Consider the following 281,521-nt stretch of genomic DNA (forward strand, 5'->3'; position numbering starts at 1 on the left):
TTTAAATTGACCAATTAAAACTAAAAAAATAAAATACAAATATTTAACACTATCTTTTTTCCTCTCAAATTTTAAATAATTTTTACAGTTATATATATATAATATATATAATTTTTTACACTGTAAGAATATTTTTTTAAATATTTTGACATGATAATTTCTCACAAGAGCCGTAAAAAATCGAAAATTATACTTCATTGAGTAAAAGTTTCAAACTATTTATTCATTTTTTTTATTTCCTTTTATTCAGCACATTTCGCAAAAGAAAAATTTTTTATGGACTCATATTTATATATGTACACTTTTGAATGTATGTATGTATATTATTATATTTATGTATTCTCATGTACGCATAACTACAGTGAACTCCAGTTTTTGAGTATACGAGTACTTTTACAATTCATATATAAATTTCTTCGCCAAAAAATTTCATTTTAAAAACTTAAACTACATACTTTAATTTATAATTACTTTTATTAATATTTTTAAGCATTCATTACACATTTTGCATTTTTACATATAAAAAAGAAAAATTAATGCTTACCTAAGCGATTTAAAAAATAATAATTTAACACAACTAATATGCATATAGTATTTAATATATATGTATGTATGTATAAAGCGAAATGCTTACTATGTCTCATTATCATCATCATTTTAACTGCATACAATTTCTACATTGCCACTCCAACCGTTATCGGCTACTTTTACACAAAATGCATAAATTTCTTATAATCATTCAATGTCTTATTTGTTTCTTTGGATAATTTTTAATAATTAGCATTCGTAAAAAAAAAACTCACAAACTTTTTAAAATAGTATAATAACCATACATACATAAGTTTTAATATTTATTTTTTATAAATTAAATTTATTTAAAGTTTTTGTTGTTTTTTTTTTCATAAAATTGTATTTCATGTTTCTTAACGAATATTTATATAAGAAAAATTTTTTCTGAGTACAAAAAAAATTGCATACAATTTTTAATATTAATTTAGTACATAGTAAATGTCAAGTTTTATATTTATTATATAGCAAATATTTATTTTTTATAGGCGCCGAAAATTTTCTTTAGTTATTTCATTGTAAAATTTAACTTTTATTTTATTTTATATTTTTTTAGTGTTGTCGTCGTAAATTTGGCTAGAAAGAAATGTGGTATAAATGTTTTGCATGTATTAAGCTTTCAATTTTACATACAGACACATGTATATATATATATATATATACATATATATATATATTTTTTTTGTTGTTTTACATTCTTTTGCTGCATTAGTCATAACGTAAAAATACAACTAAACTGTTTTTGTTTTATTTTACAATTCTTATTTGCCACAATATTTATATGCACACCTATACATACACAAATATATTTATTAAGTTTTGTATATATGTATATATAATTTACCTTGTTATTTAAAAATTTATATTTGTAGCATAAATGCTTTCTTCTAGCGTAATTTACTATATATATGTATGTATGTGTGTATGCTTTTGATAGTAGAGGAAATATATCTGTCCGCTTGTTTGTAATATGCAGTTGTACAGTTATGTGTTATATAGATACAATAATTTTTAAGTTTCCACATATTTTGAATGCGTTTACTCATATTAAGAATTCTGCGAGCGTGACTCGAACATCGCCGTCATATCACGTATGGAGAATTGTGGCGAGATTTTCTCACGGCTGTAAAAAAAGAAAATTAAATTTCGATTATTAGTCATAAAAATGAGTTATGAAAAATATTAAAGCAAAAATATTTGAAAAGGTAGAAACTAAATTTAGAAATAAAAATTGGTTTACAAAAACTTTATAAGAAAATTGTCTAAAGCAATTTCCAATTCAAAAATATGTTTTTTATTTATTTATATTTAAAACATTTTTTTTTATTAAATAAGAATAATAAATTAAAAGCAATAATACAAATTTGTTTTTGAAAAAAGTTAGAAAAGATAAGTGTTTGGAAGAAATATTGTGATAAAATTTTAAAATATATTTTGATAAAATTTGTTGATTTAAAAAAAATTAGTGTTTTTGATACAAAATTCTTGAAAAAAATATTAAATAGTTTTGAAAACAAAAGTTTTATTATTCGAAATTATTATTTCCCATTTTCCATCGATAAATAATTAATTAGAGTTAATTGTCTCCATGTTGAAAGCCGATTTTTGGGCATTAAAATTTGTTGCTACTTTATGAATTGCTTCAAAGTTTTAGGAGGATATTTATACATATGTTAAGAATACACAGTTCAATTTTTTAATCAAAAAATTACATAGTCTTGTAGTTATTTCATTACGATTAGTCTTAAAAAAAAAATCATTTAATCACTCTGATTAAAATTTTGTAAATATTATTTTAATAAAAATTGTCTAACTTATATTAATAGAACCGGTGGTACAATTCGGTGAGTGTTTATCAACAATCAAGCGCTAATTTTATTAAAATTAGCCATATGTAAAAATTTATAAACCCTGAGAAAATTTGATGGTGTCATAAATATAATTTGTACCACGTCTGACTCGGTTCCAATACTATCATCGTTAAGATCGCACAACATTAATCGTAGACTGCTTAGAGACAAACGCTCTCATTCTACTACTAGCTTGCCCATTTTGTGACTTAAAATGAAGATCTTTTCAATTTTGTCTGTTAATTTTGCTGTTTAATAGGAGGCACCAGACATCCCTTACGATATAAAGATGTCAATTAGATATTTTATGTTAAAGCCACATTTACTTACGTTGAAGTTAAACTTTGTCGACTGGTCGACAGGGCTGCAACGCTGCCAATACCGCTAGAGCTATTACTCGTGCCACCACTTGTCACCTCACTCCGGTTATTGCGTTCCCGCGCTGCTGTGGATGACGCTATCGGCGCCGCTATACCATTGGCGTATTCAAAACTTTTACGCTCGAATTTCTGTACAGTAGCGCGAGCCGAGAACTCTTCCTGTGCGGCGGGCGTTTTCTTCGCGTAGTTTACATTACCTGGAGATGACGTTAAGTTAGTTGTGACGTCATTTGTGGTGCTGTTGTTGGTAGCATTTGAATTTGAATTCTGAACTGTTGCCGTTGTTATTGTATTTGCATCACAATTTTGATTTTTCTCATCGGAAATGCTGCGTACGCGTGGCGCATGCAAAGTACTCTCTGAGCCCGCCAGCAAGCGTGCGCGACCCAGCAGCTCTTTAACATTTTCGTTCTCCTGCTGTAGAGCGCGCATGTCTCCGCGGGATTTCGATTTGACACGCAACGATTCGACACCATTAAATTTGTCGTCGTCCTTATGTGATGGCGTGTGCAGATCGGTTTTCGAACGCGACTTGAAGTTCGTTGTATCGCCGCGATACTTTTGCGTCAATTGCTGACGGCGTTCCTCTTTGATTTTGTCAATGCGCTCGCGATCGAGCTTCACGCCGGATAGCACTTTCAAGCTGCTGGTCGACAAATTCAAATTAGAATTGCTCAGATCACTGGCGCTGGCATTAATAGCGGCGGCAGTTGAGTTAGCCGTAGCCGCTCCTTGCTGTGCAGACGAGTTGACGTTATTCTGTATGAGCGAGATGCGATTCTCTGTGGTTGGCGTGATTTTCAGCTCGGCTGTTTCGCAATCGTTTTCTAGTGCGGCATCTACCACCGCATGATTATAACTTTTCTCCTGCTTGTGCGCTGTCTTTTCACTCTTCGAAAAACAAATCTCTTCTGTGATCGGTATGCCGGGCAGCCGCTTTGGCGGATTTAATGTTTTCGGACGTGTGAAGTCGAAACTTTTGCGTCGATTCGTTACCTCGGCCAGCTCGGGCAGCTGTTGTGTGCTGCGCGTGTTCAACTCTTGCAAATGTTTCGAGCCGAATTCGCGCACAAATGCGTTCTCATCCAGCGAACGCGTTATTTGTTGTGATTTTGTCAGCTTCTGTTTGGGGTTTATAGTCTCCTTTGTTGTTGTCGTCTGCTCGGTATTTGAGCTGAGGCTTGTTTGTGAGGTCTTCAGTTCGGCATTCACAACGTCAGTGTGCTTCTTAATTGAACTGCGAGAGCTGAAGTCAAATGCAGATAGTTGCTCGACGGGCGAACTCTCGAACTTCGTAGCCAGCTCTTTGACACTAAAGTTGGAAGGCGACTTGCGTGCTGAATTCTCGACAATACCGGCGCTATGCGGCGGTTCGCGTTCAAGCGCTTGTGTATTAACGTTAGCAAGCTCTACACATTCGGCTTTCACAATATCTGTATCGGTTTTGATGCTATCCAAACTATCCAACTCCAATTTGTCCGATGCATCTGTTTCTCTTACTTCCGTGCCTTTCAATTGTTCACCCAGAAGATTTTCATATACACTTTTCGGTTTGCGCAACTCCACGTTTTCATAAAGCAAACCCTCATCTTCATGCTCGGCGGCATCTTCTAAACTGTCTAACAGATTTTTTTCGCCACACATCGGCACATCTGGCCGACATCCCTTGATAGTTGTCTCTTCATTTAAGAGCGGTACATTTTCGTATGCACTAAATTCCTGCATATCATTTTCATTCGTCTCTTTCAGGCACTCGAGCGTCACAGCGCACTTGCGTTCATCGTTTAACAGTTGATTCACCTCGGTTACTGAATTTCTAAAGAATCTCACTTGCTCATATACAGTGTTCTCATCGAAGCTCGTTTCCAACAGCGGTCCCTTGGCGGCAGTCTTCGTCTTGTCGCGCATTACAGCGTAACATTTACTTGGCAATTCTTCGCGTGGACTACGCAGATTGTACGTAATGCTTATTGTAGCACGTATCGGGCTTGTGGGACCACCTACTGGTGGCGGTTTTTGTGCGCCTAACAACGGTGAGGCCATATTGCTCGGCGTATTTTCGTATTCTTCATACGCCGGCGACTCCGCTTCGGTTTCAATCAACGAATGCATGCTCGACTGACGTTGCAAATTCTGATAACCGAATTCGCTGGGCGTCACCGATTGACTAGTATTGTCTGTGAAATTTGAATTATTCGGCGAAGGAATGAGTTGTTGTGCTAATTCTCGTTGTCTATTGTAGGGCAATGTAGACGCATGCCCAGCACCGCCATTTCCAATACCATCTACACCGTCGATGGTCATCTTGGTAGTCAGTGGTTGTAGATCAAGTGAGAGCTCGCGTTTAAGTGCGTGCATATCGCGACGTTCGTGATGAGAGGCGTTCGTGATGTTCGAGTGTGATGTGAACTATGTGGATGAAAAATAAGTGCTATTTATTTTGAAGATAACAAATGTGTCTTCAGAAATGGTTATGCGTAAAAGTTGTTAACCTCATAAAAGTTAAATTTATTTTCGAACTAAAATTTGTTAAAAATTACTTCTAACATAAAAGACTGCACGTCCGACTGACACCTCCTTCATCAGCTTAAAAAAATTGTTGATTAAAATATCTAGCTAATAGCGTGCTCCCGCCATAAATCACATGGCTTCGTTTGGCTCCAAAAAAAACCTGCTATAGCCTCATTGTCTTCGTTACGAAATTAGTACGACATTTTCCATGGGAGAGTGTTAATGAAGGAGTCGAATGGGTTCGCAATTTCAAAATTTCCCTTTATAGTCTTGTAATGCCCTTAAAGGTCTTTTAATATGAAGTAACCATCCGTGAAACTAGCAGTTGGGCATGTTCCTTAACTTGCAACCCCTGTCTGTTGTTGTTGTAACGGCAAAATTCTGCCGAATTGACAGTCCTTGGCCGAATAAAAATCCGGGTCCGTTCCGGTTACATAGCCCCGATTGTCGTAGGAACTGAAAGCAGATATCTCGTGGATATCGGGTAAAGTATTTTTTTCACACTATCAAAACACTGGGTTCAAAATTTTAGACTATAATTCGCTTTGAAGTTAAATCTAAGGAACTGAAATGCAGACGGTAAAAAATAGCAATTCCAAAAATTATACAACATACTAAAATAAAATTTCCAACAGTTACACTACTTCAAAATGCAATTTTGAACCTTAAACCGATATAAAAATAAAACAACATTATATACGTCAAATATATGGGAACGGGCTTAGACAAGAAGAACCCTTTATTTCTTCGATGGATAACATGAAGATGTGCAAAAAATTGAAAGGAACAAACTCTTCGCAGTCCTGGCTTGGCAAAAAACTAATTTCGCACGACGTTCTATCAAAATCTCACTATACAAGTAGTGCCATTTCTTCAAAAAATACTTTTTGCTCAGAAAAACAAAACAAATCATATTCTCATACTACTATACTAATGAAAGATCATATCATAATATCTTGAAAAATCGTATGCGTTTTTTTATATAAATCTAAGCCTACAGTGACAACTTTCCTACGCTACCACACTTATTGTTGAAGAAAATTTTTAAAAATGTCTTACATTGCTGCCGAGACTTTCGTGAGAAGTGCCCAAACAACTGCCAGTGTCGACACCCAACAACAGTGGTTGTTGCTGTTGGTGTGAGGATGCACCCGAGAGTTGTGATAATCCCGACATAGCGGAGGTAGCCATTAGCGGTTCCAAATCATACTGTGGCGTATTTACGGCTGAACTATTCTCGGAGCTGGTCTCGCCCACCAACAACGAGTAACGTGGACTCTGCATTGGTGAGGAAGGTGTAACGGAAATTTTCGAACGTTCCATATCGGATTTGGGATCTTTGGTTATTTCATTGGTGCTATTGCGTAATAGCAACGTATTTAGTGCCTCATTGGCATTGCAGTAGCTGTTGCGATTTTTCGGCCGCATCAAATCGGGTAGATTCTTGGGCGCATGTGAATGATTGTTGTAGTTTGTGTTTCTGTGGAGTTAAAGTTACGAAAAATTAGCAAAAAAACAAGTAAGGAAGGGCTAAGTTCGGATGTAACCGAACATTTTATACTCTCGCAAAGTCAAATGGTATACTCGTTTGAGATTTCTTTGTGGATTGACTGATATTTTCGGTAGAAGGTCAACTATAGGCACTGGGGTCCACATATTTAGTACTTAGGGGTTGAACAGTTTTGGTTCGATTTAGACAATTTTTGGCCGCAAGGTGGCATACTTTAATTGCATTATTCACGCAAAGTTTTACCCCGATATAATCATTGTTACCTGATTTGCATAGTGGAAAGTGAAAGAATCAGATGGAATTGAATATGGTGTTACATGGGAAGTAAGCGTGGTTGTAGTCCGATTTCGCCCATTTTCGCACTATGATATGGAAACATGAAAAGAACGTTATGCACTGAATTTGGTTGAAATCGGTTGAGCAGATCTCAAGATATGGGTTTTCACCTAAAAGTGGGATGTGCCACGCCCACTGTCTAATTTTGAACGCGGTTCCTATAAAGTCATCTTATACCATCTCAGAGATAAAATTTAATGTCTCTGGCGTGTTTAGTGCTTGATTTATCGCGCTTTTAGTAGTTTTTAACAGTACCGTTATATGGGGAGTGGGCGGAGTTGCCACCCGATTTCAACTATTTTCACACCGTCAATAGAAGTGCCAAAAACATTTGCTTCCAGTGAATTTTGTTATTATAGCATAAGCGGTTTAGAAGATATGCACATTAAACCTATTAGAGGCGGGACCACGCCCACTTTTAAAAAAAATTTTTTAACTGCAGATGCCCCTCCCTAATGTGATCCTGTGTACCAAATAACAGTCTTGTATCTTATTGCGGAGCTTAGTTATGGCAAGTTATTTGTTTTTGATTAATGGCGTTTTGTGGGCGTGGCAGTGGTCCGATTACGCCCATCTGCAATACCAACCGTCTCACGGTACCATGAAACATGTCTACCAAGTTTCATAAAGATATCTCAATTTTTACTCAAGTTAGAGCTTGCACGGACGGACGGACAGACGGACGGACGGACAGACGGACGGACGGACAGACAGTCACCCGGATTTCAACTCGTCTCTTCATCCTGATCATTTATATATATATAACCCTATATCTAACTCGATTAATTTTATGTGATACAAACAACCGTTAGGTGAACAAAACTATTATACTCTGTAGCAACAGGTTGCGAGAGTATAAAAATAGCATTTAATTTCGCACACGCGCACACTTACCTGCCATAAGGTACTTGTGTAATGCTCTCCAGCTCACGTTTGGCAAACAGCTCATCCTCGAATTGCATGCGGGCTGCGGCATCTTTTGCCGAGAAGCGACGCTCATTACTCACACCCGAGCCGGGATAACTGAAACGTTCTTTGAATGAATCCTGATCTTTACGCTTAGCGCCCAACTGCACTGTGGGGTAACTGTAGCGCGTGCTGATAATGCTGCCACCTGCTGCGGCAGCTGCTGCCGCGCCGGCGCTTGACTTCTTCTCACCACCTTTGGCAGTTATGCCGTACTTTTTTTCGAATTGTGCCGCCTTAGCGCTAACGGCATCTTGCGATTTGTTTGTGCTCTCTGTCGAGCTGTACAGCGAGTTCTTGGAGAGCGCTGACTTGGGTGGCGCATGTACTTGCACGCTGGCATAAAGCGTCTGTGGATTGGCTATGGTGTGCTCAGGTGTGCTGCAATCAATAAATTGTATGTCGGACAACTGATCCTCGAGCTTGTAACGTTTGCAGCAACTTTCGTCACTAGAGAGGTGTGCGTGATGCTCATGGCATACCAACTCGTTGCCAGCTGCGTCTAACATCGTACCACTTGTCACCCCTGCAGCGCCGCCGCCGCCCTGTTGTGCCCAATTATTCGCCAAAGCGGAAGCTGCGCTTGGCGAAAGATGCAGATTGAGACGTGGCTGCTTTTTGGGACTCGGATTAACGCTGTTTGTCTGACTGGAAAACTCCTCGGGACGCGCACGCAGTATGCGACGTGAAGCCGCACACGAAGATGGTGGTATATTCTCTTTGCCGACGCGTGGTGAGCTCACCAGCGATTCACTTTCGGAGAAGATACGCATCTCAGGCTCTTCACGATCGAAATTCAAACCCAATTCAGAGAGCTCGCGTGACGGACAAGTTGTAACATGTCCACGTTGTGGCGACTGCAGCAAATCAAAGTAGGAATCATGCGAAACTGAACGTGAGTGCCCAGCAGTGCGCAGACTATCGATGGAGTTCGAACGTACGCAGACTTCCATCGGTTTGCCGGCTACCTCGTCGCGTCTATTGCTCGTCTCGAATAGTTCAATCGATTTCGGTTTTTCTTGCTTGTGCAGCGCCTTACCCACCTTACCGGCATTTGTGATGATCAAGTCGGCTTCGGCAAAGGTGACCTGCGTGTGACTGCCATCTTTCTGACGCGCTGGTGGCACAACGCTGCTAGCAACTGCAGTCGACGCGGCTCCAGTCTTCAAATCGTGTGCGCCGTTGCTGATTGGTCGTTGATTACGTGTGAACAGCGATTTCCACGAATGTGTTTTTCGTTTTTGCCAGCTGCGTGGCACCGACAAAACTGTATGATATTTATCAGGTAGACTAGATGGTCCACCGCCGACTTCAATGTATGAGCCAATATTGGCCGCATTACTGGATACCATATTTATGGGCATTGTAGTTTTCATATCGAGCCCATCGATACGTGAGTGACGCTCCTGTGCCTCCTCTAAACTAATCAACTTAGGACCGCCGGTGCTAAGACTTTTCGGACGCTCCATATAGGAAAGCGATTGATCGTGTTCGCGTTGTTCTACCAACAAGCTCTCACAATCTGTTAACGAGTCGAGTCGCGTCTCGTTGGCGTGTGCTGCACCAGCTGTGGCAATGTAGCTGAGACGCACATTCATATCATCGAAGGCGTCGAAAATATTGTGACAATTACGTATCAGGTACTCAGTGACGACAGCTTGTACGCCAACGCCGCGTAGCGCGGCCACACCACCGGACTCGAGTGCTGGTGAGCGCAGTAGATTGGGAGCCCAGACTATAGCGAGATTCTTGTCATTCATGCTGGTGCGTGCAGAGTGTTGTGAGATGCGATTTAGATGCTCCGCCAAGTACTTCAATGTGCTGTGGGAAGAAAAGAGTAAAAGTGTGTTGAAGGTTGGTATAAATTATGTGCGCCAAAAAATTTCGGCTAACTTCTAAGTATCCCTACAATATTGAGCACTCTCTACTTACCGATAATGCGGTGGCGGTAACTTCAGTACAGTCTCCTTCATCAGCCGCAGTCGTTCGTTCGACTCGCTCTTCTCTTGTATGGCCTCCACAAAGTTGTCATACAACTGATACGTGCACAAAGGATTTGGCAATTCGCGGAAGTACATTTTCAGCAACGAACTAACCGCATGTATGTCTTGTTTCATCTCCGGATTACCCAAATCTGGTATTCGCTCTTCGTCGAAGGCGCGTCGCAACTTTTGTATATTCGACGTTATACCCGAAAGTCGATAGATACCATCGACTATACCATATTCTTCAATAAATTCCGCGCAACATTTCAAAACCATTGGTATCTCTTGTCCGCTGTTGAGTAAATGCTCGGACAAATCACACGAGAACACACGTTCTCGATAAATGCCGCTCTGTTTGAGGCGACGCCGCGATGGCCGCGATAAGATGAACGAACGAAAGAATGCAATAAGTTTGCCATGCTTACGCAATACCGGTTTCGTTGGCGAGACATCCAATTGGCCTACTAGTGGCGCTGGCATGGGAAAATGACGCGGCACCTTATCACCGATTGTAGCCACGCACGATTGCGGGAAGAAACCAACTTCGTATTGCGATTTTTGTAAATGCGATTTCTTGCCACGCCACCAAATGGATTCAGCCGGACTGGGCATATCGATAACAGAAATCATATCACCCACCTCAATGGAAATTTCATCGGATGCTTGCGCCTGATAGCGACGCACGCCGTACGCAGCACCCACTGCCGGTGTATTGATCGTACGCATGGTATCACCATCGGCTAGCGGTAAACGACGTCCCTTATTGTCCAACTGCAACCAAGTGAGTATAGTGCCGCAGGTTAAGGAATCGGAGGCGATCTTTGAGAAACGCTCCAAATATTTTGCAACCGCATACTCAACATCTTCCTCACTCTTGAAATCCAACTCTTCTAAATTCTTCAGACCGCTTATTTTGCGATCATACACGCAGCGATGCAACATCTCATCCAACATCTGCATATTGTCAAAGGAACGCTTCACTAGAAACGGATCACAGCTGTGCGGAAAAACTTTTATGATGAACCAACAATTCGCTGGCGAGAAGGAACGGTAGGATGAGGGACCGGTACCGCTGTTGCTGAGCACCTGTCCCAGTTGACTGCCGGCAATATCGCCGCCAATTGATTGTGATGCTATGCTGCTGTTGAGCAATTCGGATTTATCGTCCATTAGACGCACCGAAAATGCGCCCAACTGCACGCGTTCATAATGGAAATGTGCGCATTCTTCGAGTTTCGGAAAGCGACAGGATTTCTAAAATGAGAAGAAGAAATAAATTGCACTTAGTAAATAAGTTCAAGTAAATAAGTTATGTACATGGAGAAAGGTGAGGTGGAAACATCCTGGCACTTTCTTTCCATTGTCCAGCCTTTGCAGGACTGAGGTTGAAACATCTCGGTAGGCTTAGCTTCGGCGAACCAGGAGACAAAGCCGAAACTGACTGAGCTGGCTCAACAAATTTGTGATGGACTCAAAGCGCTTTGGTCTTATGATCAATTATATAGAAGTTTCAGATACTACAACGGACCAGCGTTCTAAGCTGTCCAAGTGAGATCTCAGTTAGGATCAAAAACATGATACAACGAGCGATTCAGTGATTGTACTTTAATCGAGAGACCAAAATGGCAGAAGCTTACCCAGCACTCTGTCTCCTGTCCATCCGTTAGAATACATAAATAATATTTATAAATGTTAAATGAATTTTGAGGAACATCAACGAAAACCTTTGGAAAAAGAATATCAAAGCAAACATTGCAAATACTTTGTACCTTGCGAATGCCATACATACATAACATTTGTTATATATGTATATACAAATAAGAACAAAAAAGAAGACTTCAAAGAATTCATCATATAGAAAGAGTGGGAGAGATGACTAAAAGCGCGTAAATTCCCTACGGCAATGTAAAAGTACAGTTACAAAAATATTTTAAATATTGAAAGTTATGTAAAAGAAAAACAAACTGTAAACTGAAATGCTGAATAATTCCTTTATGAAAATGTGAAGATGTTGAAGTTTTTTACTTTTGATCTCGAATTTGAAAAAGTCTTGATTTAAAAAGTACAATAAGTCTTATCAATTAGAGGAAATGAACTTTCAAGAATGTTTTGGACCTCTCCATCTTTTTACTAAAAGCCTTTATTTATTTTTACTTCGATCTATTAATGCACACTTCTTTCTGACGAAACTTACAAAATCTTTGGTAGCACTTTTCAGTAACTAGAAATAATTTCTTTTTCAAATTTTTGGATACAATTAAAATGGGAAGATACCCACAGTACAAAAACTACTCTAAAATTGGTCCTCATATAGATTTAAACTCAAATAAGGAGAAACAATAGCATGGTATGGTACGATGTTGTCAATTTCCAAACGTGCTAAGGAGTGTTATGAGAATCTGCATACAAAATTCGGCTAAGTTAGCGTTAACTAGAACTAATAACATTTCGTACATATTACAACTCTTCTGTAAAACTGGTCGAAATCAATGTATACTTTTTCTTAGCTCCTATAAGGACCTGCATTCTTCCATTTGGCTTTCTAAGTATAAAATTTTCAATAACAAGAACTCCATTATTCTAGCATTAAATTGAAGTTTTTTTTAACATATTTAAAATGATCCGATTTAGATCAAATATGAAGTTTTTTTTTAACATATTTAAAATGATCCGATTTAGATCAAATATGCGAATTTTTCAATAATTTGTAGCCAATTTGAAGGTAATTTTATAATGCCAATCTCAAAAAAACCCTCGTCTTTATTGGCAAAAAAATGGAGATAGTCGATTTTCACAAGCTTCTCTTGAGGTGAGTTTTTCACCAGCAAAAACAACTGTCACAGACAGGAACCGGTAGTAATCACTTGGTGCCAGCTCCGGACTGTCTCACCATTGACCTTATGGGCGATTGGCTTTCCAATTGTTGACAGTGCCTGTCTGAATTAATGGTTTGGCCATAAGGGAATAGTTCATTATAAATGATCCTCTGTCAATTTCACCAAACAGATGTAAGTATATTTATATAAAAAGGCAAAGTGGTTTGCTGCCTAAAATGAATGTAATCTATCCACACTTTGCTCTGCCCCAATATGCCCCCTTATAATCTGCCCAAGCCACGTACTAGGCTTTCGTACTCATGGGGGGATAACTGAGCACTCGTAGGCTCGGTAATATATCGGTTACAATAGGATCCACTTAATTTGAGTTATCACACTATCATGTTCAACTCTCCACTGGCTAATTCTTAATTCCTGAACAGCGTATATTAAGTTTTCCACGTAGTTTATAATACCCAGGAGGAAACGTCAGAGGCCCTATGAAGTATGTATGACGAGTACAATCGATTTAGTTATGACCTGTTTGTTTATTTGCGAACTAGCCGCCATACAAACTGATTGATCAAAATAAAGTTATGGAAATCTTTTTTCTATGACAAGGTATGTTCATAAAATTTTGCCTGGATTATTATCCAAGGAAACGGTAAAATCTCCGAAATCGTTCAGATCAGCTTAGCTGCCACACAAACTGTTCTTGTGTGTAATTTTTCGCTTCCGTAGCTTCGGTGCGACTGAAGTTAACGTTGTTTCTTGGTGATTATAATATCAACCTTATGTCTCACATAGGAATGTAGAAAAAGAGAGAAGAGAAAAGATATATACATACATAGGTATATATATATATATTTTTTTTTTAATAAATTCCTCTACGTAGCAGCAGCAACATACAATGTTGCAATTGTTTTGAAAACCGCTTGGTTTGTGGTTGCTGTGCTGCTGCTCACATTTTTACTGGCTCATTGCACACAGATTTTTGTATTTGTGTATGTAGGTAGGTGTGAATGCTCCAGAAAGCTGTGTCAAATATGTAGGTGATTCTGTAGGCAAAGGCATGTGTGTTGCACATATGTATACAACTGACAGTTACTTTCAGCACACATTTCGCCTTGACTGACCTAATTCACTGTGAGTTGCGTAAGTACCGGTACAACGAGTGAATGCCGCTTTGGTAGTTATTTTATTTATTTTTTTGCTTCTCTCTTCTGCCTTTTTGCTTGTTACGGACAGAATTAATTTACCTCAACATCACAGATTTTTGTCATTTTTTCCGTTTTTCGTTTTTGCTGCAGGGATTTTTATGTTGTCACAACAATTTCTGGTGTATTTGGTGGGCAGACGCACCGAGTGCCAGCAGCTGAGCAGCAGAGCGGCAGATTTGCGCGGCAACATGCCACATATATAGGAGATAGGCAAGAGCAATGGAATAACAGCCAGTTATGGCATGCAAAAATAAAAATATAAAAAATAAATAATTAAAAAATAAAAATAAAAAAAGAAAGAAAAAAAAATTCAAAAAAAAAAGAAAGAAAAGAAAATAAAAAACAAATCACCGCAAAAACTACTAACAAATACTTGCAAAGCGCAGGCAAAAGCATAAAAGTGCTACAAAGCTTCCTTTGCGGCGACTTCAATGTTCCGGCGCTGCGGCAATAGCTGCTTTCCTGTCGCCGATGATGCCTTTGACGCAACTGAGATGTTTGTGCGGGGAGGAGAAAGCATCACAAAACATACACACCCATACACACACATACATATGTATACACAAACAAAAGCAAACCTACATTTTTAGCAGCACCAAAAGCAAGGCGGCGAGTAAAATTGACAGTTACAAAAGTAGGGCGAATGGTGGGTATGTGTATGCGTACTTTTTGTACAAAAACAAAAAAATGAAAAACAGTAAAAAAAAGAAGCGCTATATTCAACTATTTTTGGGCGTTGCCGCACGTAATTGACTAACCAACTGTCCTTTTTATTGTGGCATGCCAAACGGCAACGTGCAACAACATATACGCGCCAGGAGAAAAATATTTATGTACATATGTGCCCGCACACATGTATTTACTGTTATTTTGCGCTTTTGAGGTTTTGTAATTGCTAACGGTATAAAAAAGGATATCCAAAAGCACAAATTTATACATATGTATACACAATTATTTATATGTATGTATGTGTGTAAATTGCGTGTTTAAACACAGCAAGCTAATCAACGCCCACATAAACGCTGGCTGATAACAATTTTTTTTAAATTCTACAAAAACAAAGTAAGAAAAATAAAAAAGGGATGCGGTTTCTTTGGGTGTGTCTGTCAAGAGTGTCTCGTGTGGGCGCCAGGACTTTGCAAAGCCAGCGAGTAAAAATAAATTGCGTAATTTTGTATTGTTGTGTATGCTGTGTAGACATTGAAATTAGGTTAAGCTAATTTTTTACATTTTTAATATTGGCAGCTCCGGAAATGGCTCACCTAATTTTTAGGTTATGTTGAACTTTTTGTAGGTTTGTAGGTGACAGTTGCGCAAAATGATGTTTATACTTGAATTACTAAAAAAAACAAGAAACACGTTAACTACGGCTCCACCAAAGTTATAATATCCTTCACAGTTGCATTTCTTAAAGCAACTATATGTATAAATAAATCTTAAAATATAACAGACCGGTTTGCGTACAACGGTAAACATTTTGCTAGTTAGTTCTCTCTAGCCACGTGGTTCGATATTAACAACCTGCAAGGTTCGAATTAAGGTTACTTAATAAGGAAAAACAATCTTTATCTTGATTTTGACCTAGATCAGTTTGAATTACAGCTATGTACTAAAATGGTCCGTTGGTAATAATTTCTTCGGAGCTTGTAGAATTGCTTTGGACAGTAATCCATGCCAAATTTCGAGAAGAATCTCTTTTATTAAAAAACTTTTCCATACAAGGACTTGATCAACTCGTCACGCTGATCATTTATATATGTATGGTATATACTTTATATGGTCTCCGACGTTTCTTTCGAGGTGTTACACACTTCGTGACAAACTAATATATGTTAAGGCTATAAAAATTGGTGATAAGATTATTCGTTGCATAAGTTGACCTGAATTGCGATAAACTCGTACTCCCAGCTTTTAATGTTCGCTGTGTAGCAATATGTTTCGAAGGTCTAGTCTACTACCTCTATATTTATTTTGGAGATAAGTGGGAATCCGTCTTTCTTTATATTTCTGGTGGTCCAGGCCCTCTTAGTTTCGTGAAAATTTGTTTCGAGCTACAAAATTCTAATCGCTTCTTCATCTTAGCTAAGGTAGACTATATTACCCGGTTTGGTTTCTTAGGTCAATAAGTAATCTGTATACAGGAGCAGTTTTATGTCCTTATAAAAAACTATATTTTTAGCAAATGCGGTTTAATATTCAAGATGTGCTTTTAACATCTCGCGGTCCTACTCCTTTCCAACTTTATATTGTCGTACATTTTTTTAAAATATAATTAATAATAACCCAATGATTACACTCCTCCCGCCGAACCGACGCGAGGGGCGCAATCCGCATACGAACGGACCTAGCCAAGTCAGAAAATGCAAGAGAGTTTTTTAAGCTTGATCGTAACTTCTCAACTACAGAAACAAACATTTCAACAGCTAAGATTTATAGTTACGATATAATAAATTATTACGTTTTTATATATTAAGAGAAAGCAATATAGTATTTTTAATTTTGAAAAGAGAGTCAGATAAAGCAAATGTGCAGGAAAGAGAATTCAAATCATGACATACACGGCGGAATGGCTCGTTTATTTTGAATATTGATCTACAGGATTTTAACCGTAAGGCCTCAAAAAGCGAACCGGGTAATTTAATTTAATTTAAAAAACCGCAAACTGTTCCATTCTAGATTTTCACTAAGAATATTATGCCTAGCATTTCCCTACGACTAATAACTGTAGGTAGATTTATAAGTTTTAAACGACTAGTGTATGGAGGAAGACTTTTTGAACAGACTCTAACTTGTGAGAATGGATTTGGTAGCTAGGTTTCCATACAACAAAGCCATATTCTCATATAGGTCTAAACAAAGTTGTAAAAAGTGTTTTAATAAGATACCAACGTTTAACAAATCTGAGGACACCTTTTGCTTTTAAGACCATGGTATCAATATGAAGACTAAAATTAAGCTTAAGGTCCATAGTAACTTCCAAATCAACAAAGTTAAAAACTTTCTCTAGACTATGGTGTTTTATGACATAAGGAGAGGGGGGCTCAGATCTACGGGAAAAGCACATCGTCTTACATTTATTGAGATTCAATAGCAAATTATTTATATCATACCAAGCAACCAAATTGTTTAAGTCTTCATCAGTTAAAGTGTATGATTTAAAAAGCTGTACGTCGTCGGCGTATAATAAAATTTTTGGGAATTCTATTACAGAAGAGAACAACAAGAACATAATCTGGCCAAGATGACTATCTTGCGGAACGTCTGAAGTGACATTTATTGTAACTGAAAGAGTCTCCTCAAATATCACTCGTTGGGTTCTATTATAAAAATAAGATGCTACCCATTGAAGAAATCTTGGCCGAAAGTCCAGTAGATCAAGTTTATGTATGAGACGCTGTCTTTATACAAGAAAGAAGTTTGTCTTAAGCGTTTTTCAAGTAGCAACTAAGGATATAAGATAGATATATACGACACTATAGTAATAAAAAACTATGAATTTGACCCAAATAAATATCAAAAAAAAAAATTTAATTCAAATAAGCACAGCAGAGGCTTTCAATGTTTAGTAGCTTACAAGCATACTCGTACATACTCATATATCAATATGTGGCATGATTATATGATTATTTTTTACGATTCAGCAAAGTTTGGGTCTCCACGGCGTATGAGTAACACGACATGTGAGTGATGAGCAATACACAAGAAATATATAATAAAAGCAGAAGAATTGTAAATTTACTAATATATATAAATAAATATATATATAAAGTATCTACAATTATATGTATATCTGTATGTATGCATATATTGTGCTTCATTGGTGATGCCATTACTAAAGACGCTGACCATCAGTCAACTTAGGCTATTTAAGGCGAATGAGGTCATACATTTCTTAAAAAGAAGGAACTAGTGTAGCGGTCACAAGCAATAAATATATAAATGAATGTAATTACATATGCATGTACGTTTTTTACACATATATACGTATTTTTGTATACATATTGTATGTAGACTTAAAACACTTTTAAAGGCAATCGCCGAATTTTGAGTGCTTGCGATTTTGAGTGTTTTTTTATTGTGAGTTTCAAGTTTTGGGTTTTCTTGTGCTGCAGCTACTTTGTACGCAAGCCATATCCTTCATATTTATTGCATTTCCCCACTTTAGCAGCATATTTATGTATGTATGTATGTATATCCCACATTTGCCTACAAGTTTTGCTTAAAAGGAAACCTAATTTGATTTGAAGCAATATTTGCCTTGTCCATTAACTTGACAGCCTTGAGGAAGGTCAATTAAACAGGAGATAGCTAAACGTAGTAATACGTAACTTGTACGTAACCGAGCTTGTGTGTATGAGTTCACCACATACATACATATATATGTTTGCATGCATATTTAGGTAAGTGCGAAAGAGTGTAGATTGGGAGATAAGGAAAGTGCAAGTTTCAGCCATGCTGGAACATATTATGTATGATTAGCAAGTTGTGCACGATGGGTACTATATGAATGTGCAACAAAAAGTAACCAGATTTAAGGTGTTAGGAAAATTAAAATCTTATTATTTTCGAGCTAAACGCATTTGAAGTTTTGCATGAACGTTCCAGAGCGCCCGAGAACCCTATGCTAATTACCACATAACTCGAAAAGTATTTGTCGGATTTACTTCAAGTTTTCAGAAAATATTTCTAAGGTATTTGCTAAATCCTTTCAAAATAGTTCGTTTTTAGAAGTCATTGCTATGCTGCAGTGATGCATTGCATGGATTTCCTTTTAACCAAAGCGATGGTAGAAAAATTCTAAACATATCGTACTTGAGGTTAATCTAGGCCTAGGGATGGGAAATCAAAATATGGTAGTTAGTGAGCTCGACATTTGAACTGAGACTGCCATAAGAGGCAAATTGCTCGCGTTTGAAGAAAACATAATAATTATATGAATTACTAAGAAGGTAAAATATTTAGACTCGCTGTGCCACTGTCTGTCAAAGAAGCAGCTGAAGGATCGCAATATTGAGTTGATTTTCGGAAGTATAACGACAGTTCATTTGCTAATGTGACGAAGCAGATCGAGAATATTAGTTGGATGTATACAATTGTAGAACCATTCATTACAAAAGTGTATGTGAGAAGGAGGAATTTTTAAAATTCGCACCATTTTTTAGGATGGTGTTTTTGATCGTAGTGGCTTCTGTAATGTAAAAAATGTTAGATTAAGTTAGGTTGTAGGGCTCATCCTGACACCAAAGATGACAAAGGATCCCACTTGAACAGCAGTGAAAGCATGATCTTTGTGATTCCCAAAACTCCTAGATATGGATAACTAGAACCTTTGAGCCGAACACAAATTTGTTAAGGTGGCTAATATCAATCGCAGAAAATTCGCCAGACTCCCCAAACCTGTATCTATCGAAATGTTTCAACCTCAGCCTCGCCTTCTTTCATACAGCTTTGTCCACTTGATATGTAACCTCACCGTATTTGAGCCTTTTGGACAGTATCTACTCAGAACACCTATTATGACGGCGAGATGAACCTTGCCCCAGAGCATATAATTTAGGGTAAATACTACCGCGTTGATAGTCCTTGGCTTGCTTCTCACTTATAAAGGCTTCTTAGCAAAAAATGTTGAGTTTTTGTAAGATGCTTCATTTTACTATGAGGAGAAGGATATTAAGGATCTTTTAAGAGTTTAGAAAAATAATTATTAATATTTCTTATGACGAAGCTTGTACATATCTGGACACTCTGTAATGTACTGGCCGTCTGTATATAGTCCGCGAACTATATCCCTCAGTTTTTGAGATATAGATTTGAAAATTTGCACACGTTCTTCTCTTTCCATGAAGCTGCTCATTTGTTAAAACCGACGAATATAGCTGCCACATGAAGTAATCGATCAAAGTTAAGATCTGGTATTGAAAACTTTTTTATTTGACGTGATGTGACGTGATGTCGTCACGACATTTGGCATAGATATTTGAGGCAGCGCTAAAACCTCCGGACAAATTGCTCAAACCATACGACTATAGCATGTAGCTGCTATACCAACTGATCGATCAAAATCAAGCTAACGATCATTTTATACCCTTTATGCTATAAAAAATACACCTGTGAAGAGTATCATAGTTTCGTAGCAGTCGAAGTTCACGTGTTTTTTTTTTTTTATTAAAAGACATTACAGTGAATTCGAAAATTAATCGCTATAGCCTTTGTTATTTTTATATTTATTTAACCCTTTTTAAAGTTGGTTTGAAACTTTTTCACACACACTAAAAGCTCATTTTTATTCCACCTTATATTTTTGGTAATTATTTTCAACATTTAGCACTTCAAATATTTGATTGCATAACAACACAAGCACACTCATTAATTTGGCTTATTAATATTTTTATAATTTTATTTATTATATTTACAAATAGTTGTTAACTAACAGAATGTGGCGCGCACAAATATACATACATATGTAGATATATATGTACAAATATATATATATTTAATGAACCAATACCTACAATTTAATGTTTTCTGTTGAAAGCCGCGCAAAGAACTAAAAAATTGTAAGGGGTTTTGGTTGTTGAGTGAAACGCTGGAACAAAATGTGGACGTACATATGTACAAACCTCTACATTATATACAGATATACATGCAAATATTTATTTATGCGAATGTAGCCAGCATAGTGAAAAAGCTTTGCCAACAGCAAATAACGCAATGCTTGTTGCAGCACCAAAGCACACATACATATACACGCTCGATTATAATGACCACTACCAATACCAACAAACCCCCTTCTGCAAAGGTTGGCATAGTGCAACTAAAGCTGGTGTCCGAGAGCCCAAGCCATACACATTGCACTTGCATAATATTTGTGACATTTCTTCATCCCCGATCACCGTAAAAGAAAGTGAAATAATCATAGGGAAATGAAAATCTATACGCTTTTGAAGGAATGCCAAATGCAGGGAGAAAAATTTTTCTGTACAACAGGAAGGTAAATAATTTAAGAAGTAATCGAAAGCGGCACTTGTAATTTAAACTACAGTTTCAGGCAAAAATAAGGTTGGATCACAGTGAAAAATGTATAGGGTGTGATTTATTGTTGTTGTTGTAGCGACAGAAAATATTGTACAATAAAAAAACATTCACTTTGGCTGGAAGTCTTTTAGGAAGATACGTCGTACAATACAAAAGTTTTCCTACAAGAACTTGATTTTGATCGTTCAGTTGGTTAGGCAGATATCTATATCTATATCAGTCCGTTTTGAACAATTTGTTCCCGGAACCTTGGACAATAATCCATGCCAAATTTCATGAAGATATTTCGTCTAATAAAAAGGTTTCCCTCAGAAAGACTTGAGTTTGTTAGTTCAGTTTTTATGACAGCTATATGCTATAGCGCCTACTTCGTGAATTGTCAATACCACAAGTTCTAGTGATTAAACGCTTTATAACACCGAGTTATATAACACAATATCTTTTTTTTTTTTTACTTTCGTTTGAACTCCTTAGGGAATCCTCATTAGGTATATCATAGTTTACAGTAATTAAATGCTTCAGACTCGTCGAACATCTTTCTCTAATATCTCTTTGAAGATGTTATAGTCCTTAAACATTTCTCTATTAGACTTTTTCCCAACCCTTCGTTTTATATAGTAGTTTTTCGTTTAAGATATAGTTACAGCTAATATATATATATAAAATATTGATTAAAAACAATGGATCTCAGAATAATGTTCAAGTACACAGTTGGCTATGGCGAACCTTTGATGAATCTCTAATTAACTGTGATAGTCAAGTCTATCGCTACTTCACGCTTTTACTACAAAAATTTAGTGCATTGACAAAGAAACGAATATAGAAATCATATAAGCTCGAGAAACTCCACTCTTATTTGAAAAGACGTCTGGTGTAAAATTTTTGTCAAAATTATAATAACTCTAGTATAAAACCCAAGTAACTTCAATCTGGCGTAAACTCAGTTGAGATAGTACCAAAAAGAAGAAATTAATTGAAACTCCATACCAAGCTTTGCAAGCGTATTGGCATTCAGCTCTTTATTCAGTAATCATTTTAAGCTGAATAAGAGCTGAAAATGAAAATATTTTAAAAAACCTAGTATGTGGCGCATCTTATAAAATTACAACTCATTCACTATATTTAATCATTAATTAGGAACTTTAACAATAATTTAGCGGAAACTCAGTTGAGGTAGTACCAAAAATAAGAATTTAACTGAAACATGCATCACTTTATTTACCTAATATTTTCTTAAGCTGATTAAGTACTGAATGTGGACATGTGTCTTTCACAAACTCTGACTCCAGTTTATGTTTCATGGCTTCTAAGGGAAAATAATTTTAATACTACTTCGAATTTTTTCTCAGTACATTATGCAGCCAAAGAATTGAGCTGTCTGTTGAAAAAATGGTAACTTTATTTTTTTGCCATTATAAAATCAGTGGCTTGTAATTCTAGTAGAGCATGACTCACAAGCGTATTAGATTCTAAAGAACACACACCTATGGACACATATACTCGAGCCGGTAAGTAAGTACACGCAATGAGTTATGCAGTAACATAGAATAATTGCATGGGAACAATGCGAGAATGGAACATGCAACGAAGCGTTGCAAGTAATCACGCTGCTCTCGAGTAGTGCCAGTTTTGGGCTGCATTGTTTAAATGTTGGCACAAATGCGATTTTATGCTTGGCTGCGTGAATGCAACAACGAAGCGGGGGGAAATTTGAGGAAAACAAATAAAAAATACCAAAAAAGTTCTAGAAAAAATAAATTAATGAAAAAGATGCAGTAGAATATATAGGGAAACTAGCGATAGCAGACAATCATAAAATAGCAAAACCAACAAAGAGCAATCCAAAAAATTAGTTAATTGCAAAAAAGTAGGAAGTCAGTTGGTAACAACAACAATAATGAGATCCACATTAAAAATATTTTAATGTGATTTGAGTGCACAATTTTCCAATTGTCTCGCAGAAGACGGGTAATAAAACAACTTGGAGCTAGAGAGGTGGGATGTAAGCAGAACACGCTGAGCAGGCCATTAAGCCTGTTGCACAGCCATTAAGCATAACAAATGTATACACGGCTGCAACAGTGTTGCATGCAGCGTGTTATTCAAGAAGGTTAAGAAGGTAGGCGACATATAAAAGGTTATAAATATGAAGAGAAGCGGTTATATGAGAATTATGGGTAAATATTAAGGGAGTATTCTAGTGTAGAATTTTAAAAAAGTCGATTTTTTTATTATTTTTATTTTTTAAATTATTTTCGGAGATGTAGTCATTTTACTGACCCAGCCTCAAAACTGGTTCGGCTGGGTCTAATCGAACAAAAGACTTTACGCGAAACTTTAAATGCGTTTTTTTTCAGACCAGACTTTTTCAATGCGACACCTACCTACGATTTGGGTACGCTCATGTGCCAATTTTTTGAGACCCCCCACTTCATCAGCTGACACTTTTTTAAATTTTTAACTTTTTTTTATTTTTTCTGTACTCTTGTAAAATTTATAAATAACTGATAAAAAAGTCTATAGTTTAAAATATTGTTGCCTTTTCTTTACGACACTTTAAACATTACCTAAAATTCATGTCTCTATACTTGAATACCTCCTTAAACGTTTCCAGGAATCAGTGTGTGTCAAAAAATATAATCTGAAATAATCTACTAATAAGGAAGATCTATGAGAACGTATCATAGAAGCAAATAGAGAAATGTGCAAGAAAACAGTGCTGTACAACGAGGTTCAGGTATCAGCCATCTTTGTGGCATTTGTTCCCATTCCTCCTTTTTATGTTTATGTCAAAAAGTAGAATCTGAAAACGATCTTAAAGTAAGGAAGATCCTAAATTGTCACAGGAGATAAGGGCAATATGTGGAAGAAAACTTTCCAAAAAAAGTAGACATGTATATAAATGATCAGGTAACGAGCTAAGTCGATTTAGCCATGTCCGTTTGTCTGCCTGCATATACGCGAACTAGTTTCTCAGTTTCTGAGATATCGATATCTTTCATAAGTCCTTCTCTCACCAAAGAAACTTCTCATTCGCCGGTACCGCCGATATTGAACCACTATTGAGCATAGCTACCACACAAACTGACCGATCAAAGTTAAGTCCTTGTATGGCAAACTTTTTTATTTGACGAGATATCTTCACAAAGTTTGGCATAGATTATTGCCACAGGCAACCTTACAATATCTAAAGAAATTGTTCATATCGGACTATAATAGCATATGTGTATGGTCAGGTTGTAATCCCGATTAAAATCACCTATCTTTAAGAAATGAACGTGTGAAAGGAAGTTACATTTTTTCTTGCTTTCCTTTGCATATTTTCTAAATTCCACTCGAACTTACACCCACCTTACTTGCTAGTACTTTATTTAGTGCGGCATCATAGTATTTACACGCTGTCGTTGGTGGTAAGCGCCGTAGCAGCCAATTGCAGGCGCTAGCACTTGATGTAAATGTCTGCCTGTCCAACAACAACAATGGCCACAACAAAAACAACTAGAAAAGTCGCCGCACAATGCTGCATAATACTAGAAAATACAAGTACTTTTAATGTAACTAGCCAACTACTTGGTCACCTACAAGTTAACAAAAACACACATGCACAAACATAAGTACATACACGTGAAACTATTGACACACTCGGGCCGGCCACTCGACGGTGACTTGAAGTGATTCGGTGGCCCTTTAACCAAGCGATTTTTTTACTGCTGCTCATCGACCGCTGTCACATCGCATACAAATTGCAATTGTTACTGCTGTTGCACACACATAATTTTAATTTCTTCATCAGCGTCGACTTATTGCTGTGGCACTTGTGGCACCTAGCAGACACACGCACACATACACATGGAAATAAAGATATAAAATATTACGTAGCACTTGACAACAATGGCAGAATTTGCGCTTAAACTACATAGTGTGGCATGAAATTGCTTCTTAGTTGGCAATTGGCCAAACAAAGCACACATACAGATACTCGTATATGTGTATATTATAAACATTTATATGTATATAGATGTGTAATGAATTTGGTGCGCATTGGGTTATTGCACTTTTGCGTATTTGCTTATTAAATTTTTTCTACTCTACATTTTTATGCATATACATATTTATATGTATGTATGTATGTAGTAATAATCAATTATTATGCACATGTTGCATGCCACCTTTATTTTTAGTGTTACCTTTTGTGTCTATCATAATTTGTTGTTGTTGTTGTTTTTTCTTTCATGCCAGTTTTATACCGTGAACAGAAGGAAATGTCGGGGACCCCCCGTAAAGTAAATTTATAAATGATCAGCATGACGAGCTGAGTCGATTTAGCCATGTCCGTCCGTGTGTATATACGCAATCCCTCAGTTTTTGAGATATCGATCTGAAATTTTGCACACGTCCTTTTCACCTCAAGAAGCTACTCATTTGTCTGAAACGCTCATATCGGACCACTATAGGATATAGGCCATACAAACTGATCGACTAAACTCAAGTCCTTGTATGGAAAACTTATTTATTCGTTGAGATATCTTCACGAAATTCGGCATCAATTATTGTCGAAGGCTTAACTGTTCAGATCGGACTACTACAACAGATAGCTTGCATACAAACGACGATTACGTTTTCAGCTTTAGTTACACATACACTTGTAGTTGTTATAAGAAATGTACCTGTGAGGGGTATTATAGTTTCGGTGCAGCCGAAATTCACGTTTTTCCTTGTTGTGATTTTTTTTATTTTTTGCTTATTTTTACACTGCAATTCACAAAATTGTGCATAATAATTTTCGCTTCTCGTCATGTGATAATTAAATGTCAAGAGTGCTCTCAGATTTTGATGAGAAAAATGAGTATGCTGCCATGACACAGTTTGTGGCGAGTGCATTGAATAATGTGTGAGCGGCTGTATTGGATAAAAATATGCTTAGGACACCCCTACAATACTATTCTGATATTTGTTTATGCACATATGTTTGTGTTTTGTTGATTTGTACTACATAACCCAGTAAGTGGAACTGACAAGTAAGCACTCGAAAGATTGAACGAGTAGTAAAAAAGTTGCCTGCGAAGAGTTCTAAGTTCTAAGCTTTGTACACTAATCTCATTACAGCCGAGCTGAGATTGGTGTGATGTTTAATTGTTCTTGTGTATTCAACTACTAACGTAACTTCAGGGATTTTTGTACAATATCTAGCGCTTGCATGGTCTCAAATACTATCTGGACCGCAATAAATCGGAAAAGATGTAGGATGGGTCTCTTGTTAAGAAAGATACGCCGCATTTCTCACTTCCTCTCTCGCTGCTCTCTAATTTCAAATGAACAGTGTTATAATTGATTTGCATGTAATAGGACTCTTAATTTTCTCTGATCTGAATTTTTCTGAAAGATGAAGAGTTAAAATCATTTTAAACCATCCCTCTTGACTGTCCCGCTTTTGCGAAACAAATATTGAAGCACTTGGGTTCTCACTTTTTCGACCATCTGGTTGAATTATCGGGTAGCAAAGTTAGTCGTTTTAGCGGATTTTGGGCGGGCTTAAGACTCATCCTTAATATTATTATAAGATTTTTTACATATTCAAGAATTTTGATATCACAAAGGGGAGGAGTGACAAAATTGCTAAGTGTAATCTTCCGTTTGAGAATTACTCAAATATATATAAATAAATAAGCAAAAATATTTTTAAAACTTATTTACAATTTTTTCAATCGTGCATAAATTGTTTAAAATTTTATTTTTTAAATTAACTTCAAAAAAAACTAATATTATTCTTTTTAAATCTAATATTATTTTTCGAAACAAAAATTTTTTTTTAAATAAAATATTTCAACAAAAGTAGCAGAATATTTCTAAGTAGTCGGTCAAATAAGATCTGATAGGTTATACCTTGCTCTTCGTTTGAGTTGACTTTTGTTTGATTTTTTTCTTTGTTTTCGAAAATTTATTTTATTTGCTTTAAAATCGAACCATTTTAGTTTAAAATTTTTTACGGTTTCTCTTTTACGGTATTTTTATCTCGCAACTTGTTGCTACAGAGTATAATAGTTTTGTTCACCTAACAGTTGTTTGTATCACCTAAAACTTATCGAGTTAGATATAGGGTTATATATATATAAATAATCAGGATGAAGAGACGAGTTGAAATTCGGGTGACTGTCTGTCCGTCCGTCCGTCCATGCAAGCTGTAACGGAAAAAGTTAGATATCTTTATGAAACTTGGTGCACAAACTGTTGGTATGATGGGCGTAATCGGACCACTGACACGCCCACAAAACTCCATTAATCAAAAACAAATAAATTGCAATAACTAAGCTCCACAATAAGATACAAGACTGTAATTTGGTATGCGTACTATGTTATAGTACGAAAATGGGTAAAATCGGATAACAACTACGCCTATTTCCCACATAACACCATTTTAAATTCCATCTGATCCTTTCACTTTCTACTATGCAAATCAAGCAACAATGATTGTATCGGGGTAAAACTTTGCGTGAATAATGCGTTTAAAATGTGCCACCTTGTAACTAAATATTGTCTAAATCGAACCACCTGTTCAAACCCCTAGGTACTGAATATGTGGACCCCAGTGCCTATAGTTAAGCTTTTACCGAAAATAACGGCCAATGTGAAGGATATATATTTCATATACTAAAATAAATAAATGAAACCTTCGATAACAGTATGTTTTGTGTCAAAAATGGGTTGAATCAGAGCAATACTTCCTTTAATATAAAATTTTGCCAACACCTGAAGTAATTTCCTTTGAGCTTTTGAGCTTTGAGCTTTGCAAGTTGCGAGAATATAAAATGTTCGGTTACACCCGAAATTAGAAATATTATGGTATATTTTGATTGTTTGTTATTCTTTTATTTTTTTCCTTTTTTTATTATTTTTATTTTCTTTACATTTTCGTTTTTTCTTTTTTTTTTTAGAAAGACATTTTTTTGCTTACACGCTTTTTTTGCTTCACTTTCGGAAAATCGATTCTTTTTTCTCTTATCTTATTGTTTAACATTTTAAGAACATGTCCTTAAAATTTTAGGTCGATAGAGGCAATATTCTTAAAGTTATTGTCTTATTAATCTCCTGGCCTTTAACGCTCCAACCAATAGTTTATAAACTTTAGACGCGTTTTTCTTAAAACTACTTTTTCAAAGTACGTGTTCACTGTTATTCCACAACTACTTGACCGATTCATTTCAAACTTTATACACATTTTCGACATAGAAAATAAAGCCACCCCCTCCCCCCCTATTTTAGTAAAAAAAATTATTTTTTATCTTAAGGGTGTTTTCCACCCCCAAAATGGCGAAATTTTTAACGTTGGGGGGAATATTTGATCATAATTTCACTAATTTTTCTTGTTTTTTTTTTCGGATAGTTTCCAGCCGAGTTATGGTGAACACCGCAAATTGTTTTTTTCTCAAGACGTTCTGGGGAAAGCTCTGTTACCGGCTTATGCTTCAATATACCTGCATGAAAAAATTACCCTATACTGTCGAAAATATACTCAATAATGTACAAAAGGTCCGAATAAAATTACTAAATCAATATTTAAGAAAAAAATTCGCAAAAAAAGTATTTTTTTTTTACCTTAAAAAAAAATCAATAGCTTAGATTTCTTTAAAAAAATGTATATTATAATTTTATTTATTATAAATATTATATTATTGTATATATTTACGAGTCAAAATCTTTCGAAGCATAAAATTTAGATGTAGCTATTTTTTTGAAAACAAAATCCGAGACGACGGCATCTTTTTTGTGAATATTTTTAGCATTAAAATAAGTTTTGTCAGAAAAATTCATTTTAAAAGTATATAATTGTTTATCAATATATTAGGGACAAAGACTGATATTATATAGTAATTTCGGCAAAATAACTTACGGCATATTTAACATTTTTTTTACGTTCAAAACTACTCGCAATTAAGTTTTTTGACGTTTTCACTTTTTTGTTGAACGGTTAATTTTTTATTTAAAACAAATTAAATTTTTATTGATGACTTTTAATACTAGAATGTAAATACTTCTTATTTATAAAAAAAAAAAATTCGTGTTTTGGGTGTATTAAATATTATCTTAAACTTTTTTTATATTTTACTTTTTTGTTTTTGCCAAAAATAATTTTTACTTAAAACAAAATAAAAAGTAAATATTTTGGAATAATTTTTAAATACATCGTATTAAATTTTTGGAGCCTCTCACACATACATATGTACAGCAAAAAAAATAAAAATAAACAATTGCATACGTCTAATGGCACAAAATAAATAGCTGTTTAAGAAAATAAACTTAATAAAAGCTGAGAAATTAGAGCACTTAGTTCATTAATTAGTGTTTTTTTTTTATTCATTAAATTATAATTTGTGATGCATTTTTTTACATTAATTAATCATTGCTTCACATGTTCAATTTGGTTTCACTAAACAACAAATAAACAGTGCTTTTCAAACTGTCGACAAGCTTGCGCAAGCTAATTTGCACAATCTTTAATAGCAGTCAAACTTGAAGCAAACAGCAAAATCATTAAGCGACTACCAGGTGAAGGGACAAGCATTAGATTTAATGTTGTTAAGTGTGGCAGCTGTGGCAAGCCTTGTTCACTTGCTTTACGTCCTATCCGTGACGCACTAGCGTTTAGTCTACTGTAGATTGCAACAGTAATGGCAATGGTCAAAATTATAATAATAAATACACCAGGCATTTAGTGTAATCAGCAGTTCACCAACGATAATGAAGGAACCCAAATCAATTTCATGCAATGTTGCGGCATGTGGCAACTCGGTGCTCTTTTCGCAATTGCAGGCAGTCAAACACTTTGCACATTTGGAGCAAAAACACACACCGGCATTTACATATAAAAATACACACACGTACAGGTAGACACACGACATTCACAAGTGTCTGCACCCGGCGCTGGCCGAAAGCGCTCCACCGGGACCAAAAACGTACATAATTATTAGCACGTGCGTTGTTGTTGTAATCGTTTTGTTGCACATTTGGTTGCTGCCGCCGCCGGTCATTTCGTTGACCAATAACACTTTTGCTTCGGGGTTTTATGAGTTTTCGGCAAATATTATTCAATCTGCGCTGCTGATTGTGCTCAAAAGCGGCCAACTATCGGCTAAGTGTTGGTTGTTGTTGCTGCTGCTATCGAGTGTATGCCAATGTTTACGGTAAACGAGCAATAAATGTAAATGCGCAAACACACACACATATACACATGCATACATATATCTGTGGCGCGCAAATGCATTGGCAAATATGCTAAGTTGGCCTCGTTGGTTGCGTTCGAAATTGTGAAACCATTTGGTCATAATATTTTGTGCAAGCCCACTTCGCTTGCTGCCCTTTTGTGCGCGAACAAGTGTGTGTTAAGTTAATTTACATAAAAATTTGAATAAATTTTAAAATGGGAGGCGAAATTTTGCAAACCCTCTAAACATGGTTGCAATGGCAAAGTAAACATATTTTTAGGAAATATTCGAAAGCATTATAAACTAAGTAAGGCGGAACAAAAGTACGGGTGCAACCAAACATTCAATAAGCTTACAGAAAGGTTGTAAAAGATAAAAGTATAAAGGTTATTTTAATTATTCATATAAATTTTGAGGTTATGTGAAAAAGGTGTTACTACAAAAGTTGTAGATTTTTTTATTACCTTCAAATTTTCCTCATAAATTATTCCATAGGACTCGTTGTTTGGTCGGAAATTGCGATACACCGTTTTTATTTAAAAATTCAATCAACCCCCTCACCTACCTCTTCCCGACCACAGATCACCCGCAAAATAATTTTCGATATTCACAAATAAGGTCGATTAAAAAAAATCCATTATTTTTCTAATAGATGAAAATATCGTTAAAATAGAGGAAATCGTCGGGTCCGAAGAAGCTCGACATACGAGTACCACAAGAATTAACGTGAAACAACCTCATGAACCGAATTACTATCTGCGAATCGCTGCGGAACTTTAAAAACCATTCTGCAACAATCAGCCAGAACGGTCGTGGTCGAATCGCAGTAGAAAGGTTTTGTTATGTGTGTGGTGAGATTGACAGGCAATCGTATACTATGAGCTGATATCTTACGGCCAAACGCTAATTGGTACCTTTACTGTCAACAATTGGACCATCTGATGGAAGCAATCATCTCTAAGCGGCCACCTTTGGCTAATAGGAATGTAATTGTCTTCTATTACGACAACACCACGACAAAACATCGATAGTGAAGCTCCGAAAGCTTGTTTGGGAGGTTCTTATGCATCCACTTTATAGTCCGGATCTAGCAAGCAAGTGATTACCACTTGTTCCTGTCTATGGGGAATGATTTTTTCGGTAAAAACTTCACCTCAAGAGAAGCTTGTGAAAATCGACGGCATCAGTTTTTTGCCAATATAGACCAGGCTTGCTATAAGAGTGGAATTAAGAAATATCAAAATGACAACTAGTTATCAAACAAAAAAAATATCCAGTGCAATATAAAATAATATATTTCTTTTTACTAAACGTTATGTAACCAAATCATCAAAATTTGATCCTTTCTACAAACGTGGCCGTCCATCAGTTAGGGGACAATAGTGGATGCGAAAGTCACTCTCAATTCGCTAGAAAAGCTCCTGCTGTGGTCCTTAATACTTGCAATCTCCTTTCTAGTTGTCACTACACCGCTGTCATAAATCATAGTAATTTGTGATTGGCACTGAGTATGTTATCGACTAACTGCACTTCCAACAATTTGACGTACATACATACACATCGTTATTATGCAAGCGAGTCACGTTTATGACAGAAACTAACAATTTGTCTGATGTCTGCACCTTAGTCTAGCCCCAATTCGTTCCAACAAAATCAACAGCAGCAGCAGCATGCAAATTTTGTCATCTATAACAATTCCGTCGCATTATTCAGTAGAAACTTCAAATGAAAAATTTCGAGTATTGCCATGTTTCAATAATAACAAAATTATATTTGTTATGGTACATTTTGGATGGAAAATTAGGAAATTAGGAGTCCTGAGCTCATCAAAATATTCAAATACTATCTACGTATTTACAAAAAAATAACCACCTCAGCCTCGTATTATACTTTATATGCACTTCATATTAAGGACCTTGGTCTCATTTTCTTTTACACATGGTATTTGCGTTGTGTTTTCGAAAAGAACTTTTGAAGCTCAGAATTATTATATATTTTAGGTTTTAAGGATTTTAAAAAAAAGCTTGTTCAAATTGGAAATACATTCGCAGGTTTGAGATGTGCAGTCCAGAAGCGACTTTTATCACGACAAAGCTATTCGGTTACTGACTATGTGAAGCCACAAAAATTGAACACCCATATCGATCTTAAAAGTCGATTAAGCGTCTTGAGGCCAATGCACATCTGCTTAGGCGTTTAATTTCTATTCCCATCATCCTTTATTGCGAAATCAAGGCTTTACAATCAGGAATGAAGCGTTAAGATGTTCCTATGTAGTGGTTTTACATACGGCTTCTATAGCTGGCATCTGGTAATATTCTCAACTTTTTAGCGTGGACGCCTATGACCTGTTAGAACCCCCATTACTAGACAGAGGCTAGCCTCACTGAACGCCAAGAGCTCCCTGGATCTCTTGCGATCATTAGGATCTTGTAATATAGTAAGAACCGATAGTAGCCCGCGAAGCCCAGCTATCCTGAAGTAGATATTGTATGTACATATGAATATATATTGAGTAACGCGTTGAATAATTATGTGATATATGCGTTTTATACCAGAACAGGGTATATTAAGTTTACACCGAATGTTGTAACTCCCAGAAGGAAACGTCGGAGACCCTATAAAATAAATATATAAATGAACTTTTTCATTTGACGAGATGTATTCACGTAATTTGGCATGGATTATTGTTCAAGATCACGATAAAATCTTCGAAGAAACTCTTTAAATTGGATTCCTATAGTAGTAGTAGTAGTAGCTACCAAACTGACCAAACAAATCAACACAAAGATATGTGTATACCCTTTTATGCTACTAGAAATATATCTATAAAGGGTATTAAAGGTTCGGCGCAGCCTAAGTTGACGTTTTTTCTTGTTTTTTATGTTTTATTTTAAACAACTTTTCTAATAGCTGGCAACACTGTTATATTCCTCAAACAAACTTTTGCCTACTGTTGACATATTCTCACCACAAGCGACAATGTTTCAACTGAGACTGAGAGATGAAAATACATACACATACTAATATGTTGGTATATGTAATATTTATATATATACATGTATATGGTATATTATATACCTCAGTACATATGCGATATCGCTGCCAAATAAATTGAATTAAATGTTGATTTGCATATGAAATTTTATACTTAGCAGGGAGTCTTCCGCAAAATCTGGTGGCATAGCCGCAAAGAAATTTCTACACAACCGGTGGAGGAGTGTCGAGAACTTTCCGGCGGTGGCACGCAAATATGTATTTATGTAAATGTTTGTGGATGTGCTTTCATTAAAATTCAAGTGTCGGTAGCAATATTTTAGGAAACAAATACAGCATATATGTATATGGATATACATATGTCAATACATACATATTTTTCTACACAACCCACGCAAATGCAACCTTTGTGTGGTGAATAATGCGGCAAATGGTGGGAGTTTTGTTTATCCCAAGTTCAAAACCACAAATTCCCATTCTCGTACACTTAGCGGCTTTTTGAAAATATTTGTTTTTGCAGCTTTTGTTTTCTTTATTTTTAACTTCTTTACATTCATTAAAAGTGATTTTTATATACAAACTCAAACATACATATGTCCAAACATGCATTTATTTACTTCTTTTGTTGCCGGTGACTTTTAACTATATGCATTCATACTTGTACATTTCTCTAGTGGCTTTTATCTGCAAAAGACGCATTTTATTCATTATTATCAACGCTATCTTGACAAAGTTTCGCTGCTGCCGTCGTTCTGGCAGTGATTCCAGCCATTGGTGGGTGGGTGGCATAAAAGGCAACAATAATTTAAATGTCAAGACACATTATGTTGTCATGTCTTGTATGTATGTATGGGTATACATTAGGGTGGAGCAATACATTTTTTTAATTAGAGATTATTATGGACTCAATAAAATAAAATGTTTAATAAAAAAATTTATATACATAAAAAAAATAAAAAAAAAAAAGTCATTTCAACATTTAATTAAAACAACAAGTTTTTTAGAAAAGGAAAAAATCAATAATAATAATAAACGTCAAATAAAAAAAAAAATTTTAACATAAATTATAGAAACAGGTACTTATAGAAAAAAAATTAATAAAAACAAACAAAGAACAATAAAGAAAATTGTATTATTTAATTTTAGAAACATGTTCGTGATACTTTAACCTACGCGAAAGTGGACAAAATGACAAAATCATAATGTTGCCAAAACATAAAAAAAAACGTTCTTTTAATTTTTTAAGAACCACCCTAGCATACAGACATCTAACCATATATGTATGGCTACATACAATAACATCGTACATTCATATATACACACAAGTAAGTATATAGATAATGCACTCTTTCAGCACACATTATCCCTTTTGTCTTGTTTTCGATAAGCAGACAGACGCTCAGATGAAATTTATCTTATAAAGCAGTCAAGCTGGAGTTGTGTAAAAATAATAATTAAATTACATACTAAAAATTAAATTTCCATGTGAATGCCAATGTTGAGTTTACACTCGTGTGTCGACCAGAAGGTGGATTTACGACCCTTTCTCTGGCTTTTCATTCCGATCAGTGATTCTTGTTTAAGTCTAAAGAGAGCTGAGTCCCTAAAGGCTTGCGATGACAATATCAAAGGTAAGCTATATTAGATTTAAGATTTTGAAATTAATGTTATTAAATTGTATTTATATTTTCCCAATTTTAAAAGTAATATTATTTTTCAATTACAATTTACTATTACTATTATTAATATTATTTTGAAATTATTTTTATTTTGAAATAATTTTGTATATTTTTTTTTTTAAATTTTGCTTTAGTTGTATGTTTTAATTAATTATTATATAATTTTTTTTTATTTTATTTTATATTATTTATTTTTTGTATACAATTTCAGTTAATTTGAAGAGTATGAAAGAAACAAGAAAAAACGAAGTTCAGTTGCACCAAACCATTTTTACACCGAAGAATGGGTACAAAAAGATCTGACAAATGAACAGCTTCTTCTTAAAAATATGGACATACAAACATAGGGACGTTTCTTTCAAGGTATACCATTATCCAACCAATTTAATGAAAAAACACCTAATAGCTTACACTATAAATAAATCCACAAATACTTTTAAAGAATTTTTTTTATAAAGAATCTCTTCGACTAAGAAGCTTAACTCCAGCGTGCTTACTTCTAGATTTATTCGTAAGGACGAAGAGAAATCAAGCTTTCATAGAAAAGCTTCATCAAATCACTTGAATTTCCGATATTGCTAAAGCTTAATATTGTCTGACAGACATGAGTTCGGTCTTGCTAACTTCAATGCTCTCTCCCGCACAAAAAGTGCACAGCTGACTGACTGCCATGGAAATGAACCGCGATAATCGAACATTAATTTTAATTAAAGTAACCGGTTTGAGACTTTAATATAATTTAACCCTCCAATGTTCTTGCAACAACCACCGTTTCGGAAATAACAACTACGTCGACCCTCCGATAAGCTTTGCGGCAAAGTCAATGCTAGCCGGTTAACGCCTTAAAGCCGATTAAAAACATGAAAATTCTATATGCTAACTAACCTTTGGCAGCGTCTAACGGCCGCAAGGCTGTCTAGTAGGTATTTAAAGCCATATCTGTTGGACTGTCTGCCAGCCTGACTGCCTGTCCATGAACTTTAATACCAATAAATGTAGCCCTCTTAAGCCGTGCTAAGCTGTTGCTGATAAACAATGCCGGCACTAGGGAGTGCCAAAGCCTTTAAATACAACCATACAACCCCTTTGCAACTCCCCATCCGACTGACATTCACTCACTCATTCATCCATTGCTTGCCACCCAATCCATTATACTCGAAACACCCAACATTGTTGCCAACTCTGGCGGGCAGACAGTTCACGCTTCGAAGTTAACATATACTGAAAGTCATTCGCACATCCTCACTCCTAGCGCCCACATTTGACACTCACTGCACCAACAATCACTCACTCTCTTCTTTCACTTTCATTCATTGGATATTTGTTTTGGTATATACATATATAAATAAAAGCGTGAGTATTTTGTATTTGTCAGTCAATAAGGTGTCTCGAGTGATTTATTGTCGCTGGATTTATATATGTGTACATATGTTTTTCTATACAAAAACACTTTCATTGGCGTTGCTCTCACTCTCTTTGATACTACGCATATAAATATCCCCTCCTAATACGGTTTTATAACAGCTTTAAAGCATTACGACAACTAAACACTCGCAACGAAAGTGTCTTGACACAACTCAAAAAGTCAATTGGCTATTAAATTTGGCAAGCTTGCTTTTATTGAAAAGAACACTCACCAGCTTACGTTTAATGGCCGCGTGGACGCCTCTCATTTGAAATGTGAGTTAAACATAATCTTTATATTGTTCGCGGCATAATTAATGGTTTTTTGTAATAAAATTTAATTTGACGTTGGTTTAGGAAGCTCAAATAAGTGGTCAATGTGTTCTAAATGGTTTTTTAAAAGGCAATGATTATTAGTAGCGTTTAGAGATATTTTTTGGCATAAAAAGCGTAAGCAATTGTGAGTATAAGAAACCGTTTAGGCAAGAAAATTACAAAGAAGGAAATGTTTAAAGAAAGTTTTATAGATTATATGATACATTTTCAAGACTATAAAAGAGATGAGAAAGGTTAGTTTCCTTCTAGATCGGTCCAAGAATGTCTTGCTCATTCGTACCGACTTTTTAACCTTAAGGGTCTCAGCTAAGGTAAATATTATACTTGTATATAAAGTTCTCGAAGAAACAAATATTTTCAACAAGCTTTTCGAACAAATAAAGAACTAGCATTTATGTTAAATTTTTCAGCAAGAGAACAAGCGAAGCGAAGTTTCTAAAGAAGTATTTTTATCGGAATATATTCGACGCAGGTCCAAAAACCAGTTTTCCTGTTAAAGTTACTGTATAAGAAATATATCTAGCAATCCAATTCCACGGCTCTCGTAAGTATAAAGTAAACTACTGCAATATTGAGGAGATCGGTAAAATGAAATCCTGGGCTTTCAAATTGTATAACGGTCTATTTAAATTTAACAAACCGCAAATATATTTGATCATTATACTTCATTTTCGGAGCTTGTACAGGAATAGTGGGAACATCGTTGGTCAATTGATAATCGTTCTTAAATCTTACGCCAATTTCATCCGATTGGAAGCGACTCGTTTTCCGATGTCCTCTTACGTTCTAGCTCTGCACCATTGAACCGCCAGTGAGCTCCGCATGGGCTGACCAACCAATAGAACTTATGCGACTTCGAGATCCTTGTAGCTCAGGATGAGCCGTAAGAATTCCTCCGAATAGGTACACACTCGATGGAGCTAAATATTTTATCGGACAATCTTTGCCGAAGTTGTATGGAGGAAGGCGAGGTGGAGTCATCATGTCACTTTGTCCTCTATTGCTAGACTAAGATTGATATATGTATCTCGGTAGACACGCCTTCGGCGAACCTAGCGAAGTACAGCCTTAACAAACTTATGACGAGCTCGAAACAATTCGTCGATCTGTAATGATCCGGTGATCCATTATTAGGAGTTTATTGGTAACGCAACAGACGAACATTTATCCAAGGGAGATCCATCGATTAGGATCAACCGTACAACCTAACCTAACTTAAGAGGTAACGGCTCGTAATTTGGGGATATGGTTTTGATAGGTGACAACACCGCATTCAAAATGTTGCATAAAGAAATGCTCCTATTTCAAATAATGCTCCGATTTCTATTCGATAGACATACGAATAATAAAGTAGTCCTTCTGCAATTTCTCCCTTACAACTCTCTGTGATTATTATTGTACCAATTACAGTTATAAAGACCAATTGCAACCAAAACTTCATTGGTAAAGCATATAAAGTCCAATGATTTACGTGATCATTACATGGATTAAGCCAAATGAAATGAGTGTGGTTTGGAAGTGGAGCTCACCCTCAAGTCCGAAAACGACAAACACTTACCGAAAAGAGAAATTGTCAAAGGGTATAGCAAGAGTTGCATACACATTCTACTATAACAAGGGGGGTGTTGTACATTGTTCTGGTTGTCGTAATGCATTGATTAGTGTTGACGCGCAGACCGGCAAGCAACCCCCCTACAGTGACGAGGCATATCACGTACTCGTTAGCGAAGAAGCCCGCCAAATGAGTAGCTTTTTATATACTTTCAAAGATATAAAAGTACATATGTACAAGTATGTAATCAAGAGGTAAGACGTGCAGTAGTGGTGGACTTTGCCGCCGGCCCAGCGCATGAAGTATATGAAAAGTCGACTTTACGCGGTATGACTTTCATTATTTTAACTTTTTCTTTTACAGCAGTTATTCGTTATTCTGCTTATTTTTCTTTTTTCTTTCTTTTTCCTCTTCAGTTCAAGTAAAATAAATGAAACCAGCGAATTACGTTCAAGTTCATGACTGTTGCGAAAACAAGTTCCAATAAAGAATGAACGAAGACAAGCTCACGCAAGGCAACCGAGCCGACAGTCAATGAGACCAGTTAACTTTGTAAGTATTCCATACTCGCACATCGGATGTGCCTAACTTGCAGTACTTAAACACTGAAATGATTTGTCCGCTTGCCGCTTGGCTTGTGAGCTCAGCACTTGAAAACGCGGCTGAAGTATTATACTTTACATTTGCGCAACTTCTAACGGGCCGTTTGTTGTTTATTCTTACTACAAACTCTTTTATTTTGCATACACTCTTACTTTCCCTTATAAAATACGCTCCTCACACATATCTCGCTCACTACTTCTTCCCTTCAGCCACAACAGAGTTACAATTCAACTGAACTCTCACCACACAACAACAACTCACATACGATGGGCGTCGAATTTCAGTGTCAATTTTAGTTGATCTAACCTCAGGCGTTTCGCAGACAAAAATAATGCGATAACGCACACAGCCATAAAATATATTTTTGTACTTTAGTGTGATTGCCGTGTAATTTTAAACATTTACATGTTGTTCATTTTGTCCCACTGGCATTTGTCTACCCATACCTATACGCAAAGTGTGCTTTGGCTAACACCATTAAATAAAACGCGATAAATTTCAATGCATAGCAACCCCTAAAAATAGCCTACACATAGGTAATAATGATGTTAAGACCCATGCTACTTTCACTTTTTGCTTGCGACTGACTGCGGCAAAGTATTTTTTATACCCTAGTTTAACGGTATTCACGGTAACGGTTGTTTGTAATTATATACAAAGTCGGTATTTATAAATCGAAATGTTTTTAATGTTTCGAGCAACTAGTGCATATATACTCTCGTCCATCGAACCGTATTTTTATGAGTCCAAACACACTTCAAGCGTCGGTAGTATGTCCATTCATTAATCTATAAATTCCTTCGTTCATCAACTCACATTCCTATGTTTCATCTATCCGTTCGTCCATCTGTGCGACGGCCGTCTCTCCGTTCCCAGTTCCTTGAACAATTCATCCGTATGCTTCATTTATTGCTTGATCTATCTATCTGATCATCCTTCGTTCATCCGGACAAACTTCTATCCATTCTTCATCCGTTCATCAATTGATCCGTATTTCTCGAAATCGATACTGATCTCGATTTTTATATACGAATATTCTATTTTCTGTTGGTCTATACCATCGCCCATAGTTTCGTTCTTTTATTCTTTCTTCTATCTACCCGTTCTTCGTTCGTTTAATAACCCATCTGTTTCTTTCGAAATCGATATTGATCTCGGTTTTAAGTTCAGAATGTTCGGTTCCTGTCAGTTCGTCTATAACACAGTCTCTTCAAATATTAGTTCATTCTGTGATTTGATCGTCTATCGTCCATTTGAACGATCCTCTATCCCCCCTTCGTGAACTCATTAATTCCCCCATCTACCAGTTAATCCATACAATCGTTCATTGATCTTTTTGTTCACTTGTCCGTTTGCCCATCTATTCCTTCTTCCTTTCCTCTTTGAAAATTTAAATATATACATTGAGTTTATAGGCGATTTTACTTACAGTGAGGTTTGGTTACACCACGTGAAAAATGACTTAAATTAGGCACTCAGTCATATATAATTGTGAGATTCATGTGGAAGATGAGTTATGATTTATAGGTTAGTTAGGAGTAATTTTAGGATTCAAGACTTGATATCTGATCGAACCAGGTCCAACAAAAAACCAGAGGAGTGGAATGTACTCAAGTTCCGTGCTCCCAGTACTATCGCAGGTACATAAACTGCCAAAATTAATTTTATCTTGATCATTTATTTTAGAGTCCAAATCGGCTGTCTGCTTTGAGCTCAAGTTTTCAGACAGCCACTTGCACAAATATTTATATATCGACAAAAGCTTTGTGACCATAAAAACATTCCCTAAGTTTAATAGAACAACCACCTAAGACCATGCTATTTAAAAATCCACAGCGACTTTAATAGAGGAGTTGTGTGATTTGAAAGTTTAAGATACGGCTTTTCATGCTTAAGCAATAGTTTGTGACATTATGAACTGAGGTGTTTTTGCTATAAGCACACAACTCAAAGGGGGCAGAACGAATTTCAAAGCTTCTCAAAAATTTTTTTTGATAAAATGCATTCGAAGTCGGAAAGACACTTCGAACCTTTGACTGTCTGCATATATTCCCTCTTCTGTATGGAATTAATCAACGCAGCGCGCCCTTATTTACTGTGTGCTTTTGTTGTTGTTGCATTTTTCCTACTTTAACAGCGCCAGTTTTCAAACTCGCTGGCTATTTTAAATTTCTTATGCGTCCCTTTTTTTCTATTTAAATGTAAATTTTCAGTAGAGAACGCCTGGAAATATGCTACTAAGCTTAGCCGACTGCTCAACAACACTTATGCTGCCAAGCATACATGTAATATGTAAATGTGTGTGTGTGTGTCGCGAGAAAATGATGTATTTATGGTAACACGCGAGTAGGGGTGACAACTGAAAAGCAATAAACATGAAATTTCGCTGTCGACAAGCATACCAGACAGGATATTGGTGTTGCAAAAAACAAAACAAAAAAAACAACAATAAAATGATACAAGTATAATTTATGTTGGCTCGTACGTGATAACCACTTCATCGCTTCATTTGATGTTTGCCATAAATGAGTGCGCTGGTTTAACGGTTATATCGAAATGTGGCATGCCATTTTTTTATATTCCCAAGACATATGTTTGATAAAGCAAATTTTTGGAAAAATATTTATAAATATATGAGGGTGCTTCAAAATATTTATTATCTATATATTATATTTAGAAAATTAATTCTTAAAATTTCAAAATTTAATCATTTTTAAATGGCTGTAGCTACTCTTCTCGTAAAGGTAATCATACTTTGAAGCTTAGCAAAGCTTACGAACTCATCTTTAAGAATATAAAATGTATATTAATTAAATTTATTTTATACCCTGCACAGGATATGTTGGGTTTACCACTAAGTTAGTAACACCCAGAAAGAAACATCGGAGACCCTTTAAAACGTATATAAAAATGATCAACGTGACGAGCTGAATCGATTTAACCATCTCAGTCCGTCCGTATATACGCGAACTAGTCCTTCAGTTTTTGAGATATCGGCCTGGAATTTTGCACACATCTTTTTCTCCCCAAGAAGCTGTTCATTTGTCGGAACCGCCGATACCACTATAGCATATAGCTGCCATACAAGCCGAAAAATAATATTTACATATTTAAGCACCCTAATCTAGTAGGTTTTGTGAAAAGAAATACATTATTTTTCCAATAGATGGCGATATTTATCTTATCTTATTTTACAGTTTTTCTTCGATAAGAAAGAAAACGCAAGCCAGGCGATTAAAATGTGAATAGCGTTTAAGGTCCTAATACTGTAACAGCCAATCATGCGCAATTTTGGTTTCGTCGATTCCGTTCCGGTAGTTTGGTTGTCAAAGATGCACCGCGCTCTAAAAGACCATTCATAAAAAAAATCGATCAAATAACGGAAGCCGTTGAGTCCAAACATCAATTACGATTGTCCAGGACCTAAACATTGCACAAAAAACCGTTTGGAACCATTTGAATAAGGCTGGATACGAAAAGTAATAATTCAAGCATTCAATTTTATGCAAAAATAATGGATTTCTTTTTACTGCACCATACATGCATACAAACTTAGTCGCTTAGACAGGTATTTATCACGGATCAATCAAACAAGGGGAAGTCAAATAGTAAAAAAACAATTGCAGACTTTCTGTTTTTCTTAGCGAATTGTGTCTGATTGCTAAGCGGAAACGGAAATGCGATTTAACTTGTCAGACACGAATCGATTTGTACAAATTGAGCAGTACAAACTCTCATTTTTTTGTACGTTATATTATATTGTATATAACTGAGGTTTGAGCACATAAAACATGCAGTGGATTTATTTTTTTTATTTTTCCAAAAATTAAAAAAAAATAAAATAAAGAGAAAAATTAAGAAGTGTCACATTAAGATCCTGAAGAAGAAGACTTGGCGAGTCGATTTGTAAGAACAACCTCTTAATTTTATTTTGACTAAATAATCCAGATTGTATTGTCAAAAAAAAATTGCTGAAAGACGTTACCTAGTTACGCTAGTGCGATATATTTCACAATCGGTTCTAAAGAAATTGCATTGAAAAAATAATAATTTATAATAAAGTTTATATTTTTTCTTATTTTTGACTTCCTTTATTTATTTCCTACATAATATATATTTTTTTTTAGTTTTGAGCTGTGGTCCTTGAGTTGTACGAAGAAAAAGCAGTCTCTTGCCTCTGATAAACCCATTACCACCACACTACCACCATAATTTCCAACGAGAAGTGTGAAAACTTTTTATGAAAAGAAAAACTGTGCACAAAAATATTTTTCACGTGCAAAAACTGTTACATGTCTGCTACATTAATACAGTTTTATTACCGTTACAGCATTTACATCATTTCATACCGTTTTTATAGCCCCCACTTTGCACTCGTAATAAAAGGCTTCAGAAATGTGTTGCACTCACAAATATATATAATGAGTTCAGCCTTGAGGCGACTCTGGCAACATTTGTCAATGCAGTATAATTTTATGGTATATTCGCATTTCGCGTAATTGAAATGTTTACAGTGGAGGTCATAGAAATGGTGATGAGGAGTTTAATTTCGACTTGTAGACTTAATGAGACTTTTGATGAGAGAAATTGAAATGGTTTAAGATATAAAAGTTAACTACTGCTTGACTTTAGAATTTATAGACTTAATAAGAACGAATACCATAGAGCAATTCAGTTAAACTTTTTAAATAAAATTCTCGAAACAAGTGGCAACCTTCTTCAATATATATCGACCCGAAATGGTCCTTTTATATATTTTTTGAGTTAGAGTTTATTGTAGTATTTAATTGATTTAATCGAAATCTTCGCAAAGAGATACCTATGCAATATTGAAATTATTTTATCATTCAAAATAAGTACTAGAAATGAATTATCCACGACTAGTGTCTATGTAACCGGAACTGGTTCAACAACAATAACTATAAATTTGTTACAAATGTATCGAGAATATATATGAATGAATATATATCCCAAATTGGTTCAAATGATATAGCTTTAACAAAAAGTTTACAGATAAATATTGATTTTTTCGATACCATGGTAATTATTTTTACAAAATTCTTTATGGGAATTCTAAATTAAATAAATATAATGATGACATTAATTTTACTAATACCTATCTAATAAACTAATAACTATCTTTAAACAATTATTTGGAGATTCATTTTGCCTTCTCTATAAAAAATATTAAAAAATTGCATTTTAAGACATCTTATTAATTAATTAATACATTTTGCTAAATTTTAGAAATATTTATAGTATAATCAACCCGTTTAGCTCAAATGTGATATACTCGTAAATATTTGATACAAACTTAAACCAAGGGGCTAAATTTAATATATGATGGTTTATGAGGTAAGTCAACCAGATGATCGGAAATCATTATATTAGGGATGTGAAGTAATTCAGATCAATTTCAACCCTATTCACCTAAAGTAGGATATGTATAGCATGCCCGATTTTATCCATTGAAGGCACATTGACATACTGTTATTAAAGAGAGATGTTCTTTGTGTTTTTTTCAGTCAACAAGCCCAAAAATGTTTAAATGTATGAGGGCTAGGAGAAATCTTGACCCGATTTCCCTCATTTTTGACATAAGGACACACTATTATAAGGAAAAGACTCTCTCTGGGTTACCTTAGAGTTTTACAGATATTTTCGAAAAAAGATCAACTATATGCGATGAAGCACACATATTCGGTATCTGGGGATTAAATTTTAGTCCGATTGCAACAATTTTTGGGCGTAAGATAGCACATCTAAGAGGCACAATATAACGTAAGAAAATCAAAATGGTGTTTGGTTGTAATTGGTCAAGCAGTTTGGATTTCACCCAAAGTGAGCCGATGCCACGCCCAATGCACAACTTTTATAACGGCGCTTTCATATCCAAGAAGCCCTTCCCTAGCACCTTGGGTGTAAAATTTAATGTCTCTGAGGCATTTATTTATTGAATTATCGTTTTTAACGCAACCGTTAATTGGAGAGTGAGCGTGGTTATCATTCGATTTGATCCATTTTCCCACTATCTGTGGAGACACCAAAAGGACTTCTTCTGAGCAAGTTTGGTCGCAATATCTTTAGAGGTTTGTGATATAAATGATAATATAATGAAGCTCATTAATTTTTAATTCAATTGTAGTCCCCGCTTTTTAAACATTTTTTAACCGCAGATATCCTTCTTTACTATTACTTTTAGAGCAAAAATAGAAAACATTTAAAACCACAATTTGATAAATTATTAAAAATATATTCGAATTTTAAAAATTTAAATTCAAAATATTTTACATTATGACGAAAATTATTTCAAAACAAAACAAATATTTCAAAAATAGGCAAGTTTTAATTTTTAAATATTTTTTTAGACACAAAATATTTTAGAATATTTAATAATTCCAAAATTTAATATTTTATATAAAAAAATGAATAATTCAAAAATTCATTATTTATTTAAATTTTTTTTTTTTCTATAAACAATATTTATGGTATTTGCGAAAAAATATTAAAAGCACAAATTTGCATGACCACCACTGTACAAGCACACAGTTAACAGCATCGCTGAAATGCAATGAACTCTTCAAAAATCATTCGTTCCGTTCTAATTCCCAACTTCAAGGCTATTAAAATTGCGAAAAATCGAAAAATTCTAAGCTGCGGAAGCATAGTTTTGGGCGCATAAAATATTCAACAAGCGTATACATATATGGCGCATACTCGTACATAAGTGTAATAACAACCAACACTTGAATACCTCAGAAAAATAAATTGTAGAATTTCTAATAATGTAATAAATTTTTGTTTTTGCAAAAGCGAAAAGCAAAAATATGGATGAAAACAAAAGCAAAAGTAATATAACAATTTGCTATGTATAGCTTATATATTCGCATCCATACACATTTACATGTTTGTAGTTAGTCCCTTTTCGCCCGGCGTATTAGTATGCCATAGCAGCGCATTGAGAAAAGGGACGAAACACAAACAATACGGAAAACGGCAACGCGAAGAGCCAGCAAAACAAATTAAACGCCAGTGGAATACCAAAATAACTGAGGACAGCAGCGCATACAAGCGCTAACTGTAGATATAACTGTGGAGGGCGAATGTGAAGCTAAGAAATTGACAAGATTATGTGTTTTGTGTGTGCAGGAGCTGGAAAATTTACTGCGTTTGTGTAGCTGTGTGGCTGGAAATAACCTCGTCGAGAATTACAATAAACACAAGCAACACACACATGCATTGGTATTTGTTTATAGTACTGATGTGTAGCATAGTTTAAGGCGTTTATTGGATATAAAGTATTTTTGCACGCATTAAAGTGTTAATGCATATAACGATAACGGTTAAATATTAGTTGTAACATTTATTATGGTGGACAAAGTAAAATGGAAGACTAAGCGCTATAAAAATTATTAGTATTTAATAATTTTTGGGAGATAACATTTTTATCGCTATTTTGGCAAGGACTGTTCAATAGATATTCTCTCCTTCGCCATTTTAAAATCTTTTTTCATATGAAAGTATTTTTTAAGAGAAAAACTGCAAGTTTCAGCCGAGCTGCCGTCATTGTGGAGATAGTGAACAATATCCATCGACTATTCACTACTTTTAAAGAACAATGTAGAATGGACTCAAGAAACGACCAGTTGCGAATGAGCTTTCCAACATGTAGGGTTCATAAGGCAAAGCAAATATTAGTGTCATACTTACAAGCTTGGCATATTCTAACTAAGCCAGGGAACCAGGGGGATTTATGAGGGTCTTTATGTGTACCATAACGGATTGGTGTTCAAAGCTCAAGTAAGAACCCTGTTAGCGCTTATAACAGGATCAGTCTTTTAATCTAACCTAATATAACTGGAGTCTAATCTGGTTAAAAGAAGCACTACGAAAAAGAACCATTGTAACTATGCCAAATTACTCGAGTTTCACGAAGTGTTCTCATATTTTGGAAAATTATATTTTGAGGTCGGTTTTGATACATTTTTTTACAAAGACCCCATTGAGCCTACGAAAAACGAAGTTCTTTTTAAGAGAAACAAGTGGCGAGTAAGTTTTGAAGCAAATCATATGATAATCAGAGATAATGTCTGGATTTAAGAGATATTGTATAAGTGTGAGAGAGAAGGATTAGTCTGTGAGAGGAACACAATATGTATGTGACAGAGAGTAAAGGAGATAATATGTAATCACGGCTACGGAATCGTTGAAAATATTTGCAAAAGTGTTTTGGGGAGTATATTTTATCACGAACACAAGTACCTATATAAGTGCAACAAAGCATTCATTGAAGGTCATAGAGCCATTGGAAACTCGCTTCATGTGATTTGTCCCTCCACCTGTTAATAACAACAACATCATAAAGTTAAAGAAACAGCTCGAAAATCGTCAAGCTGGTATCAGAGAGATAGCAAAGGATACCAATATTTCTTATAGATCGGCTCAACTCGTTTTGGTTAACATTTTGAGTGTGCAGGGTGTCAAAGCTAGACAATACCAAGAGACCTGAATCTTTTGCAAATACGACGTCGAGTAGAGGTCGCGAAAGAGATGCTTGACTCTACATTCATGAAACGCATCATTACTGGTGGCGAGACGTAAGGTTATGAATATGACATTTAAACTGTCCAACAATCTAGCGAATTGCGGTATACAAATTAGCTGAAAGCGAAAAAGCCACGTCAAAGTCGGATAAAAATTCAGGTTGTTTTCTTTGATTCCTGTGGGGCAGTTCACCATGAATTCGTTCCACAGTGTTAAACGGTCAATAAGAAATACTACTTGGCCAATTTGACGCATCTACATGCAGCAATTCGTAGTAAACTACCAGATTTATGGACAGAAAATATATGAATTTACATGTATATGTTTTTACAAGAGAGTAGTGCTCAAATAATCGGCGATTTGGTTTAAACAATTTAGGATTTCTGTAGCCAATCTCGAGAAGGACCAACAGACAATGGTGTTTGGCGATTAGGAAGATTTTTCTACTTAAAATTATCTCAAATTCAAAATCCCCAAAAAAATAACCTTACTATAGATGAACACAGGTAATGATTGACGTCTAATCAAAGATTTGATTTTTGATAAAAAGAATTCTCTTTATGTAAAATATTGAAATTATTATACCCTTCACAAGTACAAAGGCTTCTTACAAGAACTTGATTCTGATCGTTCAGTTTGTATGTCAGCTATATGATATAGTGATCTGATCTGAACAATGTCTGCGGAGAATACATTGTTGCCATTGATCGGATCTAAACAATTTCTTCGCAGTTTACATTGTTGCTTTAAACAATAACTCATACCTAATTTTGTGAAGATAACTCGTCAAATAAAAAAGTTTTCCATACAAGTACTTGATTCCGATTGTTCAGTTTGTATGGCAGCAATATGCTATAGTGGTCCGATATCGGCCGTTCCGACAAACGAAGAGCACCTTTGTGAGGAAAGGACTGGTGCAAAATTTCAAAACGATAGTTTAAAAACTGACGGACCAGCTTGCATATATACAGATGGACGGACAGACAGACGGACTTGGATAAATAAACTCAACTTATCATGCTGATCATTTATATTTATATTTTATAGGGTCGACGTCGTTGCCTTCTTGTTACATACTTCGTGGAAAACTTAGTATACCCTGTTCAGTGTATAAAAATCTTAGTCCTTCGATCATTACTTGACAAATATATAAAAATAAGAAAAAAAATAGGCGTGAAAGTTTTTACTACATCGGTTCAGCCGTTTTGGAAAAAATCAGCGACTCTAACATCGGAGTCTTGAGCAACCCGGTCTTAACATTTTGAACCGATTAGAGTAAGTTAAAAAAATCCTACTAATACGCTCATGTGTATCTCCGAAACTATTTGAAAGTTAAACAAAAACACCGATTCACAAATGGATGTAGCCCTTTAAGGAGTCACCTAGCGTTACTTGTAAATAATATTTAATAAACCTCTTGAGAATTACGATTGAAAATATAGTAGATGAGGAAAAATTTATGAAATGTTATCTTATTTCATCTGCCAAACGCTTGAGAGAGGCGAGGCGAACAAACAATTGGTGTAAGTACTATTTACGGGTATAATCAAATAGAGCTTGAATAACAAGAGGTTATATAATATTACTTTACTGACTCTCAATTATCCATATACGGTCTCAATTGCGTCACTTTGTTCCTGCTTTTATATGTAAATTTTTGAAAAAGTCATCCAATCTATATTCAAATCACAAGATTACCATTATTTGGCCTACGGTCAATCGATTTATGGCCCTGTTGGAGTCATAATGAAAGAGAAGACCCTTGAGCAATATAAAGCAGAGTCCTAACGAAATGGTTGCAGAGCGAAAAATAATTAAATTAAGTCTCAATTTTCATATAATTAGATTATATTTCCAGCAACAGTAACAGTTTAGCGATTACTCAATGCAATTCCATGCACCTTGTATTATACTACTCTTCTAGCACTAAGCAATTCTACATCACATTCCACATCCAAATTCAATATTCCATGCCTAAAAGCGCACAACGTTTAATTGCACACTTAATAGGGCAATAAGTGTATCGATAAATAAAGTTTGCATTAAAAACAAAGTCGAGAAGTACAAGAAGGATATAGAACATGAAATCAATTTTACATTTGCACTTACCCCTGCCACACTGTGTGCGGTCAAATGCTTGCCACCGCCCGATTTGCCGGCAATGCTTGCCGCACCACCACCAACAGCGGCTGGACTGCTCGACAACTGCATCGACTCATTGGAGTTGCCAGATATTTGTGATGAGTTCATTATTGAATTACCATCGCCAGCGGTGCAGGCATCCGTCGTCAATAGATGAAAGTTTAATTGCACACCAGCGCCCAGAGCGCCACCCGCACCAGCGCCGGCATTGTAGTCCGTCGAGTTGGACTCGGTGTCAGTGCCGGCAGCGCCAGACGCTAGCATTGCAGTGTTCGGTGAATGCGAAGTGCTGCTGATATTCCCATCTCCGCCAGCCATGGACTGTGGTGTGGGTGTTGTCGGTGTCGGTGTCGGTGTTGGCGGCGGTAATTGTTGCAGTGTTGTCGATATCAAAGTGGGTGCGCCAATATGTGGCACTATGTGGCTGCTGCTGCTGCCGGAGTTAATGTGATTGCTTGCCATATTTTGTAATTTTGCTACGGATCTACTGCTTGTTTTTGCTGTTGTTGCTGTTACTGTTTTTTGTGTAAGTCCATGTACATTTCCGCTAGTTGAGTTTAGTGCACGCCATTTTTCCGACATCCCGCGTTTTTCAGTTTGTGTCGTGGCCGGTACGCGTGGAACGCGAATGCGCGGCCGCTATCCGCCAGCGTAAGAAGGCGTGTCAAAGGCCTTAACGTGGCACAACGTCAGCCACTTACGTGTCACGCTGCGCTAAAAATTTACACTCGCACTTGAGGCAACATTAAGAGAAGCTCGTCGTCAGTTTGTATGGGGATTTTTAACTCAGGAGGCTTTGGGCTGCAACTTGTCACGAAAGTTCGTCAGTTTATTATCACTGTCAATGTCCGTCAACTAGTGCTGTCCGGCGTCAAATTGGTGCGATTGAGGTGGATTTAGTTAATCATCTGCAAAGAGAGTATAAAATAAACAACAGGAAATTAGTGAGGTTATGAAATATAGTGCAAAAACAGTTGATAGGTTTAAAAAATAAAGTGTGTGATATAATTGTACATGGTATCGGCATCATATTTTGGACTGAAAAAGTATGTTCTTCACTATAGAAAGATTATTTCTAATGAATATCTTTAAGGTATTAAGCTTACTCTGTAGATTTTAAGAAGCTCAAGCCACTTCATTTTATAGGTAGTTTAAAGAGATCATAAACCCGAAGCACTAATAGAATTTATAACGAATATAGTTTAAAAGCGAACTTCGACCACAATGTAAATCTTGGTAAACTAACGATGCTTTCTATTCCCACTATTCTGCGGGCCACTGCGACTTAAGGTTTATTGTCCCTTCCTCTATGTCACAACCCAGCACTCTGACGAATTTCAATTGGCTAGTCTATGAAGTGCAACTAAGTACAACTACGATTTATAGCATGATTAAGATCCCTTACGGACCATACCCGAAATAAACCCGCATTTATATCGCACCGCCTCATTGGAATGACATTTCAACAGCTTTTTCCGGAACTATTTACGAAACTTTATACGATTCTAAAAAGATGTTCTCTTTACAAGCTTAGACTTTTTAAGGAAGAAGCCCATCATTTTGCATATACTGTTCCGCAGAGGAATACCAGAAATACATGTATAGTACAGAGCTAAACCTACATGGAATATCGAACGATATAGACGATGATTTTTCCGATAAAAACGATTTGGTTCTATAAACCAAGAATTCTTACAGTCTGTCGTCCTGAAGAACTACTAAATATCACAACATGAAGGTCAAACGATTAATTACATAACAATCATTTTACACAAAAGTGTGATGACCCAAAGCGATATAAAAATCAAATTCCCTCAGATCGAGCAAAAAGTCATGAAGGATGTATGTACAGGATGTATATGAAAATATTTATGTCACACTTGGCCACACTTTTTTTTTTTTTTTTCTTTTTTATTGTAGTAGTGTGAAGCTTTTCTTATCTTCATATGATTCGGCATGTTGTCAATCTTGACAGCCAATTTTTTCAATTTGATTCCTTTTCTAATCAATATTGTGCACGTGAGTTATTTAGTATATTAATTTTATAGTTCAATGACATTTTCAGTTGGATGAGCCGCACTCGAAATAACATACCTATAAATTGCTTTATATACATGTACTAAATATACATATGTACATATATCATACAAATATACATATGTCATATATCATATGAAAATCTTTATTTTATGTCCGCTACCGAAATTATGCTCGGCTCATATTGAAAGACCTCTTAATTTATTTATTTTCCGCACGAAATCATTTGAAAAAACAATTCCATAAAAAAGTTATTAAATGTTATGTGAGAGTATTTGATTACGGGGCTGAATCACCCCACGAAATTTTTTATAAATGTAGGGCAGCTCGTAGGGTTTAGTAGCTTTTTGTGTACATACGAAAGTTGATAGATAACCCAGCGAGTTTGAGAATAAGTTTTTATTCAGAAAATATAAATTTACAATATTCGCAATTTATCTCGTGTAATTTAATAATTTCACAGGTTTTACCATCCTCTTCTTATTGGAAACGTGTTTCAAGTCAACCAAATATGTACTCAATATCATAATGTGAATTTCATGCAGCGTAAAAAACTGTCTGCAATTTTATGAAGAACTTACTAACCTTTCTATCATTTCATGAAAAATAAATGATATTTCGGACGACATCGCGAAATATCATTTTCAAGCTTTCCGAATGAAGTAGTATGGGGTTTTTTGCATATCATAAAGTAAGCATTTATAAGTTAATCGGGCCGAAATGAAGCAAGTGATACAGATGTATGTTATGTTTAATCAATAAATAGACATGTTGTTTTCAATGACTTTTTCGGAATTGGTCTTCTTTTAGTTGGCCAGCGATCCCAATTTTCACAAAATTTTGTTCAGCAATGAAGTTCACTTTTGGTTGAATGGGTAGGTTAATAAACAAAATTGTCCCATTTGGAGTGAGGATAATCCAAAAGCCATTGTTGAGACGCCGTTACATGCTCAAAAAGTCACTGTTTGGTGTGCTCTATGGGCAGGTGGAATCCTCGGTCTATAATGGATCAAAAAGAAGGAGACTAAGGAGGAGTGAATAAAGCCTACGATTAATGAGCTGATGAACTTTATAGGTGCGGTTCGCTATTTCGGATTTGAAGCAGCTATCGATAGTATATTAATAATAAGGCGGTTGCCACACGATATGGATCTATATATCCAGAACGGATACGGTTTTCTTATTCACTCGACAGAGAGAAGGAATATGGCAATAACCTCAATATCATTCATTCTACAAGAACTCTTCTTAACAAGATCTTTGGTTTAAATATTTTTCAATATCTGCACTAAAGTATTCTTTCTCTTAGCCTAAGAATATGCTAACGTTAGCATTCAGGTAAAATAATGTATCGTTGCTAGAACAGTGTCGCATTTGAAAGTAATATGCAAACAATTCAAAAAACCATTGACTTTTCGAACTATGATCGTATTTCACTATACACACCTAAGAACATCAGCTCAATCAAAGTATCAAGTAAACCAAAAATACAAAAAAAAAAATTGATATAAAAATTAAGAAAATAAATTGGACTCTTCCGCACCGTTGCTCAGCTACTGCTATTCACTTACACAACATTTCATTTCATGTAAAGCGTGTAAATAGCTGTACAATTTCCATTCACGAAATCGTAACATTTTTTCTTAACCCGCATCACATTACATCACTGTTGCATGTATTAACTGTCAGACGTGCAAACGCAAATGTCAAAATGAGTAATAATAATAAAAATAATCCCTCATAAATGTCATTATCAAGTGGCAGAACATGAGACGAACTTTATGGCGAAGATGTATGTATGTAGGTATGTAGTATATATGTATGTATGTAGTATGCATGTATGTATATAAGTATTCTTGTACCATATGTAACTGTAATATATAGTTACTAAGCATTGTTGATGGCTACTTTTGTCAGTGAAAAACGACGCTGTCAATTCCATCTCGTCTTAACGCTGAATAACGAAGGGAACTATTATCGTCATACCCTGAATATATTATAGTACAATAAATATATTCAGTTTGCCACGAAGTTTGTAACAATCACAAAGAAACATCGGAGACCCTATAAAATGTATATTTAGATGATCAGTGTGATGAGCTGAGTCGATTTAGCAATGTCCGTCTGTGCGTCTGGTTGCATATACGCGAACTACAAGTAGTCCCTCAGTTTATGAGATATCAATCTAAGATTTTGTAAACGCGCCTTTCTTACCTAAAAGCTTCTTATGTCTGACCACCCGATATGGGCCACTATAGCATATAGCTGTCATACAAACTGAACGATCAAAATCAAGTTCTTTACTTTTAGATTTGTGAAGGGTATTACAGCTTCGGCGCAACCGAAGTTAACGTTTTTCTTGATTTCGTTTTATTGTTGCCGTTTTTGCTTTTGTAATTGGGGAACACGTTTGTATATAAAACGTTTAAGCGCTTACTCACATTTTTATGTAAATTTTTGCCGCTTTTTGCTGACACACGCTGACTTTCTTTTAATTTTTCGGGTGCATATGTAAATATGTCGGCGCATATATTGAGTATATATTTATCTTATATGCAATGGTTATAAACATTCTCTTGACAACGATTTTACGGGTGGTTTTAGCTCCCATATATGTACAAGTATGTATTTAAAGAGGGGGAGATGTTTGAAGTTGCGCATGCGCACACAAACTACTCGTTAAAATGAAATTAAACTCAAGTGGCTATGGCTTAGCGCGCTTATTTTGCTGGCTTATCATTTATTTGCTGAATGCCGAATGATTTTGATTATTTCTTTTATTTGCTTTCAGCGCATATTTCAGTCGTTCAGACAATAAGCGAACTGATACGTTTGTAAATAAACATAATTGTATGAATTTTTTATTTGTTTAGTGTTCAGTTGTTGGTATAGTATGGCTTGCATGCGCGTCCGTCCCCTTGTCACTGTTAGTCAATTAAATTTTTTTTCTTTTATTTATTAATTATGTCTATTTTTTGGACGGTTTACTGTAGCTTTCATTGTGCTTGTCTTTCCTCTCTCATTCGCTATTATTATTTAAATATGTCTTAATACAATACAAGTAAATTGCTGTTAGTTGACAAAAGTGATTGACCTTAAATTAATTCGATTCTCTAATAGAGTTCTAAGTAGCGTAATAATGACGTTATCGCCATAGAATTGTGTACCGTTAGGAATTTGTGTTTGCACGTGTCTTGAATTATTCATTACTTGTTATACGAACACTCGGACGCAAAAGTCTGTATACAGATATTTTTTTGCAGAATAACTTCACGAGATTATCAACTGTTTTTGAATGCATAGAAAAGTTTGCTATTAAAAAGTGTATACAAAATCAATTTTTTTTTTCTCAAAAAACGATCCCCAATAAATTTTTAATGCATACCATAGCAGTTGTCACAACAACGGTATTTTTATGGATTTAAATGCATTACATCCAGATTTTCTAAAACGGTTCTGATAATAGAGCTGCTTTCATTCTCACGGTCTGTTTATTAAATTCTCTGTTCCATTTTTTAAGACCATCGATTTATAATCCGTCAAATGTGAAGTATTTAAGTATCCAACTATATATTTTTAACGCACTTTCAAACGAAATGGATGGATACGTGGCTGGGTAGAGTAATGTATAGATGAATAGATGAGTGAATAGATGGATGAATAAATAGGTGGATAAAAGGATGGATGAACGGATGCTGATCCATAAAAAAATGGATAGATAGATGGATGAATGGATAGATGACCAATAAAAGGATGGGTGGATCGATTGATAGGTAGATGGATAGAGGGATGAATGAATGGATGAATGGATAGATGATCCATAAAAGGAAGGAAAAGATGGATGGCTGGATGAATAGATAGATGGAGTGACGTATGGATGGGTGGACAGATCGATGAACGGACACATAGATGGATGGGGAGGACGGATTAATGGATGAATAGATAGATAGATAATTATATAAACAGGTGAAGAAATTAATAGATGAACGGATTGACGGATTAAAAGGACCAGATATGGATGCTTGGAGTGGCAAATAAATGGATAAATAGGTGAAGTAGTTAGTAGATTAACATTTGTAATATGTATTCTCGTCAGAAGTTTGAGACACCAACTTACAGAAGGGATGCTACGCACTTTAAGGCGGCTAACAATCCTTCGCTATTAAATTTTGTCCAACTAAAACATATATTTACGGTACGATCTAACAATTAAATGTCTTTCCGGCTTCTATCTCAAAGCTTCCATTTCCGAAGTGGTTGCTTCTACTCCTTTCGCATTCATGAAAACATTACTCCTATCGCGTGTTTTGAGCTGAGCCTAGCGTCACGTCTAACACAAAGCTCAGTACTTTCTTGGACTATAAAGTGATAGATAAAGAAGGCAAAATCGCTTCGACGTTTGCGTCCCCATACGAGTATATATTTGGATTAAAATTTTTTTAAGTTGTAGATATTTATATTTAAAATATTTTTAATGAGGCTCTGAATAAGTTTTTGTTTTTAAATTTCTTTAAATTACGTGTATCGTACAGCAGATATTCTATGGTGTAGTCCTAAACTATAATCTTTCGAAATATTTTCTTGGAGATTCACTACTCTCTCAAGCAAGTGCTAAGTTGAAGAGATTACAGAGCTTGTAAAATAGAGATATTTTTAGGGAGAATATATTTATTAATTAGCTAATGCTTAATCCATTCAGTATCAGTCGAGAAAACTAAAATCCACAATTGTTTCAATTAGAACCGTCTTACGAAACCTAAGTTATCGGAACTGGCTGATTTCCTGAGAGTTATGTCTTTTCCGTTCTTATATAGAGGTTTCGCGAAGAAAATGTCATGCATTGGCATAACATCCCTTTCACAACTTCTTTGACTTCTCCCTGCTTTAAATTAAATTATTTTAAGTTTTATTAGCAGGCGTCGCAATGTCTATCGTCTTATGACACTAATATAACAGTAAATGTCACAGTTTAATGACATACTAAATTCGGCGTCTTGTCTTCCACCACATTTGCGGTTTCCTATGTTGATTCGTCGATTGTACTTCGCCTTAATTTGCTACCACTACAATCAATTAAATTAAAAATTTCAATTTATAGTTCATTAATAGCCGATCACTAATAATAAATTTACCATTGCATTTAAGCGTATTTAAAACCGATTTATCGCATTTTATACAGCCGATCGGTGTGAAGCAGAGAGGAAGGAGATAAGAGCATGCATTTTTCGAAGACAAAAACAAAAAAGTCGTAAACGTGAAACGTGATGCTTGGTGCTTAATAAATTTAAAAGGCCATTTAAATCCACACAAAGCTTTAATTTATTAAATAATTAAAAGCAATCGAATATGGGTGTGCAAAATCAAGCAGAGGAATGTGTGAGGAATGCGATAAATCTGAAGACGTTAATTACTTAGGCATGAAAGAAATGATAGAAGATGAAAACCAAAAACAAAAATAGATTATAAAAAGTGTAGCTTGCTGTAAAAAGGAAGACATAAGTGAGTATTTTATTGTGGCTCTTCACAGATGCTTAATGAAGAAGATGAAAAACAAAAATGTATATACAATAAAAAAAAGGTGTAAAAAAATAAGCAAAAAGCAACAGATTAAATAAAAAGCAAAAAAAAAACATAACTAAAGATTGCGAAACTGAGAAAGACCGCACAGTAATGATTAATGTTGGAATTTATAATATGAAAAAACATAAAGCAAATATGGGTGATATACGAGGAGAAATCGATAAATCCATGGTTTTTAAGATTTCGGTAGTTCAGTAGTTTGAGAGCGCCAAACAGTTTACGAAGACACTTAGAATTCTTCGGGTTCATTTACAGATATGCAAAGGGGTATTGCCATATGGAGTCGGACTAAGCAAGAGTTCCGCGGAAATTTTTTACGAAACTACGGCTTCTGTATGCGTCTATCTCTCTACTAATAAAAATTCAATCTGAAAAGATATTCTGAAACGATAAAATATGACATTAATCTGGAGATCCGTAACTTACAATAAATTTTGCGACCGTCAAAACCTGGTTTGAAGATTCCATGTTCCCCAGCCAATGACCAGAGTTCAGAGAGAATTTGCAAACTTCTACATAGTTGTTTAATGTCCAATTTCTTCGAAACCCAAGGAAATATTACAAACATATATATATTACAAATATCTTATACTCTACATCTCCAAATAGTTATCCACTAAAGAATATGGTGTTGAGTAGACTGATTCATCACGCTAGCCAATCGAAGTCGATTTCCACTCCGTCTTATTAACAATTTGTTCGCCAATTAATATCACTGGCAGTTCGCAGTAGAACTAGTAAATAGATGAAAGCACACAATTCACTGGTCTACAGGATCATCTGGATTATAATCAGAGGACGATATGGAGGCAATCTCAATTCTCATAGAAAACTAGTAGTTGGAACGAAGGTGGGTTTCGTTTGCTACAAACGACTATGATTCAATATCAATTCGAGTTCGAACAGAGAAGGTCAGCATACCGACAAACCCAATTAAGACTCGGGATTTATCAGAGACTAACGGATACACTCAGGTCATCAAGAAAGATGCTGCACGTCGCGCAATCAATTTTCATACTAATGTGATCCAAACATTCACTTACTTCTTCAACAGAGGTTAATCTAGCGATTAGCTGCCTTTCGCGTTTCCTCAAAGACTGCGACATTACCATATAGCATACTATAGAAATAGAAATATAGAACTGATCATTTAACTATCATTTTGTGAGAACTTTAGGTATAAGCGACTGTCCAATGTAATTAGATAAAGAAGTTGTTGATGAGAGCCAGAAAGAAGTTCAAAGTGAGCTTCGAAAATGATAGGATATTTGGCCTATATAACAAAAAATACCATTAAAAAATATTTAGCAACGATTTTTTTCTATTTTTGGATATTATCTTGTAGAAGACTTCGCTTAATCTTTTTTATTTAAATCTGATGTATACTATAGGTATGTAACACTCGCTACAATCAAAAAATACAAAAATTTTAAAATTTACAAAAATAAAATATCAATTTCGAAACGAAGAAATAAAAAAAGAGTTATAAGCTATTCGAAAAATGAAAATTGTTGATATCAAAAAATCACTGTCTATCAAAGCGCCCTCGTGACGTGACTTCAACTCATGAGCAAAAAAATTAGAAGCAATTAGTAAACATTAAACAACACCTGTCCCTGCCGCAGAAGCAAATAATGCTAAAAGAAAGATACACAAAGACAAAAACAAGTAAAGATAACTAAAGATACATCTTCATAAATATTTGCAGACCATATATATGTAAATTATTACATTTTTTTCAAGTTATCTATATAGAACTAAACAAAAACTTTAAATTTTCTTGAAAATTAAATACTCTTAACCTCAAAATAAAATTTTGTCCACTTGCCTCCGGTCTACAAATTCAGAGAACCTAAAAATAGTTACTTAGAACGGTAAAATGAACACAAAATATGATTTATCAGCAAGTAACGGTTCTTACTATTGTGAACTTTTGATCTATTGTATCTTAATTGCAGATATTGCATTGAGTTGACTTTGCCAAACACAATAGCACAAAATTATGTCACGAAAATGAAATTTTTATAATATCGCACGTCTTTGTAGAAAAAATTATTTTATGCAGAATCGCTTCCAGCAGATATGAAGACAATGTGAAAACCAAACGTGCTCATGAATAATAACAAACGAGAGTTGTCTAACTTTTGCATTTTTTTACTAGCGCAGATAGCAATACAAAAGTAGTAGAGTTAGCTTTAACAGCCGAGATTCAAGCAAATGTATGCTATTAGAAATATCAAATTTTATGTGAATATGCTGTGACTAAACAAAACTGTAGAGTTGTTAGCCTATATTTTTAAATCTTGATCCATTATGTTGCCAAATAGTTCAATAAGTTATGGTGATTCAAAAACGTATATTTTTTAATGTAAGTCCGCATGCGATATCACAAGTAATAGTTTTTATTCGCCTCACCTAGGATATTGACGAATCGAATAAACAACTGCTATAAATAAAATGAGCTACAATCATACAATCTTGGTGAGATATCTATTATAATTGAAATCAACTGTATAATTTTGTTATTGCTCTTAAATTTGATCTAGCAATAATTTTTATGTATACGACGAATACCATATACATATTGGCAGAAAACAAAAGAAAATAGTGTCTAAGTGAATTCTGAGTTCATGAATTAAGATTATTGAAACCCAAACAATTGCTTATAAACAGTGGCATGGCAGTTGTTTTAGTGATTTTTTTTTGTGTATACATTAGAGAGATAAAATATCGAAATTATTATCAAAAATATTATTCCTTTGATCATTACCTGACAAATATATCTAAGAAAGTCGAGTGAAAATTTTTTGCCAATCGATCCTGCCGTTTCGGAAAAATTTTCCCCATCGATTCTTGAAGTTTGAATTGTGGAGTAACGGAAACAATTAAGCTCTGAATTAGGAAACAAAATAATCAAGCAAGATTAATTGTAAAAACAAAATATAGTTTCTATTACTTTGCGATTTTTAAGCTTTTAGGTGTTTCCTATTCGAAGTTGCATAATTTGAGTTTATATAAGTAATTTCATGGCTGACGAGCCTGCACAATCACTCGTTTACCTCGACTCGAAGCGAGCAGACATTTTATCAACAGCGATAAAGAAAGATTTCTCAATTATTCTTTTGATAATTACCACTGACAGTTATTTCACCAACGATGACACTAAGGTACGACTTTAAAGAGCAAATTGCTATTAATGACTGCATTTAAATCTTTAGCTAAACAACTTTCTACAAATACCTAAAATGAAAATCCAAGCCACTCTTTCTTTTGAAATGGAATTTTTGCAATATGTATATTTGGCAGTCTGCTAAGCAGTGAAGAAGAGAGGGGGAGATCCGCTCCCACGAGATTTGGGTCTACGTAACCGGTACGGACCCGGATTTTACCTGGCCAAGGACTGTCAACTCGGCAGAATTCTGCCACCACAACAACAACAACAGAGGAGGAGATCAGAGAAAAATCCTTTCGGAACCGGAGTTCTCAGAGGGCTCATATGCTCTGCAACAATTTTTATTGAGTTTTTTATTCAACAATTCACTACCATCATCCCCGTAGCCCGGGTTTCTCTCTACGTTACTGTACTAGGTAATTCAAGCTTTTAGAAACGTCCAGGTAATAACCTTACAAATATTTTTATCTTCAAAAAAGTTTAAGTGTGCGAGAAATCTAAATCTGATTTGAACGATCCGATCCGCAACTTCTCATTTTGTTATATTTTCGATTAAAAATCGGATTTTATAAGACAGCCATTCATTTTATATATTTTACTAAAGCACTCAGTAATATTAAGTCAAAAAATGTGAAAAAAATAAAATAATTTAAATAAAAACCAAAAAATTACAGTTTTTTGCTACATAAAAAAGTAACTTTATGCACACTAAATTAAAAAAAAAAAAGTTTATAAAATAAAAATAAAATACCAAAAACTTGGGTAGATTTGGCCCTTTAGATTTTCAAGAATATTCAGAATTAATTTTTTGAATACATTTTATAAAAACTGGCAGAAGTTATTGATAATTAGGATACAAAGCGCATAGCGACAACAATAGAGAATTGGAAAAAATACCCCTTATAGCTTTTTCTTTCCTTAAAAATTGTAAGAAAGTGCTGGTTTATTGAAAAGGGAGGCGCAAGAGAGCCAGACCTCAGGCGACCGCATTTAAACCATCATTAGGCTCATTATTTGATAATTTTCATATAGTTTTTCAATTCAAAAGAAAAAAAAATTAAATGTGTATTTACGATCTTTCATTATTATTAGTTATTTATACGTTCTCTCTTAACCCAAAACTTAAAAAAAAATCATAACGTTCAAAAACTCAAATTTGAAAGAAGCCACAGTTTATTTCCAATACACAATTCCTATAGTTTTTAACAACTTCTTGAAATCATTTTTAATGTCATAATAAACAGCAAAGTTATTTTTTTTATTTAATACACAGCAACAACTGTTAATCAACATAAATGTATTGAAATTTAAAAACAACAAAATTAAATGGAAGTCAAGACAACTGTGGAGATTGCAAGCGCTGCAACAACAAGCAAACAAAATATAATTAAAATTTATTAAAAATTAAATTCAATAAAAATAAACAAAAAACGAGAAAAAACGCTATCTTCGGCTGCACCGAAGCTATAATACCCTTCACAGTTGCATTTCTTACAAAGGGTATAGCAAGAATTCTACCGCGACTTTGATTCGTTAGTTTGTATAGCAGCTGTATGCTATAGTGGTTCGATATTAGCGGTTCCGACAAATAAGCAGCTTCTTGGGGAGAAAAGATGGTGTGCAGAATTTCAGATCGATGTCTAAAAAACTGAGAGCCTACTTCTCGTATATACAAACGGACGGACATGGCGGAATTAACTCTGCTCGTCATGCTGATCATTATATATATATATTTTTTTATAGCGTCTCTGACGTTTCCTTCTGGGTGTTACAAATTTCGTGGAAAACTTAATATACACTGTACAGGGTTTTTTTTGTTGTTAAAAAAACCACTGTGCAGGGTATAAACATACATATGTTTTATACGACAATCAATAGTGAGCGCAACAACAACGATAGCTACAAAAATTCAACTGGTTGACTGCATGCATAATAACACGTTTTTCTAAGGTATGTATGGATATAGTATATATCCATACACATATATGTAGTATATATATATAGGTATATATATATATATATACATATATATAAATATGTGTTGTATATATATTATACAACTTGTATTTATGCGCCGGCAATGCAACATTTGTGCGCCCATATCAACAGTCGGCTAGTCGCAGACAAACGTTATTAGTTCCGGTCAATAACTTTCGATTTGTTGTTGGCCAACCGGCTGCCTAACTACTGTTTTGGTCTGTTGAGCTGTTGCCCGTGCAGGCAATTGGTCGGTAGGTTGTTTGTTTGCTAGCTGGCAGGGCTTTGTTGGTTGGCTGGCTGGTGGATGCAATGTGACGTTGCCAACTGGATTGATTGTTGCTTTTTGTTATTTTTGTAGTTGTTGTTGGTGTTTGCAGACGACCGGTTTTTGAGTATTGTGCCTCAGCAAGCCTGTTATAGTTGTTGTTTGTTTTTGTTTTATTTTCTTACATGACTGCAGCGTTTACAGGCCTAGATATATAATATATATTATATATACACACATACTTGCATATATATGTATCTATGAATATGTATTCTACGAACATACAAGTATATGTGCACTCTTATTGATATCACTGTTGCTCATTTTACGGTATTTTTTATATTCAATTCAACAATCAACCGTCCAGCCGTAATTTCTATATATTTAGTGTTGATATGTGCATTGTTATTGCACTTTTTAACTTCGCTGTTTGCTGCATTTTCTGTTTATCCCTTTATTTTCGAGTAATTTACTTGCACGCCAACGCGCATCCATACATAAACACATAAACACACACTTTATACCCACTAGCGAACTGCTCCCTAGACTACAACAACAAGCTATTATTTATTTCTCTTATTTATTTATTTTGTAGCCTTCTTTTATCCACTATTATTCAAGTAAATTTATGTAATTTGACGTAATCAGAAATAATATTTGCCGGGCTTGAAGGCATTATTTATATTATTTTTATTAGAAATTTATTACACTTGTTTCAATTTCAATTATAGTTTTAAAATTTATATACAAGTATGTACGTGACGAGTTGAGTCGACTGAGCCATGTTCCTCTATCCGTCTGTATGTATAGACCCGAATTTTGCAAAATCCGTCAAAATATAATTTTTATATTGAAAAAATTTAGCTGCAATACAAATTGATAAATTAAAATCAAATTCTTGCATGGAAAACTTTTTTATTTGACAAGGAATCTTCAAGAAAGCATGGATTATTGTTCAAGGCAAAGATACAATCTCCGGAAAAAATTGTTCAGATCAGACCACTATAGCATATGTGTAGATGCCATATACCAAAATAAAACTTTTGTATGGAAATTATAAGTGAAGGTTGCAGCGAAGCTATAGTTTTTTCTAGTTTTTATAGATTTCACAATCCAATAAAACAATGGGTCTCCTAAAGACCTAGATGCGTCGTCAGACAACCACAGGCACTCTATAGAATTTTAAATTAATCATTCTTGTATATTTACATTATATTTAATTTTATTTTATTCTACACTTTAAAAAAAAAAAAAAGTTTGCTTAAATTTAAAAATAACCTTTTACTTATATAACTTTTTTAATTAACTTTAATTTAATTATTAGTAAATAGTTAAATTTTTATTAATTTTTTTTCCATTCCATTAACATTTCATAACTACTTAATATTGTTTAAATTTATTTCTTATTATATTTTTTATTATTGGGTTATTCATAGAATTTTGATTTAACCATACTTGCTTATTTTATTATTTATGATTTCATTAATTTCAATATTTCGAATTAAATTTTATTCTAATTAATTTCGGTTTATTAACTGCCGAAATTGATATTATATTGTTCGGTTGCATAACAATTTTTTTTTAACTTTATTGTAGTTTAATTATTTTTATTATTTTTTTACGTGTTTAGTAACCTTTTGTTATAAAAAGTATTAATTAAAAAAAAAATTTTCTAAATTATATATAACTATTTAGTTTAATTTAATTTTCATTAATTTATAATTTTATTATAATTATATTTACTTCATGTTTTCATTTAGTATTATTATTTATTTAATTTATATAATTTAATTAATGTTATTGTATTATTGGTTTATCTTTTTAGTAATTTCAATTAAATGTTTTTTCTAAAATCAAATAGTTTTAAAATTTTTTAAATTTATTTTTGAATTAATATAATTTTTCTCGCTATTAATTAATAATTAAATTTTAATTTTTTTAATTTTTATTAACTGACAATTTTATTTTATTAACATTTACTACCTTATTTTATATGTTTATTTATTTTTTTATGATTGTTTTTCAATTTTTTTAAATTTTATTTTGTTTAATCGCATTTTGTATTTTTCTTCTTCATCATCATTAATTTCCATTTGCTTTTAATTTTCCTCCATTAATCCACATTTCTTATGTAAACGGAAATGAACCACTCTGTCCACCAGGAAATTTGACATTTGACGTGTGTGTGTAAGTGCAATGTTGCCGTATTTTATTCCTAACGAGTTTTGTGCCGCCAATTGCTTCGTCCATTGGAAATCAATTCATGCAATTTTTCCAACTTTTCCCTCTCGCTCTGATTTGCAAGGCAAGAAAAGTCAAATTGCCATTTCATGAAATTAGCGGAAAATTGTTAGACTCGTTTTTTGTTATCGAAATTGGAATTAAAGGAAATGTCTGCGACTCATACCGGAAATGTACAAATTTATGTGCGGTAATAAGGTTAGGCGTAATAAATAATATTTTTGAGGTTATGTACAAATAAAATTAGGTGGTTTTTAAGGTTATATAATACTGGAAAGAAGAAGATAATACTATTATGAGATACAACTGTGAAACGAGAGTTTAGGTTTAGAGACATTAAAACCATCTAATTTGGACTAAAGATGGCAGCGTATACCTCCAACATAATTCTATTCTAGAGACCAAAAACAACATCGGAACATTTTTAAGACAATCTTCTTAGAATGGGTCCGTATCGGTAAATCAACCATTTTTTTTTTAACTTTGGTATTTTTTATCCTCCTAATGTGATCAAAAAAGATGCGTGTTACACTAATGATGTCACTTCTCTAAATTTTATACTGAATCTTGAATATTTCTATTAAAACAGCAATAGATCCTAACACAGAACCTAACGCTACAAAAAATGTAAAAAAGCGCTATAGGACTTTCAAATATATATTTTTATAAGTTCAAGGTTAATAAGATCTCAAAAATGTGATTATTAGATACAAGTATAAAGTGGAGAAAAAATATGATATAAATCTACGGTACTTAGTCTCAGATTATTGATATAAATGAACCGAATACTTATTGTAATCCAAAAACAATGCTATGTCCAGATTTAGTTTCAGAAAAATATCGTTCCAAAACATTTTAAAGAATTTGTGCTTTAAAAAGCTGAGAAGATCAGGTCAGGTATGAAGACAAGATTTCAAGTAAAAGTTATTAAGTTAAAATATCAGAACTAAATACAATGATGAAAGCGATTTAGGATACGAACAACGAATTTCATAAGACTAAAGACGTTTTTCAAATGCCGGCGTATTTCAAATTAGTACTGATGGATAAGAGTTATAGAATCCATCCAAACTCTAGGTAGTAATATAGGTACCTTCATTCCGCACTTCCAAAAGCCAGTTGTAATCGACAAAAAGATGGCACTTGTCGATCATAATGTGAAAGAGCTTCTTTAATGTTCGATAAACCATAAAAATCTGGTCGATATTGAACACTCGTGATCAAAATTGAGTCATTCCGTTCAGTTCATACGTGAAAGATGTCAGAATGAGAGCTTTGGACCTGGCAAGCGATCTTTAAAATTCTTATTCCGTGTTAATTGACGCAGACATGAGTTTACTTTTTTTCTACTACGTCCATTCAGTCCTCTGTCGTTGGTCAGTAATCATCTATTTAAAGGAATTTGTTTCAATTTTAAGCCGTATTACTGCTTATGTAGATTGATTGGGGAATGGATGGCAGCATTGACTCACCACTGGGGCATTATTCAACTACTTTGAAAAGATCCCTCTCTCTCTCTTTTTATAACAAAAGTTTTTTTAACAGTCTTTCATTCTCACCTATTTGAGAATCATTCGGTTTTAAAACCGTACAATTACTAGCGGAGTCTTGGACAAACTAATTATGCATACAACCCATTTTTCTCAAGAAGCTGCTCTTTTATACAAAATGGTCGATCAAAGTCGAGAAAATATGCTGATAATCTTGCTATAAGAAATACACTTGTGAAAAGCATATAGCTTCAGTGCACAGAAAGTTAATGTTACTTTTTCTTTGTTTTTGTTTTTGTAATAGGAACTTAATAGAGATTTACCATATTTTGTGCTCTAAACGCATGTTTTATGAGGTCGCAGTAAATTTAACTCGGCCTTAGCACATTATAATATTCTTTTTGTTATAAATTATCATTATGCCATATACATATGTGCATATGTATGTACACTTATAATATATGGTATATATGTGCATGTACATATTTTATTGAGCCACAAACTAATCTTCTTTAAGTTATTGATATAAGAACTCCTGATTTACTTGTGGAACTTTTCTTGAGCATATAAAAATTACAAAATGAATGCAATTAAAACTCGCCCACACATGCTTGGAAACACACAATTCTATATGCTTTAACAAAAAATAAAACAACAACAAAAAAGTATACAAAAATTTATTCAAACATTTTCCTTTTAATTTTTTTGTTTTTACTTGTTACTAATTATAGCGCTTGTGAAAGGCCGCCGTGGAGCTCGCTGATAGCGGCACAACGTACACGCACTTACAAGCATATAAACTCATACAAGCATATACACATATACAAACGTACATATATTTGTATATATAAATTTATTGTGCTTGACTGCTGGTCAGTTGGTCTTTTGAATAAATTAATTAGCACATACTGATATTAAACATTGTTTTGTAAAAAAATCAGAAACTACAACAACAAGAAAAAACTTTAACCATCAGTTTGTATGGCAGCTATGCTAAAGTGGTCTGATATTGGTGGTTCCGACAAATTAGGCAGCTTCTTTAGGAGAAAAGAACGTGTACAAAATTTCAGAGCGATATCTCGAAAACCGAGAGAGGCTAGTTCGCTTATATACAGATAGAAATGCAGACGGACATGGCTATATCGACTTGTCACGTTGGTCATTTATATACACACTTTATAGGGTCTCCCACGTTTCCTTTTAGGTGTTACAAACTTCATCACAAACTTAATATAATCTGTTTAGGATATAAATATCACATATCCAAAGCGAATGGCTGGGAGTTGCCTCTGGATTAAGTCATATTAAAATGTATAATACATTTTACGCTTTTCACAAGGCAATGAAGTCAACATTTGAAATTTTTCTTTTGGTATATGATAAATAAATATTTTACTGTACATATCACTACTTATGACTGTTACCACGGCTTGCCTGTGGTTAAAGTGAGCGTGCGGACATTACCGCAATGTGACACTCGCCTAATGGGAGGTCAACGTGAATTTATGGGGTGGGGATATATTTGTATTTGTATGTATGTATGTGTAAATATATTTAGCATCAAACAAAGCGGGTGTGGGGCAACGCCCAAAGCTGGGAGTGACAAAAAATAATAATTATTTAATAATAACGGCATTTTTGGGTGTGAATACAATTTTTTACAAGGCAGAACAAAATATATAATTTAATAGACAGATAAAGATGTATGGCATATAAAATTATTATCTATGTTAAAGTACTTTCTGAACAATATTCTATATTTTACATGTATTGGCATATTTTTATAAATTTTTATACACAGCCGTATTCGATTCATCACCTCTCTACTCGCTATGTTTGAGCTCTTTTCTCTACGAAATATAAATACATGTGGAAGGAACAACAATGTTATCTAGTTGTATTAATTTAAAGTAATTAAAGTGGTATATTCACTTATTATGTCATCTCTATATGTTTATGCCAGTTTATTAGACTGGTCTAGTTTTTTCAACTCTTCAATTAGGAAGTCATATTATTGGAGATTAGAAAAGCAAATAAATCAACTAAAGTTAAATTTTTGAAAAGTGGTTCTACTAATCAAAACTCAACTGGAACAAAATTTACAGTTTTAACCATTTTTTTAGCAATAAAGAAGTAACAGAGTGTTTTTTCTTCATTGGAATGATAAGATTACATCACCTATAAAAGTTGTATGAAGAAATTTAAGAAAATGTGTAAAAGTGGTTCACTTCGCAGACGCTCAAGACTCATCCAAAAAGTCAGCGATGATGATGACGAGTAGGTCAATTTACGTCAAGTTAACTATAAGGCAACATTTCTATTGTTCGATATTATCTATTTAGTTGCGATTATGGCGACTGAGGTATCCACCCTAAGTGGAACCTGCAAAATTGTCTTCTTACTCTCAAAGATCTGGTCTCATTTTGTATCTGTGTGAGATTTTAATATGTAACCTCTCTTCGGTTTTAAGACAATGGAGCCAGGCTCGGCGTCACTACAGGCATGATATCATACTCGACCTTGATAATGAAAACGGGCTAAATTGGCAATGCGACTAAGAAAAGTAGATACATGAGGAATTAAACAAATCGTTTTCATTCCCCAGTAGAGAAAAATGGACCAATGGTACAGTATTCAAAAGTTTAAACGGCGAAATCTACATACTCATAGACGGATCAAATAGTAAAATAAGAACAGGAGCGTGCTTCTTCTGTAGTAATCCATACGCAGAAGGTAGCTTCGAAACAAATGACTACAATTCAATCTTTCAGGCCGAAACTGTTGTCACGATATGGTAAGCAGGTGTCAAGTTGGCTTCAGCTCGAATCAGCAAGTCATGAATCTTCAAAAATTGGAAAAGTGGACTCGGGGTATATGGTCAGCTGGGGTGAAAAACCACTTTTTACCAAATCCAATGAGTTGCTGGAGTTTAATTTATTTACCAGCTGAGAGCACAATGAGCCTAATGATGACCTAATTGCAGCCGCCGGCGTGCAGGCGCTCCTGCGCCTCCCTTCTCAATCAACCAGCCAACCATCTCCAAAGAGAATAAACTTTAATTCATTAACCTAAGTATGCATCGTGCAAATTGCCAGATTGCGATTACCGCTACTTTCTCGTCACTCCAACAAATGTATGGTGTGTATTCATTTATTTATTCTGGTAAAATAGTGAAATCTTTTTTAAATAATTCAATTTCTACAGTAAACTTTGCAATTTTCGCATTTCAGCAAATTATAATTTCTTTTCGATTACCTTTACTGCTTTTTTAACACTTTATTTGCTCCTTTCCTGTCAGCAACCATGACTTACATTTGTCACTCTATTTTATAGCGCTTAATATTCTACATACGTAGAGATATTTGTCTGTCTTTACGCATTTAGTTTACTCAAGTGTTAATTGACAGGTGAAAGTTGCAAGGCAATTTGAGGCGCGCCACAAGACAACCAACCTCCATTATTTATACAAAATCTTTGAGACCTGAACGCAATGAATTAGCGGCATAGAGAGAAAAAAATTCTTTGCGTACGCGGAAACTCACAATCCATGAAATATATACAAAAATAAATATTGTAAAATACAGGGTGCCCCAACTTTTATGTTGGTATATAAATATTGAATAACTTTGACATTAACTAATCGAATGAGTTGCTTCGACCTGGTTTGGAAATCTCAATTCAGGACAACTCTAAACATGATTCGTTGGCCACCGAAACAAAGTACCGAAATAGTGACGAATTACATCGAAAATAGGATTCAATTGATTTGACTCTGTATATCATTCCACAAATGAGTGGAAAAGTATTGAAAGGTTTCTGGTTTCAACAAAACAGCACGAATGACACACTGCGAACCAAACCTCGCGCAACTCTGCTCTGTTTACTGCAGTAGACTAAACCTTATATCTTTCATATAAAGAACAACTATGTGACATAACTTTTCTATCTTCATCAGAAAAAATCAAGTTTGTACCGAGTAACAAAGCGACCACTTGTTTGCTGTTGTATTAAGGGTTAGATTAATTTTAAATTAAAAAAAAAAAAATATTTGTTTTGGTCTATATATAGTTCAATTGGTAGGATAGTGAAAAAAGTCTTCTACTCGCTTCAGTAACATTTATTACAGAAATATATGAGGATTTCTCGAAATATATTTAGATTAAGACCCCGATTCAGTATTTTATTTCAGATAACAAAAGTTACCACAATTGTCGTCGCTAATAGAGGCCTTCTTTGATTAGCTCTCATTTTGCATCAACATGACATTGTAATTTTTTCTTATAGCCTAAAAGAATGAAAAAATCCCTTTTTCTTTGTATCAGAATAACTATTAATGTTAGGCATTTTTTGAAGGCTTTGGATTCACCTAATCTCTTAAAAAAGTGGTCAAAATATGTTATAAAGACCCAAATTTAATACAAAATGTCAAATAAAAAAGGGCGTTCTTTTCAACTTCTAAATCTATTCAATGTATGTATATTTTTTTATTTTTGTTAGTATTACGATTTTTCACATTCTGTAAACCATATATATGTAAATCCTGGTAATTTTTTTTGTATAATTGAGTTTTTTTATGTTATGTCTTACATAAGTTTTTGTTGTAAATAAATTGTAAAAGGCACAACTTTTATAATTTTTCACATTCCACCGAATTTCTCACTTGAATTTCCTATGGTTTTTAAGATTGTTAGCATATTTTTCTTTAGAAATAATTTTTTTTTGTTTCTTTCTTTTTTTTATATTCTTTTTTAATTTAATTTCAACATTTTCTAAGTTTTTTATTTGCGTTTTACCGGCTTAATAAATTGTAAAGTGCTAACTTAAAAAAATAATTTTAAAAAATATACATATTTATTTTTCTTTGGATTCTTCGTATTTTTTAAACTAAATATTTTTTTAATATTTAAAAAAAATTTTTTAATTAAAAGCTTTTGTTTTAAATAAATTGATTTTTTTGCAATTAAAAATTTTTGAATTATTTTATTTATTTTTTTCTATTTCTCTTTTATGCCTGCAACTAAACGCCAATTAGCAGTAAAATTAGAACGAAACCACAAAAAATTGTTTTCTTCTTTTTTATAAATTATCAAGCGTACTTATACACAATACTGTGAAAATACATACAAAATGCAACAAAATAAATACTTAACTATAATGCGAAACTGTAACTTAAGTATTTTGACAATAAACTTTTGTTTGCTTAAGCATCAACGAGCTTGACTGCCGCCTGTTATGTTGAGATGTTGGCATTGCGTTGGTGGCGCAGAGCCATTAAATGGAAGAAGAAATGGAAATGTAAGCCAACGAACTCGCGTGAGTTGACGCATTGAATGCTTAAATAGCAATTACACTCAGTATTTAGACAATAAATGAATTTATGTATATATGTACTAGCGGTAGTGTGTAAATTTGCAAAGGAATTTGTTGAGAAAATATGCTTATGCAGATAAATGTGCGACAGGCATACAGACAACTATATATGTATAGTGCAGTCTCTCACAATATAGAAAAATACTAATAAATCGAAGCATAAGCAGCTATTCTTGAAAAGTATGTCAAATATTTGTGAAATCTTTGTGCATTGGGCATTGCGACACATTGTGGAGAGAATTTGTCTATGATAGCATGCCAATAGTGGTGAAACTTCGTTAAGATCATAATTCTTTTAACATGTGCGGGAGTTGAAACATATTTTTAAAAAATAAAGTACAGTTAAACATAAATCGTTGTATATATAATTTGTTTAAGTTAATTTTCAAATTTTTCACTTTATTAATTTTTTAAGTCAACATTTCTCTTATAACATTTCTTTCATGCGCAATTCTCCACCAATTCATGAATTTTACTTATATACAGTTAAACGAACTTACTTACGATTAGTGAGGGTCAAAAATTTATCCATTGTTTGATAATTTAATTACAGAAGAGCAATTGAAGCACGAGTTTGCTTGAAATTTTATGTTTCCAATGAAATCACGGCAACGGAATCGTTAAAATTGTTTCATAAGTGTTTTGTGGACTCAATTTTTTTACGAACACAAGTATCTGAGCCGCTCAAAGCATTCTGTGAAGATCGTAAAGTCATTGAAAGCTGAACCCATGAACATGAGCATGAACCTCTTTCACCTTATTGATAACATCGAAAAAGTTAAACAAACAGCGCTTAAAAATCACATATTGGTTAATATTTTGAGAACTTAACCTTTTGTAAAAACCACATCGAGTAGAGTTCGCAAAAGAGTTGCATGACAAGGTAGCTGAGGGCGCTACATTCCCCAAACGCATCATTACTGAAGCGAGACAAAAATGAGTCGAAGCCGAATAAAGGAAAATTTGGAGAAGAAAATGAACGCCATCCCAGGCGAGGCTTGTAACAAGTGTATGCAAAGTTAAGCGTAGACATGTTTGTATTAAACGTGAAAATATAGTTTTTATTTTCCAGTCCGGGTCATATTTGATCAGATTTTATTTCTTAAAGGGGACTTGGACTGCGAACTATCCTGAAAAGATTCTTAGAATACCGTATATCCAGAAAAAGTTACAGTTTCAAAGTGAAAATCGTAGAAGTGCCAGCTGGTTATATCAGGACGATGCAATAAGCCATCCAATGCGTCAAATCATCAATTTATGAGAACTTGCTCTTGTTGACCACATCATATGAAGAAATTGGCCTGTCCATTAGCCCAAGGCTATGTAAGTTGACTCCATTAGACTAGTAGGTGTGTTATTTGAGAACTTAAAGGATTTTAATATACAGTTAATATACAGATCGTAAATTTGTGAACTAAAAGATCTCTTATCCTGTCCTATCTAATCTAAGAAACTTAACTGGTTCGGGTTTCAAGAAGCCATTACGGCGCTGTTACTTAGCCTAAGATCGCTTATGCGACTTGTACTAGGCATCTGTTGAGTTAGGGGACGCAAACTCTAAAGAATTTTTGAGTTCATCTTGAAAAAAGTATTGAGAGCCTGGAGAGATAATGGTATACCACCCTCTTATAATGCAAAAACGCTTACTGATGGATGGGAAATAAAGCGCTTTCCTGTAAGGTTATGTAAACTAGTGTGAAACTAGGAAAAAGCTGGCGACTAAATTGTCTTAGCTTATTGTGGGAAAGCTTGGATTTTACATAAACAGATAAGCAATACACGCTTGCATTTACAAAGCTTGAATTTTTATATCATTAAGTTTTACTTAAGGTGCTCTTAAGTCATAATAAATACGTATAAATAAAATCCAAACGACATAATTTCATTAAAAAAGATAAACATACATATGTAAATACATGCATACATAGATACAGGTGTGAAATTACCGAAGCGAAAAGCAGCTGATTCATAATATTTTTTGCTTTAATCAACCATTACCGTAAATCATATTTTAACACTGCACTAATTTTGAAATGTAAAACAGTATTGTTACTATTAACTCTTGAAAAACATTAACACAACAATAACAAAAAATAACATATACACGTACATACCTACATAATAACTGCAACTGTCAAAGCGAGAAAACCAACAATAAATAAAAAATAAATGAAAGCGGAAAATAGTCATTAAAAAAAATCATTGATAAACGAGTAAAACTGAAAACAAAAACTGTTGGCGAAGTTGGCAGGCAATTTCAACTCAATGAACCCCCTCGAAACTAACCAGTTCGAACTGTGGAAAGTTCATAAATCACTGAATAAAATAAATTTGCATACAAACACACATAGATAGCAATATTTGTGTATTTAAATATGCAATCTAATGGAAAATATATACACACATACATACATACATAGTATGTAGCCGCATTTGATTGAGTGAGTGGCAAAAGGTTATTTAACGAGCTCGCGCCACATAACTTACACGCCACAGGTGAATGTATTCATATCTCTAGTAATTTATGTATTGTAAGTAAATATATAGGTATTGTTGTTATATGCACATTATGGTGGTTCGCTTCTGATTCGTTTTCAAAAATTTTAAAAATTCAGACACTCTTCCCAAAGACTACTTGGACCACTATAGTGTATAGCTGTCATACAAGTTGATCAAAATCTAGTTATTGTATGGAAACTCATTTATTTGACAAGATCTCTTCACTAAATTTGGCATAAACTATTTTCCAAGGCATCCCTACAATCTCCGAACATTTTGCTTGGATCGGACCCCTAGCTGCCGACACTTCTTTGGTCACTTTGCTTAGCTATGCACTCTCGCCAAAAATTTAATTAGCAAATAATTATAAAGTTACACACTTGAAGGCAGTATTTGTTTAAAATGGTATAAACGGTTGATATTCTACCACTAGTTCCATATATGGGGGCATATGTCATTTATAGCAGTTTTGTGTTCAACTCGATTGAGATGTGGCTTTCTATCAAAAAATTTACCAGAAAAAGTATCAACAAGTTGATTTGAATATAAAAGTATAATATATATCGCTTGCTATCTGTTTAGTTATTCGAGCCATTGATATTTATAACAGTTGCGTGTTCGCTTTGTCACCAAAGTTTTTTCAGTTGAGATTACACTTTTCGTACCAACAAGAATAGTCAGTGCCAATTGAAAGTTATACATATCACAAAATTTAAAAGGTTAGCATGGTTATAATTTTTTGTGCAATAATTTGAAAGTATCAAATTTGCTCACTTCTACTTCTCCAAAATTAACAAATTTTAGCAATGGTGCCTAATACTTTAAACAGTGGTTCTCAAAAATGTATACTAATTATATTATTATATTATTTAGCCAAGTCCCACAACTAAATTTGCACACATGGAATAATTGTCAAATGTGTATTTTAAAGACAAAACAAATGTTTTAACAGATTTCTTTGATATTTTATAAATTACGATCGACAATATCTTTAATTTTTAGAAAATGGATTTCTATTTTTTACTAATTCATTAAATTTTTGCCAAAGTATTTTATTTAAACTTTTTTTCAAAAACATTTGGTTACATAGTTAGAGTTTTTAAAAAATGCAAAACTTGGTTAACATAGGAACGTTTCATTTTTTTACGCCGTCATATCTAAGTGCCAGTTTAAATTATTGTTAATCGTTTAAAACCGTTGGGAGGTCGACATTGTTTTACTGAGCAAAGGGAAGTTATTAAAAAATTGCTTTAAGTTAGAGTGTATGAGTGTATTAGTAAGAATTTAGTAGTGTTATCAGTTATGAGTGTATTAGTAAGAATTTAGTAGTGTTATCAGTTTGCCAAACTTTAGATGCGCTTTACTCGAAACGCTGTTTTCAGAGTTGGTGAGAAAAATTTCTCGGAAACGGTTGGACCCATCGACTCAAATTTTAACACGATCTTCCTGTACATTTCAAGAAATAATCGAAAGAATAAGATTTTTCAATTTTTTTTGCTCTGGCGATCATTACATTTATCGTTTGTAATAATAATTTATTCATATTTTTTTATTATTTTAATCATTTTTTGGATTTGAGATAATTTTAAGCAGAAAAATCTTCCTCATCGCGATACAACTTTTTCCGTGATTTTTCTGGAGATTGGCTAGGGGATCAAGGGAATCCACAATTTTTCAAAATTATTAACTATATATTCAAGTAAATTAAATTCTGTAAACACGCATTATTTATATTTTTTTATTAAATAAAACGTCTCTTAAAAAAAGAAATTCTGAAAAACGCGATTTTCTTGGAATTGGATATAACCTCTTAAATTAGCAATTGTCTTATTGTCAGTTTTCGTATTTTTAAAGAATATTTAAATTGAGAATAGTATACACTCCACACAGTAATACATTTTTTTTTGTGATATATTAATAATATATTCTCAAGTATTTGTAAATAAAAAGTTTATATTATTACATTGCAAACATCAAACTTTGACTGACAGCTGTCAAATCAGATTTGTTGCGATTGTGTTTGGTTTTGTTTACATATAAAATTTGAAAATATTTTAGAAAACAGCAGCTTGAATCACCCTAATTTGCATTAATAATAATAGAAACAGTTGTTATTTTGTGGTTATTGCCTTTGAGACAGCCAACTAGACATTAACACATATTTACGATCACTGACTTTATTTTTTATTTCCTCCCAGAAATGTATTTAAATAACGGTACTATATTTGAAAATGAGCTTAATTACAATATTTTAATTGCTGGCAGGGTTGAAAAAGTGCATGAGGTTATCAGGGGTGAGCGTAAAATAAAACAATAATATGCTTTTAAAAATAAATTATTTGTAAAATATTTGTGTAAATGTAAATAAGGGCATTTTTTAAAAAAGCTGCGGTACAATCTTCAAAGAAATTATTTAGATAGGATCACTATAGCACATAGCTCCCATACAAACTGATCGATCAAAATCCACTCCTTGTATGGGAAACTTTTTTATTTGACAAGATATCTTCACAAAATTTGGCACAAATTATTGTCCAAGGCAACGGTACAAGCTATGAATCTTGTTCAGATCAGACAGCTATAGCATATACCTGCCGTACAAACTGATCGACCACAATTTAAGTCTTGTATGGATTATTTTGTATTTATGAGGGGTATTATAGCTTTGTGTTACCGAACTAAACGTTTTTTCTTGTTTTTAATGGTTGTTAATTTTTATTTAATTTATTAATTAATATTTTTTTAAATAAACTTTAACACTGACCTCTTTCAAGAATTCACTGCATATCGATTGAATTTTTTTATTCGGCGTATTGCAAAAAGTGGCAATATTTGTTTATGGTGAAAACAGACGGCAGTCACAGGCGCTAATTGTTGGCTTTTCGGCGACAATTTTTATAATTCTAAAAGCTGCAAGCACTTACAAAAAAAAATTTTAATTTTCAACATATGGCTGGCATATGTGGTGCACTTTTAAAATTATATTGCTACTTTGCTTTTAATAAACATTTAGTTTGCTTTCATTTTGTTTTAATTTCTTTCTTTTTTTATTTTTCCACACACAAACACATGTTGCTGAACCTGTTTCGGTGGCTTGAAAAACAAAACACTTGACGGCCTACGATTTTGTGAGCAAAAGCACTGCAGTTGTTATTGTACACTAAGTGCAGTCACTTTTCACTTTTTGCTCGTAGAAATCGCTAAAACTTAATCGAATTAAATTTTTATACTTTCACAAGACCAACAACATGTCGTTAGATGCGAGACGAGAAAAAAACAGTATTGAACAACACCGTAATATGGAAAAAGCACTGCGCGTTAAGACCGTCTACTCGTGGTGTCTCAAACGTATGAGCGGCGTATTCGTATTGATGCGCGACCAACAAGCTGAAACACCACAACGAAGCGAATTAAAAGCGCAACTAATGTATGCGACAGCCATAGACGCCCAACAAAACCCCCACAAAGCACAAGCGCGGCAACAGAAAGAGAGCTAGTAACGTAGAGAGAGAATTTAATATTTTGTTAATAAAAGATGCAGAGCGCATGCTTTATTTAGGCGAAAATTTGTGAGGGAATTTAAGAGACTAAGTTAAGAAAAATAGAATTACAAAATAAATAGCAAAGATGTTTATTTTTTAATATTTTAGGTTAGGTTACTATCTAAGTTTTATTTCAAATTTATTTTTTTATTTGTTTTAATTTGTTAAATTTTTTGTAATTAAAACAGTTATTTCTAATAACTAATGTTGTTTACAAATTATTGGTAAAAATAAAATATTTTTTTTATTGAAAATTGTTGGATATAAAAAGATCTTTATTCTGATTTTGATCGGTCAGATGCAGCCATTTAGCTATAAGCTGTAGTTTTCCGATCTGAACAATAAATTCGGAGATTGTAGCGATGCCTTAGATAATAATCTAGGCCAAATTTCGTGAAATTAGATATTTTTCGAAATTAGAATCGTCTTAAAAACAAAGTGGTTCTAATTTGTGAGCGTCGACTGTAAAAGTAATATTTTGAGATGGTTAAAAAGATGCTACTCTTTTTAACGTATTAAGCAAAAAGTTGACAATAAAAAGTTGTATATTTTAGTCCAACGAACTGATGCCCATGGTTCGAAACTTGTTGCCACCTATTTACAATTAGCAATTTAATAAAATTTATGCAATTAAAAAAGTGTTAAAACATAAATTCTTTCTAATTATAACAAATTGAGAAGGTTTAAAAACGTAAAACAAAACATATTTTTGGAAAACAAGTTTTAAGTAAAGTAAAAAATTAAAATATATTTTAAAAAAGGTTGTCAGTTATGTAAAATTTGGGATTTAATACAATTTATGTTATTACAAAATTATCACAACATTAATCTTATACTATATGAAAAGGTTTAAACGAAAATCTGAAAATATATTTGAGAAAAGGTATGTATTTGAATAAAACTAATGTTTCAAGTATGTATTTGAATAAAACTAATGTAATTAAAAATTATTAAAAAATTAATTCTAAATAAATTATTATATTTTTTTAAAATAGTTATATATTTATAAAAAGCCCTGCCACCATTTTCATTTTATTTTTATTTTTTTAATTAATTAGTTCAAACTGTCCAAACCCCTAAGTACTGAGTATGAGGACCCCAGTGCCTATAGTTAACTTTATACCGAAAATATCGGTCAATGTGTAAGATATATAATTGAAATTCATATAATAAAATAAATAAATGAAACTCTCAATAATAGTATGTCTCCCTTTAATTTAAAATTTTGCCAACCCCTGAAGTAATTTCCCGGGCTTTGATCCTTGCAAGTTGCGAGAGTATAAAATGTTCGGTTACACCCGAATTTATAACTTCCTTACTTGTTTTCCCTTTATTTTAATTTTTTTGAATATGTTTTAAATTTATTATTATTATAATTTTTTTTTTAAATATATGTATATTTTTTATTACTCTTCAGCTAACTTTTTCGAATTTTATTTTAAGTAGTTTAAAGTTTCGCATTTCAATAAATTTTTATCATATTACATTTTTGGCGTCGCTGCAGCTTAGAAAAAGTACAAAAACAATTTAATTGCGTTTACGTGTGGCGCGAATTTAACCAACAACCAGAACATAGTACTTGTATGTACACATCTACTCCTTGTGTTTTCTATTTTTTTTCGGATTTTACATCGTCATCGCAATCGACGCACATAAATATCATCGACACTGTGCCGCCGCCACGGCCGCCACACGGTTCAGATTCAGCTGATTTTTACACACAACACAAATTAAAAGAAATCAAAAAAAAAAAACCAAAATATAATTTCATTTGTGGAGCACATAATATTTTTTGAATCACGCGTTCGAGCGATACTCCCGCCAACGTTTTAACACTCTCCATACAAATCGCTCACACAATCCATGCGCGCTCTCTCAACATGCACTCCATAAGAGCGAAACGAAAATAAATTGACAAAAGAGAAAATAGCTTGCCGTCAACACATCACAATTTATCACAACATCCCTGTCCTAGTCCGCCCATTGCTGACGACGACGACAAATTGTTATTGTTATCGTTGCGTTTTGTTTCAGTTAAATATTTATTATTACTTGCAGTTTCTACTGTTTGTTTTTGTTCGTCTCGTTCGCGTTCGCGTTCGTGCTGCGGTAACTGTTGAAGTTGTTGATTGCTTCGATAATGTTACATCGCGCTGAGTTTGCTTTTGCGTTTACTTCGATTGATATATAGACTACAGATGTTGAAGATACAAGGTAAGTAAATATTAGTCATCTCGGTGACTTCTCTTGTTTTCGCAGCATGAGCGTATTTGAAAGAAGTAGGGATTCCCGCAAGGCAGCCGAGGAAGTTTGTATACAAAAGACAATCTTGATAATGGATTTTTATAGGTGAAAGTAGAAAAAGACTTGGAGGAATTCTGAATCCCACATTGCTCTTTCCTTTTTACTATCCCTGATTCAAGGACTTTGTATCGGTTTGCGTCGTGACTATAAAATTTTTCATAGATGGTTTCTGCACTGTGTTACGTTCTTTTAAAAATTCTTATTTGAAGATCGTGGGCATCATTTTTTCATAGTTTAATGCACTTAATAATCGAAGGCGAAGGCGTTGCTTTAATAGTGCCATCTTCAGCAGCTTAGCTTAACTAATCTAATGGAAACTCTTGTTTACAGTAACTCTTGTTGTCTGCGAACAGGAAAACTGAGAATTCCGGTAGATCCAGAAGCAATTCGAAACCCAATTCAAGAAAATGTTTTTATAATTTTTATTGAGTTGTGACACAGAACATTGTCAGACGTGTTCGCTTTTCCGTGATTTCGTTCTTCTCACGTTCGCTAGAAGTCACAGTTAACAGATTTGTCACTTCAAGACAGTCAATGTCAAAAGATATTCAATGCGCGTCCCAAAATATAGGTGCCTTAACTTTGCAGACTGATTGTGGGATCTTTCTTTCCGTTTACGGCTCAGCCAGTGCGGTCTGCTTGAATGACGGCCGATTAGACTCCAGAACAATGTTTCATCTATTATCACATGAAAATTCGGGCTTATAATGATTGAAAGAGTCTAAACACTGTTCAGAATCAGCGACTCATTAACCTTTTTCTGGTTGAGTGAAAGTTCCCACGATTCCGACTTTATGTACACACGGCTTTGACATACCACAATTTATGCATGTCCAGTCAACTCGAAAAACGGTCGCTTAGTCTCCGGAGACAAATAGTGTAACAATGCTTCACCTATTCCCACATATTAACACAAAAGTTCGGGAATATTACGACTGCGCAACTCTAAACACTTATCTCAATCAACGTTTCATTATTGTACTTTGGTGGAGTCAGAGCTTCCGCGGATTCGACTTTACACAGTGCTTTGGCATACCAAAACATTCATTAACGATATGTCTAACATGTTTCTTTGACGTCTTAGGGTATCAGCTATCGCGATCAATCTTACTTTACGATTATTCAAAATCATATTGTAGATTGGTTTGTGTTTTCGTCCTTTTTGGAAGTTTAGACGTCATTGCGGTCATCCTCTTTGAGTTTTTTTTTCATCAGAAAATTATTGATTTTAATACGAAACTTACGTCACTCAAAATGCTGTATCTCACAAATATTATATATTGCCTGACAATCGTAAAATTTAAACATGTGTCTTTTGAAGGTTAAGTCTGACTAAAATGTATACATACAGATTCGAGTTCTCGTGTCACTCTCTCATAGAATTCTTACTACCTGCCTTCTTTTCTATTTTTAGATGGTTTGATCATAACCTTCATACCTTTTCTTCATCTCACGTGAACTGTCCTGTAAATACTTTCTACTACGAAATGCTTAGGCTAGCGGGCTTTAGCGTACTCGGGCACAATCAGTACTTAGATGAAGGGCAACCTCATGAGTTCTTGAAATCTTCTACTTATTGTTGATAGAAACTCTATGTGATAAATATACGACTACTTGAAGGTTGCGCTTTTGTAGCGATTGATTGTGTTGTGAGACATTTCATGGACGCAAAAAAACAAGACATCCAATTAATTTTAATGATGACGATTTTGGTCGAATAGAATCGAAAGTTCAGAATCATCCATTTTATCCATCACAGCATATTATTTCAAGAAAAAAACACGTACTAAACTTCACTTAGACAACTCACATACTGACCGAAAATTTGTTTATTAGTTATTGGAGGCTAGTGGAATTAATACCCGATTTCAATAATTTTCGGCACAAGAGCACATTATTAACAGAAAAACGTACTCTCTGAATTTCATTGTCATATCTTAGCAGATTGAACGATATTTTCGTTATAAAGGTATCCAGTACACTGAGGCGCACATATTTCGTATCTGTGTGTTTGAAAAATTATGGTCCGATTTCGATAATTTTTAGGTGTGATAAACCTTAAAAAAACTATTTGTGCAAAATTGTTTTTCCGATAATTTCATTGGTACTTGATTTAAGTATATACTGTAAAGTAAAAGAATCAAATGGAATTCAAAATTGGGATATATGGGAAGTAGGCGAGTTGATTGCAGTCCGACTTAGCAATTCAACATATAATACATATGTAGGAATATCAAGATAATATTATATTGGTTGATAAATGGTTTGTAAAATATGTCCATTAAATCTATTAGGGGCGGTGCCGCGCCAACATTTTAATAGTATTCAGCTCACATATTCCCCTTCTCTACTACGATCCGCTGTACCGAACAACTGGTTTTTACCCTTAAAAATATTTATTAAAAAAAAGTAAAATTTTCTGGTGAAATTTAATTTTTGTTATTAAAAAAAAACATGAATACCTACAAGCACATGGTTGGAGATATCAAAAACTTTCTGCAGCTGCAAACTGAGAAGTGAATCGACGCGCGTCACACACACAATTATACTCATGCACACACTTATATACATACACACTGATATTCATATTGTATAGTAGTTATGAAAAGAAAGCCTATTTTGGTTGTAACATAGGTGCATGTGTGTATGTATAAGTATACACATGTAATCAAGTAAGAGAAGTACAAGAGCAACGAAATCATGTTTCTTCAATTTCTTTTTAATTTTGATGTAAACACTACAGCAGAACTGTTATAAAAATCTGAAAGATAGATAGACAACGACAACAACAACTAATAAATATTATAGTAGTAGCAAAACAATATAAAACAAGTAAGGAAGTTCTAAGTTCGGGTGTAACCGAACATTTTATACTCTCGCAACTTGCAAGGATCAAAGCCGAGAAATTACTTCAGGTGTTGGCAAATTTTTATATTAAAGGAAGTATTAATAAGATTCAACCCGTCTTGACACAAAAACACACTATTATAGAGAGTTTCATTTCTATATTTTATTTTATGAACTTCAATTATATATCTTAAACATTGGCTGATATTTTCGGTAAAAAGTCAACTATAGGCACTGGGGTCCACATATTCAGTACGTAGTGGTTTGAACAGTTTTAGTTCGATTTAGACAATTTTTAGTCACAAGGTGGCACACTTTAAACATATTATTCACGCAAAGTTTTCCGATATAATCATTGTTGCTTGATTTGCATACTGGAAAGTGAAAAAATCAGATGGAACGTAAAATGATGTTATATGGGAAATAGGCGTGGTTGTAATCCGATTTCGCCTATTTTCGTACTATAACATAGAAATATGAGAAAAATATTATGAACCGAATTTGGATGAAATCGGTTAAGCAGATCCCAAGATATGGGTTACAAGGATACGTGGTGCCTATAAAATTATCTTATACCATCCCAGAGATAAAATTTAATGTCTCTGGCTTGTTTAGTGCTTGATTTATCGTGCTTTTAATGGTTTTTAACAGTACCGTTATATGGGGAGTGGGCGCAGTTGTCACCCGATTTCACCCGGTTTAGGAGATATGCGCATTAAACCTATCAGGGGTCGGGACCACGCCCACTTTTTAAAAATATATTAAACTGCAAATGCTCTCTAATGTGATCATGTATACCAAATAACAGTATTTTTCCTTATTGTGGAGCTTAGTTATGGCGATTTATTTGTTTATGATTAATGGCGTTTTGTGGGCGTGGCAGTGGTCCGATTACGCCCATTTGCAATACCAACCGTCTTACGGTACCAAGAAACATGTGTTTCATAATGATATCTAAATTTTTCCTCAAGTTACAGCTTGCACGGACGGACGGACGGACAGACAGTCACCCGGATTTCAACTCGTCTCTTCGTCCTGATTGTTTATATATACATAACCCTATATCTAACTCGATTAGTTTTAGGTGATACAAACAACCGTGAACAAGGTGAACAAAACTATTATACTCTGTAGCAACATTATGCGAGAGTATAAAAAACAATGTATGCAAAGCGAGCAGCCGAGCAAAGCAGAAAATGATAATTAAATGATATGCGATAAAAAAGTGTATATAAAAACTACAACAACAACAAACAAATATCAAAATTTGGTGGCTAAAATACAAATGTGGGTCAATTAAGAGCGAAAGTTTGACTCGCCGGCTGAGTACAACCAAAAATAAAGGTTTATAAACACACACACATCCATATTAATATATTTAGTACTGTAATAAAAATCAAAGTGAAAAATGGATAGCAACAACAAAGACAACAACACACACAAAACCTAACATTACACTAATAACTAAATCTTGTTAACCAAAATGTAGACGGAAACAATAACAAGCAAAATTAAATAACTGGAAATTTGTTGATACGACGAACGGTATATAAATTTGGCCAAGCAAATCGGTGTTAGACAAACTTATCGTAGCCACATTAAATGAGCTGTAAAAGCGAAATGACAGCACAACAAACAAAATTGTTGTTGTAATGTGTAAATATGCGTTTATGTTGGAATTTCATGTGGGCTGACAGCCGATGCAAATATTTTCCAATTACGTACATACAGCTACCTATATTGACACGTAGTAGAATTGGTCGAAATTAGGTTCGAAAATAAAAACGGTTTTTACGCAATCTACTTAGTCTTGCCATAAATTATGTTACAAAGTCTACAATGCATACAGCGTCTACAATTATAGACAGAAAGAGAATTGGTCGTCAAGGCGTCAGCCATAAAATTAAAAATGTTCGCAAATACTTTCGCAGAAACCCCCTTAAAAATAGAAAAGTATGTCAAAGGAAAGAACATGGCTTGTCGAATATCCCACAGAAATTTGAAGATTATCAAAAGATCTAGAAACTGTGCGTGCTGCTATTGATCAATGGGCGAATCGCTGGAGGGCTTGTGTGGTGGCAAAATGTGACCATTTCGAATAAAATGTTGTACATAGCTTATTTAATATATGCATTACTGAATAAAATTAATTTTATTAAAAACTGCATTATAATTTCATTTTTATAACGGCCTAAACTTGTAACATAACTTGTGGTATGACTAAGTATTTTAAGTTAGGTAAGCCGATGCCTTTCTTATGTCCTTCAATATAGGGTTCCCACGAGAGCTTCGTGTCTAGTATGAGCCCTAGATAATCGGCATCCAGCTTTCTCAAGCTTTTTCAAAAACTCATTGGCAATCGTGATTCACAGAAATGGCAAGAGAACTGCCCCTTGTGGGGCGCCCGTACTCACATTTCGATGATCGTTCTATAGCAGAGAAAATTGAAAATTAATGCTTTCGGCAGTTCTTTATTGAATCGATATGGAAGAAAGTTCCCACTGAGACTGTTTTCAAAAGGAATGAGGAAACACTGATGGCTCTGAAATTCTTGGCCACAAGATCCGAATTCCTGCCGGCCTTAGAAATTAACACAAACCTCACCTGCTAGTATGTATAGATCGGTCCGCACCATTTGCAGCAACTTCCGTTTTATAAACACTATACTAGTCAATTCAATAGAACCCTGAATATTTTTAGACCACTCTGTCGTATTAGTGGGTATAAAAAAGTTTTTCAATCCTCCCAGGTTATGTTTTGTTCAATGCTTTTCTATTTCGAATCTAATCTAAGAATATCAGCCTACTAGGTCGTCCGACAATTAAGTCTCAACTTCATAAACTACCTAGACTCGTGATTGACGTTTTGAGCACAAATATAATACGTCTCAAAAAAAGTCGAGAAGATAACAGAGCAATTTAGCCGACTAGTGACTAACAATGGAGGATCAACAAAACAAAAGAGAAAATTGCTCTTGGCATCCGTCAATATGGTGCAAAAGTTTGGGCGGATACGCTAAACGACAGCCATCGATTCAAGGTATTAAATATAGTACAATGTTCAGCAACCCTGAGAGTGTCCTCAGTTTAACGAACGGTGTCAGGGCGGGCAACTAAATTAATAAGTGGATGCATACTAATTATTAAGCGCAAAAGGATCTGGAGGCTGGAGGAGAATATCAAGAGAAAGGTTTCGGTAGAAACTCTAACAGTATGACAAATAGTTGGTAAATGGACAAAGAATGGACGCTTCTACACAAAAATACCAGTAGGGATCTTGAGGAAGTATACTATTATGTGACATCCGGGAAAGGATATTTCTTAAGAGGTTTCTCTTCAGAATGGGAAAAACAGACAACCTAAGGTTTATTTACAACGACTCAGAGGATAACGATGCCGATCACACTTTTTATCACAATACGAGGAGAATGTACTCCGTAATAAGAAGCAGGATCTGGACGAACGACAATTCTTTACAGAAGAGTTTTAAGTGACGTGTAAGTGCCACACACCATTACTCTGCCGGTATAATGACGATGCGGTAGGTAGTTTTCTTCTCTAACTAGCAAAAATACTCTACAACTTATTCAAAAAAGTAATATTCAAAATAGTTTCCTTAATTAAGCCATGATCTTTTAAAATAAAAAAAATGAGAGAGAGAGAGAGAGAGAGAGAATGGAGAAAAATATTTTCTGCGGTGTATATGCATCAGAAATCGGTAATTTATTTTTTAACTATATAATATTTAGCAAGTTCGATGTTGCTTTCAAATAAAAGTTTCTTAATAGGTGAATTGCTAGTAAATTACATTAAAACAATTTTACCACCTTAACGAGCATAGTACTCGATAAGTTATAAGCTTTAGTTACTGTAACGTCAATAAATATTCAAGCTATACATATTTTGCTTCAAATCAGCTCACTGTCAGTACATGAATAACTGAGTTTGAGAAAACTAAATACAATAGCTTCCTTATATAGTCGACTGAGCTTGGGGGCATCCTATCTATACTTTTCCATTATTTATTTTATTATCTTTAATATCGGTAATCATTACAATTAGCGATAGTAAGTGTGCAATTGAATATAATTTTCATGAACGCAGATTTAAATGAAATATAAACAGAAAAACATTTAAAGGGAAGAATATAATATAGAAATTTTCACCTTATTAGTAGATTAAGAGTAGATTTAGATTTTGTTGCCTTGAAATATTTCCATATTTTATCCGTGTTTAACTCCAGAAAGCTTCCCCGCCTTTGGTCTTAATGAGGGTCAGTTGGTATTGCCTAAGGCGATTTAAGAATATTTCACTTAACACTGACTACAGATAATTTCTTTATAAGCCTTATTTTGGTCTCAAGGTATGGTCTCTAACTATATTTAAAGTCAATCTCTGAATTCCGATAGAAAGCTTTCCATACTTAACAATGGTAGATTTGGATAATAAAGAAGAGATAAGTTTTGGTTAAATCTTTGCAAAAATCTAATCACAGAAGCTTAATAGTGTAATTAACTGCTAAGTAGGTACGTGCCTTCACTAGAAGAGAGTTAGAATTTTGGTAAAGTTTGTGGTAATAACGGGTAGAACTGAGTTGATAACATTTTACAAACTGTTGTATTAGATTTAGGAAACTATAAATGTTGAAAAATTAGTTCTGTCTAGCTATTTAATATATTTTTGAAATGTTTTACTTTCTCATAGCATTTCCTTTAATTATTATTTTTTATCATTATGATAAAATCAACGTGTCATAAAAATCAATATTAATAAATAATGTATGTAGTATATTTCGGTGAAGGTAAGATTACATTTAGGTTAAAGTATAATATGTTAATCGCCTGATAAATAGTTATATCGAAACTTTTTTAGATACTTTTTGTTATGAAAAATTGCTTAAAAAATGTTGAAAACGGTTGGCCTCAAGGGCCATCCCTGCAACTCCCTCTAATTTCATACGCTAACGTTCAAATTGCGCTTTTTTCACTGCTTTTGAGCTATTCGAAATTTTTCGTTTTCGATATCTAGCAAGTAAATCAACCGATTTCGACCCGATTTGCGGCAAACGATGTGTTTCTTCAAGGTTTAGAACTGATTAGTTTTTGGTGTCGATCGGTCAAGTCGTTTGGAAGAAATTCGAAAAAAACGATTTTTCAAAATTTTTATTTTTGAGATTTCTTGAAATCTACTGGCCCGATTGGGTCCAAACTCACACGAAATTCAAGTGCAATGAAACCCTTTGGAATTCCGTTTAGTTTATTCAAATCGGTTGAGCCGTTTAAAAGTTATAAGAGGGTCACATACATCCACACACACACACACATACATCCACACATACATACAGACATACGGACATCATCGTAGAAATGTTCGGGGAAGCTTCCTCGACCCTCAAAACGTCGAGATCTGTTGAGAACTCGATTTTTGCAAAATGGGGTGAAACCAATATCTTCCCGATTTTTAGAAAATTTTCAATTTTCTTAGCGGGAAGTTAAAAAAGTACACAAACATTGTGTACAACTGAAAAAATTTGAACACTGATATATATTGTCTTAAAAACTAATAAATATCTGGTACAGAAATTTTTTTATTACTTTTTTAAAATAAATGTTTTTTTAAATTAACTTTTTTTACTACAACTTTTTTAGTATACATTTTGAAAAAATGTTAATTAAAAAAAAATTCTATCTATAATATTTTATAAAAATCTTTTCAAATTTTATAATTGAATAAAAATTTCAAATGTTATTTTGATTAAACGAATTATAAAAATTTGAAAATATTTAATTTAAAGAAAATACGCTCCTGCAATGAAATGCAGAATTATTTTTATAAATGTATGTATGTGTATAAAAAAAGTTTCACAAACATTTAAAAACAGAAATTTGCCAAAAAGTTGAACAAAATTAAAACTTATATAAAATTTGTTCAAATTTTTTTTTGCTATGCAAATTTTATAATGTAGTATATAGTTTTTTAAAAATTTTACTAAGAAAAAATTTTTGAAATTATTTTATAATTATAGGAGAATTAAATAAAAATTTAAAAATGATTTTAAGTAAAAGAATTATCACAATTAAAAAATATTAATTTGTTCATTTTAAAGAATGAAAATTTGTTTTTATAAATAAAATTATATAAAAACATGCATTTAAAAATTATGTACTTTAACAAAAATTATCAAAAAACTGAAAGACATTGCAGTTTTTTTGTTATGAATATATTAAAATATTAAAAAAGCATATGTACCATACATATGTATGTATGTGTAGTAAAACGTAGAATTTATAAAAATTTTGTTGCAAAAATATACATATACATATATGTATGTTTGTAATTTTTTTGTTAATTATGAGAAAATAAATTTGAAACCCATTTCATTAAAAGAATAATATAAAATAAAAAACTAATAATTTTTTTTGCATTTTAAAGAAAATAAACTCCCTATAAAAATTTGTTCCAACGCATACAAAATCTGCCATAAAAATTTCTCAGAATAAATCACTGCAAAATTGCATATCGAAAAGTGTCATTTGCGAAACACCCACTGCAACTTATTAAATCACATAAATATTTTTGCAATTATAAAAAGTACGCCTTCGCAGAAATCCCATAAATTGACCCAGTTCTGCAAATACACAAACAATTTGTTTGCACTGACAAAATACAACTTCAAAAAGGAGGAAAATAACAACAATAACGTGCCAAACGCAGCAGCCAAGTAGAGCAACAACAAACATTCATAATAATAACAAAATATAGGTACAAAGAGAAGCAACAACGAAAGAGAAAAAAATTTTATTAGCCAAAAATTACATACATACAGACATTGTAAATATTTCATACACACACAAATCTGCATGCACGCGCAAACTATTGCAAACTCAGCGAAATTTCAGTCGCAAAAACAATTTTTTTTTGTTTTTGTACGCATTTGGCTAAAATAAATTGTCTTGAAATTTGAATGCGAAAACGCGTACAACAACGACAACTAGCGAAATATGAAAATATGCGCGGTATAAGGCCAGAAATATTTTTTAAATACTTGGCAGTTAGCCAAAACGCTCGAGGCTAAATGCGCGACTAACGAACAGCCGGTCTAGTCTGTCAACATTTCGTTTAAGCGAAGTCAAGCCATAACATCATTATGGAAATAGACTACAATTTGTTGCGTATACTGGGCGTTTTTTGCATAAATATCAACAAGAATTGCTTTTGTTTTTCGGGATCCTGAATTTTTTAATTGTATCGTAGCTCGGCTTTTTTTAAATTTTAAATATCAACAAGAATGGTCTTGTTTTGTCGGGATTGACACATTGAGATTTCGGGATCCCGAAACTTTGGGAAATTGTAACTTTTTTCATAAAAATAAAAATAATAAACAATATATAAAAAAAATAATTCCATAATAAAGGTGGACCCGCTTTTGCAAGATGTTCTATAAATTCATTTAACCTTCTTAGTTAAAGTTTCCGTTCGAAATATGAGGACTGAATGTAAATAATATTATTTAAAGTGTATGATAGTTTTCTATCTAACATTTATATATGTATATTTAGCCATCATAACTCGAATCAGTGTCAAATTAAACAACAGACTAATAAGTACTACAAGGAGTAGGACAGAATTCGTGGGAAAGCTGCTACTAGAAAGCGAAACGGTCGATAATATCAATCTTTATTATCAGAGTCGTCTGGATGCTTGGTCATAACGTATTCGCTAAAAAATGCAAACTTGATAATACGAGATCCTTCTGGCCTAGCATGGAACTCAGGAGAACACTGCTTTCAGTACAATCTTGTCGCAATTGTATGTGTTCTTGTTCTTCTGTCAAAGTTGTATGAAGGAAGATGCGGTAGAAACATTCAAGCACTTTCTCCTCCATTGTCCAGCTTTTGCGAGGCAGAGGTTGAAACATCTCAGAAGTCATGTCTTCGGCTAACCTTGCGAAAGAGTCGGAATTGACATCAGACGCTACAACAAATTTGTGGCAGGCTCAAAGCGTTTTGCCGATTTTTGAGAGTCTTTTCGATCAATACTAAGGAGTATTTAGATATCACAACGGACCGGCGTTCTCAGCTGTCCAAAAGGGATCAATTTTTGGATCGACCTTTTAATCGAACCTAACCTAACCTAGACTTTCTCAGTGCTTGGGGTTTACGTAATATATATTTTTATTTTGTTTGATTTCCTGAACAAAATCAGAAAGGATTCATAATCTTATTCTTGTCAAACTCTATTTATTCGCTGGTTTCCAGAAAGATTTTCTCGTGCGCTAAACTGACTGTTACACAAAACAATTTGTTTCGTAAACTCAATGCATTTGCAAATATTATATATTTACTTTGGATGGGAAACAGTCTATGGCTAAAAAATCGATACCATATTTTTTTAGAGATTTAAAAATTTTAGCGTTATAAACATAGACATTTTGAGTTCTATTACTGTAGGAATTTGAGGCAAGTTGTAAACAAAGTTTCAAGACAAACTTGAGCGTGAGATCGGTTCTTCTACTTTAGATCAAATATAAACTTTGGGCGCCAACCGAATTGACATACATTAATGAAACGTGGGTTTATGGATATGACGTCGAAGCTGTCTATCAATCTAGCAAATGGCGGTCCAAAAATTAGCAGAAACCGAAAAAACAAAGTTTGCTGAAGTCACTGAAGGCCATACCAGACGAGGCTTATAACAAGTTTATAGAAAATTGGAGTACATAAGTGATTATTGGTTATGTACAATATAATTAATGAAGTTCCAAGTAAATAATGAATTTGGAATATCTAACGAGGTTATGAATAATATGATATTTGAGAACAGGCCTCCACACAAACAAGCCCATATCAACTTGAAACGTTCGAGCAATAGCTTGAGAATATATGTAGTGACATAAACGCTTTCAACAACCAGCTTAAATACCCTCATGCTTAATTCTAATGTGTAATAAAATTTACATATGCAAACTACTCGAAGTCATTAATTTAAATTATCTCAAACCAAATGACAGGCAGTACATTCAGAGCAAGTTCAACTGTAGTGAGCTACTGAGTACAGACAATATTCTACATTCCAACATATTGTAAGCTAATATTTTTAGCAAATTGCTGCTACAAATAATTAAGAATGTTAGATGACAACAATAATACACACATGTGGTAAAACAAAAATAAATAAAAAACATTGAAATTAAAAAAAAAAAATGTAAAAAGAGCAATTGGTGAGTAAAACTGGAAAAATTTGAGCTGAAGGCGCAATCAATTAAGAGAATAAGCGCTAACCGCAACGAAAACTCGGAGGAAACGCTATTTAATGTCATAGGAATGAGTCTAAAAAAAAATGTAAAAAAGTTTTACTAAAAAAATTGATATCTGCAATAAATATTAATGAACCGTGTGACATTTCAAAAGTATCACAATATCATATATTGATAGCTTGGCATCGTTCCGTGTAATTAATGAGTCAATATTTTCGTTAATTAAAATTCAAATGTGTGAATCACATAATTCCTCGGGTGAGCTGTAGATGATGGATGAGATGATTAAAACATGTAAACGTAATTGTTTGGGAAATTTTTTCAAATTATGAGAAACAATTGGTGGAAAACCGTCGAAGAAACTTAGAATTGCGTTGCAACTACAAGAACTGTTACAATAACAAACAATTAAGCAATAAAAAAGTATAAATATGAAAAATTATGAGAATCATGGAATAAACAATGCTGCTGTTGACCTAGAAAAGATAATGAAAACAAAAACAAACATTTAGAAAGAATGGCATGGGAACGATAAAAAGTTATAAGAACGCATGGACTGAAAATACAAAATATTCAACAAAGCGCAAGTAATCTTGCAAGAATCATGAGAATGAGTGAAAGAAATGTAAAAAGTTGCGAAAAACTTACGAATAAAAGTTGAACTTTGATTTCTACTAAAACAAGGAATAGTTAATAATAGTAAACTACCACTGAGTAGAAAGAAAATATTGTAAAAGCATTGGTTAGTATTTTTTTCCAAACGAAAATTGATAAAGTTGGGCAGACCTATTTTATTTATTACTTCTCTCACGCAGAGGTCGTGTGAATTTGCGACTAATATCGCATTATTTAAGTTTTTTTCTTGTAAAGCTCACGTAAGTCGCCGATTCAATTCTCTTGATGTCAACAAAACCTTCGTCGGTTTTATGTGGCAGTATTCTTCCAATTTGGCTTACTTTGATCCATGACTTTTGAGAAAACATTTAAATGTTTTTACTTTGCTGACATAATCATAAACATGGGCCCAAAATAGAAACCTAGTTGCAGATGACAATAATCCATAAAATTTCCAACTATAGAAACCACCGAAACAATTAGGTGAAAGTATTGTCATTAATCAAAGAATTGTGAGATCACACCAATTGGTGACCTGATTATTTCATAGTGCATAATTATATGGTTACGATTGCTTAATATGTGATGGACTTTTACTGCATTCGCCTAACTTTCGTTAAAACCTTAGCACAATATCTAGTCACATCATCATTAAGATAATAAGTTCTATCCTTTGGATCTGAATACAAGCTTTAAAAAGGCTTCCGTCAAATTTCACAAAAGCTTTATCCAATCGCATTGGCGCAGTGGCTATGGAATGCATTATATGACGAGGTTATTTTAATGAAACACCCAATTCGAGACGAACGGTGACGATGCCACGAGCGAGTACAGAGGTGGCACAGTATTGTACAAGTACACTTAAGAGAAGAAAGTACTAGAATCTGTAAACCTTTATAACTTTTTAAAAATACAGAATACTCGTATATAGTTTCACGTCCCACACGATGCAGCGAAGAAATAAAAATTTATAACGGTTATATCAGCCACCCGGCGCATTAACCTAAAACTCCAGCAATGATTTGTTTTCTAACAATCATATCGCTTAACTTGGTATTGAGGAAAATGGTCAGACAACTAGGATTATTTAGTATGTTAGTAGGTCCTGCAATGTGTAGTCTACTTCACATGACTTTGATACAGGGTGATATGATGCTCAGTGTTTTATTTATATTATAGTAAACAGTCTGCTTTTCTGGAGGATCATATTAGATTTAAAGTTCTGAAATGAAATCTTTATATTAAAAACCCTCCTATACTCTATACTCGTTAAGTCCAACCCGCAACAAAATGGATGAATTTCTGAGGCTGTGAGTACTGGTCGAAGCGCGGTAAGCCAGCGCAAACAGTGACCAAGCCAGGATTGACGGACAGGAAGGTTTTTTATGTATTTAGTTTTATTGGCAAGGAAACATCTACTATGAGCTACTCCTTTACGGCCAAACTCTTAATTAGTGCCTGGGCCGTCAATAATTGGACCGTCTGGAAGAAATAATTGTCCAGAAGCGGCCCGCTTTGGCTAATATATATAATGGAATATCGTTCCATCAAGACAACGATAGGCCACACGATGGGGGCCACAAGCTCCGGAAGCTTGCTTAGGAAATTCTTATGCATCTACCCGTCTTTATCTATTAGATGAAATTAATGAACCTTCAGTAACATTAAAAGCCATTGGACACCAATGATATTGAAGCTACGAATATCTAGATGTTTTAAATGTTGAATTTGATTCATATATAATTCCAACCAACGAATTAACTATAGACGGGATCCGTTTATTAGACGTTGACAACCGAGGAATTCTACCTATAAATTCACAAGCCCGAATTTTAGTAACAGCTGCAGATGTTATTCATTCTTGAACAATCACTGCTCTAGGTGTAAAAGTAGATGGAACACCTGGCCGATTAAACCAAATAAACTTTCTAATAAACCGACCAGGCGAATGATTTTGCGCCGCCTCAATAGAAGCTCGTGAAAATCGACTGTTCAGTTTTTTGCCAACAGGGACGAGGGTTACTATGGCCGTAGTATTATGAAATTACATTCAAAATGACAACGAATTGTCGAACAAAACGGTGCATATTGTGCATATGGTAAATCGGATAATTTTAACTGAGTTAAATAAAACCATCTAATTAATGACAAATCCAGAACTGTATTATTATTTTTACAAGACGGAGGGCTAGCGTAGGGTTCTTTAGAATCGTTTAAAGATTGATTCCTTTGTATACCATAAACTGAACAATTTGAATGAATGTAGAACATAATTGTTGGAAGTCAAAAGCGCTTTGAAACACAAAGACCATGCGTTGAAGAAGAACAGCTGTGTATTTTGGAAAAGACGAAAAGCTGAAGAGACTTCTCTGATAGCAAGAATTTATGTTACACATGCCACTACACCAAGTGGTTGCTAAATTAATTGGAGATAAATGCTTTCAATACATTTGAGCATATTCAAAATACTCGATTATTTTTCCCAGAATGATTGTGTATGTATGTTGCATACAGTTTCAAGAATGTGTTTTCAACGCCAAAACACGTGATTTGCCTTCACCATAAATGGGGCGAACGCACCAAATATGACAGTATTGAATTGAAAATGAAAATAAAAGGCGAAAAAGAATAATAAAAATGGAGAATGAAATTATATGTGCTACTGCACAATGAAAACGAAGGGGGCACCGAAGCGTAGGGGGCATGACACACACCATCATTCATTCGTAATTAAAGTGCCAAATTTAGAAAAACATAACAAGCGCTAAAATGTGTATTTTTGAAACGTGCAGCGGCGCAGCGCTAGCGGAAATACAGTATATACAAATATATGTATATATGTGAAGAATATTCAGTGCGTAGTGTTGGGCGAGAATTGTGTGGAGTGTTGGGCCAGGCGCTCAAAGCACGTACAAGTAGTGTTTAAGAAAACATATGTATATACTTATATGGATGCACATACATATGTTTGTATATAATTATCACCAATGCGTTAAAAAATATCATAAATTACCAAGTAGCAAGGCTTACATAGCAACCAACAAATATAAAATTCGCCTCTGGGCCGCTTGCTGCACCAATGGCCAATTAACATACAATTTCTGCAGCAAAATGATCTTAATACGAGTATATAAATTATATGTTTATAAATATAAAAATTCGTAAATTAATAGCAAATACTTAGTTTTGCGCATAAACACTTAGGTACGATTGTGGACAGCACAATAGTGCCACTGATTTTTTATATAAATTAAAAAAATTTTGACAACCCTATAGCCGAGATTTTACTGACCACAGAGAGTTTATATTTTTGACAACTTTCAGCTGGATATATTATTTACTAAAGATTACTTGCAAGTCAGAAAAAATTAGTTTGTTCGTGAATTTTTTTGAAAAAAAGTACATTTTAATAGTATAATATATTTTAAAAATCGGTAATTCCGTTTACAAAAAATGTGTAATGCCTCAATCCCGCAGCCGATCTGGCGCTGAGGAAGACTTCTCTTTTGAAAATTATCAAAAATACACCCATATTTTTGAAACTATTTTCCGGATCAGCTTAAAGTTTTCGGAAAATATCCTCAAAACAAGAAAGGTTTTTAAAAAATAGGGTGAAGTTTCGTTTTTCTCAAACAATATTTATTTAGTCATCAATTTATAATTTGTCCCCTTCAAAGTAGTCACTCTCAGATATAAAACAAGCGTTTTTTTCCAAAACTCGAAGTAGTGTTGATATACACTTTTTGGTATGACCTTGAGTTCTGATAGCGATTTTTTGTTTTTTAGCCTTGGCTCTTCTGGGCTCTTCCATTGGCACGATTGGGCTTTGGTTTCGATGTCATAACCATATAGTCATGATTCGTCACCAGTTATGACCCTTTTAAGCAATTTTGGTATGAACTTCGCTGCCACACGCTTCATGACCAAAATTTCCGAAAAAATTGCATGGCATGAGTTATCCGATATGACGACATCTACAGCAACTTCTCTAATAGTATTCGACGATGCTCCATAGCAATTTTTTACACTTTCTCAACATTTTCATCGGTTATTAATGTGCTGTCGCGTACAGAGCGAGCGCCGGCATTCACATATTTTCGAACTTCTCTGAAAAGTTTATACCACTTGCAACATTTTTTTGACTCAGAGTACACTCACCGTGTGCCACTGTCAACATTTCAAGTGTTTTTGAGCACTTAATTCCATTATTCACACAAAATTTTATGTAAATTTTTTTATCCATTTTTTTCGACAGCAGAAAATCGCCGAACACGTCTAACTTGTATGCCTCTCACAAACAAAATAAATATGCTATATAGCTGAAATGCAAGACGCTTGACTAATGTTCTAATATCTGATCATGTAAAAGTTATAGTAACAAAAGGGATGACTTACATATCTTAGAAAGAAAATTTTAGGTTGAACGTATAGTCAAAATTAGATATCAAGTCGCTCTTAAAGTTCGGGAAAAGCGTTGACTCCCTGTATGACGAATACTTAGCTCAAATTTAACGGACCGGTCTATATACTTGTATGGCGTGACAGCCGGCCAGGATAACCTAACGTAACCCATAGTTTTATTTTAGAATTAGAAATTAGCTAAAATAAAAATTGTGGCAAAAATTCTTTGCTAGGGACCTTATTATTTTACCTATTACTGCAGTATATGACTAAAATAGTATACATAAGTGTTTGTGTGTATGTGGTTGGCACTAAACACTTGAGATAATTTTACAATTTGTAATCAGAGCACAGCCTCAACGGCGAATATCAGCAAGTAGCATCAGCACACACATTCACACAGATGGTTCTAGCACCTTATTGTGTCTACTTTAGGCGATCGCAATCGAAGTGTTTATTATTCCAGCGAGCTGTCACTAAAAATAGTGCCGATCTATGCCGCATACAAACAATTACAGCAATGCGCACACATCCATGCATAATATACCCGAAGAGCACTCGTTTATGTAAGTGTGCGTGTGACTTGTTGGCAACGAAATGTGCCAAACCAATTTGAAAACATGTCAAACTGTCAAGTGGTAAAAATAATCGATGGTTAATTTAAGTGTAAATATTTTCTTAGCTAATCGAAGCAAAGGAAAGCTGATATACAGCTTTACAGAGACCTACTTGTATATATCATATAGAGTTATACATATGTATGTGTATAGTAAAATAAGATCGATGTTTGGCGTGTTGATAAAATTGCTTACTTTTCCAGTTAGTACAATTAAAATTGGAATTTGGTGGATTGATGGCCTCAGAAAGTGTTTAGTGTTGTTCAAGGTAAGCGATCAGCGCTGATTTTTATACTCTCGCAACCTGTTGCTACAGAGTATAATAGTTTAGTTCACCTAACGGTTGTTAGGTGATCGCCTATAACTAATTGAGTTAGATATAAGGCTATACATATATAAATGATCAGGATGAAGAGATGAGTTGAAACCCGGTTACTGTCTGTCTGTCCGTCTCTTATGAACATGGTACACATGTTTCTTGGTACCGTAAGACGGTTAGTATTGCAAATGAGCGTAATCGGACATGGCACCGCCCACTTTTAGGTGAGCCCATATCTTTGGATCTGCTTAATCGATTTCAATCAAAAACGGTACATTATATTCTTCTCATACTTCTATCTTATAGTGCGAAAATGGGCGAACTCGGATTACAACCACGCCTATTTCCCATATAACATCATTTTAAATTCCATCTGATTTTTTCACTTTCCAGTATACAAATCAAGCAACAATGATTATATCGGCGTAAAACTTTGCCACCTTGTGTCCAAAAATTATGTAAATTGAACAAAAACTGTTCAAGCCCCTAGGTACTAAATATGTGGACCACAGTGCCTATAGTTGACTTTTTACTGAAAATATCGGTAAATGTGTAAGATATATAATTGAAATTCATATAATAAAGTAAATAAATGAAACTCCAGATAATGTTTGGTCTTTGTGTCGAAAATGGGTTGAATCGGATCAATACTCCCTTTAATATAAGATTTTGCCAACACCTGAAGTATTTTCCCGGGCTTTGATCCTTGCAAGTTGCGAGAGCATAAAATGATCGGTTACACCCGAACTTAGAACTTCCTTACTTGTTTTCATTGAAAATGTAAATATTTTGAGAGTTGTAGAATCCAAAGTTCTAGAAAGCAAATATTTTGCGAAACGTTGTATGCTTTACTTCGCAACTGAGAAAATATGACATATCATTGAAGTTCCATGTTGATCGAGCCTGCTTTATAAAAGAGATGAGTTTGCAAAATGAGGGAAATGATTAAAAGTAACATTACCTTCGCGCAGAACGTGGATTCTGCTGAGGGATTTTTATAAGAAACTTCTTCATACTAATCATATCCTCTGTACTGTTGAGAAGAGACAGCAGTATGAACTATATTTTTTTCGGGTATTTTGAAGAGACCTGGACTTGAAAGTTCTACCCAACCAAGAGAATTGACGAACTCGATATGAACTCTAGTCGATTTGCTTGACATTCAAAAGTGGTTGATACGAACCTGTCATCACTTTATCGAGTATATTGGGAGTGTGTACGAGTATATCGGAATACCAATAAAAGAACTGTAAAAAAGTTGGAGCACTTGAATTTCCTAATGGTTAAACTTGAGGTGTGTAGCTATACCAGCTTGTCGGTAAAATTTGATAATATGATGAATGATATGAATGACAGCTATAACCCTACCGATAATCGTTATAAATCTACTTAGCAACGAAATGTGTCCAAAAGGTAAGACTTACCATCGCAATTGAGATCTGAAAAACAGAAAAAAAAATTATTAGTGATAGAGATAAATAGGTATAATAATAAAATAGGAAAAAATACAAATCGCTTAAGTTTTTTAGGTCTGAGAGCTTTAAATTGTATTAAAATAGTGCCAATAAAATCCCTCTGAAGCTTCTATTAGCAGGAAAAGGAAGCTTTCTCAGAAGATCTAAACTCCATAATTGAAAAAATCGTATGATCGTGATTTCTGATTCGAAAACTCATATCCGATCTTTAACAATGATTCTAGTTGTTTAATTATTAGTATAGTTAATACTTTGTCCATCCTCTTGTTTGCTGATGTAATTGTTGATTGACTTAGTAAGTTTCCGGGTACATTTGAAGTAAATTTGTGAGTTTAGAAATTATATCAGATCTTTAACAACTAATCTAATTTTATGATATATAATACTTTCAATATAATTCAGTACCTCAGCAAGTTGCCGGATCCATCTGAAATTCTAACTTCAATCTTACCGTCACTTTCCGGATGCATGAGCTTTTCCTTTCATTTGTGCTTTGAATCTGTTTAAGAATAGAGTGTACTTCTAACATTCACTACTCGTTGGAATGTATTTTAATGTCCTCCTCCTCCGTCTCCTTCGTTGTTGTTTTTCTCAATCGTTGTTTTCATGGCTTTTCGAAACTCTGGTGAATCGGATATGTCGTATCTTTAAAAATGTTTCTAGTATCATGTGATACATTTTTTAATATTATCGAGATCCTCGGAGGGTGATGTTTTAATGATTAAACAAAATTTCTAAATCTTAAACAAATGTATTTTGTCTTTTTTGACTATACACATACCTATATGTTTACGGAACTTTTGGCGATACCAGAAGTTTATCAACAATAGGCCTTAAGCCACTTTATCTGCTCTTTTTCCGAATATTCGTTGAAGTATCTCAAGATGGATGCAAAAGTCTGCGGAGCGCCTGGAGATGAAGATCTAAGTGACGGAGACGAAGAAGACAAATAAGAAACGAAGCACAAATAATTTGAACCGCAGAAGATCTTATCTTCAGAGAAGATGAATTAAGAACAAGTTATCGCTTATGGAATCAAACGACAAATAAGAAAATGAGAACTATAACTTAATTTTTATAACCAACAAACTCAAAGATTCTCCCAATCAATCAAATAGCAGACAAGCACACAGAACAAAGAGAGAAAATTAACAAGCTTAAACATGATGCAACAAAAACAAATGGAACCACTACTACAATAACAACAACAATGCTATTAAGGCAAGTTTACAACTGCCACAAAATAACTTGACTATCTTTTAATTGAATTGCGAATAAATTGTAAACTTATCTATAGACAGCAATAGCAACAACAACAACAAAAACAACACAGAGAAGAATAATAACAACAACATTGTCTCAATGAGCAAGCGAGTGCAGTCGGAATCATTGGGTTTGCACAAAAGACCAGTTACTGGGACACATACAAAAACCTAGCGCATGTTTAAGGAGAGTCCTCAACGCAGAAGAAGACGAAGTACTACTTTAACAGAATTGTGGCAGCAACAACTGAAAGCGATGAAGATCACAATGCGAAGACTGAGCGCAAAACTATAATAAAATTGAAATACAATGAAAAAGAAATTGACAACAAAATGAGCAGAGGAAATAGAAAAACAGCACCAGCAACAACATCAACAACAATAATGACATATGAGGCAACTATGTAAGAAAAACTTGCAGAAAATAGTCAAGGCGGCTAGCCAGCCAGCTTGAGCAGGTAATAAAGCAAAGGCACGAAAGACATTGCGACGCAGAAGACAAGACAAGACATTGGAAATGCATGACAAAGAGACGATTTTTATTTATAGAACCGCGATAGACCAAGCAAATGGCGTTTGCTGGGGCCAAATGAAAATGTGATTGCGTCGGCAGTCAGCAGTGACGGTACGAGAAGATAGGGCGCTCGAAGGATGAGGCGGCGCAGTCAAGCTACAGAGCAATGTGTAGCTATTCATACGCTTGGAAGTGATGGGTGCATGATAACAACGAAATGGGAAGCACATAGAAAAACTACAACAAAAAAACACAAAAACACCTTAACTTTGGCTGCACTGAAGCTATAATTCCCTTCATAAATATAAAAGTATCCACGCAAGAACTTGGATCTTGATAAGTCAGTTTGTATGTCAGCAATATGCATTAATGGTGTGATCTGAAGAATATGTTCGGAGAATGTAACGTTTCCTTGGATAATTATCTATGCCAAACTTCGTGAAGGTAATTTTTCAAATAAAAATTTTTTCCATACAAGAACTTGATTTGAATCGGTCAGTTTATATGCGACTTGATCGGCGATTACGACATATGAGCAGTTTCTTTGGGAGAAAGGACATGTGCAAAATTTCAGATCGATATCTCAAAAACTAAGGGACTAGTGCGTGTATATACAGAAGGACAGAGGGGCATGGCTAAATCGACTCAGCTCGACACGCTTCTCCCTCGATGTTTTCTTCCTGGTATTACAATATTCGTGGCAAACTTAATATATACAAGTATTGTTCAGGGTATAAAAAAACAATGTATGTCTTCCTCGATTTTCATGTGTGTAGCTGTGCCGCTTGGCTGCACGCCTAGGTTGTTAAGGCACATACAAAAGGCGTGCGGACGAGGCAAGGCAAAGTGGCAAACAGAATAAATGCGGAATTTATAGACCATGCAACAAACAAACAAGAAAAACAAAAAAAATGTATAGTAGAAAAAATGGAAATTAATGGCAAACCTAAAAAATGAAGCAACAAAGTGAACAAACAGCAGCAGCGAACAAAGAAAATAAGAGGATAAGCGGTGTGGCCAACGAGGATTGGAAAAAAATGTGCTACATAGCTGATAATGTATGGAGCCTATGCAATGTTGCCACCGTTTCGAGATATTTCGCGACGCCGCGCATTGTACAAGTGACGAATGGAGAGTGGCGACCAAGCAGGAGATTACGACAAGACAGGCTCATCGTATTAGTTGGGCGCTAGCAAATAGGTGAGGCACTTACTTAATAGCGGACTCAGATGTTCGAATTAATCGGACACATATTAGTTGCAAATAGATACTTAAGTAGGAAAGATCTGGCGGCGGCACAGGGTTCAGGGTGGAAGATCAGATCCACGCACCAAAGAAGGTAATTCTGGTTCTGACACAGAATTATTAATTGGTGTTTTTCGCCTTGAGCAACTTTATAGTAATGGTCAGAAAGTGGAATCCACCTACCAAAGAAGATCGTTTTAGTTCTGCCACAGGAACATACTTGATTTTCATACAGAAAAGTTGCGGTATAAATTACTACAAAGTAATATTTGTGACTCGATTAAAGTTTGTATTTTCGGTCATGAGCTTGAAATCATTTGAGTTTGTTTGATGAAGCACTGAACTGACCTTTTACTAAAAATTTCAATATCAGCTCACATAGATGAACAAGTTTATATTTTGTAGGCTAATTTTTAATTAAAATCGATGAGATAGGCTGAGCATTTAGCTGTCTTGTACTGTTATGATAACCTGCCGAATTTATGAGCCTATATGAGGAGTACATCCTTATCAATCCGCTTCAGAAGGTATATCGTAATTCGTAAAAAATATGCACTTTGCGCCACGAAACTACTTTGCTTTTTAGATTATCAGGCAACAGAGTCTACATCAGTGTTTAAGTGAGACAGAGAGGGACAGTAAGAAAGAGATAATGGTAGAAAAACAGCGGAAAATGACATCAATCTTTCAATGTTTAACGCAGACATAAAGTAAAAATAAGACTCAGTGCCCCTTCGGAGGTTTTCTTAAAATCTTGAAGCTTCAGAAACTTTTGTTATGCAGTTATTAGACGATACGGTGACCCACCATCTTGTTAAAATTACAGTTTTCAGCTCTACTAATGTCAAGATAATTTAAATATGCTTATTGTTTTATAGTACACGACTTCCCAATTTGAAAACCGTGTATCCTCGAAGTTCCTGAGATGGCAGTACAGACAAGCCTAACTATTTGAAAAACCCATGACCTTGTTTCGACAATTTTCAGTCTTCCAAGATATTCGCTTACTCAAGTATCAGTATAAAAGGGGTTAGAATTTTTCTACGCGTTTCGATAACCAAACCGGCTGCAAAGTAGAAAACCCCAATGTATGGAGCTTTGTTTTAACAAGCTTTCATTGTTTACTTTCCTTTGACGCTTATTGTATTCATACTTTAAAATACAATATCAATACATCTAAATACGTTCCTATGGTATGGCTACCACATCATACCACATTCACTCACTCACCCAATCAGTTAACCAGCTAGTGAGCTGTTTAGTTTCTTCAGTGCTGCCGATTTAACATGATTGTTATCAGATAAATTGACTTTGTATAAATACGATATATTCTTTTTTATTTTTGTTGTTTTTGAACTTTTTAACATTTCAACATTTTGCCACCGCAAATAGGAGAAATTAAAACTATTAAGGATCAAGAGCGCCAAAAGCACGGATAGTGATATTACAATAAAATTAAGACCAACATCAAGAGTATTAGTGAACAATGAGGCTCAAACGAGTCACTAGAGACAAAAAAAAACGGTACAAAAAAGTATTAAAAAAATAATTGATATATATATAGATTTTTAACAACATATGTACATACAAATATATGGCAATATAAATTAGCCAAGAGAGCTTATAAGGTAATAAAAGTTGGGGTTTACCATCTGATCAAATTTGACTCGGGTTGGTCCATTTACGCAAACCGAATCTATAAAAAAATTTCCTAGATTGGTACAACAGTTTTTTGTGTCCGTGTGAAGTTTGATCTCCATATGTCAACTGGTGTGTGTTTGGCAGCTGTATGTTTACGACTTGAACAACGAGCTGGCAATTTTTACCACGGGAAAATAATTGAATAACTTTAGCTTGCTTGAAATTTTGTGTTTCCAATGAAATCACGGTTATGGAATCCTTGAAAATGTTACAGAAGTCTTTTGGAGAGTCTACTTTATCAGGAGCTATTTGAGTGGCACAAAGCATTCAGTGAAGGTTATAAGGTCATAGAAAAATGATTCTGGCGAGTCGCCAGCCATCTCTGTTAAAACGTAACTGGTATCACGTGGTCTAAGTAGAGCCCACTACCTATAAATACTGCTCTAATATCAATATTTTTTCAATTTGCGGGTAGACGCATCTAAGTAATCTCACTTCATCGTGAGCTGCGGTAGAAGTCAGGCGTACAGGGATTAGAATTAACTAGAAGCAGAGGTACAAATAGTTTGGGGTCCAAATGGACCCTCGATACTTTTTCTTTTTTCCAGTAGTTTGAAACAAAATTCTCGAAAATTAAATGAGGACAGAGTCCGCGAACATTTGGAAGATGAGTTAATAGCTCTTTGGAACAGAAAGATAATAATGTATGTTCCGATATTTTCGTGACAAAAATCAGTTCAAATGGTCCAAAACACATCCCAGCAGCTCCCGCACTCGACATCACAATATTATCACACATCTTACTGGATTGATTGGACACGCATGCGATAAAATTAATATGTCACCACTGGATACATTAATACCAGATGAGGTAACTGATATTACATGCTTTCATACGAATAAAAAATAACGGACTTTTCAGAAAAATATACCAGCCAAGGAGCACACACTAATAATGTCGATTTGTTAGAAATGAGAGCCTTCTCGTGATTATTGTTATTAGCTGTAGTTTTCAAGTCGAGGCACGAAAACAAAAAAAATGATCTAAACAACGATTAGAATGTTGCAATTAAAAATGCTAAGGTCATTTACTAAAGAATGTAATGTGATCCAAATACCAAACATATGTAAGGAGTTTGAAGAATGGAGAGACTCGTTTTGATATCACTAATATTTTGAATATATGATAATAAATTGTCATTTTCGTTTATATTCCACAATCTAGAAAAAATTCTATTTAAGCGCTTTTTTCTCAATTAAGGTCCAAATGTACCTTCGATCAAAGCCAGCTAAATGTTATTGACGATAACATCAAACAAGTTAAACAGTGACTAAAAATCGACGTGTTGGCATCAGTAAGATAGCGAAGGATATCAACATCTCTTACGGATCGACTCAACACATTTTGGGTTAGGTTTTAGGTATGCAGCGTATCAATGCTAGACTCGTACCTGAAGATCTGACGCTTTTGCAAAAACGACGAGTAGAGGTCGCAAAGTGTTTGATAAAATAGCTGAGGACGCTACATTCATCAATCACATCATTACTGGTGACGAGACGTGGGTTTATGTTTATGACGTTGAAATTGTCCAACAATCAAGCCAATGGCACTTCAAAAAGGGGCCGAAACTAAAAAAAATCAAAATTTTCCTAAAAGCACTAAAGGTCATCCCAGCCGAGGTTTATAACAAGAGTATGGAAAATTAAATTAAGTTCTGGTCAAATGTGATCAGATGGTATACATCTGATTATGTTTATCTGTTATAAATGGTAATCTTAAAGGATAAGCGGATAGCCTAGATTTAAACGATATGGCAACCAATTTGACTGACCGTTATGTAGTGTAATGAACTATGACTCTAGGAAAGGGTTGTTGACTTTATTTCAGAGTGAAGTCTAAATTCACGAATTTTTTCCATCTCTACGTGACCACGAGTTAAAGAAAATGTTTATTGTCTTTCATGTCAGAGGTGCTTCAGTTGCAAGTAAATGTTTATAAGGATTATTTCGAAAAAAATATTTCAGCAGACATGGTCTGAAGACAAATTGCGTTACAGGTATGACTATTATTTTTGGCGACCGAATTCTAAATTGAGCAGTTCCTCATTCCCACCGGAGACGATACAAAATTTGTTTCGAGAACTGGTGTAACTGTTTTAAAAGGCTAACTTTTAAATATTCTCAGTACAAAAAAAAATTTCCTAAACCATGATCCAGAGGAGATAATACGCACGAGATGTTTCGAAACTTTTCATTAAAATGAAGACTAAATTGCACAACTTCGTCCGAAAAAATTTCATTACATATTTCCACGCCTCCGCCGACAACAGGTGTGCAAAAATTTGTTTGCAAATCTTCTTGGCAACATCTTCAATTTATGCTCGGTTTCACCTTTGTCTGCATCCAAGAGTTATTCATTTGTATGTTTGTGCGCCACTGTGGGTGTGCTTGCCGCAAACATCACATAACATAGCACGGCTTGGCATTGCATCGCATTGCGTGCGTGCCAAATTTGATGGAATGCGCAAATGTCAGCCAACCACTTTGTTGCCAAATGTACTTTCTGAAAGCATGCAGCAACGTTGAGCGGCGGAGCGTGGGTGTAACAGAAAAAACGTTGTGCAATTTTTGCAAAAGTTAATAGGTTCACTGAACTTTGCATCACGAGAGCTGTAAAATGAGAAGAAAATGTTTGAAGTACATACACATTTTAGTTGTTGATTTCTACAGATGGATATTTACACGATTTTTAAGATGTTTCCTAATATTTATAGATTTTCTGAGATTCGAGGGTCTTGTTCTACTAAGCCGACAAAACCTTTTTCTAGACATTTTTATTAGAAAAAGTATAGAAGTCGAACTAATTGTGACTATTCCGCATTCCACCCAATGGCCTCCAGCTAAGCAGCGGATGCTAAACTGTAGAGTATATGAACGATCAATATTAGAGAAAGACTTAAATCTACGAGGCTGGTCCGATAAGCACTTAGTCTACAAAAGAAAAACGAACAATATTAACGAAAGACCTAAATCTACAGGGGTGGTCCAAAAGGAAAGCTAAAATTCTGGAAAAATTACAATAACATATATTCAACGATGCTTCAACTTATTTATCCCGTCTGAATAGTATGTTTTCTGCAGGTCTGGGACACAACAGAGATTCAACTCATATATCTGCACGGTTAGTTTTCAAAACTGAAAACAAAAAGAAGTCGCATGTGGCCAGATCTAGATAGTACGATAAATAAGACAGTAGTTCGTAATCTAATTCAAACAATTTGTCCGTGACGACAGAGGAGGAGTGAAGTTGTCATGGTAGAAGAGCAATAATATTTCGTCATAGTAGAGATCTATGACTGGTTTCACGATTGCGCTTCTAGTCCGGAGTGAGCCGAAAGATTTTTTTGTTCAATACTTAATGCAGTATCTGACCACGCGCAGCTCCAATCGGCAATTTACCAACACAAAATCGTCAAAAACCGACGTTCGATCACGTTGAAACTCGCTGAATCAATATTCGCGATCGCAGAAAAAGAAGAAGAATCACTGTATAAAGACTTTAAACACTTTCTGGAAGGCTGGATAACTGTCGTGTCAATCACGAAAGGAATACACTTTCCCTACCTTATAACCGACAGTCCTGATCTTGCTGGCAATTGTTGAAGCAGTTGACTTTACTGACTTTCCTCTGACTACATTTAATCTCCTTCCAGCAAACAACAATGCCAAGCCACCTATTCATCATATTTGGCACGTCAGTAACAACAGCAGAAAACAGAAAACACGAGTTAAAAAAGTAATAACGAAGCTTTTATGCTTGGACTACTGCCGCGATAGAAGTGAAAACCGTGATTCTTCATAGGCAGAGGAAAATTGCTCACAACAAAGTTTCAATATTTCTGCGTGTTTTTTCCTATTGTTGCATGAACAACACAGTCACCAACCAGTGCCAACATCAGGCCAACAAAGAGCACAACAACCGGTGAACACACCACAACACAATGTAACACAGGGCAGCAGAGCACAGCATAAATAACAGGTCATTCATCATCATTGTTGTTGCTATTGTTGCACGCTGAGCCACAGACATATTTTTCCTTGGTGTAAAGCCGACCGTTTAAGGAATAAACAGCGCTTGGGTGCACATATGGCGAGTCCAAGTGGCGGCTGCTGTGCACTGTGCCTTGGGGCATGTGTTGTGGTGTTTACACAGAAACACTTTTGTACTTACCATAGTCCTCGTGTGTACCACAATATATGGCATATGCAACCACATCCTGTCGCGATATTTTTCGTTTGTGTGGTCTTTTCAAAAATTTTGTTCGCTATTTTTTTCTTGCAATTATCATTAACGGCAGTAATTTGAATATATTTCGCATTGAAAGTATTTGATTATAAAACTAAAAATAACGTAACAAAAATCTAACTTAATTATTTCGCAAATTATGTAATAGTAAGGTATATATTATTTATATTTTAAAACATAATGTTTCAAAATATTTCTACCAAAAAAAGCAAATAATTATCCTTATTGAATAAAATAAAAAAAATAAAAATCATATAAAGGGTGATTTTGTTAGGCATGTGGTTTTCAAGAAGAAATAAAACGCAATTAATTTAATGTTATAGCCCATAATTTTGCTGTTTTTAAAAATTTTTTTTTAAAGTTTACCATTATGTTTTAAATAACATTTCGAGCAAGTCAAGTCACCGCCGGGGCTGGCTCGAGTAAATTCCAGATGAGAATTTCGACTTTCGACCACTTTTAGCAGCAATTTGGGCCGAATGTCAGCAATAACCCGCCGAATAATGTCTTCCACGGCGTCTATCGTCTCGGTACTCTCTGCGTAGAGAAGAAACTACACATAACTTCACAAAAAATGGTCCAGCAGTGTTAAATCGCACGCCACAAGCCCACGGCGTGAGATAATGCGCTCACCAAAAGTTTCTTAAAAAACTTATTGTTTCTTTGGCTGCATGTAGCGCTGTCTTATTGGAACCAAAGGCACGAAAAAGTCAATAATCATGCCTCTATCGCGTTCTACATTGACTGCAACATTATGGTCGGCTACGTTATGCGTATTATCATATGAAGCAAATGTGGTGCGAAACCGATTGTGTCGAACAAATATTGGATGCAGTGCGATGTATCGCGCGAACCGAACCATTATTTTGATAATAAATTTGCATGATTTGCAAAGTTTGTTCAATATAACATGACAAACTAAACTGAGTATAAATCAAATAACAGCTGTCAAAAGGCCAACTCCGAAAAAAGTATTGCCTCATTGAAAACCGCAGGCCTAAAAAAACATTTTAACCGACCGATCAAAATCAATATAAAAATATTTATAAAATATATTTTTTCCTTATTAAATACCCTTAATTCGAATTGAATGTTGTTTACATTAAACAACGTGACTATAAAGAACTGGCTACACTTTTCCTTTGGATGCACACCGTTACCCCTGTAAAAGGTTGCATAGCTTGATATTATAATACTCTTGTAAGTGCCGTTTCACATTGGGATGCAAAAGAGTCTGATGTTTTTCAAATTTTCTTTTGGTGTCGCTCTGGGCATTCACACGGTCAAAAAGAGTCCAGCAACTCGAGTCTAGTTTTTCTGCATTCCTTTTCACAAAATGTTCGTAAATATTTGTGCGGTTGGACTGCGCAACACCGCGCAACACTGCGTGCTGCGTATTTCATTTGTATGTTGAGATGATGGTCACACATTTTGCTTGCAATGAATTACCATGAATATGGTAGAACAATATGCATAATACAAGTACCTACCCGCTAAATAGTTTCAAAAAAATACTAAAGACGGGAATTCCCTAATCCACAAGAATGTATTGAATATCCGCTACTAATATTTTCAAGGCCAAATTTATAATAGGAATTTCCTAATCTTTAAGTATTAAAAACTCATAATTTCTTTACTCCGTATTAAAAATTCATAATTTCTTTACTCCATAATCTATATCTTAATATTTACAATTTGTCATAATATTTCTATTATTCTATGCATACGTATTTGCATATTACATACAAAAATAGATAACAGAACTCAAATTTGCGATCGAATTCATTTGAAACCGAGCGCTCTTGCAACCATTCAAAGGATTTGAAAGTGAAAAGGAATGCTGAAAAGGGTAGCAGCGAGCTGTTACGAACAAGAACACAAAGCGTGCCACCCGAACACGAGTGGCACGGACCCTTCGTCTTTCCTCGTCGTCCCCTCACCCACAATAAACTGGTATGAGACTCTTTTGCGTCCCAACGTGAAACGGCACTAACATGTTACTACAGAGTATTGTTCACCTAACGATTGTTTGTATAACCTAACAAGTAAGGAAGGGCTAAGTTCGGATGTAACCGAACATTTATACTCTCGCAAAGTCAAATGGTATACTCGTTTTAGATTTCTTTGTGGATCTTGCCGCCTTGTTCTATTTTGACCGATATTTTCGGTAAAAAGTCAACTATAGGCACTGGGGTACACGTATTCAATAGCTAGGGGCTTGAACAGTTTTGGTTCAATTTAGATAATTTTTGGTCAAAAGGTGGCAAAGTTTTACGCCGATATAATCATTGTTGCTTGATATGCATAGTGGAAAGTGAAAGAATCAGATGGAATTTAAAATGGTGTTATATGGGAAATGTTGTAGTCCGATTTCGCCCATTTTCGTACTATAACATAGAAATATGAGAAGAATATTATGTACCGAATTTGGTTGAAATCGGTTAAGCAGATCCCCAAATTTTACACTACCTAATTTTGAACGCGGTTCCTATAAAGTCATCTCATACCATCCCAGAGATAAAATTTAATGTCTCTGGCGTGTTTAGTGCTTGATTTATCGCGCTTTTTCACACCGTCAAAACATTTGCTTCCAGTAAATTTTGTTATTATAGCATTAGCGGTAGCACATTAAACCTATTAGAGGCGGGACCACGCCCATTTTTAAAAAAAAGTTTTAACTGCAGATGCCCCTCCCTAATGTGATCCTGTGTACCAAATAACAGTCTTGTATCTTATTGCGGAGCTTAGTTATGGCAATTTATTTGTTTTTGATTAATGGCGTTTTGTGGGCGTGGCAGTGGTCCGATTACGCCCATCTGCAATACCAACCATCTCACGATACCAAGAAACATGTCTACCAAGTTTCATAAAGATATCTCAATTTTTACTCAAGTTAGAGCTTGCACGGACGGACAGACGGACGGACGGACAGACCCGGATTTCAACTCGTCTCTTCATCCTGATCATTCATGTATATATAACCCTATATCTAACTCGATTAGTTTTAGGTGATACAAACAACCGTTAGGTGAACAAAACTATTATACTCTGTAGCAACAGGTTGCGAGAGTATAAAAATAGTCCTAATATGTATGGAAAGCCCTCTATGTTTTTTTTTTAATTTTGATAAGTTTTTGCATATGGTATGCGAAAAATACATTCATGTAAGGAAACATTTCATTTAATTTGTATAATTTTATTTTGCGAATAAATAAACTAGCAGGAGGAGATATTTATTTTTACCTTTTCAATCAATGTACTTAATAAATATTAAACGAAGACAAAGAGTAATTCATATATCAATGTACAATATGTTACCGTGTACATATTTATAAAAAATAAACTAAATTATACGTGTTTGTTGTAATGAAAAAATTGCAGGTGCCACAAGCTTCACAGATTCCTGGGCTGACTGTAGATAGCTGGTAGCTAAAGACGTCAGTTACTTGCAAAAAAAAGCGAAGAATGCAGAATTTTTAACTTTTTTTATGAAAGTATTCTTTTAGGGCATAAATCGTGACTTGTTTATCTTCAGCAAGCAAGTATTAAATTTTTAAGTCCCTCCTCTATTAATTTTAATATACACACCTGCTCAAAATAATAGTTACATTATAAAGCTTAGTACTCTCCATAATTTTAAAAACTTTTTGTAGGTTGTATGCGACAAATTATGCTGTAAGTTTAATAAAGAGAAAATGCCATCGCTATTTTTTACAAAGAAAGTTTACGCAATGTAATAGTTCCACATAGGTGAATTTAGTTTTTTGTAAAAAGAAAGTTGATTTTATCCAGTTTTTCTAGTTTTTATTTATGAATTGGTTAGTTGTCTTTCATTAAACATCGGAGCATTTTGATGAGTATTTTTTTAATTAGATGGGTCGCAAATCACATTGCACAGTTGAAGAAGCCCGGCTGGTTTCAAACCTCAAAACGCAAGGAAAATCGCTTTGGGACATTGGAAAAATAATGGAAAGGTTTCCTAATTTTGTTAAAAAATGCTTTAAAACGAAAACCTAAAAGGGAGACTCGTGGAAGGCCACAAAAACCGAATACAGTTCTTGATCGTACAGATCTTGAAATGTCATGGTTTGGAGATGTTTTTCTTGGCATAGGTTAGGTTCCATATACCGGACAACTAACAAAATGACTGCGGTGGAGTACAAGGATATACTTGAATCCGCGGATTTAAATCCAATAGAAAACCTATGGAGAGAACTAAAAATCAATCAAAGACCAGGTATGAGAGTACAGCCAAAAAACTTGATATGGGATACCCCAAGAAACATGTCAGACTTTAATTAGTAGTATGTCCAAACGAGTAAGTAAAGTAATCCAGAATGATGGATTGCTTTTAACTACCTAGTGGAGTTTTTTTTTGCATTTTCTGAGAAAACTTACTATAGTTATGTATATATTTTTTATACTATCAAAAGGAGAGATTTCAACGAAGAAAAATATTTTCCGACTTTGACAAAAATTTGTTATTTTGACGTGAGAACTTTTGATTAAAAATTAGGATTTTGCTCGATGTTAAGTCGAAATAATGGTTTCTCGTTAATATTTTAAATTTAAAAAAATACAAGGACATAAGAAGGTATTTACACTAAATTTACAAAACAAACAAATTTTTATACAATTTAAAAATAAAAAACCCAAAAACGTATTTGCTTTTTCAACATAAATTTTGAGGTTATGTGAAAAAAGTCTTTGTACAAAAGTAATAGATCTTTTTATTACCTATTACATTACCTTATAACTTTTTTCTGTAGGTCTCGAAGTTTTGCCGGAAATCGAGATAAACCGTTTTTAACACTTAAAAATTCAATAACGCCCTCATCTTCTTTTTCCCGACCATAGATCCCTAGTAAATTATTTTTTCTTTAATTTTTGTTATTATATTTTATCTCTATGTTTTCTAGTCTACATACTATTTTTTCGAACAAGTTGGTTTTGGCTATGTAAGGGTTTTGGATCTACATTGATTTGTTTTGCTTTATTTAAAAGTGAAGTGTATTTAATGCTGCTTGTAAATCTTTGAAAAATAAAAGTACGTTTGCGGTTTTCTTAAAAATGTAAATAAAACTTATTATTGTGATTTACTTGAGAAAGTATTGTGTAACTATTCTTTTGAGCAGGCGTGTATGTACATATGTATGTATGATGTAAGTATACTCGTATATACCACAGTAGCTACGCCTGAATTCATGAATGATAAACGAGGCTTTTAGCTCAGCATCAGCTGCTGTAAAATGTTGTTTATCGAGTACACCAGACATTGTGTGTTTTTCAGTGAGAGCTAACGACCTCGCTCTTAAGCTGTAGCAATGGTATCTGAAGCTTAGTAGTACGTAAGCATAATCTTAGTAGAAGAGAAAAGTATTTCAAAATATGCTTTATATTTTTGTATGCAAACAGTGTATGCAAACACTTTATGAAAACAGTGTGTTCAGTGACTGACTTCTCAGATCGGTTGATCTCTCGAAAAATCATGTGAGCTGCTTATTGAAGTATTATATTGATTTATCGAACAAGCAAATTTTTCCTCGTTAACTATTACCTAATGATTTCCGATATCTGGATTAAATATTGATTACTTTTATACACTTTGTGATTAAAGCCTGAATATTTTTACAGCGAAGAACTAAATGGAAAATAATTTAATAATGGATTATAAGATAATCAACGAAGTAATTTCTTACTTTAGAGCAAGGACCGTTAATATTTCTGCACTATGGCATTGAATTTGGAAACATTTGGGCAAAAAGTCGTTGACTGACAGACTCCTGAAGACATCTGATTCCGAATCACATCGGCATCTATTGTACTATTTGTCAAATAACATTGCTACAGGTGTGAAAAAGTCTCTCATAGATTAAATAGACATAGATCGAACGGTGAGATAGAGAAAGGAGGGATAGAGATAGAGAGAAAATAATGTCCATTATTTTGCAGCGAATAATTATTGAGGATAGTTGTGTTTCGGATAAAACTTGAGTACTCTAAAACAATTTCAATTGAGTTGAAAAATCATCTACAGAGACAATGTCCAGGCGCATGTTCCTGCAACCAAATAGTCTCAAAATTGCTTTAAAGCAGACATATTCTTTACATGGAAACTGTTTTCTGCCTATCCTTCAAACATTTATGGTATTTCAAAACCTTTTACAATCTTAAAGAAATCTAAAAATTAGTCTCTAAAATCTGTCTTAAGCACTCTCAGAAAAGAAAAGAGAAAAGTTGTATCCTTACAAAACTCAAAGGTACAAAATCAAGGTTCTACAAGTATCCAGTATTATGGTATACCATCCATCCACCTGTTTTCTTAAAAAAGTGTCCAGTTAGATGGGGTTCAACAACATGTATGAACAATGTCAATATCCTATGGATTATAAGGTAACATAACGAATGATCAGCTGTACGTTCATTATAGAAATAGTAATATGGGTTAGATTAGTTGGTTAGATTAGATGGTATTATAAGTCGCCGAAGTGCCTTGAGACCAACACAAACCCGCTTAGGTGTTTTATTTCTATACCCACCACCTCACCGGAATGTTTTAAAGACTTGATGTCGCAAAGGTCGGACCATTTAGAATGAAGTGATGAGATGTTTCTACCTAGACTTCTTCCAAACAGCTCCTACAACTGGTATCAACCTTACCGCGCTACTGTCCTGCTGGACTTTTATGAGCGCAGTAAAAATTGAATGGGCATGATAAATGGATTCGAAGGTTTAAAAAAGGTTTCTTCGGCATTGTGGAAAGTAAAAAGGAATACAAGTTTATTTTATAGGCATTTTATTTACCAAAAATTCATAAGTCAAAAATCGTACAGGTGGTCCCACAAAGTAGATATGTAAGCAACTCAAAAAATCCTACAAAACTCTTTCCAAAGTGATAGTTTTCCAGCAAACTACTCACAATACCAGTATTTGTAGTTATTGTTTAAATATTTTGAAGTTATAACTTAAATATAACTAAACCATGGACATGCGAACATCCAGTCACCACTCGCGAGTCATCGTCGCTATCAATTTGAGTCAATTTGAAAAATGCTGAAGTGAAATAAACCACTTTGCCGACAAGATTAGGCTGCATGCTGCGTTCAATTAAAATAATTTAGAAAATTAATAAGTAAACAAGTGCGTAAAAAACTCAACAACAGCTGTAACTAAGTTACAAACAACTACAATAACAATGGTAGTTTAAAAAGCGAAATTATTGTGGCAACGCGGTTGATGTGTGTAAGCGCCACTGCCGCCGCCGCCGCCGCGAATATTTCTGTTTAATTTTCTATTTATGTTTTAACAATTTACTGCTATTATTCATTTTAATCGTTCGTCCGTCTGCCTGCACTTTCATTTCACTCAATTAGTTACTGCACTTTAAATAAAAAGATTTTTATTACTTTCTTCGCACTTCTGTCGCCGCCGCTCGAGCAGGTTTACTGGCTCAATAGTTGAAAGCTTAACTGAATGACTGACTGCATTGCGCTCACATTCCGTTAATTATTTTACTTTTTTCCGCCGACTTGTGAGGTTTTTTTATACCCTGAACAGAGTATATTAAGTTTACCGCGACGCTTGTAACAGCCAGAAGAAAACGTTGGAGACTTTGAATAAGAATCCATGCCAAATTGCTCGTCACCTCCTCGTCAGAAGTACCTCCTAAAAAAGGTGTCTGACGTAAGGAAAACTTAAAATTATCCTAAACTCAAAAATCAAACAAAATATTAGTAATAAAGATGAATACAGGTAATGATCGAAGGACTAGTAAAAATTTTACTTTTTAACAAAATGGCCAATCAAAGGTCGTTTTTCGTGAAAAAATTTACACCTTAAGAGTGGCTTAAAAAATCGAAACTATTATTAAAAATCTCGTTCTTTCGATCAACTTTCGATAGTTACCTAACAACTATATCCAAAAGCGTCGTGTGAAAACTTCATGTCGATCGGTCCAGCCGTATCGGAGAAATTTTTCTCTCCAATTCTGAAACCCGTGTTTTGAGAAAAAGGACCGATTGGACTAAGATAACACAATGCTTTCAAATACGTTCACACCTCCAAAATTTTTGCCAACTTTAAATTTTCGAGAAGACTTCTCAAATGTATGTACATTTGATATACATATATACAAATAAAAACATTGAAATACATACATAAGTAAAAACAGAAGCTCAGCAAACCACGACGACCAAAACTAAAATACATTGAAAGTATTAGCTTCGAAACCAACATACACATTGTGCAACTCATATGCGCAAGAAAGAGATGAAGGATTACGCGTACACAAAAGTTTCGGTTAGATTTTTCATTCCGGCTTAAGGAAACTCATAGAAACTTTAACTGGACGTGTCTGGGTGAAATCCGATTTCTATCATCAACGGGAAATGATCACTACCATGGAGGTCCCTAAAGACCTTCCAAGAACATAATGGAAAGATAAGATATCTGAGCAAGATAAGCTTTGTTTGGAAGGGTTGTAGGTATTGATTATTATTAGTTTTGGATTAAATAATATCTCAATCGCAATAATGAGTAAGGTGTTATTGGTAAAAACAATTTTGTGAGGTATGTCTTCTCTTACCAAAATTGCAACACCTTGTTTGCTGTATTGGTATTGAGGGCTATTAAAGAAATAGCCATATGGAGGTTTAGGGTCAAAATTATGGCGTATATGTGTTTCTTGTAAATATATAACACTGAAGGTTTCAAGTCTTTAATTAGTAGCTGCAATTTGTGAAAATTATTGAAATATCCGTGGAAATACCATTGCAAAATTGAAATCATTAAGATGTTAAGAGAATTGTGGGAGTAATATATTATTATATGTGTGTATTTATGATTAGTCTTGTGGGACTAGGTTTTCTATTGATAATGAAGTTTTGATGTTGGAGTGGGAAGGACTGGTGAAAGAAGAACTGTGTGAATCGTTTGGGTTAGAATTTTGTGCTTTTTCGATGTTGATATTTGCAGGTTGTTATTGTAGGCAAAGCTATAAGAAATATTATTGTTTTCGGTTGGATTGTTGTTTGTTGGCAGGTAGAAGGTTTTGGTAATCGATTATTCGTTGTGATAAAAATTCGTATTCCCTGTTTGGGGTTTGTGGAAAGGAGGTGAAGTTGCTGATCAGAAGTATGCTCCAAACTGTTGTTCCCGCTTACGTATTTTGTTGTTTGCTTTGGAATAGGTTTTTGGTTGTTATTTATTATTGGGCTTATAGTAGTATATTAGATTAGAAAGAAGGACCACCAACAATAGATGGGCATTCATTTTTATATATGTTTATCGCTTCTCTCATTGTATAGAAATATGAGAAGAATGTTATGTACCGAATTTGGTTGAAATCGGTTAAGCAGATCCTAAGATATGGTTTTTCACCTAAATGTGGGCGGTGCCACGCCCATTGTCTAATTTCGAACGCGGCTCCTATAAAGTTAGCTCATACAACCCCTGTCTTAAAATTTAATGACTCTGGCGTGTTTAGTGCTTGATTTATCGCGCTTTTAGTAGTTTTTAACAGTACCATTATATGGGGAGTGGACGGGGTTGTCACCCAATTTCACCCATTTTCACACCGTAGATAGAAGTGGTGTAAAAACATTAGTTCTCAGTGAATTTTGTTATTATGGCTTTAGCAGTTTAGGCGATATGCACAAAATTTTACCGCAGATGCCACTATCTGATGCGATCCTGTGTACCAAATATCAGCCTTGTATCTTATTGTGGAGCTTAGTTAAGACAATTTATTTGTTTTTGATTAATGGCGTTTTGTAGGCGTGGCAGTGGTTCGATTACGCCCATCTGCAATACCAAACGTCTTACGGTATCAAGAAACATGTGTACCAAGTTTCATAAAGATATCGAATTTTCACTCAAGTTACAGCTTGCACAGACGGACGGACGGACGGACGGACGGATGGACAGACAGTCACCCGGATTTCAACTCGTCTCTTCATCCTGATCATTTATATATATATATAACCCTATATCTAACTCAATTAGTTTTAGGTCATACAAACAACCGTTAGGTGAACAAAACTATTGTACTCTGTAGCAACATGTTGCGAGAGTTTCAAAAAAACACGTCTGCTCGGCACAAGGGATAGTCGGTGACTGAGTGTTAGTGTATAATAAGTGCATAACATAAAAGAAAAGTTAACTATAAATCGAGAAATTGTTAAATAAAATTTGTCAAATTTTCAATTTAAAATGCAAATATCTCGAAAACTATAAGTTCGCGGCGACATAATTATATATATTCGTGATCTGGAGAATCTCCTCTATCCAACTATACTCATTGAAATCGTGGGATGATATACTAAATTTTCCCACATTATTTACTGAAAATATAAAAATTCAATATATTTTGGACTCTTGCCATTGATCAAAGCCATTATTCGAAGGAATCGTGAAAGAATTACACCAAATTAGGTATTTTATTAAGTTATATTATATTATAGGTCATAGACTCAATTAGTTTTATTGTTATATCTTTACTTTTACTTCCCGTCAGCGTAAATTATGTAATGTTAAAATCATCCTTAAATGAGATATATCATATCTGACATTTGTAAACTCTGCCGAAGGGGCTAAAATTAATACACTGAGTTGATGTGCTAAACATCAACCAGAAGATTGGAATTGATGATATAAGGGATATGAGATTAAGACATATATACCAACTTCATTAATGTTCAGCGCTGAACCATTAATATAATAAAGTTTGTTAGAATAACGAAAATTATTATATGTAGCGTAATATAATTTCACATATTAAAATAAAGTAAATCCAATATTATACTTTCAGTTAATATCATACTTATTGATCGACATATACCAACTGGAAGTTTGAAAAGCTTTTATTAGGTATATGGGAGATAGGTGTAGTATTGACCCGATTTGATCTATTTTTGGCATTACTACATATTAGTACAGAAGTACATTAGTACACAGAAACAGATGCCCTCTGAGTTTCATTAAGGTACCTAACACACAATCACCAATATATAAATCCTGATATTTGTTACTTGGGGGCTAGGGCAAGTTTTCACTCTATTTAATCGATTTTAGGTGCAAAGATACACTATTATTAGAAAAAGACGCCCACTCACTTTTACTAGGATAACGCACATATTGGCCGATATATGGAGTATAAAGTCAGTCAGAAGATCGAAAATCTCTCTATAAGGTAAATGGGGGTTAAGGGAAATATTAACCGGATTCAACCCATTTTTGACGTACAAACTATTATCAGAAATGGAGTGTCTTCAAATTTCAATTATACAAATGTCTTACACATTGACCGATACAGAATCTATATACAGAATTTCGTTGAAATTGGTAGGGTTAGCCTGGAGATATGTTACCACCAGATATGTACCATCCCGAAAGTAAAATTTAATGGCTCTGACGCATTTGATTATTGATTTATCGCACTTTTAGTAGTTTTTAACAAAATCCGTATATGGGGAGTAGGCGTGGATATCATCCGATTTCACCTATTTTCATCATATCTATAAGAAGTGTCACAATAATTTGCCCTAAGTAAATTTGGGTGATATAACTTGAATAGTTTGGGAGATATATACATTAAAACTATTAGGTAGCGGGGCAACGCCACCTTTTAAAAAAAAACTATTATACTTTGTAGCAACATTTTGAAAGAGTATAAAAATTAACAGTTAAATCTTCCAGAAACAACTTTATTCAAACATTACCAAATAATGTAAATAAAATGTCAGAATATTTTTTTTTTTTTATACTGGAATATCATGGACTTCTATTAGTCGAAGGTTGATTGTTCAGGTTGATGTTAGGTTAGTTAGATTATAAGGCTGATCCTCGCACCAAAGCTAACGCAGGATCCCATTTAGACAGCTGTGAACGCTGTCCTATATATGAATCACCAGACCCTTGTAGATCAAAGACGTGTTTTTAGTTTACCACAAATTTATTAAGGCGGCTAATATCAATCCCAGCCCCTTTGCCAGGTATGTCGAAAGTGCGTTTACCGACTTCACACCGACTTGTTGTGAAAAAAATTCCTAGATGATTTCACCTCGCCTTTTTCTATACGGCTTTCAATTTCATCAAAATGTACTAACATAAAACCACTATTTTATTTCAGCGACGCCTGCTCCATATGCAAATATCTCTAAAGGGCAAAATATTTTTTAGGTTTATTCAAGAGTATCACGTTTGACGAAAATGGTTTTTTGAACGGAATAGACTTTCCTTGAGAAGCGCTTATAAAAGAGCAGCGGTATCGTTTGAGGTTCAGCCTCGTTATGTGAAATATCGAAGAAATCATATGTGAAATGGAGATAGTAAGTGGCAGCAAGGTTACGTTGCTATGAAATCATGCATAGCTGTCGCAGAAATGAAATCGTGTTTCGTTAGGTATAATATTTTTTCATTTTCTCCAAAATATTTTTTTAAACACTGTATGGACCACCCTGCACAAGTCTATTCAATATCTAAGCTTATTTATCTAACCTTGCAAAATTTCATACTCATTTATATTAACGAACTTTTATCTGCTTCTTTTTCAAATCAATTGTCTTGTTTTCTAACACCTGCCAACAAAAGTAATTATCATGCAAAGCCAATTCGGTTGAATAATCTTAAGTAATCACTTTATTATTGCACAATGGCTGATTGGCACGCTGTCGACTGTCTACAAATTGGCGTAGCGGCGGCGGCACATATTTATGGTATGTGCGCGTGCGCAAAACACCAAACGCAGCGTTGCATTGTTTTGTTTTGTGAACAATAACGCAACTCTAAACCAAAACGCGCCAAACTTAACGCCATAAACATAAATGTGGCAATCAACATAAAAATTAAACTTATAATTAAAATTGAGCACAAAAACAAAAGGAAACCAAGAAAGAGAAAAAACGCATAATAAAATTAAACTCTCAGCTGCTGGCAAGCGTTTTATGCTCTACTTAATTGCTTAAACTATAAGAAAAAAAATATGTTAACTTCGGTTGTACCCAAGTTATAATACCCTTCACAAATAAAAAAGTTTCTATCCAAGCACTTGATTGGTCAATTTGTATGGCAGCTATATGTTATAGTGATCCGATCTGAATAATTATCTTTGCAGATTGTAACGTTGCCTTGGAAAATAACCTATGCCAAATTTCGTGAAGATATCTTGTCACAAAAAATACCTTTCCACACAAAGACTTGACTTTAACCGATCAGTTTGTATGGTAGCTATATCCAATTGTCGATGAATTGGATGAAGGACAAATGACAAACCGAAAAAACCCTTGTGAAATTTTGCTTCAAAGACAGGAAAGAAAATAATTTTTGCATCGAATTGTCACTGGCGATGAAAAATAGGATTTATTTTAAGAATCCTAAGCGGAGAAAATCATGGGTTAATCCGGGACAACCATCCACATCGGTAAGAAGGCAATGTCCTGTGTTGGGTGGGATCAGAAGGGTGTAACAACAAATAATCAATATTAACCGTGCATTGGTATATATATTTGTATATTTTATAGTATCCGACGTTTCTTTCTGGGTGTTCACGGTATAAAAAATAGAAGAGGATAAATTGCAACAAAAACATATTGACAACTCAATAGCGTGTTTGTAAAGGCGACATTTTGTTTTACGGTTTTGCGGAAATTGGAGCACAAAACTGCCACAAAGCCAAAGCAGAAAGTATTTGCCACTTAGATATAAAAAATAATGTACATTTGTTGTTGCCAATAGTTGACAAGCTAATATAGTTGGCATGGAAAAATTTATTAACCAACTGATGGCTCTCTGTTAACCCATTTTCGTGCTGCCACGGTTTAATGCCAAGACAATATCCATTCAATTATTTTGTACAGATATACATACACTCAGATATATATATGCATATACTATATATATATATACATATATATGTATAAAAGTATATATAGATATTTATGCATTTAATTGTAAAGTGGCGCAATGGCCGAAAACTTGTTTGGTCAACCGCTCAGAATTGCAGCGCAAGCTCAATAATCTAACTAAATGTGGCAATGTGACAGTATGTTGCAAGCGAATAGACGAGTGACAAACGAACATACTTGTATGTACATATACTGTGCCAATCGGTGACCCATTTTGCTAGACACTGATTTGTATCATTACATTCGGACTTGATACACTTGTTGCTAACGGTGCTATGCCACAAATAAATAACGCGCTTAGAGGGAGAAGCACACACAGAGTGACACACAAGGAATGTGGGGCCACCGAGGTGTGTGCGAACGTTGATCAAAGACTTAGTGGCTGAACGTAACAACTTTTAGTGCCGAGAAATATAAAGCGAGATCAAGGAATTCTAAATTTTCAAAGGAGCTATGAAAAAATGCTGGGATAAAAATAGATTCGTTTAAAGTAGATCCGAATTTTAATAATCCCATAGTCCTTGATGTTATAGTATGGCCCTAACCCTAGTATATGGATTGCAAGTTCTGTTGGAAGTTTTGAGTTAGCCAAGTTCTATATAACTTTTAGGAGCGATTACATACTGACAAAATACGAGAATTATTTGATTACATATAATCTTCGCTACTGTTAGCAGTACATTACGACCGACCTAAATAAATTATAAGACTGCTACCTGGCAAATTCATCAATATACATAAATAGCATTCGATCAAGAAAGCAAAATCGCAATCACGAGACAGCCTTTATGAAGCAGTCGGAATTGAAAAATGCAGATATCTTCTATTGGCCGCTTATAGACGATTTTTTCTTTCCGATTATTGATTTGTTGACAATACAGGTCCGAATTAAGAGTTTCACCGTAGAGGTGCAGCTCATAGCAGATGATTTTCTGTCAAACCCAGCGAATAGCAAAGGCTTCCTGACCGTCAATCCATGGTTGGCCACCATTCGCGTCGGCTCACTGCAATTCGATCACGACCATTTTCACTTGCCGTTCTCGTAAGGAACCCATTTTTTTACATCGGTAACAACGCGTTTCAGAAATGGATCGAATTTTTCTTTATCGACAAAAAAACTGTAAAATATAGCGTATTTCCATTTTTGCGATGTATTAAAATACTTAAAAGATAAAAAGAAAATGCCAACGATGAAAAGACGATTAAAGGGTTTGAGTTCCAAAACTACACATCTTATCTTCTCTGGAGAGTTCAATGCTTACTGAATTCCATCAGAAAGACAACTGTTACACATTATTTGATGACTTTCCAAGCAATCTCGGAGGACCTGCAGTCTTATTTGAAAGCTTCGAAAATTAAATCTTATCTTACCTTACCTTAGTAGAGGACTTTTCAGTACTGAAGCTAATAAACACAGTTTGTGCGAATAATATTACAAAGTAGAGGAGTGGAGTAAACGTGTTTACGGTGACACTTAAACTAATTTTAAAGCATTTTCAATCATAGAATTGTGTCAAAGACAGCGCGACCATGAAACAGCTTACAACTGACTATGAGTTTATATTGGTTTGAGATCATAAGAAAGTACTTGAAAAGAAAACGTTTACTACAGTGGCTAGAGAATATTCAAATAAAGCTTTTGAAGATTAAAAATCAAGTAGATCCAACGCATTGTACCTGGATCTTATAAAATCTACTTGCATAAAACAGATCTGAAGTTAAAATTAACAGAACTACAGATATCATTTAATTGAGAGAATGTCTATTTCATCAGTTCCATCTACTTTTAGGAGGTGAATATTGCTCAGGAATAGAATTTTGGCTCATTATATAGCATTCAAGACTTTTGAATTGATCTCAACGAGGCTTGAACGAACGAGCTTTACCAGGGATGTATCACTTGTAGTGTTACATTGGACAATAAATCATACCAAGCTTCGTAAAAATATCTTTCCAAATAAAAAAATGATCATACAAGGGCTTGATCGATCAGCTTGTATGGAAGCAATACTCTGTGGTGATCTGACAGCTTCTTGGGAAAAAAGGACACATGCAAAATTTCAGACCGATATCTTAAAAGCTGATGTTCTGGTTCGACTATAAACAGACGGATATAGCTAAATAGACTCAGCTAGTCATGCTGATCACTTATACCTATAACTTTATAGGGTATTCGATGTTTCTTTGTGCAGCTACAACAGTCGTAGCAAACTTAACTGGGTATATGTTGAGAGTATAAAGGGCACGAAAGAGGAACCTTAAAGGAGATAAAGGAAAGTACGACTAGCTACATTTCAAATTTGGTTTAGAAAATCATTTTTTTAATTAAAATATATACTAGTGTATTTTTTCGAGAGTTTAATTCAATATGCATTACTTCTGATAAGAAAGTTCTAGCGGGTCTGCGATCAAATATAGTTCGAGTCAAAAATTTTAGAACAACTGTTTTCTCATAGCGGTTACCTCACAGCAGGATATGTCCACACCCTCACGTATATTTCTGATATTAGTCAGATTGATTGCGAGGAGCTCACTAGACCTCCTATGATTTATTCTGGACTAGAAAAACCTTACAATTGCAGAGTTACCAATATCAGACCAGCGTTTGCCGAAGTCGCCTGAGACCCAACCATCTAGAAGTAAACCACAAGAAGCCAATGGAGCTCCTACGTAATCGTAGACAAAACTTGCTCTACATAATTCTTCAGTAAACTTAAGTGACACATTTATGTATTCGTTTGAAAGCTAACTGCACCAAATATACATAACCTTTCTTGAGTAAATGGTGCAGCTATAGGCATTATATAGGTATTCATATACATATTTCACGCACACTTTGGCAGCCGCTTTAGTGAATTGAGAACGAGCATCCAGGAAATGTAATTACATGCAGAATTTGCAGTGAAATCGATTTTGCGGCGAAATCACTATATTTCAGTAAATATGTATATATGAATATATCTATATATGATTACAAATATAATAAACGCTATAAATCAGCTCAATGCAATAATTTCTTTATATAAATTTTTATGAACAAATTGCATCAGTGAACACGCGTCGAATGATCCGCAAGCCGCAACAAATCAACGCGATCAGTTCATGCAATCGCTCGTTCATTCATATCTGCATACACATATGTACATACAAACATATATTCATTCATATAAATATGCAATATGCAATATCTGATATTTTTGCAATGAATCAATCAGTTTTACACACGCACGCCACTTTGGAGCCGTCGCTATATATATGTATATATATATTTTTTTTTTTTTAATATTTTTATACTACAAGTATATATTATATACACATACGTATATGTATACATGAATACATACAGACACATGCATTATTAATTAATGTTTCGCATTATTGCTTTTGTTGTTGTGGTTTCATTATTTTAATTTATAATGGTTTCGTGGCGACACCATAAATTTTACAATATACATTGAGGCACTTAGCAAATTTATTCAAAATTCCTTATAATTTTGTTTGTATAATTCATATTTTGCATTACACACAACAGTTGTTGGTGCAAAATTTTGGTTTGAAATGAAACGAGAAAAACAACGTGTTTGGAATTTTTAATAATTTTTTGTTTATTTTGAATAGTATCTGCACGTATTTACCGTTTTAAAATAGATTAAAATGACATTTGCGAATAGACCACTCTGGGGTACCACGAACTTTCATTACAAACTATATTTTTGTGTACTTAGCAAGTTGAAACCTTCCACGATACTTCCAGCAGGATATGAACTTAATAAATATCGAGAAAACTGTTGCAAACTCTAAGCAAATGTCTTGAGTATATTACGGGGAGTTTTCGACAAGGTTGGCAAGTACCAGATCTCATTTCAAATTCCCGTTGATATTATAATGAACACATAGATATTTTCTGGGCAACTATCCGTTCCGCTTATCTTATTGATTGTCTTCCTCTTATTCTTGTCTCAAAACGGGAAGGGACTGAGTTAGGAAATGGCATTCGTTATCATATTTATCCTTGTTGATTTTGCAAAGTCTCTAACAGTAGGAAAAACACCAAAACAAAGATCATATGCTCTACATTCTTGTGAAATTATTGTAACAACTCTACAGAATAAAAAAAAGTGGAAAACGGTTGGCCTTAAGGGCCATCCCTGCAACTTCCCTCTAATTTCATACGCTAACGTTCAAATTTCGCTTTTTTTACTGCTTTTGAGCTCTTCGAAATTTTTCGTTTTCGATATCTAGCAAGTAAATCAACCGATTTCGACCCGGTTTGCGGCAAACGATGTGTTTCTTCAAGGTTTAGAACTGATTAGTTTTTAGTGTCGATCGGTCAAGTCGTTTGGAAAAAATTCGAAAAAAACGATTTTTCAAAATTTTTATTTTTGAGATTTCTTGAAATCTACTGGTCCGATTGGGTCCAAACTTACACGAAATTCAAGTGCAATGAAACCCTTTGGAATGCCGTTTAGTTTATTTAAATCGGTTGAGCAGTTTAATAGTTATAAGAGAGTCACATACATCCACACACACACACATACATCCACACATACATACAGACATACGGACATCATCGTAGAAATGTTCGGGGAAGCTTCCTCGACCCTCAGAACGTCGAGATCTGTTGAGAACTCGATTTTTGCAAAATGGGGTGAAACCAATATCTTCCCGATTTTTAGAAAATTTTCCATTTTCTTAGCAGAAAGTTAAAAATTGGAGAGGTAGTCTGCAATAAGTGGATGTTCACGCATAATACATCTTAGATGAACAGATGTAAAAGTATGAAGGGTTAAGCTTTGCGACTTTGGCCTATTGTGCCCATGCATCCTTAATAACCTCGCATTAAGAAACCTAACAACGCACTTGGGGAAATTGCATCATACCAATGGCTTTTCTACTTCTTATTGTAATCACAGCTAATTCAAGGAATATATACCAAAAGTTTTCGGCCGGCTCAAGGATCAATTTGTACATGTACTATTGTACTTCAGTCTGCAATAGCCAGGATATGTTTTTGGAGATTTTTATTACTGGCCAGGGAGCTTAGAGAAAAAAATTTTAAGAAACACGTTATAAAATGGCAAATCTTGCTTTCGACCATTCTGACTTTTAAGAGGAAGATTGGAGCCATTATAGTCAACTGACTATCTATGTATGCTACAGAATTCTATTATTCTATTTCTGTGAAAAGAGCTTTCAGATATTTTTAGCGAAGGCCAGAACTTAAAGAATCATAGTTCATATCTGATTAAGACTAAACTGTTGTGTGATAGAGCAGCGAAATGCATATTTTAAAGGGATCAAAATACTCTGACCAAAGAGCTAATCAGCTCTTAATTTCTCTTGACTTGTCCTGCTTTTGGATTTGGCTTAAAACAATCTCTTGAGTATGAGATTGTGAAATTGACACTTATTAAATCACTTGTCATTACTTACCTATATAATCTCCATTAAGATTTTCATGGATTCCGGTAAAAATCTGCAAAAAGAAAATAAATAATTATTATTTATAAAATTATTATATAAACGGAAGTTTTCCTCCAAAATTTAGTTGACATCGAGGGCAGCAGGGCTACCAAGGCTAAAAAAAAGAGTCGCTTCGAAAAAGAGATTAGGACTATTTTCAAGTAGATAGTGGCGATTTTATTAATCATTAAAGGATATTTCAATATTGTCATTAGATACGGAGGAGGTATAAAGACCGCGTTCTTGTGAATATAGTGGTTTTGAAATTTGGGCTTTAGTAGATACTAGATGTATTGGCGAATCTAGACAAGTAGTACTAGGATAAAAGTCGCCAATAAGGATAAATAATTTCTAGATAAAGAAGACAGGTTTATTTTATATTATCGAGAGATAAGAGAGGGGGATTTATGGGCAACTAGGATAAAAGTGTTTCATTTTAGTTGAGTAAGAGAGATAGAGAGATAAGAAGAGAGACAGACAGATGGACGGAGAGAGAAAGAGAAGGAGCTCTTTCCATCAGACCAATTTAGTTAGAGTTTCACTCACAGAGTTTTATTATCAAAATATTACAAAGCCAAGGTTCCGAAAAGGAGCTCGATGGCTTGAAATATTCCTCAGTTCAATAGATCTCTTGGTACATATGAAACATAGATTACTAAGTGCACATACTGAGTTTCTCATACATACATACATACTGATACATAAATTTTTTTCAGTTGGCCACCCTGCTCATAGATATTTATATCTTCAAAGTCACCAACTGGAGGAGTGCTTCAATTTAACCAATGCGAAATCAAGTTAAATATCAAAAGTGTGGAATTACTTGCATTTACAAAAGAGGGGGGGCGATATTAAAGTAGAGTGGCTTGCGGTAATGTAAATAAATTACCCAATACTACGAGCTCAAATCGAATTCTTTGCGTAAATGTATTTATGAAAGCTCAATATTTATTAGTGGAAAATATTTAAAGAATGTTAGGACCCCTTATTCCGACCCGCTCAGCAGTCGGTTATCATAGCGCTAAGCTGAGCGTAAAGCGTGAAAATAAGAAATGACAACCGAAAACACTTTTAGGCAGTAAAACAAACGCCTCCGATCCCCAAACAACAACAATGATATCACCAACCAAACTGTTATCTACTTACAGATACAGTGGGTGCTGCAAGGGGAGTTTAAATCGAAAGTTGAGTGGACGATTTTGTGGGGATGTGAATATGGCACTTGACGGGTACTTAAAATTCTATTTACAGTTGTTGCATTGCAATGCGAATACCCGCAATATTGCAGGCCATGGCCATTTACTGCGAACATCTGCGGAAATTGAGCATCATTGGAGCGTCCAAGTGTATGGAAGGTGGGGTAGAGTGGAATAAAAAATGTGGATAATTTGGCGTATGTAAAGTGAGCTGAGGCGCAGTGGGGAGATGGGCTAGTCGAGTGGCATGAATAATAACGTCAAATTGCCGGTAGTGGCAGGCAAAAAAATTATAATAAATATATAGTGATGCGAGTATGTCAATATACACATTCAAACACAAACATACATATACACATATAAATGCGTACTTATGCATATACATACCCTACATATTGTATATGCATATGATTTGGATAACTTGATTGCTTTTTTTTGCTGCCGTAGTAAGGCTCACAACCCAATTTTCGCTCGCTGTTTACTTATTTGGTACGCATAGCCTCTTACGAGTGTTTTGGTTTTTTTTTTGTTGTTTGTCAAATTTTTTTTAGAATTTTGTTTTTGATTTTAAATTCCTTTATAACTTTTTTTAAATTAATTATTAATTTAATTTTAATTCTTTTTTTTTTGTTAATATTTCTATTGTTATTAAAGTTTTTAAATTTTCCTAAATATTTTTTTACTATTTATTTATATTTTTATATAATTTAAAATTATTTTTTTAATTTTTATACATCATCATCAATGTTTTTAATTTTTTTTTAACTTGTTTTGAATATCTTCAATTATATATTATATTCTTTTGCGAGTATTTTAGTTTTCATTTTATATTATTTGTTGTTTGTTAAATTTCGTATTTTTTTACTTTAATCTAATATAATAAATTTTATTTATTAAAATTTTGATTTTTTTTTTTATGTTTTTATTGTTTTTAAATTTTTTAAAAATACTTTTTTAATATTTATTTATTTAAATTTTATTTTATTATATTATATTTTTTTAGTATATTTTGAATTTTAATAATTTCAAGTTATTTTTTTTTTATAATTTAATTTTATTTCCAATCTTTTTTTTAACAATTTTAACGTTTTTAAATTTTTTTTTTGTTTTTTGGTTTTTATTTTATTTATTATTTATTATTATATTAATATATTAGTATGTAAAACTACTTGGTCAGCATAGTCTTATTTTTGAGCTTTTGTTGATTACTAAATTTTTTTCTTAATCTTGTTTGCTACTTTTTTTTTATATTCTATATATACTGTTGGAATATTTATTTTTTTATTCATTATTATTAGTATATATTTAATATTTTATAATTTTAAATTATTTGTTTAATTTTTTTAATATTAAACTTTTTTATTTTTAATGTTTTTAAAGTTTTAAAATTTTAAAAACTGTTGCGAATATTTATTAATTTTTTTAAATATTTTTTATTCATTATTTTATTGATTATTTTTTAATTCAAAATTTTTTTTGGTTATTATTTATATAATATTTTTAAATTTTTTAAATTTTTTTTCAAAATTTGATGTACACATATTATTTTCGATTTTTACATTATTATTGTTTTTACTTTTTTGCAATGACTATAGCTTCTGTTGCCGAGCAACCAACACGAAATTGGGGCGATTGGCCCCAATTGAAGACAATATGAGACTTCTTTTTATGTAAAATATCATCGGTCTGCGTTGCATGTGAAATTATTTGAGGATGTTTTTTGGGTGCTGTTCATTTAAGTTGGCCTTTAAGTTTCGGTTTATTGTAGCAGCATTTGGCGGAGTTTACATGTGTTTGGAAAAATATTATTTTCTTTCTTGCGAATTCTGAAATATTCTCTCTAAATGTAAATTAGTACTTAGATGAAACTGGGTAGCTATAACAGTATTGCAAAATTCGTCGCTTTCGACATATGCGGTTGCGGGGTCCACAGATTCCTATTGCCTGTTACAGAAGCTTGTACAGTTTCGTCACTGTATGTAAAAATGTACTGTTTTAAAATCTTATTGAACTTGTAACCCAACCAACAAAACAAAAACACCCGTCAGAAGAAAACTAACCCTCAAGTGGAGAAATCAGTTCTAACCTACAAATGAACTCTACATGTATTTCGTTATTTTTGGAAGTAATATCCCACTATAAGCTAAATCGAGCTTTCAAGCTATGGTTAAATACCAGAACTAAGAAATACATTCAAGTGAAGAGCCAATCGACCTTTTCGAATAAAAAAAAGAAGTAAAATAAATATTTTAACAGTCTTTTTAACGATTATTGACTTTTTATGAGTGAGTAAGGAAATTGGTTGCTCTTGAACTCAAACTATATAACCTATACGCCTCATTTACTAATTTGGTTTGGATTTGTTTGCTTATTAAATCCGCGAATTTAATTTACAAATATAATTACGCTAAGTGATTTAAGACTGATGAATATGTTTTCTTGTTGACAAAAGTCAATTTAAAAAAATGTGTGTGTGTACTAAATAATAAAGCACTAATAAAATGTCACTCAATGAAATATTTTTTGTTCCATAAGTTCACTCAAACTTTCACGGAATAAGACAGCTCCTAACAAGGCTAGGTCTGGTTAGGTTAAGATACACAGGATCTCAGTAGTACCGTTGAATCAGCGATGGAGTAAAGTTAAAGTTGCCATCAGAAAGATCGTAGAGGACCTCAACATCGCTTATGAATCGACTCAACACATTTTGATTTGCAAAAACGACGTCGAGTAGAGGTCGCAAAAGAGGTACTTGACAACATAGCTGAGGACCTTACATTCATCAAACGCATCATTACAGGTGACGAGACGAGGGTTAATGAATACGACGTCGAAACTGTACCTTTAGAGAATGGCACTCCAAAAATGAGCAGAAACCGCTGAAGGCCATCCCAGCTGATACTTATAATAAATGAAGCGAATATAGGAATAAGCGTTGATATGCTTTTATTGGCCCAAAAGGAGCCTATTTTGAAGACAATAATAAAGATTAATAATAAAATATGTGACAATTATTCTTTTGGGAAATTACCGTTTGGAGAGCTTACTTTCAACTTGAGCAGTCTTTCGTTTCACAGAAATTTAGTTGTATTTAATTAGATTTGTTTAAATATAAATTTTTAGCACTCGATTTAAAATTCTATTAAAACTTCTCATCTTTCAAATCCGCTTAACAACTTTCATGTAAATATTTAATATATTTTTGTAGACACAAGTTTAATGTATACCTTTTGGAACAGTCCAAAGATAACTAGCTCTTTAGGTTGGGTTGTAATTCCAATCAAAAAGTTTTCCACCTACTCTTATTGGGCAATTAAGAATAGAGCATTTACTAAAATAATCAAATTATCAACCACACCCAACTGCCTTAATTCGGAGCAAACAAGTGATATTATTACATTTATACCGTAATCACGGACACGCCATTAAAGCAATTTGAAATATGGTATATATTTAACATCAAAGTGATGCCTACATTTAGGCGCCATAGCAGCTTGCGTGTGGTTGAGAGTGTGGTAGCGAGACTGAGAAGGAGAGAAGAGCGGATAAATTCCCAGAATAGTAACTGAAAAACTGTTAAGCGCCTTGGTGTAGGCAACACATATGAGCATACAAAATTTTACGATGACTAATAGTTGGACGCGTTGCTATAGTGGGGACGCAGTGATGGCAAGAAATAAATATTCTTGTCACAGCATTATTGCAAAATATGCATGTGGAAAAACAGTTTGAAACCGAAAAAGAAAGGAGAATGGAGACTAGTGAGTTGTTGTACGGGCCAAGTTTGTATGGGCACTATGGGAGCTGGATTTTTCGTGGAAACTTTATGGAAAATCCTTTGCTCACAAGCACGATTTATGAGTCATGAAATTTAGTGAGATAGAAATATACAATCAGAGGACATTTTCCGGCAGTTGTCTTCTTCCTGTATTTTTTGGAATATAAATGGCACGGCAGATTAAATTAGAATCCTCTAGGAAAATAAGCTGATTTGATAATGGTTGTGAACGCAGACAAAATTCTGTAGTAAAATTTCGAGGAAATCTCTACTGCAATAGCTGAGTCATTAATGGAAAAGGGAAAAAAGCAACAGAAGTGCTCTTCTCGGTACTAAAATTGTATTTCCTTTTGGTTTTTTTTTCCCAATTTGCAATAACTCACTTAATGCTTCAATAAAAATTAAAAAGAAAACAGAAGAAATATATCAAGTGTAAAAATCCCCTCATTCATACACAATTTGTTAATACAACGCATTAAGTAATATTTTAATGCAAATATTTGCACATTTTGGCGTGACCACCTTGAACTTTTCTTGCCTCTGCTCGCTTAAGCGCGAATGTAAATATTATTAAGAGACTTACAGCTGGCGCTAATGAATAAAATACGCTCGCGTGCATTTCCAAAGTAAACAAACAGAAGAAAAGCAACTTTTCGCAAACAAAAAAGGTCAAGATGTAAGGAAGACCAGATAAGTATGAGCGGAACCGGACAATGAGCATTTGCGATGTTTAGGAACTAAAATAGCCGGAAATTTCTCGGGATGTCTGTAAAAATAGTATAATATGTTTTTTCAGAGACACAACATCTCCTAAAGTGACAGTTGTCAAAGTATGATGGTATTTCACAGAAATCTCACTTTGGAATTTGGACAGTTAATTGTCGAAATAAATTTTCAAAACTTCTGTTCTTACCATAATCTTCAAAGATGAGGAGCATTTATGCCTTAACTGTAATATTAGAATTATCTTGAAAGTCCAAAACTTTTATGCCGAAAAAGTTATTGACTAGTTTGATTTACCCGAAGACGGCAAATGCGTTTTGTTTTAACTGAGGGTAGAGCTAACGAAATAGATCAGTCAACAGGCGCTCGAGGTCTATTATTATACCCTGAACAGGCCAGAAAGAAACGTCTTAGACCGTAAAAAGTATATGTATGTATATAAATGATCAGCCAGACGAGCAAAGTCAATTTAGCCATATCCGTCTGTCTGTACTCAGATATACGTAAGATAGTCAATCAGTTTTTGAGATATCTTCATGAAACTCGACATGGATTATTGCACCACGGTACAATATCCAAACAAAATGTTCAGATCGGACCACTTAAGATTATAGCTGCTATACAAACGGAAATTTTCGCATCGAAGCTACGGTATCACAGGCTACGGTTGTAATAACAATACTATTATACCATACTACCCGCGTAACATGGTGCGTGAGGAAAAATTAATAATAATATGCAAAACAAAATTGTATCCAAATCAAAATAATAAAATATTGTTTGGGCAGCAGTAAAGCTTAATGCATTGCACATTAAGAGCACAGCTATGGAAAGAATGACGCATTGCTGTCATTCACAGTTTATATAAATTTTGATGTGTTTGCTTGAAATATTGATGAGACGAACCAGTGGCGATAATGAGCGACCAGCGACAAGGGAAATAAAGCAAAGTAAGTGAAGAAATTTCAACAGCTGTTGGTGTAGACGATTTTTTGGAATATGCGCTGAAGAAGATGTTATTGAATTTACACAATTTCGACCCTGACTTCAAAAATTCAACTAGTCGGCTGGTGGATATAATTCAAGAACAAGAGAGCTTCGTTATATGAGCTTTTCGAAAAATGAGCTTAGTATTCAGGAACTCCTCCACTTCTCACCTCTAAGAGGTTGGCATACACTTCAGTCAATGTGAATTCTTTCATCCGGCAGCCTTGTACCATTGATCCATGGTGTAACAATTCCCAGATTTTTCTTTTTTTTGCAAGTCTAGTCGGATCTTCTCCACTAAGCCTTTCCAATTCAGATCAAATCATTCTGCACTATTGCCAGTAAGTACCATCTTAAAACAAGTGAACTATATCCACGACCTTTATCCCTTTTTCACTGCAAGGATGCTAAAATTCGCCCCTATTCAGTCCACAGTAACCATATTTACCTCCTCATTTATGTCGAGGACAATAAAATTCCCAAAGTAAATAACTCAAAAATTTTGGTTGTTACGTTTAATAAGCTGTACATCATCACTCCGTTTAAGATGAAACACACTTGCTAGAACACCACACTTCAGACAAATACTGGATGTCTCTTGATGCTCCCTATTAAACATCTGCACAGTGGGGCCTGCATGCGGTTGGTTAAGGAGCACAACGTACTCCTCTCCCAACAGTTTCTGCTGCGATGCTTGTGCAGAAATCTTCCTTGTATGTCGACGAGATACAACACTATACCGTAGTGCGGAAGCGAATAACTTTAGGCAAGTACTGAACGTCATTCACAGTGGCGGCCTTGCAGTGCAAACACCACCAATCGCAAACCGTGAGCTTAATTTGCCGCATGAAACCGGAGTGACGCAACTTTGTTCTAGATGTTACAGTAAACTACACTACTACCTATTCACCCCGACACTCTAAACATATATCCTAGTCCTAGAGTTCCCGCATAACACTAACCACCTCTTTGCATACCAACTCATCTAACATCTATTTCCCCTTAGAAACAGCCCTTTTCTTGGATCCACCGTGACTTCGATGGATTCTAGATATTTGCTACTTTTGCTTTAGAATGTTAAAAAACTTCCATCCATATTTCCGAACACCTTACAGTTTTCAGCAATAGCAAGACAGCAATATCCACATATAATCTACAATTTTATCAAGCATTAGGATTGATCAGAAGGTATCACATAAAATTTTTACAAAAACTCGCTTAGTGGGAGCAGCTTTATATACATTAATGGCTTTCACCGAGACCTAAAGGTGCTCACTGTAAAGGAAACAACTGAACAATTTAGGAGTGGTTACCTCTGTCGGTTGGAGATCCAAGAAAAGGTACTTGTGATCCAACTGCTGGACAATAGCCAACACTTAAAAAATATCACACACTAGACAGACTTTGAAAATTATCCTTCTATACCTTTTAAACGTAAAATTACTATACAGGAGGTCGGATGTCGAAATAGGTTTATACTTCGCAATCTTTGTTATATTCCCAAAAGGAGGATCATCAAGATGACATTAAGGCAACAAATTCTAAGCAGACTTTGAGATTTTTTATTGTTTTTGCTTTAAAAAAAATGCCAACAAGAGCCCGAAGGTTGAAAATACATTATATGCAATTTAAAGACATGACAACTGAACTTAATTCCAAAACTTTCGCAAATATTGAATGAAGTTTACCGGGAAAATATAGGCGAGAGAACAGCAATCCCCAAATGCTTCACAAAGCATCTGTTCTCCATGTTAAAAATTATCAAAAATTACTAAAGAAAATCCTCTCTTCTACAACAGCTCTTAATCAGATAAGTTCTTTTACACACAAAATGAATAATAAGCACCATTATTTAAACAGCCACTAAGTATTTTCAAATCCTGCGAACGCGTAATCCAACGACACCGTTCTCAAAGCAAATGAAAAGAACACAACTCAATAAGGTTTGTAAGCACAGAACGTCGGTAGTTTAGGCTCAAGCGCAATTTACAGCATCAAAATTGCCAAGTGCCACTTCTGTGCAAAGCGAGAATCGCTTTAATGGTACATATACATATATGAGTGTATACAGTTGCGGAAAAATATAATGGCGGTATCATATTATTACTCATTTTTGACTAAAACACCTGTGGACATATATTAAGGTAGTCGTATTGATTGCTTTATCTCTATTTTACCGTAACTTGGATTTTCTCGGGCCAAAGTATTTCATAAGATGAAATAAATGACCGAAAAAAATTAAACATGAATACGAAAATGAACATTAACTAAACTTACACTTTAACGTCACAAGGTTTATCCAACAACAATATTATTTTTGGGAGATATGCATAATATTTATGTAAGGTCTAGTAAAAAGAAATCTATTATTTTTTCACTAGATGGCTAGGATTACTAACCTTATCTCGCGTTGCAAAGGTTCGATCGAGTTAGTTTGCGATTGCTTGACTCAGTATTGTTGCAGCACGCGTCAAAGATGGACACCAGCAGAGAGATAATAAGCCAGGAGGCTGAAAGTGTGAATAGAGTTTATAGTCCTGATACTGTAACAGCTAATTACGTGCAGTTTTGGTTTCGTCGATTCCGTTACATTTTGATAGCAAAGCTGAGCCATGCTCTGAAAGGTCAATTTTCGAAAATATCGATAAAATAATGGAAATCGTCGAATCCGACCATCAACCGGAGAGGGTTAAATACGTCCGCTACAGCTCTTAATTCACAACTGTACTGACAACAATTGGACCGTCTGAAGGAAAAATTCGCCAGAAGAAGAAAGCTTTGGCAAATAGGAGAGAAATTGGTTGTCATCAGGACACCGCCAGACCTAAAAAGCACTTTCAGCTCCTAATTCTAGGAAGTGGATCACTTTGGGTTGTCATTTGATAGTTCTGAAGGAAAATTCGACTAATCTGATGGCAGTATTTGATTAATTCTATGACATGTTGGCGCGCAGTCCAGTAAATTATGATCTTATAGAATAAATTAGTTAAAAAATAATGACAATTTTTTTTTATAGTCCAACAGAAAACACCACAAATATCATAGCAAAGGGTATAGAAGATAGGTTTTCAAGCAGCAGCCAAAAATACTATATAGCTATCATCTCCTTAAGCTTAAACATCTGAAAAAATTCGTAAATGACGTAATGAAAATATTATTTGTTCGAATGGTGCCATTTTTTTCTTCACCACTGTAGACTATGTAAAAGTTCACAGGTATTTTTTTATGATTACACGCCAAGAGGATGGTGGAAAAAAAGTAAATAAGAGCCAAGGTGAAAAGGCCGTTGCGCTTGTCTGCCTTTTTCCTTCATGCATTTGGCCGTTTAAGTGTATACTTGCAGCAACAGGCTCAACGGCTTACAACCTGCGCATATTGTATGTTGTATGTATGTATGCACTTGGGCTTATATGAACGTGCATCCACTACAGTTATGTTGTCAAGTACAGCGTGCAGTGAAAAAGTTTCGTTCATTCTTTTTCGTATGTATGTATGTATGTATGTATGCATGTATATGTAAAAGTAAATAACTACAAATTAAAGTATGTTGTTGCAATTTCCTAGTTTTGCATACTTAACTAGCAAAACATGCAAAAGCAAATTCTCTACTTGCAACAAAGTTTAAAATAGTTTACGAGGATATACATACAAGTATATACATACATAGACAACAGTAGCGCAAGGAGTATATATGAATACCATATATGGTACAGGGTGTGCCTACTTTTATGTCAATATGTAAACACATCTACGGAATTGCAGATAACTGCAAAGCTCATGAGCTGACATGGCAAGGCACCCCACTTTCAGTAGAATGGGAACAAGTCGGAGCTCCGCTCTCTTCCTACTGGCCATCGCTGGGCTACCATTAGTTCTTGCCATATCGCAATATCCTTTTAGAACAAAATGGATCGCAAGATCATCACCGTCAATAACGTTAGCGTTTTCCTATTTGCCCTATCGGTGTCCCCGAGGTATGGTGGAAAATCTTACCGGATACCAGTTAGAAAAAAGACGAGGTAGAGGGCTTAAGCACCTCGGAGCTCACACTTTCAGACATCCGAGTGAACTGGTGGGAATAGAAATAAAACGTCCAAGCAGTTTAGTATTGGCCTCAAGGCGCTTAGTCGACTTTATAAAGAATTGTATGAAGTTGTACAATCACCATTTTTAGAAACTAATAACTAGGAAGGATTCAAATTTACTTTCATTTTATTTTATTTAAGAAGTAAAGTTTAAGCTAGCAATCTTCTTAGCATTTATGTGCTGATGGCAAACATTTTCGAAGTTTGTTTAATTATTAAATGAAAGAAAAGACTTTATTTCTATTCCCAGTCACAATAAGCTCAGGAATTTTAAGTAAAATATTTCATTGACCCAACCTATTTCAAATATCTAGCCTTATTTCTGTTGCTGTATACGTGAACCATTTATACTATTAGAAAAATATAATGAGTCTTATGTTTGATATAGTTAAATATGTTTATAAAAAGGCTATGACCAATACCCGAGGTGTCTAGTCTTTTCCACTACATTTAAGTAAGGCTTTTACACCAAATTTCATCACCCTGACCTATATTCGGAACTTTAGCGTAAAAAAACAGCTTAAGGAAAATTGAATGCAACAAACTCCTTCTGATATGTAAACAGATCACAATAACGTTATCCTTTTTTATGGGGATACGTAAAATGTGAATCAAAAAGATTTGTTAAACAAATTTGGCACATACTCTTGAAGAGAGTAGAGCTTAAGCACAGCGAACAAGGAAGTGGCGAATCGATGACGGCTAATATGTGTATGAGTATACGAAACTCTACCAACAAACCTTGGCCGCCATCATTTGCATTTCCTTATACCTACTCTCTTGAACAGTGGATAATACATATTGTAAAGCTGTAGCATTTGTTTTTTAGTAAAGTGAGGCCGTGAAAACCCACCTAGTTACTCTTGGGGAAATATATTCTTTACAAATTTTTGCTAGTATTAATGCTTAATTTTTCTTGACAGAAATCACCGTTGCGTGGGCAGGTGTAATAGTAGCTGCCACAATAGTAACTCAAGTGCTCGGCAAGGGCGAAATAACAATGTACTATAATGTAATCGGAGACCAATGTGCCATAATTTCCGCCGCATTTTCTTTAAGGAAATCTCAAATAACAATTGTTGGAATTAGTATATGATTGCCTGGTAGTAATATCTCTAAACTAAGCTAGTAACGGTACATGAGTTTGAGCAAAAAAGGCAGAATGGGTAATGTAACGAAGCATATCATTTTAAATGTGGGCAAAAAATTAATACAGTAGATGCTAAGTTTGAATGAAGGAAATCAGGAAATATGTTGGCCAATTGAATTTCATCTTCATTAGATGGGAGCCAAATTATTAGATATCTTAGTGATTATAATTTCAATTGTATTCAAATTTTGAATGAAAGTTAGATAAAGTTGGTATCCCACTCGAAATACTACATAAATAACGAATCATTTCCTGCCTTATTTCACTATTTTTTGAAATAGTAGGACCAGCTTAACCAAAATAATCCATATAGAACACTAGTTTGAGGTTCTCCGAACATTGAAAATGAAACCAGGGGATCAAAGCTCGTCAGCGAAACCTAACTAAAATGCTAGTTATACCCTGAATGGTAACAAATGCTAGTTATACCCTGAACAGGATATATTAAGTTTGCCACGAAGTTTGTAATACCCAGAAGGAAACGTCGGAGACCCTATAAAATATATATACAAATGAAGAGCATGTCTGTCCATGTATCCGACAGTCTGTATATATAAAAACTAGTCCCTCAGTTTTTGAAATATCGATCTGTAATTTTGCACCTGTCCTTTTCCCCTCAAAATGCTGCTCATTTGTCGGAACCGCCGATACCGAACTACTATAGTATATTGCTGTCATACAAACTAATCGATCAAAATCGAGTCATTGTATGGAAAACCTTTTTATTTGACAATATATCTTCACGAAATTCGGCAACAATAAACTCTTTAAAGAAATTGTTCAGATCGGATCACTATGGTACATAGTTGTCATACAAACTGAACAATCGGAATCAAGTTCTTGTAAGGAATCTTTTACATTTGTGAAGGGCGTTATAGATTCTCGTTTTTAATTACTGAAGATCCCCGTTCTAGGTGTCATAGAGATATTTTAGATTATGGAAATATGAGAGATGATGTTTGTCACGAAGTTTTTAACACCCAGAACGAAACGTCGGAGCCACTTTATATTATATTTATATACTATCAGTACAAATCCAACTCGGACTGGTGCGCGCAAACCACATCGATAACATTTTTTAGATTGGTCCAATTTGTTTTTACATTCGTATGAATTTTGATTTCCATACTCATATGAGTGTGTGTTTTGGCAGTTGTTTGTTTACGACGCGATAAACACATTTTGATCAATGTTTTGGGTATGAAACGTGACAATGCCAGACTCGTACCAACAAACGTTAATCTTTTTTAAAAACGACGTCATGTAGAGGTGTCAAAAGAGATGCTTGGCAAGGTAGGCGCTGACACTACATATATGATAAAACATGAAGAGCTGAATCGGCTTAACCGTGTTCGTCTGTCTGCCTGAACGCGAACTAGTCCCTAGTCCCTCAAGAAGCTGCTCAGTTTTTGGAACCGTCAATATTGGACAGTTATAGGATATAACTGTCATACAAATTTATCGAGCAAAGTCAAGTCTTTGTAAGGAAAACCTTTTTACATCTTTTCTACCATAAAACATGCACCTGTATGGGGTAATATAACTTCGGTGCACTCGAAGTTAACATTTTTTCTTATTTCAGTGTGCATCCTGGATGGTAATGCATTTAAATCTTCAAAGTTATATAATGTACAAAAAGTTCGCATTAACAAATGGTTACTAAAAGTTTTCTGAACGTAAAAAATACAATAAAAGTCGACACATATACAGACATATGCATATAATATGTAGATAGGTATATATTCGTCTGTGGCATATCGAGTAGTTCTAATGACGGTAATTTGCAATGAATTTTATTGCCACTAACTGAGGCTTTGACGACAAATGAGGTGTATTGCGATTATTTTTGTGGAGAGCTACCGTAAATAAGTCAGTCATACATACGCAAGAAAATAGTACGCCTTGTGGCAGCATGTTGCATGTTTTCGTGTGCCAACTAAATTTTTTAACGAAATTTCAAGCTATTAAAAGCTGAGTATGCAAAGGCATGATATACCTACATACATACATGGAATACAAAGTATGTACATTATACGAAGGTACGTCATAAAGCGTGAAAATGTGATTAGAGGCATGCTAACTATTTGTGTGCTTTTTCCAATCGGCGATCTTACTCGGTTTAAGAGCTAAGGATACAAATCCTGCTAGATTGAGCAGCCAGCTATACCTATTTAGACACATAGATTGTACTTAAATCTAAACTAGTGCTGGTACGATTCCTTCGAATTTTGCATTATTCGAAACAGTAGAAAAAGCATTTTTTACCAAGATCAAATTTTTTTTTCAAGTATATACGACTAAAAACTTATATTATTTAGAGTAGACTTAATGCCAAGGACATACGCATAAAGACAGAATCCTGATTTTGTACTACAATGGAGACCTGTAGATAAAGCCCGAAAGAAAGTAATTCTGAAAAAGCGCTGTATGAAGTGGGATAGAAAATGTTAAGAGAGTCGGAATATTTGGAACTAATAATCCGTAACTCGTTACCAGAATTGACCTGGTTCTTATTCGGCCAAGCGCAATTATTTGTTTGGAAAATAAGTTAATAATTAATAACTCTTTATTATAGATGATCATCATAAAAAAGATAATTGAATATAAACACTAAAGGGAGCAGTCAACTCCACTATAGCCGGTCGCAAAGATATAAAAAGAGGAGGTATCCCGAGTGGCTTCCAGTAAACATGATGGCCTAAGTGTCAAGTTATTTAAAACCAACAAAGTTTTATCAATCTGACTTTCCAAGCGAAAGTGGTTGCGGCAGTGTCTGCTATCTGAACTTCTTATAAGAGCAATGCTTACCGATCGGAATCTCAGCCAACTGAAATCGACTCATAACATTAAAATAATACTGTAAATACATGGAAAACACAAATACGTGAGTAAATAATTTGTATAAAAAGGTGCTACACAGTCCCGTATGCTTTCAGGAAGCAAACCAATTTTATGAGTTCAAAGTTCATGAAACCAAAATTAAAAATTCGATTACTGTAGAAATTTTTAATTTTTACAAATTAGCTGAGTCTTTAAAGGGGTTTCACATCCGAAAACAAGTCTACGATGATTGCGAATAATAGATTCAACTACTCTTGAAAGAAGTTTGGCTCCAAAAATTCTTCAGAACTCAAGTTATATATTAAATTCCGAGCTGATATCAACTCCAGAACTTAAAAATATATTTAGTAATCTACACAAATTATACAACTAAATAGTTTTCTGTTAGTTCTATTCTATCTCCAACGACAAAGTCGTAAGCTTATCATCGTTCTGAAAGATATTAGCTCCACTACCGACATAATTCATGATTTAACAGCTAAGAATGTCAGCGCTAAGCGCCTTATCGAGACAGCTAATAATATTAAAGACGACCAACGTAACATTCCCCTCAAGAATTAAAGTAAAACAAAACTAAATAATCAAAAACAAAAGCAGAAAACGTGCTTCTTGCTGCATCCAACGCATGCGCGTCATATTTCCACTCAAGCCGCTTGATTGCTAGACTAACCAAAAAACTATACATGTAGAAACTGTGTCAAAGCAGAGGAACGCACCAATCTTGAACGGCTAGCTGCAGTTGTAACTTCATTTGATTGTTTGACTGCACCACACGCCTGAATGCTTCGCAACGAACTTGGCCTACCCGCTGGCTGGCTCATTGGCCTGCTTTGAAACACACAAACATCGTGGCCCGAAGTCAAGCCAGCGGGCGCGCTAACTTTCAAACCAAACTTGAAACAATCGCCAATGGGTCTGCCAACCCTGAGGCTTCACCAGCTGCTGTGCTCCCTCTTCCAAACACAAACAAAATAACAATATCAAACGTGATATGCAAGAATTCTTTTTAGCGGCCAAATGATTCAAGTTGAAGTTGAAGTTTAAATATTTTGAGGTTATTCGTAAACGAATGCTGATAAACTGCTTTCGCACAGCGTTGTGTTTCCACTTTTCTACATGATTTTCTTAAAAACAGCGCTTGAATTGAATTGAGCTACTTCTTTGTGTGTTTTGTCTTCCGAGAAGGAAAATCAGATTAATTGTAATATTTCTTGTTGATTAAAGGTGGTACAGTGAGAATTCGCTTAGAAAGAAGTTACCGCTTTTGATAATGTTTTAAACTTTATAGTCCTTTGAGAAACTCTTGTAAAACAGCTGGACTAATTCCACGTAAAGTCTCTTGTACTCTCTAACGGCAGAGAGTACCAAAACTTTATATTTTTTATGTTATTGTATTTTGCAAACTAATCTATTGGCAAAAAACGGGAACAGTCGATTTTCACAAGCTTCTCTTGAGGTGAATCTTACAACATCAAACTTATTCGCCATAGCCAGAAGCAGATAGTAGTCATATTGTGCCAAGTCTGGTCTACAAGTTGGATGGATAAGAACCATCCAACCACGCTTGTGATGTGTGCGGCTTGGGATTTTTGCGATTCGGCAGGGATTCACAAATGGAAATTGGGTCTATGAATTTTTTTTTGGGTTAGCTTCTTTTTGTAGCCAGCCTTGACTAAACGGTTTCAAACTGGTTTTTTTTTGCAATGTTTAACTCCTAAACAATCGAAACAGTGCTTTTATGACAGTCGGACTCGACGATTACCATTAATGCATCCATATACAATTGGTCTTCCAGGGCGTGGTGCATCTTGCACATAAAAATTACCGGAAATGATCAAACATAGAATCAGTACTCATGGAATGATCTTTATAATAACCGAAAGTTCTATCTATCTGAAGGTGGAGTTTCGCTCATAATTTTTCTCAAAACTTTCTTACAAAGGGAAAAAATGGTACTAAAAAACTTGACCGGTTATGATGATGATCAAAGAAATATGATTAAGCGTAGTCACTTATTCGTTAGAAGATCACTCCCGAATTTTTGAACAGTCAAGGGCTGTAAACTAGTCAGAGCATTTCTAAAAACTACAAGTATTTGCAAAAGGTTTTATGCCACTACAACAAAAATAATAATAAGGGGAGAAAAGTTTTTATAGGGGTCTTAACCCGAAGGAGATAGAAAAATTCCGTATATATTTATATCGCTACGAATAGCCAGCAGTCCTTCGGTAGAGCTTCCAAAATTGACAATGTCATGTTTTTGTGCGAAGATATGGTAATTTTAGAGTCAGAGATCACCAAGAGAAAAGATTGAATCTGGGTGAGGCAGTTGGATTCAATCTTTGAATCAAGTGATAGAACAAATAGGTAAAAATACTATCGTCAATGTGGTAAGAATATCAACTAACTACGTCGAACACACTAGGGTGATTTTATAGTCAGAGATTACCAAGAAGAAGATCCTTTCTTAGAACGGATAGAAAGCTGAAACTGGTGTAACGCTTGCAGGCTGAAGTCAATTTGACCGCACAGTGGCGCGCAAAAAGAAAGTCTAAAACACCATTAGACTCTAGACTATTTAAAGCAACAATCGAGAAAAAAAATTAATGAAATAAATCGAGTAATTCCAGCACTTTTCACAAAAATTTTCCAGCTGCGAATTAGTAAATTGGAGCTACAAGCGCACAAATTGAAGTGCACTTCACAGAAAAATTCTTACATTTCACTTACCAACACACATACACACATAGCAAATTGTATTTCATAAATAAATTGCGCGACAGTGAAAAGTGCAACACATTAGTGGGCAACTTGCAACATTTGCGCTCGAGTGTTGGCAACGCGACTGCAAGACAAACGATTGTGCGACTAAGCGCTAGCGTTTTGTGCTGCTAAATTGTAATAGGCCGCGAGCACGCATACGTACAAAATATACATATGTATATATAGTGGCTGTATAAATATATATATAGAGTATATATAATATGTTTATATATATAAAAAGAATGGCCACAAATAAAATTGTGAAGTGAAATGCTGATTGTTGACTTAATGTGTGTCGCTTTGTCCGACTGTCAGTCGGTCGATCGATTTGTCGGTTGTTCGGTCGCTCAGCCTTACTATCTATTAAAATAGTAAATATATAGCGATGTATTTATTTATTTATTTTTTATTTACTTAGTGCCATGGTGCAGTGTGAACGTCCGCTCTGTACAATTGTCTGTCTATTCCTGCTCCACAATGCGCCAGCTTAGAATGTAAGACATTCGCGCGAAGATAGGCGAAATGATAAAGTGAAACTACATTGCGATTTGTTTTGTCGTTTTTCCTCTTTTTTCTTAATTTCACTAGAAAATGCAATTAATGATCGCAGTGTAAAATAGTGATACGAATTTCAAAGGAATTTAATGAAATATTTCAAGCGCATGAGGTGTGCAAAGCGGATGTCGGTTGTTTATTTTTATTTATTTTATTTCATATGGAAGCTTGAGGCATTATCTTTATAGAATTCTAATGGCTCTAAATCTTTGTCATTAAACCCACCGGTGGACCACGTAATGAAGCTAGAGTTATATGCACCAATATGTTGAGTTCAGCCTCAGCTTCCGTCAAGTTATAACAAACCCCACTTTGAGTTTCGCATTTGGAAATCACGATCGCAAATCAAGTGAAAGACTAAATTTTCTAATAAAATAAAATTATTTTCCAAACATTATCATATGGGTGCGATTTTTATGTAGAGCTCAGTAAATATTATGATTTCCGACTATTCCGGTCATTGGATCATCTCAAACACTACAGTGTTCCTGTATCCGCAAAAGAGTTAACTAAAGCTTACTTTTACATTTCGACGCTATTTTAACGAGCTGATCGCCCAAGATGGTGAGAGGGGATCATACGTAAACTAATATAAACGTCCTTACTGAAGCCAGATAACTCCTGAATTTGGATATTAACCCTCGATAAAGCGCCTTGAGCTTATGGCAAATCAGTTCAGGTGCTTTAAGATTTCAACTGGATGTCTGAAAGTATGAGCTCGGAGATATGGTTTTAGTTGCTGACCACAACTGCAGCACAAGAAGTCAGCAGAGCTCCTAGCTTAGAATGGGAACCCATTCTGCAGATAATGATACTGAAATACCTGACCCAGCGATCTTATCAGCCTAGCAGTTTCCTGCAATGGTGGTCAGGTACCTGAAATTTGAGTTAATATATAGTTTCTAACAGAATACTCCAACACTTTCTGCAACCTAATATCTTCGTAAGCAAAGCCTTTTTTATTGGCTTGTAGTACGCATGGCGCACCTAAGCCGTGAATATCTTCTGCAGACTATAGTCTGAAACCGTGATTTTGATTATGGTCAGCAGCACTAGTCTTGCGCTAAAAATTCATCAACGCTGCTCGCCAATTTTCATCGACCTGTTATGTTAGACATTATAAATTATATCAGTCCAGCGTCCTGCTCTTATCATTTATCTCTCAACATCTCTGATACTCAGTATCTGAAGAACATAAAAATATATATAGGCTTCAATTGCGTTCACTGGTATAAATAATAATTATTATAAATATTAATTCTGTACATCGCTGTCCTGTATTAAGTAAATAAGATCAAGATTCCTTTTCCAAATAATATTTAATTTGGATACTTTAACTCTTTACTTAGGATACTCAAAGCAAAAAAAATACAAGCTCTGAGTTTTTGATGCTTGCTGATTGGAAATTTTGGAGATCTTAACATTTAGTTCTGCCTAAATATATCAGAAGCCGAGACTTCCTGGGTGGATATGTATCTACAAAGCATATATTATTATTCTATTCATTTGTCCACTACAATCCCAAGTTTGACAATCGACATTGTCTCAAAGGCAGGCCAAACTATGTTATAAGTGATACAGTCTGATGAAATAAAAATTAGACCTTTTTAATATATTCCAATGTATAATTGACGATATTTAGTCTTAGAAGAATAAGAAAAGCAATTGAGGAATATACATCTTCCTCTAAACTCCCTTAAAGCTATTTACAACTTAATATAACTGAAGACTTCGCAATCGATATCATCAACGAACCAAACCTCACTTTCCACTTCTCTATCAAATAAATATCTATATTTATATTTATTTAATAACTTTTTAGCCCAACTATCCTACAACTTATTTGAATACCATTCTAAGTCGCATATGAAATAAAGCACGTGGAATGCATAGAAATGACAACCAGTAATCATAATCGCAAATAAAACGCAGAAAAACAGTTGTATAATAGAAATATGAGGAGTATATGAGACACAAAAAGGGTTGGAAAGCAAACAAAAGCAAGCAGCTTATACTCCTCTCTGAATTCAGAAGACCATCTTATGTTACTCACATGTATACATATATATTTATTATGTATGTATTCACTATATTTGCATGGTTATTTTTTATTATTGTTATTATAAAACAGTGTCAGTGAGTTGTTACATGCAGAATAATTGATATGAAAGTGTTGATGGCTCTCGTCTCGACAATGCGACTGATGACTGGATGTGCTGGGTGAAGAATAGTCATGATGATGACGGAATATATCAACACAATGAAATATATGAATATGACACAGTGATATAGTCTTGGACAATGGACGCTTAGAAGAGACAGAAAAGAAAAAAATAAAAAAAAGGGAGAAAAAGAGAAAGACATGGACGCATTGTATTCGCATAAAGCAAACTGGATCAATAAGAATGGATTTTCTAAAAAGACAGCATGAGAAGTAGCGCAAAAAGTCGAGGATTACATTTCAAAGAGAAACTTCCTCATACCACAATGGACGCTCACTGACAAACATATTTTCTTTGTGCTTGGAATAGTTGACTCATGTGATGTCTGTTGTACATCGTGAAGGGAGCATTAGAATTCTTTGATTTGGAAATTGAGCTTACGGACTTTAAGTCGAAACATCATTAGAACTTTTAGAACTTCTCTCATATGATCCTGCTCCTCCAACGCTGTCAGTTCAAATATTAACTCAAGCAAAAACATCTCCGAGATATTGATAGAAGTTAAAAGATCAGAACTGAAAAATTACTTCTTACCAGCTTTTGACTTATCGAGAATAGGTGTTAAATGGAAAATGGTCACATTCTCTTAGCAAGGTACGTTTAACTTTCTTAGATGCTTAAAATGTTTGACTTTCATTTAGTTCATGTGTATCACCAAGGGAGCTTTGAAGTTTCTGATGGGAGCTTCAGAGCTCCTTTCTTATGGGTTTCACAACTTGCTTATAGATTTTAGATCAAATTTTAAAACGAACGGTATGAATATAATTACATCTAACCAGCCCTTGTCTTATCGAAAATCGGTTATAAATGAAGGTGACTAAAGTCCCTTCGCATTGAAAGCGCAATGGAATTTTTTTATTAGTTTCATTTCTGTTTGTCGAACCATAATTTGACAGTTTCATTTACAATTGTCCGAAACAAGGAGTAACCAAATACGAACCGAGGTAACGACTATTGGTCATTGTTCAACCGCCTTCCATGCATTAATATTTGAAAACACTATGCCAGATCTCGAAATAATTTAAAAGAAGACGAATGCAATTATCTCAACATTTACGCCTTTGCAAGAAGAAGACTGAAACACTTTTGATCTCTCCACTCCAGCCATCCAAATGAACTACCAGGAAATAAAACGTCTCAGCAGATATTTGATGGGTTCAAAGCACTTTGCCAATTCAGATTCTTCAGAAAGAACGTTTTACTGCCTAACGGTGTTCCCAAATAGCGGATTTATCGTAGAACTTAACCTAACCTAGTGTTACGTGTCGCATCATGTCATACTATACGGAGCTAAAAATTTGTTTATTCGCGCTAAAAGTTTGTCTTTGACAGTTTTTCTATTGATTGACTCAGTACGTTGTGAGCGCTCGTCAAAGATGGACACCAGCAAAGAGAAAATTCGCTTTAATTTACAATTTTTCTTCGATCAAGGCGAAAAAGCAGCCAAAGCGGCTGAAAAAATTAATTTAGTTTATGGGCCCGATACTGTAAACGAACGTGTAGCACAAAAGTGGTTTGCTAGGTTCCGTTCCGGTATTTCGATGTCAAAGATGCACCACGCGTCGGGAGGCCTGTCGTCGAAACTTGCGATAAAATCATGGAAATAGTGGAAATAGACCGTCACGTGAGCACTTATTTAATTGCTGAGGAACTAAAGACAAGCCAGAAAACCGTTTGGAACCATTTGCATAACCTTGGATTCAAAAAGAAGCTCGATGTTTGGGTGCCACACGAACTAACGCAAAAAAACATGATGGAGCGAATTTCCATCTGCGAATCAAAATCGACCCGTTTCTCAAGCGGATTGTGACTGGCGATGAAAAATGGGTCACTTACGACAACATCGCACGCAAACGGTCGCGGCCAAAGCTCGGGGAAGCGGCCCAGACGGTGGCCAAGACCGGATTGACGGCTAGGAAGGTTTTGCTGTGTGTTTGGTGGGATTGGCAAGGAATCATCTACTACGACCATCAACTGGACCGCTTGAAGGCAGCACTCATCCAAAAGAGGCCATCTGTGATCAACAGAGGCCGAATTGTATTCCATCAGGACAACGCCAGGTCAAACACGTCTTTGGTGACGCGCCAGAAGCTCCGGGAGCTCGGATGGGAGATCCTAACGCACCCACTTTATAGTCCGGACCTGGCACCAAGTGATTATCATCTTTTCCTGTCCATGGCGAACGCGTTTAATGGTGAGAAGTTGGCCTCAAGAGAGGTCGTGAAAATTGGCTCTCCGGGTTTTTTTCCAATAGGGCTGCAGCCTTCTACGAGACAACGACCATAACTTCGTAGACTACTTAAGAGATCTACATGTTTGTCGAGGAACAAAAGAACTGAATTTGTAATCATTATACTTTTTTATATCATAGGTTCGAACTCGGTTATAGTTACACGGTTCTCATCCAAGTTCTTGTAGTAAAAAATTACATTCCTAGAAGTTCTTTCGAAGATGTAACTATTTGCGCGGTATTACAATATTTCAAAACGAATTCCTGTTCTCTGTCCTAAACCTTTGTCCGAAAAACAAAATCTGAAAATTTTTATAGAAGCAAAAAAAAAAATAAACGATCAGCTAAGGATTGTTCTATTCATCAGGAAAACACAAAGATTTAATGATTTCAAAATGGGCTTCACCACGTAATTTGGAATTAAATATTAGAAAACCGGCCCTCTGCATTTTAAAGTTAAAGAATTAATTATTTAAAACGTAAACATGAACCCGTTAACTACAATATTCATGTAAAATGTTACATTACCACTAACTGTAACTAAAACCTAAAATGCAAATGCGATTAAGCAATGAAAGATACTTGAAAACATTATGATAAAAGGAAACAACCCCTTGAAAACGTCACATGCAGGCAGCAGGAACTGCACCCTTAAATCATGCAGTAAGCTTAAGTATACCTGGATATGTGTATACGTATGCGAAACCAGGTGGGTTTCTTGGACAGAACTGTGTTTAATATCACGTAAAATGATCGAAAAGTAGAATTTTTGCAAAATTTGTTACTGCTTTCTTTTCAAAAAATTAGCAACAAAGTTATCCAGCGAAATTTAAAACAAGAGAGCATGAAGTGTCTTCATTAAATATTTTATTTCTATATGATTATGCCAGTCGATTGTATTTATACCGGTTGTTCGATTCGCCACTCTTCAAAATTGGCGACCAAACCATATTTTTGAGTGACCAGTTAATACCAGTCGGGGATTATGTATAACAAACAGAAATGAGATACCTTACCTAAGCAGTTCTTTAGGTGTTACAAAGTATAAGCTCGTGGGGCCATATGGTCAAAGTAAGACAAACCTTGAGGAACAGTACTTATTGGGACGACATTCAGCATTTCTCGTCAGAACAGCTTTATAACTCTTTTATAGTGTTTTAGCAAGAGAGTTCGCATTTTTTTGGAAGCTTTAGGGATAAAATTCAGCTGGATCTTGACCGTTATGAGATTTTAGTTAGTTAGAATATACTAAGTTTTTAGTCATCTACTACTCTTTTTATATTTAGTACCAGTGACTTTAAATAAAAATCTTCCATGATCCAATCCTACAAATAATATTTCTTTATCCTATATATTTTTCTATATGTACAATATTTATGTTCGAGCTAGTTATCAGGTTTCTTTGGCTGCCATCATAAAGGATGCGAACCAAACAGGTCTATTCGTGGCTTCTTGGCTTCCCAGACCAAGTTAACCTAACCTAATATTGGACTAGTTTGTTCTCCAAACCAGACTTTTGTTCCGTCTCTAAACTACCTAGTTCAATATTTTAAGAGGCAAATAAAGCTTCTACACACAAATTTGCATATTCATATACTTCGACCACTAACGTACCAGAAGCACATCCCGCAGTCACATGCAAAATGCGACCATGTGAACAACGCACGTGTTATGGACAAACACAAAACGTTGTTGCCATGAATTTAATTTTTTTATTTTGATGTAGTGATTTGTTTTTGTTTTCTTGAACTTAAAAGCGAAGGTAAAGCAACGACCATATCACAACAATCGCCTCCAACAACTCGCTGCGTTGGCAGAAAGCAAAGCTCGTCTTACGCTGCTGCCACGTCAAGCTGTCAAGTTAAAACGTCTGTACACACGAGTATTTAGCAGGCCCTAGTCGTCACCTCCAACTTACGCACATACCATATACATACATACATGTATATATCAACAAGCACGAGTATATGTCACGAGTATTCATCGCATGTTCGTACGAGCATTATTATTGCCACATGCCACAACGTATTCACCACTTACGAGCATATTGCCACAGTAACATAATATGGCGTTGTAGCCATGGCTTGAGACAACGGCGAACGTATTTTACATGCAACTACTTGACCAATATTTTTCATAAACTGCGTGTGACTACAGTAAGGAGCAAACATTAATTATGGTTACAACATAATATATTACTTGCATACACATTTGTGTTCATCCCCTTTCTCAGAACTACTTGATCTCAGCAAGTCCAACCCGCCGATTGGCGTCCTGACTGGACACTGTCCAATAGGCTCACATCCGGAGGGGCTACACATCTTGTCGAACGCAAATTGTAAGCAAAGCTGTATGGAAGAAGGCAAATGGGAATCATACAGACACTTTTCCGCAACTGTTCAGCTTTTGGCAGATTGAGGTTGAAACATCTCGGTAAACACACTTTTGGCGAATCTGGCGATTTTTGGTAGGCTCAAAGCGCTTCCTCAATCTATAAGGGTCTGATCCACATTTAGGAGATTTCGGGAATCACAAAGGACCAGCGTTCACAGCTGTCCAAGTGTGATCCTGCGTCAAATTTTGGTGCCTACGACCTAATCTAAACTAACCATTTCCGAATGAGGGTTCTTAATAGAAATTCTGTTGCTGTTCTTGACCAGTGAAGGTCTAACAGAAGATGATCCACAGGAAAACTGTTACTAGAGGTTTTTCTTTCCCATCTTATTTTAGACGGCTCTCAAATGAACAATTCCCAAAGCACCCTTGAAGCATAACTATATTCTTCTAGAATAGACTTCGATGTTAAAGAATAAATTAAAGAAAACAATATCTTTGCTTTTAAGAATGTAATTCATATCAATATCATTGGGAGGTTATTCATCGCAAATATTTAGAAGGATAATTTATAACTTAATTTACTATCTTGTTCTTCAATTGTTCTTATTTCTTTCCATGGTAATACAAATAATTTGCTGTATTTACTATTTGAATGGGTGTATATTTCCTAATTTGCTCATTCTTCATTTTATCTCTAAATATTTCTTTGGTAAGGCCGGACATAGATACATAGGTCATAATTCAAGTTAATATGTTCTCGAGTTCATAGAATTCACCTCTAATTAAAGTACTATAATAAATAATTCGGTACTAGTTTCCCAGTTACTTATAACAGTTTTTTTAACTCTACATATATGGTAAAAAATAGCCAACGTCATCTAACAAGAGGCGAATGAAAAGAGCTGTTTAGACGGTATGTTGGGTGGAAAAAAAGAAGTATAAAATTAGTTGGTTTGAGAGGACATGAGCTTAGAGGGGATTATAGTTATTCGGGGACTCTTATTTTATCAAAATACAATTCTCACAACAGTCAGTTCTACGCTTTCCGAATTTACTGGGATTTTATTTTACTAAGGGCTGTTATTTCGGTGAACTAATAATGTTTGTGCAGGTCCCCTTTGAGATGGTGCTGCAACCTGGATAACGCTAATGACCTTCGGCATTCACGGTATTCAATTCCTGGACTCGACCTTAGCTTTTAAATTGAACAATGAGTAGAATTAGTTCTTTTTAGGTTTTGTTCGATCACCGGGCTAGTGATTGCGGTATTCCACAACCTGAATATAATGGAGTGACACCCATCAAAAATGGCTGATGGGATAATATCGCAACTTCCATTACAACCCTGGCATACCTCAACAACAGCAACAAAATGATGACAAGAAGGAGACCATGCGAAGAGAAGAGAAGTCGGAACTTACACCCAGATCAGTCCTGGGTGAGAGTTCCATTGAACTATAAAGTCGATGCAAAAGAACATCCCAACCAAGCTTTTAGAGCTTCTAGCGAGTCACTACCGATGTGTGTACCCTGGCGTTGACCTGATGGAACCCAGTTCCTTTACTATTGGTCAAAGCTGACCGCTTTGACACATAACAAAACTTTCCTTTAACTTTACTTTATGATTGCGATTCAACAACGATTCGCATATGGAAATTCGATTCATACGTTTTGTTTTTTGCGTTAACTCGTCTTGACGCTTCTTTTTGTGTCCATTCTTATTTAAAAGGTCCCAAACGGTTTTATAGACAATGTTTAGCTGATGAGCAATCCAAACAGTGCATTCATGACGATCGAACTCAACGATTTTTGTTACTTTTACGATATTTTACACATTTGGCCTTCCAGAGCGTGGTGCAGCTTTGATATCAAAATAACGGAACGGAATTAACGAAACAAAAGTTGCGTGTTATTGGCTGTTACGGTATCTGAACCATAAATACTATTCATATTTTCAGCCGCCTGGTTTGCGTTTGTTTTTTAAAAAATGGCTGGTGCGCACTTTTGAGGCGTCCCAAACATTACCAAGTCAAGCAATCACAAAATTGTGGGGGACGTTTTTTTATAGAAACCCTTATCTTCCTGATGTGATTTAACGTAACCTAGTCTCACTTATACGACGAGAGATACAGATCAATAAAGTATATATTGGAAAAACAGTGAATTTCTTTTTATTGGCGTTATACGTGAACATATTTTGTTTTGTAGTACTATTATTATAGTACTCGTTGCAGTGTTTGCACATATAAAGTACCGTCCAAAAGAGTGAGATTAACCTCACCTGGTGCCACCTGATTTTTCTGCACTTTTTTGTGCACATAACTGTACTCACATACGAATTCACTAGGAAAACGCAAAATATTATGAAAGCCAGCTAATATAAAAATTGGAACGTAGTGTGTGTGTGAAAAAGGCTATCAACCCCACAGCAGCGATAATGGGTGTGCCGCTATTAAGCTTCGTAACACACACTTGAAGAAAAAAACTTAAAAACGCTTATAGCTTATAGTAAAATTCCACTGAAACACGGAAAGCTTGCCAAACACACACATCCGAATGCATATGTTCGTATGTGCGTGTCATTGTCACCGCTTAGTTCAATGTGCGTAATTTTCTTCATGTAAATTTTGTTTTTGCTTTTGCTATACTCTCGCAACTTGTTGCTACAGAGTATAATAGTTTTGTTCACCTAACGGTTGTTTGTATCACCTAAAACTAATCGAGTTAGATATAGGGTTATATATATATAAATGATCAGGATGAAGAGACGAGTTGAAATCTGGGTGACTGTCTGTCCGTCTGCCCGTCCGTCTGTGCAAGCTGTAACTTGAGTAAAAATTTAGAAATTTATGAAACTTAGTACACATGTTTCTTGGTACCGTAAGACGGTTCGTATTGCAGATGGGCGTAAACGGACCACTGCTACGCGCACAAAACGAAAGTAATCAAAAACAAATAAATTGCCATAACTAAGATCCACAACAAGATACAAGTCTCTTATTTATCACTTTAGGTGGGGAATCTGCAGTTAAAATTTTTTTTAAGTGGGCGTGGTCCCGCCCCCTAATAAGTTTAATGTGCATATTTCATATACCACTGAAGCTATAATAACAAAATTCACTGATAACAAATTTTTTTTAGCATCTCTATCGACGGTGTGAAAATGGGTGAAATCGGGTGACAACCCCGCTCACTCCCCATATAACGGTACTGTTAAAAACCACTAAAAGCACGATAAATCAAGCACTAAACAAGCCAGAGACATTAAATTTTATCTCTGGGATGGTATAAGATGATTTTATAGGAACCACGTTCAAAATTAGATAGTGGGCGTGGCACCGCCCACTTTTAAGTGAAAACCCATATCTTGGAATCTGCTTAACCGATTTCATCCAAATTCGGTACATAATATTCTTCTCATATTTCTATGTTATAGTACGAAAATAGAAGAAATCGGATTACACCCACGCCTATTTCCCATTTAACATCATTTTACGTTCCATCTGATTTTTTTCACTTTCCAGTATGCAAATCAAGCAACAATGATTATATCGGCATAAAACTTTGCGTGAATAATACGTTTAAAGTATGACACCTTGTGACCAAAAATTATCTAAATTGAACCAAAACTGTTCAAGCCCCTAGGTACTGAATATGTGGACCCCAGTGCCTATAATTTACTTTTTACCGAAAATATTGGTCAACAAGAACAAGGCGGCAAGATCCATACCATTTGACTTTGCGAGAGTATAAAATGTTCGGTTATATCCATACTTAGCTCTTCCTTACTTGTTTTTTATTATTTTTGTGCAAACTTAACCCCCAAACACCGTCAGCGAAGTTAATGACCCAACAACTTTAACCTTTGGCTTTGGTGTTATTGTACCCATTTCGGCGTAAACAAAGAAAGTATTTCGCTAAGCATTAAAAAGGAAGTAAACTGAAAATCGTTAAAGGTAAACAACAAACAATTAAATAAACATTCAAACATTAAATTTAGTTGCACGCAAAAGTTATGCTTTCATCTCAAGCGCCAACCGTCATAACGAAATTCTCAAAGATATGAGAAAGAAAAAGCAGAAAAGTTGGTGTCAAAACTTATTCGCACCAAATGAAGTTAAATAAACAACAATAAACAATTAGAAGAAGTTCATTTTAACTGCAATACATTAGCGGCTTAGCATTTGACTTGATATTTCCCCCAAGTCATGCGTTAGCACTTGACATTTGGCTATTATTAATATTTTTGACTTTTTTTCTTACATTTCGCTTGCGCACAACCGCTCGCGACATCGTGTACTGTTACAAGCTGAGTGGATCGCGTTAGTTTGAATTTCTAAATGCGTTGTAAGTTTTAATATCGAGATTTATTACAGCTTATCATTCATCTTTTGTTAGATTCTTATAAATAGATTTACCGTTGATCACTGCGAAGGCTGAAATTTCGTTGTGTCGTAAGTTAATTACCTGAAAAGACAGAATAAGAATTATTATATAATACGATAAAAAATATTTAAGGCAAATATACTTTAGATCTAATATAATTTAATGCAATTGAATAAATAAAATAAATTGATCACAATAATCACACGCACAAAATAATTGACGGTATTTTTCCGAATCTCGGCTTTCCGTATCGGGTTTCCAAATACCATATAATTTAAAGAGCTTATAATTTTAGCGAAAATTTTAGAGAGGGTATTTTTCTGATGATAGTGTTCATTTGCCAAAAATGGATAAGATCGGATCAATACTTCCTTTCATATAAAAGTACATATGTATGTACATAATATAAGAATATCAAACTTTCGGTAGGTTTTAACCGTATTGCTTAGCAAAATTGACTGAACGAATAATACTGCCTAAAGTTGTGTACCAATAGATTAATACCGAATATGTGTGAAATCCACAAATTACCACAGCTCCCATATACGAGCACATAGGTACAACATATCGTCACCTAAAATTCAAAACAATATATCATCAAAAATTTCGAAATTGAGTTTTATTGATGACTATTCATTGCATCATATTGTATAACCAAGTTATAACCGAAATTCTTTATAACGTCCTCAATTGCATTATTTTCGTTGTTCGTTTTTTCTTTCTCCTGTAAACTTGGTTTTATTTTTTCAATAAATGGCTTTACCATAGTAATCTGTATCTCGCTTTGCTAACACACGTCAAAGTTGGACACCAGTAAAGAGAAAATGCGCCATATTTTACAGTTTTTGTTCCATAAGGATGAAAACGCAAGCTGAGTGGCTGAAATGTCAATAGTTTTATGGTCTTATATTTCGTGTCGATACCATTTTGATATTAAATATGCCACGCTCTGTAGGGTCAATTGTCGAAAATACTGAGAAAAATAATGGAAATCGTCGAATTTTACTTACAAATAGGAATTTTGCAGCTGGCATACAGAACCGACAGAAAACTCTCTCGCGCAAAGAAGTAGTCACAGTCAAAATAGCTTTAATGGCTGCATTCACATTCACGCTGGCTTAATCATACGAACAAGATTATTTTAAACTTAGCCATTAAGAAGAACTGAACGCAGTCGTGCTATGACCTTTCTTCTTTTCACTTGCTCTTTGTCTTCTACTTTTCTCGCACTCTCTCAATGGTTCAAACTCACCGATATGTCACTATTTTGGTCGACGATAAACGTGCTAGCCAAATGTTCAGACTTCCTTTTAATATTTAAATTTTTTTAAGAAAAAAAAATCGAAAACAAAAATAACATCGGCTCAACAAAGCAAACACAAGCTCGAAAGTGTGTATTTTATATATGTACATACATACATACATATATTCTTTTGCAGATGACATTCAATATTACTGGATTCGGGCTCCCTTTTCATCAGTGAATTTTGCTTCATATTTTTGTCCCAAGCAACCGACTTTATTTGTTCTCGCGTTTTGTATGCACCAATGCGATTTGTAGGTGGTGGCCGTGCATAAAGGTGCCTACAGAGTGGACGCTGGTAACCGAGCCGAGTGAAAAGCTGATTCCGATCAGCGCTGATCGATTTTAGGTACCGCAGAGTGAACGCGGGATTCAGCTCTGAATTCCACGCGTTCTATGCTATTAAAATTAACTTAAACTATTTGCTTTTTAATCTGGTAATATTATGCAAGTGAAAAGAGAAGAAATGGATTTCTCAGATAAAAAGTATTTCGCTTCCAGCTCTGTATTAACTATTAAAAAAAAAGTATGGAAAAAATTTATAAATACAAAACGGGATGAATTTGACGAATATTCCAATTTGTACGAAGATTTAAGACATTGTCTGCAAATTTTTTTAAAATATATAATATATGCGCCGTTTCAACGCGAGTCGGCACCGAAAAACACTTTCTCGCATTGATCAGCTTTACGCTCGGCTTCGGTCAACTTCCACTCTGTGCGATTTCGTATAAAAATGTACGCACCCAGTTTTGAAGCTTATTTCTCCCATTCGTCAGCTTTGCGCTCGCTAAGACGTTGACGCCCTGCTCCACCACTTTTCCTTCGATGCGCGAATTTACAACGCGGCAGCACTGAAGCTCAGTAGAGCGGAAATGAGCCAATGTACGGTTTGACTAGCTTTTAGCTTGGTGAACTAATCTCAGGAAAATAAGATTGCAAAGAAGAGAATCTTAAGGAGATCATTAGAGCAGAAATCTTAAGTCCAATATTATTTCGTGTAGAATCTTTCAAGGTATTTTTAAAAATCGCCAAACCTTTAATTATACATAACAATAAATATCATATAAGCTCAGATTCATTCAAATTTTTTCTCTAACGTCTTCTCTTCACTTAATTGATACATGGTATATACATATATACGCAGCGTTTTGGAAAATTTAGCTATCTAAATATCACATATCATTCAGCATACAAACATACGGTAGATACATGTAATATTTTACTTTCAATTAAGCACAGCCGCACTGAGCCGCGGGTCATAATAAAACATGGGTGTTAGAGCTGCAGCGTCATCATCAAAACGCTCTCACGTCCACCATACCTATTTACCTATTTTCTCTTGGCCACAGCGTAAATCAGGTATACTAGTGGTAAGTATAGATATTAATATATGTTCCTAAATGTACGTATTAGGGTGCTTCTTAAATAATCAACTAAAAGATTTCCACTTGGCGGCAAATTTTCTCTGTGATACCCTCGATCATAATAATATCGTAATCGGATATTAAATGAAAAATGAAAGTAAAAATAATCCCGCATTATGTTACATTGAGATTATAGCAGTTTTTGTTACATAATTGTTGTTTGTAACAATTTTAAAAAAATGGTAATTTGAATATTGAATACTGAGATATTAAAATTAGCAGAACAGCTAAATGAACTTTCTATTAGATCGAAGGTGTATATACTAGGTGTATCGCCGCGGTGGTAACTTATTAGTGGTATCGATTTTTGATTTTAAAAAAAGTCGATTTTTTAATTAAGAATGTTTTTCTTTAAAACTACACAAACTTTAAAGCCCCACGACATCATAGTATTAACTAAGTAGCGGTCAAGTTTAGGAACTCAAATTAATTTGTTTATCCTGAACTGCCTAAGGTATTCTATCTCACCCTGATCCGTCTGTAAGCCCTTTTGGAAATTTCGTTGTGTGTCGTTTTTAACAACGTGCGTATTTACTGAGCTGGTTCGATAGTCAAGTGAATGGAACTCATGCCAGTCTATTTCGTTTCGCGGAACGCCCTTGTGGCCTGGAACCCAGTATATATGCAGCCGCTTTCCGGCAGCCACTATATTTACTGCCTCCCTGCTTCTTAAGATACATTCTCTGACGATATACGATGTGAGATTATTGCTTTAATAGCCGCTTGACCATCGACGTATATAGATATTGATATTCTTCACATTTCCTGCGTTGTTGGCTATCTCAGCAACTTTCCTGACCGCAAAGATTTCTGCTTGAAATAATTCGATTATTATGTAAGAAAATGCAACAATCTCCGAAGAAATTGTTTGGATCGGGCAACTATAGCATATATCTGCCATACACCTGACCTAACAAGTCTTTGAACACTTGTTTATTTGACACGAAATTTGGCACAGATTATTATTCAAAACGATGTTACAATCTCCGATATATTCAGTTCAGATCGAAGCTCTATAGCATATAGCTGCCATACAAATTGACCGCTCAAAAACAAGATAAAGATCTCTTTATTCGTTCCTATGCTATTAAAAATGCACCTGTAAAGGGTATTAATTTTTTTTCTAGTTTTTTCCAAATTTTTTGTAACACACTAATGCACATCTGCTGCTGAGTGCGTATGTTGGTGTCTATAAAGAAATTAAAGGTAAAAATAATAAAAATAAGCTAATTAAAAAGTATGTCTTTCATATTCATACGAATGTACGTATGTACTTCTACATAGTTGTAAATATTGTATATAGTATGTGTACGTATACACACATTCATGCGACGATGTCTACATGTAATTTATTTGCTAGCAGTCGGTTGTCGTCGGCTTCATTCATTGCCACTTTTTCATTTTATTATTTTGATTATTGTAATTTGTTGTTGTTAAGCTGACAACAGCTCTGCATAAAGAGCAACCATTACAATGGCAACAACCGTTGTTAATGCAGTCGCGGCCGCCGCCGCTGTCGCAAGCGCTTGCGAACGCTAATGAAATGCATTGAAGTTAAATGATTCGACACGTCACACCATCTAATACACTAACGGCGCCTAACGGTAATTGCACGCCTTATACTCGTACACACTTATATAGTTATTTGTGTAGGAAAATATACCATATATAATATATATTGACGCCGATAAAAGCCGTAATACAAAAAATAAACTATTTTGATATAGAAATATAAATTGCTGCAGCGACGCATACTCACAAATGTACTTTTTATATATTATATTCGTATGTTTGTTTGTATGTATGTATGTACTTTGTGCAATTTTTTGTTTCCAAGTGAAAGTGAAAGTTGAAGAAATTTGTATTTGCTGTTTGGTTGCTTTGACTTTTGGCAAATTGACAAATGCACCAAATGCATTACAACAATGGTGTAGTGACAACAATAACAAAAACAACAACGACATTTTGGTAATCAGAAAATATGTAGATACATACATGTATGTATATGTTCAGACACTCTCACTTTCTTAGGCATGACGACGTTTTGGTTTATCTTAAGCAGTTTCACTTATCAATTATGAGGGCAGTTTGATAAATCGGTGGCTTTTCGAATAAACAACATTAGGCGTGTTTTATTTGACCGTGATAAGCTAATAGCTAAACCGTTGCCAAATAAAACGCATAAAAATAAGTTTTGAGATTTTTTAATGTATTTCTTGGATATTTTTCGGTTTCCATCTTACAGTAAAATATACATAATTAAAATTAGTTTAACCAGCTAGATACCCTATATGAGGCCTAAATATATGTACATGTATATTTTATTCATAGAGGATTTTCAAAATTAACTTTTAAGGTCAATATAAAAAAATTTTAATATTTCAAAACCCTGACTTTTTTTAAATAACCTAAACAGGGACCCTTACTTTTTTTTTCTCAATAAACAAATATCTTTTGATAATTTATTCTGAAATCAATTGGTACTGCTAAGCAAAATAATACTCTGCGACGAAACACCCGCTCTTTCTAAAAACTAAAACTATATTAAATCTCTTTAAATAAAGATTAGAAACACACGTAAAAGTCACTAAAACATCTGATCTCACAAATAACCCACTGAGTTCGCAATTTATTTCTGCGGGATTCTTAGTGGTAGTTCGTTGTTTTGCTTGTCATCTATTCAGTATCTTATAAACTTTCAGTACTGCCAAGAAAAGCCACGAGATCTTGAGCTCTCTCAGTAGGCAAAGAACTCCTCTCTTCGGATAATTTTATCCATAGCTCGAACGCACCACTTAGGGTTAGCCAACTACTTTTTTCTGCAACAAAAAAAAATGTGAATGAAAAAATGAGGAACTGAGAATGCATCTTGTTGAATATACAAGCTAAGAAAGGTTTTGACAAACCAATGTAATAGTTTAACGCGCTGTTCAAATAAAACATGCCTATTATTTAACCACAATACAAGTACCAACATGTGCATCGAATTTGACCCGGACTGGCAAATAAATACAATTCTTTATATTATCGCTTTCAGCCGTTATTCCTTTATTATTCCTGCCAATACTGTTTGTTCTATTCGTCAATCTCCACGTTGAATAGAGGCCATAAAGGAGCAAAATGCGTTAAGACTATAAAGAAATTCAAAGTATTTGGAATTGTTAATGCCTAAAAATAAGTTCTTTTCAATACTTGTAGCTTAAAAACTGAAATTTTGAGTTTCAAGAATGATTAAGAAAATGACTATACAATACAATACAACTGAGGGTTACAAAATATCAGAAGCAATAACATTCTGGATATCAAGTATGTTTACTCATGCTAGCACGATTTTTACTGCAATTTAGAAGAGTCCTTATGTCAACCAAAAAGAGAAAAAAGGAGCAGGCTAGAAGTTTACTTTTATTTCTGCAGAAATCGATTATATACTCATAAAATTTTTGATTGTCATGAGCAATCGAAGCCCTTTTATTCTATTTATATATATTTATCTTTTAAATAATTTTAATAAATAGGTATTATTTTAAAATAATTTCGAAAAAAAACTTTTCTTTCTTTTCAGATTTCCCAAATAATTTCTAGAAATTCTACCGAGTTGAAAGTTTTGACCGGATATAAATCCGGGGTTATTCTAGCTACATAGAACCTCCTTTCATGGTAGCTCATTTATGTAAAAAAAATTGGTATTTTAAGTTGTTTGGACTAAAGAAAGCAAATATATGAAATAAAATTCAATAATTAAATAAAGAAAATGAAATAAAAGCTATTAAAAACTACTTCAAAGCGAAAATCAAATCAAATTCAAATGGTTTTGCTCCCCATTTTACATTCGGAATTTCAGCAAATTGTTAGCATTAACGATTTTTTTATGAACGAAGAAATTGCAAAGAAAGCATATACAATGCATAAATAGTAATAAAAAATCAATTGGAAAGAAATAAGAAGGCAATGAGCCATGGGCCGCACACGTACACGTCGGCCTGCGGCTTAGCTGTTGACGGATCTAATGTATGCCAAATCTGTGTTGTTTACATGATTCTAACAAATCGTGATATATATATTCGATCGATTTTGTGTATTTTTGAAAGTTTTCAAAGAAAATTTTTTGCATATTCGCAGCTGTGCACAAGCGCCGCCGGTCAGTTTTTATAATTATTCGCAATGTGTTGGTGGTTTTTTGGAGGAATGGATAAATTTGTGAAGCGTTGAGTTTTTTTCATCAAGTGATTTCAAGAAAGAAATGTATGCTATATATTCCATTACAACTTTTTTTGTATACATTCGAAATTTATCGCATGCGATAAACTGTCACATTGCGATTTTAATTACTCGTATCATAACGAAGCTGGCATGACTCCAGTCTATACTATTTCCCTCGCTTGGTTAAGAAAAACATGAAATTAATTTTAATGGATTAGGTAATCATTTGAAATTATCTAAAAAAAAGTATCATTCATTACTCATCATAGTACAAGTACTTCATACATATATACCACTTGTGCACAATTAAAATCTCCGGGAACAGCAAACGCATTCATACATATATATGTACATATACATAATGAATATATTAAATTACAAAGAGACATTCACACAGTCATTATTACTGATTATTGATTGACATTCCCTTTCAACATGGGTATGAAAATCCCGAAATCCCGAATTTGTTCAAGTATTTCTAAGTATTTTATATCCGGTGTTCAATTTTACTATTATTTCGATTTTTTCTTCAATTCTGTAATTTCGAAATTTTGGAAAATTTTTTTTTTTTACATATTTTCAATTCCTGGCCCAATTCATTGAAAATATCAATGAAAAAATTTTATTAATAAAACAATTTGTTGCCAAATAAAAATAACTACATAGAACCAACTCATAAAAAACTCTAATTTAGAGTAAGAATTTTTTTATTACTATCCGTTAAGGGCGTCAAGTATGCTTTAGATATGCAAGACGAAGGATTCAGAGTCATATAATATGAAATTTTCTGTTTGGGTGGCACAAAACATTTAGTGAGCATCGGAAAAGCTAAAGAAACAGTACTTGAAACCCCAACCTCTCTTATTAATCGCTTCTACATATTTTAATTAATGTTTTGGGTATGAAGCGTGTCAATGAACAAAAACCACGTCGAGTAGAGTTCCCAAAAATATGATTTTGAACACTGAGCTGAGAACCCTATATTCATTCAATGCACCATTTCTGGTGACGAGAAAAATTGGATTAAGCGATGACATGCTTTTATTGGCTCAGAAGTCTATTTTGAGGCGATATATTTAATCGACCAAAGAATAGTTCAGCACCCGACAGAGAGAAGGATCGATTAGGTATTTTGTTCGAATCAGTTTATCAGTAGGATATAGAACCAACTAGATTCATAAATATTTAGTTTGAGTTCCGAGAATCCTTCTTATTTTAGTGGCAGAAAATAGTATTTAATCTGCACATATGTATAATATGTTTAAGAAAACATCATTCCGTGTTTGACTAAACTTAAGTTTATGTTTCAAATATACAGTGTCGGACAAAACTAAAGCACGAAGTTCATTTCATACATTTCGCACAAAAATTGAAAAGCGCGGCCTGAATTTGCTAACTTTAGTATTACAAAATGGAGGAGTGTACTTTTTTCTGATAAGTTCAAGTACAATATTAAAGGAACTGATGGATTAAAGCTGGTACGAAGACCGATAGATCAACGTTTGAATCCGCCTTATTCACAAGGTATTGTGGAACATAGGGGAGGTAATGTAATGGTCTGGCTATGTTTCTCAGGTCATGGAGTAGATCCGATCTATCAAATTTGGGCATCATGGATCGTTTTATGTACAAAAACATCATTCGAAACGTTATGCTTCCTCATGCTGACGAGGAAATTCCGTTAAAATGAAATTACCAACACGATAACGATACGAAACACACGGCCAAATGTGTAAAGGATTGGTTTATTCCCAATAAAATAGAAGTTTTGAAGTAGCCCGCGCAATCACCTGATCTCAATCCCATAGATAATATATGAGAAACTGTAGATCGGAAAATTCAGCGGGAAAATTGTAAAAACAAGGACTCTCTCTTTACTCCAGTTGAATGGGCATAGAAAAACATTTCTCAAGACATTTTAAACAATTTATTTGAATCTATGCCACGAAAATATGGAGCCGTCATTAAAAACAATGGAAATATAACTAAATATTGGCAACAAATACTTTTATTTTTTAACTATATGTAATTTGCTTTAGTTTTGTCCCATATACTTTATGTATATTGCTAATCTTTAAGTCATATTTAAGTGTAAAATGAATTAATATGTTACTTTTTTTTAATACATTAATAAAAATGTATATTTTTGTGAAATAAAATAGAAAATATTAATTTTATAACAGTAAATAAATTATGTGCAGCTAAGTGGTAATATGGTAAATTTCGTGTTTAAGGTTTGTCCGACACTGTACATACTTAAAAAATTTCGGAATCCTGCAAATTATCATGAACATTTCAGGATTCAGTCAGTTAAAGCCGATCCCGAAAATTATCCTGAACATTTCGAGATTATGTCATTAAAAGCAGTTGAATGTTTTTCAACGAAATTTAAGTGTGTTCTTCAAATATATTTACATAACTCAAACTTTCGGGATCCCGAAAATAATGCCGATCATTTCGGGATTATGTCAGTCAAAAGCCGTCAAATATTTTTCGCTAATTATAGGCCATTACAGCAACTTAAAATTGCCACAGATCCGAACTATCACTGCTTAGTGTGAAAAGCTGATTATTCATTTATGTAAACAAATTAAATGTTATTATAAAATCAGTGTGAATAATAGCACCGTTATGTTTTTATTGAGTTAGTCACACATTAATAAATATGTATGTACATGACATTAGTTCTGCAAGTCTTAATTATTGTTTGTGTTAATTTCACAACTCACGCCTAGAAGCGAAACTTTCCCGTAGTTATTTTAAAATTATATTTTTAGAATATCATTATTAATATATAAGTAGTTATAATGCAAAAATATGTAATAAAGTAGAGTAGAACTGATAAGCAAATCGATTCATTGGCTGCAATTTGTTGTAGAAGTCATTGGCATTTGCTGCGACTTTATCACAAAAGCATCAGACCTCTTTTGAATGGGCAGATTAGAGCAAAGCATGGGAACGGTTGGAACACTTGGAACAAATTTCGATCGCAGGGAAACATTGCAATTGCAGAATAAAATGTGTAGATTATAAAAAAAGAAAATTTTTAGACAAAAAAAAAGGTTTTTTAACATCTACGCACTCAGTTTTAAAGTAAATTTTCAAGTTAAAATTTTTATTTTGTAAAAAAATTTTGATCAGTGTTCTAGAAGCTGTGGAGAAACCTCTTTCTAGCCAATTAAAAGTTATCAACTTAAAAATTTTTTTTGTGGTCATTATTGGAGTTTTAAAAAAAGTCTCACATTCGGTAATTTTTTTATAAATGTAAAGAGTTTAAACCAAAAATAATGTTTTCTTGTCCAAAAAAAATTTTTCCTCGAAATTTACTTTAAAACTGAGTGCGCCGCCTCTAGATGTTAAAAAAAAAATTTTTGTCCAAATAATAATCCACAGATTACTAATACTCAGGCTTAGCAAAACAAAAAAATTTTTTTCGCTCTACCCTATTATTTATACTTGTATAATATATAAATGATCGGAAAGAAGAGACGAGTTGAAATCTGGGTGACTGTCTGTCCGTCCGTCCGTCTGTACAAGCTTTTACTTGAGTAAAAATTGAGATATCTTTATGAAACTTGGTACACATTGTTTTTGGGACCCTAAGACGGTTGGTATTGCAGAAAGGCGTAATCGAACCACTGCCACACCCACAAAACCCCATTGGCACGCCGTGGCAGCCCACCCACTCCCCATATAACGGTACTGTTAAAAAATATTGTTTTTCTTTGGGATGCTATGAGGTGATTTTATAGAAACGACGTTCAAAATTAGACAGTGGGCGTGGCAGCGCCCACTTTTAGGTGAAAATTTAAACCAAATTCGGTACATAATATTCGTCTTATATTACAAGTTATAGTGCGAAAATGAGTGAAATCGGCTTACAACCACGCCTATTTCCCATATAACACCATTTTAAATTCCACCTGATTTTTTCACTTTCCACTATGCAAATCAAGCAACAATGACTGTATCGGTAAATTTTAAGTGAATAATGCGTTTAAGGTATGCCACCTTGTGACCGAAAATTGTCTAAATCGAACCAAAACTGTTCAAGCCCCTAGGTACTGAATATGTGGACACCAGTACTTATAGTAAAAGAATATAATACAAAAGTTGTTAAGATACCAAATAATAATCGAATAATGAATGCTGAATGCTTTCGTAACATTTTTATACTTTCGCAACATGTTGCAACAGAGTATAGTTTTGTTCACCAAACGGTTGTTTGTATCACCTAAAACTAATCGAGATAGATATAGTTTTCTATATACAAATATTTCTTCTAATATTTGGTGATAATCAGTGGATAAGTATATTTTCTCAGCCATCATATTGAACTTATAACAAAATATACCAAACAACAATGTAAAAAAGTTTCTTAGAGTGCTAGACTTTTTACAGAGCATAAATATCTTTCTAGAAAAAATCGCATGAAATAAATATAAGTAGTGTAGTATCAAAAGTAGTAGAGAAGAAATACAATTTAGATATATAACAATTTATGTTTAATTTTGTAAATATTATATACAAATTAATATAATAATATTATATAATTTTTAAAGTAGTTAATATTTATTTTTTTAAGCTAAACATGTATAATAATATCGATATAATAAATAAAAAATGTTAATAATTGTCCAAAAACGATTTCTTTTCATACTCCTCAATACAGTTGTAATCTTAATTTCGCATAATTTGAGTAAATCTAGTTTACAAATTGCTCTAATTAATTTTACTGTGAATGTATATAACTGAGGCAATAGTTCCTACTTCTAAATATATAAAGAAATCTCAAACCAGTATACCATTTAACTTTTGCGAATATAAAATGTGTGTTAGTAATGATTACAATTTCATGATACAAAAATAATCGTAAGAACAACATTTACTATTATTCAATTTTATTATTAAAATAATCGTTCTCCAATTGCAACTTTTCGTGAGCTTTGGCCATTTTATGATCGTAATAATCCACCTGTCCTCGGCATTCGTTGAAAATTTAGAAAGTACATTTTCTTTACATAATGTTCAAGTGCCAATATTTATTGTTCTCACTCAAGAACTGAAGCTATTAAAAGTCGTGAATTTGCTGGTTTTGCCTTGGAACAACTTGAAAACGATTTAAAAAAAAAATCATATATTCCGATGAGGCTCACTTTCATCTGAGTGGTGCGGTAATAACAAAACTGTCGATTCTGGTGTGTAGAAAATCCACAAATTATTCACGAAAAAACATTACATTCGCCTAAATTGACAATTTGGTGTGGTTTTTGTTCTGGTGGAATCATCGGTCCGTACTTCTTTCGAAATGAAGCTGGTGACACCGTTAATGTCAATGGATAGCGGTATAGATCGATGATAACCAACTTTTTATGACTGCAATTGGAAGAAGTTGATATTGACAACATCTGGTTCCAACAAGACGAGGCTATGTGCTATCGATTCGATAATTTTAAAAAATTGTGACATTGAATGGCCTCCAAGAAGTTGTGATTTAACACCATTAGACTACTTCTTATGGAGTTATTTGAAGTCATTGTTCTTTAGCATTGAACCAGACTCTCTTCAAGCTTTAGAAGGCAATATTGAACGAGCTATCCATGACAAAGGACTTGATTTAGTGGAAAAAGTACTCGAAAATTGGGTTCATCGAATTCGTTCCTGCAAAAGAAGTCGTTTAGCTCATTTGAATAATGTTATATTCACAACTTAATTGTATCGTTCGTACTTCACGTTAAATAAAAAATGTAAATTTTCTTAACAATTAGTGTTTTTTTAATCATATCAGTCTTATTGAAAAAAACTGTATATATACTTTGTAGCTTCTCTAACAAATTTCGTGGCAAACTTAATATACCCCATTCAGGGTATAAAAAACGAATGGAGATGCGTTACACAGTTTATTAGTAAAGCTTCGTTAGTTTACATGGAGACCACTTCGCCCCAAAATATGCACTTTTAAATTTAGCATTTAGCAGAGTTTTGGTAAGTTTCAGTACTCACCTATTTATATAGACGGTATAGAATTAATTAATTCATGACAAATATATACCTGAAAGGAAAGAAAAAATAAAATTATTAGTTTTTATGTAAATATATTTAGCTTATTAACAAGATCATCAAAAAGATAAATAGGTAAGATGGTAAGAATTATTGTAGCGGCGTTAACCACCCGATAAAATAAGTTCGTCTGATTGACTTTACTGTGAGTATTCCGAAGCTTATTTTTACTTAAAATTTTAAGCAAATATTTTATATATATTTACATATTCCACAAATTTAACCCGGACTAGTCCATTGAAACTGCGCAAGCCGAATCGAAAAATCATTTTAGCATGAGATTGATAGCAGAGGATGTTAACATTCTTATATATCGACTCAACACATATTGGTTATTGTTTTTGGTATGAATCGTGTCAATGCTAGACGTATAGCAGAATATCTGAATCTACGACGTCGAGTAGAGGTCGCAAAAGAGATACTTGACAATGGAGCTGAGGACCCTGCATTCATCAAAAGTCTCATATGGAAAATTGGGTTTAACGTTGGCTTACATGAATGGCTTCAGGAGCCTGTCATGAAGGCAATAATACTTATAAGGATTTGTATTAAAATATTTGAAAATGTATTTTTTTCTGGGTCAAATCAAATTCATAATATGAAGTCCTCCTGATAGAATCCGTTCGTCTGATTGACGTGACTGAGTAACTCACACCTTAAGTCAGAGGTGTTACCTGTAAACCTGATTTTCATATAATATCGAACATGCTGTATTCCGATTTCTTGAAATATTTCGTGCTTATATGTATATTCTAAAAATTTTACCATAATCTTGGTTCCCTTGACTTTTAGCCTGATTTTTTTAGCACTACATTTCTGTACTTAAATTACACTTTCCCACAATTTTCTTCAAATTTAGGAAACATGACTAACATTTAAAATGAAGTAAGTACTATGGATATTACTCATTGAACAAAAATTATTGACAACAATTTGCCCTTTCAACTCGTACAAAAAAAAACATTTAATTGACATTAAACAAACAAATTTGTTGCGCGGTGAAATTAAACCGAAATTATAGTGAATAGAAGGCAAGCAAATAAACAAAAATAAAAAAACTAACGGTCGACCAAGTGGCGCATCAAAGGTAAATTAAGTGGTACATATACACATATATACATAATACATTGATGGCTGAACCAACGAACATGCAGATATGCAACTACAAATGGCGGCAACAAAATAAAAGAGCAAAAGCAACTATTACAAATACAATATAGCAATGACTTTATGGTAAATGTACTTTCATTTGAAAATTTCTAACCTTCAACTTTCATTCATTCGCTCAGTCATTCGTTCAGCCGTCGGCAAAGGTTGAGATATAATTTATTTAACTTCTTCTGACGCTGGGCATGAAATCGTGATATTTGACTTATTTACGAGCAGGGAATACAGCTAAGATCTACACATTACATTATTAATGAATACCCGAAAGTAAAAGTTCAGCTGATGTCGTTCATCTTCATGTGACAGAAAATGTGCAAAGCAAATTGTTGTGATGTCACGAGTTTGAGGAAAGTCTAGCAAGAAGAAATGAAATGGATGATGGCACTTCGTCTTCCGATCAGCTGTTACGGTGAGGAGGTCAGAAAATATATAGTTCACTCGTAGAAAAATTATAGTCGCATAGCTTCCCTATTTTCGGTAGCTGCAGCCTCCAATCTTGATGAGCCTTGGACAGAAGAAGAACAATAAAAGACGATTTGACAGTCTTCCAGTTGTTAGCAAAGCTCTCCAGCTCCACCTACTGATAGAGACGCTTTTATATTATTATAAAAAAAAATATACGCTCTTAAACTACTTCATACCGAAATAGTGACTTATTATGCACTGAACAGGGTATATTTTGTTAAGTTTGCCAAGATGTTTGTAACACCCAAAATGAAACGTCGGAGACCCTATAAAGTATATACATATCAAATGATCAGCGTGACGAGCTGAGTCCATTTAGCTGTCTGTCTGTCTAGACTAGTAGTTTTCATGTACTTGGCAACAAACTGACAATCAAGCTCAAGTCCTTGTATGGAAAACTTTTTAATTTGACAAGGTATTTTCACGAAATTTGACACTGATTATTAAGTAAAGCAGCAGAAACTGATCCAATCGGACATCTATAGCATATAACTGCCATACAACTGACCGATCAAACTAAAGTTCTTCATACCATGCAATTTCATTCATATGCAGCTTAACTACAATATCTTAAAGAAAACTTATCCACTTATTGTACTATACTTTCATTAAAGTATCACACATATTGACCAACTTAAACGGTTTAAAGTCAGGTGTAAAGTCGGAGTATAGGCATAAAGATTCGCCGTTATTAGAAAGATATTCTCTCTGAATTTCATTAATATAACTCACATGTTGACCGATATATACGGTATAAAGACAACCGGAAGTTCGAATATCTTTGAGTTGGTGTGAATGTGTTTCGATTTGGCCCATTTTCACATTGTATGTTATGTATTGTCCAATTTTGAAACCGGCTCCTATGAAGCCCTTCCGTATCATTTAGAATGTGAAATTTAAGTGACGAACTTATTCGGTGAGTTACCGCACTTTTAGTAGTTTTCAACATAATCGATAAATTTTGGGTGATACAAATAACCGTTAAGTGTACAAAACTATTCTACTCTGTAGCAACATGTGGCAAGAGTGTAATAGAGAAAGTTATGTACCACAGCGCCACCTAACGGGCATTTTAGATGGAAATAAACACAAAAGATAAAGTATAGACTCAAAAAGTATTAATACACACACTTCTGAAAGAATTAAAAATCATCAACTCTAAATATTTTTCGATTATTTCTGTATTAATTAAAAATTAATAATTTTTTTTAATACCTATACCATATATGTATGTACATACATTTTTAACTACATATGTAAGGCCATCTGCTCCTTATTTGCCTTATATTATCTATACAGAAATCGGAGCGAACATTAGAACAATACCAACAAAAGCGATATTGGTTGTTGATATGATATTTCAACTATAACAATACTAAATCCCACGTAGAACCGTTTTTAGGAAGCGCATATAATATGTTCATACACAAACAAATATATATATATTATATATATAGTATCTACATAGTCGTATATACTATGTACATTTGTATTTTTGTGTGTATGTTTGTAACTAAGCAACTATACAGCCAATTACTGGTCACTGCCCTTGCGCAACCGGCTTCCGTTGTTCACCAGAGCCACCACAGTCACCGCAACCCTCAACAAAAAATGCCGTAGTGTTTTTGTTGTTGTTGGTTTATCAGCTTCACTTTAAGGTTTTTACGGTGTGTGTACTCCTAGTTTGTTCCGCAAAAAATAAATAATATGTAATTCAAAGGCATGCCTCATATAACGATTTTTTCGCTTAATTGTATTTGGTTTTGTTGTTATAACACACACACAGACACGTAGAAACATAAGCAGCGGCAGGTGTGCAGGTGAGCCACAAACAAGTATAAGTAGCACTTGCAACGCAGTTTATAAAAACTGCAACACTTTTTGTTTTTTTTAGCACGAAATATGCTTGCTTTTGTTGTTGTTGCTGCGTTACTTGTTTTTGCTGCACCATTTGGCCCTTTTGCAGATGCAATATGGTTTATACGCTAGCACCGTTTGCATACATATATATATACATAACATAACGTTCGCAAGAGAAGAGCGAAATACTTTTATGTAAGTAATATAATAATATTTATTACATTCCACAGTAAGTCAACTAATATCTTTTTTAGCTATGTACTTACGTAGGTATGTGCACTAGGGTGAGTCGAAAACTATCCGATATCCAGTTAAAATTATACAGAAACTGCACCGTAGCTAGGTATAATACCTTTCAGAATTAAAAACGTTTCCATACAAGAATTTGATTATGATCGGTCGTTTTCTATGGTAGCTACATATATGCTATAGTAAACCAATCTGAACAATTTGTTCGGAGATAGTGGCGTTGCCTTGGACAATAAACTGTGCCTCATCTCATCAAGGATAAAAGTTTTCTATACGAGGACTTGATTTTGATCGGTTAGTTTGTATGGTAGATATATGCTATAGTAATCCGATCAGAAAAATCAGTGCGGAGATTGTAGTGTTGACTTGGACAATAATCTATTCCAAACTTAGTGAAAGTATATCATCAAAGAAACAAGTTTTCCATATAAGGATATGATTTGGTTCGATCAGTTTGTATAGCAGCTATATGCTATAGAGGTCATATTTAAAAAACTAGTTCGAAGTGCCGAATTTCGTGGATATATTTTGTCAAATAAAAAAGTTATTCATACTGGGACTTGAGTTTTAGCGATCTGTTTGTATGTCAACTATATCCTACAGTGGTCCGATATCGGCAAATGAGCAGCTTCTTAGTGAGAAAAGGAAGTGTGCAAAATTTCTGATCGATATTTAAACAAGTAACAAGTAGCTCGGGTATAACCGAACATTTTATACTCTAGCAACTTGCAAAGATCAAAGCCGGGGTAAGTTCTTTTCGAATTTCAATCATATCTGACAGGTTGACCGAAATTTTCGATAAAAAGTTCGCAAAAAGAACTGGCGTCCACATATTCGGTATCTGGAGGCTTGAACAATTTTGGTCATAAGGTGGCACACCTCAAAGGCACTATTCGTGCAAAGTTTTATATGGCCACATTGATTGGTTCCAGATTTTTATACAGGAAAAAGTGAGAGAATCAGATGGAATTTAAAATTGTGTTATATGGGAAGTAGACTTGAATTTTGTCTGATTTCGCCCATTTTCCCACTGCAATGTAGGAATGTCAGGATAATATTATCTACCGAAATCGGTCAAGTAGGACCCCAGATATGGGTTTTCACCTAAATGTGGGCTATACCACACCTATCGTCTAAACCGGTCTACACCGGTTCCTATAAAGCTCTGTCGTACCATCTCGGGTGTAAAATTTAATGTCTCTGATTCATTTTGTTATCTATTTATCGGACTTTCAGTAGTTTTTAACAAAACGGATATATAGAGAGTGGGCAGTATTATAATCGGAATTAACCCATTTTCATAGTGTGGGTAGGGATGTCTAAAATATTTTCCTTGAGTAAATTTGGTTGGTCGGGGCCATGTCCACTTTTAAACAATTTTACCAACCATAGATGTCCCTTGCTAATACAATTCGTTGTACTACATAATAGCTTGGTAATTTATTGAGGATCTTAGTTATGACACTTTATATGTTTTCGATTAATGACATTTTTTAGGCGTGACAATGGTCCGATTCCGCCCATCTGCAATACCAACTCTTCTTCGGTGCCAAGGAACATGTTAGTTACTCATGTTATCACTTGTACTGACTCGTCTCGTCATCCTGATCATTTATATATGGATACATATACATATATGGTAACTTCATATTTATCTCGATTCGTTTTAGGTGATACAAACAACCGTTGAGTGAACAAAAATAACTAACTAACTCTGTGGCAACATGTTGCAAGAGTATACAAATATGGTAAAAACTCGTAGCTCAAAAAATTCTACGGATCTTTTTGTGATAAAATTTCTGATATATTTTGTACTAATCGTGTCAAGTTGAATTTTTGGTAAATCTTATCGATATAAACATATACAGTTATAGATATCGAATGGATCAAGATAAGTCACAAATCATTCCATAATACTTGATAAATGTTTAATAAATCATTAATGGACATCTGTAGTTCAAAAAGCTTAAAAAAAAGGCCGTGGTCCCACTTTTTAATATGTTTAATGTACATATCTGACAACTACTTAGACATTTCTTCCCCCAATTCCATCACTCAATAACAGAACGATAACACTAGAACTGAAAATATCAGTTAAAATGCTGCAATTAGGATTTTCTTTTGAAGCACACAGACACCGATTATAAAGATTATCGAATATTTGGACTTTATTCCGTACTAACAGATGACTAAAATTGTCATCCCACTTGGGGGGAAGAGGACCTCATATATGTAGATGATGAGATATGAACATCGAACTTTCGATATTATTTATATTCAATTCCCTACACAACCGCCTCATATGGAGCCAATTGGGCGAGTGAGCCACTCTGCACTTTATTTCATGACATTGATGACTCCCTCCCCTACCGTAGCCTAATAACGCCTACACCGCATATTTTGCCTAGCCGAGAGCTCCACACGCGACTTTTTTCTAATTCTTACACTTTTATGTAAATTCGTGATATCTTTCGAATAGAATGTCCGAATCAAATAAAGTAATAAATTTTTATAAGAATTAATACTGAGCTACTAATAAAGAACTTTTACAGAGATGCCGCCTCTGTAAATTATTATTATTATTTTTAAATAAAAGAACACTTATTGTGACAAAACGATAACAATTAGACAGAAGCTGTGGCGAAACTTTTTTAGTTTTGAAGCCTATTCCATTCAAGCAAGCAAAAAGTCAAATCTTTCCTCTTTATAATATTAGTATGGATAATATATGAAGAAATCTTCCATATATGTACTGTATTTATATAGCGCAAATAGGTAAAATCGGTCGATGGTTACTCCAGCCTCCATATACATATATTTACTATATATAATGATATTCGTTTTTCTAGTATAAAGATTAAGCATATCAAAGAAATTAGTTATATTTACGAAAGCTTTAAAAAAGGAAAAAATAGATTAATATATTTCCACACATAAATTTTCAAATCTGAGAGTAAGAAGGTGAGAGCAGCCAATTTAATTTTATTGTTAATTTTTGGTTAATGTACAGCAGAAAAACTTAAAGAATCATTATATAAAGGCCATTCATTTTCTACAAACATTTAAATCAGTGGTTCCCAAATTATGCATTGCTACAACATTTACTAAAAGAATATACTACAGGCGCATATTAAATGTATATTGAACATATATAAATATCTTAAATATAGGAAATTATAAATTATTTAACTATGAAAATTGTGAATTAAAAGTTTTTTACGTGATTTGAAACTGATATCAGTGATAGCAACGAAATTTTGATGGTTGTATGTATGTAAATTCTACTAATGCATTTGCATAATTTATAGATATTAAAAAATATGAATAAGTACAAAGATTTTGTGAAAGAAATTTAGCAAATTATATTTAGTAAACAGCTTGGGAACCCCTGATTCAAGCTTATGTGTTGTTCTTCTGGCTACAATCGAGAGGAGGTTTTTTTACTTATTAAAACAAACAAATTAAAATTAAACACTTATTAAACTAAACAAATTCAATGATCTAAAATTTAACGTACATGATATTAGGTTTCATTTAAAGATACAACTTCTTAAAATTGTTAAAAATTTAAGAGAGGTATTTATACTGTGGCCAAACACGACGAAATCAATAAGAAATAGAGAACACTGATGAATCCTCTGAGTAAATATTTTGATGACAATGTCATGTGCTTCAGCGCTAATTGCAGACTTACTATATGACCCAAATTCTGAAAAAATATTAAAGAAAAGTTTATTATTTCAAATAATCTCTCTTCTTTGATTGAACAAGTAGTTTGTTCGATTAGTCACTCTCAAATATCTGGAGTACCGTGAAAGTATTTTTGCTATTTTCAGTAAATATATTGAAATTTCACATAATGAGTGATTGATCGCCTGAGCTACCGGTAGAACGGAATGATGACAATATAAGTATCACGAAGTTCATGGGAGATGATGCAACAATACAAGTATATACACGAAGCGAATCGGACAATGGTTTTCTATTAACGACCGATTTTAAGTGCTTCAAAGCCGAATTAATAAGCTTACGTTTATTTTTACCCATGAAAATTAAAGAAAACTCATCTGCTACTACAAAAATGATTCAGAAAACTATAAAATGTCTTTAAAAGACACCAACACCAAAGCGCAGCAAAACAGCTTTCAATTTGAGCTGGTATCCGAGTTGCTACCGCATGCCAAAAACCAGCAATTTCAGTACCAGCACACTCATATTGGTGCATACGGATATGTAGTGCTACAAATCCACGCTCCCAATAGCACGACGGTTGCTTAGTCGACGGCAACAGCAGGCCACTATTGTTTCATCTCATCAACAGTGCTCCAAATCTCGTTGCATTGCATGCGGCTGACTGGCTGCCTGGCTCAATGGCTCGCTGGTATAGCCGTTGGTTGGCCCCCTTCACCGCCGACATGCAACCCTGCCTGCTTGCGAGCACAATCGTAATAAGAAAGGCAAACATCACTGGAAATCGACAAGCAAACGAAACTAAGTAAGTGTGTAGCTAATATGAAGAGCAGGGCGGCGAACTGCCACAAAACTACGTCACATTATTTGCCGACTTTATGACATTGCTTGACTTAAAGAATTTGCTGTGGCCATAAAATGATACTTACTGCTGCTTACAAGTATTGGAGAGAAGTAAAAGAAAAAAATAAAGTAGTCAGTAGTCACAAGCCGAAACTAAAGTCGTGGTGTGGTCGATGTAGACAGAGAAGTATAAGAAATTAAAAAGCAGGCAGCACACTTCCTTGAAACCGGAAACCCAACTTCACCTCTGTGCGCTGTGAACTTCCTTTTGGTCAGTTGTGTTGCAGCTGAAGGCGGAAACTGTGGCAGGAAAGCAACCACACACATATACTTATGAATCTACAAGTATATACAGCAAGCGTGCAATGGCTCAGTGAAGCGTAGCATGACAAGGCGAAGAAATGAGTGCAGCAAAATTTTGCCAGTAATGCGTTACTTAATGAAATGAATTTGTGTTGTTATTGTTGCTTTTATTTTTAGTTTTTAAGTACACTGTTCTACATTCCTTTTCTGGAGTTTTTAATTTCATAAGAAGCAGTAAAACTCGGTCTTGCTCACTTGCAGACAATGCATTTCCCCTGGGTCAGCCACCAAAGATGCTGTCGCTGCAATTGCATTATTAGTTTGCCATAATTCTTCCACACGTTTGGCTTTTATAATATCTATGTATTTTCATATATATATATTTTAATATACATTTGTTTGTATGTATAAAAATAATAAAGTCGTAATAAATTTTATGCACCTATTCTTCTGTGTTCTTTTTGAGCTGTTTGAGCAAAGATTTCGAATCTCTCGCTTCAACTGGTTATTTGCTGATTTGCTATGAGCTATTAACGCAGAAAGTTGCAACCCTCCGAAGTTGAGAGGCAATGTTGGTTTACTGATTTATCAACAACATAACCTAGTAGTAGCAGTTTTCTCATACTCTGTTCTATATATTTGTCGAAACTTTTGGAATATATAATATATCTGGTTAAACCCCAAATATTTAGGAATATTGAATGCTGCATTCTACATTTGGTTCTTTGCGGGTATTATAAGTTTAGTAAGTGGTTTAGTATTTTTCATTTAAATACTTTCAATGTTCACTAGTACAACCAGAAACATAAGAACCTGCCAACCAGGCTCCTGGAGTTTCTGGCTAGTCAGTATCGATATGTGTGTTGGCATTGTTATTTCCTATTGGCCAAATCTGCCGCTACTGGTTGATGCTTCTTTCAGAAGGTCCAGTTGTTAACAGTACAGATCCAAGTTAAGATCTGCGAATGTGAGCAGCTTATAGAAGATGACAGTCCCCGCCAATCCCTCCAAACATATAGCAAATCCTTGAATTCAATTCAATTCTGGCTTGGCCACCATACACTGAGCTACTTTTTCCTCTTATTTAAATGGTTCCCAAGGTTTTGTTTTTTTTTGCAATGTCTTCGAGATCCACGAGAACATATTAATTTCCAACAAAATTAAGAATATTGAAAGCACTCCCGTAAAAGGAAGGGATTACCGCTTTTGTTTTGAGGTTAGAAACAAACTAATTTGTCTTATATATGAAATAGGAGATTCCTGAAGTCTCTTCAATTAGTCTATATTTCCTAGTATTGGGTTACAATCTGTAGGACCAACTAATATATTATGTCAACTTAAAACATTTTTATTAAACAAAGCGTTCGCTTCTTACCAAAACTCATTCCATACTAAGATATCAGATCCCGATCTAAATTTAAAGATTCTCGAAACTTAGTTCTTTAAATCCCAGCTATTTGAATACAAGTATTGCAATTCCCAAGACTTTTAGGAACTTGTGTGCTACACCCCATCAATTTCTGAGCTATTTAAAGGAGCTTGTCATGTTTTGATTATTCGTTCCTTCAGATATCAAACTAATTTTTTATAAGCTTTTTTCCCCGTCTGACCTTTATAGAACCGGTATTTAATTCTTTAGCGATAATAATTAAGGTAAAATTTGGAGACTCGGACTCAGAAATTAAGAAACTGAATCGACAGAGATGTATTCAACTCTATTTATTTCAATATTTTAATTCCACCAGAGTTGAGTGAAATCTGTTTATTTGAAACAAAAGAGATGAGCAGAAATTACAAATACTTTTCCGACGGCTAAGAGGTTTGGGCCTGATGGAGTGGGGTATACTGTTCAAACACGGACAAAGCACGGTCTCCAAATAGAGAAACATTGAATATCTTAAAATATATTAATATACAAAATATCGAATATACATTTTCATGAATAAAAAAAAAAAACACATTACATTTAATTTCCCTCTTTTAGTCCTCAATTTGTGTTATTTAGAATTACCTAACATATTAGATATATTTCACTATAAATTAGACCTGAAGCCAAAAAAGTGGTGATTAATGGTGGCCAATGCAATTAAAATTCGATTTTTCACACACTTATCCTTCTATGCATTTCTTCAACGAGGTAATTCGTTATTTCACTGTTAGTTTTGTTTTGTTTGCACAAGTTCAAGTGCAAGGGTAGTAAGAGCTGCCTCCACAGCTGATACATAGGTATGTATTGGCAACAATTTATTTCAATTCGCGCATTAATTAATTTGCCAACACAGTCTAGCCAGTCTGTGAAAATACAGAACAGAAGAACGACTACATATAGCATAGCCATAGTAATATGTACGTGTACGCAAGTGTAGAGTCCAAGTTCGGAAATGCAAATTTTCCATGCGGAAGTTTCATTCGTGTTGCACCAGTAAACATATGTATAACCTTCTTTCTTATAAGTTCTCTGGTAGCACATCATTATAATGACTGTGAAAGAAATTTTGTAGAGAAGTTGAGAAATTTATGGATTGATTTAGATTGCAACGGAAAATTTGTTTTTTAGAAAAGTGGCCTTAGTCAAAAAGGTCTTTTATGGAATTTATAATATCTAAAGAAGGCAACTCTATAAAAAACTGAATGAAATACTAATAATAAAAATATATACGCAAAAAACAAGCTGATTTTACCTTACTAATGTGGATTTATACTTCATCACGTAAAGGTATTTTTGTATCACAACGACCGATATTTAAACTGTAAAAGTGAAATCCCTATTATCTTTGTCGAGGAAAGAAAATCGGATCAGTATTATTACACAAAACTTTATCTCAAATTATTAAATGGTGTCAAGTTCCGACAGATCGTTTGATTTCGATAACTGAGAGTTTTCCACTCCGATTGTTTTTAAGCGTTATAAGTCCTCTACTTTTCGTACGTTTAATTAAAAAGAGGGTAGGATAAATAATTAAGTACCCAAAACTGGCTTAACGTCCCAGAAGGGTTTCCCAATATAACGTACGTTTTGTTTTTTGAGACGTTATTTGATTTACACTCAGTTTGGTTTGCCATTTCATTGTTAACAGACTTACTCCGGAACAACATTTGCGTGCAAATTTAGTACTGAAATGATGATTCGGCTTGCTCGACGCATCGGTATATCGAGCAACCAAGGATCGGTTTCGCACCATTTTTATTTTAGTTGATAATGCGCACCCTACACCGTAGAGTAAGCACCGAAGACGCTATTGCTGCTGTGGAGCAGATTATCGAAAAAGACCTATGATATAGAACCACGATTAATGACTTTTTCTAGGCTGAGTTGGAGGATGTTGGTGTGGATGACTTCTGGTCCCAACAACATCGCGCGATTTAACTCCGCTGGGCTATTTTTTGTGGTGTTATGTGAAGTCGCTTGTCTACGCAGATAAGTAAGAGACGATTGACGTCTTGGAAGAGATACTCGGCAAGTTATTGCTCACGTACGGCCCTAAATGCTACAAAAAGTGTTTGGAAATTGAGCTTCTTGAATGAAATTTATTCGAGCCAGCCCGAATTTGCCCGAAACCATTTTTAAAACAAAATGGAAATCCATTATCTTTAAAATAAAGCTAAATTCTTTGCCATCATATTAAATTATATCCGTTGTATATCCTCTTGAAAACCACAGGTGTAAAAAAACACAATAATTTATATATATATCGTCATCAAAATCATCAACAGTCCAGATACATACAAGAAGGGTCGATTATTGGAATCAGTTCCTCAAGAAAGTTTAGTAAAGGTCATGTTATGCAAACTGAACTCATTGCAACTTAGTTTCTAGGTGGAAAAATATTTAAATAATATTTCAGATTCCGATAATATGACCTAAACACACTCCCTAATTTAAGTAGGTATTTGATTCAAGGAAATGAGAGGTAATGTAATATAATTATCGCTAAATTAAATGGTGCGTTTTTTACAATTTATTTTGTGCAATAATCCTTCTCGGGCAGCCTCTTGTTGATTCAAAATGGTCACATAAATGGTTACATGGGCTTCACGGCTTCAAAAAAACAATTGTTATTTTTCATAATCTTATTTAATTCTATAACATCAGTTAAATATTGCTCTAAATTCTCAAGTTGATCCGAGTAATAATTTTGTAGATACAGCCTTGAAAAGTTGCGCGCTCGAGGTCAGCTATATAGTCACTTGAAACTTTAAACGCATTTTTTTAGAAACTGGATCTTCAAAGTTGGTTTTCAAGATTTCTCGCGAACTACTCAACCGATCTTAATGAAATTTTATATAGGTCTCCGAGATATAATTTAAAAGGTCTTGAATGAAGCATTTTTTTTGTTTAATTACAACTAGTTATAAAAACATCGAAAAATGTTACCAAAATTGGCATTTTTTTGTAAAAACGTCTGCCAAAAACACAATTTTCACTTTTTGTTATTGTTTCTTAGTCCAACACCTAATTTATGATCTTAATTAAAACACGTATTTTTTTGTTTTACTTTTGATTCTGTAATAAGTTCTGCTTACAACGCCGTGGCACCTTTTTTCCTGGGGCTACCGGAAATGACGTCTTAATGGCCGAGTTTTGAATATTTTCCTTTGAAAATTTTACAATATCGTTATAAGATACATATTTTTGGAATAATAAAATAAAAAGTTTAAATAAAATATTTAATTTTTTATATGGAAAATAAAATTTTTGAAAATTTACCGTTTATTGCTTTTTAATGGTCAGTTGCCTTAGGAAAACACATTATACAATAAATATTCTCTTCTATCGTCTGATTTTATGAAATATCTTCTTAACTGTCGCTCTTTAGAAAGTTCTCGATAAAGAGCAAGTCAGATACAGCTTCAAAAACTATACATATATAAATGGTGTTATTTTCGAGGTATAGAACTTTAAATTGCAATAAAATAACGTGAACTATTCGATTGACAAAAATTTTTTTTATTTATTTATCCGAAAGATAATCTTGTGGCAAAACATTTTAAATATGATTTCTGGCATATGATCACCACGGCTGGCTCGGATGTAGTCTAGTCTGGACGTCCAATTTTCGATGTCTTTTTTCAACATTTGTGGCCGTATATCGGCAATAACACGCCGAATGTTGTCTTCCAAATGGTTAAGCGTTTGTGACTTATGCGCACAGACCATTGACTTTACATAACCCCACAGAAAGTAGTCTAGCGGTGTTAAATCACAAGATCTTGGAGGTCCAAAACGTGAAAATAGGCGGTAACCAAACGTGTCTTTCAATAAATCGATTGTGGCACGAGCTGTGTGATATGTTGCGCCGTCTTGTTGCAACCACAGCTAATGGACATCATGGTTGTTCAATTCAGGAATGAAAAAGTTAGTAATTATGGCTCTATACCGATCACCATTGACTGTAACGTTCTGACCATCATCGTTTTTGAAGAAGTACGGACCAATGATTCCACCAGCCCTTAAAGCGCACCAGTCAGTTTTTCTGGATGTAACGGTGTTTCGACATACACTTGAGGATTAGCTTCACTCCAAATGCGGCAGTTTTGTTTGTTGACGTAGCCATTCAAGCAAAAGAGCGCTTTATCGCTAAACAAAAAACAATTAACCTAGTGCGCGATACGCATTCCGCACAGAACCATTATTTTCGAAATGAAATTGCACTATTTGCAAGCGTTGTTCAGGCGTGAGTCTATTCATGATGAATTGGCAAACCAAACTGAGAATAAATCACTTGCCAGCTGTTAAATCGGTCGCCATCTTGAACAGTAATGCCAACTTAAAGTAAAAACAACTCCCGTTACATATGTTCTTTCTCATATATATATGTACAATATAATATAAACTAAACAAGCTAGTACTGATCTATATACCAGCTGTGATGCCTAAAAATAAGTAGAGCAAAGCAGCCAATTAATATTAAATAAACAACCAAACTTCAAAAAGTGAGGAACGAAGTTGAAGTGAGTGCTGAGTGCCGTTTAACGCATGGTGAGCGACAACAGCCAAGCTGGCCGGAAATGTGTGTTGAAATTTAACACACTCGGACACGTGTCTGATAAAACAGCGCACCCTCATGTGGAGTCTGCATTTTTAGGCTCTTGCTATGCTGTAGCTTATGTTTCCAGGTTTCTTAGTCCAAGTCCTCAATGAAAAATGCATTGAACTTTCATGAATGATGTATTGGAAATAATTTACAAATTAATTCATTTAAGAACTTTTCTTCACCTCATCAACAGCAGAGGCGGCGGCAGTGACAGTCATTTCCAATCAGCTGTTAGCGTTTGTCAATTGACAAGCGTTTATTAAATAGGCACAAAACTTTCGGTTAATTTTGGTAAAAGTAGAAGCATTTGATAAAGTTGGGCGAGACTTCCTGTTTAAAACTTCAAATATTAAAAATATATACATACATATGTATGTACATACAAGTAAAAATGACATTGAATTATTTTTTCACTGCTCTCTATTACACTTTCTTCGCTAGAACTTCCTTTGGCGGCATTAACATAAGAACGCATTTTTTTATTTTTACTGTTTATTCTTTACAATTTATAGTTTTTTAATACTTCGCGAGTGCATTCGTTTAGTGAAAGTCTAACAAAACCCATAAATCTTATCAAATGTCAGCTGACTTATGCAAAAGCTTTACGCGGGTACTACGCTCCTTCCGATCAGTTTTATGTGGTCATAAAGTACAAGTTTCCCCCTGCTACACATGTTTATGAATATATCCAAATTTATGTTGTTATGATTTAAGGGGTCATATCCACTTTTGAACTTCAATAAATTAATTTTTTTTTTTTTGCATATATAGCGAATGTATACATATTTTAGAATATAGCAAGTAGTTTCGACTTTAAATTTTCACACCAATTTCTTAGATATATTTGTTAAACAATAATCGAAGGTATAAGATTTTCAACAATAATTTTGACTTTTTAAGCCACTCTGAAATGTACATTTTTTTCGCGATAAACGATTTTTTTGTTTGATAAATGCTCGATTAAAATTCCTCTAAGCTACTACAGTTCAAAGGTGTCGTAAAAAAATCGGTTTTGAGAAAAAATCAAATTTTTTTAAGAATATTTATGAGATGCTTTTTTTATCCTCCCAACTTGAAAATATAGACTCGAACCGCTTTATATAATTTAAAAAATTACGTCAAAACCCATTTCATATTACTAGTTTGCGGAATTTAGGCATAATGGTGACCGATAGGACCGGAGTCAATGTTTTCAGTGTGTCTACACACCATTTAAAAATGTCTCCGAAAGAAAGAAAAACTTAAAAGCTATAGAATTTGTAAAGTTTCGAACAGGTTATCAGCCTCTCCATAGACAGCTTTTAGTGATGGCTACTACAGACTGAGGTGTCCCATGCACAAAATGCGAAATTGGTTGACGGAAAACTATCAATTCAGCGGAAAAGAGCTGGAGACACCGGAGCTTTACTCAATAAAGCTCTGGCGACCGAGTAAAGGCGGTATATCTTATCATCTGTATCGAGTGCGATTGCAAAAAGAAAATAATTACTTGGCAGCAGGTCTAGAGGTTGCAGTCGATACCTCGACACCAGAATTGGATAGGTAGACTGATAACCTGACAATCTTATCAATGAAACCACAGTGGCCCTTTGCTCTCCCGCAGAGTTATAGGATACAATATACAAATATGTAAATTGTGCCTGCATATAAAATTGGTATTAACCAAAAATCAAATTTATAAAGATTACCACAGTTTAATCCCGTTTCTTTTTGAAATGCTTTTGATAGAAAAATACATTAGCTCGTGACACGTGACATCATTAACGAAAAAGTTTGTTTACAATTGCAATGCAAGTTTGACAGTTCATTTATGATGAGGCATGTCGCAATCTCTATCATTCTTGGTAATAATAAAGTATACTGCATACTAACATACTTGTACATATGCGAACATAATCCGAAGCTGTCGAGCTTATCATTGCCATGTGATTCTTACCAATTTCGATTATAATATTCTCTATTTAATATGTCTAATTATTCAACTGACCCTTATCATTTTATTTATTTACTTACGTTCTACTTTGTGGCCGAACAAATGTGGATACTATATAAATAAATATGTAGATACTATTTATATACTTGAATTACGTAGGCTTGTCATTAACATAAGAACTACATACATACATATGCATAATCTAATAATGTTTGTACCCATTTTTTATTTCGGCTTTTGTTTACTCTTTTCGTTTGCTTTTCTACGGAGCAGTCTCAATGTCACTCAGCGCGAACAGAAACTATCAGCTGTGTATTGTTCGGTGAGTGAATGTTTTTTGACTTAAAGTTCCATAACCGGTCCTGTGGCGCAATGGATAACGCGTCTGACTACGGATCAGAAGATTCCAGGTTCGACTCCTGGCAGGATCGACGTTAAAGGTATGTCTTTTTTGTTTAAAAGTCTGATGAATATTCATAAAGTACTCATTGTTTTGATATACAATAACTAATATGGTTATTTAATTTAAAATGAATTCTTAAATATATTTTATAATCAATATTATTTTTTATTCGAAATAGTTTGGAAAATTATTTTTATTTAAAAAATAATGTAAATTCCTTACTAATAATTGCCAATAATTTTATAACGGGTCCTGTGGCGCAATGGATAACGCGTCTGACTACGGATCAGAAGATTCCAGGTTCGACTCCTGGCAGGATCGACCATAAAATCTTTTTTATGGCCTGGCAATTAAATACTTTATTTGTAAATAAATTAATATTATACCATTTTATTGTATTGATATTATACTCAATTGAATTCAATACAAAAGAGAATGAGATTGCCTCATTAAACTCATGTTTTTCCATAGCTATGTATGTACTCATGTGATAACGTCAGTATGTTTGTTCTATTCGCCATTCTCAAAAGTTTGGCGAACCGAAGACAGTTGGTATTTTAATATGGTAAATTCTACAGTTATTTTTATATAGTGGCCTCGCTAAAACTGTTTCCAATAGAATGGTTCAGCTATGGGCCTTGACCAAACTTCTTCTCCTATTTTCGAAAGAACCTATAAGTTTTAAGGCTTTCTAATACAGCTTATAGGATCTAGTATATGATTCTTCGTAACAAAAATATATTAGAAAGTAAATTTTACGGACCTTTCATCATTTGACATTTCAGTAACGATAACGATACACGCTCTATGATACTAGATCTTGTATTTTATAGACTATGCTAAGTGTAGGATAAAAGGGCATAAAAAAATCTTTATATTGATTATGATCAGTCAGTTTTTATGGCAGCTACATGCTATAGTGGTCCGACCTAATCAATTTGTTCGGAGATTGTAGCGTTGAACAATTATTTGTACCAAATTTCGTGGAGATATCTTGTCAAATAAAAAAGTTTTCCATACAACAACTTGATTTTGATCAGTTAGTTTATATGACAGCTATATACTATAGTAGACCGAAAATTTCTTCGGATATTGTACATTTGCCTTTGACAATAATCCATACCAAATTTCGTGAAGATATCTTCTCTAAAAAAGTTTCCTTGCAAGGACTTGGTTTTGATATATCTCGTTCAGGGTATAAAAAATAAACATCATCCGCATAGCTATTTAAATTCAAGGATAATATATACACACACATTGAGGTTATGTACCATTGTCAAAATACATGCGGCAGCACTGGCATTTTCGGTGACAATGCAAATAACGTAAATGAAAAGTTGTATTCGCATGCTGACGCAAAGGCACGACGACGATTCCCTTTCGTATTTCATACTGTTTTTGCACTAAAATAGGGAAAAGTCAAAGGGTGTGTGCGCCTTGGGTTAGTTTTGCTGGCAAAGGGTTTATATGTACATATAGTATATTATATGATGGCATATGCTGTGAATAAATGGGTGCGATGGAATTTTTTTTGATATGAATAAATATTTTTGTATGAATGTTCAATGAAATGCGAATGTGCAAAGTACCGGCCATTGTTGATGGCATCTGATAGCACAAAATATGGCAAATTAATGGGATAGAAAGGAGTTGCATAGTATGTGTGATATTATTTTTACTTTATTACCGCTTTGTGGGCGGACAAATGAGTTAAAACTGGACAAATAAAGGCATTTTGCTAGAGATAAGGCAATTGTGGGAATCTGTAAATTTTGCTGACTTGGGCATGAAATTTGTTCATAAAAAAGTATAATTAGAGAAAAGTTGGAATAAGCTTTTTTGTTTACAAGTGCATTAACTGTAAAAACATACTACATATGAATACGTATGTATGTTTATAAAAAATGCTATACTTCTAAGCTTAATTAGTTGGTTGAGTGGAAGTAGGGAGCTGCAAAGTTTGCTAAAGACATACATACGTTTGACATTTAGTTCAGTATACATTGAAAAAGTAGGCTTCAAATATCTTAATAGGGTATTTCGATAATCAAAATTGCTTTGCTGGATAAGTGGAACTAATTGGATAGCCAAACTAGTCTTCAGAAGATGTTGTTAAGGAAGGCATGTATCCGAAATTATTTTTAAACACTAAATGCCATAAAACTTACAACTTAGTGAAGTCGAAAAATCTTTTTTTTTGCTTTTTAAATGGTTGTATCTACTTGTAAGTCAGATAAACTACATTTTTTTGAAGGGACATTTTTTTAATAAGTAAATAAAATTAATATACATTTACCGAATTGAATACACCTACTTTAAAAATCGGTGATTCATTTTGAAAGATTTTGGATTTCCTTGATCCCGAAGCCGATCTACAGGAGGACCCCGGAAAATTTTGTCTGGCGGTGAGAAAGATTTGTCTGCTTGAAAAAGTAATTCAAATATAAAACCCAAAAAATTGTATACTATAGATGAGGATTAATCAAAATTTAGATTTTTCACGATATGGCGGCTTCTCCAAAAGCGTTTTTGGTGAAAAATTTACAATTTAAAGTGGCTTAAAAATCGAAATTATTATCGAAAATCGTATTTCTCCGATCAGTACCTGAAATACATATACAGGAAGATCGTGTAAAAATTCAACGATTCTGAAAACAGCATTCCGGGAAAAAGCGTTTAGTGTTTGTAGTTGATAACACTAGGTTGAAAAATTCTTACTAGTACGCTCATATCTCCGAAAGTATTTGCCGGATAAACTACAAATGTTCGAAGAATATTCTCAAATATGCATTCGATATACATATGTACATATGTAGGCACAAGAAACACCTGTCAAACATGGGCATGGCTTCTTGTGGCAACTGCCGATTTTGCGACATGGGGCCGGAAACACCAGAACACCTGATTCTAGATTGCCCCGCAATTTGTAGACGAAGGCTCAAGGCCCTAGGCTCCACTTATGTGAACAGGGATCACATTGCCTCAATAGCACCCAGCAAGTTGTTGGAATTTTTTAAGGTGCTGGGACTTTGGGAAAGCATGTGATAGAGGAGAGGGCACAATAGACCCTGGGTCGCAGTGCAAACCTCATATTCATTCTATTCTATTTTATTGTACAAAAAACCTATTTTATTTTATTCTCAAGTACATATAAACCGTTAATTGGAAATAAAATTCTTAAATTAATAAAAAAACACATCTATATACATGTACATACATACCTATGTATATATGGATATGTATATTATTATTATTTCTAAAACATATACAAATGTATTTAATTTACCTCATTAGGCTCCAATCTTTTTTGCTTATTTAATCCGGTAACGTATGAATATACCTTATTATCGGGATGTAAATAACATTATTTATTTATTATTACACTAATGGTTATTGTTGTTTATTAATTTAAACACAATTGTAAAATAGTTATTCTTTCACAAATAGAAAACGCGCGATTTATATATAATACGTACATACATGTATCCAAAAATTTTCTATCAATCAACCAACCATATGAAGAATGTAGATGGATTTGTGGTTATTGCATTTAAATTTTTTTTAATATACAAATAGATTTTTTTATTGCTATACTTTCACTATAATTCTAGCACGTTCAATATGCAGCTAGGCAACTTTTAAAAGCAGGCAAGCCAAAGTAGTCTTGACTTAGAAAAAAATATATTATTAAATTTAAAAATGCTCATTTTGTATTAAAAAATATAAATATATTATTATTGTTTAACAAAATAGCTAAATGTATGTACATACAAATTTTAAGCCATAACCCTAATTATATATTAACATTAATATATATGAAAACTATAATTAATATGTAAAAAAAATGAATAGATTTCAGTATTCCTATACGCGAACTAGTGCCTTAGTTGCTGCCATACAAACTGACCAATCAAAACAATGTCTTTATATAGAAAACTTTTGTATTTGACGAGACATCTTCACTATCTTTTTATTATTATTCTTTTTTTTTACATAAAAACGATCTAACACTTTAAAAAATTCTACAGATTAGTTATAGAAATTTTTCATTTCTCAAAACGAATCAATTTAATATACAATATGTCCGTTTTTTAGTGTGTCTTTTTTGTATACATATTTTTTATATACTTCTTGCTATACGCCCGCTTTGTGTATTTACATTTTTATCTTCTTATGCCTTTTCTTCTTCTTACATACATTTTCACTTCTCCATGTCCGGATTTAATTACATATTTGTATGTACATATGTATCATATCATATGCATTTACTTCTAATAAAAACGTACGATTTCTAACTACTTATGCACACAATTATTTACATGCATATATACCCACTTCACACTAAAGATTGCAACTGAAAGTAAGAAAACCGATTATAACGCCGATGCGGAGCAGTTAAAACCAATTGGAAACTGATTTTAGTCAACAATATAACTGGCAACTGGCGATGTCTCCGATTCACATTACTTTCTTTTGGTGCACCGTAACGCGACGATCTTATGTTAAATTAGAAACATTCACGCAATTTAATACTTTTCACATAAGTGTTTTACGTTGTGTATATTACAATTGTATCGGGGTTATTGCTGCAGCCTCCAAATCTAGTGGTAGCGGTGTAGAAAATGACAATTTTCAGCAACCAAGTACATACTCAACTGCCTGTATTTTAGCTGGGGCTGCAGAACTGTTCCGTTTTATCGTTTTGGCTCGCCCTTCTTTCTGCCGTATGTTTTTTTTTGCTTGTTCACTTGTCACCGCATAAAAATGCACTTTGAAAATATTTTACTCATTACAAGTTATGGCTTGAATTTATTTAATATTACTATTTTAATTTACTTTCATTGCACCTAATTGCAGAAAATGCTTTGCAAAAGTGTATTTTCTTATTACACAAAACTTATTTTCACCTTCGTCTGCTGCATTCACCAAACAACTAACCATAGGAGCGAGAAAATGTACGACGACTGCAAAGACAACGCCGACAAGAGCAGCGACAGCGACGTCGGCGGTGTAAAGTTAACGTTGACTGCAGCAAAAAAAAAACACAAAATGACAACAACGACGACGTTAACGCAAACGGTGGCAGCGAGGCGTTGCACATATGCATATAAACACCAATGACCGACAATTGTTTTGTACGTGCGAGAACACAACACCCGTTAAAGTTGAAATCAATGAAGAATATGGCAAAATTAAACGCTGCTTCGTAGGCGTACATACATTTAGTACATATGTATATGTTAATAATTATATACTAAAATTGTCAACAATTGGAAAACACGATTCTGCAGTCGGTGTTTACCAGGGATCTATGGTGTTTACAGTGCGGCGTGATAAGCTGTAAATTTTTTTCGCTTCGCTGCAGCGGCAGCAGTTGGTGCACAATTGGAAATATTTGTGTATATTTATGAAAGCAAGAAATTCACCACTATAATATCTCACAGATACAAGTGTTGTGTTGTTGTGGTATGTTGTGTGAAAACTTATATTAAATTAACCGGGTACTTTGTTAAGTGATTACTAATCAGAATATGTGAAAAGAATTTCGCTTTTACTCTTATCTGCAAAATAGGACATTTTTCACTGTATTAAATTAAATTATTACGTAATAAAAAATTAGTATAATTTAAATACATATGTATGTTGTATATACATCTGCAAAAGTCAATTCATGAGTGCTGTTGGAATTAATTAATCTTTGCTGGAATAATGTATTAGCGCTGCTGGACAGATAAGGTGTTACTTCATAAAACTGGTACGACCACTGATCCAGAAATGTTAATTAATGACGTAAAATTTTTAGTCTACACGTCATAAAAGTATTGGAATAGTCTATTCAAATTTCCCCTGCTGCATTTGCTTGGTAATTTAAACTGAACGATGAAAATCAAGTCGTTGTAAGGAAATCTTTTTTATTTGACAAATGATCTTCAAGATTTTGCATAGATACGCTATAATTCCGAACATATTTTTCATATCGGACAGCTATAGCATATAGCTGCTATTCAAATTAGCCTATTAAAATGAGGATAGAGATTATTTTTGGCCTTTTAGCTACAAAAAATGCACCTGTAGTACAGATTACTGCTTCAGTATGTATGTATATAGTGTTATATACAAATATAAAATTCAATCAATGAAAATAATTCTTACAAATGTATTTCCATGGAAAAATAATTAAATTTCCAATTGGCATTTTACTAAAAGTTTTATTTAATTTTTTTTTTAATTTTGAGAACATGCTTATGTTTAGATATATATTTTATTTATGAATTGTTGAGATAAGCCAGGAGAACACGTGTCACGAAATTTTTATATACTATAATTACATAGTTATAACGGGTGTTTTTTTCGAGGTGTAGAACTTTAGTTGGCATTACTGTTCAAGATGGCGACCGATATAAAAGCTGTCAAGTGATTTATTCTCAGTTTAGTTCATCGTAAAATGGATATATATATTATACTATTGTTTGGTATGTCAATTCAGGCCTAAACAACGCTTGCAATAGTGCAATTTTAGTTCGAAAATAATGGTTCTGGCGAAATACGTATCGTGCACTACGTTCATTTCATCGTCGACAAAATCGTCCATCAGAGCAGCTAATTCGAATAACCATGGACCGTTTTCGAGCCAAGTTTTCTCTTATTGATAACTCGCAACCCCACCGTAGGGTGCGTATAGAAGAAGCTATTGCTGCTGTATTGCTTAGCATTAAGGAAGACCCGAATAAGTCCATCCGCCATCGAGCACAGGAATCGGACCTGTGTCCATCCACTTTATGGAAGATTTTGCAGAATGATTTTGTTTTTCGTGCTTACAAAATCCAACTCGTGCAAGAATTGAAGCTTCGTCGAATTGATTCGTCGAATGGGCCCAAAAAGAGATTGCTGTTGTTCCCGATTCATAAGCATTTTGTTTAGCGATGAAGCGCGCTTCTGCTTGAATGGCTACGTCAACAAACAAAACTCAAGTGTATGTCGAAACACTGTTACATCGAGAAAAACAGACTGTTTGGTGCGCTTTATGGGCTGGTGGAATCATTGGTCCGTACTTCTTCAAAAGCGATGATGGTCAGAACGTTACAGTCAATGGTGATCGGTATAGAGCCATAATTACTAACTTTTTCATTCCTGAATTGAACAACCATGATGTCCATGAGTTGTGGTTCCAACAAGACGACGCAACATGTCACACAGCTTGTGCCACAATCGATTTATTGAAAGACAGGTTTGGTGACCGCCTAATTTCACGTTTTGGACCTGTGAATTGGCCTCCAAGATCTTGTGACTTAACACCGCTCGACTACTTTCTGTGGGGTTATATAAAGTCATTGGTCTATGCGCGTAAGCCACAAATGCTTAACCATTTGGAAAACAACATTCGGCGTGCTATTCCCGATATACGGCCACAAATGTTGGAAAGTTATCGAAAATTGGACGTCCAGATTGGACTACATCTGAGCCAGACGTGGCGGTCATATGCCAGAAATCATATAAATTATAATGCAACAAGATTATCTTTCGGATAAATAAAATTCATGTCAATCGAATAATCCATTGTTGTTTTATCGCAATTTAAAGTTCTATACCTCTAACAAAACACCCGTTATAATAGAATTCAAACAAGTTTTGTTAAATTGGTATACATTCATATCTATATTATTATTCTGTTAATATTCAATATTATCGAGTCTTTTTTAGCAAATCTAGTATGTATACTATATATGTATGTATTGAGTATGATGAAATAATAAGAGTTTACAAAAAAATCAATAGTAAAACAAACACAAGTTCAAGTTAACATACTAAATGACGTATTACAAAAACAATAGTAGGTATTGAAAAAGCGTACATAAATAAGTGTAATTGATTCATTAAATATAAATGTTACTCAAATTGAAGAAGTCCTTTAATTTAGGCATTCGAATCATCGCTATTACCGCCAGCATCATAATAGTCGACATCATCATCATCCTCGTCGTCATCATCATCTGCGCCATGATTATGCCTATTGCTCCGTCCGAATATATGATCCCCATCATCATAGTAAACATCATCAGAGGAATCTTCACAGCCGGACACGCTAGAGTCATCGTCATCAAAAGTGTGAATATAACCTTGCTGAATGCCTTTAAGAAAATAAAAGAAGTTATACAATACAATAAAATAAATTCTAATTTATAATTTAAAAAAATGTTTTCTTTATTTACCCATGCGCAGGTGCCGCATACCCAATGCCATGGCATCTATGTCTTCATGATCAAATGAGTCCTTATAATCCTCATTATCGTCGTCCTCATCGGGATAATCATTTGTATAGTAGTTTTCGTTATTCGAATCCTCCGAGTCCTCATCCTCGTCGTCATCATTAAAACGATCCTCATAGACTAGGTCATCGTAAGGGCGAATGCTGTAAGAGTGGAGTTTTTGCAATAATACGTTCATTTAAAATCTACGATTCATTACGATATAAACAGCCAAATTATTATATTATTAATTCTAAGTCAAGCTTGCATCCCTGTCCTAACAGAATAAATGCAGTCAAAATAAACTGCACAGGGTATATTAAGTTTGCCACGAAGTTTGTAACACGCATATAAATGATCAGCGTGACGAGCTGAGTCAATTTAGCCATGTCCGTCTGTCTATCTGTATAAACGCGAACTGTCGCATTTGTCGGAAAAGTCAATATGGGACCACTAAAGCGTATAGTTGCTATGCAAACTGATCGATTAAAATCAACTTCTTGTATGGAAAACTTTTTTATCTAACAATATATTTTCATTTAAATTTAGCTCGAATTAGTGTTTAAGGCAACGGTACAAACTCTGAAGAAATTGTTGAGATCGGACCACTATATCATATAACTGCTATATAAACTGATCGATCAAACAAAGTCCTTGTACGGAAAACTTCTTTTTTGACGAGATATTTTATTCGGCGAGATCTTAACGAAATTTGGCGTGGAATATTGTTTTAAGCGAACGGTGCAATATCCGAACGAATTGTTTGCATCGAATGACTGTAGCATATAGCTGTCATACAAAATGAACGATCAAAATCAAGTTTTTGTATGGAATATTTTGTATTTATGAAGGGTAACGCTGCAGCAAAAGTAAACGTTTTTTCTTACTTTTTGTTAGCATGTTCAGGCTTGATGTAAAGAGTTTCGGCTAGATTTGCTATATCAAATTTTAGGTTATATGGCTGATTTCAAGAGAGAGGTGCGCCTTGGACTAATTATGAGCAGTCCTTTATGAATTATGTGTATATGCTACTCTAGGCACAATTTTTCGCATTTTTTTGCAAAATAGCCGTAACAAAAGCTTAAACATTATAAAAACAAGATTTGCTGCACAAATAGTGTTGTTGGTTTTTTATAGTAAATGAAAATAAAAACTTGGCACAACCAAAGAACTCACAACGCAATTCCCTTGCCGAAGTCGAAAGCAGTGAATAAAACAATTTTTTTTTTTGTTTTTGGTTATCTCATTATATGTATTATATAATATGTCATAGATTTATGTTTCATGATTTAAATAAAAAAAACCGCAATCAAACATTTATATTAATGCGACACTTAATTGCTTACTCTATTCGTATATGCTAAATTGTGTAAAGTTTAATTTTGCGTTGCGTACAAACAAATTTAATATAATTTTACTTACATATATATATGTAATATAGTGTTTATATTTTTTCTTTTCTATAATCTTTTAATTAGAGGTTTATAAATTATTTGTAAGCTTTTTCAATATGTCTTGAATTTTTTATGTTTAATATGTTCTGCGTTTTTGGCTGTTTAAAACCAAGTATTTATTTTCAATTACTCACTAAGCACACATACACACAAATTACCACTATAACAAAATGTACAAACATACATATGTAAAAAAATTAAAATATTGTTTACACCTAAAGTAAGGCATATTACAAACAATACTTAGCATTAAAAATTTAAAACTATACATTATTTATTTCTAAATTTTGCAATATTTTTGGCCTACATAATGCAAGTGTGCGCTGCTTTTTGATTAAGTATCAGGATTGAGGATTACTTCAAACACACAAAAGACATACATATAGTATGCGGTAAAATTCGTTTATTTTGATAATTATTATCGCGCAATGTAAAAATTATAAAACAAAAGTTATGTGAAAGCATAAATGAAATTAATGATTGATACACACTGCTGTTGTTTAATTTAACTAATTCATAAAGATTTTTGTAACTTTGGCAGAAAACATTTGATTTGGAATGATGCAAGCGAATATTTATATGAAAAAAAACTGTAGCATAAAAGCACAAAGAACAGAAAAAAAACGTTGGAAAGCAAGAAGTATTTCGTAATAAGCGAGTATTAAATTTTGGAATTTGAACGAAGCGATTTTATAATTATATATTGCTGTTGTATATAAAAAACACCAAAACGAATTTAAAATGTTTAATTTTTTTTAATGAAAAATAAACGGCAATCCTGTATGTGTGCGTTTAAATTATTTCTATCATAAACTAAATTCTATATTTTTCGCTTATGTATTTTTTTTTATAATAGTTCTTATATTGGCATTTGCATGCTTTTTTTTGTTAATGTCCAAATATCAACGTTGCTGCACTCTGCCAACAGCCATTTTGTTTAATTGTTTGCTATTACTGTGTTGTCGCAGTGCTGCCTGTGTGTGTGTTTACCACCAATATCCTTCGCCGTTCAAAATTATTGGGCATCTTTGCCCAAATTGTTAATTTCACACAATTAAATAACTTTCTCAATTACCAATAGCAGTAGTTGTAGCTAGTGTTGTTGTGGTAGTAATTAAACGGATAGTACAACCTTAATAAATACACAACAATTTGCATCAATTTTACTATTAATTTATATGTAATTAGTATGCATGTTGGCATATTTATGCATAATTATTTGTATGAACAGACAAATGCGCAACTGATTTTCTTTGCGTTTCGTCATTTCAACATTAAAAAGTAGATTTTTTTTCAATTCTTTAGCAATATAAGGCGTACGCTTTTCAGGCAATTTACTGTTTTATCAAATTTACCATTATCCACTTATCCAAGTACACATGCGAACACACACATATATGTACATACATATAAACATAAATACACATCTATCTATATATAACGCCACCCCGCACGACTGCTTTGACTTATTTGTTCATTTATATGTATTATTTTATATTTTTGTTTTTGGCAAATAAACAAGCGCTCCGATTTATATGAAACGACTGGTGAGCAATATCTGCTCGATGTGCAAAACCAACCTTAAATAGTTATCGTCCATCATATCAGCATACTCCACTTGCAATTCATTCTCTGGCAAATACAAATCATATACGTAGCCTGTATCAGAGTCAGTCGCTTGCTGTGCAATATTCGTGTCATTTGCGTGCAAATGCTGCGCATCCGCATCTATTGTTTGTCTTTGTTGTTGTTGTGCGACTTGCTGTGACAAATGTGCTTGTGCATCTGCCGTTGCGGACGTTGGCACGTTGTCTGTTTGTGCGCCTGCCTCTTGCTTTTCAATATCGACAATTGTCACTTCTTTTACCGCTTCAGCTGCATTTGCGTCTTCAAGTGTGGTACGCATACAATTGACCACACGGAACCGGCTCTCGTGCATTGCTTGCCGCATTTCCTGTCTTGCACGTTCGGTATGATTACTAGGTGGTCGCATAGATTTCTGTAGTACAAGTTCTTTGGCAGCTTCTTTTGTAAGTCGCGCTAACTGCGTGGTAGCGCCATCATCCTAAATTTGAATAATGTTTAAATATGTATTTCTAAAAATTGGTTTTTGTCTTTTTATTTTAAATATATTTACATATGAATGTATATATTTAATGTATCAACTAATAAGTTTAAACGTTATATACTTTACCTGATCCTGTATTGTGCCCGCAAATTTGAGTATTGTTGATACTTCGCCATCCTTGTCATTTACAGCCCCATCATGGCCTGTGCCAACCTCTGCAGCAGTACCTGCGGCCTCGTCCGCTGCTTCCCCTCCTGCGTTATCTTCTAAACGGCGTCGCTTCTTGCTATTTAATATGAATGCACTAAGCGGCTCCTCATCAATTCTGCGTTTTATACGAACAACCGCTGGCATTTTTAACAAAAACACTTAACTTTCTCTTTTTAACTTATATTAATTTATTAAAAAATGTGTATGTCTAGACGAATCCTGATTTCAACCGTTTTAAAGTATGTGCAGCGAAAAACGAGACAAGCCAAGAAAATTCCAACAAAGAAATGTGCGACCTTTTTCGTTAGCAGTGTGACCCAATTGATATTACCATTACCATTTATAATGGTTTTCGTTTATTTTTAGGTTTTTTAATAATGTGCTTTTTAATATTAATTATAAAAAGATTTAACTTGAGTAAGAAAAGAAAATATCTTATTTGGAATATGGAAAAAATATGTTTCTATTAAAATCAGCAATCTTTCTCAAACTTACATCACTGACACATACAAAAGTGCTGACAATAACGACAGCAATAACTGACAACTGTGTATTGTCAGATTTGACATTTCATAAAATTTGTGGTTGGAGCTTTTCATTACTTACCACTGCAGTTCCAGCCAATTTTCATTAAGATTTTTCGTTTTTATTTTACACGCGAGTGGATCCAATACTACCGTGTATAAGTTAATAACGATTAACGTATTGACACTATTAACGCAAGACGAATTAAGCGATTAACTCTGCAATGATGTCTATGTCAGCTATGAATGTTATGATCAAGCGATCCGCTACCGCCGGATTACAAATGTTGCGGCCTCAAGCTATTGCTGTAGTTGGAGCCACTTTGGGCAGGTGAGCAGAGAATATACCAAATTTACTAAGTTTTCTATAAGCTCTCGTCAAAGTCGTAAAATTGTGCGATAACAATATCTGCATTAAAAACTGGCTAAAAAAACAATAATGAGCTTACATAATCAATGAAAACAGTGGAGACAAGGGGAAGGCAAATATATTTATGCCATAGAAAAGTGATCTATACATGATTTTACTATTTAGTTTAAAAACTGTGTAAATTTTGTGTGGATATTCATATGTCTACATTATGTCCGTACGAAATATAATTCATTTACATACTTATATACTATCCGAACAGCTGATTTATTTTGTATGCTCCAAATAAACTTATTAAAAATAATCAATTTCGTTGTTTCCAATAGTGACAAGCAGCAAACACGCGGCGCAGCAAAATGGTATCCGGACCCAGAATTCATGAAACAATTCAGTGGTCCTGTCATGTATCCAGATGAGTCCACAGCCCTCATGAAACTTCCACCATGGAATAGTGAGTATCTTGTACACTTATACAAATGTATGGCATTTTGTATTTTAATTTGATTTTCCTGCTCGTCTTTAGGTAAGATTATGCCTGTGGAAAAGTCCGTACGTAATTTGACAATTAATTTTGGTCCACAGCATCCAGCAGCTCACGGTGTGTTACGTTTAGTATTGGAACTGGATGGTGAGGTATGATTATATATATAAATTTTTTAGTATTTTTTATTTTAGAATTCATCTCTAATCGGCTTTGTGCTTATTTCAGACTGTAATGCGCGCTGATCCCCATATTGGCTTGTTGCATCGTGGAACCGAAAAGTTGATTGAATACAAAACCTACACGCAGGCATTACCATACTTCGACCGTCTTGATTATGTATCGATGATGTGCAACGAGCAGTGCTATTCCTTAGCCATAGAGAAATTGTTAAACATTGAAGTGCCAATACGCGCCAAATATATTCGCAGTAAGTTATAGGATAAATAAGTGCGCCAAAATTCAAATTTTTTTTTGGAATATTATTGCGTTTTAATCACAGCACTCTTCGCTGAAATTACACGTATTCTCAATCACATTATGGCCGTGGGTACACACGCTTTGGATGTGGGCGCGCTAACACCTTTTTTCTGGCTTTTCGAGGAACGTGAGAAGATGATGGAATTCTACGAGCGTGTATCCGGCGCACGTATGCACGCCGCCTATATACGCCCCGGTGGCGTGTCACTGGTATGTACTTTATGACATATTATATCATAAATTTAATTCTTAAATATTTACCCTATAGGATATACCACTCGGCCTAATGGATGATATTTACGAGTTTGCATCTAAATTTTCCGAACGTTTAGATGAAGTGGAAGATGTGCTCACCACCAACCGTATTTGGGTGCAACGTACTGCTGATATCGGTATTGTGTCGGCCGAAGATGCGTTAAATTATGGCTTCAGTGGCGTTATGCTGCGAGGTTCGGGCATTAAATGGGACTTGCGTAAACAGCAACCTTATGATGCATATGAACAAGTTGACTTCGATGTACCAATTGGCACCAAGGGTGATTGTTACGATCGTTATTTGTGTCGTATTGAGGAAATGCGTCAATCGTTGAGAATTATCGATCAATGTTTGAATCAAATGCCAGCTGGTGAAATTAAGACCGATGATGCTAAAATAACACCTCCTTCACGTGCTGAAATGAAGAACTCAATGGAGGCACTCATTCATCACTTTAAACTCTTCACTCAAGGTTATCAAGTACCACCTGGCGCTACATACACAGCAATTGAAGCACCAAAGGGGGAATTCGGTGTTTACTTGGTATCAGATGGCTCAAGTCGTCCATATCGTTGTAAAATTAAGGCACCTGGTTTTGCACATTTGGCGGCCCTAGACAAAATTGGTAAACAACATATGTTGGCTGACATAGTGGCGATCATCGGTACGCTCGATGTAGTGTTCGGCGAGATCGATCGATAAATACAAATATTTGCTGGCAAGGTTAAATTTTAGTCAAATATAAAGTGTAAAATGGAGTTTTTCTGCAAACTTCTGTGTTAAACAAAGAAAAGCTTGTAATAAACAGAGTTTATTTAAACCAAAAAATTAGCGAAAACGAAAATATGTACAAACATACATATATGTGTAGTTCTTGTTGTTTTAGCGAGCAATGTTTATTTATGTTGGAGAAAAGGTGGTGTTACAAGTTCTGTTTTTAATTATTTATATACGAAACATACATGTTTTGTTACAGACAGTGTTCAAAACTAAATTAATTTTTGTAGTTCGAAAAAAGTTGAATACATGCAAATTCATGTACACCCTAATTATAGGTATGCTATACTTTATGTTACCTTGCATATCGAAGCTGTATTTAATAATTGTGTCAGGGTTATCATAAGTTTCTAAGTGTTAGAAACGAATGCAAAAATGCTTTGGATATATGTATGCGGTCAAGCTGTTCCTATTGGAAGTGTATTATTTAATAAAAAGGATTTGTTGTTTATTTACATGTGTATATAAATATTTCTAGAGTTCACAAGATGTGCTATTTGTCGTTTTTGTGAACCCCTATTGAAATGGCAACATGTTATTCCATGTATAAAACTAGTGGTCCAATCTGAATAATTTGTTCAGAGATTATAACGTTGTCTTGGGCAATAATCCATGTCAATTTCGTGATGATATTTCGCCAAATAAAACAGTAAGAAATTGATTTTGACCAGTCAGTTTGGCAGCTACAAGTTATATGTGTCCGATTTGGAAAATTTCGTGAGATATTGTAGTGTTACCTTGGGTAATATCCCAATGGACAGCCAGTCTACATACCTAATAATCCGTGCCAAATTTCGTGAATATACCATGTCAAATAAAAAACTTTTCCATATAAATACTTATTTCAATCGTTCAGTTTGTATGACAGCTATGTATATGTTATAGTGATCTGATATCGGTGATTTCGACAAATGATCAACTTCTTGGGAAGAAAATGACGTGCATAAAATTTAATCTCCATAGCTCAAAAACTGAGGGACTAGTTTGCGTATATACAGACAGACATGGCTAAATCTACTCAGCTCGTCATGCTTATCATTGAATATACTTGTACATATATATTTTTAGGGTCTCCGACGTTTCCTTCTGGGTGCTATAAACTTCGTGACAACTTAATCTACTCTGTTCAGGGTATACAAATATTATATAAACAAATAAAATAAAATGTAATAGCAAAAAATACGACAAATAGCAGTACTATTGTAGACCCATACGAGTATATACATTTGCATATATTACCTACTTTTTCCAAATATGTTATGTCCTTCAATAACCGCGGTCGATTTATAACGCCATAAACATTTTGGAATCAAATGAAAAAATTTTTTATATTCGAAAGATATCCCTTGCACCACCATTTAAACACTGTAGTGGTTCTGAGCCAATAAGCAAACTTCTGCTCGCTACGAAGATAAAACGGCAACTATTCAATTCGACAATATTGTAACTGTAATTAGTTCAAAAATGAATAAAAAAATAAAAAATTAAAATTAAAAAAATATATATACACTAGGTAGAAAAAGTCTCCGCTCACTGGGTACAAAATCTTATAAACTAAAATAAAAGTTTGACTAATTAAGAGATTACAATTTTTTTTTTTTTTGATTTATTAAACCCTAGCTTTGCGTTTAAAAATAATTATTTTAGGACTTCTGCTAGACGTTTAGATATGGAATGTACTAATTTCCTCATATCTTCAGTCGAGATTTTACTCCTTGAGCATTTCTTTGCTGGTAATCGTATGTGTACGAATTCTGCGCTCCAATAGAGCCCATAATGCGCAATAGGATTGAGGTTATGTGATTGTGGAGTTAAATGTAGCTGTTTTGGAGAATTGTAAAGAAGCCAAAGGCGAACAAGTTCCGCTGTATGCTTAGGGTCATTGTCCTGTTGGAAACAAGACACGTTTGGCAATCCTAATTTGTCAGCACTTTGCTTCATTTGTCGATTTAAAATATTTAGATAATCAAATTTATTCATTATATTTTCAATAAACTCAATGCCACCAACTCCTCTTGCTGCCATACACCCCTACAATTGAACTCCACCCCCTATGCTTTACGGTTGAAGAAAGATTTCGTGCTTCAAAGGCCGTACCAGTTTTCGCCACACCATCTGTCTTCCTTTTATTCCAAATACACAATATTTGGTCTCATCCGACCATAAAACCGATTCCCAGAAAGATATAGGCTTGGTTATATGTTCGTTTGCGAATGCAATTACAAGAGATACAACTTTGCGTGTTTCCCGATCAGTCAATGAGTCTAGCAGACCCGACAGATGTTGTCCTGTACACACGTCGTTAATTCGAAAATTTCAAACATATTTTAATAAGCTGTAACAATCTGGACCCTTTTGATGAAAATTATTATTCAAGACTCAACTCAAATATACTTTTAAATATCTGACCAGAATTCTATGTAAAACGTTCTTACATCAACAACAATATAAAAAATAAATAAATTCATTGTGAAAATATTATCTAGTTGATCGAATTGTGAATCTAAACCATCCTCGACGCCCCTTGAACTCACACAAAAAATTTCAACAAAATCGGTCCTGCCGTCTAGGAGGAGTTCAGTGACATACACACGCACAGAAGAAATATAAATATATTATATTAAAAAAATATAAATATATATAGGTATTTATAAAAAAAATAAACAAGTAAGGAATGGCTAAGGGCGGGAGTAACCGAAACTTTTATTATTTTTTTTTAAAACTTCTCATATATATCATCATATCATATTTTGACCAACCTAAACGGTTTAAAGTCAGATGGAAAGACGGAAATCATTATATGGAGTATATTAGGGGCAGAGAAAGGGTAGGGCAGATTCCATTAATGGTCATTACTGAGTTATACTTGTGAACATATTTTGAAGCAATAATTTTCAATGAGCGACATATTCGGCGTTAAGCTTGTTAGAAAAACGAAAATCATTATACTTGTATCTAGTATATGGGAATTGGGGGCAGTATTGACCCGATTTTATCTATTTTTGCCAATACCACATACTAATAAAATGCTCCCCAGGTTCCATTAAGGTACCTCACGTACCATCACCAATCTACATGGAGTAAAGTCAGCCGGATGTTCGAAAAATTCTGTTATTAGTCATACAAGTATAGGGGCTAAGTCAAGGTTTCACAATCAATCATCTGAAACACGCTCTCTCATTTTCATTGAGATATACATATCTCGTATTGGCCGATATGCATACCCGGAAGATCGAAAATCTTTATATTGGGTATATGAAGGCTAAGGGATGTATTGACCCGATTCAGCCCATTTTGGAAAAATAAAATTATCAGGAAAGGATTTCAATTACATATCTTACAGACTGACCGATATTTTCGGTAAAAAGTCAACTATATGCACTGGGGTCCACATATTCGGTACCTCGGAGCTTGAACAGTTTTGGTTTCATTTGGACAATTTTTGGTTATAAGGTGGCACACTGCAAAGGCACCTTTCGGGAAAAGTTTTATCCTAAATTAATTGGTGCTTAATTTGTATATGGGAAGTAGGCGTGGTTGTAGTGAAATTTCGCCTATTTTCGCATTGTAACATGGGAATGTCAAAATACTTGTAGTCCTTGGTACCGAATTTGGTTGAAATCGGTCGAGCAGGTCCCGAGGTATGTGATTTTATCTTAAAATGGGCAGTGCCAGGCCCATTGTCCAATTTTAAGAACCGCTCCTATAAAACCCTGTTGTTGTTGTTGTTGTTGTAGCGGCAGAATTCTACCGAGTTGACAGTCCTTGGCCGGATTAAATCCAGGTCCGTTCCGGTTACGTAGACCCGACTGTCGTGGGAACGGCCTATAAAACCCTCTTGTGTCATCGTGGATGTAAAATGTAATACCTCTTACACCTTTAGTTATTGATTTATCGCACTTTCAGTAGTTTTTAACCAAACCGTTATACGGGGAGTGGGCGGAGTTATAATCCGATTTCATCTATTTTCACACCATCGCAAGAAGGGTTAAAAAAATCTGTCCTGTGCAAATTTTGGTAATATAGCTTGTTATTACACTTTACATATACGTTTTCGAATAATGACGTTTTGTGTGCGCGCCAGGGGTACGATTACGCCCATCGTAACGAACTCGTCCTTACTTTTTTGCCAAGGAACATGTATGTATATACAGTGATGTGCGATGAAATAGAGCCAGAAGACGATTTTTATATTTATTTGTTTCCTGTGATTTGAAAGCTGTAATTTTTGATGAAATAATCAATAGAAAGGATAAAAAAATAATAACTGTTACATTAATATTTAGTGCAGTATCCATTGTTTTTTATAACTGCTGTGCAAAGTCTGGGCATATAATCCACTAAATTCTGGCATTCTGTGTTACGGGTCGTTATATTGTTGAAACACCCATTGAAGTGGCATATTAAACTACTCATAAGGTAATATGGTTTCATTTAAAATTTTGGTGTATTGTAATGCATCCATTCTACCCTCTATCCAAAATAGTGGACCTGTTCCATAATATGAGAAGCACCCCCAAACCATTATACTCCCACCGCAATGTTTTATCGTATTTACAAGTATATTGTGTTGTGGAAGGGATTCGGTATTGGGCGGTCTTCGCACAGAAAGACTACCTCGGCCATAGTTGAATAAACTCTCTTTGGTTTCATCTGACCCAAGAATGTTTCGACATTTACTAGCTGACCACTCAGCACGATCTTCAGCAAATTTTAACCGTTTATTTTATATTGAATTTGGTCAGAAACGGTACCTTCCGAGCAACTTTAGCTTTCAAATTGTTTTTGATTAATAACTTTCGAATGGTTGAAACATTCACATTTAAAGAATATTGCTTCTTAAGGGCGGAATAGGTCACAAACGAATTTTCTCTCACCTGACTTAGGATTCACCTTTGCAAAACCGCATTGATTTTGCATTATTTTACCTCTATTTTCTGATTTAAAAAAATTTAATTTTCGAGGCCTCCGTCGACGGGGGACCTAAACTATACATTTACCAAAAAAATTAAACTAATATATGTTCAAATATCGTATCCACGTACACATGTTCAACCTCCTCATCACTCATTACGGCGCTGGCTTCAGCAGAATATAGAAGAACTAAATCTCCGAATTTTGCGCCATAAATAAATAATCCTTTTTCATTTGATTAAACGTCATCAGTTGGGTTTGTCGCTGTAAAATCTAGCAGAAAATATTTTTAGTTTTATATGTTAAGTATTAAAAGTTTTGTAATTTTACTTGTTTCACAATAATGTTCGAATTCCATGTGCAGTTGTCGGCGATTTATCTTTTACCAAAGCCATGTAAATAATGTGCGTATGCCTTATACCCATAACTGGCATTTCACTGATAAGAAAAATGGTTTCAATAAAGAAATTTTCCAACTTTCTGATACAATTTACTTGAGAAATTCCATGCTTTTGTGTATGCTTGATTGCATTTATATGTAGTGGGTAAGCTCCTATATTTGAAATACACCAATATTTGGCCTGGTTCCAATATTTGCCGAAAATTAAGTATAGTTACACCTTCTATATCGAAAGCAGTTGATTTTTCCAATTCTTATTTTTTAATTGTATACAATCACATTTTTGCGTTCATATATGTTAGAATATATTGTATGATATATTTACATATGAATATGCGAAACTCACTAAACTTTAACTTGAATATTCTTGTACGGCTATTTATGAGAAAATTTAAGAATTTCCGGGAATTACTATACTATATAATTATATCGAGGCCTGTGTTTAATTTATTATTATCGCATCATTCCAAAAGAATATTAAATGATTTGTGTTTTTACTCAGTGTTTACAATTTTCAAGTTTTCTTTAATTTTTGTATCAATTTTTAATATTTTAAGCTTTTATACAGGGTTGCGAGTTTTTTAATTAAGAAATAAGGGATTAAAAAGTAAATCTTTCTGTTAAATCCCGATGTTGGGATCTACTTTTTAATCCAAACCGTTTGCGATTAAATATTGTAAATTGAAAATTTAATTTTTTAATTTAAATGAAGTACGCAAACACGAAAAATATTTTTAAAACAATTTCTCTTTTTAATTTTTAATTTTATACTTGGGACCCAAATTTTTCATTTTTTTGCTAATCTGGTAAAACTAAATTTTTAATCCTGTAGCTGGGATTAAAAATTGTGTTTTTGTTTTCAATCTGGAATGCATGATAAAATTTTTTTTAAATCTGTTTTTGGGATTGCTGAATGAAACAAAATTTAATTAAAATGTTAATTCAATTATTTTCTTATTTGCAACGCTGCTTTAACCTAAACGTTTTAACTCTAAAGATGTGATCAGAGCAGGGTTGTAAATAATGTATTTAAAAAGCAAACGAATTAGCATTTGGATTAATTTTTATTTTTCATTTTGCCATCCCGAAAATCTTAATTCAAAGTAATTTTTGATCCTAAATACCGAATTAAAAAACAAAAATCAATGCCAAACGTATAGAGGAGGTTCTCCAGTTCAAGAATATTATAGTTTTAGAAATATTTGCATTTTAGTTGAAAAATTTAACAATTTAAAGTACGATTTAGAGCACTCACTTACACATTCAAATGCTATATACTTTATAAATTTTTAAATTCCGATGTTGGGATTAAAAATTGAAAATTTAGTTTTTAAAGCAAAATTTTTAATTAAAATATTCGCAACCTTGGAACAGACATGCCAAAACAAATACTTTTCCTACCTTCCTGTCCAAAAATTTACTCTCTTGAGATAACACCCGAAGAATAGGCGGGTATAGAGCAAACTTGATTTCGTACATACAGCGTCTACCAATAGGGATACGTGATTTTGACAGCTCGTGGCGGCCATGTTTAATTACGGATGTGTGTCTAATTTTGCCAGAGTGTTCAAAGGTTTGCCGTTTCAGCATGCCATGTTTCATTTTGATACAACGCTTGGAAATTGTTAAGACTATTACGCAAATTTATGCTCTCAAAAAAATTTAAAAAATCCAGGTTCATCGAAAAACCATTTCTGGCTTAAAACGCAATTGCATCCCCAAAAATTGACTGTTTGCTGTGGATTGTGGTATGACGGCATCATCGGGCCTTCTTTCTTTCGGACTGAGGCAGGAAATGCCGTTATCATCAACAGCGAGCGTCATAACACGATGTTAATTTCGAGAAATGGCTTAGTCAAATGACCGTCAATTTATGCGATTTAACGCCTCTAGATTATTTTCTCTGGTGGTATGTTAAATCCAATCAACCAGCAAAGCTCGAGGAGCTCGAAGACAACATTCAGCGCACTTAAGCCGAAATACTGCACCGGGTCATCAAAAATTGGTGTAAACGGGTGGAGATATGCAAACTGAGCCGTGGTGACCATTTGGCGGACATTTTGTTTAAATCATAAATGACATAAAGTGCATAACAAACAGAACCCATTTTGACCAAATATGAGTGTTTTATTTCATTTTAACATCACGTCGATCTTGTTGGCAGACCTCTTATATTTAAGTATGTACAATCGGAAGAAAAAGTCTGCGTACACTCTTGTCTTATTTTCTTTTGTTAAAAAATATCTTTTGTATACTAAATTTTAGAATAAAATCACATTAACTGCTTTATTGCTAGTTTATTGCATTATTCCATAGAATTTAAAGCAGTGAAAATCTGATACCATAGTTTTAAAGATAAAATAGCACAAAAATTGTCATTTCTCAGCGCAGAAAGTCTGCGTACAAGCAGTAAAATAGGAATTGCGTAAAAATCAAGAGTAAAAGTGTCGGAAAGTTATAGTTTCACTTGTTTTGACAAAACAATGAAATAGGTCGAATTATGTGAAGAATACATTTTCCATAAAAAGAATAATAAAAAATTACAAGCATACCGGCATTTTATACTGTGAAGCACGGTGGTGAAGAAGTAATGATATGGAGGTGTAGTTATAGAGTTCACCATGGACAAATATGCATACCTTAATATTTCAAAAATACATTTAAAATAAAGAGCGGAAGAATAGTGGCTTGGAAGTGACTGCTTTTCTACAGGATAACGACCCGAAGCATATAGCATAGACATAGTTAAGCTTTGGTTACTCTACAACGTTTCCAAGCAGCTTCAAACACCACCAAAATTACCAGATTTGAATCTTATGAAGCACCTATGGGATTCACAGGAACGTAAAATCCGCCAACGCACAATTACCTTAAAGGATAGGCTCAAGGATATGCTGAACGAGGAATGGGCTTACATCCCTTCGACAGAAACCTCTGAGCTTGTCTATTTCATGCCAAAACCTCTGGCGGAAGATTTAAAACGTTGGGAATATCCGACTTTTTATTAAATTTTCAGAAGAATTCGGTGGAAGAATATCCTTGCTTGTCTTATGTACCCTGTACGCAGACCTTTTCTAATGCGTTTTTTATTTGACGGCATGTTTTGATTTGTTTATGTTATTGTCCCAAATTTAATCACTTTTGTTTTCAAAAAACCACATATTAAATATCCTTTAATGAACATCAAATAAATAGATTTTTATAAAAAGTAGATACAATTAATTTTTCAAACGATTTTTTTTTTGTTGGTACCTTGTACGCAGACTTTTTCTGCCTAGTGTATGTAGTATGTAGCAGTCAAGTTTTCCAAAATTTCTAAGGCTGCTCTCATGACTTTCTTTAATGGCCATTTATTTTTCAAGCATCATTTGATTTAGAGTTTGTGTAATTATAGCTACTTACTTTTCTCTCCAACGTGTTCTTAACTAAGAATGCAGATTTTTTCGCTGATACTGTAAAGTTGACGTGAAGACTACAAGTAAAGTATATATGTTACTAGTCTCAGCACTACTACTAAAGTAATTAAAACAATATATTTGCGCAATTTATTATTATGTTTTTATTTTTATCACATTCATAATACATTGTATTGGCGTACATTGTTTTTATAGCACTTTTGAAGCACACTAACATTCACAGCAAATATTCTTAAAAATTAATTAGTGATAAATGACTTATGTATGTACAATTATTATCGATAAATATTTAAAAAATCTTTGTGGTGTGTCATACAGTAATATTTGAAAATGTTTATGTTGATTATATGCTTTTTACAATAAGTGATTTTTGTTACATAAGTAAAATCATAGCATTTATTTGTTATCTATTTTTTATACTTTTTAAATAATAATAAATATATAATTATTAATAAAATTTAAAATCACATATAACTTTTTCAAATATATTTTTATATTTATATATAATATGATATTATGACATTTGAATGCTGGAATTTTTTGAAATTCGTTAATAACATATCTTCAAATTTATAAATAAATATACAATATAATTCAAATATTGTTATATATATACTTATGTACATATATGTGTGGTTGTTTGATAAAAAAAAAGCTTAAGTCAAGTTATAAAAACAATGAGGGACTGTATTGGTAACATTCTAGATGCTAAAGCCCTTAAGTTGCAAGTACTTTGCGAGCTTTGGTTTCAAATAGTGTTACATTTTTATAGCTGAATAGAGAATAGAAAATCAAAGCCTTTGGAAAGTCTGGTATAAAGTAACTTTTTTAGATGTACAGAGTTCATTTATATAAATTTAATTTTTCATTGACATTTTTTTAAATTTGTGTTAGATATATGAAATAATTTTTTTTATTGTAACTGATTACTTTAAATCAAATTTTCGCCAAAGTAATTTTTTTCATATAATTAACAAAGATATATGTATGTACAAGTATATATTTTAGGGTGTCCGTTATTTACCATGTTGATTTTTTTTCCCACTTACTTACTTTTGCCATACATTTCACACAGGATTTTTTAATCTTTTGCAATAATCATTTTATCTTCAAAGCAAACAAACCTTCAACTTTAAAAGAATGATATTGTATTACAAAATTTTCTTATAGTACACCGTGTCGGATGAGCAACACAGAATGAATGTACAAATCACTTGTGAGAATGCTCAGGTCATTTGATGTATAACTTTGACTGTATATACATATGTAACTTTTAAAGGAATTTATGAAAAGAATTAATAAGATCTTTTTTATGGAGCGGAAAATTTTGTATTGGTATATCATTTTTTCAGATTTACTTGCTTAATGTAAAATTTAAAAAAATCCTATGGGAAAAGAAATACTACGATTATGATACGGTAGAGCTTGTTTACACTGGATGCTTTTTCTTGGAGAAACATCGGACACTCTAATATATATTTGTACGTCTATCGGTGACTACAATTTTAAAACATTGTGTATTAAAATTTATCAGCTCAAAGCTTTATAATTAATTTTTAAACTAATCTACTTAATTATACCAGGTGTGAAGTGAGCGTTAAGATACATATGTGTTGGTAGGAAACATTTGATGTGAACGAGCTTTAATTTTTTTTCTGTTTGGTTGACATGACATCAGTCAAACATATTCAATAACCTGACATTCATTTAATAACCAACATCATATTTTTTATTATGTTGAAAATGTAAAATTTTGTACCGGAAAGTGACGGTTTGCGGAAAGCATTAATTTTTTGTTTCCATTTCAATAAAAGTGCTGCAGAGTCGCATCGAATGCTTGTCGAGACATATGGTGATCATGCTCTATCAGAAGCCACATGCAAAAGATGGTTTTAACGGTTCAGAGATAATGATTTTGATGTGAGAAATGAAGAACGTGGAAGATCACCAAAAAAGTTTGAAGACGACGAACTGCGAGCAATTATGGTTGAAGATGATACTTTGCTTCAAAAGCAAATGGCAGCCATGATAAATAAGCAAATAATTTCAGACCGTTTGAAAGCTATGGGAAAGATCCAAAAGTGTGGAAAATGGGTGCCACATGAATTTAATGAAAGACAAATGGAAAACCGAAAAAACAATGCAGGACAACCATCAACAACGACTGCGAAAACAGATCGATTCGGTAAGAAGGCAAGGCTCTGTGTTTGGTGGGATCAGATCGATTCCTACGCAGAAGTCGAAAATTGGGTGTCTGGTTTACTTAAAAAAAAAAGAATATATCTATTGGCATGGCATTCAAAAATTGCCAGAAACGTGGTTAAAATGTGTAAGAAACAATGTTCAATACTTTGAATAATAATTTTTTCCTTTGCTATTCAAAATTAGTATTTTATTTTCACTCGTTCATATCATACCGGTACACCTGGTATGTACTGTTTCCTCATTTATTTTTTTTTTTTTGCTTTCAATTCAAGCTATTCTTACTACTTAGTCAATATTGATCTACAAATTTCTTAGCCTTATCCATAATTAACTACGTGCGTGTGCGTTGTTTGTATAACCATATTAATATGCAAACCCTGCAGTTTAATGGACTACTTTAAGACTTTAAAACATATTTATGCTTAAACGTATAAAATCTGTCATTGCTACGTTAAAAATATTAGTTTACTATAAAATCGGGATAAAATGAGATTACACCTTGGAGAAATTTATCGATAATATTTTTTTTTTCAAAATAGACTTTTTATTGTTCTAAAATTTGTTTCTTTTATCGAAAATAAACCCCTCAAAGAACTTATCATTATTTATCTGATAGTCTATTTTGCTTTGCGATTGGTTATGTTTGACAATTTCGTTAAAATAGCACTTGATTTATGATGTTTATCATTTTAATAATAAAGTGAATATGCCCCATGGAAATTCTATTATGGGGTTATCAGTTTTCAAAAAAAAATCGATTTTTCATTTTCTTGAAGTATATTAGGTTAGAAACATTGTTTTTAAAATAAAATAAAAATGTTATGAATTGGCGCCCAACAAAGTGGGACTTTTTAAAAAGCTCTTAACAAGTAAACTATTATATTCAAGGACATAAAAGAACACCACTTATCCCGCGGGAAAAGTACTATTTAACCTGAGGACAGGAATCTGAACTATATTTAAATTATCAGAAAAATTTATGTCTGTAAGTCGTAATTCAAAATCACAAAAAGTAATTATATAGAAGTGAATATTATAGAAGCGAAGCCAAAAGTGAGAAAAGCAGTTTTTTTCCAATATATTCAATATATAATTTGTACTCTTAGGGAAGATGAACCAAGATGCTTTTTCTATAAAGTACGGCAAACTTGGGTTAGAATAAGCATCCCTCCGCACATGAAATGGAATACATTGTTGCAAGGCTACTATCAATGTACATATTGCGTCAAAAATTTCACAAACTGGTTGTAATTGTGAAGAAGACGATATAAACCTTGACTCTGAGCCGTAGGCCCTGGCAGCCAGTGATTCCCTTTTTTAGATATTATATTTGTATACTATATCTAAATAGAATAAATAAAAATACACCTTGACTGGAATATTGGCCAAGACGACGACCTGGGAGACAATTTAAAGCTGAGCAGCTTGCCGTGAAACAAATACATATTTTAGATGAACACTTTGCGAATACAGAGAAAATAGCTGATTTACAGCTACGTTGATACCATAACGGATATATACTGATATATGGCATCAGCAGGTTTTGGGCAGATTAAAGTGCCAAAAATGTCTGAGTATAATGAAGAAAAGTGATAACTCTCTAGAAGACTCATCGGAAGCCCTTATCAGATCGAAAAATTATAAAAGTTCTAAAGATCTAATGCTGGTCAATCCCGATGAGCTATTTTAAAGAACTTTTCTCAAAAAATGCATGCAGAGTGAGTATAAAATCATTAATTATAACCCAAATTACTGCAAAAACGAAAGAAAATGTCCAGAGTGGTAGTCAAATTCTGAAAATCGTATTTTATTAAAATAATATAGTATTACTAATATGCTATGTATGTACATATGTACACATATTTTTGTAATAAAATAAATTTACTTACTAGACAAGAAGAAGCCAAGAATTTTCTAACAGCTGTCAAAGATATTACTACATATTTTAAGGACAATACAAATGCTGCTGACTCTTTAAAGAAAGCTCAGGATCACCAAACAAAGCCTTTGGGGCCCATTCAATCTGTGTGTACCAGATGGATTTCTATTTTTTAATACTTAGAACGATTTGTTCAATTATCTGAAATAATTGCGTCAATATTCCTCAAGAATCTAAATGGTGCTAAAATAAATAATAACTGTGAACGGACTTAAGAGAGTGCCGAACAAGTTCATTTGTTAGCTGCTGCGACCATTTTAGATCCAAGATTTTAAAAAATTCATTTTACTGACCATGTCGCCTGTTCGCGTGCAATAAATAGAATAAACACTTCAATTTTAGATATTAAGCGGCAACAACTTCCACAAAAGGAATTTGGGACTTTCACCAGTTGCTTATGAAAAAGCAACTCTCTATATATTGTATAATGCACATGCAGGAAAGTCAAGGCTTAAACAAAGAATTTAAACACTATTTATCGCAGGCAGTTGTGCACCTAAAGTATAATCCTATACTCTACTGGCAAGAACAAAAACTCTATTTAGCACCTAGTTCACTCAATAGCCTTGATGCATACGAGTATCGTGGGAAGCGATAAGCGAAACCGCTTGGATCCCGGTAGTCATGACCGACGGTTGTTTTTAAAAAGTTTAGATACTAAGCATTGGGAACTATAAGCTACATTATCTATTAACTTTGTAAACCATCTTTCTTAACCATTTTCTTATCGATGCTTTTGTCAATCGATTCATTAGGTCACGATTCGAATTGATTTAAAAATTGATCTTTTTCGAATATAATCGCCATCCCTATATATTCATTTGCAAGTTTGTCACATTAGTAAACAGCTGATCTGAATATTGGTTTTGCATAAGTTCGAAAAGACGGAAATCCAATCAGATTCTGTGACACCATTTAAAATCAGAATTGGTTTGCAATTCTAACAACTACGCAAATCTGTCTTGTATTCCACATTACCCCTGATTACTTCGAAATTCGAAGAAAAAAAAGAGGTCCACAGTCCCTCAATCTTCAATTTCAAATAGGTACACATTATATTCGGTAAAAAAAAAATATTTAAAGTGGGTTACTTTAAATCTTGGCTAATGAACCAGGTTTAAATATAGAAACTTGTTATTTTCTAATACATTTTCTTTACACTATTGGCAAACAAAACTGGAGACTCGACCGGGATAACAGAAAATTTTTATAACCTGTATAAGTTTTAGTGTTTGTCTAGTCTGTCTAATTTTCTTTAAATTGCTTCAAACATGTAGTTGTTGATGTTAGATATTAGTTAGCGTTACGACGCTGTAATAGTTTAAATGAGCTAAGCCTCAGTAAATAACCACACCACTCTACTCTGTAAAACTGGCGCACCCTAATAATGCCCACCACATTCTCACCAATACACCACACCAGATGACACACCATAACACCGCGCGGGTTACGTCACCGCAACGTTCCAAAACCAAAATAAGCAATGATGACAAACTACAAGTTTGTTGGAGCCAATGACCCAATTGCACCAATAATTCCGATTTCGTCAGAATGACTACAAATGCATTTTTAGCAACGTAAACACAAAGTGTCAGCAACCCGTATTTCTTAATTGTATTCTCAACTTTCAAATTCATTCGCATTACCAAATCGCATATTTAGCTAAGTAAGCATTATTGTAGAATATAAGCGAATAATTGTAATATCACATAGGGAGAATGTAAAATAAAGTATAACCATTCACAACAATCAAATAATTGTTTTTTTTGGTTCCCGCCGGTACATTCGACCTAATTTGCGTGTACATCATCAAAAGGAATAATCAGCGCAGCTTTTTCACCTCATTCGAAGTAACTCAATTTTAAATTCTACACTGCGCCGCGTTAACACCTAAAATTCGATACGACAGCTCCGCGCGTAACACTTCGATACGTTACCGATCCTATATTATAAATTGTTCAATATATAAACATGTATATTAAGGAATTTTATTGTGTACAACGTCATAATAAAATTCGAATAATAAACTAAATTGTTCAACTAAATACAAATAATATTTTAATTCTTTAATTGTTTGGTTGCTGTTAACGTGGGATGTGCTTCTTAATATATCGGGTGCAAGTTTTTATTCAAAAAACAATATTGTTATATTCTTGTATAAAACAGACAGGAAAAAAGCGTATAATACGGTACACTTGTGACAAGCCAATTTGGTATAGTGTACCATATTGCCAGTCCTTTATTAATGAGGTTAATCTTTTAATTTTGTAGTAAAATCTTACGTTAATGAAGCCGAAAACAAATGAACGAAGGTAATGGAAATAATATAATAATATTAAAATATTCGAAAAGCCATCGCAGGTGTAAAAAATAAGAAATATGATATTTTTGAAAAATAGTTCAAGTCCCACATACTACATTGCAGCATATGGCTAGCCATAAGCCATCAGAGGAACTGCTTTCAACAGTACAACAGAAAACCAGTTTTACAAATTCATCAGCAAGATGAAAACGTAAATATGGTTTCCACAAATGCGACATTTCATTAAATCATTTTTAAGGGCATGTCTTGAATGAGCTTATAACAAAAGTCAAAGAGAAAAAACTGAAGGTCAATATAATTTTGACAGCATCATTCCTATACCATTCAATATTTTTTGATAGTACACATGGACCATTTGCGCCCATTGATCATTGATTAAAAGTACAAAAAGAAACTAACAAAATATTAGTTATTGTTCAATTATGAATATGTGCGTTAGTGTCAAGAGGCATTTACCATCGGTCAGTATCCTGAACCTGAAACCAACCAATTGCTGACACTGCATCAGCGATATTAGATAACGACTCCACACGCGGGTTACGTCATCGCAACGTCCCAAAACCAAAATAAGCAATGATGACAAACTACAAGTTTGTTGGAGCCAATGACCCAATTGCACCAATAATTCCAATGACTACAATGCATTTTTAGCAACCTAAACACAAAGTGTCAGCAACCCGTATTTCTTAATTGTACTCTCAAATTTCAAATTCATTCGCATTACCAAATCACACATTTAGCTAAGTAAGCATTATTGTGGAATATAAGCGAATTATTGTAATAACACAGCAGGAGAATGTAAAATAAAGCATAACCAGTAAAAACAAACGAATAGTTGTTTTTTTTTGGCTCCCGCCGGTAAATTCGACATAATTCGCGTGTTGCGTCATCAGATGACTCCACCACTCCCAAGCCAAAAGGAAGTATTTTTTTAATATGTATCATACCAACGTGTATAGGCACTATACATTGCAATAGCATTATGAAATTCGATGCCACCGTTGAGTATATATGTACATATATATGTAGGAAGGGTTCGTAGGGCGGACAGAAATTCAAACTTAACAGAAGACGAAAAATTCAGTTTAAATATAGCAGCCGCTGAATATAAATGTATTAAATTTAAATAAGTGCAAGAAAAAGAAACAACGAACACGGGTTATTTTTACAATTAAAATATAAGTGTTGCAAAAGGGAACTAAATAAACGTTTTAAAAAAAAGAAAAACAACCGAGCAGTGGTTATTATCTACATATATATATATTTCCTATTATTTATCATATACCTTTAATCATATTACCACATAAGGAATATTTTTAAATTATGCCGAATCGTCGATGTTGAGAAACGTCGAGTCAGCACAACGGCTTCAAGTAAATTAACCGAAATGTAATTTTATAATAGGTAGAAAAATTATTAAAAGACTAGACGGTAAGCCGCTCAGTACGGTACTTTCTCGTAGTGTTTTTTAATCAAAGAATCAAATACATAATTCGCGCGAAGGTAGTAAAAAGGCCCGAAAATCAAAAAGTAAGGCTATAAAATTCTAAAGAAAAAAAAAACACAAACGCTTAAAGCCTGAAAAAATAAAAGTAAGGCTACGGAAGTGAAAAAACAAAATTTGTACGACACGAGCGGCTACAGACCTTGGTCCGATCTATAAACGTCGAGGGACCTCAGTACCAGTAGGAAAGAGGACGAGCCCGAAACGTGGAACACCATCCAATGGGAAGCTGGACACTATTAATGTAAGAAGTATTTTAAACGTTTATTATTTACAAAATTTACTAAAAAAATTAACTGTTAAAACACAAAAGAAATTTAAATTGAAAAAAAAATAATTGCAAGCGATAAAAGATAATTACTATTATGAAAAAGAAGGAAAATAAACCAGATTGTTATAAAAATAATTTCCAATCACTACTATTTGTAAAATTTTACAAAAAAGATACTTGTTACTATAGGATACAAAAAAAAAGTAAATAAGCAATGTGCCATACACTTCTGAAGAACTAATTGAGCAACTGAATCAGATGAGGATAGATTATAGTCAAATCCTGCATCCCTCAAATATTCCTACCACCCCTAATCCCACGTAAGTAACCACAACAGTCAGACACAGTGCTTGAACGAATAAACTCACAGAATGTACTCGACCACGCTACGCTGAACGCACAGAATATAAATGAATTGGACAAAAATCGAGGCATGGTAAAATTCCTTAGGGAATTTGCAGGACGACTAGGAAGATTTAACTTTTGGAGGAAGAGCGTTGACAGGATTTTTAAGGCATACGATGGGTTCAAAAAGACCCTTAAATACTTTGCTATATTACACTATTAGACATAAAATAGTTGGTGATGCCGGCACCGCATTTGAGTCGTACAATATTCCACTCGAATGGACGCAAATTCGGAAATGCCTCATGATGCATTATTCGGATAAAAGGGACATTGGTACCCTCGAATAACAAATGACCATTTTGGACCATTGCCACAAAGATATTCCGACATTTTACCAAAAGGTATATCAACATCTTTCCCTTATACTAAACAAAATTGCATGTCTTGACCTAAGTGACGAATTTATAAAGACTTCTACTAATTCATATAGGGACAAAACCGTCGATACACTCATTAGAACGTTAAAAGGTGACTTATCTCGACTTCTCAGCATGCGAAACCCGACAAATTTTCTTCAAGCCCTACATCTGTGTCAAAAATAACACGCAAGTTACATATACAAGCACTTCCAACTCAAATTCAATACACAAACTTGCCGATTATGTTATTTATATAGCCACTCCAAAACCAATATACAAAAATGCTGACGATATAGATGAATTCATTGCTACAATAAATAAAACAATGTAAACAAGAATTTCCATACAATGTACTAAAGTGCTAATGCTTAATAAAAAGGGTTAATACACTGCAATGTAGCATAAATCAATTAATACAAAGTACATTATGCAAAATAAACTAACAGAACGCACTCTTAATTTAATTGAAAGATTCTCCTTAACAATGTATCAATAAATTAAACAATAGAAGCACTTTTCTAAATGCATAAAACTTTTTTAAATTTAAAACACATAAGTTAGTTTATGGCAACCATGATGAAATTTATGACCAAAATTCGTATTCGTACAGCGTGGCATCCTCCAATAACAAAGCTGGAATTGTACCGTTACTTCGAAATTCGTCAATTTTCGATGAGAAGTGTCTTATGTTTTCTCTATTTCATCAAATGTGCTACTTTTTGTGTGAAAGAAGTTTAAAGTTTAAAAAATGGGACGCAAATCAAGTGGGTTGACAAATGAAATGAGAAATTTAGTTATAAATTTACATAGAGATGGAAAATCTCTTCGAGAAATCGGAAAAACTGTGAAACGGAGTTGTTCCACTATTCAATCGATTATTAAGATATATAAAAATAGCGGAAGAATCAATAAATAGATTAGGTGTTTTTAAAATAGGCGATATTGCTCTTTTATTCTACGAGAAATCAGAAAAGATGTGACCATAAGTGCGGTTAAGCTTTCTGCTCTTTTGTATACAAACTTCGAGATAAATGTAACAGCACAAACTGTACGAAATTATATTAAAACAATCGGATTTCGGAGCAGAGTCGCAAGAAGAAAACCTTTTATCAATTTAATAAATGGAAGAAAGCGTATACTTTTTGCAAAAACATTTAAAACTAAAGAGTATCACTTTTGGAAAATAGTCATTTTCAGTGATGAGTCAAAATTCAACTTGAAGATGTCAGATGGAAGAGTTAAAATATGGAGGGAGGCAAATACTAGCTTGCATAAACCAAATCTTATGCCCACGTTTAAACACAGTGTTTTATCTGTGATGGTTTGGGGATATTTCAGTGCTTTGGGAATATTAAATTTGCACCTTATTGATGGAGTCATGAATGCTAAGAAGTATATAGATATCTTAAAAAGAAATCTACACCAAATTGCTGAAAAATTAAATTTGGGGGTCGTTTCATCATCCAGCAGGATAATGACCCCAAACATACGGCATTAGATACAAGACTTTGGATATTATATAACTGCCAAAAATACTTGAAAATGCCTCCTCAGCGTCCAGACCTAAACCTAATTGAGAACTTGTGGTCTGTTTTAAAAACTTCACTAAACAATTATACTATTAGAAACATTCCGGACCTAAAACGAGCTTTACGAAAAGAATGGGAAAAGATAACATCAAAACTCACAAAAAAAATTGGTGAAATCGATGTCACGCCGCTTATACTTGTATGCTGTTTTAAAACAAAGGGGATATCCAAAAAAATATTAATTTTATTATAATACAAGTAGTGTACTGTAAATAGTGTACGAATATGAATTTTGCTGTATAGAAAATTTTTAATATGCTTAAAAATACGATATTTTTTTGGAAAAATAAGGTTCTTTAATAAGTTGGAAAATATATACATTTATACTTGAAATATTATAAAAGTTAACTAATTTATTTTAATTATAATTTTTTAATCTGCAAAATTGGTATAAAATATGTGGTGTACGAATATGGATTATGCATACTGTATATGTAATTTGAGACCATTTCCTGCCATTTGAAATTATTATAAATAAACTGAACAAAAGAAAATTATATTCAGTACCAATTCGTTGAATTGATCAAAATTGTGAAATACAATCACCAAATCACTTAATTTATTTAAAGTTGAGTAAACTATGAACTTTCGTTGTAAGAAATATTATTCAATAAAATCAGTCTGATTTGAACATCCTCCAGCGATAGTTCGCTGTTTATTACATAACTCGTCCTATTATTTTAAAAACCGTTTGTCGCGACGCTAAACTTAACTGGCGCAGTCGGTAAGATCCTAGTGAAAAAATATATTAATTTTTTACATATAACACCCAGAAATAATTTTGCGATTCTATAGCTAAGGATAAGATCTTGACCGGACCCTCCAGAATATATTTAATTAATAAGTAATAAAAACTTTAAACTGTGCAGTGGTCCTTGCAATGAATGATAAATCCCACAAAATAATTTTTGTGCAGTGTTATTATATCAATAAAAAAGGCAGCAGACAACAACAAAACAAATAAGTGAAAAAAAAAAATTTGCAACATAAGGTCATCAAGACAAAAGTCGTTTGATAAAAGAAGGATGGAATAGGCACAAAATATGGCACAGCTGGACTTGGTGGAGCAGCTAGTTAGAAGAAAACAATAGCTAGAGCAGCTCAAAGCCGCATATCTGGAGCTACAAGCACGAAGTACAGAGGACAAAAACAGGATACGGGACCAAATATTAAAAAAAAAAAAAAAAGACACATGCCAATATTCACCGGAACAGGGACATCACAGTGAACTCATTTTTTAAAGGAGTTGAGTATTTACTGTCGACAATATCAGATGAAGGAATGAGAACCACATCAAATGTACCAGCGGATAGCAAGTCTATGTGCAAACGATATGATAATAATATTTCTACTAATAATAACATGGACACATCTGCCTAAAGGAACAATACGTCCATACGTCCACACGTCCACACAACATTCACTTCACCACATTACACCTACACACCACACCATATCACCATTGATAAAAGGGTTGCCCAATCGTCCAATCGCAAGGACATGCAATATTAAAAAGGACTATTAAATGCATGAGGCTCGGAGATTTGTGAAGTAAGCCATTGTTCGCAAAGGAGCGATCTAAGATTAATCTTTGGATAATCCTATTTTTTATTGAGAGTACATGAGTAAATCAGTGTGTCGGTTATGATATACAACCCAAACATTGTCGAACATTTCAATCACACAAATATGAGTATGATTCATTTTCAGTTATTGCCTGAAAACGCAAACGTTCATAAGCAAATCATGTATAAGCTGATCGCTGGTAATTCAAACTTGTTCTCTGTCGCTGTCGTTTTTAGACCAAGTGTGTGCTTACATTGAGACTCTTTTGACCCTCATTTTCGGCAAATTCTCCTTTGTTGTCGCTCTGTGCATACACACGAGCAAAAAGAGTCCAGCTACTCAATCGAGTTTTTCATTCATTCATTCCTTTTCATAATATTTTCGCAAATATTTGTGCGGTTCGACTGCGCAATACTTAAAGCGTGCTGCATAGTTAATAGTATGTTCGTATGTTCAAGCGAGCGGTTAATATTTTTTTTTCGAAAAGGTCTATGTGAATTCATGTTAATTAAAAAAGAGGTGAGTAATTTAAATTAAGTTTCGAAAGTTATAGATTTTATGCATATTAATCCTTCGATTTATTTAGACAGATATGACGGAAAAAATAAAATGGTCAAAAGACCAAATTGAAAAGTTGATACAATTGGTAGAATCTAACGAATGTATTTACAATGTAAGATCTTCGATGTATTTGGATTGAAATGCCGAAGCTCAGCTCAATAAAATATGCACTTCCAAAAAAAGCGGGTCTGGGGTGGATAACATTTCTACACCAAAATTGTGGTGCTTCTCCCAATTAAAATTTCTGGAGTCGTACACACAAGTAAGGAGCGGAGAATCAAATTACGAGGTAATACTTTGTAAGAACTAAATGTCCAGATGGAATTTAGCCCACACAACACATGAAGACGCACCCTATTAAATAAAATCAACGCAACGGGTATTGGGCTGCAACGGGAAAATCACGCCACTTCTAGCAACACACGCCATCCTAAAGCAACATGTTGCGACGTTAAATCACGCCACTTCTAGCAACACACGCCATCCTAAAGCAACATGTTGCGATACAACAGTTAAATCACGCCACTTCTAGCAACACACGCCATCGAAAGCATAATGTTGCGAACGGGCGAGCAAGCAACACACGGCTTGACGGATGATTCAGGACAGGACTGTGAAGGCGAGCACAACGCTTGACGGATAATTGAGGACAAGACCTCGAAGGCGAACACAACGGTCATCAACGGAGCTGGACACGAAGGTAAGTCACCCCGGGACGCGTAGCACACTGGCCGGGTAGTATACGCGATAGTATACCAATTATCCAACGGGAGCGCGGAAAGGTAAGTGACGTTTCGTGCGGTAAGGAGTGAATGTCTCGAAGTGAGTCGATTCTCTGGCAGGCATTTCACTCCTTAACGTGGGAAGGCCGGAAGTCACGCGTGAAGTGGGTAGTGAGTCGATCCTCTGACCTGCTCCACGCTTGGCATCGCGGCCGCTGTCACTGCCCTCCGTAATTCCGCGTGATAGTGACGCGTTAACGAGTTACGTGAACCACTATTCGTCGGAACGCCAGCAACGGGTGATGCTCCTACAACGCAGTTCCAGAGATTGTGGAAGTGAAACTGTCGGAACGCCAGCAACGGGCGACGCTCCTACAGCGCAGTTCCAGAGATTGTGAAGGTGAAACTGTCGGAACGCCAGCAACTGGTGACGCTGTTTGTGCAATTACAATAAAGTACGTGTGGTAGTGTGCAATTCTAAATAAAGTACGATTTGTAAAGAGCCCATAGTTTACAAATTTATTGTAACGAACCCTGGACACGGCGAGTATACCTCAGCAAACCATAAGAAGCAGGGGGCAGCAAAAAGCTTCGTTACAACTTTTAATTAATTTTATTTATTTCATATTTGTATTAATACAAACAAATATTATACTATTATATAGGATTGTGGTTCTTTGATTTCTATCTCCGAATTTGATTCATTAAGTCAATTAAACGAAACACCTACTACCCACACGACTTCAGCAGAAGTTATTGATATAGTAAGTAAATTTATTATGTTTAAGTAAAAGAAATGAGCTCAAATGTATTTTTATGTCCATTTATAGACTATTGATAGCCGCTATAGAAGAGAAGCAGGAAAAAAAAGGGAAAAAAATGCATTCCAAAAACTTAAGAAAGACGTATCTAATTTTAAGGAACGTATGAAAGAAAAGCGCAATAGGACATTTAGTTGGTTGTGGAATTTAGGAACCACTAAAATGGAGGAGATAATTCGCGTACTACAAGAAGTTGCATGGGAGGTACAGTGCTTTATGCGACGTTTAGTACAACAATCAAAGAGTGCATCGTCTTCACTCGCCCCTCCCCTCTGATATTCTCATTAATGGTGTTTACGACGAAAGTGATTTCGTTTTTTAAAAAATGTGATAAATTTAAATAGTCTGAAATGTTAATTTTACGCATAATACCTATATATGTGGCGACACCCACATTAAACATATCTTTAAATTTATTTAATTCATGCATTTACAGGTTAATATTAAGTTCATTTATATTAGTACAACTAAGGGTTAAGTTATCCTACATTCTACTTTACATTGTTATCCTAATCATATAATGCATTACATATTGAGAGCATCATCACCTGATGCTGATCACCGTTACCAAAATACGCATATAAGATATTAAATCCTAAGCTAAGCATGTCAGTTGGATTTTGGCTATCACGTCGCCCAGACGTGTATTAAATAAACCAAGATACCACATATATAGTTTAGTTATTTTTTATATTTAGTTGAAGAACAAATGTGATGAATTTAAATAGTCTAAAACGTTAATTTTACACAATGTATGTTAACTTATACATAAGAATTAAGAAACTTGTAGTTACCTTTAGTCGGCTTCCCGAATGTAGCTTTGTAGCTTGTGGGTCCAACTTTTAGGTTTACCTTTAAGTCCAATTTTGTTATATCAATCAGTTAGTATTTTACTTTCAATAAACATACTTGCTCAGGCTTTGCCGTTATAATATAACTTCTTGTTATTGTTGTGATCACTGAGCCACAAGGCCAGCGATAAGAGAGCGAAGTAAAGCTCCCAACGTAATAGACCAAAGAAGTTAACTATAATTATCTCGTGCATCGACTGCGAGATACGTGGACAGTGACCAACTGCGTTGGACCACATCTAAGCTAGCAGTTGTTAGGTATCCATCAACAACGCGGGACCGCAACCCGATAACTTATATAGCATAGATTTAATATATATTTACTAGAAAGAATATTTTTACCTAAAAATTTGTATGAATTTAAAAAAAGCATAAATCCAAATTAATTTATCTTAATAAAAGTATATATTCCGACATGAAATAAAATTTGAACTAAATCTTTTCATTTCTATTAAAGAATAAAAAAGTATAAAGCTTTAATTATATTATACATGGAGAAAAGAGCGGTTTATGTAGATATCGATCTTTTCCAGTTATTTCCGCAAAAAGTTGCTTTTTGCTTTTGTTACCTAAAATGTGGTAGAACAATATTTAGAATACCCTCTATTAATATTTTCAAGGCCAAACTTGTGACGGGAATTTCCTAATCCATTGGATTGTATTGCATAGCCGCTATTAATATTTTCAAGAACAAATGTGTTACCGATTAACATTATTATGTTTGAATGAAAGAGTACTTTTTTTATTTCTAACAAAACATTCAAAAATTAATTAAATTTCTTGCCTTAAATAAAAGTATATTCGCACTAAATTGTTTGCAATTAAAAGAAATAAATATAAACGCATCTTGATACTTTTATGTAAATATAAAAAAGTAAAAATAACTCCATTTTTATTAAAAAATCAATACATTCAAAAGGGTAGCAGCGAGCTACCAGAATTCAAATTTCTGAACGAATGGTATGTATAAATTCATTTGAAACCGAGCGCTATTATATAACTATTCAAAGAATTTGAAAGTGAAATGGATAGCAGCGAGCTATTACGAACAAGAACACAAAGCGTGCCACCCGAACACGAGTAGCACGGTCCCTTCGTCTGTCCTCGTCGTCCCCTCGCCTACACTAAACCGGATTAGCGACCTTTACCCGGTCATTTATGTTTGCAAGCATGTGCGGCGTGATGAGAAGAATGAGCGTGTAAACATAAGAAATTCGTGTTCGTGATATATGTGCGATGGTTTTTAAAAAATTTTAAAAGCATGATGTTATTATGAACATGTTTTATGGTGTAAACGCTTGCATCATGCATCATGCACGCAGTATATTTTTTCAGTCGTAAGCAAACATCGAAGCGTAATGGCGTCACGGATAAACGAAGAACTGTGGAAGTACTTCTTTGAAATTTATCGAAGCCATCCAGAAGTATGGAAAAAGCAAACGAGGAGTATAAAAACAAAATTAAGAAGAATGCTGTTATTGAAGCACTTTTAAAAAAATATAAGGAGATAGATCCAAAGGCAAATTTGGAAAGTTTAAAGTATAAAATAAACTCACTTCGCGATGACGATGTAAGTACCTTCAGTTTGACTTGGGAAGTCCTCTTCAGGAAACTTGACCCTAATCAACAATTATTTTCCAATAAAACCATTATGGAGGTGTTGTACCAAGGAGCTTTGGGTCGGTTGAACGAAAATTTCCATCAGATGTTCAACGTACCTAACACAAGATGCTCATTAACACCTTTTTCTTATAGTGACAACCCGTCAACATGTTTTGATTCAAGAACATTGCAAAGTCGTCCGGAATACTTAATTTCTCCCCCTCGTGTAAAGGCCGCTTTTGGGTTACAAAAGAACCCCAATGTAAACGCACTACAACGGCTCGATTCGTATACATGAATCAAACTGACAGAATCCGCCGGAGTAAAGGATCAGTGCCCGAGTATGAACAAAAATTTATTACACGTTGCAGTCTCTCTCTGGTATACATTATATCCTGGAAAATTTTTAAAGTGGATTACTATTGTAGATCTTGGCCCTTTTTAATGAACCAGGTTTGAATACAGAACTATTGGTAAATAAAACTGAGGGCTCAACCGGGATAACAGAAAGCAATTATAAACAATAATTTGGGTCACTGTAGATCTTGACGGTTTTTAGTGTTCTGCGTTTCAATGTAGAATGTTTTAACTTTCTAACACAGTTTCTTTCCACTATGGTTAACCAAACTGGGGGCTCAACCGGGATAGCAGATAGTATATCCAACATCGCAAACGGTCGTGGTCAAAGCTCGGGGAAGCGGCCCAGACGGTGGCCACGACCGGATTGACGGCCAGAAAGGTTTTGCTGTGTGTTTGGTGGGATTGGCAAAGAATCATCTACTACGAACTGCTCCCCTATGGCCAAACGCTCAATTTGGCCTTCTATTGCCAACAACTGGACCGCTTGAAGGCAGCACTCATCCAGAAGAGGCCATCTTTGATCAACAGAGAAGTTGGCCTCAAGAGAGGCCTGTGAAAATTGGCTCTCCGAGTTTTTTGCCAATAGGGACGCAGTCTTCTACGAGAGGGGTATAATGAAGTTGGCATCTCGTTGGCAACAAGTTTACGAACAAAACGGCACATATTTGACTTAAATCGGACAAATGTACACAAAGTTATCACCTTTTTTATTTAGGAGGCGAGGGAAATAAAGGTAACCCCGTCAACAAGTACACGTCAGGTGTGAAAATCGCGAGACAAATACAAAAAAAGAAGGAAAATTAAAAATATTTTAGAAGTTGGAGTTCGCAATGGCAAATATGATTACACGCCAGCAAATGATCAATGGTTGCTCCAGATGATGACCTGAAGGTTCAAGAAGAACAGCTTGATCGTATGCTCGCTATTACTCGTGAAAAACGAGAACTGGTTCCGCTACAACGGGAGCTTAACCAAGCTGATAGTCGTCGAATTGATACAGCTGAACTTGATGGCTTGATGAATACATTCCACGGTTCCAGGAGGCGATGCTTGATGTCTGTCGTTACAGTGACAGAGACAAGTTAATTGTTGCTCGTCATTTAATCATTGGCCACGATAAAACATTCATTGATGTTGCTGCAGTGATCGGGCCTCACACATAGATGGCGCTAGTTTTATTGTATTCGCCTTATTTTCGTTAGTACTAACCTTCAAAAGACAGCTTCAAGACATTCTATTCATTAGTTTGCGAGTTATTGTGCTAAGAATGCTACTTCTGTTATTTTAAAAACAATATGATAAACAATTTCGTTTGAAAATTTACACAGCCTCTTTAGGGTAAAAAATACCGTTCAAGCGAAGCAATGGCTTGAAAAGTGTTATGGGGATTCAGCACCATCAGAAACCACAATAAAACGTTGGTTTGTTGACCTCAAATGTGGTCGTAGAGAGCTGCTATGTTGTTGGAATATCGTCGTTCCTTTTAACTGCATGATGTTTTCAATCAGTTAAAGTAACAGCTCGGCTAGCTGGTTTGAAGCTGAATTGGTCGATATAATCATTGATGGTTTGAATGGCAAATCTTCTTATGTATCAATGTTATATGGCGCCAATTCAACCAGAGATTTGAAGACTCTCATGGAGCGCTATGTCAAGTCACTCAAATGCCATATAGTAGTGTGATTGATTCAAGTCGCATGAAGAAATGGTTGGAGCCAGAACAGGGTGTAGACGATATGGGCTTAGAAGGCAACACTGATATTCAAAATAACCGTATGTCAAATGATTATTTTACAGATTATGAATTTTTAGAAGAAACTGAATGATTGAATAAGTCATTCGAGGTCGATTGAAGAGGTCGAATGATCGGTTATGTGGAGTTGTGGTGTAATACATGAGTTATTTTTAAGGTATTTTAAACTCTTTGTAATCTGGCAGCACCACGTTGTTCTGACAGCATTTATTCCTTCGAATTTCGAAATTTGAAAGAATAAAGAACGTGCCAACCATGCGAGGGAACAGAATAGAGCTATCCAAACTATCGATAGTTGGACCATTCCATAGTTACGATAGTTTAAAAAACACTATCGATATTATGGATTGTTTGGCATCTTTGACATCTATTTACTCTTCGTTGGTTTTAATTAAGAGACTATGGCTTTGTACTCTTCATTTTTATGAAATAAACTTTGGATTTATTTATAAAACAAAACATGAACAATAAGGAAAAACAAAAAAAAAAAAAATAAGGTTACATATACAATTTTTCATGTTACTATATAAACTGCTCTAAGAGCTATAACAAGAAATTGAAACTTATTATGCGTTTAGGTTGAGTCAAAAATTCTGATTTTGTAGAGTAAGTGGGATTATGTGCAGCCGGCATTTCAAGACATTAGAAATTCTTATTTAATTGTAAATATTTCCGTAATATTCCATCTATCGCCTAATTAAAGTGAAAAAATAGTTTAATTTAATAATTTGTAAAACTAAAAAAATTTGAAAGCATATGCGCTCAACCAAGCCAATAATGAAAAAATCATTTTAAGTGCAATCATGTTATCGAAAGTTAGACTTCACTTTTGGTATTACTAGACTATATCAATATGTAGCTATGTATATTAAGTGAAATTTTGCAGATTTATGAAAATTGTTGGTAAGTCTAGTTATACTATACCGACACAAAATTCGTGTTTTCATAGACAAAAGAGGTCTTCACGCGAAAACTTGTGTTTTCATCCATACAAAATCTGTCAAACGAAAACACAGTTTCCGCTGAAAATCCCTTGAAAACTTACATTCCACTCATTATAATCGGTGCCTGCTCTAGTTTAATCGATATTATTAGAATACATATTTTGCCAGCCCTAAATGTCAGTTGACAATTTGTTTACATTCCATAATTGGTCTAAACGTACCCTACAAGAAACTGCTGATGGGTTCACCAATAAACTCACATTTGATATGTCAGTACTGTTAATTTACATTTGAATTTTTAAATTCAGAACTATCCACTGCTTGGAGAAAGACGTACGCAGAGCTATTGAGAGGAGGAGATGGCATCAAGTAAAAATTTATTTTTTTATTTTTATATTTTCATATTTTATTATATTTTTTGTTGCATTCCTTTTTATATTTAAGTATATTATTATAACTAATTTTGATTAAAAGTTTGAAATTTATTAAAGAAATAAAAATTATATTATCTACTGCGCAAAAGAATTTTTCACTTCTGATAGCGTTTCAGTCATAACTGACAATTTTCAGCTATGACGGATTTATGGTCAGCAATGACTCAGAAAAAGACATGAGAATGAGCAGTATAGGTATATAGTAAATCAGTTCCGAATACCCATGTGTTAAAGACAGATGCAAACTGACACACATGCGTTTGTTTACATCAGTTTTTGTACAAGGCTCTTAAGAAAATTATAGAAACTTTGTTCTGCGCGCTGACAAAATTTTTTCAGCTATGACTGTCATATTACCCATCAGATGACCGTCACTGTTCTTGTAGGGTATATAACAAATGTAAACAAATAAATGTGTGATCTGTCAATGAAAACTCATCGAAAACACACAATGTCGGTCAGAACGACTTTGGTTCCACAATCCACAAATTGTGTTTTCAAGAGGATTTCAATTCGGTGCGAACATAGTATTAAGGCATAAACCATTGATAGTATAAATAAACCATCGATAGTGATAAAAATAAAACTATCGATAATCCCATCGGTCTCTCGTTTTGAACGGAAATCTAGATAGTTGGCCATTAATGAAACAAATTTTAATCGACTTTTATTGCGAGAAAGATTCAGTTGAAGAACTAATTGCCACATAAGAGCATGTCGATGTAATTCTTCAAATGAGAATTTTTATAATAATTTAGCAACACTTTTGTGGCGGTTGAACAGTGCACCGTATATGAAAATAAGCTCGCTGAAGAGCGTGTTCGAGTGTAGAATATTATCAAAGTTTAACTATTTAAGAATATGTCTACGAGAGGATTTTTGAAGATTTAAGTTATTTTTGGAGATACATTTTACTGACCCGGCCTCCAAACTGGTTCGGCTGGGTCTAATCGATCAAAAGACTTTAAATGCGTTTTAGTTTCGCATTGGTTTTTTTTACTTATCGCGTTCATATAATTACCTAAAATTCATGTCTCTAGACTAGAATACCCCCTGATGTTAATTGTGAAAGTAATGCTGGAATCGCCTTAAATTTATTTAAACACGGCTTACCGGCACCTGTCACTTTTATTATTTTTATAAATTTATTATTTATAGAAATAAAATTCATCGGCTTTCCTGGCAGCACGACGCTAATGTGTGGAAAACTAGCTTCATTTACAAAGGAATCGTTTCTGGAAAGATTCTGCTTCCTAAAAAAAAAGCTATAGTTTAAGCGGACTCGGCATATCCCTTCGAAATATTTAATGGTTCCATACAGGGATAATGAACATTTGTTGAGAGAAGAGAAGCAGTTTAATTATTATTTAAGTTCAACTCGAATTTTTAGGATACCCAACAAATTATTAACCACAAAAACTGTTTGATTACTTTTGGATGCAAACTTTTTCTGAAGTATTGTATTTTCTATTGTTAATGACATTTTTATTATTTTTATTTTTGTATTAATCGATTAAAATTAAAACTGAATTGCAATCTCTAAATAAAACCCGGTACCGCATGCGTTGTTTTATTTAAAATTTTCACACACTGAATTCTAACTGAGAAAAATCAAAGAATATATAAAGTTTCAAAGCAAAGAGAACTTAAAAATGCCCTTGAAAGTCTTCATAATGAAACGAACTTAGAAGAAGGTAGAAAAAAGGAAATACTTTTGTGGCAAAGCATAGTTTGTAAGTCATCAATATATTAAAAAAAGTTTAGAGCACAGACGTAGAGGATAGAAATCACCAGATCCAAAACTAGAACAAGAGGCACCCAAAGCTAGTTCGTCACCTTTATGGTGGAGGCATGAAAAGTTGATAACGCTTAGTGCAAGTAGAGCTGAGATTCCCAGCTCTGGCTGCGTTCCTAATGAATTGAAACAATATTTGGACCAACCTTTGATTGACCGAAAATCTGACCCGATAGAATTTTGGATAAACTGTCGCCACTTTACACCAGTTTTATCAGAAATCGCGTTAAAATATTTGATTTGTCAAGCTTCGTATCATCGGAAAGGCTTGCTTCAGCTGTGAATTTAGCTGTGCCATATAACATATAAAAATTAATATACCCTGTTCAGGGTATAAAAAGAGTGCTGCTTATGGCCATTACAGATGATTACTGGTTTGACTGAAATTCCAATTACTAACTGCTGTTTGAATTTTAAATTTTCGACGACATCGCAATCTTAATTTTAATGATAATATTTAAATATTTATATTATATTTTATTTAAATAATCATACTTATAACATTCAATTGTAAATTGACCCCACAAATTTAAAGAATATTATTTTATATTACTTTATTTAAATAATAAATTAACCTGAAAAAAATAAAGTTTGTATTATTTTTTTTTAACTTTCGAACAACTCCTTTATTTTTGAATACTCGCGTTCTGAAATAAAAATATCGATATGCATATATCGTTATTGTTTGAAAATATCGATACGAAATCTATCGATATATTATTTTATTTGCCCATAGCTGAGCTATAGTTAGTGTTGCAAAACAAGATTTTGTAGATGGATGCACCGAGCTAGTCACAAAAAATGGTCGTCCGCTTAAAACTCATGGAAGACACCGGATTTCGTAAAATAATAGATTCCTTGTGCACAGCTGCAAACAACCGGCAAATGGCATCTTCACTTGATAACTGGTAAGTTACAGTTTCCATGCAGAACCAATAGTTTGATTGTGATACATAAAGCTACAATTTGACAGGTTGGGGGGTACGCAGCAGAGATTTTTTAGCTGTTTTCCCACACTTTCCTTTTGACGCTGTAAAGAGTAGCTTTAAAGCTTACCCCGAATCAATATATATATAAAAGGGGTATTTTGTAATTGATATCGGCATCTACACCAATATAGTAAACACATATTACTAACTGGCCCAGTCGTATTCTATACCTATTATACCATATTAAAAGTGTATGTGATATTCAACATTATAAATAGATAAATGACAACCAACAAAAGGGTAAAAAAAAATTATTCCAAACACTAGGAGTCATGTCAGAAATAACACTAGTCGATCCGAGGACAGGAAAACCTCTCTAGTAAGCAAGACGATCGGTCACCAATGACTCCTCTATAGGAATAATCTTCTGTAAATCAAGGAGAAGCAAAAAAGTTCGTACCATCAAATGGGTTATAATTTTATTCCCCACTCAAAAACTAGGGAGGAGGAGTTACCATCTCAACTTCCTTTAAGGTGCTATCACAGAAGCCACCACGAATCGGTGCACTGGGTATAGTCAAATCAGCCTGCGGACATGTGACGAGTGGACATGATCGGGAATTACCGTTAAAACAAGTGAATGACACAAACTAAATATATTTGAACGGCGAAGCGCCGGACCATGTGAGTCAGTCGAATATCAGTACTGAGATCAGAGATAAAGAGATGCCCAACTCGTTTCTCACTGGAAATGAGAGCGCATTTGCTAAACGTCAAAACCTCCTGAACTCAAGCAACTGTCAAAGTTCAGGAGGTCTGACGTTTAGCAATTGGAAAAAGAAGGACGGCCAGATTGAAATCACACAAAATTATAATGGGAATGGAGACATTTTTAATTTTTACTCTCCATTTGTAACGGCCGTTATTACGAAGAATAACGAAAGAAAAACAGCACGCAGCTTGTGAACTAGTAAGTATATTTTAATTTTTATTAGATAAATTTGCATGTATTTAATAATTTGTAACGTTATTTTACAGCCGAAATGCCAAAATCAAACTTAAAATGGAGAAAGTGTGTTGCAGGCTGTAGCGAGGAGGGACGAACTTACCATTTTCCATGTGAGGGAACGGATCTCGAACGGTGAGTACATCACAAAATAAATTAATTAAATAGTGCAAAAAGTGTGTTTAATATGTAATATATGATAAATAATTGTAAAAAGTGTTAAAAATGTCTTGCGATAGCTTTCGATATATTAAAATTTAGAAAATTAATTTTTTGAAGTAACGACTGTGAGCATATCATCAATTATTTTGGATGTGCTATTAATAATACAATTTAAATACATAATACAATTTAAGTTCTGCATATATTTAAGTGCAAAAGTGATTAAAAAAGTTTTAAATAATTGTAACAAGTGTTAAAATATGAGTTTCGATAGTTTACGATTTATCTAAATTTCATTCTTTTTTTGCACTATTATAATTATATATATTTTATATTATATTATTTTATAACTTACGTATAAAATTTTTTTTCTTTTAATAGGCGTAATTGTTGGCTCAGACGTTTAGGTGTTTCTGAAAGATTCAATGAAGAAACACCTAAACACATTTTTGCTTGTGAACGACATTTTTCCGAAAAAATGCGCCACCCAAAAAAAGTGCGTCCGAGAGCCGTTCCCGACATTAATTTAATTGTTGAGCCTACATTTAACGCCTCAAATTCTTTTTTTGAAAACCCCATAGAACTGGGTTTTGAAGATTTCGCTCCCCAAATGGAAGAATCTGCCTCCAATGTTAACGGTGCATCAAGGCAGCTCCTTCCGCTTTTAGAAAGGGAAGATTGCGAAATAATTTTAGAACCTCTTCCACTTCTTGAGGAGGAACTATTAAATAGTACCGATAAAGCCGCGCAAACAGGTAGGGGTCTGATAGCTAGGAAGAAAAAATTGAGGGGAGAGAATAGGATTTTAAAAGTAAAATTAGATGTAAAAGAACAGTAAAATAGAAGTTTTAAGGCTCAATTGATCCAATTGGCCACTGAATTAGAAAGATGTAGGGAAATGTTAAGAAGTGGTTCATTTAGAGAAGAGTCTCTTGAGATAGTTTGCAGCAAAGTTCCTCCTCAGTTAGGTGCTTGTATTAGAAGTAGTTTTATAAACAGTAATCGCCGTAACCACGGGCGGCGTTATGACAATTTTTTTAAAACGATAGCTTTGGGTGTATTTTTTTTGTCAGGTGCCAGTTGCTTATCGTCACTTAAAGCACCAGTTAGATTTTCCCTCCGAAAGTACTTTGAAAAATTTTGTTACCGACTGGCCTCGTTTCCCAGGTTGCACCCAAAGCAGTATAAAATCGTTAGAGATTAGGAGTAGGGGATTCTCTTTTGAACAAAAGTTCGTGTCGCTTTCATGCGATGAAATGTCACTGAAATGTCATTTGCAGTATGATAGGAAATTGGATAGGATAATAGGTAATTTTCGGTAAAGGAGCCTGCAAAGGGGATGTCCTCAAGAAATATATTCTTGAAGTCATTACTCAACTCCAAAATATAGGACTAATTCCTTACCATTTTGTATGCGACCAGGGCACCAATTTTCAGAATTTTTCTAATTTGTTAGGTGTTTCAGCGTCACGGCCTTTTTTTAATGTTAATGGCAAGGAAATATATTTTTTTTACGATAGCCCCCATTTAATAATAAAGTAGTCGTAACTGTTTACAAAATTTGAAAAATACGGTTTTCTTTAAAAATTGTCGCGTAAGTTGGTCGGATATTATTAATTTTTATGAAATCGACTCAAAGTCGAGTTATCGGTGTGCGCATAAATTAACCGATGCTCATATTTATCCCAATGCCTTCCAAAAAATTAAGGTTAAATTTGCATCTCAGGTATTGAGTAATACGGTCGCTTCTGGTATGTTGTCCCTTTATAACTCGGGAGCTTTAAGCTCGAACAGTGGGAGCTTTATTAATACCGCGGAATTCGTTTCTTTTTTTAATAAATTATTTGACATTTTTAATAGCAGTTTCGTTGAGGCTATTGTACCCACTAAAAAAGTGTTTGTAGGTTCCCCAGAACAGTTAGAGTTTTTAGATGAGGCCGAAAAAATTTTAAAAACTATTCGGGTCGTAGATGAGTTAGAAAACAACACAACCAATAATTTTAGTTTTTTAAAGGGATGGGTATTAAATATAAACAGTTTAAGACGGTTGTGGCGATTTTTGTCACACTCAGGATTTCCATACATGAAGACTAGACGACTATGTCAGGACAGTTTGCAGTGTTAGCAGCAACAGACGTATCATGTTTCCGAAGATCTTCGTGGTGCATTGATAGTGGTGCGTCTACTCACATATGCAGAAAACGAAGTATGTTTATTTCTCTCAGAGAAAATAAAGAGAGAGTGATGCTAGCATCGGAAAAATACGTAAATGCTGTAGGCGTAGGAACGGTCGTAATTAATGCAAACTGCAAAATATATTTAAAAGATGTGTTATTTGTGCCGACAATAGCGGGAAACTTTATATCTGTTGGAAAAGCAATAACTAATGGTGTGACTGTTAGTTTTAAGAATGACTGTGCAATCATAAGAAATCAAAAATGTGATGTCGTGTTAAAAGCTCCAAAGATAAATAATCTTTATATTTTTGACGGCAAGAATAGTGTGTATTCGTGTTTTAGTGCAGCAAAAGAGAATGTTATGGTTTGGCATAAACGCTATGGACATTTAAATTTTTAAAGCCTAAGAGAACTATCCGAACTAACGATCTAAAAAGTGTACCAAAAAACATTAACTGTGATGTGTGTATGAAAACAAAAATAAGTGCAAAGCCGTTTCCAAAAAGCAGTGAGCATAGTTCTGTGAGTTTGTTAGACATAATTCACTCTGATGTATGTGGGCCTATGCCAAAAGTGTCTCCGGGTGGTGCACGTTATTTCGCAACTTTCATACACGATAAATCTAAACGCATGTTTGTTTATTTTTTGAAAAATGTTTAAAAGTCTAGTAGAACGTCACTGAGTATGTCAACCATGAGTTCGAGATGCCTCACAGTATGCTTGTGCTGGCGGGACTTTGTGAGTCGTTATGGGCTGAAGCTGTTGCAACTGCGGTCTATATCCGTAATCGCTCAGTTACTAGACAACTTAGTGATAAAACACCATACGAGGTTTGGAAGGGTTGTAAGCCAAATGTACGACATTTGAGAATATTTGGTTCAAAAGCAGTTGGCCTAGGTTTCATAGATCGCAAAAATCCGGACAAAGTCCTTAAATTAAATAAAACTATTTACGGCTTAAAACAGTCAGGTAGATAGTAGAACAATACATTCGATACAGCGTTGAAGAGTTTGGCTTTCAATCAGTGCAAAAGCGAGCCATGTTTGTCAAACAACAAGGCAAGGTGTACAGCTACATAGCAGTTTATGTTGATGACTTAATATTAGCATATCCCAGTGAAGAAGAGATTACAAATATAAAACGCAAAGTATCGTCAAAGTTTAAGTTGCAAGACGGTAATACATTGAAGTTCTTTCTTGGTTTCGAAATAGAACGTGAGGGTAAAACAGGTGCAATTTCTGTGTGTCAGAAAAACTATATCAAGGAGTTGTTGAGCGTATATGGTGTGAGCTCATGTCGTCCAGTAAGCACACGCTAGATCCTAGTTTTCAAATAAGCTGTAACCATAAGAACTGCTCTAAGGTGGACGTAACAAACTATCAGTCGCTAATTGGGTCTTTAATGTATTTGGCCATTTCGACGCGTTCTGACATAATGCATGCAGTAAGTTCATTGGCGCGAAGAAATCAAGATCCTCATTCTGAACATGAGGCTGGTGCAAAACATGTTCTGCGGTACTTATCAAAAACCCTAGATTTAAAGCTTCATTATCGCAAAAGTGGTAAATCGGTAGAAGGCTACGCGGATGCAGACTGGGCAAGCAATAATACTGACAGGAAGTCATACACCGGCTATTCAATCTTTCTAGTTGGCAGCGCATTTTCTTGGCAATCAAAGAAGCAAGATGTCGTCGCTTTAAGTAGCACTGAGGCGGAATATATCGCCTTGTGTACAGCAGCATATCTTCGTCGCTTGCTGAAGGAAGTAGGTTACAGTTCGGAAGATCATATTTTATTGAAAGGCGACAACATGAACGCTATACAAACTTTGAGGAATCCTGTATTTCATAAGAGAACTAAGCATATAGAGATAAAATATCATTACATTCAAGATGTAGTATAACGTAAAGAAATAGAGTTAGAGTATGTTTCCACAAAGGAAAATGTGTCTGACATTTTTTGTGGAATGAGCCACAATATCATATAATATACGACAATATAACATGGCAACACCATGTCAGCAAGTCAGCTGATCCTGGCTTACAAGGAACGCTGAAACGAATACGACACAAAACGGAACAGCGAATACATAGTCAACAGTTAGGCTCGAGGATGCCTGCTGTTATTATAAAAGACTATACAACACGGTTTACGGCCCTTCTCCTGTGGCAGCCACCGCGTGAGTTACATATGCGAATACATATGTAAGCACAAAAGACAATGAACCAGATAAATTCGACAAGTTCATCACGGAAATAAGTCAGACGGCAGGAAATTAATAAAATTAATGTTGGCACAGTTTGTATTGCATTTTCGCAATAAACCAATAAAAGAGCTCATAATGTTTCCAAGAATTAGAATAAGCAATTCGGTAATTGTAATTAGTGCTTAGTAAGTAAAATTATAAAATATTGTAAACTGAATGGTAAAAAGATATTAAATAAAAATTCAGTCTTGTTCTGACGCTTAAACTTAGCACAGCGTGTCTTTTTTTTTAAAAACGTTCGATCGCCGGTCTATTTCGTAAATGGCGCAGTCGGTAGGATCCTAGTGAAAGTAAAAGGATCCAGTGATACGAACCGCGTTCGAAAAACTTTTTAATTTGTCTAAATATAAAAGTGACTGTTTAAAAATAATTAAAGTTAACACCACTCGTGTGCAGTGAAAACTCAAAAAACGAAAATTGGAGTTAAGCCACCAAAGTGCAGTGAACACTTATAATTAAATTTAAAGCGAACACCACTCGTGTGAAGTGAAGACTCAATAATATAAATTGAAGTTAACGCCACCAAAGTGCAGTGAACACTTATAATTAAAAGCAAACCACTTCAAGACAAATATCAAGAAATCGTGCAGTGACAATTTTCAAAACAAAAATTTTTTTCACCACGATTAATTCAAGAAGACAACGCGCATTTGACGAAAGAAGGAGTGCAGAAGAACAAGCTCAAATACCTCCGGTGCAGCTAGTGGAAGAGCTGACCAGAAGAGAGCAGCAGCTCGAACAAATGAGACAGGCTTACATCGAATTACAGCAAAGGCAAATAGCAAATGACGGCAACTTGCAGAGGATAATGAAAAATATCACGCACCTACCAACATTCACAGGAACAGGAGAAGTGACGATTAATTCTTTTATGAGCAGCGTGGAGTACCTACTATCAACAATTCGAGATGAAGAGACTCGGAGAGAAGCTACCAGGGCAGTGTACTACAGGGTAATCCAAGGCGAAGCAAAAAACGTAATAATCAACATCCCTCAACCTGATGACTGGAACCAAATCAAAAAGGCGCTGAAACTTCGCTACAAACCGGATACAGAACCACATGAAATATATAGAAAAATTTGCAATTTGAGAATTAATTCGGTGAGTGAATTGGCAATAGAAACACAAAATATCAAATATAAGGCAGACGAAATTAAGGTGTATTATAGAGGAAATGCAGGAATAGATTTAAGTAATGTGGACAGTTTATTGGTAAACACTGTAAAAGAAATTACACAAGGGACATTATTAGACAAAATTTATGAAGAACATGACTTACATACAATCATAGAAATAATGACGAGAAGACGATACGAGGACAGTTGTATTCGGACGGAATTTAAAAAATTTAAAAGGACATCGAGACAGAAGTTGAAGCCGTTAAACAAATTTCCTTTTATCATGTGAGAAAAAGTATGCATTCAGGGATATTGGAAACATATAACCAAATGAGAAACAAAATATATTTCCCAAAATTAATGGAATTAATTCAAATAGTCATTAATCAATGCGATTTATGCCAAGAAATAAAATACGACAGGAAACCCAATAAACTAAAACTGAGTCTAACAGAAACCCCAACAAAAAAAATGAAATTATACATGTAGATACATATGTCATGAAAGGAAACCATTTTCCAACAGTTATAGATAAATTCTCGAAATTCGGAGCAGCATATCCATTGAGTGATAGAAACCATATTACGATTATTGAACAATTAGAAGATCATTTTGCAAAACTAGGAAAGCCAAAGAAAATAGTTAGAAAAAATTTAGAAACAAGAAAAAAGGAAATTTAAAAAAAAAAAATTGAATAAACAAAGAGCCCTTAGACATAAAGAGCAACCAAGGTATAAGAAAGGAAATCTGAAAAATATACATCCTTGTAACATCAAGAAACCATTAAAATTTACAGATGCTCCTTCCAATACTATTGATATGGACACATCCGAGTTATGGACTATTGACAACAACGAAATTGACTGAGCAGACAGGATTCGTAGACATACAATTGCGAACACAGGACATAGTTAAGGATACAGACATCGTAGTACACGCAATTAACATAGAAGAAATAGAAAATATTATTAATGACATGACAGACAATATTATTCTAATGAAAGCAAGTAATAAGGACATACTACAAGCAGAGTTGTTAGAGGTAAGGAATAAACTAAAGACACTAATACCAAAGGAAAAGAGACAAAAAAGAGGACTAATAAATGCGATAGGTACCATATCTAAATGGACATTTGGCACAATGGACGATTATGACAGACAGACTATTGAAAATCATTTCCTACAGACAGACAAGAAAATGACCGAACAAATACATGTAAATGAACATTTTAATTTAGCTATAGAACAAATAAAAAATATTGTAAAAAGCGATAGAAAAGAAATTGAAAGAAGTGTTAATTCTATAAATAAAAGAATAAATGAAGAATACCAACAACATATGTATTTAGAACAATTTACAAAAATTCAATTGATAAAAAGTAAAATAGAACAAATTCAAGACAATATTGTTTCAGCTAAATATGGCATAATTCATCCAAACATTTTAACTAATTATGAAATTACCAAGTACCAAATTGATTTTAATAAATTAAAATTTTTGCAATTAGGAATAGCAACTTTTAACAATACTTTCTTAATACTTGGTATTAAAATTCCGTAAACATTCATACAAGTCACCATAAGAAAAATTGTACCATTACCAAATAAAGATCAAAAGGAAATAGAAGCAAAAATAGAAGAAATTTTCACTTACAAAAACAAAACAATGAAATTTGAAGAAAATAAACATTTTAAACAATTAAAGCCAGCACACATTGTATGTTAATAAAAAATTGTAAACTAATAACAAGCAAAGACTTAGAAATTATAGCGAATCATAAACCACAAAGCAAAATAAAAATGGCTTATACACCCAATAACTTAAAATAATAAAAAAAGGGCCGCGATTCACCACGTAACGGGGGACCCTTCGGTTCTTATAAAAATAAAATGTCTCTGCGACTTTCCTGTAAAATTAAACAAAACATTAAAAAAAAAATACCTGCTTTACAACCGAATGAGAATTTTGCAAATATGATTCGAAATGTTGTAATACAGAATATTATTAGGACTGACGCAAAACAAATACCGGTAGTAGACCAAACTATTGACAAAGAAATAATTTATCAGAAATAGACAAAATCTCGGACGTAGTGAGATCACTAAGAGAAAAAGGCAAACCATCCTAATTTAGTTTATGAAGAAAGAGTGTCGAAAGAATACTGCAAATCTACGAGCCCACTAAAGGTACTCCCAAATATTTTGAAATCTTTAACGTTATAAGGAAACAGATAGTTCGCAACGCGGATATAGCATTAGAATCCTACAACACCCCACTCATTTGGAAAGCGATTTCAATGTGTTTGATGACGCAATACGCTGACAAAAGAGATCTATTAACTCTAGAATATCAATTGACTGGACTGATTCAGAGTCGAAAGTCAATCCAAGATTTCTACCAAAAAATCTACTCTCCTTTATCCTTAATACTCAAAGCTGTATGGAGGAGGGTGAAGTGGAAACATCCCGGCACTTTCTCCTCCACTGTCCGGCTTTTGCTAGGTTGAGATTGAAACATCTCGGCAATCACACTTTTGGCGGACCAGAAGATTTGGCCGAAACGGATATTGGCCGTCTCAACAAGTTTGTCATAGCCACAAAGCGCTTTGTCGACATGTAAGGGTCTATTGATCCGGCTTATAGGAGTTTTGGGTACCACAATGGACCGGCGTTTAAGCTGTCCAAGTGTAATCCTTCTTAGGATCGACCCTCTAACCTAACCTAACCTATCCTTAATACTAAACAAAATTGGTTGCATAAACTTTAGCCAGGAGTCCGTCCGGTTACTCACTAAATCCTACAGAATAAAAGCCTTTGATGCATTCGTAAGAGAACCCAATGGCCATCATCCACGATTGGTGGGTATGAAAGAACCAAGAGACCTCCCAGAAGCACTTCATTTATGTCTGAAATTAGAAAATCAAAAATTCAGAATTCACCATGCTAACCATCAAAATGGATTTGAGGAATATAACTATAAAATATCACTACCACCAAGGAATTATATAAAATCGCATCAATTTCACTCGGTGTGGGCATATATCTACACCCAATCAATCGCTCTCAATATTACAACAATACCAAACCACAGCAATACCCACAAATACATAGCTCAGACTTTGTAAAATCAGTAAGTCTAGTAGGAATCAAGTTTTATATTTTAAACACTGCCCAATAACTCTGGATTTCTTTTAACACAGATAATGAACACAAGCAATAAAATAAAAAGCTTTGTGGAAAAAAAATATGTTCAAAAATATTCCAAAGAATGGGAAAAAGATGATTGGTTAGTTTTTTATATTTTTAATAATTTCTTTTCTATTTCCAATAAACTTCTATATGAAATGTTTAATTTGATTTTCAAAGAGTTTTTCTTATGAACGGAACTTTTTTTCAATATTTTTGTAGGTTGGTTAGCTCCTGATAGTACTGGTGATAATACGAAGACATTTTGTAAATATTGCCGTTCTATTTATGCAGCGCAGAAAAAAGATTTAATAAAGCACATCTCAGCAACTAAACACATAAATGGTGTTGAAAAAGATAAACAAGCAAAAACATTATCAAACGTCCAGACACTAAAGTTCAGGTTGCAGAACTCCAGCTTGCAGCTTTTATAGCAATTGATAACCGAGTTATTAAAAAAAATGTTGTAAAATTATGTATTGAAATTTAAGAACGATTACCTGTTAATATTGCAAACTTAAAATCAATTAATGTTCTTATACCTTTATACAAGTTAACACGGTATACGCCTAAATACCTTTCCCACAATCTACCTTAGCTTAGGCAACAAAATAACTTTCACAGTCAAACGACACCACACGCGCAATTGCCAAAATGCTGACTCCACACCGTCGCCACATGGGAACGTCTGGCCAGCCAGCCCACAACAACAACAATGTGCAATATGTCATAAGAAACAAAATAACGGGCAATGCCGACGTCGCTTTAGAATCGTACAACACTCCGTTAAACTGGACGGCAATTTCTAAATGTTTAAACACACATTATGGTGATAAGCGCGATATCAGTACCTTAGAGTACCAGATGTCATGCCTATTCCAAGGCAATAAATCTATTAATGAATTCTACCAGGATGTATTTTCACATCTTTCACTAATTTTAAATAAAATTTCATGCATGGATGTAGGACCGGAATCCATACAAATCCTTACTAAAACCTACCGCGACAAAGCGTTAGACACGTTCATAAGAGGACTGAACGGAGAACTTCCAAAATTACTAGGAATAAAAGAACCTACTGACTTACCCCAAGCACTCCAATTGTGTATGAAATTACAGAACCAGAATTTCAGGACGCAACACGCTTTTAGTTACCAACCCTCACAGCGAAAATTAAACACCCCACATATTCCACCAAAGAAACCACAACCATTTTTCTCAAATTTAGCATACCTACCCCAACCAACTCCCTACTATGGACAACTAAATTCAAACAGGAATACAAATAACCAATATCCACTATACCAAAGAAATTCAATTAACCAAAACCCAACTAATCTTCAATACCGACAAAACTTAAACTATCCACAAAACTTCGCATACCCTCACAGACCAACACCTAGACCTAATTATTTTAATAATCCACCGCCAAGACCCACTCAACCCAAACCACCAGTGCCAATGGACGTAGACCAATCACAAAGGACCAAATATATAAACTATATGAACAGACCTACTAATAATCCCTTTGCCGGAAAAAGACCAATAGTCCCATCACACCAAATGCATCAACCATTTAAGCAACAACGAGTTAATCACATAGAGCCCGTTGACGATACACTAATAGACTCAGGACAATCAGACCAAGGACAAAATGAGCAATCATGGGAAGACTACTACCAACAGTATGCTTCTCAGGACAACATACCAGATGAAGATACTAACGAGTTTTCAGATATACATTTTTTAGGTTGACGAACTCCACACTTCCTTATTTTCAATGCAAGGATAGTGATGGAAAAATATTGAAAATTCTAATAGACACAGATTCAAATAAGAACTATATTCAACCCCAACTTGCAAAAAACCTTATACCCAACAACGAAAGTTTCCTCGCAAGTTCAGTAGCAGGAAATATTAAAATAACTCACCATACCCTTATCAATCTTTTCGGAATGAAAGACGAAAACCTTAAATTTTTTATCCTACCCACCTTAAAATCCTTTGATGGTATTTTAGGTAATGACAGTTCAAAACAATTGGAAGCAACAATATTCACTTCAAAAAATTACATGATGATAAAAAACAATATAAAAATTGCAATAAAACAACAGGAATCAAAATCAATTAACAATATTCAAATAAGGACGGAACACCTCACAAATAGACAATCAGAAAAACTTTGTAAATTATGCAATTTATACCCAAATCTTTTTTCCGAACCGGACGAGAAATTAACTTATACTACCACAGTAAAAGCTGAAATAAGAAAATCTGTGAAAAGCAGGAAAAAGACTTAGAGTATCATAATAAAAACAGGACAGAATATAAGACATACAATACTGACGATACCATATATGTGAGTATCAATAAAAGACTAGGTAACAAACTCACACCTAAGTATAAGAAGGAATTAGTACAGGTAGATAAAGGATGTACAATATTAACAAAATCAGGTCGAATTGTACACAAAAGCCACATTAAAAACTAAAGAATGACTACATTACCATTACAGGATAGTATATATAAATGCCTTGTGCAATGCGGAAACCCAAATTTTTGATTATACGAACAGTAACATAGTGACAATAGAGACAGGACACGCAAAGGTGCAGACTGGCACATTTAGACTGATACATGTTATTGACCTAGACCAATATGACAGCGTACTTGGCGAGATACACAATACAATAGGCAATTACGTAACCAAGAAAAGCCAAAATTATCGATTCCTTTCCCAAGAAGAAAAATCCATCCGAACACTCTTATCTCAACTTAGACCCAGGAAAATAAAAAGAGCAATAAATTCCCTCGGCACAGCCTGGAAATGGTTAGCCGGATCCCCAGATCACGATGGTTTCAAAATAGTAAATGACGAAATAGATAACTTACTAAATAATAATAACCAACAAATAATAATTAATAAATCTGTATTAGAAAGAATAAATAACTTAACACATATTACAAATATAATCTTAAGCGAAGTAAAAGCGAATGATGCTATAAAGTTAGAATTAGAAAGAAATATCGAAAGAAAATTAAATTATATTAAGGAAGATTGAAAGAATGTAGACTATTCAATTCAATGGGCAAAAGCCAAAATTGTTAATTCATTTATACTGTCGAATGAAGAAATTAATGTTATTAAGGAGAAATTGGAAAGGCAAAAAATGCCTTATATAAATGTAATAGAAGCTATAGAATTTAGTGATGTAAAAATCGCATCAAATTTATCATCTATTATTTACATTGTAAAGGTACCTATTACAAGCGAAGAAAATTGTAAATCATTAATAATAAAACCTGTAAAACAAGATAATAAAATTATTAAACTAGAAAATAAAAATTTAATTGTTTGTCAGAAGAATATATATAATATAAAAAATAGTTGTAAGAACCTAAATGATGTATCTATATGTAAACAAGAAAACATAGAAGAAGTCACACAAAGCAGCTGCATACCGAATTTACTTAAGGGATATTCAGCAAACTGCACAACCATCAATGGGCATCATATACCAACAATAGAAGAGATAAATCATGGCCTTATACTTATTAACAGTTACAATGGCACGATAGAAGTAGATCAAGACATCATCAATCTGCATGGCACATTCCTAATCTAATACGATAACGCAACCGTAATAGTTAATGGTAAAAGCTATATAAATAAAAGCCAATTTTTTGCGAAACCACTACCAGCAGTCGTTAATTCCGCAAATACCACAGCAAATTTGGAAGAAGTTCTCTCGCTGCAATATTTGAAAGAGCTTAATGTTGCAAACATCAGAGAAATCAATGCCATCAACACAAAGCATAAAATCAGCGTTTTTACTGAATCGGTGGCAATGGTCCTAACAATGGCACTAAAAAGAATAATTGCAAACCGAAAAGGAAAAATCCACATCCATGTTGAGACGAAAAACGTACAAAACAACTCTCCAATACCGATGGAAACATCATCTCCAGCAATTGTCCATATTTCAGAGACATCCATCGAGGACGCTGCATGTTTTAAAGGGGGAGGAGTTAACACGGTATACGCCGAAATACCTTTCCCACAATCTACCTTAGCTTAGGCAGCAAAATAACTTTCACAGTCAAACGACACCACACGCGCAATTGCCAAAATGCTGACTCCACACCGTCGCCACATGAGAACGTCTGGCCAGCCAGCTCACAACAACAACAATGTGCAATTGCACCTGCTTTGCAACGTGACTTACTAGCATAAATTAGCTGCAAGACCAAAAATGTAAGTCAGTTCTAATTTTAATTTTAAGCAATAAAGTGAGCAACCCGCTCGTAATAAAAACAAAAACTTGTTTTTTTTAAGAATCTATTAATAAATAGATTAACTTACACTACATCACATTGGAAACCTGATATATTGAAATTGTTGGAACAATTTATAAGAGAACCATTGTACGGATCGAAAGATCACATTATGAAAGAATGGAACATGATATCCAATAAACAGTGGGAAAACTCCAAAGAAACAGTTCATTTTGGTCGAATGTTTATGACGATCTTGATTCAAGTGGTAACAGAAGATTTAAAAACGTTCCCAAATTTGCTTCAGCACTGTTAACTATTCCTATCTCAAATGCGAATCGAGAGAGCATTTTCAATATATGCTGTGATAAAAAATAAGTTAAGGAACAAATGAATCTAAAAGAATTGTTAAAGTGCCTGATATTTATGTCAAACCAAAAGTTAGTATATATAACAAACTTTTGCTAAAGACAAAAATAAATTAAACAGTGGTTTAGCTATTCCTATCAACATGGTTAAGGAAAGTAAAGATGGTCAAGTTGCTATTAATAAAACAGTGCTGATGTATCCAGAGCTAAGTCGGTGCTGAGTGATAAGCTTGGTAATGATTACAGTGTTGAGCTTGAGCATTTGAATCTACCGGGAATTAAAGTTATTAATGTAGATACTGATTTGTACAAAGTGAAACTGTGTGATGACATTTGCAATCGTAATTTCCTTGAGTTTGATGGTCCATTTAATATTATTGCGGACTATGTCAGCCACTCTGATTATCGTACACTAATATTGAATTTAACATCGGAATCATATCTACATCTTAGAAATAATGGTGAAACAAAGAAAGGTTTAAACTGTGTGTTCTATAACAAGAAATTTAATAAGGATAGAGCCTCCGATTATTGTGCCACTGAGTATCTTAAATATAAACTGAAAGAGATTATTAATGAAACTGAGTATCCCATTAAACCTATAGTACAAAGCTTGGTCCTAGGTATGTGAGTCCTAATAAATAGTCTTACAATGGATGATAATGACTCATGTATTGAAGTGCATTTTAGTGATTTATACAGCTTAAATAAATCTCTATTTAAAAATGATATTTTGTTTTTATATCTCAACGTCAGAGGTCTTAATGCAAATTTTGAAAATCTTGAACTATTTATTAACAATCTACTTGTAAAGTCTGATGTTATAGTGTGCACTGAGCCCTGGATATACCATGTTTTACTTTCTTTACAATTCACGATTACCAATGTTTTTATAATCACAGTAGTGTCAACAGAGCAGATGGTGTTGTCATCTATATTAAAAAATCTTTACAACCAAGTACCTCGATAGAAGAAATGAATCAATTGAAGATTATCTCTACGAAATTTAAACTTATGAATGATAAAATCTTTAAAATCTCGGGTGTGTATCGCTATCATGATGTAACTAAAGAAGATTTTGTTAACTCGGTAAAGGAATATATTTGCTCAAATAATCATAAGAAAAATCATGCTATAGTTGGTGATTTTAATATAAATTTGTTGGCAGCTGATAACCTGACTGAGGACTTTTTGTCGAATTTTCTCGACAGAGGATATATGCCATACTTTAATGGTATATCTAGACCTAATGACTCTGGTGGTACTTGTATAGATAATTTTTTTTATAAAATCTAACTCCGGTAACCTTAAATCGTTTACTTACACTACGTTCACTGATCACTATCCTATTTTTGTTAGTCTCAGGACAGGTCTCAGGTAATAAATGCAATAATGATAATAATCTAGTCGTAAACTACAGTCAACTTAAAAACTTAAGTGGTAAACATATTGGTTGTCATTACTAGATATACGTGACCCAGATGAAGCTTTTACGGAAAGTATTTTATCTTTAGTCAATGATTCTAAGATGAGAATTAAAATTAAAATAAACGTAATAAAAATAAACCTAGAAAGCTGTGGATTACTCAAGGTCTTATGATTTCGTGTAAGATTAAAGAGTTTCTATATAATATCTGGAAATTAGATAAGTACAATGTTGAACTAAAGTGTCAATATAAAAATTATTGCAAATACTCATTAGTTTAATTAAAGCTGCTAAATGTAGTTTTGAGTCTGAAAGAGTGAAAAATTATTATAATGATAGTAAAAAACTTTGGCAGTATGTTAATGGTAAACTAGGTAAAGTGGATAATAATCTAGAGTATATTATTTGTGATGAAGAAATCATTACGGATAACAAGGCTATTGCTAATAACTTTGTAAACTTCTTTAGTGATATCGGTGAAAAGCTTGCAAATAAAATAGGCACTCATAATCAAATTAATATCAACGAAACCGTTGAACATAATTCTAATTGTATAATTCTCGAACAAACCGATAAGTCTGAAATTGAAAAAATCATACATGATTTAAAGAACAAAGCTGGAGGAGTTTATAACATTCATAGCAAATTACTGGAATGTATTGCTGAAGATATTAGTATACCTTTAGAATATATGTTTAATTTGTGTATAAGTAAAGCTGTGCAGTAGGCCAGCTTTGAAAAAAGCGGAAATTATCCCAATTTTCAAATCCGGTAATAAACATCTCACTACTAACTACAGACCTATTTCCCTTATATCTAATTTAACTAAGATCTTTGAAAAAATTATACAGATTGTATGACTTTTGTAGTGCTAACAAAATGTTATCATGTGAAGAATATGGTTTCATGAAAGGAAGGTGTACTGATGATCCACTTGCTTTTCCCTTAAGTTTTATTTATGATAGTGTTGATAAAAATCAAGCAACAGCATTGGTTTTTCTGGATCTTGCTAAAGCTTTTGATGTGGCGTAAAGGGATAAGATGCCTGCCTCATAAATTGTTTGAAATTTATTTGTCGAATAGAGTCAAATATCAAATTTTTTTAGCTGTTTTTTACAAGTGTACTCTCCCCCACACTCCCCTTTTGACGCTGCAAAGTGTAGCTTTATAGTATGTCTTGTACAAACAGCTTTAAACTTATCCCGATATTGTATGTTCTATTGTCTTTTCTTACTGCAGTCTACTTTCCATAACAGTGAACTGTGTTAGTCGATTGGACAGGTCCACAGTAGGAATAAATGCACAATACATGAAAAATGGTGATTTGCTAATACACACTCTGTCAATGAAATAAGTATTTGTGAAGCATACCAGCTTAGACTTGTCGAATATAACAAGTTTTAAAATCATATAAAATAAATATGGACGGAATTTACTCCATAACTGTCGACAATGCGACGAATATGAAAAGCGTCGGAAACTTTCTTAATAAACTTGCTCAAAACTTCCATCAAATTCAACGGTTGTATACTGAAGAAGATGGAAATGATGTCATTGACGCTGATTCACAAGGTAACTAAAAATATATGTCATGGATTTTATTAATATATTAATAATTAGCTTCAAATTATTTGTTGATTAAGATTTTGACATTGCTGACGGAGATGATGACGATGGTAACAGTGAAAAAATTTCCGGCACAACCATTTCAAATTCCACGTTTGAAGAACTTGAGGCAGACTTTTAATATCATAACTCCTTAAGTGTCAACAGGTGTACTGCACATACCCTAAATTTAGCAGTGCCAGATTTTCAAGAGAAAATAGATGAAATCCACAGCAAAGTGAAAACCATAGTAAAAAAGCTTAGAACACCTACCTTGTTTAATCTGTTACGAATAGAAAATTTAAACAAGCAACTACTGAATGTGTGACTCGATGGGGTAAACATACAACATGTTTAAGCGTTTACTTGAATTAAAAACTTTTTGCTCAAAAATTGCTGACGACATAAAAGACTTGCATAAGAACGATTGGCAGATCATTGAAAAAATTTGTAAAATTCTTCATTCAGTATATAAAATGTTTTTTGCTTGGTATTCTTGTAAAATAAAAGCACTATAAGAAATGTTTGCTTTTCTCAAAGAAATGTTTCGCCTAACATCAGCATCGTGGCATCGTCCCGGATATCCGGCAAAAGCATCAATCAATTTATACTATTAGCTATTGCCTTTAAGACAAAACCAAATTTTATTTTGGACACACAATTTCACGTTAGAATAAACTTACAGGCACATTAACAGAGTAAAATCGTTTTCGATTATAATAACTAATGGAATCGCTTGTAAGTTGGGAAATACGCACATGCATTGCATTAATGCATTATAATACAAGTCGGAATGGATGAGAGCGACTTTTTCAAAGTTTGCCATGGTTTTCCTTTGAGTATTTTCGTCGGATGGAAATTTTATTTTTTGGTGTTTCAATGATGCGATATATTTTATAGTTTCCACAAATATTCGATATGCAGTAGCGTGTCCAATGTTAAATCTGTCACAGATTTCACGAAAGCTGTTCACATTACATAGCTTTCAAAGGGTTATATAAAGACACTGTCTTAGGAAATCAGCTGGCCGACGATTTTTAACAACCCAAAATTTGACATAATTTCTAAATTTGAAAATGTAACTTTAAGCATGAGTACGAAAACAAATTACTATAGCTAACCCGAAATGTATCTCGATTCATTTAAAAGAGATTATAAAACACATCGTCCGGATATTTATCAATGGTTTTTAAAAAAAATTGACGACTGCGTCGATACATATTTATTGCTAAACCTTCTGCGATGAAGTGCAACCATTGGTTCAATAAAGTTTGTCTGATTATATTCGCTTTCATTTCAACTTTAGCGAGGTCCAAAATGTAAAAAAGAAAACATTATACAAAGCATCGGAGTTGTGTTGTGGTAGGGTTGCAGTTGCGTTTAAAATGGGTAATGTTATCGAAGCGAAACTTTTTATTTTACATTTTGGATGTCAGCCATTCTGATTGCGGCAAAATGATTACAAATGTATTTTAGCAAAACAAACACAAAGTGCCAGCGACCCGTATTTCCTAATGTCGCTGACACAATTATTTATTTATATTACTCTACATATGTACATTTTTCTATTTTGAAATTCATTTACACAATTTTTACCAAACCACATATTTAGTTATGTAAGCATTATTATACAATAGAATAAAAATGAATAATTGTAAAACTACACGTAAAATAAAGTGAAATCGTTGACATTAAGTGAACTGTTTTTTTTTTTTGGATCTTGCCGGTCAAATATACCTAAACGGCGCAGTCGGTAGCTTAAATAATGTATCCAGAGATACAAAGTGAAAAAGACAGTCACTAAAGTTAAGTCCTAGTGAGAACAAATAAACTGTATTCTAAGATACAAAATAAGAAAAGCAGAACAATCAAAATTGAGTCCAAGTGAAAAAAACCATAGTGAAATGGACAATAAATAAAGTTAAGTCAATTAGTACAAATAAAACTATATCCCAAGATACAAAATAAAATAAGGATTACAACCAAAATTGACTGAAGTTAAGTCGTAGTGAATCCAAGTGAAATATAAAAAGGACTATAGCAAACCGTAAACACAATAAGCAATCAAGCCCCAGCAACGGAATTAATAAAAGAAGTGTCAAGAATTAAAATGTATTACGGTAACAACAGAGAATACGATCTCTAGTCCTTGCTGCGAGAAGTTGACATTATTCTTCCTCTTTTTGACGAAAATCCTGCACTTAACCACTTCGTCTTCAAGCGGCGCAAAAATTCAGGGAGCAGCACTACAAGCCATCCGGACATTGGGTCTCTCACATCCAACTCATCAAAAATTTCGGAGTCAAGGAAACGTACCACGGCCTTTACAATCATAGAGCCATTTCTAACCCAAACAAAAATATACAAATAAAAAACTTTTTCAACAAAACATTCATTGAAATCAAAAAGACAATAAAAGACGATAGAAAAGTTGAAGCTAGTATAAACGGACTAGGCGTAGAAAATAGACGCTTGGAGAAACAACAAATTTATTTCGAGTTACTGCTAAGAGTAAAAATCTTACAGGATAAAATTGATTACATACAAAATAATATTGCAGCTTCTAGGCTCAATGCAATAAATAATAATATATTAATAAATAAAAAATTATACACAGCACAATATAAAAATAATAAAATAATCTTTGTTATACAATTCCAAAGTTGGAAAATCAATATTTACACCACTCCTTAATAATCAATCACATATTATTAATTTTACGAAAACATAATTGTTAAAAGCCTCAAAGAGAATCGTAATTAAAGATGAATTATTCTTACTAAAAAATTATGCAAAAACATTTACACATAAATAGTACATGTGATCAAAGAACTTTGCATACTTACATATATCAGGCCACAATGTAGCACTATTTAATAATTGCAATGTAAAAATAAACGAGAATGCTGTGTAGAATAGAAATACGAGAATTCAGTTGGAAGAACATTTCATATTACCTACTAACTTTAAACTAAATAACGTAAAAACCAAACTTACATTCAAGGAATTAATGTTACAACAAATCGAAAATATAAACCAAATAGAAGAATTGGAATATTACAAAAATACTCATCAACAAATAATTTGGACAACATTCGCTACTACTATCGTCTTTGCTGCTATCATTCTAGCTGTAATAATTTATTTTTACATTTTTAAAAGTCGCAAAATTTCAGATATCACTTGTGGAAATTCAAGGTGTCTCCTATATAGAGGGGAAGGGGTTACGTCACCGCCACGTTCTAAACCCAAAGCAAACAATGACGGCAAACTACAAATTTGTTGGACAGCATAAAGCCAACGACAATATTGCACCAACAGTTCTGATTTCGTCAATTATTATAAAATATAAACGAATAATTGCAAAACTTTAAAGCAGAATGTAAAATAAAGTGAAATCGTTAACATTACATTTTTTTTTTTGGTTTCCGCCGATCAAATCTACTTACAGTTAGTTAGCAATGTAAATCGTACAGCAAGTAAAATTTTCAGTTTTCTCAAGTATATCTCATTTTTTTGAGCAATATTAACAATTGTATCTTTGTTTTTATTTGCAATAGAGATAATATATGATTACCTATATCTTGTATTCAAGTGGTCTTTGAAATAAAAAAAATATTGATATACGTGAACTAGCAATTAATCGTTATAAAACCGGTAAATCGTATGGAGAAATCGCCAAAATGATAACTCGGATTTGTAGTACTGTTCAGTATATTATTGCAAGGTATAAAAATTAAAATCGGGAGGCAAATAAGGTAAAAAAAAAATCAGAAAAAGAAGAAGCTGACTACGACTGACGAACGATGGATCATAAGGAAAGTTAAAGAGAACCCCATTTCTGCTCCTAACATTGACACAGACCTTACATTTTATTTAAGGAAGGAATTTAGTGATTCAACTATTCGGAAAGTGCTTAGAAAAAATGATTTCCACAGCAGAATAACCGTAGCCGAAAATTTCGTTTTGAATTTGCAAGAGCCTATCTTAAGCAGCCTGCTGACTTCTGTAATAATGCTTTATCCACGGATGAGTCTAAATTGAATATTTTTATTTCTGATGGAAATGTAAATATGTGACCGGTCAAGAGTCTCTGATGTTCAGTCATGGTATGGGGATGCATGTCTGCCTTTGGTGAGGGAAATTTGATGTTCATCGATGGTTGTATGGATCAGTGGAAGTATTTGAATATATTTAAGGAAAATCTGAAGCAGAGCGCTGAAAAATAGGTTTAAATGGGTATATTTACCTAAGCCATACGCTGACAACGAGCCTAGTCCCCAGATTTCAACGTCCCTGAGCATGTATGGAATCATTTGGACCAAAAAATTTGAGTTCTGCCAATTGAGTCTAATCAACAGGGTGGAACGAAAATTTTATGTGATAATAAGATTTGTCCAATTTTATGTGAAACTTACACGAATATTATAACAAAACTCGATCAACAGAAAACTGAATGTGAAAAGAGGAGGAACCAAAATTAAACTTATTGCTAAAAGAAAAAAAAAACTGGCTGAAAAACCAAAATTTACTATGCTTTTTTATAAGCGCTCTAACGGGATTTGGAAATACAATTGGCGCAGTCGGTAGGAACCTTTTAAAGAGTTAATTAAAATAAATAAGGATTCAGTGATACGAACCGTGTTCGAAAGAATAAAATTCACACAAATTTATATAACCGTTAATTTTCACACACTACCCTAAAATATTTCTGCGAATATTTAGACAAAAATGTTGACCAGACCTTCCAGAATATAACAAAATACAAAACAAAATAAATAAGAATAATGCAGAGGAAATAGTGAGAACAATATAAGCAACCCACAACAGTAAGTAGTTCGTGTTCCGTACTAAAAAGGTACATCTAAAGAAAGTTCGATTAGTAGTAAAAGTTTCTTCTCCGCTCACACAGTCAGCTTCAGTACATTTTTTTACGGCGCTGGCTCTTAGAAAAATTATTAAAGTCAACAAAATTGTATCCATGTTTTTACTTGCGTCAAAAAGGTGAGAACATTATGTTGGTCATTATAATATACGTAGATCATTTGTTGTTAGCAGCCAACCACTTTCGCTATATCGAGGCGATCATATGCTGAATCACTCCAATATTGATTACAACATGGTTTGCTGTACAAGAAGTTGGCTGCACATTTGCACGGTAACTCACGACTAAATAAATATGTCGTTTCGTTCCGCAAAATCAGCTCTTGATTGTTTTTTGTTTTTTTTTGCCATCAGTAATTTCCAGTGGAAGGGACCCCTGGGCAAGGTACGAATCACAGGATCCGTAGTAGTATCTACAAAGACACTCGTTATTCTAATTTCCCTTTTATCCTTAAATTTGTTTATACATTCATACATGTGGGACGAAGAAATGCGACCATGTGGACAGAACATAGGAATGCGACACTGCAACACTGACTGGATGAAAGGAACGCCATCAGAACAGACGAGAAACCGACGCTAGCATATAGATAACAGACGTCTAAGAGTAAAGTCAGAAAGCTCGAATTAAAGCTGAAGTAAAGTGAAATATTTGAAGCGAACTGTGAATGAAACCAAAGTGTAATGTAGAAATATAGAAGAAAACTGTTAAATAAGTTAAGATGTAAAAGTGTAAATCAATCTATAAATGAAAGCTTAATAAAATAAAATAAAGACAAAACAAAGTTTCTACAAAGAACAATTGGGCTTGATTTTGCTTAAGCCTATCATTGTAAATCAGATGATTTTTACATTCGCTACCTGCAGAGGCACAGTGCAGCAATTTACGTGTAAATCACGAGCCACGTACCTTTTCACTCGTTGTATTACATATGTATATAAGTTACACAAAAAATATATATCTTAACATAGCAATATTCATTGCAACATTATTAAAGTTCAACAACATAACGAAATTTGTTTAAATAAAAATTCGCTCCAACTCATGGAATCGATCGATATTTCTGCTGACCATTGAGTAAAGTAAAGTATAAAAGTATAAACAAACAGCCAATTCTACTCTTAGTCCAGTCATTATAGTAAGTTCACCTCGGTCTGTAAATACTTGTATATTGACACCCTAAAAGTTGTCTCAAAACCTACATATGGTAGGGTGTACGCAACTATTAAATTTCAAGGTCAAAGGTCAAAAAAATCGGTTTTTTGCGCTTTTTTTGTAAATATCTCATTTCCTATGGGGTTTTCGCTATTGGTATTTATTATCAATATTGTAGAATACAAAATTCTCTACAAATTTTGTTAAAAAAAAATTTTCATACGGTGAACCGTTTTCGAGATAGAGGGCGGAGAGCGCGCGGTCACGGCATCACTTCATGTCAACCGGTGCCTCCGATCAAAAACGCGCCATATATAGTTGATGAACTATCGATAAATCAATGATTATAAATATTTGTCAATTTTTACTAACTATTATATTATATTTTATCATTTTCTTCATGCCTTAAATCTTTATCTATTCAATAATACTGATCACCGTTTCCTAAAATTAAAAAATAATGAAGGGAAAAACTTAAATCTTACTATAATTATATTCCCATTAACACTAATGACATTTTAATTAGAAAATAATTAAGTGCATCTTCTTTAAAATCTGTAAATTTTAAAATCCTTCCACTACGTCAAAAATTATACTTGGGAATTATACGGGCCCCTATTATACACTACGGACCTTGATATTTATAGCCAGTAGGAACAGATGTTGAAGTATATAGTATAGTTACGACCTTCTTCTCTTTGTTTCAGTTTGAATCGTATCTTGGTAAACTACGGACGTACAATTTCAAAAACTATGGCTGATTTGTGTTTTCTATGTAATAAGTCAGATTCGGGAGGTGAATCGCTTATTGAAGTAGTACGCGGTATGAAATCTCTACGAACTGCAAGTGAATTCCGAGATTCTTACCTAATTAAAGCTTTAGAATCGATCGGTATCAACAACGCATAAACTACAAGTTCTGCTGACTATTGAATATCCATTCAACTTTGTCGCCATTAATTTCGACGTGGACCTACAGCTAGTTTAGGGTAAATTTAAGAAACTATTGTTCAGTCACAATTTTGTACTCAATAAAGGAAAACACAATTTCTTTAAAACTAACTTATATATTTTAATAAACCATATTTAAATATATATAATTATTTTATCATCGCACTTTCAAAAATCCTTGGTAGCTCAACACCTGGATTTACTCCAATAAACGAGCTACACAAAGCTAGAAAGGTTATAAAGAAAATTTATTCAGGTCACATTTTTGTAGAAGCAGTTTTGTTTAAATGTTTTTATATTAATATTTTGGTGGTTTACAGAAATTCAGCTTTTTCTGTCAGACATTTAATTCCAGAACTTTAGGAACTCTTTATTACTGAATTATGCAATCAAAATGCCCTAATTGTTGAAGATTTTAACACTTGTTTAAAATCTACAGTGACTACAATAGGGAATCTTCTGAAAGAAAAAACTTTAGTTTCCTGCTTGGTGTAGAATATTAAACTACACCAGCGGGTACACAAATTGTTTGGCCATTTTCAAACATGGATTCTTTCCATGTTAATGCTATTACTTATGAGACAGTGCATAGCAATCATGACAGTAATTGTATCTCTATTTCGAACTAAAATTTTCAGACTAATTGCATTATATTAATAAATAAATAAAAAATTTTAGTGGATATTAAAATTGAGAAAATTTATTGAAAACCCGTTATATGAACGACCCGACAAGACCTAACCTAACTGATCTAATTTGTAGTTTCAAAAGTATTGAGTTAACAGAATTAAGAGAAATTAAAAGGAACAAATCATAACTCACGCAAGTAATAAATGCGGCCGTCTCGCTCTACGAATGCAGAGACGAGAGTTAACTTAAAGTCATTGAAACCCGAATTGTGAACTGCTTTCGCCAAAAGACATATATAAACAAATTCGACAGCTCAAAACTCTGGACGATAATCACAATGTGAACAGCTTCATAAAATCGGTACAATCTGATCTAATATTGTATTGCGTATAATGCAAAATTCTGTTTTGTTTTTTATATTTTCTTGCTTTTTAATTATTTTTTTAGTATAACTTTATTAAAAAAAATAACATTTTTATATTTTTAATGGATATTTGTAACAAACAGAACGTAAGTACCACATGGTACTTAAGCGGATTTCTTTTAAATGCCATGCTCTCGAAATCTGCATCTTTAATTATGGCACTTAACCGAGATTGACTGTACTTACTTCTTAGTTTTGTGCTGAATTTTGTTTCTAATCAGTTCGAATATCATGCAAGCAGACTATCTATACCGAACATCGAACATAGTTATCACTATTTTTGTATGTAATCACATTATATCATTTTTCGGAAAGTAAATAAATCAAACATTATTGTGGACATCCCACATATGTAATAAAATTTTTTCGTTCCCTCATTATACGAGGGCGCCGATTTACAAATATATTTATTAAAATCTCGCATTCCATATCACTTTCGTCGTCAGATTCCATTTTTAACAATCTGCTACCAGCAAATCAAAAAACGTGAAAGAACTTATTGGTTTTTCTATAAACTCAAGTCACAAGCTTAATGAGCTACAAATGTGTATGAGTTTGATGAGGAAAAGCTCTTAATACAAGTAAGCAAGATTTAAATGATCCAATGTTCCGAATTGCCAACATTGCAATCAAAATTTAGAATAGTCAGCACAACAGCTGCAATTCGATCCCGTGGAATCAGCAAATTGTTAAAGCTTTTCGCTACAAAAAAGTCGCGGAGGAAAAACCACCAAACTCCACTCCGAAGATTACATGTGCAAAACCGAAAGCTGCTTTTAAGAAGAAGACTGACAGAAACAGAGAGTCAGGATGGCAAGGCATCTTTGGAAAAATTGTTTTTCGGATATCGAAATGTGAATAAAGCTATGAAGAATATACAAATACAGCAAATGAGGAGAACCATAATGTTTCCAATTTCAACACGCTCTTCTTGGAGTGGCCCTTAGTACCACAAGGAAGAAGGAACGTTTGGTGTACGCAGACTTCAAAACAATAGACTATACAAACTCTTAATTAGCGACGTTCAGTACAGGACTAGCAAAAATTCAAATTTAAATAAAACTTACAGACTAATATATAAAGTGGACTTAGACGAATGTCAAACTACAGTGAACAACTTGAGCAGTAATATTAAAACAAAAATTACCGAATAAAATACTTTCTTATCTATTCTCATTGATTAGTTAACCCTGATTCAGACTTAGTTCAACAGTCTGAAAATGGGCATATCAATTAGCAAAAATAATTCAATGATGTCAAGCTGACAACAGGAAGTCAACGAAACATCCGCCACAACATAAGGTTTAATTCCGAGCAATCAACTAACATTGAGACAGGTTGAATAAACTAAATTTTTGGCTTAGGAATTAAAGTTGTAATCAGTTGTATATTAGATTTTTAATAAATAAGGTGTACTATATTAATAAAAAATATATTTTGAAACTGGGGCTCTCAACATACAAAGCTGAAGAATGGAGATTGTTTATGGATAGCTGTAAGCGAAGTTTAAAATGTGTTTTACTACATAATGGCAATGAACATGCAGCTGTACCTATTGCTCATTCAATGAAGTTGAAAGAAGAGCATCAAAATGTGAATCTTGTCTTAAAAAAACTCAATTACTCGGAGCACCAATGGGTTATATGTGTAGATTTAAAAATTGTCAACTTTCAGTTAGGTCAACAAAGTGGGTACACTAAATTTCCATGCTTGATATGTTTATGGGACAGTAGAGCAAAAACAGATCACTGGATTAAGAAAGATTGGCCTTTGAGAAACAACATGACGGTTGGCAAACAAAATATTATAAACACTCGTTTAGTTTCTAGAGATAAGATTATATTGCCACCATTGCACATCAAATTGGGACTCATGAAGCAATATGTTAAGGCATTAGATAAAAATGGTCCGTGTTTTTTATATGTTTCACGAAAGTTTCCTGGTTTAAGTAACGAAAAGCTAAAAGCTGGTATTTTTGATAGCCCACAGATACGACTTTTAATGAAAGACAACTATTTCATACATTCAATGAATACGTTAGAAGCAGCGGCTTGGACATCTTTTGTGGCTGTTGTAAAAGTTTTTTTAGGAAATCAAAAGGCCGAAAATTACAAAGAATTAGTACAAAACATTTTAATTAACTTTAAAAATCTTGGTTGTAATATGAGCATTAACTCTACTATCTGGACAATCATTTAGACAAGTTTCCTGAAAATCTTGGAGCGTATAGCGAAGAACAAGGGGAACGCTACCATCAAGATTTTAAGGTAATGGAAGATAGATACCAAGATCACTGGGATGAACATATGATGGCAGATTACTGTTGGAGCATTACACGAGAGTGTCCTGAAGACATCCATCGCAGGAAATCTAAAAAGAGAAGCTTCTAATTTGTAAAATAATGTGTAATTTGAATATTTTTTAATTCATTTACCCTCGCGAAATCTCAAAACCTACAAGTAGCATTAAAAAAGTAAGTATCAAACTTTTATCAGGGTACCAAATGTACTTGAAATCAGTTTAACTATGAGCGGAACCAAAACCATTGTAGACCAGTGTAATCATAGCAAATGTCCGAAAAGTGCTAAGTATGCGTCAACAAGTCAACGCATGAGAACAACATCAACAAACACATAAGCTTAGCGATGTCTTGATTAGTCGTAGTAACTCACACAGCAAATTCGGTTAAACTTGCATAATAAGTAAAATAAATTGAGGTTTTTCTCTGGGTACCTGGCCACGTCGGAATTCCGGGCAATGAGCAAGCCCATAACGCAGCGAAATATTTCGAATCAGCGCCAACCTTTCAATATGAGCCCCAGGACCAAAATGATGTTAAGAAAATGCTTCAAGAACATAGTCGCAATAAAAGTCTTATGGAGTGGAGACGCTTTGAACATCGGTACACAAATTTCAATTCTGCTCGGAATAAAGTCATTTACCCCACCAGCATCAGTCGCCTACAATTAACCATCTTCACACGCCTAAGGATAGGTCATACTCAATTAACACATCAATACCTTCTTCGGCAGGCAGCCACCGAATTGCACTTTCTGCGGGAACAACTTGTCCATCGATCACATTTTCAACAATTGTTTGGCTTTAGAGAGTATTAGGAATAATCACTTTATCACTGATCAGTATCGTAAATTATTAACTACTACATCTCATGATAATATTTCAAAGATATATAATTTTGTAGTAGAATGTAACTTGCAAAATAGAATATAAGTTTTACTTTAGCTTTTTCTTTATGTATTAACATTCGGAGCCGATGGCCACCGTTGCTTCTACTCCTCTAGGTAATTAGGTTTAATATTTGTATATTATTTCTAATAAACAATAACAATAACAAATTGAGGTTAAATTAAAATAAACTCGCTTTATTAATTTATATTAGCATAAGTAAAAATATGAATTCAAATGTATCAGCAATAAAACCAAATTGTAAATTCAGCAGTGTAATCAAAAATATATAAGCAGTAAGCCAACATTGTAAATTACCGTTAGGGTTAATTTAGCAATGTAAGCGAAATTGTATAATAAATGATCGAACCCAATAAACTAAGGTTCAGTTGAATCCGAGCATTGAAACTGTATTTTTGTATTCCATTCGCGGCTGTGACCGGTAACTTGCTTACATAAGTACATGCAAATGCTTGACTTCACGAAATTTATTTGGCTGGGAATGATAAATAATGAAAATAAGGTCTGTCTGTAAACTAAATAAAGCCAACTATGGCCCAATAAAACAAATTGGTTTTGAAAATTTACAGGTAGACTATTGGCTCTAGCTTAGTTATAGTTACAGAGAATCTTTAGAACATGTGCAAGTTTCCATCGTTTATATGGAAAAAAAATTCTATTTGAAGCAGTTAAAGAGGCTATGTGATTGTCCTCTTTATTGAGGGGACAAAATTTTAACATTAAGGAACAAATAAACATATATGCATAGGTGTTGTGGAATCCCAGACAGATTTGCGTAGTTGTCAGAATTGCAAACCAATTCTGATTTTGAATGGTGTCACAGAATCTGATTGGATTTGCGTCTTTTCGAACATACGCAAAACCAATATTCGAATACTATTGTGAACTGTGAAAGCAATTATAGAAAAGTTTAAAATGAGTTCCGCAGTTTTATTTATTTTTTTTTTATTAGAAGAAGAAAGAAACGAAAAAATTAAAAGGAAAATATTAAGAGACCACAGTAACCCACTTGATGGCCCAGGGGAATCGTAAGTGAAATTTAACTTGTATTTACTTATCAGCTTTGATATATTTAAACGCTACTTTACAGATTTATATCACATTATCGACTGAATAAAGACGCATTTCTTATGGTGTTAAATATCATCGAACCACATTTGCAGCCCTTTTCGATTCCGCCTATAATTCAATTGGCAGCAACACCGCGATTTTTAGCAGAGGGGGCTTACCAACGGGGAGTAGGACGTGATTCTTGCATCAGTTTGGCAAGAACCACGGTGTCGCAGATTTTAACGCAAGTTATATGCCTCTTAGAGAAGTACATTTGCGGTCAGTGGATAAAACTTTCTATGGATGAAAACGAAAAGTTTCCAGAAATCACTTTTTTGGAAAGTACAAAATACTCGGAATTGTCGGTTGCATAGATGGAACACACATTAAAATAATAAAGCCACCTGATGATGAGCATTTGTATTTTAACCGAAATGGATATTTTAGTATAAATGCGATGATAGTAAGTATAATCAATAAATTAATATTCAAACATATTTATAAACCTACATATATGTATTTCTTTTATCCAAAGATTTGTGACAACGATATGCAAATACGGGCCGTAGATGCACGGTATCCCGGTTCAAGTCACGATGCTTTCATCTGGGATATGAGTCACGCTAAGCAATATTTCCGTACGCAATATGAGAGTGGACAGCGCTCATTGAGGTTGCTGGGAGATTGCGGCTACGGAATTGAACCGTTTTTATTAACACCATATAGAGATCCACAGTTTAATTCCAAGGAGTATAAATTCCATATAGCACATACGGCTGCTCGGAATATTGTGGAACGAACAATTGGAGTTTGAAAAAGCCGTTTCCGCAGTTTAATGTGTACATTACATTATCGCCCTGAAAAAGTTGTTAAAATTGTTAACGTCTGTTGTGCGTTACACAACATCTGCAGACGTTACAACATTGAACATAATCAAGAAGTTGTATTTCTTGCAAATGAAACTAATGACGACAATTTATCATCTGATAATGGTTCAATGCAAAGCGAAGGCTAGAGAATAAGAGACGAAATAGCATATACTTTGTAATTCAATGAATTTTTTTTATTTTAAATATAACAATCTTCATGACTAAACTAAAATCAGTGTTAATTTTTAATTTCAGGTACAATCAAGATCTTTGATTAAATAATATACTTATTGATTAATCTTCTTTTTTTGCGTTATTTTGTTTTTTGTATTCGAACTTAAGAATTTCTAGATTTAGTTGCTCTTTTTTAATCTCAGTTCCGCAGTTCTATTAATTTATCAAATTTTTTATATATTAGGTAAAGTAAAAAGTTCGTTCGGTTTTTTATTGATTTTTCAAAAGATGATAACTTTGTGTACATTTATCCGATTTAAGTCAAATATGCGCCGTTTTGTTCGTAAACTTGTTGCCAACGAGATGCCAACTTCATTATACCCCTCTCGTAGAAGACTGGGTCCCTATTGCCAAAAAACTTGGAGAGCCAATTTTCACAGGCCTCTCTTGAGGCCAACTTCTCACCATTAAGCGCGTTCGCCATGGACAGGAAAAGATCACTTGGTGCCAGGTCCGGACTATAAGGTGGGTGCATTAGAACCTCCCATCCGAGCTCCAGGAGCTTCTGGTGAGTCACCAAAGACGTGTGTGGCCTGGCATTGTCCTGATAGAACACAATTCGGCCTCTGTTGATCAAAGATGGCCTCTTCTGGATGAGTGCTGCCTTCAAGCGGTCCAGTTGTTAGCAGTAGAGGGCCGAATTGAGCGTTTGGCCAAAGGGGAGCAGCTCGCAGTAGATGATTCCTTGCCCATCCCACCAAACACACAGCAAAACTTTCCTGGCCGTCAATCAGGTCTTGGCCACTATCTGGGCCGCTTCCCCGAGCTTTGACCACGACCGTTTGCGCTCGATGTTGTCATAAGTGACCCACCCGCTACAGAAACGGGCCGATTTTGTTGCGATTCTACAGCGATTTGCAGATGGAAATTCGGTCCATCATGTTTTTTGCGTTAGTTCGTGTGACACCCAAACATCGAGCTCCTTTTTGAATTCAAGGTTATGCAAATGGTTCCAAACGGTTTTCTGGCTTATCTTTAGTTCCTCAGCAATTAAATAAGTGCTTACGTGACGGTCTGTTTCCACTATTTCCATGATTTTATCGCAATTTTCGACGACAGGCCTCCCGACGCGTGGTGCATCTTTGACATCGAAATTACCGGAACGGAACCTAGCAAATCACTTTTGTGCTACACGTTCGTTTACAGTATCGGGCCCATAAACTAAATTAATGTTTTCAGCCGCTTTGGCTGCTTTTTCGCTTAGATCGAAGAAAAATTGTAAAATATAGCGAATTTTCTCTTTGTTGGTGTCCATCTTTGAAGAGCGTTCACAACGAACTGAGGAAATCAATCGAAAAACTGTCAAAGACAAACTTTTAGCGCGAATAAACACGTTTTCAGCGCCGTATAGTATGACATGATGCGACACGTAACACTAGTACTATGGACAATAACGCCATCTCTTAGATAAAAACCGAACGAACTTTTTACTTGACCTAATATATCCCCAGTTTTGTTGGTTTCCTCATCTAAAAATCTTTTTAAACGATCTGGTGTACTCTCTAATTTTTGCCTTCTAGACACATTAGCATTTCTTTCCCGTAGCCCTTGGGACGTGGAGGGTATATCGTCGACATCTTTTTGCCTGTTAGATGCATCAGAAGGTAAATTTTCCGCCTGTTGCTCTAGCGATGAGAAAGGCAAATCTATGTATGGATTTACTGCAATTGCAACAGATACATTCTCATTGACGGGTTGTGTGCCAAGAGAAACGCCTGGTATGCCTTCCATGATTTGCGAAATGCCGCAAAGACGCACAATTGTCGAAGGACGAAGCATCCACCATAGCGCCCTAAAAAATTGTAACGGTGAATATAGCTTTTAGCTTGTAAGTTCAGAAGACTTTTGACCATTGAACAGCTCGGATTGAAATATAAGAAATAAACGTGTAAAAAAAATAACAAGTGTTTCATTTGCGCATAATAAGGCCTGCAAAATGGGGCTCGTCCGGGATTTGCGTAAAGTCGTAAATTAAAGTGAAAAAAAATTAAATAAAACAGAACGAGTTGGTGAAGTATATACCGTGGTGAGGGGGCGTGAAAGTCGCCTCTGACTTTGGTCAAGAATCGATCTTTAACTTAAAATAATCGACTTTTTAGAATCGATTGTGAATGCTTCAAGTCGATTAAAATCGATTCTACTAACCTCTTTCAAACAAAAATAAACATCATCGCTGGTATCCTTGGTAACCGTTTTAAATAAGCATAGTATAACATAACTGACGGAAATATAATTGCAACATATTTTTTGTGATCAGTTTTTACGCTTAATAAAAGCAGTCATAATTAAAACATCTATATATTTAAATAATTAAACAAGTATGGCTCCTAGTATTATCTGGAGCTATTGCTCTAAGACTGATTTTTGGAAATAAAATAAAGTGTAATATCTGTGACAAAGAATTTTGTTTTAATAAGAGTACGTCTACGATGATGAAGCACCTACAGACACTACATAAAATTGAAGCTCCTTCACTCAAAGATAATCAGTCAAGAAAAAGAGAGAATAACAATGACAGTAGTTCAGATATTCAACCTAAAAAGGTAATTAAGTACATTTATTTAGATTGGCAATTTCATATCAAATATATCATAAATAATACTGGATCAAGTATTTCTTTCTGTTACTTTTTTTCTTTGTAAAAAAAATAGAGTTTATTTTTCTTCAGGCTCTAATGGCTGTCGAATCACCAGCTTGTCTGAAAAATAAAATCACTTTAACTCTTCAGCCAGCTTCTTCATTTAAAATCACTCATCAAGGACCTCTAGATCGCTGTATTAATAATGCTAGTTCTTTTGCGGGTATTAATCAGTTCAACTTCTCTTGTTTAGATGAAAAAATAATCTATTTACTCATATTTTTTTTTCATTACTCATCAGCCAGCGGCTGGAAGCACAATGAAATAACAACAGGTCTTCTGCGTATGATCGCTGTTGATAACATGCCCTTATCAACTCCAGAAAGAGCAGGTTTTAAAATGTTTGTGAAAAAACAAACATTGACAACCGCGATGAGTCATAAATATAATGAGCTATCGAATAAAATTAAAATAAAGCTACAACAGACTGATTCAGTTTGTTTAACTAGATATTTGGACACACCATCATACTATGAAAAGTTTGAAATCTCGGTTTGACAGCTCATTACCTGAAAGGTTAGTCATTGATCATCATAAAAAATCATTCTGTATAGATTTACCCAAAAAATTTCATATCATTGATTTATCTGTTATTTTTTTAGGAACCGAGATGAAAACGATTAAATTTGGTGCATATTATATGGAAGAACGAAAAACTATTGATAATTTGAGACAAATTTGTAACGACTGGGGTCTCAGTGATGAAAAAATATCTACATTTGTTTCTGATGAGCTGTAAAAAGTGAATTTGGGATTGAAAAACACATTTCATGTATTGGTCATGTGATAAATATTATTGGACAGCAGCTTATTGAAATGAATATAACCCCGCCAGCATCAGAATCGAGCAATAAGGTAGTAGAACCACCTCTAAATGAAGAGGGCATTATTGACGATTCTGAAGTCTTGGATACTGACAAACTGGAAAAAAACTCCTGAAAAAACAAAATTACGGGAACTGCTGAGCAAAGTCAAAAAAATTGTTACTTTTTTTAGACAGAGTGAACGAGCGACAACTGAGTTGTTGTTATTACAAAAAGATTTACCAGAAGTAAAACGTCTTAGATGAATCCAAGAAGTAAAAACTAGGTGGAATTCCTGTTACAAGATGATTAATCGTTTTATTCTTCTTGCCGATCATGTTGGCAAAGTACTCCTTCAGGTCAAAATAGACAAATCATCCAAGGCTAAACCTCCTAACACGATTTCAGGAGATGAAATCGAACCCTTAATAGAGTCCTCTTTGGCGAGTTACTCAAGAAGTTCGCTCTGAAAAAAATGTTACTTTGAGTAAATGTATTCCATTGATTGCTTGTCTTAAGAAGGTAAGTTTATATAAAACTTTGTTGATCGTTGCAGCATAACATTCATTCGGACTCTTTTTTATTTACAATTAAATTTATATTTTACAGAAAACTGAAAATTTTAAGCCTGATACTTTGATTGGACGCCAGTTGCGAAAAAAATTAACTCAAGAAATCGATCTAAATATGGGAATATAGAATCAGTGAAATTATATATCTCGTAAACCTCCGATATAAAAAATGTGCCTTCTATAGCATTCGCGAGTCTGGTCGTGCAATTACTAACGTTGGTAATTTTATTCACTAATTATAAATAAAAGTTGATTAACTTTATGTATTAATATTCTTTATTTTATTTTTATTTGCTTAGGCGAACTTGTTAAGTTTGAGAGAAATTTAACAAGGAAATTGTCTGCAGCGGGATCATCTGCATTTGCTGACGGTGACGAAATTACACCAGATAATCAAGGTCAAGATTCCCCGAATGATGTTAAAGATGATGACATCTGGTCATCTCTTGATGAAGCTGTCAATTACACTTATTCTCAGGTAGATACTGACGAAGCAGGTGGAATCGCAATATAGTTGCGTCAGTACTTGAATCGCCCGGCTATTCCAAGAAAACGAAATCCTAATCCACTCGTTGTCTGGGAATCAGTAAAATACGAGTATCCTCATAATATAATGTAGCGAGGACGTATTTACCAGTTGTAGCAATATTTGTACCCTGCGAAAGACTGTTTTCTCATGCAGGGCTCATTGCAAACCAATTAAGGAGCCGCTTATCACCGCAACACTCAACTCGTATTTTTACACTCGCTTAGTGATGATATTTGGTATTCATAGATCAAACAATTTCTACATGTCAATACTGTATTCGTACTTAATTTAAATTTTAAACTTATTAATGTTTCAATTCATGCTTGATTTAATTATTACTGACTAATCTTCGGTGCCATAGTACGTGCAATTTTTGTGTGAAAGATATGTTTTATAAAAATTTTAAGAAAAATACTTGAGTTATTTAAATGTGTAAATAAATAAATTGCCTATTAAATAAATAAATATGTCTGATAAAACTTGTAAAATATCTCTTAACCATGAGTTATACAATTATGATTTCAAATTTTAAAAAAAGTCGACTTGAGAGTCCACTTTTAGCAATGATTAATCGACTTTAAGAGTCATAAAATTCCAAGTCGACTCTAAAATCGAAAGTCGACTTTTCGCGCGCTGTTACCATCCCTAGTGTGCAAAGACTACCCAGCGCGTCATCGCAAGTAGTTAATCAGCGCAGCCCAGTGAATTTTCAGTTAAAATTCTTTTTATGGTGACAGACAATTTCAGTTGGTGAAAACAGTTTTTTGATGGAAGCGACTGTACCAATGCGTCATTCATTCGTAGGCATTCATAGCGAGCAGACGTGCTAGTGCATAATTTGAAATTTAATTCAGTCGTGTTAGTTTGTGTATATGTGAATTTTGTAGTGTTCATGAAAATAATATTTGAGAATATATACGTGTATATGTGTTTGTAGTGAAAAGTGGGTTTTCGGGAATATACGTAAAACTGCCGTAGTAGGCTTTGGCATATTTGTATGTAAGTATATGTATGTATTTTACGAATTTTTAGTGAATTTTGTGAATTTAATCGAGTAGGTTTTTATTTAAAACAAGTGTTTTTAGTGTTCATATGATTGTGTGTACGAGCACTCTAGCTTATGTTAGTTTTTATTCGCGTTAGTAGGCTTTGACTTTTTATTAGGATTTCAACGCCTGCTAACTGCAAGTAGGTTTTTAGTTACAGCAGGTGTTTTCAGTGTTCACGTAATTGTGTATACGAGCACTCTAGCTGGTATTAGTTTTTTATTAGGGATAGCAGGCTTTGACATTCATTAGACTTTCAACGCTTGCTTAGGGCATTTGTTTGGTTGTAGGTAGCAGGTAGATTTGTTCAAAGTGGTTTTTGGGGAAAATTTTTTTTTTTTTTTTTTTTTGTAAATTTCGTAGCAGGCAATTACAACGCCTGCTTGTGGGTGAGTGTAGGGTTAGTAAATTAGGGTACAGCAGTTTTTGTAGGTGGGCCCTTCCGTAGTCTTAGTGACTGTGCCGTGGTGGTGTTTTTGGCTTGGGTTGCCTATTCGGGAGTGCTGTGTTGAGTGCCTGGTTTTCAGTTGCTGCTGTTTTCTAGGGGATTTCGGCAGTTTTGCTTATAGGGTGTTAGTGGTTGTCCTAGTATTGGAGGCGCTGACTCCAGGGTGAATTAAGGTCATAGTGGTTGACTTTTAGCCCCCGGTGCGATTGATACAACGTCACATCGGTCGATTCGCAACCGTTACGGGGACTTTGTTCTGTCCGGCGGTTAATTGAGTGACCTCTTCCACGCCTTTGGCTGGAGGTGTGAGTTGTGTCCCTGCGATAACGCGATAATCGACTGTTTGGGTGGTAACTGCTATTGAGCGGGTTTACGCGCGAGTTAGCTACTTCAGTGCGTTCAATCGCACGTGCCTGGTGAGCGACTGTTTGATCTTTCCGGAACAGGGGCTTCTGCGCCAGTGTTTTTTACCGGCGGATCAGCCTGCCTGGTAGGGGATCTAGGTTGAAGATGCCTCCCCCACGGAGGAGGAAGGTTAAGTCCCTTGCTGAGAGCGAGGGGTCTGTGCCTGCAAAAATGGTTGTAGAGGCGTCGTCCGGTGAGGATAGTGCAGTGTCACCTACTGATGGGTCACCGCTACGCAGAAAGGTTAGGTTGAGGTCACCACCTTTGGCGAAATCGGGGGGCTTTGTGCGCTTCACTGACTCTAGTGAAAGCAGTAGTTCGAGTAGTGAGACAGGGGATACTACTGACACAGTTAAGAAGGGGGGTGACGCTAAGATGAGTGTTGATAAAGGTGGTAAGGGTAAGGCTGGAAGAGGTGTTGGGCGTGTTAACGAGGGTGGAAAGGAAATAGGTGTTAGTTCCAACATGGTGAAGAAGAATAATAAGGGTGGCAACCGTGAATTTGCCAAGGGCGCTGTTGCTGTTGGTGGTAGTGCGGTAAGCCATGTTGCTGCTGTGAAGAGGATTACTGGGGAGCTAAGCGGGTTGGTCTTTGGAGACAAGAAGTTTGAGTTGGAAACCGTGAAGGGGCTGATGGAGCTTGCTTCTTAATATGAAGCACTCCTAATGACGGTTATTACCGAGAATGCCCATCTTCGCGGTCAAGTTGACGCCCTTAGAGGAGGCTGTGGGGGACACTCCTCGCCACCGAGCAGGCCAATGCCGGCTCCATCGGCACCGATGCCCCCGCCCCCAGCACCTGTACTGGAGGCGATTGCACCGGTGGCGTCGAGGCCTGTTGAGACCTGGTCCGTTGTGGTTAGGAGTAAGGGGCCTGCAGCTTCCTCTGAGGAAGTTGTCAAAAAAGTTGTTAAGAAGGTGGGTCCTTCTCTGGGGGTAAGGATCCATGAGGTTAGGCCAATTAAGGGTGGTGGGCGGTTATCCGCACTCCCTCTGTCTTAGAGAGGGAGAAAGTGGTGAAAAACGCGAAATTCGGGGAGGTGGGGTTGGACGTGACTGTCAACCGGAAGCTGGGTCCTCGGGTTGTAATCCAGGGGGTTCACACGGAGATCCCCCATGATGAGTTCATGGAAGAGTTACTCCGGCTGAACCTTCAGGATTTCAGCCCGGCGTCCCTGAGGTCAGATGTGAGGATGGTCAGTCGTCCTTGGAAGGTGGCCCCTGATGGTAGCACCAATGTCGTCCTTGAAGGTACGGACAAAATTATGTCCGCCCTCTTGGAGGCTGGTAGGTGCTACATCAAGTGGTTCTTCTTCCGGGTGCGACCGGATAGCCCTGTGGCTGGCTGTTTCCGGTGTATGAGTTTCGACCATAGAGTGGCTGTGTGTAGGGCCAAATCGGATGTCTGCCGGAGGTGCGGTCAGGAAGGCTACAAGGCTGCCAGCTGTGTCAATGCACTCTATTCCGCAACTGCGCATTCAAGGGTAGACCAGCTGGGCATTTTATGATGTCGGCTGTCTGCCCGATATATTGTGGGATTGTTGAGCGCGCCCTCGCCAGACACTAATGGGGGGGGATTATTCAGTTAAACTGTCAGGGATCGTATGCCGTAATGTGCGAGTTGGGGGGGTATATGACTGAGGGGGGGTGCGGCATTGCCTTGCTCCAGGAGCCCTATGCCACTAATGGGGTGGTTCGGGATCTTCCTGGTGGTTTTAGGGTCTTTTTGGACGTTAGGGCTAATGCTGCAATTGTTGTGAGTGATCCCAACTATGATTGTGTAGTTGTGGATTCCTCACAACTGGGTGTATGTGTTTCTGTAGAGGGGGGGTTTGGTAGAACACTTGTTGCTAGTATCTATTGTAAATTTGGTGAGCCCTTAGAGCCTTATCTGAGTTACATGGATAAGGTACTACTACTTGCGAGTGGTAGTCCTCTTATACTTGGCTTGGACGCGAATGCCACGTCTTCGATGTGGTTTAGTAAGGTATCCCGGCATTCGTCTGGATTTCAAAGCCACAGTCGTGGAGTGGTATTAAGTGAATGGGTGGTGGGTAAAAACCTTCACATTCTAAACGAGCCGAGCGAGTGGTATACTTTTGATGGGCCTAGGGGTGTCAGTGACATTGACGTGACTTTGATGAACGAGGCAGCAAATAGAGTGTTTCGTGTTGGGTGGGAAATTAAGGGAGGGTGGGGTTTGAGTGATCATAATTTGATTCAAATTATGATTTCTTCTCAGTCCCCCCCTTTACAGTTCGTAAGTCCGTTGCGGCGATGGCGTACCTCTGGTATTGACTTGAACCAATATGGACGGTGTGTTAGGGAAGCGGTATTGGAAATACCGCTTAGTGAGTTTGAGGGCTTGGGGGTTGATGAGCAGATTGCTCGTCTTTACGAGATATTGTGGGTTGTTAATGATAGGGAACTTAAGAAGTGTGAAAGTTTTAAGCTTAGGAAAATAAAATGGTGGACGCGTGAGTTAACCTTGAAGAGGAGGGCTGTCAGGCGATTGAGGCGAAAGTTTTAACGCGCTCGACGGTCCAATTCAGACAGGTTAGCTCAGGTTAGGTATGATTTTTGTTGTGAAATAAGGGAATATAAAGATATGTTAGTTAGGGTTAAAGAATATGAATGGAGAAGTTTTGTTAGTGAAAATAGGGATGACCCCTGGGGTCAGATCTATAAGATCTGCAGGGGTCGTAAGAGAGATGATATCACCTCTCTTTGCATAGGTGACACTGTGTTATCTACGTGGAGAGAGTGTGCGGGGGTTCTATTAGGTGCGTTCTTTCCTAGGGCGGAGGTTCAGGTACCCCAAGCACAGGAGGTACCTGTCCCTCCATTAGATGATAAGGAGTTGGGGTATGCCTTTGGCCTGGTCAGGTCTAAACGGTCCCCAGGTTTTGATGGTTTGAACGGAGAGATGTGTAAAAGCTTGTGGAAGTTCATTCCGGAATACTTGGAGGCCATTTATGATAAGTGCGTGTGGGAGGGTTATTTTTCACGCGAGTGGAAAATTGCTAGGGTTGTACCTCTCCTGAAGTCTCCTGATAAGATTAGGAGTGATCCTCGCTCTTATCGGGGCATCAGTCTCCTTCCAGTACTGGGAAAAGTGTTGGAAAGAGTTATGGTGGAACGGCTTCAGGAGCTAACGCGGGGTATATGGTCGGATAGGCAGTATGGGTTCAGGGAAGGACGCAGTACAGAAGATGCTTGGTTTTATGTTCAGAGTGTTGTTAAGGAGAATGTCAACAAATATGTCCTTGGCATATTTGTTGACTTCAAGGGAGCGTTTGATTATTTAAGGTGGGATAGAGTTTTGCAGCGGCTGGAGGAGCTTGGCTGTCCGGAAATGGCGGAGTTACTTTTCGGAGAGAAAAGCTTCTCTAGTAAGTATGAATGGAAGTGTTGAAATTGGAGTGGTTCGTGGCTGCCCGTAGGGATCCATCTGCGGTCCATATATTTGGAACCTTATGATGGACTCTCTGCTTGGACAGCTCGAGCCCTTCTGTAAATGTTGTGCGTATGCGGACGACCTTCTTCTTCTCGTTGAGGGTCGATCGCGGTCTGAGTTAGAACGGTCGGGGGGACAATTTTTAGAAATTGTAAATAGCTGGGGTTTAGATGTGGGGGTTGACATATCGGTGGACAAAACGGTTACAATGCTGCTTAAGGGCAGATTGTCGCCGGTTCGTCCACCGATTGTCAAGGTGAATGGGGTCAACATCAGGTATGTGAAGGAAGTTAAGTACCTGGGGTTGACTATAGGAGAAAGAATGTGTTTCACCCCACATTTGGTGCGTGTGGGGGAGCGGCTGCAGGCAATTGTTGGCAAAGTGCGACGCATTTTGAGGAGTGATTGGGGCCTTGGACGCCGTGCTGTTCGCACCATATATCGTGGCTTGTGCCACTTATGGGGCTGCTGTGTGGTGGGAATCAGCGATGACGGTTTCTGGTCGCCGAAAACTCCTCTCGGTGCAACGTTGCATGATGCTTGCCTGTTTGCCTGTTTGTCGCACTGTTTCGACGGATGCAATGCTGGTGTTGTTCGGTGCACCCCCTCTTGATCTGATTGTTATACAGCGTGCTGTTGCATTCAGATTAAGAAGGGGCTTGAGTATTTCTATGCTGCGGACAGATTGGACAGATGGTATTGATGTTGAGAGGGTGGGTTATCTAGAGAGCAAGAGGCTGCTAGATTTTAAGGTTAGGCGTAGGTGGCAGGACCGTTGGGATAATAGCCCTAAGGTTCGGGTGACATATGAATACATCCGGGATGTAACGTTTGTTGAGGGTAACCCAAACTTCAGATTTTGTTTGAGTCTGGGATTTTTGTTTACGGGGCATGGGCCTCTGAATGCATTTTTGTATCGGAGGCACCTTTCTGATAGTTCGGGGTGTTTGTGTGGGGCGCATATGGAGGATTGAGTGCATGTTATTGCAGAATGCCCGATGTATTCAGACATTAGGAATATTGGGGGTGTGGGGATTAGTTGGACAGACGGACGTTTATGTGTAGGTAATGTAGTTTCTAGCAATGAGTATACTGAACAGTTAGGAATGTTTGCTCGTGAGTTATTTAAGCGGCGAAGGCGTTTAACTGAAGGTTAGGGTTAGCTTTTAGTGTGTAAGATGAGTGATTGTGTGGAGTGAATGGGGTCTAGCCCCTGGTCGCCAGTCCAGAGCAGTATGGATGCTCAACTGGTAGTAGTTTCGGCTACGAGGTCTGACCGGAGACTTAATTCTGGTACAACGGGGAGCAGGGGCCCTTGGAGTTCGCTTCAACTTGCTCGTGCGGACTGGCTCTTCTGGGAGTATCGTGGTGGTTGTGGTTTATACCCAAATGCGGGAAGAACTGACGTTTTGTCAGTTGAATGTGGAGTTGCATTGCAACCGGGTGCCGGACCCAAAGTACGGCAGAGGTTTTAGATAGACCTCGAACCTCACCAAGGTGTGTAGTGTGTCCATTCCACACTACCAATCGGTACTGAAAAATGCCTAGCATTTTCGGGGCGCTGATCAACGCATTGTATTGATACGCTGTGCTTTTGAGTGCCCTGAGATAAGGCCGTCGACGGGAGGTACTCACGTTAAACACACCGGACGTTGTACCAATGCGTCTCACTCAGTTGTAGACATTCCAAGTGTACGGACATGTTCGCGCATAGTTGAAACAATTTAGTTACAGTTTAGTGAATTTTCTGTGAACGGCTTAAAATAAAAATAGAATACAATTGCCTGGCGCGAGTTAAATCGAAGGCCAGAGACAAATAAGGCATTACCGCGAGTAATTACTTTTAAAAATTGCGAGTGTACAGTGACAATACAAACAATAGGCAGTGTTATTGCCTAGTGCGAAGGCCAATGACAATTTAGGCACTTTTAAAATTGCCTACAAAATATAGGTAGTGTTATTGCCTGGTGTGAAGGACAGACAGCCTGTTTTGTGTGTATAACAAAGGACAGTAACCGTATTGTCTACGAACAGTTCGGGCACCGGTTTTGTTTGGACCGCAATAAACTTGAAGGCCACTGACAACATTGTTGTAGTGCAGGTACGCGTTTGTGAGTGCCGATTACAAACTTTTGTCGGATCGCGAGTTTTTCGTGTTTGTGTAGTAGGTACGCGATCGCGAGTGTACCGGTCGGTCGGAGAAGAATGTCTCCACCACGAAGGCGAGGAGCGAAGGCACCCGCCGAGAGCGATGACTCGGAAGTCGTTATGATTACGGCAGCGTCATCGGCAGGCGAAGAGGAAGTGGAGAAGCCCCCACCGCGCAGAAAGGCTCGCCTGGGCACTCCACCGTTGGGTAGGTCGTGCGAGAGCGCCAGCGAGACGGGAGCGGCGAAACCCGTAGCCGGAGCAGCGAAGGAGGCAGGAGGAAGCAAAAGGCAGGAAGGGGAAAAGAGGAAAGGTATGAGAGGGGAGATTAATACTAATAAGAGGGGCGTTGTTGGGGGTGGCGCTATCACCCATGTTGCAGCTATGAAAGCTGTAACAGCTGAGGTTAGCGCTTTGGTTTTCGGGGGGAAAAATATAGAGGTTTCCGAGATGAAGGGTCTTATGGAGCTTGCCTCGAAGTACGAGGCACTCCTGATGACTATAATTGCGGAGAACGCGCATCTTCGCGGGCAGGTTGATGCCCTTACGGGAGGCTGTGGGGGACCGCGTCCGACCAAACCAATGGTGGCTCCCCCGACTTCGGCGCCTGCCCCTCCAGCACCCGTGCTGGAGGCAATAGCGCCGATGTCGCCGAAGCCGGTGGAGACCTGGTCGGTGGTCGTGAGGAGCAAGGGGCCTGCAACTTTCTCTAAGGAAGTCATCAGAAAGGTGGTTAAGGAGGTGGGTCCTTCACTCGGTGTGAGGATCCACGAAGTTAGGCCAGTTAAGGGTGGTGGGGCGGTTATCCCCACTCCCTCTGTTTTAGAGAGGGAGAAAGTGGCGACGAACGCAAAATTCGGGGAGGTGGGGTTGGACGTGAGTGTCAACCGAAAGTTGGGCCCAAGGGTTGTGGTGCAAGGTGTACACACAGAGATTTCCCATGAGGAATTCATGGAAGAACTCTTCAGTACAAATATCAGTCCCGAGGTTAAGAAATCCGATGTTAGGTTGGTCAGTCGCCCCTGGAAGGTGGCGCCGGATGGTAAAACCAACGTCGTTTTGGAGGGTTCGGAGAAAGTAATGTCCGCCCTCTTGGAAGCGGGAAGGTGTTATATCAAGTGGTTTTCCTTCCGAGTGCGACCGGATAGCCCTGTTGCCAGCTGTTTCTGGTGTATGGGCTTTGACCATCGAGTGGCGCAATGTAAGGCCAAGTCCGATGTCTGCCGTAGGTGTGGTCAGGAAGGCCACAGAGCTGCTAGCTGCGTCAATGCAGCACCTTGTCGCAACTGTGCATTAAAGGGTAGACCAGCTGGGCATCTTATGATGTCAGCTGCTTGCCCAGTCTACTGTGGCATAGTAGAGCGTGCCCTTTCTCGACATTAATGGGGACGATTTTGCAGCTAAATTGTCAGGGTTGTTATGCCGTAATGTGTGAGTTAGGGGGTTGCATGCTAGAGGGTGGGTGCGGCATCCCATTACTCCAGGAGCCCTACGCCACTAATGGTGTGGTTCGGGGTCTCCCTGACTAGGAGAAATGCTGCAATAGTTGTGAATAATCCGAGCTACGACTGCGTAGTTCTGGATTCGTCACAGCTGGGTGTTTGTGTATCCATAGAGGGGGAGTGCGGTAGATTGGTAGTCGCTAGTGTTTATTGCAAATACAGCGAACCTCTAGAGACTTACCTGCTTTACATGGATAAGCTACTGCTACTTGCCAGTAGCAGGAGTGATCCTCGTTCTTATCGGGGCATCAGTCTCCTTCCAGTGCTTGGAAAAGTACTGGAGAGAGTTATGGTGGAACGACTTCAGGATCTAACGCGGGATATGTGGTCGGATAGGCAGTATGGTTTCAGGAAAGGACGCAGTGTAGAGGATGCCTGGATGTATGTCCAGAGTGCCGTTAGGGAGAACGTCAACGAATATGTCCTTGGCATATTTGTTGACTTTAAGGGAGCATTAGACTACCTAATCTGCGATAGGGTGATTAAACGATTGGAGGAGCTCGGCTGCCCGGAAGTTACTCTCTGGCGCAGCTTCTTTTCGGACAGAAAAGCCTCAATCGTAGGAATGGAAGGAAATTTTATATCAAGCGAAGACAGTAGGCGAACTTAAGGAACAAATTCGCCTAAACGAGAAAGTTAGGGGTATACAAGTAGATGCAAACAAAGTATACGTGGGACAAATTGCGTCAGAAAGTAATGGGTTGATTAAAAAGAAGTGTTTTAAATGTGACAAAGGGCATCATGCGCATCAGTGTAAAGAGCAGAGAGACAGAATGATTAAAAGCGAGCGGGTCAATACGGTTGATAGCAAAGAGGAAGCGTCTGCCAGTAAAAGTGGAATGATTTTCGTTGATGCCACGATCAATGGCTTTACCTTTAATGCATTAGTAGGTGCAGAATGCATTGCGTGTAGCATGAGGTATGATACCCTATTGATGTTAGGAAATATACATCTAACTGGGGAAAAACAGAGAGTTTGAAGTACTGTGTTCAATTGAAACGGAAATATGCGAGGAGGCATATCGAGTGGATCTATCGCATTTACCAGTAAGCGAAGCTAAAGTAGTTAGCGGTTAGATTAATAGTTATTAGCGACCATGTAGGGTGTCGCTTACGGATCAGCAACGTGTCGGCGAAGAAGACTCATTAAAGTATAGGATCGGGCTGTAACCGGCACTGATGTTTAAGAATTAGTCAAATCGTTAGCTCTTCTCTGAAACAGCAGTTTTGGTTGTTGTCGCTTGTTACTTTGTAGCAAGACTTGCACAAATTGTTTACAAAACGGCACTTACGCAATTTGCTTGCATAAGGGTTCTGCATAAACAAATAAACTACACAAACAAACAATATTGTAAAATATATATATTTATATATTTATGTTTTAGCGGCAGTTCAGAAGAACCAATAAACTAAACAGAAAAAGTATTTGAACAAAACCAACAACGAGGAATTATGACACATCAATACATAGTAAGTTAAGGAATGCAACTTCTTGCATTAAATTCTGTATTCATCCGCAGCAGCATCTTTGGCGACAGCGGCAATCAACAGCGTAGGTTAAGTTAAGAATATATATATAAAATAAAATTAGATTCAATTTAGAGCTCAACTGAAACGGTGCACTTTTAATTCAATAAAAAACGGTTAAGTGCATCATAAAGTAATAAGAGCATTTTTAACTCAACAAAAAACGTATTCGAGCAAAGACATCTGGACATCAAGACATCTGGACATTAAAATATCTGGACATCAAGACACACCACTGGAGAAAAAGTAAATTTTTAATTTTAGGTTAATTAATTAAAACTTTAATTTTAAAGTTAGGTTTTAATTTAAATATTGTAAAGTGACAAATTTTAATAAATTAGAAGTGATAAAATGACAAAGAATAGCGAAATAATAGCACAAATCATTGCAACACAAACAAAAGACTTAAAAATAGAATTAGAACAATAGAGGTTGTTGAGAAATTTGACATGTATAAATAATGTCATGGAATTCGAAAAATAAACAATCAATGAAACAATTCAATGTAGTGAGAGTTTAGATATTATAAAATCCTTACCGGAATTTAGTGAAAACAGTTATGTTAGCTGGACGGAAGCAGCACATAATACTATTTCATTATACATTAAAGGAAGTAGGAAATATTTCAGTGCACTAACCATTCTTCGGAATAAAATCACACAAGAAGCCAATGAACTCCAAACCAGTCATGACGCGGTTTTCAATTTTGACGCAAATATTAGTCGTCTGGACTTTGCCTATGCAGACAAGCGTCCTCTGCAAGTTAACGACAGTCTCCACACAGTAGCTTTACGCTAATTATAAACAAAACTGTATCTTTGCACTTAGCAATAATACAGCTTCTTAATAAGCATCTTTGCTTATTTAAGTAACCAATATTATTTTTCATTAAGCTAAGTCCACCCATAAAATGTAAACAATAAAACCAATTACTGAATAAGCGAATATTGTAACTGACACTTATTGTAAGAATAAAGCAAATAATTGTATAAATAAGAGTAAATTGAAATAAAGAGACCAGTTATCCATCAGGATCACTCAAACTATCATATTTGATTTCTTCCGCGCGTTTGCGGAAAACTATATTTTTTTAACACTTCCTAAACGAAGGAAATTAATTTGCATATATGGGACCAGGAATTAAATCTAATCAAACAAACTTAGTAGAATAATATAATAAAGTAAACTCACAGTTAACTCTTATAATTAATAAAACTATAATGACCTATGGAAATAGTTCAGAAATGACTAAGGAATATAACAAAAGACATCGGGAAGATGCGCTTAGGATTTTTGTAACAGGATTGAATTATATACATTTTAATGGCAATGGGACCAAAAGATTTACCCAACGCCTTGGCTAAAGACCAAGAAATAGAATCTAATCGAATTAGACTCCAATTCTCTAGTGAAATCAGTCAAACAAGAAATCAAGTGAATAGGTATAGAAATGCTTACAATGATATTAGGAATATTCGTAAACAAAATAATTATAATCAACACTTGAATAGTTTACGCTTTGACTAGCGCCCCGTCTAAGAGAACAGCGGTTATAGAAATTTGGGATGGCAAACCCAACCTAGCAGAACTGAAGACGAACACCTCAATCATATTAAGAAAATCTTTGCAACCCTAGAAGAGGCCAACATAAAAGGGTATAAGTTAACACGAGCACCTCTACAACCATAAAGTTCGCGCGTGGCCTGAGTCAGCAAAGAAGCTTTCTCACGCTGACCGGAAAATTATCAAACGTCA

General features: G+C 34.6%; 3 protein-coding genes, 1 long non-coding RNA gene, 2 other non-coding genes and 1 pseudogene across 9 annotated transcripts; 4 read left to right on the forward strand and 3 right to left on the reverse strand.

The window, feature by feature from the left end:
• Window positions 1-455: 455 nt before the first annotated feature.
• CdGAPr (GTPase-activating protein CdGAPr) lies at window positions 456-192,088 on the reverse strand. Of its 4 annotated transcripts, XM_070106784.1 has the most exons (11): window positions 192,002-192,088; window positions 190,452-190,833; window positions 170,161-170,209; window positions 127,945-127,987; window positions 99,592-99,606; window positions 49,601-50,541; window positions 10,053-11,359; window positions 8,049-9,941; window positions 6,368-6,788; window positions 2,748-5,206; window positions 456-1,690 (listed from the first exon to the last, which is right to left on the reverse strand). In XM_070106784.1, the coding sequence occupies exons 6-11, from the start codon at window positions 50,213-50,215 to the stop codon at window positions 1,615-1,617; spliced, it is 6,771 nt and encodes a 2,256-aa protein (XP_069962885.1). In that variant the 5' UTR covers window positions 50,216-50,541; window positions 99,592-99,606; window positions 127,945-127,987; window positions 170,161-170,209; window positions 190,452-190,833; window positions 192,002-192,088; the 3' UTR covers window positions 456-1,614. The 4 variants fall into 4 exon arrangements, with proteins under 4 accessions (XP_069962885.1, XP_036217668.2, XP_069962886.1 ...); XM_036361775.2 differs by lacking the exon at window positions 170,161-170,209; XM_070106785.1 differs by lacking the exons at window positions 170,161-170,209; window positions 190,452-190,833; window positions 192,002-192,088 and adding an exon at window positions 157,105-157,191.
• TRNAR-ACG (transfer RNA arginine (anticodon ACG)) lies at window positions 187,121-187,193 on the forward strand. Its single transcript has one exon. It is a non-coding gene; the product is annotated as a tRNA-Arg (tRNA).
• TRNAR-ACG (transfer RNA arginine (anticodon ACG)) lies at window positions 187,414-187,486 on the forward strand. Its single transcript has one exon. It is a non-coding gene; the product is annotated as a tRNA-Arg (tRNA).
• Window positions 192,089-193,594: 1,506 nt separating the features above from the next.
• fs(2)ltoPP43 (female sterile (2) ltoPP43) lies at window positions 193,595-199,431 on the reverse strand. Its single transcript, XM_014235405.3, has 4 exons — window positions 199,060-199,431; window positions 198,446-198,930; window positions 195,376-195,575; window positions 193,595-195,294 (listed from the first exon to the last, which is right to left on the reverse strand). The coding sequence occupies exons 1-4, from the start codon at window positions 199,285-199,287 to the stop codon at window positions 195,080-195,082; spliced, it is 1,128 nt and encodes a 375-aa protein (XP_014090880.2). The 5' UTR covers window positions 199,288-199,431; the 3' UTR covers window positions 193,595-195,079.
• A 278-nt stretch (window positions 199,432-199,709) lies between these two features.
• ND-49 (NADH dehydrogenase (ubiquinone) 49 kDa subunit) lies at window positions 199,710-202,112 on the forward strand. Its single transcript, XM_014235390.3, has 6 exons — window positions 199,710-199,998; window positions 200,364-200,488; window positions 200,561-200,670; window positions 200,747-200,948; window positions 201,021-201,208; window positions 201,267-202,112. The coding sequence occupies exons 1-6, from the start codon at window positions 199,892-199,894 to the stop codon at window positions 201,954-201,956; spliced, it is 1,422 nt and encodes a 473-aa protein (XP_014090865.2). The 5' UTR covers window positions 199,710-199,891; the 3' UTR covers window positions 201,957-202,112.
• A 4,862-nt stretch (window positions 202,113-206,974) lies between these two features.
• Window positions 206,975-207,754, reverse strand: LOC118680704 (uncharacterized). Its single transcript, XR_004976308.2, has 3 exons — window positions 207,440-207,754; window positions 207,276-207,383; window positions 206,975-207,218 (listed from the first exon to the last, which is right to left on the reverse strand). It is a non-coding gene; the product is annotated as an uncharacterized lncRNA (long non-coding RNA).
• Window positions 207,755-235,290: 27,536 nt separating this feature from the next.
• On the forward strand, window positions 235,291-236,187 carry LOC138856116 (uncharacterized; annotated as a pseudogene).
• Window positions 236,188-281,521: the final 45,334 nt, after the last annotated feature.

The sequence above is a fragment of the Bactrocera oleae genome, chromosome 3 (assembly GCF_042242935.1).
Source record: "Bactrocera oleae isolate idBacOlea1 chromosome 3, idBacOlea1, whole genome shotgun sequence".
Taxonomy (NCBI): domain Eukaryota; kingdom Metazoa; phylum Arthropoda; class Insecta; order Diptera; family Tephritidae; genus Bactrocera; species Bactrocera oleae.

What these genes read in the sequence shown, in the direction of transcription:
- ND-49 (XM_014235390.3), top strand. Translation starts at nt 199,892, where the DNA reads ATGATGTCTATGTCAGCTATGAATGTTATGATCAAGCGATCCGCTACC. An exon ending in GTTGGAGCCACTTTGGGCAG is followed by an intron (nt 199,999 to 200,363) that starts GTGAGCAGAGAA and finishes TGTTTCCAATAG; the next exon opens with TGACAAGCAGCAAACACGCG. An exon ending in ACGCGCCAAATATATTCGCA is followed by an intron (nt 200,949 to 201,020) that starts GTAAGTTATAGG and finishes TTTTAATCACAG; the next exon opens with CACTCTTCGCTGAAATTACA.
- CdGAPr (XM_036361775.2), bottom strand. Translation starts at nt 50,215, where the DNA reads ATGTCGGAAAAATGGCGTGCACTAAACTCAACTAGCGGAAATGTACAT. An exon ending in TTACCGCCACCGCATTATCG is followed by an intron (nt 9,942 to 10,052) that starts GTAAGTAGAGAG and finishes TTCTTCCCACAG; the next exon opens with CACATTGAAGTACTTGGCGG. An exon ending in ACACAAGTACCTTATGGCAG is followed by an intron (nt 6,789 to 8,048) that starts GTAAGTGTGCGC and finishes TTAACTCCACAG; the next exon opens with AAACACAAACTACAACAATC.